We start from the raw sequence: 255,343 nt of genomic DNA on the forward strand, positions 1-255,343 counted from the left end.
ATCGATATATTTTATAATTCATTGTATAAAAGAAATGCATTTTCTAGGCAAAGTACTTTCATTATAATTGTCAGATAAATAAATGTTATATTCAGAAAGTTATTAAGTTGATTCTAAATACTGAAATATGACAAAGTAAGATTGTTAAAAACAAGAATTTCAAGATTTAAATCTTCATACGAGTATCATTTTTTTTTCTTTTTTTCCCCCCTCCAATGTTGTTCATAAAAGGTCACAATCTATAATAAATCATTTTATTTCTCTCTCTTTCTCTTTTTTTAAATCGTTAAGAAGTTTTCGAAGATGAAAGATTCGAGGACAAAAGGATAGTATTTAGAAAAAGTAATCCATAAAGTGCTTTAAACAGAAGATTCAAATACAATTCGGATTATTCTAACATTTTCTCAAATTATTATTTAAAAAAGGGAAACTAGGTTACTTTGTTCAACTAATCATTATAAATTAATACATTTTCAGATGCATAAAATACTGCCTTTCAAAATGTCTCAAAAAATCATTTGAATACAGCATGATAAATGAAATTGAGTTCCATTATATAAGGATACAAATTTCAAACCTTTGACCATTTTTATTAATATGACATTCTAATATATTTAGAAAAATTAAAATAATTTATTAGTTATAATCATTGCAAAAATTGCTTTTCAGTTTTTGAAGCACTATTTTGGAAGTGGTGCTAAATAATAATGTTTAAAACTTCAAAACTAATGCACAATGCTTCAAAGAAAAACTATACAAATGTTTATAAATTAATGATAAATAAAATAAGAAATCAAATAAATTTGTTCCTGCATTTTTCTAAGAAAAATACTTTAATTATTTTAGATATGCCAATGTTATTTAATTGTTCCACATATAATAGAATCATACTATTTGAGTTGTCTTCTGATACTGTATGTCTGCAATAATTTATATTCTTTTCAAGGCATTTATTATAGGGAGATTCAACGCTTTTTTTTTTTAATTATTTCAATCTTAGAAAATGTTGATGATAGCTCTTTTGAGGTTTTATAATTCCAATTACCTTACAAATTTTCTTTATCAGTTTTTACAAACAATAAAAATTGATCTAACTCATCATCAAATACTATACTTAATTTTAATGAACAGATTTTAGTTTATCAAGGAAAGTGTTCATTTCTTCTTATTAAAATCAAAAATATTTCAAATATTTTTAAATCATGCTTATAATTTTTGTTTCTTTAAAAAAAGTTCTGCAATTGAACTGTTAATTAAAAATAAATTAATTAATTTTCAATGAGAGAAAGAAGAAATTTCAGTTGAAAATTTTTTTCATGCATGAATTTGACGAATATGATATCTGAAAGTGTTGTTATTGAATTGGTTTGTTCTTCTGCATTTAAAATTAAATTAATTTCAAAACTACTTCATAAATTTTTATAATGATTTTAATAAGAATTAATTCTTTGCAAAATGGTATTCCAAATAACTGCCATGAAAATTGTTCCATTAAACATGTTAAATAAACTTGGAATTTCAGCAGCCTCACCCCCACCCCCGACGCCTTTATTTCAAATAAAGCTTTTATTATTTTTTAAAGCAAGGAAGGATTACATCAGTTTTCGCTGACTATCTTGGGTCAAATAGTTTCTTAATGGTAAGCGAATTTTCGCGATTCATCAAATTTTTATTTAATACTTGTTAGCAATGAATGAATGCAGAAAAAGATAAAAAATGTTTATACAAACATAAAACTGCTTTATTATAGCTCTCTGCAGCTAAGTTGCCAGCTAAATTTTTAAAAAAACAAGCAGTGTAAGGAATAAAAAGCGCATTTAAAAATAAAAACTGCTAAGTTGTCTAACCCGTACATCAACTCCCAAATATTGTTCTGCGATATTTGATCCACTGCCTTAACTTGGTTCCCTATAAAATTTGATACCTAGGTCTATTTTTTTTTTAATTCAATATTTTATCTACCAAATGATGCCTTATGTTTTTAAATAGGAATTAAATGAAATATACTTCATGGATTTAGAACTTCATTTTAATTGAAATTATCAAATCAGTTCCATTATATCTATAGAAATCATTCGGTAATCTGGTATCAAACTCATTACCAAAAGTGATAAAAACAAACATTGTGATTAAAATATTTTCTCTTTATTCTAAATAACAAAGAAATTTCGTTTAAAAAAATGGAAGATTTTACTTTGAATTTACAGGCAGCGAAATTATTTTGTAATTTATTTAATAAAAAAGTTAATATGATGTTAATTTGTACATATGAATATATTTAGAATTTTCAAGAAATTCGTACGGTTCTGATTCTTTTCTGGATCTCAATGAGCATTATGCAAATATAGTAAAGTAATTTCACGAAATATTTTTTCTGTCGAATATTATTCAAACCTACAATGATGTATTAAATAAAATTTACTTTATTGCTACCAATTAGTGGATGAAAATTTTGTTTACAATTATGAAAATACATCACAATTATAAATTTAGATCTAGGGCATTTAAAATATGTTCTTTGTCTATTGCAGTGCAAGAATGAAAGTACATTTTCTGCATTGCACTCTTGCTCACAGAACAAAAATTTCTGGTAAATTTTTCTGTAAAAAAAAAAGTATACATCGATGAAAAAAGTTAAATGAAAGATAGGAGAAATATCAACTAAATCACGTTCAGAAAATAATTAAATGATAAAAAAATGATATTAATTAAATTATCTTCAAAGCCAAAAAAATTGAAGAGGAATTGCCATCAAATGCAACAAATTTGTATTAAAATCATTTACAACAAACATCTATTTCCATCTATTGAGAACGAGTTTTCTTTTGCACCAGAATCAGCTTAGCTCACTCTGGGAAGGTAGTCTTGATAGTTAAAATCGGATATGTAAATAGACCTCAGACAAACAAACAAACAAACAAAAAACCTATCTTTTTTTATTATATACTTTCAAGAACTCTCAGTATTAAATAAATAAATAAAAACAACAACATTATACAGCACAATATTTATTTTACTTTTTGAAAATATCACTTTATTATAAAAGTGAATACATATAATATGCACATTATTATCATGAAATGGATTATATTACAGTTAGCACATGGATGCAAAGATCAGATGATAAAGGTAAAAAAAAAAATTAAGGCAAAATTGAATTCAGAGATTTTATACAGTATTTTTTTAAAAAATCAAATAAAATATACATTCCTTAGACAACTCTTAAATGATTCAGAAACAATTCAGTATTCCCATATTTAAGTTTCTGGCAATAATAGCCAGAAACATTTACAGTTTTACCAGACAGAGTTTAATATATGATACACAATAAACAACGACACATTCTTTCAGAATAATTTTCTTTTTGAAGATGTTTTCCCCCTCCTATCCCAAATAGTAAGTTTTATTCACATTTCAAGAAAAATTTAATTAAGTTCTTACATTCATATGAAATTACATAAAAACATCATTATAAAAAATTATCAAATTATGAATGCTAAAAAACAAGCCTTGAAAATTATACAAAATTTAAAAGTCATTAATTATCATGACAAGTAAAGACATTTCGTACAAAGTAGTTCTGCTTTTCATCTTTTAAATCAAATTATTAGGCGTATCAAGCCTAATAATTTGAGGTCTATATATAGAGCCAGCTAGGAATTTTTACACTTTCACATCAAGCAACTCTTTGCTGTGCTGAAGTTGTATTTACAACTTCAGCACAGCAAAGAGTTTCACAATATTACAATAAAACTCTAAATGAAACTGGATTTGTTTCAGAGTAGAGTTCTTACTTCAGCAATGAAAACTGCAAAATAAGCATTCTTACATATCTCATATTAGTAAAATACACAATCATATAATTAAAACCATATATATATTTTTAAATTTATAATTTAATACACAGAAGGAGGAGAAACTGCAATGATGCTTAAACTATAAAATGACATTATGATAAAAACAGGCTCATTTTATTTTAATTCCTAAGAATTTTAACACTAAATTATTAAAAATTTTAAGTAAAATAAATAATTCCAATATTATATTGTGTAGCAGATCAAATGCAAATGTAATTAAACTATCAATAAAGCTTGCTTTTAAGAAATATGAGTATGGTTGCAAAAGAAAAATGAGAAGATGATCAATTATTCAGCATTAAAATAAATACAAAATACTGAATATGGTGATTTAAGAAAACAAAATGATGAAAACAATAATATCAAAATTAACAGTAAATTAAATTATTTCAATCTTTCTTCTCATATGAACTTTTGGATGGCATATTATTTCCGAGAATGTCTCTGGCTTTCTCTGTATATTCATTAATGGCTGCAGTGTAAGATGCATGTGATTTTTCTGTTAACGTTAGTCCTGGAATAACAGAAGAATCGCGAACTATATTAAAAAATGGCAATGTACCGTTTTCGCTTTGGCTACATTCTGAATTAAAAGACATTCTTTCTGAAGTGTTTTTGTATGAAGAACTGTTTAACTGGTGGTAAGGTGACACTGTATCACCAATGTTTTGTTCAGGTGACATTAAATGATTTAAATGGACATATTTAAGACAATCATTTTCCTGTTCTACTGTTTCATAATCCTTAAAAGATATTCTTTCTGGAGTGTTTTTGTATGGAGAAATATTTAACTGATTGTAAGGCGATATTATAACATCACAGTATTGTTCTGATGACATTAGGTGACTAGAAGGATTTTCCTGTTGTGTTGTCTTACGATTCTTGTAACGTTCAATGAATTTATCAAGGCTATGTGCAAACTGATCATTTTTGGACAGGATATCTGTTGTATTATTATTTTGAAAAGTCCTTTCATATGCCTAAAGATAAGAAAAGAGATTTAATAAATTCTGGACATTATATATGATCTAAATACAAACAAAGATATAATACAACAAATAAAATGATTTTAATTCAAAATTAGGTTATTCGTTAAATATATTTCTAGCAGCTTAATATACTTCTAATTTTTCACTCAGATTCAGATATTAGGATTAAATCAATGTTTTACAAACAAACTAAAACCCAATTTATTGAAAATTTAAAATTTAGATCATACGTCTTTTTTTTTTTCTTTCCTTAATTTAAGTAGCAAAAGGTAAAGAACATATAACATATTGAACCTGAAAGACATGTGATTGATACAAAGAAGATTCAAGTTTTTATCTTAACCAGTGATTTAATCAAACTAATTTTTAATTTTTCACATTTGAAATATACAAAGAGAAAATTTTGTGATACATTTGACTGCAATACTCTGATAAATCTTCACATTTCAGACTTCCCAAAGCCTGAAAAAGCCACATAGCAATTATATTTGTCATCAGAATCTCTGTGAATACAATTAATCAGACACGCATTAGCCTAAACTGTATGAAGTCTTTGTAAGAAAGTTTTGGTTGAAATTTGTCTAAAGGAGGCCCGTCTATCAGTCCTTTTGAACTATCAACAAATTCAGTCAAATTCATCTACATATTGACAATCTGTTACTCTGTATATTTATATATATATATATATATATATATATATATATATATATATATCAATATGATTTCTACAAAAACACAATATAAGTATAAGAGATAATCTGGGCCATAATATGGCAATATAAGAGATAGTAAAGATAGCATTTTTGCTAGTTTAAGGCTGAAGCAATTTTTTTGAATATTCAATAATGCAATATATATATATATATATATATATATATATATATATATATATATATATATATATATATATATATATATATATATATATATATATATATATATGCAAAAAGATCAATATTTTGAATTACTGAAGGAAATTAAGAAGATAAATAGGGTTGCCATTCAAATCTGGGGGGAAAAAAACTTTTTTTTTCCCTGGTACGTATAGTCAAGAAACAAGGAAATACGAAAATAGCACTCATACTAGTCATAATGCAATATGATTTTAAAGAGTGGAAAAAGCAAGGAAAGGAAGAAACAATTTAAAATTATATGAAATAACAGCATATTAAAAGTAGGTTTATATTTACATACAAAAAAAAAAGAATTTATTTTTATTTATTATCTGGAATTTAGCAAAACAAAATTTATATTTTAAGTGGGATGGAGGGATATATTAAATCTCATGTTATTTAACTGCAAGTCACCCAAAATTAAGAACATGGGTGAAATAAGACACCAAACATTTTTGTTATCATGATACAAATCATTTAATGATTACTTATAAAAATTTACAAGTTTTTTGTTTGTTTGTTTGCTTTTGTTTTGCTTTTTAACACTTATTGATTTTTGCCATTTATGTATTCGGGCATCAATTTCTGCAGTTTTTCAGACATCAGTTTTATGGAGCTAATCTTTAATAAATGAGGTGTGACATTTTTGTACGGCTTAATGTACAATTTTCACCTACTCCGTTATTTAAGATATATCATTGAATGCATTAAAGGGCGAATGTGACGCAACGAGTTTTAATATTCATAAAAATTCAGTTTTAAATTATTATTCTTGAACAAAAAAAGTTCAAAATCGGTCTATTTTCGGACATTACATTTGATGTTTTCAGATTTCACATGTCATCTTTTCCTGTACACATCCCTTTTAGATCCCACATCAATGATGCCCCTTTTGAATGGGCAAAGCAGTCTTATATATTTTCCAATTTTAGCATGACTACTGTTACCTGTTTTCCCATATTACTTAGGCTTATTATCTTCTCACAAATCGAGCAGTGCGCAATTCCGCAACGAATGTTGCGGAACTTCTCGAACTCATTCAGCAAAAGCAGGGTTGATTTTTTTTATCCGTCCAATTCGTATTAAATATGGATTTTAAACCGCTCATTTTTTTTTAAATCTCTAATCTACTTTGAATAAGCTCGAAGTTTCTCAAGTAATAAACAAATCATTTAATAAACTCAAGCATGATAGGCTAAACACCATCGCGCTGCTTTTGTAGAAAATTTATTCTATTCTTTCACGCATGAAGAAGTCACGCGCATGCTCATGAGCTTCAATTCGGGAATTGCATGGAAAAAGAACAACTGTCCAGAAAATCGAAACTGGAATGATCTAAACAGAAAATAAGGGAAGAGTTTCCGTATTGCACAACTGCAAATAGTATTGTTTCGTTTTTGGAAGCTATGGCTATGATCTCTTATTCTTTTAACCTTTAGAGATCGGCATTTTTTTAAATGGGAAAAAAATAACAAAGAAACAAGAAATTCCTTGCTTTTTCCTCAATTTTAACAAAAAAAATTTAATTTCCATGCATTTTAAACTTTTTTTTTTTTTTTTTGCCAATTTTTAAATTCTCTATGCTTTTTATGAGTGGCAACCCTGGTAAATGTTACAAATAATTATTCTGCATTTTTAGGAGTATTTTTAATTATTCTTAGTAACAATAATTATCCTAATCAGTTTTGCAAAAGGTGTGTGTGTGCGTGTCTGATTTTCATCTGCATTTTATTTCCTATCAAACATATTGTTGCAATATCTAAAATTACAGGAAAACTATTACAAACTGATATATTCAAATAAGAAATTTCACCTTCTTTTCTTTGAAACTGACAGAACATTGTTTGATAGAAATAAAATCTTTTGGTAGTAGTTTTCACAATAGGTCTTTTCTTTAAAAAAATTATTATTAAATGCATGAAATGCTTGTCTAACATTAGAACAGGAAGAAAATTAAAAGTAATACACTACTTAAATTAAATAGATACAAAATTAAAACTACAATACAAAATTATCACAAAAATTATTACAATACAAAAATTAAAAACACAATTAAATAACTCTACAAATATTTTTTTATTTTAAACACCAGATATACAATCATATTATTTCATTACACACACATATATATATATATAGGAAATAGCACACTGTTTTCAAATCTGAAGCTCAAAATTTTATTTTGATAAGCAGAAGTAATGCAGAAGCTTTATTAATGCAATATGCAAATATGAGGGGGAAACCAATGTTTTATTGTAAATACACCCTCTTAGTATATTTTGGTAAACATTTCTTTAATGTTCAATGGATTTTTGAGGTTTATCACAAACACTTTTTTTTTACACGTTTTTCATCAAGGTCCTCTATTGGCATTTCATAGTTTGTTTTTGAGCATCATTCCCATTGGCAAAAAAAAGCAGATTCATTCTGTGTTCAAGATTTAGATGCTGAAGAAATTCTTGAGACATAGGATCTCATATTTCTCTATTATTTAGCAACTTTGCTAAATATTTTCTTTTCAGCTTCCTTTGGCATCACTCCCCCCCCCCCTAGATATTTCAGAATTTTTCCTTTGTAGTTCCATGAACTTAGTTGTAGTTTCTGCTGTACTACAACTAAATACAGCTGTTCAGTTCCACGAATTCAACCAAATGCAGTTGTTTCAGTTCCTGCTGAATTCATGTTTATACAAAGATTTCTGTCCACTTTATCTCATGCTTCCCTGTAATGGTACCTTTCAACAGCAACAGTAACTTTGAGAGATAATTTTCGATCAAGATAGATTTTCTAAGAGAGAATAAGAAAGAACACTAATTGTAAAATGAATTATTTATGACAACATTCAAGCAAATGATGACATAAGTAATTTTGAAGTATCAAAATAACTTTTTATTACTGCAAGGAATAAGCAAATCAAATATGAAGAGCATAAAGAGAGAGGGGGGGGGGGGGGGGGAATGAAAGAAAGGAATATCATTTTTTTATATTAAATAACTTATAAAAATGTTTTTAATAATATAAACAGTATAATTACAGTGATTCTTAGTAGGGAGAAAGCCAAGACATTAATATAATTAGAAATGTAAGTCAGGAAGATGTTGCAAGTTTAGTTTAGGGAAATTTCTTCTATATGAATTCATTTTCTGATAGCTCAAAATTACATCAGAATCTGCTATGGGAAAAGTTAATAGCAGTCTCCAAATGTTGCTACCTTCCAGGGTTCAATACCAGGTTTGTATAAACCACAACAGTTGCTCCATACTTTTATTTACATAAAAACAGAATTTTTTTTTTTATTTTTCCAGTAGTAGCATGTTAGATATCAATGCTCATTTTCTCCTTCTCAAACCTTTTATCCTACAGTAGGATCTATCATTATATAAGATGCCAAAGCTGTGCATGCACTAGCTGCTAGATGTTTACATGACATATATTCTATATGATTGAAGATCCTTTCTTCATGTGCTAAATGCTTTCATTTACTGTGATGTCTTCATGTGTATATTGCTGTATAAATAAATGCTTTTGATGTTTTTTAATATCTGCTGCATAAATCTCCAACATAGCATTTAGCAGTTCAATTAACATAATTAGATTCTCATCCATCAACCAAAATTTTTAAAAAGTTCCAGACAATGTTGCAACTTATTTTTTTCAAATTCTCACACTGGAAAAAATGCTTGGCAACTTTCTTTTAGTAATTATTTTCTATAAACAAAATGTAATTTAGATTTTGTGTGTGATATTAGACAAGGGAAAAAATAATAATTTAAAATTATAGAGCTTTGAAAAGCTACCTACTCTTTTGGAATTAGTATTGCAATCTATTTCTTAGAGAAAGTAACTTTAAGATATTCTTTTATCTGAAATGTCCATTTCATGTTAGCAAAATTTCCAATTTTTTAATTAAAACCAATATTTCTATACATGCTTAATTAATTCATGCTGTGTTAAGATTTAATTCAAATGAGAAAAATTTACCTTATCAGGCACATTAGGAGGATATGTTTCATCAAATATAAAGTTTTGTGGCATTTGTTCAGATGGGTCATGTGCATTAGCCCTTGAAATCACTCTAAGGCCTTTCTTTTGATCAAGAATTGCTCTAAGATTAGAGCAATTCTTTCTTTCATCAGTAAAAAGCTGAGAGTAACTAAAAACATATTTAAAAAAAAACATGTTAAATGATAAATATTAAAACCTTATAATGGTTAGAAATTTCATTTTACAACTTGGATTATCTTTTGAATCAACACAAGAATCATTTTGAGTATTTGATAACATATGACCTCATCTGTAACTTCTACACTAAGAATATCTGATATGTAACAGTAGATTTCACATGCATCAGAAAATGCATCTTCTCTAGGATCTCAAACTGGCAATTTAGAAGACATTGCATTATCATCTAGTCTTGAATAGATGTATGAGCATATAAAATGTAAATATTGCAAAGCTTCTCAAATTTTAAATAAATCACAAAAATTCAAACTCTAAAATTTATGAATGATTTAGCTTTAAAAAAAGCTGATAAATGTGTTAAGAATTTTTTTAATAGATCTTGCACTCAGAAAACGTATTAGTATACATTAAAAGTATGAATTGTCAAAAATATTTTCCATAGTGAAAAAAAAAAAAAAAATGTCAACAATTACAACACTTTTAAGAACAATTCAAGTGCAATGGCTTGTTTATAAAATCTGATTAAAAAGCATCATACATTACTAAGGCACTTCTCAATTTTTATTTCTAAAAATCCTGCACAGATGAATCTTATTTCTCATTTTGACCATTTAAAACTCCAAACAGTGAAATAATACTAGATTTTATATTATATATATATATATATATATATTCAGGGTGAAGCAGAAAAACTCAAGACAAAAAATTTTTTTAATATAACTTGATTAAAAATAAATAACCAAAATATAACAAACAATAATAAGAGTAGACTTTTACTGGTAAATAAATTTAATTGATTTCAAAGTGGCCACCTTTTGCAGTGACGAAGAGGCGCAAATGCTTTTTGAAATTTTCAGTAATGGGCTGCAAGTCTTCCTTTAATCTATCCCATTCCCTGAGAAACCATTGTTTTAGAGAGTCCAAACTTTTACGTCATTTAGTGCAATCATGGGGTTGAGATTCAGAGAGTATTGTGCCCATTTTCCAGATGACATCACATCCAGAAAATGTTCCTTCCACCATTCTTCTGTCTTTTTTAGTCTTGTGAGTTGATGCAGAGTCTTATTGAAGCTCCCACTTTGCATTGCCGAAATGCGTTTTTGTCCACGGAAATATAAAAGCTTCTAGAATGTCCTACTGGTACACTTTTTGAATTATTTTAGCTCCCTCATCCACAAAAACCAGAGATGTTTTGCAGCTTTCGCAAATTCCGCCCCAGACCATGACCGACTTTAATTTTTGCGATGTTTAATAATTGCTGAAGTGCTTAGTGCGTCTACAAACCAGATCCAATAGTTCTAGGAGCTGCGAACTTTTAGACTGTAAAGAGCTTTTCATTAGTGAAAAGGAATCTCTCTCAATGCTCACATGCAGCCAGTTTCAAAAGTTTACGGTGTCTTTGGAGCTCCCGAGTTTGTGTTTTTTTCAGTGAGAAGCTGAACTTTCTGGACCTTGTAAGACTTCAGTCCAAGTTCTGATTTTCCCATTTGTTGCACTGATCAGTACCTTATTTCCAATTCACTAGCAATCTTTCTTGCGGAAACTTTCGAATTTCATTGAACTTTTTGATAATCTTACGGCAACTGAAAGAATTCACCATACATTTAAGTTTACTTCCTGGACTTAGACCATCATTGCCAAGCTCTTTGAAATGATAGAATGCATCAGGCACTGTTTGCCGAGGCGCATTAAGCAAACGAATGACTTAATACTGTTCGTTTTCCAACTTCAAAATAGTATATCTTTTGCTCGACATTGTAAAAAGGTCAAAAATCAGTATATAAACTAAAAAATACATTATAAAATATGTTATAATTGAAGTGGTAAACAAAAAGAAATTAACAAAAATTTAAATTACTGCCGCACCTTGTATATATATACATATATATTAGAAGTTAATTTTGCATTGCAAAATCAACGCTAATGGAAAAGATGAGCACTCCACAATGCAGTGAATTAAACTCACCAATATAGTTGCTGTCACTCTTTAACAATAAAAAGGAGAAGCATGATTGCTTTCACTGGTAAATTAATATCTGCAGATCAATCCTAATAATTCTCAGTAAGATAAGGGCATTGCTCGATATTGTAGAATATTTCTAATGTTTTATGAAATTTGTTATACATTGTTATTTCGCCTGATTTTAATGAACATTTGGCATATATAATGCAAGCGACAAGGACAAAAAATAACCGTTTAAAGCAAGAACAATCAAAAGTAGAAATTGCAAAGAATTTAGATGTACATTTGGTTAAAAAAATTAATAACTACCTGTAATTATTAGCTTGTTCTGATTTTGAGTTAGGTATTCTTTGGTGTGTTGATGCTTGTCTGCAGAATGTGGTAGGTTCAATTTTCCTCCATTTGTCTTCATCATACTTTCTCTGTCTTTCTTCAAAAACGGAGACTTTCTGCCACTCAGATTTAAAATTTTGCTCCTTCATTCTATCAAAATATTAATCTCTGGTTACAATCATTTAAAAATTAGCAAACAAGATACACAATGACGTTAAAATCTAAAGTCACTTTTTATACAATAAAATGCTATCATTATAAGGACATTTGTCTATTCAACTAGAGACATGATTTAATTTTCTCATACACTATTTCTTTTACAATTAATAGTATTAGATTTTTTTTCAAGCACTGCCTTCCTTTTCAATGCTGGAACTTGGATTTTTCCATGAATTTTTCAAAATTCAATCTTGTAAATTTTAATTCTAACCTGATCTCTAATGAATAGTGTCTTAAAAAGAGAAAGAGAAGGAAAAAAATAATTGATATAGTTTTCAAAAATAATTCCAAATTCAACACTTCATATATATAATGTAAACATATTTTAGTAGTTGCGTGATCAAATAGAGGAAAACTTTGAAATTTTAAAACTTCAATTTATTCAATCATGGGAGGTATAATTTACACACAAAGAATAAACTATTATAAATATGTATATACTACATTGCGACACAAGAGCAGAAGAGACCAAAACTTTTTCCTTCAGAGATTTTACTATGAGATTTTGATAGGGATTTCTTTGACACATGCAGTCTTAGGAAAAGGAAACTAAAAGTACTTTTAAAAGAATGTTGTAAGCATTAAGGATTTTTATTCTTTTACTCGGAGCATGAGAAAATACCGAGACCATCAGTTTTCTAGAGCCTGTGTGGAATTAATTAAATGCAAAAAATGTAAATTGGCTCAGGAAATAAGAGAACATTTTAGAATAAAGTTAATATGGGCTAAATTAAGATAAAAATGTGGAAACTAATTAGAATTTAAATTAGATTAAGAGATATCATTACATATATATATATTGTGATTCTAATAATCAGTTTATAAGTGAATGAATCATATAATAGGCACATTCAAACTAATTTGTTATGCACATCACTTATTTCCCAATATTTCTACTAATATGCACACAAAAGAAAGCTATAAGAAATGAGGTGGCTAATAAATCTTTGAAATTAATCAATCATTAACTCTAATGTATCATATCTTTCTTTAACAATGCATACATATTATCAAATTTGAATCAATTCATTTCTGCAAGTATATTTTAAATTGGAATGGAAATTGCAATTAAGTTTCATAGCTATTTATTCATAGCATCTTTCATCTTTCAAAATTAGGATGTTTGATTATATACTGACAATATTTTCGATGAATGTAATAATAAATGTTTAAATAACTATATAAATGCATTATATAGTTATTTAGTTTATTACAGTATTATAAATATTATACAAGGCATATGAATAAAACAAATTACCTGGCAGATTTTGGAGGAGAATACCTGGAGAAACTTGGAGAGTATCTAGATGATCTTGGGGGATGAAAGTAACTTGGAGAAGAACACCTAGAGGACATTGGGGCAGGAGAGTGCCTGAAGAAATTGGGAGAAGGAGATTGTCTGAGGGACGAATTGGGGGAAGGAGAGTGACTGAAGGGACCAGGGGGAGGAGAAGATTGTCTGATGGTGGAATCGGGGGAAGGAGAGTGTCTGATGGAGGAATTGGGGGAAGGAGAGTGTCTGATGGAGGAATCGGGGGAAGGAGATTGTCTGATGGAGGAATCGGGGGAAGGAGAGTGCCTAAAGTATCTTGGAGGAGGAGAAGATCTAGAGAACTTTTGGGAGCGAGAATGTCTGGTGATCTTTGGGGGAGGAGAATATCTTGAAACCTTTGAGGGAGGAGAATATCTTGAAACCTTTGGGGGTGGAGAATGCCTGGAGATTTTAGGGGGAGGAGAATGCCTGGTGATTTTGAGGGAAGGAGAGTGTTTGGAGATTTTGGAGGGAGGAGAGCGTTTGGAGATTTTAGGGTGAGAGGAACTGGATTTTGGAGAACACTTAACCAATTTTGAATGAAAGCTTATTTCTTCATTGTTGCCATTCTTTATGCATGGAAAAGTAGACCCTAAATAAAAGAAAAATATGCATCTAGTTAAAAAAAAATACAAACAATTTAAAAAACATACATATCTTCAAATTAATTATCTTCTTATAATTGTAAATAAAGTTTCTTCACAAAAGAAAAATAAACTTCATACATAACTTATTATCATAGGAAACTTTTGAGCAGTGTACATGATAATAACAAATGCTAGAAAGAAAAAGATGATGCAGTTCAGAAAGAAAAACACAGAACATATAGATAGTCCCAGAAACATAGCAAAACTTGCCTGAATGCTACAATATCAGTAATTATTTTATAAAATGAAATTAAAAACTTCTGAACATTTCCACCCAACTCAATAGAATGGAAATATTCAAAAGTTTACCAAAAAAATAAACATTACATGCTGCTAACATAAATATATAGGAAAAACAACAAACTGGCAGACATTCTTAGACTCTCAAAACTAGAACTTACATAGGGACACATAAAACAGTTGGCACACAACATACTTTTGAATTTTTTTTATTCTTGGATCATCATTTCCAAGTCATCTAACAAAAAGTGACCAACATTTCAACAATTTAATTTTTCTGATAATTCCATGTTTTATAAAATAATTCTATAATCTTTTTTTTCTTTTGTGGGGGATGAATTTAAATTCTTCAGAATGATCTAACTTCATTTTCCAGTATGCTCTTAAAAGTATCTGAAAGTTTTAAATTAAAATCCATACAACATACAATAAAATTTTAGGCTCTGAAAACAAAATAAGTTATGAAGTCATTTTCACATATTAGGGTACAGAAAATCCTTTTTGCATTTCCCCACTTTTTGCAATATATTAATTAATATATACAGCAGTAGATGAAGTGTACCAACTAGAAGAGCCTTTAGTTTGCCAATCACATTACAAAACTTTTTGTTACAGAATTACTCAAGAAAGATGTAGCACAAAATCATATGCATATTAGCAGAGTGTTTAAGAATGCAATAATTAGTTTCGGTTTAGTGAGGTCTTCCATATTTATATTGTTACCAACAACTAAATCAAAATTTGAATAATTCCACAAATTAAAAATAGCTGCAGAAAGAAAATTTTAAAAAATAATTGCAGACACCTATAAATTAAAAGGAAAATGTTGCAGCAAAACTTTTAAAAAAATTATTCAATGACAGCAAAATTATTAATTTCTAACTTGTCAGCTGTAGTAAAAAAAAAAAAAAAAAAACCACTTGAATATTGGCAGAATGTTTATCTCATTTGCAGCATACAGGAGAAAAATGGAGAAATTGGTTTTATTTTTTCTTCTTGTTATTCTTGTTGTAACATAAAAAGAAAATTATTTTGGAAGCATAAATTTTTTAAAAAGTCAGTATGATTGAATTTTATAAAATTTTCAAGCAATTGGTTCTGTATGCAATAAACATGCATAAAAAATTCTTTTCCTTTTTCAATATTTTTTAAAGAAAATTACAGAAGAAATTTGTATTTATAATACATCAAATAACAAAATTAAATTAATTCAATATATATATATATATTTTTAATACAGAAATATTTAATTTAATTCAGGGATAATTTTAAAGGAATGCTTTTTTTTTTTTTTTTTTTTAACATGGGCTTTGAAGATCCAATTCATGTTTCTCAATATTCAAGGGGGAAAAAATGCAGAAAGAAAATATTAGCAATAGCATCTAATATTTTAGAATTCAACAAAAATATCTCCAAGATGTGATAAAATAAATTCTGAGCTATCATACTGAGATAATATTTTATACCTAGTTTAAATAGATGTGAATATAAATAATTCAAAATTCATACTTCCATTTTCTTAACACATAATATCACCAACTTGACATTCAAATGGAAAAAAATAAAATTATCAAGATTTTCTTTTTCTCTCTTATGAATAATAGTTGAAAAGGTGGAAATCATGACAGAAATGAAAGTTGGACCTTAGTGACATTGCATTAACATAAAAATTGCTTCATTAACTATGTCAATCAATTAGAAATTCTAAAAAAATAAGCAAAAGAAAATTTAATGGGAATATATATAATAAAATACAGTGATATTTTTTTTCTCCACTGCAGTTTCTATAGTTAATATAACTAGTTTTATTGCTTGTAATTGTTAAGCTACGAGTACAAATGCTAAATGGATACTAAATTTAAAAATAATACATTAACTTACAATACAATTAATTAAACAAAAAATCGTGGTGAAAGAGTAATTTTTTTTTTTTTTAATATACTCATAAAAAATATAACGCAGAATATTAAAGAAAGACAAGTAATCAACTGGTAAAGTGATCAGCCAATCTGAGGCAAAATAAATAAATTTGATATATGACAAATGTATTTCAGAATTGAGAGAACTTTTCCAAAACAGCATTGACAATTATCGACATTGAAAATTTTGGTCTCACAGAAATTTATATATAAATTATCGCCCCACCTAGCATATGTGTAGAAATAAAGCAGGCCACAATCTCCAACTGTATATAAATGACATTTTTATTGTAATCAACACTTTTTAATTTTTCTGGCGAAAAAAGTTTAGAGAATTGTTGAATCCAATAACAATTAACAGATGAAAAAAAATTCCAGTAATAGAATAAATTTTCTTGGATTTCCCCCCCCCCCCTAATCTGCCAGAATTCCTTGATCTTTCCTAGTTGGCTGGTCACCCTACAACAGTAGATCAACTAGATCAACAAACATGGGCACAGAAAAATCCTTTTATAAACAATGTGAAAGATCATGGTCCTGAAAAGAAAAAATATTTATCTGTCTCCCTATTTCCTCACTGCAAGATTTAATGAACATATTATAAGATTTCTGTAAATATCTTACCAGACTTTTCCTTTACTTTTCTGACAGACATTTTGCCTCTCCCATGTTCCTGTTCATATTTTGATATAAGATCTTGTACAATTGGCAATAATAATGATTTTGGCAGAATTGAAGACTCCTTTAAAAAATCCTGTTCTATATTATGCATTTTCTGTAAATAAGAAAATAAATATAATATTCATTTCTCATGAAATTCAAACTAAAAGTTTTGCTAATAATTTTCAGAAGAAAAAAAACCCATCAACATTGGGGGTGGGGTCTCCAAACTTTTTGTACAACAGAAGAAAACACTATTATGAACACACATGCACATTAAAAAAAAATAACATATTGCTTTTCTTATGACAGAAAAAGCAATCCAAATCTAGTGAAAAACTATAAATAATATTTACATGGCATGTAAAAGCTGAATAAATTTGTGGAAAAAATTACAACTAAGAAGTTAATAATAAGTTATTTACCAAAAATGCCATCTGATGTTTCAATCCTATTATATGATCTATTAGCCACTCTGATGCTGGAAAATTTATAGAACACAAGAAACAGTGATAAGTAGGGGGCTGATTACTGTACACATTTTCAACAAGATGTTCCAAACCTATAAAACATAATAAAATAAAATAATAATTAAAAAAAATGATGATTAATATCAAAACCATACATTATAAACTTGATAGTTGCAATCCAAACCCAAATACTAAATAATATTTTATATTTGTTAAATACATAATTAGACTTCTTTTTACATTAAATTTAAATCGATAGCCTGCTTGTTTTCTTGACTTAAGGAAGCTTAAGATTTGTAATTTTTACACACATTTAACAAACTTCAAAACTAAAATTCCTTAGTTCAATTACAATAAAAATATATTTTTTGAATACCTACTTCATTAAAATAAAAATATAATTTCTTTGCAATTATAAACAAAGGGTATAAAAAAATGAAACATAAATTTTTTTTGCTTGAAACAAATAATTGAACAGGCAACTTAAGATTTCTGTTTTGTAGTTACTTAAATGATTTATTAAAATATTTTTAGATGTAACTACATTTTTTATGATAAATAAAAACAATCAAAATAATGTTTTGATATGTTACACATCATTTGATTATAATATGAAATCATTTCTACAGTTCCTTTGCAAATGCCTCTAAACAATTATTAATTAACACTTTAAATGCTACTTTTCACATAGAGAATCCCGCCAATTTAAAAAACTACCATTTCTCTCCATTTTCAACATACAATAAAATAGTCCCTCTTCAAATCTGCCACTTTAATAAGAAATTTGTTGGTTAGAATAATTTCCTTCTTCTGTAATACGAGAAAATACTTTTGACTGGAAAAATTAAGATTCTCATGAAAGAAAAAATAACAACCTTTTATGTAACCATGTAGGATGTTTGATTTACTTAAGTATAATCATTTGAAAGAAATATATGACAAAAATTCAATTACAACTAAACTAACAAAAGCATCTTAGTATTTATATTCTTATTTATGGGGGGAAAAAAAACCTTAGTATTTTGACAACATATTCAAAATGCACATCAAAATTCAGTGGGCAATTATCCTAATTATGAAATTAATCTGACATGGGCAAGTTTTAAATCAATTATAATGTTTTTCAAGTTTTTATAAAAAGAATTTTTGCCCCACTGTTAGCACAAATAAAAGCTAACATATATGAATAAATAATTAATCTGATTGAAATGTGCCCTGCTTACAAAAAATATAAATCATAACTTACCAGCAATTGGCCTAGTCTCTTTATCCAGCAATTTTTGAATGGCAGGTTCTTCATTACTATATTCGTATTTTTGTTCAACTATAAATAACAAAAATAAAATTTGATTCTTTCAATACAATCAGTTTTGGTGATATAATTTTCAAAATCAGAATTGCATGTTAAAAATGTCATTGCATTTGTTTTTGTTTTTATGTTATTAAAAGATTATTATTATATTTATTCAAAAACATTTATCACGCTTTCCAAACAGCTAACAATTTCATTACAAATATTTCATTTTTAAATTCAACTTTTAAGACTTTACAGCAAGCGAGAATACATAATTTTTGCTGATTTAGTTTTTTTTTTTATTTTATTAATAACAAATTTTTATTTTAATAATAAATTTTTTTAAAAATAATACTAGTCTTATAAAATTTGTTTTCCTATCATTGTCCAGCACTAGAATTCTTTGGCACAAAGAATATTTCTATATTCCCATAAAAGTCTACGTTCTTCAAAGAAAAAGAAGAAAAAAATGTTATTATCTCATTACTTGCTAAAGAAATCTTATTTATTCTAAAAGTTTTTATAAAAATCTAACAAATTTTAAGTGAATATATAGCTAAAAAAACTGTGATAGAATTAATAATTTCAGAAACAAATGAAGTTCCTATTGTACAAATGCTGCCCATTTGTCTCTTGTTGTAAATATACTGCCTATTACTTTCTACTTACACATTTCTACTTATTTTTGAATTCTGAAAAAAATATTAACCAATTTTAAGTGAATGCATTGCTCAAAAAGTTGCAATAAAATTTGCCAGTTCAGATAAAATGAAGCTCTTTTTGAATTAAATATAACTGTTGAATGCATGTTTTAACTTTCAATTTAATTTCATATGACAGAAACAAAAGAACAATTCTAACATATAAAATAAGAAGCAAAATCGCATTAGTTATTCCATGAATTAATATATTGGGCTCAACATATATGCTTACCTAGAAAAATTTGATGAAACTACCTTTTCACCAACCTTTAGACAACCGAGAGTAATCTTATTTTCAACTTTGTGGTTTATTTTAAATATAAATCAGATATCAATTTATATATCATATGGCAAAGTAACATTCAATATGCATTAGGAAAGAAAAATATTTTAATCATCTAGAAAGCCAACTTTCATTAGACTCCAATATTTTATTCATATAAATAACACTATATATACAGATGCAGAAAGTATAAAGTCTTGAAATTTTTGTTTAATAAAACAATAAGAAGATCTTATCTTCATTTGTAAACAGAGGGTTCATCTTTTGTTATTAATATTATAAAAATATTAGACCTGGAAAAAATGCAAGATATCTGCAAATAGTTTTAATCAATTTTAATTTATGAGCAATTAATTTATGAGTTATTGCCCATCTGCATTTGAGATTAACCCTACAATTCTGTTTGCATTTACTATGCATATTTTTTAACAAATTTTTAAAAAAACTTAAATTTGGAAAAATTTGTTTTCATTTTGAGTGGAATTTTTGTAATTGCATTTAAAAATATGTTAAACAGAAGGAAGTATCTAGCAAAAAATTTTTTATTAACATCGGGTCACTTTTTGAAAAATTACCCTTTGTTACAAAATAAATAAATAAAATAAAAGAGAGAGAGTTGATGAAAAAATAACTTTGAAAAATGATTTCTTCCATCTGTCCAAATTCATGAAACAAAAGAAAAAAGAAAAGAAAATGTTGATCTATGATTTCATATGGTATAAAATTGTAAGGAAAAAGTGATAAAAATGAAATTTAGAGAAGAAAAAAAAAATTACAGCAGTAATTAGTTAGAATCTTAAATAGTAATGTTCCCAAGCACAGTGGTTATTATAAAAATGTGTTCAGACATAATAATTGAAAAAAATGTTTGTTTCAAATTTAATTTTCACCTCTTTTTTCTGAAAACTGTCTATTAGAATGTGATTTGAAGTTGTAAAACATTATTTTAAGAGTAGGATTTTTTTTTTTTTTTTTTTTTTTTTTTTTAAAGTTGCAAACTTCACTTTTCTTCAAGGATTCTTTTAGGATTCTAACAAAAAAAATCTAGTTCTTTTTTGGAACTCTGCATAATAATTCAAGAAGGAGAATAAAATTCAAGAAGTTTTCAAAGACTACAGGAACCCTGAATTGGTGTTAGAAGTGTAGGAAAAGTACAACAAGCTCAATAATGAAATATGACATTTTATTTCATAGTAAAATATGAAATATAGATAGTAAAACACAGCAAAAATATATAAAAAATGCAAAACTTGCAAAAATATATTTAAAAAATGCAAAACTTGCAAAAATATATTTAAAAAAATGCAAAACTTGCAAAAATAAACAGCATATATGCAAGTCAAAAAAATGTTATCAAACAATCACAACAGCATAAACAGGATTCACTAGAGATCAATAATTCAAACAGAGAATTATTCAGTTGACTATTCCTCTCTCATGTACACCTCCACTTTTGTAGATCCCATGACAAGGCATCACAGGTTCTAGAAGAAACTACGAATCTCAAGAGATATTGCGAAAGATTCCCACATATTTATAAATACCACAACTTTTAAGTTAGAATTTAATTTTTATTTTGACTTTTATTTATGAAATAACAATAAATAATATAGGCATTATACGAATTATTAATAGTAATAGTATAGGAGTGGTCTCTCCAAAACTTTCTTATAAAAGTGTTATCTCTCTCCTCTGTATAAAATTGTGGACCTTGGGACAATGTCATAAATACTCACATTTTTATTTTCACACAAGATTTGTATGCTTTGCGGTATAGTCAAGAAACCGAGTATATATATATATATATATATGTGTGTGTGTGTGTGTGTGTGTGTGTGTGTGTGTGTGTGTGTGTGTGTGTGTGTGTGTGTGTGTGTGTAATGATGTCTCCTAATATAATTTAAGTCTTAATTAATTTCCTCATTTTTATCTTAATCCCATATTAACATCATTCTAAAAATTTCTCTTAATCCAATTCCACTTTTTCTATTTAATTAATCCTAAACGAGCTCTGTAAAACTGCTTTAATCAGCAAGTTCCCACGCTCCAGGTGAAAGAATAAAAATCCTTAATGCTTTGCAACATTCTTTTAAAGATACCTGAATTCCCTTACTAAAATTGACACGTGTCAAAGAAATCCCTATCAGAATCTCATAGTATAAAATCCCTGGAGAAAAATACTTCACTTTGTTTTGCTCTTCTCTTATGTGTCGAGGAATGACATATCTCGTCGCTTCTTGCTTGTACATAAATTATACCTCCCGGGATGGAATAAATTGAGTTTAAATATTCAAAAGTTTCCTCTTCTATTAGACCATGAAACTGCTTAAAAATATGTTATACTAGCTATTACCAACGACTTTGTTAGCGTGGAAATTTTGGTGTGTATGTATGAGAACTGACGGTCTGATAAAAATGTAAAATGTTATCAAACCGTATCATTATAGTCCTGTTGAAAGCAGAGTCTGATATAATATGATCAAGAAACTTGTAACAGATTGAGAAAGATCTACGGGAAAATTTCAACATTTAGTTTTATTATATACAACATTAAGTATATTAATATATACAACATTAAGCCCTGGTTTGGCCCTGGGATTTGTTGATCGTCATTGTAAAAGCCAATTGTAAGGGAAATTACAACCTCTTGAAACAAAATGGCAAGATGTTTGGAATAAAAGATATGCGAAGAATTAAAACGCTGTCTCCTTTAGCTGCTCCTGTAATAATGGTGGTTTTTATAATAGTACAGCCAAGCTCTCTGATACGAAGCCTGGTGCCGTTGCACAGTGCACCAAGATTTCGCATCAGCAGAGTTAGAACGCCAAATTTAAGTTCCAGCTTATGCGAAGATGCACCTGTTAACTCTGAGGAGTTGAGAAATTCAACGGTGTAGGCAGTACTATAGTCATTAGCCATCACATGTGTATAGTTTTGAATTTCCGACGGTAATGTCTACATTTTTTTCTTTATTTTATTGACTCACTCGTCCTTTGGCGACAGTACTACCCTCTCACACAACCATTATTCATTATTTATATTAACCTCCAAATTGGAAAAAACTTGCATGATAAGTTCATCTTCTATAGCCACTGGATAGGAAAATTCTTCTGAAAATAAAATTATCCAATCTGCATCCGTTTCTAGACGACCCTCTCCAATATGCAGAATCTTATTTGTAAAGACACCTGATTCATGGTCGTTGTACAGTTGCACGCGCATGTTGCTCGTAATATTGAGCTTTTCAGTTCTAGACCACAGAGGCGACGCTTTGAGACGTGCGTTTATTTCATCCGCCGGTATGGCCCTCTCAATAACTGTCAGTGTCTGTCTAAAATCGCCTGCGCGCAAAATGACAACACCGCCCATCACCACCTGATTGCCGCGGAATAGAATCCCATAATAGATGATAATTTTAAAAATTTTAAGCATTTAAATTTTATTATTTTTAAAGAAATCTATATGTTTGATGCAAAGTCCTTACAATAATGTTTGTAAGGACTCCTCCAGTTTATTCGCCTGTAATTAAAATACTTCTCTTCCTATACAATAAATTTAAAATTAGAAAGAGAAGTGTCTTCAAGGATGACCACTGCATGTTAGTTACGCTGGTTAATCTTGAAAAATGGAATATTCATATTAATATACAGATCATATAAAAAGCAAATTAACAAATTCTGAAAGCATTCCTTAAATACTAAACTCCCTTTAAATTAAAAGTAAATAACAAGGAAGGATTAAAACAAACAATGAAATTCCAAATAAGAAGTATCCTTTAATCTAAAAAATATTTAAAAAATTAGACTCACCTGAATATCCTTTTCTTTTATTCTAAAAACAGAAAAAAAAAAAAAGTGTTAAGCTAAAATTATTTAAAAACAAAATTTTATCAATATTATCTAGAAAATAGACCTAAAAAAGTGAAAGATGAAAAGTTAAAAATGCCCAGACCATTGTACAGATAAAATAATTTATGAAATAGTAATTTTAAAATTTTAGCATGTATTTTCGTTTAAAAAAATGTTCTAAATAAAAAAAATTCTGATAATGTTCAAATCTTGAATAAATTGGCAAATCAACAAAAATTTAGCAATGATAAACACAATTTCCTGATTCAGCATATGTCAGAAAAAAAAATAGAAGTTTGGTCTACTTAACAATTTACAGTGCCATAAAAATGTAAGCAGGCAGGGGTTTTACAACAAAACAGAATTTTGTCCAAAGAAAAAACATACACTAATTTTCTTATTAACTAGTCTAATTAAAATCTGTGCGTGGATCTATGCGTAAATGAATGAGTGTGTGTGTGCAGGTATGCAAGCAAACGAGTGTGTGTTTATGTGTATGAATAACAAAATGAGAAATATATATTTTACAAGACAAAACTCATGCCTGCAATAACTCCTACGCTCCTGCAAGTTCATATTCACAACAAAAACTGATACAAGAAAAGTATGGATTTCAAATACTTCTTAAAAAGCTAAAAACTGTCTAATCTGAAAATGTCATTTTGATTCTATGTTTTTTACATCAAAGCAATTATTTTGGCAATGAACAGAAAATAAGTTTAAGGAATTTTTGTAAAAATTCGAATTGCATTTTACTCTAACCAACATATTCAAAATAATACGGAAAACCAAAGGAACAATCACTCAGTTCCATTCACTGCTCGAATTTCAACAATATTTGTTTCATATATTTATATCTATATCATCAATGACCATCTGCTTTCATTTCCTCACCATTTTGGAGAGAAATTTTAAAAAAATCCATGTACAGTCTCTATTACTGTACACTCTTTACAAGAAAAACCTGCAATAGACTTTCTTCTTATCAAATCTCATGAAGCACAAATACATCTTCAATGGTCACCACTAAACAAGGAATGTCTTGCATTAGTTTAAGTTTCATTGGCAAGCATTCAAACATTTTCAAAAAGAATTTCGTAACAGGCTTCTTTAAAAAAAGTATCAATTAAAATTAAAGATGCTTTGATTTTTTTTTTTTTTTTTTTTTTTTTTTTTTTTTACCTTCTGTGCAACATTAACTGCACAACCAAGATCCACCACTTTCACATTTTTCAAATTATCTGCACTAACTATATCGACATCAATAATAATCATCATAATAAATATTTCTGAGCAAAATATCTTTCCTCACAAAACAAATTCCAATAAATTATCATTTATTTCATATAAAAAGAATAAAACGACTTCTGTTTGAAATTCTATAATGATTCAATGATAAGTATCATAGTTTCAAGGATAGTCAACTTTAAATTAAGAGTACATCTTTGATATATGAAGCCACTATCTGATAGCTTTTATAAGGTGGCACAATTTTGGCATTTTCAACAGCAACTTTTTTTAACAGCTCAGTTGAAGACTTATACATTATTAACCCATCTTAAATTCTTTTATCAAAGTCAAATATTCTTCAATAGGATATATGTGGAATTTTGGAAAAGGGAAGCTAATCTGTGTGCTATTTTGTTATCTCACCACAATATCAAATAATGTTTATTAGTTAGTTCTAAAGCATCTTTAACTACATACTATAAGAAAGAAAAAAATCAGCCAATCTACACAATTCTTATGTCAAACAGTTATGATAACAGTAGCACTTCTATTGCAACTCTTCTTAAGGTAAAATTATAAATAACTATCCCCAATCTGCTCGAAGATGTGCTTCAAGATGTGTATAAACTGAATGACAGACGAGACAGCATAGATGGGAATTATGGTTGAGTTCTAAAGGCCATCAGCAGTCACAATACAATTCCTCTCACAAAAGACAGATTCCATCATTAGAAGGGAAAAACTAACTTCACACCATCCTAGCAACTACCATGGTGGTAAAAGCCAAACACCATGCTGGAAGCTTCTCATCCCCATTTTTGAGGTGCCCCCACAAGAAAATTGAGTAAGAGAAATAATTCTTAAATTTTTATCCCAAAATGCATAACAATAAAATGCAATTCTGTTACTAAATGCATTGAATATTTTGGATAAATTTACTAAGACAGATAGAAATGAAGATGACAAATATGTTTCAAGTTTTCCTTTTTTGAATGGACATTTGTAATGAAATATTTAATTTTGATATATGATAAAAATGTGTATCCTTAAGAGCTTTTTCTCCCTCCAGTAACAGACATATGAAGAAAAAAAATTCTACAATACATCTCCTTTATTTCCACTATTATCTTTATCCATCAAATAAGAAAACTTTTTAAAAGTAATTTAGTACTTGAATTTTTTAAGCAGCAATAAAAAATTTGGATGGCATAGTGAAAGAAAGAGAAAGCCAGTTTAAATGTCATCTTCGGTTATAAATGACATATTGTTATAAATTGAGTTATTGAAACAACTCTTAGTATTACCTCAAAATAAGATGCTATAATAAAACTTTAAAAATAAAAACTTTATTTTTATTCTTTGATTTATTGCAACAATTCATAAATATCTCAAAATATTAAATTTTAAGAATTTTTTTATTCTAAAAAAATTAATGCAACAAATTGATTTGGAAAACTTTTATATCAATTAACAAAAATCGAAATATGCACCAAATACAGTAAACCTTTTTCGTTAACTTCAGGTCAAAATTCTAATACGTAATGCTTTTGCACATATTTTAACAAACAAACAAACAAACAAAAAACTGTTAACAAAAAAATTATATTTGGGCTAATGTTGATGTATCAAGACTACTAATACTGAATTAAAAGAAAAATGTGAATCTAAAACTTGTCAATAGATTTTTGCTAAAAGAAAGAGGGGGGGGGGAGAAAGAAAGAAAGAAGAAATTATATTGTTAAAATGTTGTTAATTACTGAATTTGTGAATGAAAGAGAACAGATAAAATTTAAACAGTTCTGAAAATTATCAAACTTATCTTATTAAAAATTATCAAACTAACACTGCAAGGAATACAATATAGTAAGTTAAAAATAAATTTTAAATCGTCTTACCTTATTAAAATTTTAAGTTTATACATTGAGTTAAATAAAAAATTAATTGATGGGAGATATTTTTTTTTTTTTTTTTCAAATTTAAAATTGCATACAAGAATAATACACACTGGTACATTTCAAATTATTTGAGAGTGAATTCAATGCTCTTCCAAGAAAAAGTATTTTAAATATTCAAATTAATTTTTTTCAAAATAGAACTTCAAGTGGACAAATTTTGACACCATTTGTTTCTGGAATTTATTCAAAGTGTTTAGACAGTCAAGATTATTCGAGATATTAGTACTTTACATGCAAAAGAAGCAATGCCTTGAAATATCACCTGCTGTTGCCTTTTACAGTTAAAAAATGGTAATCTAACAAACTCTTTTATCAAATTCTAGGGAAAAATTTTTTAAAAGGAAAAGTTAAAATAAGATTGAAAAACATTATAAATTAGTACTCCATCATATGTTCATAAATTCAATAACACTTTACCTTTAAATGACGTTTTCCTTTAATATGGCTTTCAAACGTTGTAGAACAATTCATATGAATATCACACAGCTATAAAATAAAAGAAAATAATTTACATTGGAAAAGTTTGGAACTAATTCAACTATAAACATAATTTAAACTGTTATCATCAATATTGTAATCAATGGGGCTGAAATTTAAGAGCATACATACTTAAAAGTGTCCAAGGAAAAGTTTATCAATTTTTCAAAGGCTAATTTTATTACAGCTGAAATGTACGACTTTTTTTTTTTTTTTTTTTCAATTTTTTACATTAACCGGACAGCTCTAAAAAATAATAATTAAATTAATTAGAAGAACAGCTTTTGATAATCCTTAACAACATTATACCAAAATAATAATATATCTACCATTTATCTCAGTGGAAAATTGATAATCTTTTCACTCAAAAACTATTTTTCAGTTGAGTTTATTCAAAGCATAAAAATAAGCAAGTTTTTGAAATCTAACTTAAACAGTTTATCAAAAAACAACAAAAAAATATGGATATGGTATAAAGATATGGTATAATGCAATAGTACATGATTAGTATAGTTGCATTAATATGACCAGACCGTTTTATCTACAGCTACCAAAATATGATACATGTATACCTTGGAGGTCGGGAATGTGCACCTGGGGTTCCTTTTTTTGAATTTTTAATTAGAATTTTAACTATTAATTAAAAACTAACTTTCCCGCCAAAAAATCTTTTCATTTTCCCCACCGCCAAATGAGTAAGGCTTCAATTGTTTTTTTTTCCAACAGTTAATGAGGCTAGGCTTAACATTTTTCGGCCGATTATTTCAAATGATTCTGGTTTTTTTTTTTTTTTTTTTTTTTTTTTCTCCTTAATGTTTGATGCATTTAAAATGAAACATTGTTAATTAATCGATCTTTCAGATTCATTCTGAAGTAATTTTGAATTAAAATAAAACAGAATAACGGAAATAAAAAATTTCTAATCTGCATAGCGTTACCCCAACTGATGTAGAAAAATTCACGCATTTGCGTTACCATAACTGGTGTTGAAAATTCACGCATGCGCATTGTGTTCTGATTGTTGACAACGGTTACGGACGTTTTGAAGGCTTAACCTGTTTTCGACCGATTATTTTAAACGATTCTGTTTATTTTCTTAAGAGTTTCATGCATTTAAAACTAAACATTGTTAATTAATTGATCTGTTCATGGTGAATCTGAGAAAATTTTGTAGAAAAATTCTTGAGATATTACATAAATTATTCTTTAGTGCCCATAAGGTTTAGTTTAAATACTCAGCGACTCGGTTTTCAGCACTCATATTTAAAAAAAAAAAAAAAAAAAAAAAAAAAAAATCTTCGTTTCAGTAAAAAAAATTTCCTTATATTAATTGCAATTTAATTATTTCCACTTTAATTTAAAGCATAAATTCTATGGGAACTAAAAGAAAATTAGAGAGATACATATTACGTTATGGTTGAAGGCCTTTATAATATTATGAATGAATTATATGACTATCAAAATGTGTAGATTTAAAATATTTTGATGAAGAAGCTATTAAAATAGGAGTTACATAAAATATTTAATTATTAAAATTTTAACGAGCATTAAGATTGGTGAACCGGCTGGTCGCCAAAGGCGGCTAGTAAGCTATAAAGAAATCAACCTAGGATGGGGGATTACAATTAGATAATAAAGATCTTTCAAGAATTAAGAGATAAATAAAAGAAAAGATTTCAGTCTCGGAACAAGAGTGAATTGAAAGAGTCAACACCGTCCTATAAATTGAAATGATCAATCTGAATACATATTTTTGCTTAGTAATATTTAACTCATAGAAATTCTCAACCTGGGACAATTAAAAGTTATTTAATCAGATATAAAACAGTAAAGATAAAAAAAATAAAAACCTACTTGATACAAGTGTAGTATCAGTCTACCAGTTATAGATAATTAATTCATATATCATTGACTCAAACGAAAACTATTGAATTTTTAATAGAATCAAATACAGTATTCAATAACTTACATTTGTAACAATGAAATAATTTAACCATAAAGTAAATTATTAATAGAAATAAATAATCTACACTCCACATGTACAACTTCCATAAATAGCTTAACACATTTCAATACATCAATGAATAAATAAACAAGTATGACACATAAATGAAATCTATTGGAGCGTTATAACACAGTACAATAATAGGCTAATAAATGAATGGAAAAAAAAAACTTTTTTAGGACTTTAGCTCCTAATTATTAGTCAACTTTGAACATAAATGCATTGCAGACCAATGTATTTTCTAAGTGCAGAATATTTTCCATTGTAGAATAATGCTTCGTTTATATATATATATATATATATATATATATATATATATGATAATTTTCGGAATCCTGTCGGCTTTTGTAACATTATTTTATGTGAAGCATGATGCAGTTTGAAGACAGTGAAGATACTTTTAATTTTGTGACGTTGTTTTATTTCATTTTGAAGAAGCAAGCATATGTACAAGCGATGAGCACACAGAACGATACAGAAAAGGAATGAGGGAAGAGCTCTTGGACATTTTATCCCCGGTCTTATATAACCTATGATTTTGATAGGGAAAATATTTCTTTACAGTGCTAATGTATTATGAGATTTCGATAGGGATTTTCATTACACGGGTGGACAAGGTAGGGGAAACACAGGGAGATTTTAAAAAAGAATTTGCTTGATCAGCGGTATGTTATCTCTTCACGCGCAGTGTGGGAAAGTTAGATTTAGCTGATTCAACAATTTAACAAAGCTTCTCTTGAATTAATTAAGTAGAGACAGTGGAATTGGATCACGAAATAAGAGAATATTTTAGAATGAAATTACTATGGGCTAAATTAAGACAAAATGTTGGAAATTAATTAAGTTGAAATTAAAGTTTAAAATATCATTACATATATATATTTAATCCCTTTTTAACAAATTTTAATCTTCCACAATAAACAACTTTTAATCGCAATATTTTAATATAATAAAGCAAATGCTAAAAATAATTATAACTTCGTTTAGTAGTTGAATCAAGCTTCATTACTGACTGAGAATGGCAATGATATCTCTAATAATAATTGATACAAGAATTGAAAATTCTGAAAATTTAAGTAATAAATATAACCAATTTATATTAAAAACACTGGAGAGTTATATAACCGGAAAATAAGACACGTATTTGACAGAAAAAAATTAAAAAATTCCACAAGATAGTAAGGGAGGGGGTGGAACTTTTAAACATCTATATAAATTATACCAAAGAATTGCAATCAATCAGTTGCCTATTCCATATTAGTTCAAAAAAGTATAATTTATCGATGTCAAATAATGCTTTATAGACTTTTTTTTTTTAACTGACGGTACTGAGAGACCTCTGTAGTTCGAACTATCATCCGCAAAGCCACCAAATTTTGTACGGGGACTATTGACGACATGGGAAAAAGGAATCCGGGAAAAAAATTTTAGTTAGAAAGATGCCGAAGAGGAGAATGTGGCACTTTTAATCTAAATTTTAAGTTTCACTGCACGATAAAACTTTAAAAAGCTACAGTAAACAGATAAAAGAGTAACAAAGAATGAATTTTTCCACAAATGTGCTTTATTCGAAAAAATAACTTCTGTAACTGGTTACAAATTTGAAAAAAAGAAAAGAAAAGAGGAGATTCTATTCGATCTTCATTTTATTCTTTGTTCTTTTGTTTCTATTCAGTAGAATCGCTTTCCCGGGAAAGACATCGGCTATTTTCTATATGACCTCCATTTCCTTGGACTAAGCATTGCATTCTGTTCACTGTACTCTCTACAGGTGAAAGCAACATTTCAGGAGACATGTTCATAACAGTCCGTGTTATGTCTTCTTTTAAAACTGATAAGTTCGAGACTCCACCAATATAAACCTTCTATTTTAAATAACTACACAAAAAAGTCACATGGGGTTAGATCTGGGGAACGAGGTGGCCATGCAATACGAAAACTGCGACTAATGACTCTTTCTTCAGTAAAGTGATGGCGCAAAGTTGCTGTACGGATGTACCTATATGTGGTGGTGCTCCACCCTGCATAAAGACAATTTTATCTAAGCATTGTCTTTGCTGAATTATGGGATAACAAAACTATTCAGCATATCGTGATATCTTTGAGCGTTTACGGAACAGATCTGAGGTCCTGCTTGGTCTCAAAAAAATATGGTCCGATGACAAAATTTGCTGTAAAACCACACCAAACAGTTACTTTTTGAGAATGGAGTTAGATTTCTTTAAATGCATGGGGTTCTTCAAATGTCCAAATTCTAGAATTCTGAGTGTTAACAGTTCAATTCAAATAAAAATGTGCCTCATCACGCCAGTGAATTGTCCAAGGACAAACTTCGTCGATTTTCACCCAGGCGAGAAATGTCAAAGCAAAGGTTAATCGAAGATCATAATCTGTAGGTTTTAATTCATGCAAATTTTATATGGATAAAATTGAAGCATTTTTCTTAAAACTCTCCATACTGTTGAAGCATTAACATCCAGTTGTCGGGCAACTCCTCGTGTGCTATTATTATGTAATCATATCCTCCGATACCGATTTCTACCAGGCCGAGTTGCAAGAGAACCTGTTTTTTTTTTTTTTTTTTTTTTTTTTTTTAATTTTTAAATCATTGCTTTCACTGCATTAATTGATAGAGGTCCTTTACGTAAATTGTTTCGACTTCCAAATTCGCGAAGAGCGGCCGCTGCATTGGATTTATTAAGATAAAAGAGCTTCACAAGTAATGCACGTTGTGCTGAAGTGAGACGTATTTTACAGTCAACTGATACTTGAAATGATTTTTTATAACTCAAAATACTGGCGCTGGTGTCGACAACGCAATCGGGATTTTGCATTTTGAAATTTTTTCCTTATGCAAAATTTTAGCTGTCTTGAAGTGTAAAGCAACTTTAAGTCTTAAAAACATCTTTTGATTTTTTTTTTTTTTTTTTTTTTTGGATTTCTTTTTCCCATGTCGTGAATAGTCCCCGTACAAAATATGGTAGTTTTGCGGCTGATAGCTCAATCTACAGTGGTCTCTGAGTACCGTCAGTAAAAATAATTTTTTTTTTAAATCTGTATATATTATAAAAAATTATGTTAACATTTTTGCAATTATAGAAATTCACACATAAAATGTAATTAATTCTTTTCTCTAATTTTTAAAATCCTCAATTCAGATTTTAAAATTAAAATGACAAAACTTGACAGCATTATCTGATATTGACAAATTAAATTGCATGAATTTAATACATATGAAGCGATAGGATAGAACCTGAGTCCTTGTGGTTCGCAGTCCAGTAACTAAACCATTTTACCAAAACGATCGTTCGGGTAGAAGAGTTGTTAAATGGCTTATATGCTATTCACCACAGTACTCTCTGTTGATGCCAATAAGTCAGCAGAACGCTCCGCCTACTAAATTTGTAGCGCCACCAAGTGGTAAAATCATATAACCGGGAGAGTGTGTGTGTAAACCCAAGAGAGAGGGTGTGTCAGGAGTGTTGAGAATAAACAAAGAGAGATACAGTCCACGAGTTTGTGTTTCATTTATATGTGATTGAATTTTCTAAAAACTGAGCTATCGAAGGCCAAAACATGGTCCAGTTAGCCGGAGACGTCTATGCATCTATTGTATAGTGATTCATTATTTGAAATGTGTGATTTATTAGTGGAGATATCGTCGATGATGACGAAATTGGTGCGAAAATACCAAGAATGAGAATTCTATTGTGGATAACTGGTCTCGAGTGACAGCAGTCCCAGCAAAGAGGTATGGGCAGTATTATCCTTTGAGTTATTAACTAATTAATTTCCCGAGATGAAGTTAATTTTGTTTTTGTTAAGTTATAATTAATTTCCCGAGATGAAGTTAATTTTGTTTTTGATGAATTATAATTAATTTCCCGATTTGAAGTTAACTTTGTTTTTAATGAGTCATAATTAATTTCCTGAGATGAAGTTAATTTTGTTTTTAATGAGTCATAATTAATTTCCCGAGATAAAGTTAATTTTGTTTTTGATGAGTTATAATTAATTTTCCGAGACGAAGTTAATTTTGTTTTAATGAGTTTAGAATAAAATTGTGATAATATTATTCTCGTGAATTGTTTTGAAATATATATTTAAAATGGCGGGTTTAGCAAAATTAAAGAAAGATGAATTAAAACTCGTTGCCGAGGAGATAGGTTTGGTTGTTGCGGAAGGCATGAAAAAGAGTGAAATAATACGTTTAATTGAGGAGAGTGATGTGTACAAAAATGACAACGAAGTTGTTAAAGATGCTGTAGATCAAATAATAGGGAATAAAAACCAAAAATCCGATCAGGATAGTGAAATTGAACTAGAGCGTCTTAGATTAGAGAGAGCTAAAATAGAATTACAATTAGCGCAATTAAGGGCTAATGAAAATAATACTCAGACTTCCGTTAATGTAGAGCGTAAAACCGAACCAGAAGAGTCTCTGGATAGCTTATTAAAGTCTGTGAGAATATTGTGTATTAAACCACCGAGCAAAGCTCAGGATTGGGGTTTCTTTTTTACTTCGTTAGAGAGAGCACTTAATACTAAAAAGGTTCCTGAAAAATTTAAAGCTGAGATTTTATTAAATTTATTAGGAGAAAGAGCTTCGAATATCCTAACTTATATTGCTGAGAAAGACTTAAATAATTATGAAGAAATTAAATCAATTGTACTAAGAGAATTCGAGCCAACAGCGCAAGCAGTTTTAGAGAATTTTAGATATGCTACTAGAGATAATGAAACTCATGTGCAATTCGCGTCACGCTTAATGACGAGTTTTGAATATTATTTAAAATTAAGGGGTGTTAAAGATTTTGAGACCTTAAAACAATTGATAGTTTCGGATAAATTATTCCAAACGCTGGATAAAGAAACAGCAACTCATATTAATATTAGGCAAAATCAAAAGTGGTTTACACCTCTCGAGTTAGGAAAAGAGTGTGATCTTTATTTTGCTTCCAAAAGCAAAACCATTAATGAGATGAGAAGAGGGCAAAATTATAGCAATAAATTTAAACCAGCATCAAAAGTATCTTTCAATGAGATGAAAAATAAAAATTGCGATTTATGTCTAAAAAGCGAGAATCATCCTTTGTATGCTTGTCCTCAATTTAAAAGACTTTCGGTTCTTGAACGCGTAGAGGTAGTAAAAAATAAAAATGTCTGCTTCAAATGTTTATCGCCTAATTGCAGCGTTAAAAAGTGTTCGTTTAGAAATTGTTTCTGTGGCAAAGTTCACAACAAGTTAATACACTTTTCGAAAGAAGCAAAACATGTTTCGTCTACGAATGTAAAAACCGCCGAAGTCATAAATAAGTCGCAATCGGAGGGGAGAAATTCGGAACAGGGTCCGGTTCCCCCAGTGAGTGGGGTCGGACTTTCGTCGCAACAAATCTAACCGTAAACAAGAATGTTGTTTTGTCGACTGTAAGATGTTTGATAAAAGACAGATGTTCGCAATGGCAGGAAGTAAGGTGCCTTTTGGATAACGGCTCACAGTGCTGCCTCATGAGTCAGAATTGTATGCAGAGGCTAGAACTCCAAAGTGAAAAAATAAACCAATCTATTTCTTGTATTAATAATGCCTCGCTTGTAGTTAATCGCAGAGTTACAGCAATTGTGGCTAATAAAAATAAAAGTTTCGAAAGAAATATTTCAATGTTAGTGGTATCAAAAATAACGGATTTAATACCGAATAAGATGATAGATATGCGTGTAAAGATGCCAGAATCAATTGACCTTGCGGACCCTAATTTTAATATTCCTGGCAAAATAGATATTTTAATTGGCGCTGAATACTTTTATGAAATAATAAAGCCGGGAAAATTAAATGCTAAAAATGAGAATTTGACGTTACAGGACTCTGTATTTGGGTATATTGTAGGAGGTAGCGTTTCGAGTTCAGTTAAATTAAATTCTAACTATTGCGGTTTAATATGTGGAGCAGAAGAATTAAATTCAAACTTGAGAAAATTTTGGGAGATTGAGGAAATGGGTAATGAATTACCTAAAAGTAAAGAGAATGCTATTTGTGAGGAGCATTATGCGCGAACACATAGAAGAGATGAGACAGGAAAATATACTGTGGCGATGCCATTTAAAGAGCATTGGTCATGTCTAGGGAATTCAAGAGATATTGCTCTGAAACGACTCGAATCGCTGTGGACTCGCCTGTCTAGAGACCAAAAATATCTGAAACTGTATTCTGATTTTCTAAAGGAGTATGAGGAGTTAGGCCACATGAGCGAGATACAAGATGAAAGTGTTGAACCTGAAGTGACATATTATATGCCTCATCATGGCATCTATAGGCCTCAAAAAACGACGACTAAACTACGTACTGTGTTTAATGCGTCCACCTTGACTAGTAGTGGAAAATCGCTCAACTCAATTCAGTATAACGGCGGAGTGATTCAAGACGATCTATTTACATTGCTAATTAGATTCAGAAAACATATATTTGCATTTACTGCAGATATTCGTCAGATGTATCGTATGATCAATATAGATGAGAGTCAAAGAAATCTACAAAGAATTTTATGGAAAGAGGGAGCTAATGAGTCCGTTAAAACGTATCAGCTAAATACGGTTACCTACGGAACGGTTAGTGCTCCATATCTAGCCATGAGAACACTTAAGCAAATTTCCATTGACGAGGGAAAAAACTTTCCAAGTGCTGCATCAGTCTTGTGCCATGATTTTTATATGGACGATGTTTTAAGTGGAGCGAGTACATTGGAAGAGACAAAAACTTTGCAACATGAACTTGTTGGCATTCTAAAAACTGCCCAGATGTCATTACACAAGTGGTGTGGAAATACGTCCGAGCTTATTCCTGCTACTGAGAAAGAGTATGAGCTCTCATCTACAGATGAAATTAAGACTTTAGGGATTGCCTGGAAGGCTAAAACTAACTGCTTTACCTTTAAAGTAGATTTACAGCATAATGCCCATCCTACCAAAAGGTCGGTCTTATCCATTATCGCCCGACTTTTTGATCCACTTGGGTTACTTGGGCCAGTGATCACGAAGGCTAAAATATTCATGCAACAATTGTGGTTGCTCAAGATCGATTGGGGTGAAATGCTTCCCGAGAAAGAAGCTAGTGAATGGCAAGAGTTTGTAACATCTTTAAGAAACTTAAATGACATTAACATAGAAAGATGTATTGTCATTCCAAACGCGGAAGTGAATGAGCTTCATGGATTCTGTGACGCGTCTGAAAAGGCATATGACGCTGCAATCTACGCCAGAACAGTCGATTCAGCGGGTGAAGTGAAAGTGAAGCTAATCGCGAGTAAATCTCGTGTGTCACCAATCAAGCAAGTAACTATACCTCGTTTAGAATTATGCAGTGCCGTTCTGTTCACCAAATTGATGCAGAAGGTAAAAAATGCATTAAAAATGGATATTACGTCAGTATCGTATTATTCGGACTCTACAATCGTGCTTTCGTGGATGAGAAAAGAGTCACGAGACTTAAAAACATTTGTTGCGAACAGAGTGGCTACTATTCAAGAATCCACAGAAATGAATCAGTGGCATCACGTTCCTTCCGAACAAAATCCCGCCGACGTCATTTCAAGAGGACTTGATCCAACGAGAATGCAACAAAGTGACTTATGGTGGTTTGGTCCAACTTTTCTCCAAGAACTGGTTGTGAACTTTCCTGGTGATTGCGACGACATCCACGATTCATTGGACAGTTCTGTGCAGAACAGGGACGTTTCTTCTGAGAAACTTTATTTAGCAGAACTCAAAAATCCGACTAATTTCTGTTTAATTTCAGCTGTGGACTCATCATTTTTAGATAATATACTTAGTGTGTCAAATAAGTTTTATAAAATAATTAAAATTTTAGCCTTTATTTTCAGATTTATTAATAATTTGAGAAACTCGAGCAAAATGTCAGGTCCTTTAACCACCAAGGAACTGCAGTTGGCCAAGTTAACTTTAGTCAAACTTGTTCAGGTATCTGCCTTTAATTGTGAAATAAAAGCCCTCGAAAAAGGTGAAAATGTTAATAAGAGTGAGGTAAGTTGCTTGAACCCATTTCTAGACCCAAACGGTGTCTTACGTGTTGGAGGAAGACTAAGTAATTCTGATTTGTCCTATGATAAAAAGTTTCCTATATTACTTCCAAAGAATCACAAATTCACTTTGTTAATTATGCAATATTTTCATCTTAAATATTTGCATGTTGGTGAACAAACATTGTTGTATTTGGTAAGACAGGAATATTGGCCATTATCTGGCAGAAATACAGCCAGAAAAATTATTCATGATTGTGTTATTTGTGCTAAAACTAAACCTAGAACGGTAACCCAAATTATGGGAAATCTCCCAACCAATAGAGTTAAACCTAGTTATCCTTTTACTTATGTTGGGATAGACTTTTGTGGACCTTTCTATATTAAATACAAGGGTCAGAGGAAAGGCAATTATCAAAAATGTTATGTGGCTGTTTTCATTTGCTTTGCTACTAAGGCAATCCACTTGGAAATAGTCACTGACTTAACTGCAGAGGCAATTATTGCCACTTTAAAGCGCTTTTTTAGCAGAAGAGGTGTTAGTTCCTCTATCTGTTCTGATAATGCAACTAATTTCAAAGGGGCCAATTCAGATTTGAAACGTTTGCAAAATATGATTGGTAGACCCCCAGAGCCATTAGCTAATTACTTAACAACTGAACAAGTGACATGGAAATTTATTCCACCAAGGTCACCTAACTTCGGTGGCTTATGGGAGGCGGGTGTTAAATCTTTCAAACACCATTTAAAGAGAGTTGTTGGTAATGCGCGTTTAACAATGGAACAGTTTTTGACTATTGTTATTCAAATTGAAGGTATTCTAAACAGTCGCCCACTGACACCTTTGTCTTCAGATCCAAACAATTTTGAAATTTTGACCCCAGGCCATTTTTTAATCGGCCGTCCCATAAATAGTATTCCTGATTCAGATTATTCAGAGAGAAAAGATAATCTTTTATCTCAATGGCAAAAATTGAGCAAAATGGTCCAAACAATTTGGAAAAAATGGAAATTAGATTACTTAAATAATTTGCAAGCCAGACACAAATGGCAGTTTGAGAAACAAAACGTTTCAAAGGATTCTATGGTTCTTTTAAAAGATGATAATCTTCCCCCTTGCCAGTGGACAATGGGAAGAATACAAGATTTAATTTATGGATCAGACGGCAAAGTCAGAGTAGTACTTATAAAAACTCCACAAGGAGTCACGAAAAGAGCAATTTCAAAAATTTGTTTGTTACCATGTGAATAAAATCAATGTATATCTAGTCTAATTATTATATTTAGTATTTAAAATGATATAATGTATATTTAAGTTATTCATTGTACATATTGAAATATCGCATATATTTTCTTTTCAGAAATGTTTTGTATATAATATTCAAATTTTTTTTTAAAGTGTAATTTTTTTTGTATCTTGTGCAAGATAAGTGTTGAAATTTTGCATTGTCTAATTAAGTAATGTGTTAAATTTTTATTTCTGTAATGTTGAGATTTTGAAATGATATTTCAAGGGGGGCGGAATGTTGACGCCAATAAGTCAGCAGAACGCTCCGCCTACTAAATTTGTAGCGCCACCAAGTGGTAAAATCATATAACCGGGAGAGTGTGTGTGTAAACCCAAGAGAGAGGGTGTGTCAGGAGTGTTGAGAATAAACAAAGAGAGATACAGTCCACGAGTTTGTGTTTCATTTATATGTGATTGAATTTTCTAAAAACTGAGCTATCGAAGGCCAAAACACTCTCCCTCCAGTGAGTTGCGTGTTCAAATCACGTCCGGGTCACCAATGAAGCGATAGGAGATGCGCGAGGATAGAACCTGGGTTCTTATGGTTAGCAGTCCAGTAACTAAACCATTTTATCAAAATGATCGTTCTGGTAGAAGAGTTGTTAACTGGCTTATATGCTATTCACCACACATACAACTTTTATTTTGTCTTTATTTTTATAACAAATTATATTTGAATTAACATTCACAAGAAATGATTAGAAAAACCCAAATACTACAGCTGACTTTTAATTTAAAAAAAAAAATTCTTATAGGTAATTTCAGATTCTAAATCTCACAAAAGTTTGTTTTTCTCTATTATTTTTCTTTAGATACTGTAGAGCTTAGAAAAAAAGAGAAAAATTATTTTGCTTCACTAGCTTTTTGCAACAGTTCTTTTCATGTTAGAAATTTCTTTTTCTACACAGCTACGTTTTTTTTTTTTTTTAATTCCAAAGAACATTATTTTTTATTTTATTTAGAACACAACAAAATAAAAATATTTCAGACGGAAAATATAATTCTTCAAAAGTGTATTTGTAAAAAAAAAAGCATTTGTATGCATTTGTAAAACAAAAAAATAATAATAAATAAATAAATAAAATAACACACCAGAATTTATTTCGAATGGAATTGCTAAAATAAATACAGTACACTCCCCAATATTCGGCCTAACGCCGCATTCCAACGGCACGTGCGTCTGCAGACATGGCAACCACCCCCTTGCAACTCTCTTGCTGCTTTCCAGGGTTCTTTCATGTCTCTCCAGTTTACCGACAAATTGTCGGTGAGTGGATGTAGCGGATGGGTAGTCGGGATAACAAAAAGGCCGGATAGGCCGGAGTTCTATGAACTCATTTCTTTACGCACCAATACCAGAAGACAAAGTTTTTTTCATACCAAACTCGCTGTTATAATGTGTGTTTTCTCACTTCTTATTGTGTACTAAGGCCTTCATTTATCTCAAGTCGCGTAGCGACTGCGGCTCAATGAATCTTAGAATCAGTTGCCGGTATCGTGTCGAATTAAAATAGAAGACTCTGTACTAGAATATATACTGCACCCCACATTTCAAGAATTTACTAGAGAAAAAGTACGTTAAAAGATATAAATTGTTCACATTTTAACATAAATTCTATAATGCCTCACTTAAAAGCAGGAAACATAAACCAAACATTAACACTTTGCAGTCCGCATGTAAAAATTTCTTCGCTTGGAGCCGGCAGCACTAATAAGATTACTTCACTTGTCGCCAGCAATTTTTGAAATTATCAGGAGATTATAAATTGTCCAGTTTTACTAATCTCATCGTTACACACGACACTACTGTGGTGTCGCCGGCCGTTGAGCGATATGTTGAGATTTGCAGAAACAAACTGTTTCTCTTTCTCCTAATAAAGCTTTTAAAAGTAAAAATATTCAGACATCTAAATTGAGAGCAACTTCGTTCTATCCATTTATTTTGACTCTGATTTTAACATGATGCCACTTTCAAAAAGTGAAAGTACTACAAGAAAGTAAGACAATGTTTCGTTCCTGGTTTTACCAGTTCAGTCTCTTTTAACAATCCTCCCACCTTTTGATTAATGACACATAAATTAATCAAAACACTAATGAAACAATTATGAAACTAAATAAAGTTAAATACAGTAGACTCCCGATTATCCGCGGGCGGATTATCCGCGGAGCGGATTATCCGCGCCTGCCGTACTAAGTGTTTGTTTATGCTTCCAAGCAAAGAGAAAATGCTTCCAAAGCAAGAAGCAAACACAAATGACTGATTTCTTCAAAAAGGTGTAGTTTTACAGTTATGCTTTTGTAATTACATAATACATTACAGTATTAAAACAGTACATATGCATTAATTTTTCTGTGTATCCTTGACGCCTCTCGTAAGTACAAAGCACTTTTCTGTTTTCATTAACAAAATGCATTTTAGGTTAGTTTTGAGTGATATACTAAAATATTAAGCGTTAGTAAAACATTTCCTGCTGTTTATTTTACGTTTTAATGTACATAAAACGATTTTTCAAAGTTGGAATGACTGTTTTCTCTTTTGCTATACCCGTTTTTAGCTTTTTTCGGATTATCCGCGATTTTTGTTATCCGTGGCGGCCGCGCCACCCAATTCCGCGGATAATCGGGAGTGTACTGTAGTTAAAAATTCAATTCTTAGTATAAAAACTTTAAAGTTACTTAATTAGAGTTCAAGTAATAAATCTGGATGGGAGTTTAATTTGTCTTCCAGATCTAGTCACGATAGTTCTAAACTTCTGGGACAACTCTGGAACAGAATTGTTCATCGGTGATTCTGAAATTATATTTTCCTTTTCAAGTGTTTCAGTTTCATTTTTCTCATCTGACTTCATAGATGAAGGTATTTCGAGGGGGAATATTTTCTTTATTGGTCGAACTAATTCTCCGGAAGCGGTTTTGACTCGAACACGAACATTGCCGTCTTTTCCTGGATATATCTCAGTCACTTTGGCTAGAGGCCATAGCACTTTGCGCTTGTTGTCACACTCGACGAGAACTATATCCCCAATTTTTATATGTCTAGAAATTAACATTGTTGATGGACGTTGAACCAATAAGCTGAGATATTCCAACCTAAATCTTCTTCTCAGAAGTTCTCGCACATTTTGAAGATGTCTAAGTCTCTTGTTGAAATCAATTCGATTTAGGTGATCCAAATCAGGTACCCAAACTCTGGAATTTCACCTAAAAACAAGGACGGTGTCAAAGGAATGAGATCGTCCGAGTCCTCTGTCACATACGTAAGAGGTCTGGAATTCACAATTGATTCGCAGTCGCACAATACACTCATTAGCTCTTCGTAGTTTAAAGACGCTTGGCCCAAGATACGACGTAAAAGTTTCTTAATCATTTGCACAAGTCGTTCCCAAAAACCGCCCCACCATGGTGTTGCTGGTGGACTAAACTTCCAGTCTATCTTAAGTATGGCAGCTTCCCTTCCAACAATATTCCAATCAATTAACTCAAAGAGATTGTTGGATCTGACAAAATTACTACCATTGTCGCTGTAAATTATCGATGGCCGCCCTCTACGCGCAATAAATCTTCTAAATCCAAGTAAAAATCCCCGAGTAGAGAGGGTCAAAATCAGTTCAAAATGAACTGCTCTGAAAAAAGCACAGGTGAAAAGTATGATCCAGGCTTTACTCTTGTTCTTCAAAACTAGTGGGCCGGCTAAATCTACTCCCACGATTTCGAAAATCTTAGCATCTCTAATTCTATTTTCAGGCAGAGTAGCTGGCACTGTCTGCAGTCCTTTAGTTTCATGCCTTCTGCATCTAACACATCGAGATAAAGCTCCTAGGATAGTTGATCTGCTTTTGATAATCCAAAAGTTTTCTCGAAGTTTGGAGATTAATATATGTATCCCGGCATGAGACAAAGATAGATGTTTATGAAGTATCAACTTCCCCACAACTGCATGCTTCTTCGGAAGCAACATGGGGAAAATAAAATTGTGATGGTCCTTTCTTTCAGTTAATCTGGTCTTAACACGTAAAATGTCTTCCTCATCTTTGAACACACTAAATGACTTCAGCTTCTTTATGACTTCTGAAGAAAATGAATCATGTTGAATAATCTTTACGATAGATTTTTCTGCCATTTTTAGCTCATTGACCTTTAACTCGCCGTCTTCTTTTTCTACTTTTGTCTTCTGGCAATTTCCTATAAATCTGTGTATCCAACCCATCATTCTTAGTATTTTCGTGTATTTTGAAAAGTAGTTGAAGACTCGTGAAGAAAAATCATCAACATGGTTTAATGACGTCATTACTTCTCTACGTTTTTCTTTGTTAGCCTCCACTTTGTCATCGATTGTCGCAGAATGAGGCCATTCTTCTTCCGACAATGCCAGCCAATGAGGCCCCTCCCACCATCTGGATTCAATAAGTTTCTTCATTGAGCATCCTCTTGATGGCATGTCGGCAGGATTTTCTATACCAGGTATATGGTGCCAATTTCTAAAGTCTGTCAGGTTCCTAATTTCTGAAATTCTATTATTCACAAACGTTCCCCAAGCTTCTACATTCTTTATCCAGAAGAGTGCTGTTGAAGAGTCGGTCCAGTAATACTCTTTTGAAATTACGATCTTGGGGATCTTCTAAATGAATGAAGCCAATCTTGCTCCAATAAGACAAGCAAGCAATTCAAGTCTTGCTATAGTTATTTTCTTCAACGGAGCTACTCTGGCTTTAGCTTGCAATAATGTCACTTTGACTTCATCTGATTTTTGGCTTCTTAAAAATACTACACTCGCATAAGATCCCTGTGAAGCATCGGAAAACGTATGGAGGCTAAAAGACTGCCCATCTGTCTGAGTAACTTGCCTAGGAATCTTTACTGATGCTAACAAGGGCAATTCCTTAGCCCATTTCAAGAATTTTCTTTTGATTTCCTCAGGCAGCTCTGCATCCCAGCTTAATTTAGTTTTCCAACTATTTTGCAAGTATATCTTTGGTCGAAGCGTGAAAGGACAGCTAAAACCGATTGGGTCGAAGATTCTCTGTGCAATTGATAACACGTTTCGTCTTGTCACTATGATGTCATCTAACGATATTAGGTATGTCACAAAACAGTGAATCTTCAAACTTATCCCACATTAGACCAAGAACTTTTAGTGGTTCACTTATTGTCGATTTCACATTGCCCTTCTCTGTCTGCTCCCACCCTCTCAAGTCGAAGTTACCACTTGTCATCAATCGAGTTGACTTTGTAATAAAATTTTCTGCTTCTTCATTCGAATTGACTGAGGTGACACAGTTATCAACATAAAATGAAGATTTCAATATTGAAGCTGTTTCTTTTAGAGAAATATCACACTGATCCAAATGCGAATTAATCACTGCACCTAATAAAAATGGGTTGCATTTTAATCCAAAAACTACTCTGCAGTGTCGAAATTCTCTTATTTCCTTTTGTTCAGAGTTTTTCCACCACAGGAATCTCAGAAAATCACGATCATTTTTTTGAATAGATATCTGAAGAAAAGCTTTTTTGATATTTGAAATAACTCCTATTTTTCCTCGTCTGAAATCAAGAAGCAAGCTTGGTATTAATTCAATTAAGTTTTCACCTTTTGCGAGACAATCGTTAAGGGAAAGAAACTCCTTCTGCTTACACGAAGCGTCAAAAACTGGTCTTATGGATGTTGTAGAGTTCTCTTTGAATATCGGTCTGTGTGGAAGGTAATGGCTGTGCACACTTTTCTCCTCTTCTGGTACTTCTTCGATTATTCCGGATTTAACCCATTCTTCGAACACTGCATTGTAAGCTTCTGTTTTATCTTTCAACATGAGTTTCTTTGTCGTGGAAATTAGTCTTTTTTTCGCTACTTCTCTGTTACTGGGTAATTTGTCTTTCTCATTGATCCAAGGTAAAGAGATTTCATATCTATCCTCTGATCTTTTTAGGGTCTTGTGAAAATGATCCCATACTGCTTCTTGTAATTCGACATCACTTCTATTTTCTTTGGAATCTGTAATTCCCAATGCCTCTAGTTTCCACAAGTTTTCTGTGTCGCTACTGTGAACCAACATGGACGTTATCAGGGAGGACATAGACACATTACTTTCTGAAGTGTAATAATTTATTCTACCCATAACTGTCCATCCGAGCAAAGATTCAACAGCAACCAATCCGTTTTCTAATATGTGAACTTTTCCCGTTAACAATGCACCTGCTACGTCTGCTCCAATAAGGATTTCTATTTTCAAATCTTTTCTTCCAACATCAGAGACAGTGATACCTTTTTGTTTCATTTCTTCTATCCATGGTCCAGGCTGCAAACTGGTCACTGGTCCACAAATCTTTAATTGTTCCAAAAGGTTTAATCGTCTAGAATAATTGCCATATAGGCTACTAAGAGACACTTCATAACTTTTGTGGGTTTCTCTCTTTGTTGTGGCTCAAAAAAGAGCATGAATCAAAGTTTCTGTTCCATTTGAATGGCACCCAATTTCTTCAGCCGTTCCTTTTAATATATATGAACGCTGTGATCCAGTGTCAATAAGTGCCCTTACCGTTTTCTGCATTTTATTAGATTCGATATTCACTAATAAAGTTTGAAGATACACTTCATCTGGATAATTAAAACTGGTACTTGCTAAAGATATCTTTTGTGCATCCTCCTCCTTAATTTTATCATCATCTTTCTTTTTACATGTTTGTAAGTCTGGACACATTACAGCCCAATGTCTTCTTAAGCATATCAAGCATCGAACAGTTGAACCTACATTGCTTGGCCCTATGTCCAATTTTTAGGCAGATGAAACATCCATTCCTCTTCTTAATTTCATCATTCCTTTGAGTTAAAGTCATTTTTTGAGCCACAAAACAATTTTGGCTTTCATGTTGTTTCTCACAAAGAATGCAAGAGTTCTTTTCCCCAAGGTTAAATGTTTTCTTATGGCCCGAGAATAATTCATTCGCAGTAGGCACAGAATCTTCTTTTTGGAACCTTTTATCCCTTCTAACTTCGTTTCGTGCACCAAAATCAAAGTTAAACCCAGCTTTTGCCAGAGAAATTCTCTGCTCTCCCTCAACTTCATTTCTCAAAAATAACAATAATTGTTTTAATTTTTCGGAATAAGTATTTTCTTCTGTGATTATTGATGCATGATTTCTCAGCCAAACTCTTAATAACTCCTCAGGAATACACGATTCAACGAGTGGAAATAACATGGCAGAGTATTTGTCGCTTGTCATTCCAATTGATTCTAACGAACGCAAATAGGATTCTAATTTGCCGTACAGCTCGGACACACTGCACCTTTTTCTTTGCTCAGTTACATTTTTAATAATTAGACTTAACAATTCTCGTATATAAAATTCCACTAAAAGTTCTTCCCGTCCGAATCTATTTTTCAAGCTTTCTATGACTTTGTGATAATTTTCCGCGGTTGCCGGGAAGCTATTAACAATGTCACGTGGTCTAGTACCAGGTATAGTAGCTTGGATTAAATAGTGGAATTTGTCTTCATTTTGAATTTCTTTATCATCATGAATTCGTTGGAATTGCCCCCAAAATGGCAACCAATCTTTAATGTCCCCACAGAATTGTTTTAATACTATTTCAGGCAGCTTGAGTTTTCGTTTGTTTAAGTTTGGAGACACACTGGACGCAATTTGGCGTGAAAAGAACATTTCAACTTTAACTTTAATCAAATCTAATTTTTCTTTGTATTCTTCGACGCTTTCCCATTCACTGTTAAACTGCTCTTTAGAAGAATATTCTGAATCTAAAATTTGAATATCATAATAGCGAAGTTCGTCCGATAAACATTCTAAAGTTGTCAATTTTGATCTTATAAATTCTTCGTCCGGGTTTTCTTTATCTATTTCAAGTTTAATTCCGTTACATATTCTCGTAAAAGATGCTCTAATAGGCTTTCGTCTCTGAATTAGTGCTTCCATTTCCATAAACTTAAAACAAAACACGAAAGCAAAAGTAATAGATCGTCTGACCTTGAACGCTCAAAGCATCCGTTACTAAAAGAAAAATAAACTTTCTGACCTGTATCTTTCTTGCTTATTTTCATAAATCACGTACCGAGGTCACCAAATGTTGAGATTTGCAGAAACAAACTGTTTCTCTTTCTCCTAATAAAGCTTTTAAAAGTAAAAATAATCAGACATCTGAATTGAGATCAACTTCGTTCTATCCATTTATTTTGACTCTGATTTTTACATGTTGCCACTTTCAAAAAGTGAAAGTACTACAAGAAATTAAGACAATGTTTCGTTCCTGGTTTTACCAGTTCAGTCTCTTTCAACACGATACTTTACGTAAGATACCAATGTAGTGTCGCCGGATGGCATAGTGTTAACATAAATTGTAAGCCTAGTTCTTAAGAAAATTGACTCAAACTGATTTTATTTTTCGCTGATAAATGATCACACAGATATTAATAAATAGCCCTAAGATATGAGTCAAAACTTTCAGCTTTTAGTTTTTGAAAAACTCCTTAATATATGACTGCTTTTCAGCCCGCTTTTAATGCAATGCATTGCCTTTCTGATTTAATTACGATAAAAGAAAACTAGGCCGGATAGTCGTGAACCGGATACTCGGAAGTGTACTAAACATTCCTTTTATATATATATATATATATATATATATATATATATATATATATATATATATATATATATATACTTACAGTTTAAGCAAAGATACATTGTTTGCTAGCTCTTCATTTTATTCCTTTTTTAACAAAATGCATGTTCTCTCAGAACGTTCGACTGTCTATTTCATTTAATTTTTGGAAACCTATATTTCCTATGACATACTCTATTATGTGTAGTAGTATTAGGAGGGTTACTGAATACATTCGAGGAATAGTCCATAGTATTGATTTTCTTTGTAAGATAATTTACAACTGGAGGGGGTGGGGCTATTTTATGTGATATTTTTTACTGAACTTAGTGCCCACTAATTGTCTATCGAGTCTGCTTTCTTTGGTTCAACTGCATAAGTGCAAACACATGTACTGACAATGAATTTTTGCTTCTTCCACTTAAAAAAAAAAAAAAAAAAACTGGAGGACAAAAAAAATTTATTGACAGAATACAACTGTCTAGTTTTATTCTAAAGCTTTAAAAAAAGATAACATCCATTAAAATGTTATAACAGATTTATGAGTTAATAATAGGAGTATTTCTATTACTATCTTAATTAATGCATACTTTCCAGGCATTTGAAGATCAAATTTTATGCTTGACACATACACACACACAAAAAACAAAAAAATAAAATAAAAATAAATAAACAAAAATATAAAAAAACTATGTCAAAAAGGGAAATGGCAAAAACTAGCAAGAAAAAATAGAATTTGAAAAATAATGGTTTCATAAAACTTTTTGTTATTATTTTTTAAGTTATATATATATATATATACGCACACACATTAAAATTTGTCAAGATTGGTCAGGCAAATAATAATCTGTATGTTTTCAAAATATTTATATTTTTTAAAAAATGAAAGGACATTGAAAAAGTACCCTACAAGGCAATTCTCTTGATCATAGAAACCTACAACTTCAAACTAAAATTTCATCATATTCAATATTAGGTTACATACTAAAGTTATTATGCTTGGAAATGAAATAGAATTCAATATTATACAGTAAAATCTCTTTTGTAGGTCTATCACCCCCAAAAACCCATATTGAAAACAAAGATCAAATGTATTAATGTGTAATGTTTTAAAGAGGCTTCTTTGCAATAAGAATACAAGCAGTTAATTGTTTCACATCTGTTTTGCGGGCAGCATATCCTATGTTCAATGCATTTATCTGTTTATTCTCTGAACATCTTATTTATTCTTGTTTTCCACTGATTGAAACTAATCTGTATATTCTTCCTTAACAACCTCATAAATAATTAAACATACACTTGCCAAACACTTCTACTCAGTCTTAGAAATATTGGGAGTTTAAGAAGAAAATCCTAAATAACATGTCGAGATGAATAGGAATGCTAGTGAGAGTTGTCATGGACTATTGATAACTAAAATAAATTCTTTGCCAACATTAAAAATAAAACTAGTTTGAATATTTTTCAAGTTGCAAGAAGTTTGGGAGAGTTTACATTTCATACTAATTTTTTATATATTACTTTTAATACACTGTGTTTTAATTCATGAACATTCCACCACAACTCCCACTAGCATTCCTAAGTATTGTTCATGTCTCATGTACTCTCCACCTCATGCGGTCTGATTACCAATTTGAATTTCTTTAGGCCTGTTATGAAGGATTAACATCTTAATATTCCAATATCTCTAAAACTGAAAAGCAAAGGTACTTAAGAAAATTATCTAAAAGCAATCAGCCGTTTCGGGAAATTCACTTTTGTATTTTAATATACAGCATTATCTAAAAGCAATCAGCCTTTTTGGGATAATCACTTTGGTATTTTAATATACAGCAATGCTCTTTGTTTAAAAATGAGGGAATGAAGGAAAAAAGGGCCATTAAGTAATATCTTAACAATTTTTTGCCTTTCATTAGTTTCTTTTCTTGATATATTCAAGGAAAAAAAAGATTTATGATTATGTTTTTGATTATCATATTCAACATCATGGGTAGAAAAAAAAAAAGGGGGGGGGGGGGTCTTTGCAATTTTCCAGAAAATCAAGCACTTTTAACGACACATTTTTCAAAATTATGCACTTTTAAAGTTCTTAAAAATGGTTTCCAAATTTACAGCTATTTAAGTATTTTTCATGATCCTATGCACACTGAATGAGCATCATTTAAATATAATAGAGTAGAAATCAAAATGAATGTTTGTATTAATGATGTTATAACTACAAAAAACACATTAAAAGAAAAAGGAGGGCAATGAGTGCTGCATTTTTTTTAATGAAACACCAGGGCTCTTGACACATAATGGCAGAAGAAAAACAAATACCTAATGAGTAAAATCTAAAAGTGTTATTATGGAGAAGGGTTAGCGGAAACTGAAATCTACAAAAGTTATGACATATTACTGGAGTGATTCTACAATAGTGCTTGCATGGATATTAAGGGAAGAAAATTGGTCTGTCTTCATTAGGAATAGCGTTCAAGAGATAAAGAAGTTGAGTGATCCTATATCATGGAGAAATACCTGGTGTCAAGAATCTGGTGGACTCTCCTTCCAGAGGCTGCAAGGCAAAATATCTAGTTTCCTTAAGATGGTGGGAGGGGACACAATGGGTGAAAAGTGCTTTTGAATTTCTAAACATTACAATTTCCTCAAACCATGACTGGAATGAAGAAGAGATTGAAAAGGAAAAGTCTAAGACAACTTATATATTAGTAAATAATGAAGCTAGTGGTGTTGTAAATTGGTACTATAGATATTTTTCTAACTATGATAGAATTATTTGTCTTGTTGCATGGATCCTCCATTGCAAGTGCAACTGCAAAAATATAACTGAGAAAAAGCATGGTGAATTAACAGCCATAGAATTTCAGGAAACAGAAAGAAAGGTTTTATTTATGGTTCAAAATTAATTTTCTCTCCCAGAAAAAGAAAGGAGATTGAAAACCAAGCATTTACAGACGATATTGATGTCATTTGTATAAAAACTAAAACTATTTATTGCAAAGACAGTGCAGATTTTCATAGACCTATTATTCTTCCACCAAAACATTAAGTAGTAAAATGGTTAATCTATAATGCTCGCGTTAAGAACTGGCATGCAGGAGTCCAGATACTATTAAATGTTATTGGAGAAAAGTACTGGATTCTAAATGAAAGAAAAGGGTAAAACTTGTGATAACCAACTGCACTACATGTAAAAGATATAGTTTAAAAAAAACTTAGAAGTTATAAATCCATCTCTTCAAGAAAATAGAGTAAAAGATGCTGTGGTGTTCCAAATAATTGGTGTTGAAATGGATGAGCCTTTATTTCTTAAAGAAAATAAGAAAAGCTGGGTTTTAATTTTCACTTATGCAGTGTACAGAGCAGTTCATTTTGAGCTTGTTACTGCTGCATTGACAGATGTTTTTTAATGGCATTTAGAAAATTTGTTGCTCACAGAGGAAAATGTACTACTGTATACTAAAATAATGGTAAAATAATTTTGTTGGAGAAGCCAATTATTTAAAACAATTAGATTGGATTCATATCCAAAAATATGGAGCTATCAACTCTATAGAATGGAAGTTTAATCTCGCAACTGCTGCTGTGTGGAAAAGATTAATTAGAATTTTAAAAGATTTTTTTAAAAAGTGTTAAGACAGGCATGTCTTAATTATGAGGAAATAACAATGATTTTGGCAGATTGCGAGCAGATAAGGAACTCAAGATGTCTAACTCACATTTGTTACGAGGAAGCTATAAACCAATTTCTTTATTAATGTTCATACAAGATATTCATGAATGCAGTCTTTCCTGATTTAGATGCTGATGAGCAAAAATTCTTTTTGCAACAGACTCAAGTACAGACAAGCAGTACTTAAAGATTTAAGAAATCGTTTCAGATCTGAGTATTAATGTATGCTCATTTAATGAAGAAATCAAGAAAATGTACAGTTACTGTTGATGAAATTGTTAGGGTGGAAGAAGATAACAAAAGAAGAATTGTTTGGCCTTTAGGTCTCATCGCTGAAATCATACCAGATAAAGAAAAATAAGTATGAGATATGGTTTGTTAAGAGTGCAAACTTCACAGTCCAATTCAAAAAGAGAGCATTCTCTGAGTGGATAAGTTAATTAATTATCGGAGTGGACAAATTAACATTGTCTGATAACTTGTCCACTCCGATGATTTGAAAATTCAAATGACATCTCCAAAACTTGGAATTTTACTTCTGGCAACAAGCAAATTTAGTTGATCCAGAAGAAGAATTAAAGTGCACGAAAAAACTAAACTTGTAATTTACATAAATTGATTGAACATTCTCACATTCATTTTCCTTTTTATATTTAAATTTACTGAAAATTTGTATAATGTTGTGATTAATTGAATCTCTTAATTGTGTTTAATTATTAGTTTTATGCTTTGTTTATAATTAAAAGGTGGGAGGGTGTTGAAAATGCATTACTATTTTTATTTATTTATTTATTTTTAGAATGGCAACATTATTTAAGAAATGTTTTTAATTGTCTTGTATTGCTGATGGCAACGTTTAATTCTATTCTTAAATAAAATAAATTGTTCAATGCATATTCCGTTAGGAAATTGCTTTTCTTTTTAATTTAGAAAGTGAAAGGAAATGGTGATTTTGCTTAGGCAGCTTTAATAATGTGAGTTGAGCTTTAATTAGGATGCATTTTCCTATATAATGAAAAACATTTTTGATACCAATGTCAGTAACTTGATGTTCTGGGGAAAAAAGCAAACAAAAACTTTCAGAGAAATATTTATTTATACATATATGCAATCAATTAGATATGGGGGTTAATTTTTCTTTTCCATTGTAGCTTCAAATATTTATTTAACCAATTTTACAGTACCTAAACTGTTCTGGTTACTGCTAAACCTAGTCTCAATTGCAACTCGATTAAAACAATGAATTAACGAAATTTAATATCATCAAATTATCACTGAAATGCCATAAATAATGCAAAAAAATGAGGTAAAGGAATACATTTGTTTTATGTATATAGAATATAAAAGTAAGGCAAATAATAAACTTGTTAATAGACACAAAAAAACTAGCACAATTTGAATCAGAATTGATTATGAATTAGATGCATGCAAATTTCCTTCAAAATTGAAGGAACTTCTTCAATATAGTACTAACAACACTACAAACCAGACATTTGGATCCCTCAGAAATTTAAATATAAATCTTCTGCAGCAATACTGCAGAGGCAGAAATACAGATAGCTCTGTTTTTTGACTATCAGTAAACGTTTCATTTTCATTATCTGCCAATGACATTTCATTCTACTCATTAAAAAAATACCAGAGAATTATCATATTTGATAAGGATTATTCGATTTATAAAATAAATTTCCAGTTTTATAATAAATTTCCCTGCTTTTTCTCCCAGAATTCTCCGATAATATCTGGTTTTCCTGACAAATTTTAAAGAATTTTTTTTAAACTGCATAGAAAAAAAATTACTTACCGAACAATAAAAATCCCCATGTTTAATTACTGGGACATCATAATTTGAATGCTCTGCACTTTCTGAATTCACTATAAACAAAAGAATTTTCAACAATGAATTAATAAAAGAATACTATAAATGGGAAAGTCAGGAAGTAAAGGGTCTTTTGCAATTTCTCTATCCAAGGTTTAACACTTAGCATCCAGCGCTGAATTAGTGTAGTTGTCAACACTTCTATGCAACGTGTCACTCTTATTCAAGTGTTAGTTTTTGGAGTGTAGCAGACTGTTAAATATGACAGCTCCATAGTTGATTTGCACAAGGAGAAAATGAGGGCAGTGATTCGTTATTTGTTTGCGGAAGGTGTTAAGCCTGCGGAAATTATTCGTCGAGTACAACATTCATCATCACCAGGAGTTAAGAAATTTAAACATCAATCATCAGCTGGTAAAATTATGCTGACACTGTTCTGGCGCATGGAAAGTGTAGTAGTCGTTCATTTCATCGCAAAAGGCAAAACTGTAAACAGTGGGAACTATTGTGATGTTGTGTTTGGAACTAAACTGAAACCTTGCAATCAGATCGAAACATCGTGGAAAACTGCGAAAAGGTGACATCTTGCAGCAAGTTAATGCTCAGGCACAATACGGCCCAAGGGACAGTCGAAACAATAAAGAAGTTGGGATTCGAAGAGCTGGGACAACCGCCATTCAGTCCTAACGATTTTAACATGTTTGGATCATTGAAGAAACGTTAAGATTTACAACCGTTAAAGAAGTCACTGATGCAGTGCTAAATTAGTTACAGACACAACTGAAAAACATTTTTTCTGAGAGAATCAAAAAACTTGTGAAACGTTGGAAAAAGTGCACTGAAGTCCAAGGTGTTTATGCAGAAAGGTAATGTACGTTTAAGTTTTCTATCATTAGAATAAATACACCTTTTCTCACAAGTCCTTTTACTTTTTGACTCTCCCTCGTATTTATGAGATATAAACATTTCTTACTATAAATAAAAAAATTTCTTAGAACTAAATACAACATTTTTCACTGCAAAAGATATAAAATTACTTTCTACAATAGCTCAGAAACAAAGTCGAAGATTTTTTTTTTTTTTTCAATATTGTGGTTTATATTCATTGAGACATATCATACTATATTGATTTTTAATAGTATTCTTTCTTCCTCCTCAGACACATACTTGCATAAAATGGCATCCAGAGCAAATACTAAAACAGTGCCCCATCCCAATCCACAATCCATTAATAAAATATATTGTGCTGGGGTAGAAATTGAAGTAAACTCTAGATTATCAGATATAAAATATTTTTTTACCTAACAGCTGGTCAATACATCTTCATTAATTAAATATCTTAATTAAACTATTGATAAAAAGTAATCTATATCATAGTTTCAAAGGTAATTATTATATTTCAAATGTGTAAAAGCATTTGAAGTTATATTTGAAAATGTAATGACTGACAAATCGACAAAAAAAAAAAAAATTATATAGTATTATTTCAAAGAAGGCTCCTAGAAAACATCAGCGCCAAGAGCTACGATAGCAAGCCTGGTTCTGGCCTGACCAGATCAATGGAATGCATACTGGTCTCATATTATTCTAATTTATCCAAATTTTTATACAAATAAATGTTTGAATTTCTTATTCTTATGTTTACATTTTCTGAGCATTTCTTAGAAAAATTTCATTAAAAACTTTCAAAAGAAATTTAAAACTTTTTTAAAGTATTTTTATGATGCATTATTATGACGACTTTTAGATAAAAAAACTTGTTTATAATGCGGTTATTATACATCTGTTATTAACACTAAAAGCAGAAATGCATTTCTTTTACCTGTCTGTATGTTGGCACATTAGAGATCAAACTTAGAATTAGTATTATCAAATGTGACACAATTATACTTTCAAGGATGGTAATGTGCACCTCAAGGCAATTTTTTATTAGTTTTAATTAATAAAAAATTATGCAAAATTTTGGATCTATTAGATAATTTCTGAAATATTATCTCAAACAAAGATAGTTATCAACTACACACTTTTAAAATTAAACAAGTTTTATATCAACTTAAAATTTATACACTCAAATTCCCAATTATATAATTAATAGTGTAATTCTACTGAGATTTTGACAAGTTTTTAAAATTATTTTTAACTATGATTAATGACAGTAGTTTTATTTGTTGAAATTTAAGTCTGATTTATTTCCTTACTTCATATTACCTTTAAATAATTTTTTTCCCAGATAAAAAGATTATTGTATCTCATAATTTTTTTAATCAAGAATTTTACTTTATCCTTAAGTAATGAAATGATAATAAACGATTTTATAGCTTACAAATATTAGATTCTCTCTCTGTAAAATCTTACACATAAGTTGTTTGTTTTTTTTAAATTTTAGTATTAGAATTTTATGCTATAGTCTATGGACATAACTTATTTAAGCTATTTTCTAATGCTATAGATATTTTTACATACATTTCATAAACAAATGGAAATTCTCTTTACTTTGAGATTTCATTTATTCGATATTCATTATTCATTCTTATCATTTATTCGATATAAATAGATACTTGTGCAAATTTAATAATGTAATTTATTGTTTATAATTAATTTATTTTTTATTTACAAGAAAGCTGTCAAAATATGTCTGCATTTGATGAAAATCAGGCAGTGTATTATTATATTACATATTTGCAACCACAGCTGGCTTGGGAGATTGCAAACAATGCAAATAGAATATTTTTGAATACCCTGTGAAATTTACTGATTTTGCAAAAGGAAAATGCTTTTCTTTATTTAAATTCATATATATATCATTCTGTGATTTTTCTATATTATATGTCCATTTCTCCAAGGCAAAATTGTACACTATTATAATCATTACAAATGCAGATAGCTGAATTTAATTTCACATTAATTTAGCTGAAACAAAAAAAAATATTTAAGAAAATATTTGATATTTGTTAAAAATACGAGACCAACCTCATATGGTTCTTTTACAAACAGGTTGAAGATTTTCTCAGTTTTTGCAAAGGAAAATACAATTTTGCAGGATTTAATAAAATAAAAATGTATCATCAAGTGTTGCCTTCCAGAAACTTAATACTATTACAATATTTATTTAAAAATAATTTGCCTGAATTGTATCAATTTTTTTCTGTTCTGAATATTATATTAACCTTAATAATTACCATCACACCTGCAGAAAAATCTGTCTCAAACAGAATATAAAATTCTAATATTAATGATTCATCTCCTCACTAACTTCATCTATCAGATTTGAATTAATCAAAATAAAGCAAATCATGATATTGTATATTTTGTAACAATTCCTTTATAAGGAAATGTTAATATGGCAAAACAAATTATATTTATTAAGAAGTTATTTTACTTAATCTACTAACAATAATTTGTGTGATTAAATGTTAACTTTACAAAAATAATTATTTATCATAATTTTTTTTTTTAATCTTTACTAAACTGATATGTGCAATGTAATAATTATTTTGATTTATGAAAGTTCTTTCAAGGCCCAATTTTTGTTTGAGCCATATTGATTCAAATATCTCAAAATATAAAAAAAAAACTTCCAAATATTTACATCACTTGAATGAATTGATGATATAAGGCATTTCTTGATTCATTAGATGATTTTAATTTGGTAATCTTTGGTTTGTTTGTGGATAGAAACAGACATATAAACATAGTATAAAGATTGAAAAGAATTAAAAACAATATACAAGAAAAAGATTCTTTCATAAAAATATATATTATTTTTAAAAAATGTTAAGTTTAATTTTGATTTATATAGTCTAAGAGCATGCGCTTTGTTACATTGAAATTTTTTACTATAAGACCTAAAAAAAAATAATTTCTGAAGATATAAAATGGTGAAATTTGAGTTAAAAAAATTTTCAAACATACAGAACCAATGATTAAGGATTCAGAAACTATAAAATTAAAAATTAAATTCCTTTTTCTAAACAATGAGAGAATATCTTACTTTCCAGTTCACTCTTTGATTCTTTTGATCTGAAAATAAAAAAACAATATATTATTTAACTGTGCATAATATAGTTAGACTTATTTAAGATAATATTTTATTTTTATTTCATAATGAAATCCAAAAAATAAAATGGAAATCTTTGCAGTTTTTACCAACAAGTAAGAAACTTAAGAGTTAACTTTAAAAAGTTTGAGCATTCCATTAATTAATAATAAAAAAAAATATTATATTAAATAGATTTCTTATTTAATCTTAAAATATCTGAACCACAGCAATGCAACAAAATACATTAGAACAGTCTATTCTGTTGCCAGCAATTGCAATGATACAGAGGAGAGGAAGTTGGTGAATGCTACCTTTTACCTGCTTGTGAAATTAACTTTTAACTAATTGACTTTTCAGTATGTAATGAAGAGACTTATGTTAATTTAAGATTTTTTGTATAATTTATGTTTAGTTTCCAGGAATTATACATTTTAGTTAAAAACAAGTAACTGCTGTCAATTTGACGGTAGCTTAATTATTTAAATGCTTGTGGCCTGCATTTGACAGATAAACGCTTTCTTCCTTAATAATGTAAACTGTATGCAAAAAAGTTCTTTAACATTTTCAGGGTTTAACATTTTTAATTATATATTGACAACAATTCAAAACACGAAAATACTTTCCTTCAGAAATTTTTCCCCCCTTCAGAACAATTTTAATTTAAATAAAACATACATATATATATCACAATTCTCAGAGGTTTACAAATAGAGGGGAGTCATAAAAATAATAATGTATCAAATATAAAAAATAACTTCGTCGGTTCTAGAATCAAATCTCTTAATATTTTTGGCATGATTCTCTATTGTATATTAGAACATAATGAAAGTTAAGGAAACAAAATAATTTAACAAGTTAAAAATTTCAATTCAAAATATAATGACGATTGACTTTTGAATCTGTAAGAAGTTAAGCTCAGTTTTCATATATTTACACACTTAATATCTTTTCAAATAAAAGTTTAACAATAAGTTGTTGTTTTTTTCAATCAGAAAAGTTTAATAAATGAAGAGATGACTTTTCATTTCAGTACCTTTATTTGAACAATGAGAATCGTGCTTACTAAGAAAAATTGTCAAACATGTTAAAGAAGGTTCTCCAACATCATTTTTCTTATATATTTACAAGACTATTAAAAATGGGGCGAGTTAAAAATAATTATCCTGAAGGACATAAACAGAGAAGATTTAATTCTAATATAATTTTAATCCAATTTAGCTATTTCACTTTTACCGAATATATGTGAAAATACTGCCGATATATCACTAATTCATTAAAGAACGAATATGATGCAACAAGTTTTAATGCCCATAAAAATTCAGCTTTAAATTATTGTTCTTGAATTAAAAAGTTCGAAATCAGTTTATTTTCGGATATTAAATATGATGTTTTCGGATTTGACATGTCATTCTTTCTAGATACCAATTAATTCTAGTCCAACAACAATGATGACTCTTTTGAATGGGCACGTATTTCGCCTTTTAGCATGACTAATTTTAAGTGTCTGTTTTCCCATATTATTTAGGCTTATTAACTTCTTACAAAGCGAGTAGTACAAAACTAAGAATTGCAATACCGGTATTTTGAGCCATTTGTACAATTCTGTAATACGGCATTCACAAGTTTAAATACCGTTTTTTCGGTATTTACTAGAAATTTATTAAATTATCTGCACTATATTTTATAAATTTCTACCAACATTGATTAATACTATAAGAAGAACTGTTATAAACTACAGTAACGGTGTTCGCAATTCTTTGAAACACGAGCTAATACAATTTAAAGGAAATGGCGAAAAATTTAGTCTTATATTTGATGAATGGACAAGTGTAAGAAATAGACGCTATTTAAATATAAATATTCATTCAGAATTTTTTTTTTTTTTTTTTTTTTTTTTTTTGGAATATAGGACTTACACATGTCTCGGGAAGTATGCCAGCCGAAAAATGTGTGGAAGTGCTTAAATCTAAATTAGCGAAACATGGATTAACCCGGAAAGAAGATATTGTACCCATAACGACTGATGGAGCAACAGTTATGAAGAAAGTTGGAAAGTTGATTGGTGCAAATCATCAATTATGCTATTCTCACGGAATTCAGTTAGGAGTAATAGATGTATTATACCAAAAAAATAAAGAACAGAAGAATCCAAATACTGCGGATATAGAAACCGGATTCCGCCTTTGAAGAGAGTGAGAGTGATATTGACAATGAAGATAATGACAATGTAATTGTTGAAGAAGATATTGCCTGACTGGAATCTGACTTACGATATTATTACTACTTGATTCATAGAGCTGATATAAAGCTGATAGCAGTATCTCAGCTCTATGACTTGATTCAACATCTGGTGTTTAGTTTTCATCCCCTATAGCGGCGTCTGTCTGACGCAAAGTTCTACTATGGCATAGAACAAATGAATCACTATTCTCATCCTCTGCAGATTCGTCAGGAATTTCTAAACTAGATATTTCATTTTTTGATTTATCTTGCATGCCGTTGGAGAAGTTTCAAGCAGTGGATTAATATCCCAAGTTTCTGCTTTCGTTTTCCCCAAAAAAGTACTACCTTTCAAAGATTCACTAAATTTAACTGATCTCTCTTCTATTATTTTTCGGCTTTTAATGTCATAAATTCGATAACCCTTTCTTTCTCTAGCATATCCTAGCATTATACCACGTTTTCCTGGAACTTCAAATTTATTTCCCATTACTTTCGGAACGTGAAAATAAGCCACACAGCCGAATTTTTTAAGATAATTTAATTTCGGTTTTCTACCTGCCCAAATTTCAAGGGGTATTTTTTCTTTTCCTTTACGTGGGGTTACATTAGACACTTGGGTGCCACAAATTTTGTGTGAGGGAGTCGGAACAATTAAAACAAAAACTAAGTAATAATCCTACAAATTTAACAATTACTAATGTTAGCTATGTTCCTGAACTAAGATATAATTTATTGTCAGCAACTTGTTTGATGGATAAGGGTTAATTAGTAATCCTTAAAATCGTAAAATTAAATAAATAACAAAAAATCGAAAAATAATTGTAAAATTAAATCGAAGAATAATTGTATGTTGATTTTTGATAAAGATAATAATTTAGTTACTAAAGCATTTAAAAATAACAATAGATTAGAATAATATTTGGAACCATTGTATAATTCAGAGTGTTATTTTTCTAAGCAATCCGCTAGTAATTATGAGATTTGGCATTAGAGATTATGTCATTTAAATCCTAAGTATATGCTTAAAATGAAAGATTATATTGATATTAATGATATAAATGATTTTAGATGTGAAACTTGTGATATAAGTAAGATAACCAGAAAAACTCATCCTAATATTGCCGTAAATCAAAGTTCTGAAATTCTTGAGTTGATTCATGCTCATCTGTGTGGTCCTATTCAACCTGAATCATTTGGTGGCGCAAAATATTTCATGATATTGGTGGATGATTTTTCTGGCATGTATTTTACTTATTTCTTAAAAAATAAAAATGAAGTGTTTAATATATTTTCGCAGTTTAAAGCAAAATATGAAAATTTAACCGATAAAAGAATTAAAAAACTGACAATGGCTTAGAATTTGTAAATGAACAACTTGATACTTATCTTGCTAATTCATGAATATTTCATGAAAAAAACTATTCCATACAATAGTGAAAGTAGCGGTAAAGCTGAAAGAGCGAACCGCATTCTTTTAGAAAGGGCTAGATCTTTATTATATGAAAGTGAACTTCCATTAAAATTTTGGGCCGAAGTCATTAATTGCAGCACCCAAGAGTCTAATGTAACCCCACGTAAAGGAAAAGAAAAAATACCCCTTGAAATTTGGACAGGTAGAAAACCGAAATTAAATTATCTTAAAAAATTCGGCTGTGTGGCCTATTTTCACGTTCCGAAAGTAATGAGAAATAAATTTGAAGTTCCAGGAAAACGTGGTATAATGCTAGGATATGCTAGAGAAAGAAAGGGTTATCGAATTTATGACATGAAAAGCCGAAAAAATAATAGAAGAGAGATCAGTTAAATTCAATGAATCTTTGAAAGGTAGTACTTTTTTGGGGAAAACGAAAGCAGAAACTTGGGATATTAATTCACTGTTTGAAACTTCACCAGCGGCATGCGAGATAAATCAAAAAACAAAAAGTGAAATATCTAATTTTGAAATTCCTTACGAATCCGCAGAGGATGATAATAGTGATTTATCAATTCTAAGCCATAGTAGAACTTCGCTTCAGACAGACGCCGCTATAGGGGATGAAAACGAAACACCAGATGTTGAATCAAGTAGTAATAATATCGTAAATCAGATTCCAGTGAGACGTTCGGAAAGACTCAAATCTAAACAAATGTCAGCTAATGTAGTTCATAACATTCCGAATACATAGAGGCAAAAAATAGTGCTGATTGGAAGAACTGGGAAAGAGCAATGGAAAATGAATTGGATTGGTTAAATAAACACGAAGTTTTGGAAATAGTAAATAAGCCTGCAAAAACAAAATTAATAAAAAGTAAATGGGTATATTCTTTAAAACAAGATAGCTCTGGTGAAACAAAATATAAAGCGAGACTTGTAGCAGCAGGTTTTAATCAAATAAAAAATAAAGATTATTCCTAGTCTTATTCACCTGTTGTGAACATCGAATCTTTCAGAATCTTAATGGCACTTGCATCTAAATTAAATTTATTTTTTAAGTTCTTTGATGTTAAAACTCCATATTTATATAGTGATATTGAAGAAACTGTTTATATGTTACCTCCACCTGGTTATGAAAAATTAACTGGAGATGAAAAAGTTTGTAAGTTGCAAAAGAGTATCTATGGCTTACCACAATCTGGTAGAAACTGGTATATGACTATAAAAGGTGAATTAGAAAAATTAGGATTAATGCAACTGGCCTCTGATAATTGTGTATTCATTAAAACTGTTGGTAAAAATATTTTTATTTTATGTATGTATGTAGATGATTTAGCAATTTTTTCTAATAATGATGAAATGTATCAAGAGATTGTAAATAGCATCAAAAGCATATTTGAATTACAAGAGAACAAAACTGGTAAGTTTTTAGGCATGGAAATTGTTAAACATGAAAATGGTATTAGTCTGTGTCAATTTGAATATACTAAATCATTATTGGTTAAACATAATCTAGAAAAATGTAAAAGTGTTAAAACTCCAATTGTAAAAGGAGAAGATAGAGTTTCCCTTCCACAAATGAACTGGTTGACATCACGATGTAGCAAGAATTAATTAATGAACTTTTATATTTAGCTAATAGAACTCGGCCTGATTTATCATTAGTAACAACATATTTGTCACAATTTAATAATAAACCAGAAAAAAAGACATTATAATTTGGCTAAAAGAGTCCTAAGATATTTAATGGGTTCAAAAGATAAAAAATTGTTTTATGATAGTAAGTTTGGTTTTCTTAATGCAAGTTCTGATGCTAGTTGGGGGAATGCAGAAAATGGCAAATCTTTTTCTGGTGGTGTAATTAAATTAGGTAATTCATTAATTTCATGGAAATGTCATAAATAAAAAGTGTCAGTCTGTCAACATGAGAAGCTGAGTTATTTGCTATTTCTGAAATATGTAAAGACATTATTTGGACTGTAAACTTATTAACTGAGTTAAACTGTAAACAATTTATAAATAATGCTGTAACCTTAAACTCAGATAGTCAAGCAGCAATTCAGTGGATTAAGTACATCAGGTCTTCAAATAAATAAATACATATGAATTTACGTTTTCATTTTGTGAAAGATTTGTTGGAAGATAATGTAATTAAATTAGAATATGTTCAAACAGAATGTTTAATTGCAGATTTTCTTACAAAAGCTGTAATTGAAGAAAAACTAAAATATTATGTGAAAAATATTTCGTTAATTTCTTAATTTTTGTATGTACATATAATTTTTTGTATTGTTGTATGCGTTTAATTTTTATGTGTATTATAAATGCTCGAAAAATGTTACTTGCAGGAGGGGTGTGTTGGGATGAAGCGAGTGGATTATTTTTCTCGCGTAGTAATATCTGTGTGACTACGCTTCTGGCGCTTCGTTCCGGCACCATTCCCCCTGCGAACTGCTGAATATGATGATGTGTGCGTAGTTGTCAATATGTGTGTTCTTTTCTTTTCGTTTTCTGTGTCTAATAAGTGTGCTGTCTTCAAGAACCATGCTGAGATTTTGAAAAATAACAACAGTAATATTAAAATTATGTTTATAAAAAAGATTTTAATATGTGTAATTCTCTTATGGTCTTCACCTTTATGTTTCTTACAAAGAGGATATCAGTTTCCCTAAATAATTTTTAAATCTCTCAGTGACTCACAAACAATACAGAATGAGCCAAATGATTTTTTTTAAAAAAATCAAGTGCATACTAGTTTTTTTAAAAAAAATATCAGAAAATAATTTTATTAAATATTTTTTAAATAAAATTAAAAGAAATTTGAATGGTTATATTTTATTGCATAAACTAACTTCTACATCCTCACTCTTATGATCAATCAGAAACAAATATTTAGATTTTTAAAATTATGATTTAAAGTCAAGTCATCCATAGTTGTTATAATTCAATGCAAAAAGACAGAATCCATATATTCCATGTGTAGAAGGAAATTCCATGTACTTTGATTTCAATCAATGCAGCAACAAATGTCTGTCGTGGCTGGTTCGTGAGTGCTTTGAAAAAATTAGGCAAACAGAAAACTTAACAAATTTATTGCAGATTCGTTCGAGTTACTCTGCTCAGTAACTCCTTCTCCTCCAAGAGCAAACACTCGAATGACATCACTCTTTTAATTACACTCGCGCTAGTTGTCTAGCGCCATCTATGAACGTTTATTTCCTAACGCTTCAAAATCCAATCACTACAATGTCCAAAGCAGAAGGTGTAATTAGATAATGAAGAAAACATAATATCTTGTACTCCAGATATTTTCATTTAATGAGTTAGTTTAATTAGATGAATATTCAGTTTTGAAATTCTCCAACTGATGGCTGTTTTGAGATAGACCTTACAATTTTAAATTGTATGCAAATGATGTGGACAGCAATTGAGCCAGAACTCCTCACCAAATTTTCATGCCACACCAATGAAATCATTTTAGAAAATCTAATTAAAAAGACACATCCTTGATGTGTATTCCTTCATTTTTTCCAAGAGGAATGAAACATTTCTTTCACAGAAGCACAAATAAAATAAAAATAAATAAATAAAAACAATATTGATGATATTATTTATTAATACTTTATGCATAGTGATTCAAATCTGAAAAATTGCATCTACCTATGTTATTCTTTTCTCTTTATATATTTATATTTTTATTTGTAACTTGGGTAACAGTAAATAATATAATTTAAATGAAAATTCTGAATAATATCCATCTTTTTTTAAGATATATAATAAGATTATAATACCATGGAAAGGTAATTGTTTAAATCCATTGATGAGAAAAAAAAACCTTGTGCTTCTTAATAATAACATAACAGTAAAAATATTTCGCAATATTTACCTATTCTAAATTTCAGAATTTTATATGCTGGATAAACAAAATTATGAATATTATTAGCACCATTTTTTTTTGGGGGGGGGACTCTACAAAAAGATTTAATTAAACTGTTACTTGCAGACTATACTATAAAACTGTCTTATATAGTTTTCCTTTCTAATGGCTATAAAAACTCCATCAAAATACAGAATATAAAATTAAAACAATGATTAATAATGTTTTCTCTACTTTCATTTACCTGAGCCTAAATTTTGGAAAAGAAACACATATAAATATTATTATAACAAAGAAAGGAAGCCTAAAGATCGCAGAGGTATAAATGGAACGGGAATAATATAAACACAATTTTGCATTTTCTTTTTTATAGTATTTTAAAAAATTTTAATAAAATAATTTTAAAATTTAATTCTTTTGTCAACATTGATGTCAGTTTTATACCAAAATTTAAATTGAAAAAGAAAAGAAAATATTAATTGTAAAAAAAATAATAGATTTTAAAACAATACCAAAAAAATGATTCAATACAACTTAAGGAATATAACACAACTTAACTAATCAATACTAAGCATTTAAAATATAGCAAAATTGATATTATTAAAAAATAAAATATATTTGAACTAAGAAATTATTACTAAAGGAGTAATTTATTTTTATATTAATTATTTTTTAATTACATAAATAATTTATTTACTGGTTATAACAGAAACTGCAAAGAACATAAAACTTCGCATATTACCAAAATTTTATTATTTAATTTTATTAATATTCTTTTTTTTTAATAATACCATTATTAAATGGAACTTATACAAAAGCATAAGCACAAACCAAGGGCTAAAAATTAGAAACATAGATATGAAATGGTTCTTGTTCTAAAGCAGATGCACAAGAACCACTTCACATCTAACATTAGCAGAGCGAAACAAATGGGGTAACCAACATCAATGAGCCATCACTCGTTTTGCTTACTACTTTCGGCCATCACAGAATCGGAAGTACCTTCGATTTTTTTATTTTTTATTTATTTATTTAGCTTGTTGGGTTCATTGCTTTACCAGACAAAATAAATTAGATTTTGTTTCTTTGTCAAGTATTGTTTTCTTTTTTTTCAACGAATCACAATTTACACATTTTATTACCATCATATTTTAGAGAAATACGGTAATTGTGAATATAATTTCAAATAAATAAGAGAAGAAATAAATTGTGAAAATATTTTCAAAGTGAAATAAAATGAGATAATCTAATTAAAAAAAGAAACTTCTTATAATTTATAAAATAGCATTCTTCTTTAGTGTATCTTTATAACATTATTATACAGCCTCTCTCAAATATAATATGCTCTCTTCTAAATGAAATGTGTGTGTATATGTATGTATATTATATATATATATATATATATATATATATATATATATATATATATATATATATATATATATATTGCAACATATTTATAAGACTAATATTGATATATATAAAATATTAATCATTGGTAATTCTGTATGCAGTTTTAAACCAAAATTTAGAAGTTTTCCTTTTATTTTGGATCTAAACTTGTAGAAATGTTATTCATATTTTTAAATATAATTTTTGTTAATTTAAGAGTTTTTGAAATTATATTTCCAAATATAAAAAAAAGTAAATGAAGAAAAAAAAATCATTTTGTTTTTTTCAATTACAAAATGCAAAAACTAAGAAATGAAATTAAAAAAAGAGAGAGAGAGAGAGATTGAGTACCTTTATGTTAAAGTGACAAGCCACTACTTGCATTTCGCATTTAAATTTTTGTCTTAAAGTATAAAACTCTGTTGTGGGGGAAAAAAAAAAGAATGCTAAAATATGCTTAAAAATGAATTATTTGTTAAAAATTAAAACTAAAAGCAAAATTGATAAAATTAAAAAAGTAAGTAAATATTGATAAATAATGCAATTTCATGCAACTAATGTTATTGTAAAAAATATCAATTTGTATATTGTGTCAATATTTACGTTGTGTCTTATTAGATATTAAGCATTTTTAGCATGAATCTTTATGCATCATACAGGAGGTTTTCTTTTTTATATAAAATTAAGCGGCAAATCTATCAGTCATAGTGATTTTAAAATTAGAACTATATCTTTAATATTAAAAGGTTTCATACAAGATAAATACAAACATTTTTTAAGAAAAATTTTGAGTAAGATTCAAACTTCTATACTCTGTTTCACCCTAACTTGGCAGTATTGTAAAAGGCAGAAAATGTGACGCTCCGCGTTGGGAAAGAGTTCCCCATCAATTCCGACTTTAAAATAGTTAAAATGCTCAGAAATATATCAAATAATATCATAAATTACAGAAATCCTTTTTTTATCAGTATGTATTTAAAATTATTTTCAAGTTAGAAGTGTTTATCTGTTAAGTATTTTGTAAATAAAGCGAACGAATAAAACGAAACGATTGACATAATGAATTCCACTTTGGCTAGAACCGGTCTTCAAGGTCAAATATTTGGGGCGCTTTTCTTTTACGTCTCCACCAACTAAGCTTCATTTAGTTCCCAACCATCATCATCTTTCGTACTTTTTTATTCTCGCTTTTTTACCAGCTGATATTTTTGATACTATTAATCACATTAGTAGTTATTAGTTTTGATTGTTTAATATTTATTCGATTCGTCATTTCTATTCACTTCTAAAATGTCTGAAAAAGAAAAAGTGTTATCACCGAATACGTTTGCTCACCGATTTCCCTCAAGACGGGTGAAATCAACAAAAAGTGCAACATAAAAATAGAAATAAAGGCATCCAGTCCTTTAAGTACCCCTGGAAAGAAGCAGCCAGGCTCAGTAGGTAAACATTCAGGTCATTTTATGAAAAAGTAAATATGATGATGTAAAAATGATGATTTTACATTAAAATATGATGATTTTACATTATCCTGCATCTGACGAAAAATCCATGCATTGATTCATAGAAATGAGATCCCAACATTAGATAAAGTTTTAAAAGATGTGAATGATGATACAGATATCTTTTCTAAAAACATTAACCGAACTACGCTTTACAGAATATTCAAAGATTTAGGGTTTTCTTTTGAGAAACGATGAAACGAAATGAAATAACTTTAATGATTTATTAAAATAATGTATTAATAATATTGAACAAAATAATGAAAATAAGGAAAAAAATTAATTCTCTGATTTAAAATGATAATATAATAAAGTTAATAAATATTTCTATTTGGCGAAAAATTTGCAAGATAAAGTTCCGCCAGCGATCTCCATTTCTAGTAACTTTATAGTTTAAAGTAACCCAGTTCCCCTCACAGCGACTGTGATTCGGCATACCTAGAATATACACTACTGCCAAGTTAGGGTGAAACAGAGTATAGTTCAAAACATCACAGATATTCCATTATATTTTATCTGTCTATTCCAATTTTTAAAACTTTGTTTCTAATTATATTATAATAGTAAGATGCACATATACAAAAAAATATACTAAAAATATTCAAATTATATACAAATGTAAATTTAACAACTAACAATAAATGAAACAAACCCTTTTCTCAAACCATAAATGATGATAACTGGATGTTCTATCAGTGCAGAAAACTGGATAGGTATTTCAATTATAGCTCAGTAAGTTTCCCCGTCCCATAACTTTTGTGAAAGAAGGGATTATTCCCTTCTGTTTTAGTGAAAGAAAAACTAACCCAGATTTTGAGACACTAGAATTTCCAAATTAAGCAGGCTCATAGAGTTAATTTAACTTAGATTAGTGAATAAAGTTTTACTCCAGTAGAACATAGCCATGATCAAATTATAAATTAATTTTTTGAAAAATTGATATAAACAAAAATTAAATTGTGAAAATAACCAATAAATGCATCAAGAGATAAGAAAATAGACCATCACACTAACACCAGCATTGAAAAATTTAAGAATCCTTTTTCAATCAAAAACACAGGACTGATAGCAATACTTTATTGATTCATGAGTATTTGAAAAATATTAATCAAAATCAATACATCACAAAATATATATAAATTCTTGAATAAAAACGAAATACTTTCCCCTAACTAGACAATTCTTACATTTGAAAGTATATTAATTAGAATATTATATATGAAGCATATTTTTAATTCTTTAATACTTTAAGACAACATCAATCACTTCAGTCAAAACATATTAACTAAAATATTGATATAAAAATGCATTAAAAAATAGAAAGTGCAATGAAAATAAAGTGCAGTCTAGCATTTAAGGGAAAAACATGAAATCAATACAGTACAATCTGAATAACTAAACATTAAACCAGGGTGGTAAAATATGAGTTCACAAATATGACATGCTGTTCAAACATAAAAAATAAAAACTGAAAGGCATAGATTAATTATAAACATAAATTACATATTCATTTATATAAAACATATACAAATATTTAAAAAAAACCCTCAGCTTAAAACCGAAGATAATGGTAGGATTCAAGATTAATTTACGAGATCTCGTCAAGCATCATCAAAACACTATGAGGGACCGTACATTAGTCTCAAAAGTTTAATCACGATAACTAATGAATCTAGACTGTTACGAAAATATTAAAAGAATAACTAAAACTTAAAATAGAAATTTTAAAAACAGGATTTAATAAAATAATAAGTCATTTAAATCAGTTTTGAAACGATCATTCAAATGGGGCCGGCTCAAACAAACCGGCTTTGATTCAATCACTCAATTTAATGTCAATCATTAAAATAACGAAAATATTTACTTGTGATAATGGCGATGGCAGCTACGCTTTTATTCCATACTCATAAGAAATTATTCATGCCAATTTAGACTTAGTTATCAATTTCTAATTTACATCCATCTAATTTCCGTAAACAATAATGAACTGAACTGCAACAACTGCAGATTGATTGATTGAAATGGGATGAGAATGGGATTTTCGACAACAAAGGCCGTTATTCCCTAATGTCTATTTTGACATTAGGGAATACTGCAGGTTTTCAATCAATAACATTACATAACATTTTAGGGGGTGAGTTGAGCTAAATAATCTAAAACATAACTAAATAATCAGTCAAGGTGCAGCTAATAGATTATTCTTGATTAATAAAAGTAAATATAATGTGAAGTGAATACATGCAATATTTATTCGTTTAGAGAAACGTTATTCGTAGAAATTAACTACTCTAATCAATGCGGAAGGAGCAACATCTCCTGTTAGCACCTATAGATGGCGCTAATACGAGCTGTCCTTACAGTCATGAAAAGCAGAGTTCACACGAGGTCAACTATTGCGCACAATGGAAGGCTCACAGTTCCGATGAGACAGGCTTTGTCATTGTCCCATTGGGATTATGTGATGTTCCTTAGATAGGTGTGAAATTCCATTGCGCTCAATAGTTGGTCTCGTGTGAACGCTGCTTAAGATGGCGGAATTTTAGTGAGTTTTTGGGAAGGTGGTACGATTTTCTCGGAGATAAACTGGACACTAAATTAATATCTTATAACTTTTTATACATCAGATATTTCTCAGAATCAATGATCGCTTAAAAATATGCATTCCATTCTTGGTGAATAAACGAATCCTCGTGTTGGTAAAAACGTTTTTTCGCAAGTAATAATACAGGAAGCGCACCTTTCCCAATTTCCACAACTAGCGGACAAAAACGGTACTTCAGGTCCCGAGCAAAACCTGCCTCTAGTTATGCTATTTCCTCTTAAGGTTTTTTCCCCTTTTATCTGCTACCGTTTCCAAGAGTGTTCTGCGGATAACGATTCATATTTCTGTGTGTTCAACGAATTGACAGACGTGGTTCAATATTCGATTCAAAACTTTAATTGTTGATTTTCTTAAATTTTATTCACTTTAAAGGCCGGAATAGTAATATTTTTTTTAATTCATTAAAGAAACCAATTTAATATCGCAGTTCTCATTATGGCTGCTGCTTCGGATTCTTATTCCGTAAGTTTACATTTTACTTTTTTCAATTGCCCGAAAATTATATTCACTTAGTCTTTTAGGCAAATTGTTATGGCTCTTACAACCATATTGAAATTATTTAAGCTTTTCATGTGTTCTTTTGTTCAAAATTGTATTTTTAATTTAATTTGTAGAAGTTATTACTTGTTACTATTTCTTACTTTTGTTGATTTTTTCCCTAGTGTTTTTTTTTTTTTTTGGTGTATTACAATACGTTTTAAATTATGTGTCGTATTTCCTAATTTGTCTCTCTTCGTTAAGTATACTGACATAATTGTCATGACTGTAAATGACTGCATTAAAAAATTTATTAAATTACTTTTTTGAGGTAAGAATAATCAATATATTGTTGCTGTTATTTTAACCTAGAAAAAAAGTATCATTTTTGTTCCTTTGATAATACTATTTAAGTTAAGTTGAATGGTTAAGTTATTTTCTCATGTGGTATATATATATATATATTAGCACGCACATTTTTGAACAGTTTCGTATTTGAAGAGAGAGAGAAAACACTTTGAATTTTTAACTTCCCTTTTATTCCATCCCAGGAGGCATAATTTTTGTCCAAGAAGTAAGGGCAACTGATGCCCATTCGCCAGTGATATAAGAGCAGAAGAGTGTAAAAAGAGAGAGAAAATATTTTTCGAGTTATTTATACCATGAGATTTTGATTGGGATTTCTTTACACATGTCGATTTAGGTAAAGGAATTATAGGAATCTTTTAAAAAGAATTTGCTTAGGTTGAAAAATTTTTATCCCTTCACCGGAGTGTGTGAAAGGGCAGATTTAAGCATTCTTAGAGCTTATGTTGAATTAATTAAACAAAAAGAGTGGATTGGGATGAAGAAATAAGAAAACATTTGAGAATGAATTTAATATGGGCTGAATTAAGATAAAACTTTGAGAATTAATTATGATTAAATTAAATTTTAAAATATCATTATATGTATGTATATTTATATATATAATGTCTTATTTTTAAATATGACATTTTTTATTCTACACTGAAGAGCCAGGAAACTGGTACAGTCAGTCATATGCAAATAAAGGAGGTATGCAACCAATTGGTGCAATGCAATGTGATCGATAGAACGTACATAAGACAACAGGTGTCTGAGGAGGCTATTACATCGATTCTTGCTGTAACAATGGCTGCTTATCAAGATTTCAGTGATTTTTTAATAGGTACTAATCACCAGCACATGAGAGATGTGGCATAGCATTTCTGAAATAGCAATGAAGTTTGGATTTTTGCACACAACCATTTCAAAGGTGTACTGCGAATATCAAATTTCCAATAAAACTTCAAATCACTGACAGCGGTGTGGCCAAAAAAAGACCTTGACAGAATGGGATCATTGACAGCTGAAAAGAATGTTGCATAAGATAGATGTTCAGCACTTCGTCAGATTGCTGTGGATTTGAATGCATGGCCATCAACAAGGTCAGTTAATGCACTGTACAACATACCCTAATTGATATGGGCTCTCGCAGCTGCAGACCAACTCGTGTACTATTGTTGACTCAGTAGCACAAAGCTGTGCTCCTTGACTGTGCTCACTAACACTGTTATTGGACAGTTAATGACTGGAAAAAATGTTTTATGGCCTGCCGAGTATGGCCTCGCATTTCCAATTTTATTGAGTAGATGGCCATGCACAATTGAGGAGAAAACCCTATGAATCCATGGGTCCTTCATGCCTACAGGGATCTGTTTTGAAGCTCATAGAAGCTCTGTGATGGTATGGGGTGCGTGCAGTTCGCATGAAATGGGACCCTTGATACATATAGACGTAACCATCCGTGGCAGTGGTTCGTTAACATACATCCATGTCCTGTGTGCATTCCGACGGACATGGACAATTCCAACAGGATAATGCACCACCCCACAGATCTGCTGTAGCTACTAAGTGGCCCGAGAAGCACTTTTCTGAGTATCATTCCCTTTCTTGGCCACCTAATTCTCCAGACATAAACATTTGAGAGCATATCTTGAATGCTCTGCAACTAGTTGCCCTTTCGAGATCTCCACCACCTCACACTCTCATGGTATTGTGGACTGTCCTGCTGAAATCATGGTATGAACTATTTCTACAATATCTTCACAAATTAGTTGAATTCATGCTATGTTGTGTTCGTAAGGCCTCTACACAATATTAGATTAGTGTACCAGTTTTTCTGGCTCTTTAGTGTAAATCTTAAATCCTGTAAAAATTTCTTACATGAAAAAAAAAACTTTACTTCTACTAATTATGTTATCAGAAAGAAAAAAAAATTTAGCATAATTTATACTACTGATATCTTGAAAAAACATGCAAATATGGTGGGTGATCTTTATGTTAAACTTAAAGTGTTTGATAATTCATGAAAAAGTAAAGAAATATTTCTTCCCAATAATAAATTTTTATTTATTATTAAATATATGTATTACATGAAATGGTAGAAGTTATTTTGAGTTTAATTTTTGGTTTTTGTTATTATGTGAATTTAAGTTGAGATTCAAAATCACAATTATAAAAATAATCTACGGATTATTCCAGATTTAAAAAATTTAATTTCCTATTATTTTAGGCAGTTTGTATTCCCAATGTTACTTTGTGTACATTCATTTCTTTTTATATAAATTATATCCAATATAAACATAGGTAGTTATAGATTCTATAGATAAATTATTTTCCCAGAGATATATTTCTTTCATAATAGAAAAGCAGTTTTCATATGAATGCAATAATATTTTTTTATATGTTAAAAATGCCAAAACTCTTTATTTCTGTATTTTATTTCTAGGCTCAGTTTAACGGTGGTCCATTGGATACCATACAATTGCTAGTGAATACTAAAAATGGGGACAAAAATTTGGTACCTGCAATAGTAATGAATTTTATGATGCAGTAATTTATTAATTGCATGAATTTATTTAATAATATAATCAGTAGTTTAAACTAATCCCTCTCTCTCTCTCTTGCTCTCTGAGTATATATATTTGGATTTTGGTATTTTTCTAACAGAGTTTTACTTTACTGGGTTACCTAATCCTTTGGGTTACCTGGTCCTGGGTTAACTGTGTTTCCTGGTCCTTTTTTTGCATGTTTTATTTTTTATAAAGATTTTTTTAAAAAAGATTTGTATTTTAGATTAACATGTGTTTGGTGTAACTTGAACTGTACTGGTCCTTATGCCATAAAAAGACTAACAGAGTTTTGTAATTTTAGATGCTAATTATAATATTTCAAGAAAACTTTTCAGTGCTTGTTGAATTTTACTATACATGTTTATATACAGTACCATGAAAACCAGTACTGCAGATTAAACCCCTAAAAAAATCTACTAGATACTAAAAAAAAAATTTAAAAAAAAAATCCTAGCAATAAAATAAATGTTAAATTCATATTATAGCTGTTAATCATCTATAATGTATATAAATTACATACATATGCATACAAAATATGTTTAATTTAAATTTAAAAATAAATACTATATTCAAATATGAATTTTCTTTTGTAACCAGTCTACCAGCTTAAAGTTTAAAAGCAGAATAATTAATTGTATAATAAATGAATATTTAAAAGCATCCTAAAAAGAAAGGAAAGATGCGAAATAGAGATGATATATACTCAAATACAAATGCATTTTTATTGATATTTTAGAAGAATTTTGATGGCTATTTCTTTTAAAAGTTGCTTCTCCAATAAACTTTATTGTTAATAAAAAATATATATTTAAAATAAAATTTACAGAACTTAGGCTTTATGGAGTTAAGGAATTACGTGCACTTCAAACCACCATTAGAATTAAATGACACTGGGCAAGATTTCTCTGCTGCAGAAGAGGAAGAATGGTTAGAAATGGCATGGTTTTTAGAAGAAGATCTACACTGGGTTCTCAAGTTGCCTTATCATAGGTAAGGTATTCTCAAAAAACATAATTAAATTTTAATTTGTAGTTGAATGTGTATTACATTTTTATAATTTCCAAGTGAGTGGCATGAGAATTGTATGCATATTCCTCATTAAATATATAAAAATATAAAGTTTAGTGTATATCTACAGTTTTTTCTCAATCATAATGAAAATTTATATATTTACTCTCAAAATAAGAAAAAGTTCATTGTCTAAAGTATTGGTTAATTAAAAATAATATGCTGAATTTGTCAATTTTTGGCGATGCTAATTTCATTTCCATATATCTTTTTCTCTAATTTAAAGTAAATTTATGTGCAGTTTGTAATAATATTGTTGTAATAAAAAATTCAAACCAATTCCTTTGTTTTATCAAATTATCCAGTCTCAAGCTTTCGCTAATGTTTAAATTATAATCAAAAACTGCTCTTTTTTTGGCATTGTTATTGCATGAATTATTTTTGTATAGTTCAAACAATTATCAAATTCATGGTTGATTTTATCTTATACTTTATTCTTTTCAGTGGATTTATCTTGTATATCATTTGTTTTTTTACATTTTATTAATTCTGTCACACTTTTTATAATGAACATTCCTCGTTATTTTTGCTTTTCATATACTGAACTTTTACTTCTGTTTAATTTTGCATTATTATTGAAATCATCGGATCAATGTAGTGCACATGATTGATGACAAATAACATCATTTTATACCATGAGAAACTTTACATACAGCTTGCTTAAATACAGGCAAGGGATACATCGAGAATAACATTAACAAGACAAATAGAATGCTAATTGCTTAATAGAAGAAACTTAGCGCAAAGAACTTGCTACAATGAACTCTTGTGAGAGTACCTCCACTTATATGTAAATCTATACTTCATGTCAAAGTATAAATTTTCTTGGAAGAATCTCCAAATCTCAGTCCTTAATAAGTAATTGCCCATTTAATTTCCAAAACCTTTATTTTTGTCACAAAATAGTTGTTGAGATTGCGGTCAATGACTTGGCAGCAGTAAAGAGAGTCTGTAAACCTCTTTTCGTTTCTGACATTAAATGCTCATGGAAACGATATTACAGAATCATAGCAGCATTATTCGATAACTCTGACATTTTCTCCTGTTAACTATAATTATTAGGTACTGTGATGTAATTTTTATTCTTTCATAAAGTATTTAATTGTTGTTGTTTTTTTGTGTGTTATTTTTAAAATCAGTACATTCTAGATTTTTTTTTGTTTTGTTTGTTTAGAAGTTACTATTATTACAGTTTAATTTCAGAAATAGGAAATGATGGGATTAAATTTTTTAGCTTGCCTGTGTTTAACCATTGGAATTCACTCCTATTATATAATTTGGTGTATATAATTTTTCAATGTTCAATTTCCAGTAAATAATTTTTTTTATGATAACTAAATTATGAAATACAATTAGTACATGCAGTTATAAATTTTTTATGAGTTTAAACTTGAATTTTATAGTAAATATTATTTTATTTACTTAAAATTGATAGCTTTACAGCAGTGAATGAACTGCAATAAGCAGGCACATATGCTAAAGGAAATGAAAAGCATAAGGCTCTTAAAACAGTATGTTGCGAATGTATATCTCAAAGTCTGAATTTTCATTTCCCTTTTTATCTTTGCATTAAAGTGTGATCAGAAGAATATTCATTAATATGAAACATAACCAATATTCTTAGATGGGCATTAGAGCCAAAAAAAGTTGCACCCAGATGTGAAAAAGTAAAAGTTGTTGTTGTTATGTGTTGTAGTGTTATTTCCTCTTTTTGTTGTTTCTTGTATATATGAAAATTAAAGTGAACTTTCAAACTGACTTATAATAAAATCTTTCAGTCATGAGACCTAGGAACATCAATTGGCAAACAGTTATCTCTTGGATATATTAACCATAAATATATTTTGCAACGTTTTTTACTTTTTTCACTTATTATCAATATATTTTATTTTGAAATAAGTCTCAGAAATTGGCAATTCTTTTTCATGAATTTCTGTATTTACTTATATCGTATTTTTCAGTCTTTCCAAATAATAACAAAAAGGAAATACTATATAAATGCATTCTATATTGATAATTTCTTGACCATGAAAACCAGTATTCTAGTTGAACAGGTTTGGCATCAGATGGCCCTTGTGTGTGCATGTGTAACATCCACATTCCATTATATTGTTAAAGACAAATAAAATTCTACTAAATTCCAATGGCATGTTTGCTTTTTAGTTGTTGTATAGTGTAACACAATCAGCAGGCCCCAATAATAAACGAGTTATTAACATGAAAACACAAATACACAGCTGAGATGCACACGAGCAATCCTTAGCAGCTCACTTAGAACAAACAGCAACCCACAAGTAGTTATTGGTAGTTAACAACAACCACTGCATGCAAAGTGGCCAGATAGAACTCAGCAGGAAGAAGGAATCTACGTAACTATCCTATACTGTCTCTTCAAATGCCTGAAATTCTACACTGTTTCTTCACTTTAGTTATATCCAACTGCCGTCTCACTACTACATACACGACTGGCTTTCCCCCACACGACTCGGTGCTGCTTCTATAATAAACTCCAGGTATACAGCTCAATTCATCAATCGCTTGAGCACCACTTAACATTTACGCTTGACTGGACTGATCCAACAAATTCACTGTTGATTCGCCTTGTGACTCTAAACCTCTCAATGGCTGACTTCAGTTTGAATTACTAGCCTTTTATAGTTTCCAGAGCAGGGCAGAGAAAGTTCTCGAACAGCCAAACACATCTCAGCTCCTATTGGCTCTATCGCTGAAATTCTTGAAGATTCTAATATTACCCATTTTGTCGCCGAATGGTCGCCAAGCCCTTGGATTACTGATCCAGTATCCAATAGAATTCATCGTAAAATGATGGAATTAAACGTGCTGAGAAGCAAGAATCATAGAATCGTAACATTCCCCTTTTCAAGGACTGACACCCCAGAAGTACCACTACAATCCAACAGCTGATGTAGACTACTGATCGATGTCAAAACAACCATTGATCTTAGGGCGACTTCTGCGCTATCACCGACGACAACATTCACTTTGTTGGCGACAGCTGAAGATCTTTCGAACCCTCTCGCTGCTTTGGACTTGGACCTCTCCCTCGTTTCGGATTGTACTTCCAAACTTGATTCCGCTTCTTAAAATGCATGGTGTCCCACAAAGTCAAACACCATATTGTAACAGCTCTCTCCTGAATGAATTCTAGCCATACTGGTTGATTGGCCAAGTTGAACTCCCTCCATCGAATCAGCCACTTATCAGGATGCTTCAACGGTACCTTCCAGTGTCCACTTAAAAGCCAGGGTTTCTTCGCCGTCGTCTCCAAAGCTTTTAAGGGAATATTTCCGCCTATTCCCGGCTTATTCTCGACACTCGAGAATTGTTCGCACCTCTCAGGGTAGGATTCTTTAAGGAGCGCATCTGCCTTTGCGGGAAATGTTCCTCTGCGACGACGTAATTTGTCTGGATACACAGCAGATTTCTCATCTTTTATCCGCATCTCACTTCTCTGCAAATCCACAGCAAATCCTAATTCTTTGAGGAAATCCAGGCCGTGACTACCGAGATCAGTGATTCTAAATGCAAAGACTTAATTCTCAAAGAGCTGCCAAGAGGCTTTCAAAGAGATTGTCCCTTCAACTTCTGGGACAAATCCACTCTGCAATTAGCTCATGTGTCTATCGACATAACTCCGGGGTGGAACAAACAAACCCATCCAAACAATTTTCTCCATCCCCAAGTACCTGAATTTTCGATCCTGCTTCAAGGGCTTCATTCGAAGAAGACAGTTCCCTTTCCGCAAAATGGTCGCAAGCCGATTTTCTTGAAATCATTTAGCACCTTCTCTGTTCGGGCCTCTCCTAACTATACTTCGGTTCATTCTCCAGAATGCTAAGTTCTTTTTCGATGACACTAGTCTCCATTCAATTTTTGGACTTTTTCTTACTCCACATGGCTCTGATCATTTCCTTCAATTTCTCTTGGACGTCTTTTTCCGTTTGTTGGACATCTTTCACTCTTCCGATACATCTGACATCATGATCTTAAAATTCGGCGCATCGTCTTTTAATATGGTTTTTAAATTCATCATATTTTCTTTCGATGAATGCATTGAACTCTCGCATTTCCTCTCTCCAAGCTCGAATATCTTCCTGGATTTTTTCTTGCACAGCTTGATTCCCTTCCTGCATTTGTTTTTAATTCAATAAATAAAACTTTCAGATCGACGTTTTTCGCCATTTTTGCTTGGAATCTCGTCATCACTATACATCGTTAACCACTACCCCACTTCTGACAACAAATGTTATGAACAAGTAAAATTCTGCTAAAATCCGACGGTGGATTCGCTTTGTAGTAGATGTATGGTGTAACACAATCAGCAGGCCTCATTAATAAACATGAGCATTTATTAACACGAATACACAGCTGAGATATACATAAGCAATACACAGCATAACATTTAGAATAAACAGCAGCCCACAAGTAGTAATCGGTAGCTAGCAACAACTGCAGCACACAAAGCAGCCTCAGCAGGAGGAGGGAATCTACGTAGCTGTCCTATACTGTCGTTTCAATGGCTCCAATTCACCACTGTCTCCTCACTTTAGCTGCATCCTACTGCCGACTTGCTACTACACGACTGGCTATTCCACACACGACTCGATGCTGCTTCTATATAGCTCAATTCATCAATCGCTTGAACTCCACTCAACGCTTGCGCTTCGCTGGACTGATCCAACAAATTCGCCGTTGATTCGCTATGCGAATCTAAACTTCTGGACGACTGGCTTCGCCTTGGACTGCCAACCTTTTATAGTTTCCGAAACAGGGCAAAAAAGATTTTTGATCAATCAAGCATATCTCACCTCCCATTGGCTCTATCGCCATAATTCTTGAACATTCTAGTATCATCCGTTTTGTCGCCAAGCCCGATTGTCACTGATTCGCCATCCAATAGAGAAGATCGTAAGACAGTCTTTCTTAGGCAGGAATTAACCTTGCTGGAAAGAAACATTACAGATTCGTAACAATATTCTATACTAATTATCAAAATGAATGTTTAACTTATTCATTTCAAAAAATATGATATAATAAGGCGATATATTTGAATGCATTTTTTTTATGAATTACTATTATCTTTTTATTCTCCTGAAGTAATTCCAATTTTAATTATAAAATTATGTTGAATAATCAATTTGAATGATACTTTTGATTTTCATTAAAGTTTGACTGCAAGAACTATATTTCTCTTACTTAAAACTCTTGTTCCATCTGCTATTAAAAAATTACTTTTCACGTCTTAGTAACTAATTGATAATCTATGATAATTAATAACACTGTATTTCAACTAAAGAATGTAAGTAAAAGAAGAATGAGAAAATGGTGTTTATTTTAAGTATTTTTAAAAATACATTTTATAATTTTAGGAATTTGAAAATCACAAAGTTTGTTTTAATTAATAAATTTCCTTCTCAATTCATAATATTTTATAGGTTTTGGTCACAAGTGATTTATGATGAAAGTTTACATAAGTGTTTAGAATCTTATCTGTCCCAGGCTCCACGGTAAGTAACATAACTTATAACATTTCCTTTTAAGTTTTGATATTAGATTTAGATTAGTATCCCACCTGCTCACCCTTGGTACTTTGGTAAAAGTCCTGAATGATTTTACCATCTGGATATCTCTAGAAAACAGCTCTCTCTCTCTCTCTCTCTCTCTCTCTCTCTCTCTCTCTCTCTCTCATTTTTTGAGTGGACACACCAAATCCCTCACCTTTCAACATAGCTGGAAGATGTTTGCTGACAAGGTACAAGGGGCAGATCAAGCCTCTCTCAGTCATATTCTTAAATGTTTAAATTTTACTATTTTTGAGATTTTAAGGTATTTGCATTTATTTTTGAACTTTTTAGAGATCTTTGGTTTCAAGGAGGTTGTATAGTATACCCCTAGTGTCAGAAACAAGAGCAATGAATCATGATCTTAGATCTTAGAAATAATATTGGAGACTTCAGTTTTGATGTAAATTTAATAATGCTGTAGGGAAAATGTTATGAAAATTTATTAAGGTCATTTCTTTTTATATGCTGAATCTTTTATTTTCATGGGTTTTATTTTTCATATATTCTTTGATCCACTTTATATTATCAAGCTGATGAAATTGTAAGTAGCTCATTTCTTTAACAGAAATCTGTTAATATCGAATGATTCCATTAACATGTTTTAATTCTTGAACAAGCTTATGAAATATAAACTTTTGGCATTATGAAACTATAGATATTTCAAATTTGGTCTTAAATAAATAAAACTTTTGCTAATTTTATTTGTTCATTTTTAAAAGTAAATAGATAGTTATTCTTATACAATATTTATATTTTATTTATGGTTGTTGATAAAATTCTGTTCTGTAATTAAATGCAGTTTTATATGGAGGATAGAAAACAAAAACTAGTTTATTTGATCTAGATCAAAATTCACTTTTATTTGCTGATAATTTACCCCTTTGAACTTAAGCATTTACAGGCTGTTTTAAAGAATTTATAGTTGCAGGTTATTCTACTCAATGAATATTAAAAAAGCATTGATTAACCAATAAGGAAACTACTGCAAATAGAAAAAAATATTGAAATATTTTATATATGCATATTTTAATCTTTCATTTAATTTAGGATCATTTTTTATTTAATTTTTTTATTTATTTTAGGTACTATGACTTGGATAGTTTACACTTAAAGGAAGAAATACTACAGGCTCTTAAGAAAATCCATAAATTAGTATTCTTAATTTATTTGAGGATGTCCACATATAAAGAATCAAAGGTATTTAAGAACTGGTGTTAATTATGAAAAAGATTTATAAGCCGATTGAGTGTTTATCATCAGTGTTTGTTGTGAGTTGTAACGTTTTAACATTGATTCTGAAATGTAGTATAAAGAAATATGGGTGCAATTAATTCAATCCATTATAACTTAACAAACTTTTTTTTTTTTTCCTTAACAATAGATATTTTAAATTATATAAGATGCTTAGCAAACAGTTTTATTTTACATATAATATTGTAATATATATTCTTCCAGTAAGAATTGTTCCCTTGTGTGCTTTGAATAATAGCTCATTTTGCCTGTGTGTAAGCATATTCTTTTCCCTCCAAGCAGGCTGTTTTTAAAAATCAATAAAACCAAATTAATTACCTATCTTCTTTTCTATTCTCGACTTATTTCATAAAAGCATGGGTCAAAAAGTAGTTTATTTTCTAATTTTTTAAAAACTTTTTTGCAATAAAATATTTTGACATTTTAGAATCAGTAAACTCTCATCTCAGTTTATAAGCTCATAAAATTGTCCAGATACATTTTTGATTCTGATGCATATATAATTAACTTTAACTGATTAAATAATATTTAATCATAATAAAAAGTGCTAAACTCAAATTCATATTTTCAAGACAAATTTGTTAAATTTACTTATGATCAGAAATAATAAATGAATTTAATAATTATTAAATTACTTTTTATATTTATTTTTCAGATGCATCATATAAGACCTGAAACTTTTGGACAAGCTATTTATGAAAATTATATATTTGATGTGCCAAAAATTATGGACTTGTGTGTTTTATATGGACTGCAGAATTTGCAAATTGTGTCAAAGATGATTCAGAATATATTTGCAACTCAACCAGCTTACTTTGAAGATTTAGATAATACTTCAAAAATTGCTCTTGAGGTACATAGCTGTTACTTGAAAATTTCAACAATGTTTTAATCATAAACCTCTTTTATATTAAATTATTATTTAGTTTCATCATATGAATAACAATATGTTTAAATTTAACCCTTTTGTACAAAATAAATTTGATAATGTGATTTACCTTTTGTCACCTAAAGGGGAGGGATGTATTTTTATGCATTTAAGGAAGTTTCGTCTTATCAGTTTTTGAAGCTTTTGCAAATGAGTTTTTTCTTCTAAAAAATAATAAGATTCCTTTTGAAATTTTATCTTTAAAATAATTTTTGCTTGTTCTGACCTTTCTTTTAAATGTCTTGGTATAGTAATTTATTTGATGGATACTAAAAATGAAATTGTTTAGAAGGCATTTATTATCTTTTTATGTATAAAACTGCTAAATTGTATGCAGTTTTATTATATATATATTATTTTTTTGGCAAGCAATTTCATTGCTGCTTAAAGAACTCATATATTATATTTCTTTAAACTGGTGCATTAGTCGAATCTATATTTCCTTGGCTTCTACAGCCCATGAATTTAATTTTACTATATTCTTTTAACTCAAAAAAGGCACTTTATTTATTATTATTGGATTTTTGAAAAATAGATAAAATATATTTCCCTTATTTTTTTAGAAAAGAAACAAAAATTAATTTGTAATTTAGTGGTTTGTCTTAAGAATTCTACCAATTAAAAAAAAATGTGTTGATATGAGAACTCTGCTATCACTTATCTTTTCTCTCTTTGCATTTAAAGGAAGATCGGAGGGGGGGGGGAGAACAAGATGGGTTATTGTTATTCTACCAAGGAATATTTAATTAATTTAGTAGAGGAAAATAATATCCCATTTATTGTGTTGTCATAATGCTCAGATACATAATTGAACTATTGGTCTTTGAAGTGTATAGCAAGTTGCGATTTGTATTATTTTTTTCAAGGAAATTTTAAACTTATTCAAAGAAATATTCCAGATAGTAGGATTGCTAAGCAGTTCTCTTATGTGTCAACTAAATGCTTTTACTTCATATTCATAAGATATTGACCCTAATTTATTTTTTTTATCTGTTGTATTATTTATTCAAAAGATTTCACTATTGAGAAGGAAACACTACCTAAAAATTTCGGAAAATAGGAAACTTTCTAAGAAATTTTATAAACCCAGCTTTCTGGAGAATACTGTCATGCTACCAAATGAATGGTCAAAAAGTAAAATGTCTTGATATTGCATATTGGAAAGGATAAACTACACCCAAATCTAAATCATGTATAAATCTGGTGCACAGTACAGCAATGATTCAACCCTACCTATCAAACTGAAACTTTTCTCATCATTCGCCAAAAGTATGCAACTATTTTTAACATTCTATTGCCCACGTTTTTACATATAAAAAATTGTTCACTGGCTGTTTAAAAACTTTCAGTGTTATAAAAAATAATGCTCTTGAATGCCTAATAACTATAAATGGCATTTCTAAATTTGAATTTTCAAAGTTTCACATGTTGAACCAGCTAAGTTAGTTCTGGGGTATTTGAAGGGGGGGGGGGTACTTATGGTTTAGATTATACTTATGGATTATAAGATTTAAGTAAAAACATCTTAGAGATTTGGAACATATATTTCAGTATAATCTTTTATTTTTAAAGCTTTGAAAGTCCCCTCTCAATCATGTACTTACCAGAAGTAAAAGTTGTTTGGATCTGAGAGGAATGGCTTATCAAGCCAATTTCTGTTATAATACAATGAAAGACATTCTTTGCATTCTTTCGAATTTCAAATGACTGATAGAAAAATAATGTGATTCTATTTTGATAGAATATGGTTGTATCTATCTTTTGTATCCCACCATTTTGCCAAGTATGGGTTAAAATTGAAATGACAGATTTTTGTTTGATTAACAATTTTTTAATGAATTTTGTTCCAACCAAAGCATAAATGTGTTTGAAATGAGTAATGAGTAGTATGTGTGTGTGAAATCAACATCTAGTTGTAGCCTTACGGTGATAAGATAAGGGTATTTTTATTGTGATCTCAAATTCAACTTTATCTCTTCAAACTCCTCATAGTCAGCTAAAAGTCCCATTTGTTGGCCATGCATGGTAACCTATCAAATGGGTAGTCAACTATTGGTTCCTGGCATATTGATTCAACTGGTAGCTAAATACCTGTTTAGTTAGTTTCCTAGAGCTCGGGGATCATTTTTTTGGATTTGATTTTAAAGTTTGTCATTGTCCTTAGGAATGACATAGGCATATAAAATTTCTCTAGCATTAAGTAAGAATTAAAAGTGAAAGTGCAAAAATCCAATTGGGTTAATCTAGTCAGTTATATGACTAATATGCTAAGGATAAAATGAAATTGATCAACTTCTGAGATTTATAATTAAGGGTGATCAACTTCCTTGGAGGTAAAACTGAGTGTACAGCATATGCTTAGCTCCAAGATGAGAAGTGTCCAGAAGCAGTGATTAGTGCGGGACTTGATTTTCTTTTGTCTTATATGGCTCTTTTAACTCTCACAGATGTTTCTATTGATACAAACTTTTCATCATGCATATTATTAATACATTTCATAGTATTCAACTATTTGTGGTTAATTAAATAGGTTAATTTATAACAAAAGTTATAAAGAAATTGCATTCTGGAGATTTGCTAATTGAAACAGAAAATCTTTCCCAAGATGCAATTCTTAGCACATAAATTAAATTAGGCAACTTAGCACTAAGAATATTATCTCTCTCAACCTCTACACTTTTTTATGGTACTGTTTGGGATCCAGTACTGAGATCTGTTTCTAAATCTGAAATTCTTGATGAGCTTTTTCTGTTGAGGCATTCAGGATACATAGAACATACAGCATTCAGGATAAATTGTAAATGTGATGACTACATATCACCTACCAAACAAAAGTGACTTTTATTACTTCAAAACACTACGATTCATTATAATTAATTACATATATAACAATGTTTGCAAATACAGTTCAAATCCTCTAAGGTGCTTTAAGTCTCAGCGATTCAAGCACTCTCATGCAAGCTGTTGTGGCTTACCAACATGTATCAAGGCCACTCATGATACAAATTCTTGCCAGTCTTACAAATTTAAGTATATTAATTGCTGTGAACCTCAACCAGCTTATTTTTGAAATTGTTTAAACTGGAACACTGAAGAGATTTTTTTATCAGTAATCTTCAAAATATTTTCTTCTCAGAATCAAGGAACATTATTACTAGACCATAAACCAAAAAATGGAATTTCAAATTCCTAAAATCTGGTAATCCATTGGAATATAAAGTAGCTTTTAGTGCCTTCTAAAATTCTTCATCTTAGAGTACGTCCAAAAAAAAATCTAAAAATTTTAGTAAGAATATTCTGTTTGCAAAACAAATAAGTGTGCTAAACTTCCTAAATTGTAGAAATTAACTTATCCAGTTCCAAGTTCCCCTCCATCTAATTCAAGTACAACTCACAAATATAAAAATTGCAAAATTCTAAAAGTTCAAAAAAAGGTAAATTAGGACCTCAAAAAAAAAGAAAAAAAGACATAAAACATTTTATTACCACTCACAAAGAAATAAGTATCTAGATCATCTTTTAACTAAAAATAGCTGTCTAAAAAGATCAAAAATAAAAAAATAAAAAAAGCAATGACATTGGCAATTTATCTGAATTTGATGAAAAGTTGATATAAATATAAAAAGTTTTTTTTTTTCCTTCATAAATTTGAGTACAGTATTGATATGATAAATGATAAACATACAGTTTGCATTGCAAAAAGACTCAAAACCAGTGGATACATCTTAAGTCAAAAGGCACACTGATATGAACCTTAAAGTATACAAGGATCATATATCTGACAGAGTCTTGAGAAATGTTGCTAAACTTTTTTTTATATGGTATTCTATCTTCCAGTATTCCTGTGCATACTAACTTACAAGATTTTAATAATTTCATCTGTGACTGTATATAGTCTGTATCTACTCCTTCTGTTATCATTCTTCAAATTAGAAATTGATTGAGGAATAATCAACTCCTTTTTATTTTTTCATCAACTTCAGTGGTGATAGCCTTTGGGGAAATGAGTCTGTTAATGCTTGAGGTAGGCAGATTGAAGAATTTATCAATGATTAGTCAACAACACGGCATTTTGGTTTAATGGAATGAACTTTCTTTTTCACAGAAAATTGTGTGTGTGTGTATTTCTGTAGAAGTCTTTTACTTCCAGTTAAAAACCTGTCTCCGTTGATTGTTGAGGATTGGCTCTAATTGCTTGGAGTCATATTTGACAAAATTCTGACTTTTGTTCCTTATATCCTATTTATGGGACAAATTTTGTTCAGTACTTCTTGAGTAGCTTATTGTGCCAATCTGTCATGTCTTTATTGTGTCATATCAGTCTGTAATATGTTTAATCCAAATTGTATTGTATGTAATTCCCCACAACCTTTCAGCCAAAGTGAGTAGCATCATCAAAATCACTTCTGTTAGAAAATCATTTTAAAGTACTTTAAGAATGCTTAATTACAGACAAAAGTCCTTAAAAAGTTCTTAATTATCTCAAGAAATGCAAAGAAATCATCCTCTCCCCAAGGTGTTGAATACAATAAATCAAAAGCATGGTCATAAAACTTTATTTACTGGACGTATCATGAAATCCGACAAAAAAAAGAAGTATTCAGAGAAAGAAATCCAAATTTAGATATATGTAGAAGTGTTAAGACATTGACATTTTGAAAAAAAGTGCGTGATGAATACTATATAATAAAATTTGGTTATTTAAATTATTTCAATTCATTTAACTATCAGAAAAAAAATATTTATTTTCTTTATTAATTGTGTATTATTTGCTGAATCTTGAAAAAATTCACTGTTGCTTTTAATTAAAAAATTTTTCTTTTAGTGTGATCTACTTTGAATTAGATAATAGATCCTTTTTATTTAAGCCTTTTGAAATAAAATTATTTCTCAGTTCAAGGTTGATTTGATCTGTTAGTAAACAATGTAAATCAGCAATTTCTTATTATTGCATTCCAAATGAAAGAACTCTCTTTTTATGGTTTGCCATTTACTTGATTTGTTTCCTGTTAAACATGACATTTCCAGAATTGTCATGGTTAAGAACAACATAAATTATCTTCTAAACATATTAAGCTAATTATTTGTCATGTAAATGTTATTTTTATCAATTAATTTTATTAATTATTTTAAAATAAGTACTAACATTATAATTTATTCTAGAATTTTAAATTTTAAGGAATTACAAGCTGTGTATTATTTCTTGATCAATTTCCCAAACGATAAATTTTTCTATTTTGAAAGTTCCGTCCAAAGTTTTCTTTATGTGTTTTGTGAGTTTCATCAGTAAAGAGGAAAATTATTTTTCATTATTATTAAAATTATGGAGAAAACTGATTTTTAAAAAAAAATATGGTAATTATCTAGTTCGCTCTGTAGAAACTACAATGAACTCTGAATAGTTGTTAAAATATCAGATTACTAAATTGGTAGTAAATTTGATTATGTTTTATTATTTAATTTATTTCAGGCATATTAGTGGACATTAAATTTTTCCAATTTCTTTCTTTAGGCTTTTAATACCATTGAAGAAACATTGTCAAAAAACCTTCAAGAAATGCATGGCACATCATCAGAGTATTGTGTAAATGGTGTTACTATAAAAATGGAATTTTCATTGTCATCATTTCAGGATGTTAATAATTACATAACAGATATAAGTGCTACCCTTCATGCCTTTTTGGAAGTTTTTCCCTCTGCTTGCCAAACATTCAATCAAAATGGAGCTCCTCTAAGGTATGATTGAGCCATATTAATCATTACATTTTTATATTTACTCCTTTGTAATTTGCAATATATATATGTACTGTTTTTAACTACTAAATTATACTTAGATGTCATGCATTTCCTTCACATATGCATCAAATTATTATTAAGTTAGCAAGAACTAAGTTTCAATTTATTACTAATTAAGTAAAATTATAAGCTTACATACCAAAACTGTATCAGTAAAAAAAAAAAGAAGTTACAGAACATAGATTGAGTTACGTGTGTTAAAAAATCATTAATAGTTTATTATTTCTCTTAAAAAATCATTTTACATTGTTATAATAAATAAAAGATTGTTTCATCCCTATTTGGGTTGAAATTGTTTATTCCAAGCAGCTACTAACAATATCCTAATATAAAACATTGTGTCTGTATCTGTTATTAAAGATAGATATGACTGACAATTAGTAAAGATAAGTATAACTATAGGCATAGTTAAAAAGATTCAGCAATAAAAGCATTGTTTATTTATTTTTTAATTTTTAAGCTCTAAATTGACATGTTATATTGTACCACATCATTATATAAGTGATATAGAAATAATATGATTATTTTAAATGCACCTTAGTTCTGAAAATCGAATCAGAAAATAATAAATTTCTAAGCAGAATTACTGTACTTAACTCCAGTGAAGCCAATAATATGATAATCTTCCTTTCTCATTTTTGTAAAAAAAATTTTATATGTGTCATTTGGTATGAAAAAAATTTTTTAAGTATGATATACAGAAAATTTTAGTGAGTTTATTTTGATAAACATGTCCATGTATTAATATTTTCCTATTGTCAATTTTAGGCTAACTACATTTTATGAATTAGCTTTTCCTGCAATTGAAAGGGAAATTGCTAGAAGAAGTAAACTAAAAGAAAATAAAGGGTAAGAGTTTAATTTTATGAGTAATTAATTAATTTTAATTAATAAGTAGTTATTATTTATGTTAGTAATATTAAGTAAACATTGCAATCACTTGTTTCCTTTGTCAGTAATGCAAGAATTTTGTATGTAGGCTTTCTAATCAACATAGTTTTAAGACCGTAAAATTTTAAAATCTGTGCTATTTGTTTGCAGTTTTTATTTTTGCATTTTAAAATATTATATAAAAGCTGGCCCATATATATCTGCAATGAATTATTTTTTTGTGATACATATTGTTAAAATTTATATATATTGTATTGTATAATTTATATGTATTGTTCATAAAAAACTGCATATAATTGAATAGCAAAAAAAAAAAAAAAAAAAAAAAAAAAACCTTATTAGAAATAATTAAGTAAAAAAAAAGCATGGAAAAAATTGCTTTAGTTAAGGATAATAAAATGATAGACCATAAAATATTTAATTTCCTGCTCAGAACTTTTCTGTTTAATAGTCTTGTCTTAAACATGCTTGCTGTGAAATCTGTTGCTTAAATAAAAGAATTTCTATTTCTCAAATCAAACAAAGGCATATTTTTATACACACACACACAAATGTTCAATATTCCTTTTTTATAGTAAAGCATGAATTTTTTTTTACATTGTAGCTAAAAGAAAAAATTACTTTGATTTTGGTTTAAAAAATTAGGCTAAATGATTAAATGGATTATTTGTGAACCAACAGAATTAGCAAAGCTTTGCAGTTTGCTCTCTTTATTAAAAAAAATAACTGTATATTTAAGTATGTTCATTTTTTATTATTGTTTATTTTTAAGTACTGAAACTAATTTATTTTATTTCTGCTTTAGTATATTGCAAGAAATAAAAAGGAAAGTTAGTCTATCAAAAACATTATTAATGAAAGTATTTAGGAATATTTTAAACACCTGCTGTATACAAAACATTTTTTCTGAAAGGTGAGTAAAAATTTAAATTTTTGTATTTGCTTTTATTTTAAATTGTTTATATTCAGAATTAGCTATATATTGCAGAGTTTAATCATGTCCGATATTAATTCTTTTATATATATATATATATATATATTGTAAGGAAATTAAACAAGATATCTTCTCCATTTGAACTCGGTTGTGTTTAAATAAAGTTACAAATTTGTATTAAAGTTATATGTATTTTTTTAAAGTATGAAGCTATAAAATGTCAGTTATCATGTTTAATATGATATAGTTAAATAATAAAAATTAAAGGCATTATTTATATTTTTATAGAAAAAGAAATTCTTGTCTGTATGTGCAATCTTCAATAATTGACATTTAATTCTATTTCAGTTCAAAAGGGAATCAAAAATCTGGATATTCATCTTCCGAACGATTTTTAGAAATCTTTACCGAAATAACTTCTAATAAAATGTAAGAATACTAAGTGATGTCTTAAGGTTTGGATTTTACAATTAATTTTTGGTCATTTTTTTAAATATTAAATGGATTATAAATGCAAAATAATATGAAGGGAGAAACCATTATCTCCATGATGTATTTATAAGCCATCTGCAGAAATATTCATAATTCAAATTGAGCATAATTGCAATTATGCCTAGTTTCAGTACTGCAGAGAGATATAAAAATTAATTTTAATAGTATTCACTTGTTATATTATCTGTTTAATAACAAAGCACAATTTAATTTTTTTAAAGCTTTATTTTTACATTATTTTTTTTGTAACAAAAAAAAAAAGTAAATGTACATTTTTTTGAAATGATTCTTTTAATTTAAAAAAAAAGTGTTTTTAAGACTTATAGTTTCTAAAGTATTTCTGCAAAAGCAAAACACAGACAATTAAACTTTTTAAAAAATTTTGTTATATTTGTTGATTCATGTTTTATAATAGCTTTTTTTTTTTTTTTTTTTTTTTTTTAGCTTCTTGAATGATTATAACTTCTTATATCCCTTTGAAGCAGACATCGAGCTTTTTCATGAAGTTGGTTTAAATCTGTATCCTTTATTTAGTTTGAAAACTTTTTTTTATCACTGATATTATAATTTTCAGAAAGGCATACTATATATACAATATTTCCTATTATTTAATCACATTTTTTTGTTTTAATATTTATTTGCATTGCAAATGACAAAGAGAAGTTTCTGTTCCTCTTGATATTTTATTTAACTTTTAATAAGTTTTAATGCAAGTACTTATTGTTATATTTCGGAATTATTTATCATTGTGTAAAATTTCTTCACGTGATTTAACATGCATGGTCTAAAATATTCCATACTTCTGAAATTTTGTTAAAACATTATTTTTGCTACTGAATATAAATGTTGTGAGAGAAATAACATTTAGTCTAGTTTTAAGATAAATTTGTTGTATATATTTTCATTTATTCAGAATTCATTTATGTATTTATTGTAGTCAAATTATTTTATTCATTCTAAATACTACACATAAGAATGGGTTTATAACATGTGATGGATGTTACTTTATATTTTTGTGAAAAATCAACACTACACATAATTTAAAGTAGTTCTTTAGTTAAAATTAAGCTTACACACCACAAGGTGCCCTATTGTATTCATGGCAATATACATGTTAATGCTCTTCTTTTTATTTTATTTATTTGTTCTTTATATAGAAATGAATCAAAACATACTTCTGCCAGCAATCAGAAATAGAAAATTTTAAGATGATTATTCTTATAAAAATTATATTTTTCCTTTCGAGATTTAAAAAAAAAAAAAATCTATTATGTAATGAAATACTAATACTCATCTATAATTCTGCATTTGTTTATTGAATTTAACTTGCCATTTTTAAGAATGCTAGAAAAATATTTTTGAGCATATATATATATTGAAGAAAAATTACTGCTTTGGAAAATTTTTTAAAGAACTTTCTTAAAAATGAGATTTTTATAATTACATCTCAACCACTTACTGTACCTATATATCAGATATATTCATTTAAGTTAGAACTGGATTTTGTTGTTGATCTCTATCAATCTATTAAAAAATATTATTTCTTCCTTTTCTTATCCTTAATTTATATTTAGAGACCAACAAAGATTAAGTTATATTTTTTGTAGTATTCATGATTCTGAGGAGAATATGCCCCAAACTTTTGTGTCTTCTGCCATAAATGGTGCTCTTCCTAAGACAAAGACAGTAAATAGTTCTCAGAAAGATACTCTGAGTTTATATGTAAGTAAACAGATTGATATTATGATATTTCTTTTTTAATATTTTTACTTGCTTGTCTTTTTATTTATTTTTTTTTACCCGATTTCATTTGTATTTTGTTGATTTTGACAATAAATAATGAAACATATGTGAAACTTTTTCTTATTCAGTCTAATCCCCTTCTCCCTGATAATCTCTTGTTGAAATTTAATACTTTGTTGGTAGTTGCTTTAAGTTGCATGATGCATTGTAAACTGAGCGAAGTAGAAGAAAAAATATGAGACGCTGTATATGTCAATGATGCTTTTATTTTAACTTAAATTTTAAACTAACAGTTTTTTTTATTATTATTTTTAATGTTAATTTATGCTATGTCAGAAGTTTGATTTAAAAAAAGGCCTGTATACTGATAACTTATACATTTCTGATGGCATTGTATTAGTTGGGAAAAAGGAAATAGATAATAGAAATAATATGTAGCATTGTTTTCACTAAGGTGCTTGAAGGCCATTCTTTCCATTTTGATTAAGCCTGCCTGCTCTATATTTAAATATGTTATCAAAATATAGTAGTACTTTTTTTCAGAATTAATTTGTATGTTGTCTAGTCTAGTTAGTTGAAATTATATTTATGGATATAATCAGTTTTCAGTTTTACCTTCTTAGATTGTTTGGATTAACAATTGCAGTAAGTTTTCCAATTTTCTTCTATATTATTTTGTTGAAGGATATTCATTTAATTTTGGGGCATAAAAAAGCTAAATTGATAAAGAATTGTTTGCTAATTTTATTTAAACTTTTTCTTTATAACTTGGATTTTATAGAAATAATATGCTTGAACTTAAACAAGTACGGTCCTTCAAAAATTGATTTGAAAAAAAATTCTATCCTCTGATATTTTATTAATCACTATCAATTTCATATTATTTGGAAAAAGAGATGTTGATTACAGAATTATCACTATTGATTTCATATTATTTGAAAAAAGAGATTTGATTACAGAATTTATAGTATTATGTACAAATAAATCAGTTGTAGTTATTTTCCTATGAAATGCTATCTCTCTCTCTTACTTTAAAGAAGGTCATAAATGTCTTATTCTGTTTCTGTTTTGTTTTTATTTGTTAACATTAATATAGATACTTATATTTTATTTTATCTCTTTCATTATAGGCTGCTGCAGATATTTTAAGAGGAGACAAATGCACTAAAAAAAATGTATGCAATGGAATATCAAATTCTGAAGCAAATGGCCTAACCGATATTGAAATTAATTCTCTGATTGAATCAGTGAGAGAAATTTTACATAACTTTGATAAAGATCTTATTAAGGTTGGTAATTTTTTTCCTCTCTCTCCAATTATTTTTTAAATTGCAATTTCTGGCAATTTAAAGAATTCCATTATTCAAAAATTTAGTATTTTTAATATTCTGGATTTGGGATAGCATCAAGTAATTTTTGACAGAAAGTCACTATAGAAAAAATATACTACCATTCTGAAAAGTTTAGAGATTCCAAAGTTTGATGGTGAAATTTGCAATATTTATACTACATTAATATTTAGCTGTCTTTTTCTGAGTTATGCATGTTTGTATCCGATATAATAAAAGAAGAACATCTTGTAAATGAAATGATTAAGTACGGGATTGTACAAATTGATAAAGTATGGGAAAAGTGCACTGTATGACAGCCAGAAAGCTGAATGCTCCTAATATCTATATTATTAATGCATATCTAACTAAATATTGGTAAATCTATACTACTATTATAAATGTGAAAGTTTGGATGGGTAGATGTTTGTTCACCAAAATGGCTGAACGGAATTGGATGAAATTTAGCACAGAGATATACTGTAGTCTGGAATAGGACATAGGCTACTATTTATTCTGGTTTATTGAGTGGTTATTTTTTTATTAATTAAAAACTCTCCCGCCAAAAGTCTTCATTTCTCCACCGCCAAATGAGTAGGGCTTCAGTTGTTTTACATTCCCACGCTAAAGAGGTTAGGCTTAACATGTTTTCGATCGATTATTTCAAATGATTTTGTTCATTTTCTTAGTGTTTGATGCATTTAAAATTAAAAATTGTTAATTAATTGATCTTTCGGATTCATTCTGAAGTACTTCTAAATTAAAATAAAACAGAATAAAGGAAATTGAAAATTTCTAATCTGCATTGCGTTACCCTAACTGGCGTAGAAAATTCACGCATTTGCGTTGCTCCAACTGGCGTTGAAAATTCATGCATGCGCAGTGTGTTCTGATTGTTGACAACTATATTTTCATTTTAGTTAAAAGTTTAAAAATTATGTGTATTATACTGTTGTAGCTACAGTAAACTCCCGATTATCCGCGCCTGCCGCACAATTTTTTTTTTTTTTTACTGGTTTTTTTCAAAAAGGTGCATTTTTACAGTTATGCTTTTGTAATTACATAATACATTACAGTATTAAAACAGTACATATATATTAACTTTTCCGTGTATCCTTGACTCCTCTCATAAATACAAAGTACTTTTCTGTTTTTATTAACAAAATGCATTTTAGGTTAGTTTTGAGTGATATACTAAAATATTAAGCGTTGTTTAAACATTTCCTGCTGTTTATTATACGTTTTATTGTACATAAAACGATTTTTCAAAGTTAGAATGACTGTTTTCTTTTTTGCTATAGCCGTTTTTAGCTTTTTTCGGATTATCTGCGGCGGCCGCGCCACCCAATTCCGCGGATAATCGGGAGTGTACTGTATCTCAAACTCGATCGATAAATAAAATAGACTTAACTTGATTTTAAAGAAATACAGACTTGATTTTCTATTTTGTTTTATTATATACTTTTAATAAATTTATTTATAGTGTTAAGAACATCGTTTTTTAGGTTAGTTTTAATTTTTTTTTTATTTATTATTTGATACTGTTTCGAAATGCCCAGAAAACGCAAATATCTTTCGAAGAGGAGTAATAAAGTTCGGACTATGAAAGTAGCTAGAAGAGCTACTTGCGAACTGTCAAACCCCCACCAGCTGTGGGATACATGCAAGGACGCTTTATAAGAAGATATCATGCATAGGCTGGAAGACACTTACAATGACCTAATCATTAACGGAGCTTTGGTATTGATTGAGGATAAAATGATTTCCATATCTGGAATATAAGTCTAGCTGATTTCGGCCTACCCACACCGCAGCGAATAGGGGAATTATCAGGCGAAGTTTTGAAGGAGCTAAACTACGACACCGCAATCTTAGAAGTGCAGTTTAATGAAATGACACTATGGTTACTTCCCAAGTAGCGTCAAGTCTACGAAACGATTCTGCACCGAGTAATAGTGGGGAGGATGAATTATTCTTTCTTGACGCACTAGGGAGGTAAGGGTAAGACGTTTGTGCTGAATCTCTGCTTGCCCAACTCCGCGAGGACTGCAATATAGCTCTGGCTGTAGCTTCTTCGTGCATTGCTGCAACTTTGCTTAACGGTGGCAGGATTGAACATTCCGTTTTCAAATTGCCGTTTAATCTTACAAGCGAAGATACCCCAACATGCAACATCACTAAAAACAGCGGCCGGAGAGTTCTTTTGCAGCAGTGCAAGTTAATAGTATGGGATGAGGGCACAAGCATGCATTAGAGACGTTAAATCACAACCTGCAGGATATCCGCGGCTACCAAGCGGTGATGGGCGGCGTTGTCGTTTGGCGCGCAAGCGATTTTAGAAAAACACTGACAGTTATTGAGAAGGCCATACTGGTGCATGAAATAAACACATGTCTCAAGGCATCGCCACTGTGATCTAGGACTGAAAAGCTCCATCTTACGAGTAACTTGCGCGTCCAACTGTGCAACGACCATGAATCAGGTGTCTTTGCAACTAAGATTCTGCATAATGGAGAGGGTCGTCTGGAGAGGATGCAGAATGGATAATTCTATTTTCAGAGGAATTTTACTATCCAGTGGCTACAGAAGATGAATTTATCATGCAAGTTTTTTTTCCAATTTGGAGGTTAAGGTAATTAATGAAGAATGTTTGTGTGAAAGGGTAGTACTGTCGCCAAAGAACAAGTGAGTCAATAAAATAAAGAAAAAAAAAATGTAGACATTATCGTCGGAAATTCAAAACTATACACATGTGATGGCTAATGACTATAGTACTGCCTACACTGTTGAGTTTCTCAACTCCTCAGAGTTAACAGGTGCATCTTCGCATAAGCTGGAGCTTAAATTTGGCGTTCCAGCTCTGCTTATGCAAAATCTTGGTGCACTGTGCAACGGCACTAGGCTTCATATCACAGAACTTGGCAGTAATATTATAAAAGCTACTATTATAACAGGAGCTGCTAAAGAAGACAGCATTTTGATTCCCCGCATATCTGTTATTCCAAACATCTTGCCATTTTGTTTCAAGAGGTTGTAATTTCCCTTAAAATTGGCTTTTACAATGTCGATCAACAAATCCCAGGGCTTTATGTTGTATATATTAGGGTATTAGAATAAAAATAAATGAGTTACAAGTTTCTTGATTATATCGTATCAAGTATACTCTGCTTTCAACAGCACTATAATGATTGATAACATTTTGCATTTTGATCAAATTGTCATTTCTCATACATAGACATCAAAATTTCCACGTGAACGAAGTTGCGGGTAATTGCTAATTTTTTATATATTTTACAAAACTAGGGTTGATTGAATTAAAAGTGTCATTGTTTTTTAATTACAGTATTAATGAAAACAACTTAATTATAAATTTATTTATATACCTTGGGGTTTTTGCTTATGCATGGTTCTTAAAATTGCATGTTATCCTCTATTGGACAAATCTTTGCATATTACTTATGAAAAATCAACTAATTGTTTGCATTGAAATGACTTTTATTTTAAATTTGTTTGACTGAAATCTTTAAAAATCTGTTGTGATTAACAACACAAATGAACGGAAGTTTGTATATGTCAATTTATAATCATTGATTGAAAATAATCAATTAAATGGTTTCATATAAGATACTGGTCTATTCTCATCTGTAATTGTTTTTACAGAAATGTTTGGAATACTTCAATTATGATCCTGACAAAGTGATTGATGCATATGTTACTGACACTTTGCCAGATCATCTAAAAAGTGAAGAAGAAACTTTTGAAAAGTAAGTTTTGTATAATTTATTAGGTTATAATAGTATTCAATAATCTATTTTAATATTTTTGTAATATTTGTGTGTAAAAAAAATTATGAAAAGTTATAATTTCTCTGCAATTTCTTTGACCTCACATTAAATTCCTTCACAACTAGGTTGTTGTGTAGCTCAGTTTGGTGATAGTAAAAATTCTAAGATCAACTTTTTATCAGAGGGGTGCTATGTAAAACTACTGAACAGAATGATTTTAATTTTTCAATTTAGCATGTTTATTGTAAATGTTATAAAGCTTAAACCTTGCTTTTAATGTAGAATATTTAAAATCATAAAAGGTAGTTTTTAAGCAAAAACAATTTTATGAAAAATTTTCAGTTAAAAGATTTATGATTAAAAAATAATATTGAAAACATAGCATAGTTTTATTATTTCATTTTTGGCAAGATTGGACTATTCAATACCATGACTAAAATGAAACCTTTAGATTACAGCTAAATAAAATCCAGTATTTTTTCTGGAAATAGAGATACCCCATTTGCCGACAAACTTTTTGGTTCCTTTAGACTGTCTGTAGAGTTAACTTGTTTGTGTCCTTCCTCTTTGTTAGTGAAACTAACCAACATGTCAGGACGTAATAGAACAAGAAAATATTGAATAATTACAAATCTGATAGATTATTATCATGAGGGGAATTATGGCTTATTAATGTAGCATCTCATTAACTACGGGGTACTTCCTTATTTTTGAGGCCTGAGGTTTAATCATTAAGCAACTACGATTTGGCACAATGATGGTGGTAAAATCTCTCCAACATATATGCAATCCTACAAAATACATTCTATATTTTTTTGCTAAAACTCTCGAATTAAAGTGAATGTTATTATTTATTAGTTGTTAAAATCATACTAATACTAAGGTAACCTGGGGGCTCTATAATAAGTGCCAACTAATGATTAATTAATATTGTAAAATATAAAAAACATTATATGTTATTTAAAAAAATTGCAATTTTCAATCTTAAGTTTCAAGCTGTATGCTGCTCTCTCGTCTTGAAAAGGTTTTTATTAAATAATTAGTTTTGATGATGAATATCATATATTTTTTAATGTATTTGCAGGGAAATTAATGGTGCTGAAGCAAATTCATTCCATTCTATTCTGCATGAAAGAAAGTGTGTTTATGATAATGATGAATTTGATGTTATGCGAAGAACTGATATAAATCTAGAAAATGTGCATATAGGGAAAAAGTAAGAAAAGTTCCATTTATAAAATATTTGAAATGTGATTGTGAAATTTTGCTAATAATGCTCATTCCACATAAAAAGTCTTTCTACTTTTAACAAGAACTTTAGCTCTATTGATTGATTGTAATTTCTTTCAGATCTATAGTGCCTTTCCAGTATACAAATAATTGTGTAATAACTCTTCTAATATTTGAGCAAAATTTGATTTTGAACTTACTCGAAACCCAAATACATTCTGGATTTATTTAATTATTTTAACCTAATTAGTCTGCAGTGTATTAGCATTCTACTGCCTTGCACACAATACTAATAGTTTAATTTGTCACCATAGTATTAAATATAAACTATGTAATTTAGCATATTCTGTATATATAATCCTGCAATTCATATTTCTAACTTTCAGAGCTAGTTAGATTTAATTACTTTGTTATATGTTTTAGAAATAAAACTCCATCTAAATATGAAGCTTTGACTAAGGATAAAGAATTTGAATTTATAAAGCGATATACCCTTGCTTGTGGTTCTGAAGAAACAGAATATTTGGATGAGCCAAATTTATATGAAGATGAGTATGATGATACTTATGATTCAGCTATGGTTGGCTTGAAAGAACCAATTCCAGAAGGTGTACCTGATATTGACTTATCTGAAGACAAAAAGGGTGAAGAAGTATGTATTTTAGCATTAAGAATTTTTTAAATATTTTATTTTAACACTAGGGTTTATATTTAAAATTATAATAATATTATTAATTTTTAAAAGTTTAAGGTGCATGCTCTTCCAATTATTATTGGTTTTTAAAAGTATATCATATGACAAATCATGTGCCATATTGTATTCATGTTTAGTTTTTTTAAAGTTATTTAATTTTTGAGCTTATCCATTACATTCATTTTATAATAAGTCTAATATATTTCCTTTGTTAGAACATTTCCTTTAAAGTTTCTAAGTCTTCTGATTTCCAGTCTGTGGATTATGTTATAATATTTCACTTCTTGGTGCAGCATTTTCTTAAATTATCTGTGAATAGCATTCTCTTTATTTTGAACAGATTGTTGACTTTTTAGATTGCCAAATAATTTATTGAATGCATTTAAAAAAATATTCCACTTTGTTATTTGATGTAATTGATAATGAAAATTCCATTGAATTGGTTTAGTGCTAGTTAAAAAGTATGTACATGTTGTAAAATAAAAGCAAAAGTGGAACTCCTACTACAGAATTATTGATTGGCAAAAACACATGATTGAATGTTTTGATGGAGGAGTTTGAATTCTATCATAGCCATTAAAAGCATTTCATAAATTACATAGATTCATCAAATTAAATTAAAATTAAGGTAGTAATTGTTACGAAAATGAAATTGCTATTTCAAAAGGTAATTTTTGTAGTCTTAAGATAATGGAAAGACTATTATTTGAAGATATAGAGATTAATTTTTGTAGACAAGTCTTAGCTGTTTCCCATTTGGTGTTATTTAGTCTGTTTCTGCACTCAATTAAACCTTCTGTTTGCAGCCTATTTAATCTTGTATGGCAAACTATCTCCAGAGCATTTCGAATAATAATTTGAAGATCCATTAATTATGCAAAGTTTTGAATCTATGCAGCTGAAAAGAAGTTCAGTGAAGCAGCATAGAATTTTATAATGGTTTATTTACATTTGAGTGTTGCCATTCGACAATAAATAATAAGAGCAATTTCTCTGCCATGTATTTTAATGTTTCTTATTTAAAGAGAATAAAGCTTTTGTTTGTTTTATTTTTAATCCATCTCATAAATTACTCAGATACTTTCCAAATTACAGATTATTATTACTGATAAAACTATGAATTAAACTACTGATATTACACATGCAGATAAAACCCTCATTCTTTAACTTTCAATAACAAAAATAATCATACAATTATCTATGTGATTAAGTAAAGAAAAATGGAAAAATGCCAAAATTCAACCTACTTTTTAATTAATTAAAATTATAATTAAAAACTCCCCAAAATGCATATTCTTACCTTCAATATATATATGTACTATTTTTGGCGGTTGTGGGTTAAATGGTCTAGCCTGTAGAACTCCTAGATACACACACATGCACATTCATCTTTATTACTGGCCAGTCATTTTTGGCAATCTTCTAGTTTGCCAGGAATATTGGTTATTTTTAATTTCAATTTAAATATAACTTCATATCAATGATATTGTGGAAATGCCAGACTTTAAAAATGAGTTACTTTAATTGTTTTACATATGCTTTGCTCAGTATATACATGAAACTTTCTAATGGAAACCAGTCCCATAATATCATGGCATTATTAAATACTTAAAAATCTTATTCATCTGACTACTAAATTTTGCAATATTGTAATTTCATTTTTTATTTATCTTGTAAACTGTTTACTAGATGTTTATTAGAATCCTTATTCTTTAACTTCTAATAATGGATGAAAATTATGCAATTAAGTATATGATAAAACAATAAAAATGAAAAAGGCCAAAATTCAGCTTACTTTTTAATGAGTTAAAATTCTAATTTCAATTCAGCTAGTTTTCAATAAATAAGAGCAACAGATAATTTAAAAACAATTTATTTATATTATTTTGTAAATAGTTCCTTATTTGCTTTAGAACAGAAAATGATCTCTCTCTGCTTACATTACAAATTAGCCTTTTATTTTTAATTGGCTTTTAAACAGTTTTAACCACTGTTTAACTTTCAACGATGGAACAAAATCACACAGTCTAATAATTGATGTAACTATGAAAACAGTTTTAACTTAAAGTCTACAATTGTTTCTAAAAAATTGCTAAAATTTAAGAAAAAATAATTATGGCTATTAAATTTATATAATTAAAAAGACAATTTTTTGAAATTTTCAAATGGTGGAAAATTTATTTTTTTGTTATAATATTTTTGGAAATTAGAGCAGGAAAACTTCAAAATTCAGCTATTTTTAATTCAAATTAAAAAAAAAAAATCACACCAAGGGGCACATTTCTACCCATGAAAGTATTCTTGTGCCAAGTTTTGTAGCTGTAAATCTAATGTTCTGTCCGTTATGAAACACACAAATACATAATCATCTTTATTCATAGTATAAATTAAATTTAATTACAATGTGTCTGTAGAAAGTATTAAAATAATTTTCCTTTTTCTAATTAATGTTAAAAGATGGAAACTATGATCTAAAAATTATTTAATGATATTTTCAAATGTTTCATTTGTTCTGATTATTTCAATTTTTTTTCAGTTTTGGAAATTTGTCCTTAAATATACAGAATTGTCGGATCGTCTTTAAATGTACAGAATACAATTCTTTTCACGTGTTTTTTGCTTTAACCAGTTAGGTGTTTTTGATATGTATATAAGTCATTCCAAATCTTCATTTTGGCACAATCGATGTGTAATTTTATGTTTATACGAATTACTTTTAAACTATAATTTAAAATTTATATGAAATATGTTTATAGTAATTTCATATTTTTGTTTAGGACTCATCTGGACTTTCACGAGATACTTCGAGGGATTTTTGTGAAAATCCCGAAGTTTTACGAGAAAGAGCTCAGCAAAGATGGCAATCTAAAATGGCTGCAAGAGGTGCAAGAAGAGGTAAGCATTTTTTCAAATAGCTGTCTTTTCATGAATTAAAAAAAAAAAAAATCATGGAGAAAAATTTAGAAAATAAAATACTTGCATTTTTGTTGTTCCTACTATTTAATTTGTGAAGAAACCAAGTAAATAAATAATCATTTCCAGAATTTAAAAAAATAAATGGCATTTTAATTCTTTACTGTGCAGTATGCATAAAGAAAGCAAATTCTAAAATTTTCTTTTAAAAAATTTTCCACTCTTAAAACTCAAAAATTACTGAAAAAGTAACATCTCCTTTCTTTTTAGAAAATGGTAGTATATAGCTTCCTTAATGAAATTAATTTTGTATTTAAAATATACCATTTTTTAAAATTTAATCAGGGAATTTTCAAAGTATTTAAAGATTACAGTTCTTGCAAAACCAATTGATCATGTTTCTCCAATGTTCTTGAGGTATTCATATTTTTATATGATTCATATTCTTTCCCCGAGATATCAAAATGAACATTTAGAAGGCATTTTTATATAGGGACGTCGCTTGTTCAGTATCGTATTTCATTTCTGCACATAACAAATGTAATTTCATGAACAGAATATGTTCAATATGTAAAACTTTCAGCATCCCTTTGTATGTGAAACAAGTAGACATTAGAATCCATCCATCTCTTTACATTTTGTAATCATTGTATTGCTGGCTTTTTCCTGTAAATGGATCTCAGTCAAATTTTGTTAGAAATTTACAAAATTCTTGCAAACATTACTTGCCAAATTTCATTTGTGTAATTCAAATTATTTCTGATTTTCCTGTGTGCAGATAGAGCATAGCAGCAGACCAACATAATTACAATAATATGTTTTTTTATTATTATTATTCAGGGAGGTTTGAAACATGGCAATTCTTAAACAAGGTTGCCACAACACTAAGAGAACTGAAAAAATACAGGGAATTTAAAATTCATATCAAAACCAGGGAAAGTGCAGGGAAATTTGAAAACTTTCATAAAAGCTGAGAAAAGACCAAAAATGAAACAACTGTGTAATCACAGAAACTCGCTCTTTTTTTTTTCTTTATAGATGAGTCTAATTTTGATTTCAAAGGCAGTTGTTCTTTTTCCTTGAGGCTCCCAGATTACAGCTAATGAGGATACACGACTGCTAAAACTGCATGAGAGAATAGAATAAATTTCCTTGGATGGAAGCAATATTGAATCTGCAGAAACATCGTGATAGTGTTTAGTCACTCTCACGTGAATGTATTGAATTGCTTCTTTATTATTTTTGAAATTGTGAACTTATGCATACTAGATTAGAGATTTTTTTAAAAACAATGAGCTGCTTAAAATTCGTATTTAATACAGATTGAAACGATAAAAATATAAATCTTAACTTTGCTGAATGGATCAGAGAAGTTTTGCAAAATCTGTTTGCTGCATATAGCTCACTTTGTAAGAAGATAAAAAGTTTAATTAATATGTGAAACCAGGCACATATTAGTTATGCCAAAAGAGGAAACTTACAAAATTGCATGCCAGATTAAAAAAAAAGTCATAATTGATACAGGGCTTTATATTGAAAAGGAACATAGAAGAAGATGATATGCTGTCTGAAAATGTTATATTTAATTAATATATCTATTAACACAATTTCTCATTACATATGTTTCGTAAATTAATTACAGAACATTTGCACAAACGTTTATACAATTGATATATTTAATTTTCTGTTTTAGGTTTTATTATGTAGAATATTTGTCATATTATTTAAATAGTAATATATAAAGTTATTATGTACTTTCACTTTTCTGCAACTATTTATTTCTCCTTTTAGCCTTATACTTTGACTCTGAACTTTTTATTATTATTATTATAGGTGGTGGAGAATCATCTGATCCAAATCGGAATAGGCAAAACAAAGATCGTCATAAAGCTAATGTTGCAAATCATAATCGGCGGAAACAGGCTGATTTTAAGAAATCAAGAGGGATGATTCATCCAAACTAAAAGTGTGTTGAATTGTAAGTTAAATTCTAGAAAGACGATATGTATTTATATATGTTACATTTTCTTATTAACTTATATGTTATTATGATTTATTGAACTTGTGAATTTTATATATTTAAATTTTTGCATTGAAATAAGTTTTTGTAATTAAAATTTTTCAATAGCATTGCTTATCAAATAGTAATTCATGAACTTGATAAGCACTCCCTATTCATTGCTGTTGCTTCACTCTAATTGCTACTAATATTAGTGAAATGGAACATCTGCTTAAAATAAGATTATTTGATGTTTCAAAATTACATTTTTGACATATATACAGCTATGTATAATATAGTTAGATCATTATTTCAAAATATCCTTTCAAATATTATTATTCTATAATTTCTGGCATTTAGAAATACCTGAAAAATTTCTCAATTTTTATAGCATTATTAATACTAATCTATTAATAATTATTTACAATAATAATTTTATTATTGATTTTGCTGTGTGCTATCAATAAAATTGTTAGTAAAGCATGAACTCTTATTTCTGTGTAATTTATCTTATTAGGCTGCATGAAGTGAATGTCAAAATAATATAGTATCATGGTGTAGTTTTTAAATATTTAGCTTGTTTTAGCTTTTTCTTTTGTTATTATATTTCACTATCCATCCCATATGTCTGTTAAAAGTTAAACTAGTGGCATTGTAATTATAAGTGTTTTGACCAGATTAAACTCTTTCATATATCTAGGTGCCTACCTGAAGTTTAATCCATAATAAAATCATTTTGTTAGAATTTACTTTAAATGAATATTTATTTCATTGAATATTTCCCATTTTTTAATTGAAATTGTTAAAGTCATTGTAACCCCAGTTTACTGAGATTTGTCTGTTTTGCTATTGTTTTTTTAAGTAATACTTAAAGTGTTTTTTATTCCTTTACATTTCATTTAGATAAGTTATCAACTGAAGATATATTTTCAATTTTATACACATAGGCGATGCTTTAATGGCTGCTAAAATTCAGTATGGCATGATTCCTTACTCTAAGATGATGAAAATGACTTAAAAATCATATATCTTCAACTTCTAGTTCACTGTCTAGCCTCTAGTTTAGTCTAGACTCATAATAAGAAATTTGAAACCTTAAAAATAGTGATACATTGATGAAGCATATTGTTTACAAGGACAGCTGTTCAAAATAACTAACTACTTAGCATATCAATATATAATTGTGAGACCTTGGACATCAACTGAACAGAGTTTACAAATATGCAAACAGCATGAGTGTAAGCGACTAACACCAATTTTGATAATGTTCAATACTGCTTATAGGCAGAGTACCTATTGTGAATATTTGTCAAGACAAAATTTTGGGAAATTTTCTGCAAAAATTTGCCAATCATAGTCTCTAGAACCCAAGAGCACCCGCAATGCAAAAGTTTATACCAGGGTTTATACCAAATTGCCATGCCGTCGAAAGAACAGGGAAAACCAGAAAAACACTGGGAATTTAAAAATTATATAAAAAAAACTGGGAAAATGAAGGGAAATTTGAAAATTTTTGTGAAAACAGGGAAAATACAGGGAATTTTAACTTTTCTTAATTATATTTTTCCCATCCAAAAAATGCCCATCTCTATAAACATTGCAAAAAGAAAAGATAGTAGTCGTAAGCTTCCAAAAAGGAAACAATATTATTTGCGATAATGTGATGCGGAAACTTGCCCAGTTTCTACTCTCTCCCCTTTCTTTCTTTATAGATCAGCCGATTTTCGATTGACGGGATAGGTTTTTTTTTCTCCATAAGCTTCCCGAATTGCAGCTAATGAGCATGCATGAGACTTCTGTAACTGCATGAAAGAATAGAATACATTTCTTTGATAGGAATGTTCAATCACGGAAGCAGCGCAGTGGTGTTTAGTCTACCTTCTTTGAGTTTATTGAATGAATTAGTTTATTGATTGAGTTTAATATTTGAGCTGTCATTTTATTCAAAGTAAATTTATTTTTTTTAAACAATGAACTGCTCAATATCGTTAATTAATATAAATTGGTTGGATAAAAAAAATCAATCCTGATTTTACTGAATGGGTTCAAGGAGTTCCGCAAAATCCATTTGTTGCATATTACTCGCTTTGTAAGAATAAGCCAAAGTAATATAGGAAAACATGCATTTCTAAGTCTTAACAAAAGAGGAACACATACATGACTGCCTGCCAGTTCAAAAAAAGTAATCATTGATGTTGAAGAACTTAGTATCTGAAAGGAATACAGGAAAAGATGACATGTCAAATCCGAAAACCCAAATTCAATTCCCTAAAATAAACCAGTTTTTAACTGTTTAGTTAAATTACAATCATTTAAAGCTGAATTTTTATGGGGATGATATGCGCTGCGTCACATTCGATGTTAGGCTTAATGTCTAAAAGGAATACAGGAGAAGATTATAGTGCGAAAATGTCAAATTTGAAGTTCGAAAATAAGCTGATTTCGAACTTTTTAGTTCAAGAACAATAATTTAAGACTGGACTTTTATGAGCATTAAAACTTATTGCATCACATTTGTCCTCTAATTTATTCAATGATATATCGGAAATATTTTCACAAATGTTCACTAAAAGTGAAATAGCTAAAAAATGTTCATTAGACTGTACAAAAATGTCATACCTTATTTGCTAAATTTTAGCTCCATGAAGTTGACCATTGAAAAATCTGCAAAAATTGATGCCCCAACACATGAATTTGCAATAATAAATAAATAAATAAAGTAATCTTGCTTTTTTTTGTTAAGTATTTATTAAATAATTTGTATCATGATAACAAAAATGTTTTGTGTTTTATATCACCTTAAGTCCTTAACTTTGTGTGACTGACAGTTAAAGAACATGAGAAGTAATTTATCCCCCCTTAATATATTTTTGTCTTGCAAAATTCTAGATAATAAATCTTAAAAAAAAATTTTTTTATATAAATGTAAACTTTTTTTTAATATGCCATTATTTTGAATAATGTTAAATTGTTGCTTCTTTCCTTTGCTTTTCCCACTCCTTAAAATCATATTGCATTGTAAGTACCATGTGAATTCTATTTGGGCATTTCCTTGTATTTTGAATGTTCATACAGGGAAATCATAAGGAATTTTTTTTTTTTTTTGTGGCAACCCCAATTCTGGAGAAAAAAAAACTATATCCCCCACTGCTTAATATATAAATTTTGTTTTGCTAAATTCTGGATTAAAATAAATTTTTCCTCTATGTAAATATAAACCTTCTTTTAACATGCTATTATTTTGAATAATATTAAATTGTTGTTTTCTTTCCTTGATTTTTCCTTTTCCTTAAAGCCATATTCAATTATAACTAGCACATGAGTACTATTTGCACATTTTTTCCTATCTTGAATATACGTACAAGGAGAAGAAAAAAAAAAGGAAGAATATATGTACAGGGATGAAAAAAAAAAAAAAAAAAAAGGAAAATATGTACAGGGTGAAAAAAAAAAGGGAAACACACAAGGACTTTTTTGCCTCCAGATTTGAGTGGCAACTCTGTTATACATATGCCTTGTGTGAGTTACATTATCTTACTTCTGGAATTTTGCTAACTACAAGAACAGCTTGTAACCAAGGAAGTTATATATTGAACCACAAAGCAGGATCATTAGCAATGAAAGTTAGAGTCTTTACTGCCAAAATATGCTCCATAACTAGCCACATGTGTTAAAGCACACTTCATTAAAAAAAAAAGTCATTCAGTCGAATCTATTCTAAAAGTCCAAAGTTACCAATTTTAATGGTGATGTTGTAATATTATGAAATATATTTATTAATACCCAACATACTCAAAAATCATAATTGAAATTAGATTAGATTCTTACTAGAATTGGTCTTTCATATAAATTCTGAAATAACTTCAGAAATGCCATAAAACTATCCAATTGTCTGTTAGTAAACTGTTATTGCAGCTAATAAGGTACCGAGAGCTAGAATAATATACTTACTCTAATCAGTAAAAATCTTAGATGAATTTGACAAAGCGGCAGGAGTACAAATGATGGAGGTTGAAAATACCCCATAATTACCTACGATCGAAGATAGAAAAATGAATCAAATTAGACATAAAATATTTTTATTGTTAAAATTACTTTATTTTTGTTAGTCTTCTGAGATTTCTTTTATTTTGAATGTCATTTTTTTATGAGAATGTATTGCTAGTTTCTTACTAGAGAAATATTCATTTCTGTTTTTAAAATTATTTACATCTAATTAGAGTTAATTATAAATGTGTGTGCAGTATCTTTACAAATAGTCTTTACACCAAATACTAAATAATCAAAATTTGCCAGACATTTGAAGACAGTGAAATTTCTTTCTATCTTTTGGAAGATGAACAAATATCTGTGCGTAATTCATAAAATATATTGTTTTAAAAATTGAATATTTTTATTGATATTATATAATAATTGTTTATAAATTTCTAAAACATTACCATTGAATGATTGGTTTATTTATAGTAAACTTTAATTAAAATGTGCTTTTTATCAAACCTATGTCTAAGTTCTGTTGAATTTGAATTTCTTTACTTTTGTAGGTAGGTATGAAGATGTCAGAGATTTCTTCCCAGACGTGATCTTCTTACTTATTTCTATACTGCTGTGATTATTGGATTATAAACCGTTGTAACTTATTTTCAGTTTTTAAAATATCAGTGAAACAGAGCTTTTCCTTGTGAAGCATTTATATTTTTATAAATGTATCAATTGTAAATTATTGTATTTAAAAGTTTATAACAAGCTAAATAAAACACTATTGAACTAACGATGATAATTGTTTTAATCTAAAAATTTGTATTAAAAAATTAATAATGTTTTTATTTTAGAAAAGTGAATTTTTTATTCTCTTGCTTTTTGTATATGAGTATCCCCCCCCCCCTATCCAAGATAAAGGCTCTAGATATACTACACATGTTCATTACAAAAATATAAATGTACATCAAAGTTTACAATGCATTCACAAATCTTTTGTATGTGTCAAGATGCCTTTATTTAGTCAAAATAGGAGTGAGAGTAAAGATGGAGAGAAGAAATGTTTACATTTAATAATAGGAATTTGACCATTTTGTACATTCAAATTGTACTCCAATTTAGAAGACAAAAATTACAGATAACTCATAATATTGTCTGGTAAAGACTGTAATTCACAATAAAATACTTTTGAGCAATTTTTATTTATTATTAGAAACCTACACATTAAATTATGATGAATAAATGAAAAATCCCTATTCTTAAAATTTGGTAATTCTTTTTTTTACAAAATATCAATTTTTTTTTATGCTAAAAAACTTATTATTTGTTACTAAATTTTTTATAACATTTTGACATTAACAACAGTAAATAATAGTGAAGACATTTAATGATATTATATAAAATATTCTTCTTGCCATCGCTAAAAGTGTTTTTGCATTTTGAATTAGTCATATAAGCAATTAATATATAAGTTTGAGTAAAATTAAAATAATTGGTCTAAAATGACACAATACTCGCATACACGTGGATAAAAACTGATTGAAAAAGTATCTAATGGGGCGGAAATCAAAGTCAAAGAATGACAATGATTTCCGAAAACATGCTGATACTTCCGTTCCGACTCTCACTTCTTAACGAGATAGAATGTTCAGAAAGGTGTGATTTCGAAATTCTGAAACGAAAAATATAGAATCTTATGTGTCAGAAGTTTCATGATTTTTCATTTTTTTTAGATTGAGTTTTAAAAAAATAATATAAATCGGCTGATAATCTTCATATATTTTACCATATAAGTCGTATAAGGTAAAGAATAGTCAGAGTGGGAATTTGAGAATACCATGACTGCTTGTATTTGCATGAATGTAATAGAGGGAGAATATCCCCATTATTTTTTTGATACTTCTAGCAGGATGGTGTTCTTATTATTTATGCTATGTGAAATCTACACTCATGTCCATAAATTAAGGATAATGAAAGTGCAGGAAAAGAGAGTCAGAAGGAAATCAAATGTGACTTATTTGTAAAGCCTATTTATTAAACAAAAGGTAAAGAGCAAAAAAGGTGCTATATGTTTGATATCATTAATAAAAATTGCGATTTTTTGCTCCCTGAAGCAAATTACGATTAAAAAAACCTATTTACAAAGACCAATATTACATGGTTGATATGAGGGTTAATACATAGTATGCTTTCAAGCCAGACGGTATAATATAGTCCGTGCAACGGCTAGGCATGCTGAGTATCAAATTATCGATCTGATCTTGGGGAATATTACACCACTCATCAAGCAATGCTCTCCGAAGTTCCGGTAGACATGTAGGAGGGGGGTTGACGGGCTGCAACTCGTCGGCCAAGCATGTCCCACACATGCTGTACTGGATTCAAGTCCGGTGAGAATGCTGGCCAGTCCATACGTGTGATATCCTCCGATCGAAGGCATTGATTTACGATGTTTTCACGGTGAGGACGAGCGTTGTCATCCATAAACACGAATTCTGCGCCCATGGCGTCCCGAAACAAACGCACATGTTGTTCCAGAGAGATTTAGACGTTCGATAGATTTGGCTTGTCATGGTTCCAATTTGAACATGCAAGTCAGTTCTGGAACCCAGAATAATTCCTCCCCAAATGAGCAATCCTACACCACCGTAACGGTGTCGTTCAATGATGTTCTTTTGCTGGTAACGGGTACCTGGCGCTCTCCATATGAAAGTCTGGCGAGAATCAGACTGCAAGCTAAACCTGGACTCGTTGGAAAACATCACACAAGCCCACTGTTGCGGTGCCCATAATGCATACTCTCTACTCCAGGCTACCCACAGGCGACAGTGAGTTGCAGTAAATGAAACACATCTGACAGACATACGAGCATATAGACCAATCTGTCCTAAGCGTCTGTACACGGTCTGTCTTGAAACTGTCGTGCCAACGTCTGAAGAGAGCTGATGAGACAGGTCTGATGCTGTGCTCCGTCTGTTTCTTTTGGCAGTAACTGCCAAATATCGGTCCTCATTCGGCGTCGTAACTCGGGGGCAACCTTTGCTGTATGTCTACTCATATTACCATCATCTTGGAATCGTTGCCAAGCCTGGAGATGACACTCTGGACGATTCCAAGTTCCTCGGATAGTTCCAGCTGGGTACGCCCACATTCCAGATGGCCGATAATTCTACCAAGTAAAAGTTCATCCAAATGCGTCCTTTGTGTCATAACTATGCGGTTATTGCACTGAAAGGTTTATAAAGCGCAATTTTACTTCTTTGTCTGTATTCCTTATACATCACCCTCTTACATTCTCGTTATTGTGGCGTACTATCGGTGTCATCTGGTGGCTTCCTTCAATTTGCATATGATTTTTGAAAATGTGTGTAGTCATTTTACGGGTGATATATGCGTTTTAGAGTTCGATTTCCGCATGACTGAATTATCCTTAATTTAAGGACATGAGTGTATTTTAATTGAATTCTTGTGGTGCTGAGCTTAGTAAAAATGTAGCATTGAACTCTCTTCACACTCACCAGATTCTTGTTTCAATAAATTTCTTTTCTTATAAATTGTGAAATATAATGTTTATAGTTTCAAACTAGTTGAGAGTATCCACTGAAAAAGAAATGTATAATTACCAATTAATGCACTTAGTACATAGTTTATAATAAAACAAATTTTTTTGTCTGATTTTTAGTAATAGATTACATTGTTGTCCTGAAGTGTATGTATTGGCTCTCTATAGGCCAGACCGTTTGATTTACGTCTATTAAATCGGCTCATATATATTTTCGAGGGTAGAAATGCGAACTCAATGCGATGTTTTTAAATTTTAATTAAAAATTAAACTGAATTTTAGCAACAATAAACAGGACACACACACATATATATAAGACAATTAATATAGCTATAATATCTGAAAATTTGAAGGAATCATGGACATGGAGTTTTATTCAAACAATTAAAAATATATTGCTAATTTGTAGCAATAAATTCGAATGTTACCTTGTAAATTCAAACCGTTTTCGTTGTTCTATCAAACATTTAATCGCATGATTTTCTTCCATTGTTATTAACTAAAGAAAAAGGATTCTATTTAATATATGTATAGCTTATGAAACAAATAAAAAAAAAGTGAAAATACAATATCATAAAATTTAGGGAATAAATCAATCATACATTTAGGCTTTCAATAGCTCTATGATGTCATAGCGTTGGTCTCTTTAAGAAATGTTCATATACAAAATGAACAGAGCAGAGGCAATTAAAAAAAAAAAAAGACTTTAATGTCCTACATTGTGACGGTATCAATGGCTTAAAGTTATATTTAAACGTTTTAAATGAAATAAAATATAAACAATACAGAGGCGAACTAGCTGGCTTAGAAAAGTGATGTCAGGGCCTAATAATCAAATAAGCAACTGCCTGTAAGTTGCAGTTCTCTTGTTATCAACATTAGTAGCCTGAAAATTTCGGTATATTATTTGTGAGATTATCTGAATATTTTAATTCTATTCTTTCATTTAATTTACTAGAGTCGTGTACTGTGGTTCAAATCAAAATCAAATATAGTTTAGATGTGAAAGCTTTTTAACATTCGTGAATAACTCACTTTTACAAAATTTATAATATGTTGTTTAAAATTTAAAAATATATATATTTCTTTATAATTTAAAAACATACTAGACTTACTAGTTTATAATTTAATATTTAAATCGTATTCAAAAGGTTTTTTAGTATTTTTTAAAATTGAAACATGAATTTTTTTCTATGCGAAATATTTCTATCTCTATTAAAAGAAAATGTCTAGCAACATTGTTAAGATGTTTCCATTACATTTTCCTTTATTCAAAATATTGCACAAAATCTTGGAGATATCTACAATATCTTGTGCTACTAGGAATTAAAATTCTCGAAATGGGACCTCTAACGAAGTGGCAATTAAATGCCTTGTCATTAGAATTTTCTACATGCAATGTATAGAGAATTAAAATCAATATAAAAATGTATAGAAATGAGAAAAGGGGTACTTGTGGCTTCCATTGCTTAAGGGACCCTAGAGGACTTAATCCCATCCTGCGACTAGTTGTTACATTTAACAAAAAAAATCTATTTTAAGAATGGCAAAATTCGATTCCGGAAATGCTCAAATTTACGTTTTCTTGGAAATGTGATATATCTGTAAATTATGATTTTCATAAAAATGTATCGAAAATGTTTTTTAAATGTAATTTTGATAAGCTTGCTTAGGAAGCTGACACATAAATATTTAAACCATTTTTAAGAAAAGATTAAATAAATAAAAGAAAAAAAGAAAAGATGAGGGTTTTTCTTTTCTTTGTGTGTGTGAAAGTTACAGAAAAAATATAAAACATATGCGTCTCCTTCATCTCGTCAAGGACGGAGTAAGTTTGTTGGGGAAGGGGGCATAGCGCTCATACTCTTGAAATCTCGAAAATTGTAATGATCAGCCAACATTATGTTTTAAAATATAATTTCAAAGATTTTTACTTATTCTAATTTTAATTTCATTCATAATAATCACATTTTGAATTACAATATGGCTTATTTTTTCTACTTAATATATGTAATTCGATGATTAAGATTTGTTGATCTGCTGCTATATCATAATAGTTCAAATATATTTTATGTATAAATATTTGGCTTTTTTGTCTGTTTCTATTCCCCTTGGAATAAAGTCTTGGAGATGAATGAAATATGGACTTCAATTAAAAAGGGGGGGGGGCGCTGTTTGGTATTTAACCTAGGGCACCGTCTTACGCAGAGGAGCTTTGTAGATATTTGCATATTAAAGTTATTTTTTTAACTGAATGTGTTTAAAAATATTCTACTACAGACAAAAAGAAGATTTATTTCTGTGTGCATTCTATGTAAGTGTGTAATAAAGAAAATAGATTTAGATTGAAAAAAAAATTATAAAGATATTTTATATTTACTGCTAGGGATGACGAATATTTTCAGAGCGGTTATTACGTAACCAATATCAAAAAGTCACAAATACAAGTGATCAATACTTTTCAAAGAGGGGTGTGATTCAAATCCTTGATACGATCTTACTGATGATATTTCGATTACAGGTTTTGGATCACGATAGAAAGTAACAATCGATACGATATCACTGAAATTTGCCGGAGCGGTGACTTTACTGGAAAGTAAGAATCGATACGATCTGTCCAATGGAAGCTCTCGAAAGAAATCTGTGATTGGATTGAAAAGTGAACGGATCGGTTATTGGAATTATCGTATCGTATCATTGAATTGCATATCACTGAAATTTATCGGAGCGGTGATTTCACCGGAAAGTGCGAGGCTTCACTGGAAAGTGCGAAGTCACCACTCCACTTTACGGGAGTGACCGATATTCGTATTTGATGATGCGCTATTCCATACAGATCATTTTTAATTACTCGTGACATGATTGACTTTGATTACATGTACTCTGTTTACTGCTGGCGCCATCTATTGGTAGAATATAGGACTAAAGTAAACATTTTAAAGAAATGACATATATTTTTAACTCATCTTTTCCAGAAAATGGTTCGCTCTAATAAATAAATTAAATAAATAGTTTTGAGAAAAAAAATTTAAGAAGTAAGCTGAAACAGATAAATAATTCAATCATACGTTAATTAAATTAGTAAATTAAGTATTAATTACAATTAATAAATTTTATATTTAATATTAAGTAATAATTTTTAATTAATAATATGATTGAAATAACAGATATTTGGAACGCATATTTAAAAATAACAATAGCAATATTATTTGTTATTCAAAAAATCGTGGATTATGCATCTCTATTTACTGCGTTCTTATTCAACACCTCCTAGATATAGACGTTTTAGGAGGCGTATTTAAGTTTATTTTAAAACTTTTAAATTCATTTAATGAAAATGCACAGTATGGCTGTAATAACAGACATATAAAAATAAAATAATAAAAATATTTGTTATTAAAAAATTCACCGATTATGAATAATGAAAGCAGTTTCGAAACAAAGACGAATAAGCTTGAAGTGAAATGAACATGTTTTCATCTCTTGTGTCAATAAACAGACGGATGAGTATAGGATAATGCACTCTGTCCATTTAAATTTGGCTTTGGTCAAACGAGTTGAATGGTATTTGATTTTGCTTTCAACGGATGTTCTTTTTCGGTTCACTGATTTGATATTTCAGTCTGACATTTTCTGTGTTTAATAGGAGTGGCATGTGTTTTCGAATTTGCTTGAATATAAGCTTGGGTTAAATTTTAGGGCGAAATGTGCCTGAGTAGGAGACATTCATGACACTGACAATATAAAAGAATTATGAAACAGTGATTATTTATTACAAAAAAGGTAAATTTTTTTTGTTTGTTAATAAATTTATTATTTTGTCCAAGTAAAATTAAAAGTTTATATTAATTCTAAATGTGAATTTCCATTTTTATTTATTTACTTATATGCTGTCTGTATGTTTGCATAAAAATGTCTGTATGTTCCTTTTAAAATTAAAAGATCTTTGGCAATTCACTATGGTACAATAATGGTTTTTTTTATTTGCATATTATTTAAAAATTATTTATTTTGGGGATTAAATTTTTTCAGGTTGACTTCTTTTAATATATTTTCACTCTATGAAAAGTTTGATGCAGTTAATGAAACTGTCAGTAAAGCCTGACTTATAAACGTTATTAATTATTAAATAACAACTTTTACTATATAGATATAACTTTGCTTTTTATCATTCTAATCAACTTTAGCTTAAAATTGTTATCATTTATGGTTATAAAAATTATTGTGCTCTATTAATTTGTTGTTTTACAGTGTTAACTGTGATGAAACCATGGAGAATATGGAAAAGGAAAACAAGAATATATTTTCTTCTTCTTATGTTCCCTTTCTTTTTGGCTCTCTTTGTTCTTCTTTGTTCACAGTCCAACCTGGTTGAGAAAAGCTCTGATGATAGAATAATTCGAAAATCAAAAAGACAAATTGAGTATGTGGATAAAAGAGGAATTCATGTTATAGTTGGACATTATATTGGAAATGAATTACCTTGGAATCCTACTCCTAACTTAACTGATGGTAAGGAATTTAATGCAAATAATATAATTTTTTTTTAAAAAAATTATTATAATTCATATTTATATAATAAAAATACCATAGGATAGAGGACCAAAAAAAATCAGTTCTTGATTATGTAAAGTTTGATCTTTTATTTGTTATAATAATTGTGTTTGTTTTCCAGCATAATTTTAATATTGGATAATCTAAGTATAATGTGATTCATTTTCTATTATATGATACAAAATAAGTGATTCATTTTTATTTCATTTTTACATTTCTTAGTAACTTTGTATTATTTTAATACTTTCACTCTCAAAAATGTTAAAAAAAAAAAAAAGTTCGTAGTTAAATATTTATGTCATGTATGGTAAAATGAAGTAATTTTCAATCTATAGCAGAAATATAGTGAAAAAATTATATATTGAATATTCAGTTCATGCTAAGGATCTGAAGTTAAAATAAAAAATAAAAGTAAATAAACACCACCAAAATTAACAAATTTGGTTTATAATGGCATTTCAGCACTTCATGTATTGCATTATGAATTAGTGTTAAATCTTAAAATTTTAGAATTTTATGGAAAAACTGAGGTTTTTGCCATTTTGCAGAGATACTATGGGGTATTGTAATTTTTTTAAAAAAAGGCCTTATTTTTAGATAATTTGTTAATATAAATCATTTTACACATTTGATTTTGATAAGAGTGCTTCATTTTATAGTTCATTGCCATTTTTACTGTTTTTATAAAATGATATGGAACTTGCCACTAGGAATTAATTGATATTCAAATTCAACCCATGTGTAACAAGTGTGAATCTTATCAAATTAAAAAGTGTTAAATTTTGTTGATTTAACACTTGTCAAGAGTTTTTTTTTTCTTAAATTCCAATTTTTTAAAAATTGAAATTTGCCATTATTGATCTTGAAATTTTAGTAGTTTTAATATAGTCTTCCCTATTTAATTTCAGCTCACTTTTTTTGTAACTAGTTTAAACATCTTTGTTGCTGTAAGCAAACAAACATTTTAGCTTAATTTTTCAGTAGTTGGGTAGAGTATAAAAAAAAAAAAATTAATTAATTAAGATTGAATTTTGGGCTTTATTTTGCAAAGTTGATTTAATATAGTCCTTTTGGTAAGCTTTCTAAGATTGTAGAAGCAGATAGCTTCTACTATCTTAGAATCTATCTGTTTAATATAGTGCATAATATCAAATATTCTTGACGGAATGCCAAAAATTCTTCCTAATTTCTAATATTTGATTCTTGCCTTTCAATTTCTTCCAAATTTCTATTTTTGATATATGTTGTCTCTTATTTACTATAGCCAGCAACATGTTCTATGGATGGCAGAAGAACATGATGTATGAATTTAGCTCTTTGCCTGAACATAAAATTTATTGTACAATTAAAAAAAAATATTTTTCCATGTATTAGCTTGCAAATAAGCAACTTTTGAACCTTATTAGAGTTCAAAATTTGATAGGACTTAAAAGTTGATTTTTTTCATTCCATTTTAATGTGCATATGTGAAAGAATTTGCTTTAAATATTGTTTTTCCTTCTTGTGTTTTTCTTAGTTTGCTAATGTTTGTTTTAAATGTAGAAAATAAAAAAAATATTTTACATGCATAAATAGCGTTTACAACTAGATAACTAGATATATAATATTTTAATTATGTTACTCTTTTATTAATAATTAATGCATAATTAATTAAGGAGAATTATATTCAACAGCTGAAAAATGATGAGTTATAAGTAGTGAAAATTTCCAAGAAAGTATCATATATTGAGGGGGAAAATCAAGTTTTGATCAAACCAAAATGATAGACCAATTTTTTTTATTTAATAAATTTTAGTAATGACCCTTAAATTGAAAAAACCATATTTTTAAAATTTAATTAATTGCTAAACTGAAGATTATTTTTAATGAAGATTCTTAGGAAAACATGAGTGTAAGTTATCCATTTTGTAGCTAAACATAATTAACTGAAATTGACGTAGCTGTTTTGAGGTTTATGAAGGATTACATTTAGAAAGAAACTGTTTTTTGAAAAAATTTACTATTGGGTTATCAATAAAATTATTATACATTTTTCTGTTTGTTTTTTAAATAATTTATTTATGTAATGAAAAAACTCAATCAGTGGTACATTGACTATGTTCATCAAACTTCTCCATCTCACCCTTAGCTTCACAACAACCCCTTCATAGAAGACTTTTATTGGTAAAAAAAGGGGGCCTGAGTATGTCACTGATTCACTACTATATTGCCGCATTGAAGAAAGACAGTCGGATCTCCATGGCCGAATGGTCATGGCACTGGTCTCGTGATCAAGAGACCTGGGTTCGAATCCCGCTAGAGACAATGCGATTAATAGTATATGTAAATACTTAATTCTTTGATTTTATGTTTTCCTTCATTTCATGTTCCAGAAGATACTGGACATTTCTTTAGTTTACCAGACAAGTGTTCTGGACTTTTCTTACTGTCTCCAGAAGAGTATTCTGGAACTTTCTCTGCTTGTATAAAAGCAGAAGATTTGTCAGTTACTGTATTCTCAGTTCTGAGTTCAGTTAATAAATTGGTTTAGCTCTACCCCTTGTGTGTGTAATTGAGTTCTATATCATAGTATCTACGTGACAATATAAATAATTTTGGAAGATGTAAAACAAGTGAGAAATCTGATTGTGCTAGTGCCTAAAATCTACAGTGAAAGACTCACTCAAACTCGAATGAGAGGTGTGAAAAAAAAATAGCCTAAGTCAATAATTTGTATTTTAATATCTCAGATAATTTTACAAATCAAAGCATGAAATTTTCTCTTCTTATAGATGAATGTAAGAATTTCGCCTATTGATACTTTTTTGCTATGAGGGCTGTGTAAAAATATTACTTTAATAATTTCGAATTTTTATTCTCTACAGAAGCTAAAGTATTTTCATACATTTTGGTACCCTGTGCATGAAAGTATGTCTATTTGTAGCAGTCTAGAAAATAAATTTTTGTTTCATTTTTTTTAGGGACACCCTGTATCTATACATATATTCAGTTTGTTGGAATTAGATACTTACATATTAATTTCAATACTAATACATATTAACTTCTTTATTATAAGCAGTGGTGAAATTTTTTAATAGTCCATTCACTTCTAAACTGTACTACTACTAATACACAACATGATAGGCTCAGTTGCTTCTTTTATAATACAAGATGACACAAAAAAAAAAAAAGGAATTTTTGAAATGCATAGTGGCAGCTATGAGCAGGTATCAGCACTGCAGGATAGTGGCCTTGAGCAAGTAAACACTTTGCCATTTTAGTAAACCATGGGTCATTGGAACGAGCAATTGTGTATGTTTGCTATTAAAATGTTTTATAAAAAAAGTGATAGTTTGGGAGCTGTGCAGAGGGATAGTTTGGAATTTGCAAGTTTTTTACAACTTAGGACGCCATTTTGCTGTCCCAACAAAACACATAATAAAAAGTTGGATTAATATGAAGAGGCTGGATCTGCCCTAAAGAAGAAACCAACAGGACGACCAAGAAGTGCCCATACTCCACAGAGCATTGAAGTTGTACGTAATACTCTCCATACTGTCATATAGAGCCCACAGTGCTCAATTCTTAAGCAAGCAGCTATTCTTCATTTAGATTTGAACAGAGAATTTAGTATGAAATGCACAGTATCCCATCTGAGGAATCTCAACAGCAGATTTCAAGAATTCATTTGTACAGGAGGATGGCATCTAAAAGACGTAATTTTTTTTAATGATAAATTCCATTAATGTTTCTTAAATGGCAAATTTTAAGGTTTCAATTACGATGAATAACATGTTTTACTTCGTTCACTCAATTTTATTGGATTGTTACGCAATTTCCATTTTTTTGTGTCAGCTTGTATAAGTTACAAATTAGTCTATCAAAATTTCAGATTTAAAGATACTTTTCTGAGGCATTTATTAAAATCAAGCTGAGCATAAAATTTTTTGTTAGAAATTTTCTGACAATAATCCCACCAATCAGCTGGTCATCAGAAATGGTTTATTAAGTAATGAAAATTGAGGGAGAATAGAGATATTGATATTAAAATATGCTAACATCTTGTAATTACAGCAAAGATATTTATAATATGAGAAAAAAAAAACCCAGCCTTTTTCTGTTAATAAATTATTTATAAAACATGATTGTATTGGATTAAATGGATACAGTATTTATCTGTATATAATAGAAGATATTTGGCCTTTTTTTATAGAAATAATAAATCATAATGGTTATTCACCCATACCTAATGCTGGTGCAAATGGAGATGCTTATTTTATCTTACCAGAGGAAAGAGAGAAAAGCAAAGCACTTTTTTATATAAATAAGTTTAATTTACTTGCCAGTGATCGAATTCCATTGAACAGAAGTTTGCCTGATGAACGTAGAATGGCGTAAGTCTTTTTTTGTTTTATTTTCTTAGACTGTCAGAAGTACAAAAAATTTTTCCTCATGAAAACAATGCAAGTTAAGTGCATAAATCCAGGAGGAAAAATGATTAGAATATGTATTGCTTTCTGTTATCCTTTTTAATACTAAAAAATTCTTTTTTTTTTTCTTTTTTTTTTGTGGTAAATTATTAAGACTTTACTGGCTAAAAGAAAGTACTAAAAGAGGTGGCATATGGAACAATCACTTTCGGGAAAGTTAAATATGTGTACATTTATATGATTTATTTCTTTGTTATGATGTGAAATTTGGGATGGAAATCCTAGTTTAAATATGATTTTTTTTATTCTTAAGTTATTTATGTGTAATAAAATTTTTGGTCCAGAATTTTTTTTAATTCTATAATAGCATCTTATATTTTATTACTTGTTGCTAAGCAATATAATTTAAGATTCAATTGACAATATATGTAGTTAAGAGAGTAGGACTTAAACTGAGTTTTTCAAGGTTACATTCAGGTACCGAAATTTTTTTAAAATATCTGTAATTATATTATTACAATATACTTTTCTTAAAATTTTAAGCATTTTGATTTGTTTTGATGAGTCTCTAAGTGGAAATTCATATTTGTATTTCTTTCTTCCTTTTTTTTTTTGTCTTTTATTTTTTACTGCAGATGCAGAGAAAAAAAGTACGACTTGCAAAAGTTACCCACAACAAGCATTATTATTGTGTACCATAATGAAGCCTGGTCAACTTTGTTAAGAACCGTCCATAGCATTATCAATCGATCTCCTTTGATATTAATAAAAGAAGTTATTTTAGTGGATGATGCAAGCACAAGGAGTAAGTTGAATTGATTTGCCTTATTAATTAATTGCTATTCACAATAAAAGTTTCCGGTACATAAAAAGTCGAATATCTACATTTCTGGTGAATAATATGTAATTGAATAGTTGTTTGAACCTTAAATAATTTCATGCCCCTCAATGTATTCAAAAGTTATTTGGTACACATGTTTCTTAGCACCTAGATGGATCCATAAAATCTGAAAAATGGATCCTAAAAGGAAGGAGTGGAGGTTAGAGTGATTTTACATTTTTCTGCTGTAACTTCAGGACATATTTAAAAATAATTTGTATGCCTTCTTAAAATCTAAAAATTTAGCTTTTCATTGACATAAATTTCATTTCTGTATGACCAGGTCTGCAATTTTAATCAATTTTTCAAAATTAATTTAAAATCAATTTATAACAACATATTTTTTTTCTTGTTGAAATATTAATCTTTTTTATTGTTGAATTCCATCTATCACTTGTGTGCTTTTGTCACTGTGAAAGGTTATATTATAAAGTTTGTTTTATCATTGTTTATCTGAAATCATTGATATTTATTCATTATTATTCAAATTAGAGTTGAAGTCACATTAAGAGATTGAATATGTGGATTCAATAACTGCACAATATTAAAATTATATGCATCTTGCTTTTTTCTTACATAAGTATAAAATATATAAATGCAAGTAAAGAGTGAATATGCTAGTGATATAAGCAAGCTAGTGATATAATAATGCTTCTGAAAATCTTGGAATTGTACAAAGAGCTCTTTAAAATGAAATATATTTGTAATAGAAATTGTTTATATATAGAATCTTAATTATTTGTGTTTAAAATTTAATTATAGCCAATGTATCATTTACTTTTAAATGGTTGAAAAATGTATAAATGAGTACAACATTGTCGTGTAGTTTTCCGTGTTATCTCTCTCTACTTTAACAGCTTGAATTATCATCAGCTGTAGTCATAATGCAAGAAATATATGAATAGATAACATAAGTTTTATTCTAATAAATTTTTAGATTTTAGACACTTTTTTATTATAATTTTGAATGTTTTATTAATTCGACACTCTTTTTTTTTTAATTTACAAATTTATTATTTTCTTTTCTAACATAAGCAAAATTTCATAAACATGTGAAATCATTTTTCTCTCTCCTTTTTTAGGAGAGAAGGGTAACATGCTTTAATCTGCATAAATCTGTTTAAATAAATATATTAACTTGGAATTAATGGAGGAATGCCAATAATTAATTAGTATATTTCTTCTCTGTTAAAAGTTTTAATTCACAAACAAATGTTATAAATTTTCTTGTACATGAAGGACACTCAATCACATTCTTTTTTTCTTATTTAATCTTCTAATATCATTTGACTATTTAAGAATTTTTTTAATAAAAACTTTAATTTTTGGATTATTTATTACAATTACAAGTTTATAGTTAAAAATTGCTTTGTCAAAGAGACTAATTTTATCATTGAAATGCATTGTTCTCTGCATATTTTTTTCATATCTTATTTCAGAAATTTTTTAATTATTCTTTATAATTATAGGTTTTTATTATATGTAAATTCTTGGACCTATTTTCAAAATAATTTGCATGCTAATTCTATGATTTTAAAAATACAATTATGTCAGATTTTTTTTGATAAAACACAATTTTATTTTTAATCCTTTTAGGATTTTTAAAAAAGCCTTTAGATGAATATGTATCCCATCTTCCTGTTTCTGTTCAGATCATTCGATCATCTGTAAGAGTTGGACTCATTCGAGCTCGTTTACTTGGAGCTAATATTGCAAAAGGGGAAGTTCTTACCTTTCTTGATGCACATTGCGAATGTTCAGTAGGATGGTTGGAACCTCTCCTGAGTCGCATTGCAGAACAAAGGTATTATTTACATTTCAAGAAATTATTAAATGATCCTTACATAATTTAGAAATAATTTTAAGTTCAATTAATTTTTAAGTTCTGAATTTTTGCCATATCTTAAAGCATTGTAAGGCAAGGATTCTTCTGCTTGCAATGTCAAGTTTATCCTATTTCATTTGCAAAAATATTCTATCTGTAGTGAATAAAGAGTTTTTGGTATTCCAAGTATATACAGAGTTAGGGAAAAAATAAAACTAATAGACAAATATAGAAAAATTTTGCATTGGTAAGTGATAAACTAAAGCTAGAATACATTTCAGTTACAGAATTATAAAGAAAGTTTCCATTTTAAGTTGCATTTTTGAATTATTAATATTGTGTTCTTAGAATTTGACAAATATGAGCACTATAAATATTTTTATGACTTCAGAGATCATTCATGTTACCCTACTTGGGGTCATACTTTCAGAAATCCTACTCTAATGATACTCATTTAAGAATTGATTTTTAAAATTTTGTTAATTGAATTTGAATTAAACTTGTGAACATTATTTGCTCTGTTATCATCTGAATGGAATCTTTAACTTGTGTTTGACTTTAATTTTCTAAAACTTACTTAAAATGAAAAAAGAATCAAGGCATCATGTAGTCTTAAATGATTACATTTCAATAATAAATTTTTGTGTATGTTTCTCAAAATTATCAAAAATAAAAGTTTACAAAAATAAATTTTAAGACCGTTATGCTTTATATTCAGAAATATATCTGCTGTACTATAAAAGTTGTTTTTCTAATTTAAGTTTATTTTAAATTTTTATGATTGGTTTCTTAGCAAGATAATAAAAAGCAACTTTGTACAAAAAAAAGAAAGTGATTGCATAACTTCTTTAAGAATAAAAAGAAGCTGCATATTTTGTAATACTTATTGAATGAAAATTAAGGATCAATTATTCTTTGTTTCATTTTTCATAATAATCGGTAACCTTTAGGGGGAGAATTGAAATCAGACAAAAATTTCTTTAGTGACAAGATGTAGATTTTAGAAGAGAATTAAAAGAAAAAAAAAAATCCCATATATTTGTTAAATATCTTAGTATTGTATTCCAAAAGAACGACTATCAAGCTCTTGAAAATCTTTTATTTTTTTTAACTTGGAAAGTGTAAGGTATTCAATATTTGGCATGCACTGGTATACTGTATGAATAAAAGATTGTGGAACTTTTGGAAATTTCAAAATGTTATTAAATGTTAAAATGTATATATTTTTCAAATTTTAAGATCTGAATTTATTGTAAAATTCTTTCCATGCTTAAAATTTAAGGATCATTTTATATTTTGCTTTTCAAAATTAATCCTTGTTACTTTTTATTTATTCTAGGAGAATGAAAAATATTATTTAATTTTTTACATTTTTCATTTCAGAACACGCATTGTATGCCCAGTAATAGATATCATACATGATGAAACATTTCAGTATGTACGAAGTTTTGAATTGCATTGGGGAGCATTTAATTGGGAGTTGCATTTTCGTTGGTATCCTGTTGGGGAAAGAGAATTACTGAATAGAAGAAATGACTCAACAGTTCCATTTCGGTACAAAGAAGTATTCACCCCCCACTCCTTTTTTTCTATTTATGTATTATTCCACTTGATAATATTTCTTTTTTATATTTAGGACACCTGTGATGGCAGGTGGCTTATTTTCAATTGATAAATCTTACTTTGAGGAGATTGGTCGCTATGATGAAAAAATGGACATTTGGGGTGGTGAAAATATTGAAATGTCTTTTCGTGTAAGTTAATACTTATTACTGAGTAGTGTAAACATTTGCTTACATTATAATAATGTAATATAAATATCATTGAACTCTGACATAAATAAAGTTGTCAAATTTTGTAAATTAGTATGGTATTCATCTGGATGTATACATTTTGATATTGGAACTCTAATGTGTAATTTTTAATTTATGATTTTAAGATTATTCAACTTTCTGGAAGTTTTAATTTGCTAATCATTACAATATTAAAATGCTCACCTATTATAGTTCAGTACAGTATGCAGTACATATGCTATTAATTATGTGAATTGTGTGTCCATCAAATAGTGTCCGAATGCTGCTCATTATTCCAAAACTAATTATCACGCAATAAAGCTATAGATGCTTGTCATTTCAGAAATACATCCGCTATAAGTGTATGAAATATTTTTTCATATTTAAAGTTAAACTTCATATATAGATTTACAAGTCAATTTTTTTAATTAGCAATACCCAATATCAGATGCAATCCAAATTTTGAAGATTAACATAGCTTGAATGTATATAACATTTTGAAACTTTGAATACTGGATTTAGTTATGAACAATTGAAATTTGCCATTTCAAATTCTGAAAGAGAATCTTCATTTTTTTTTCTCTATATATTTGAAGATTTAATGAATCTTTGACAATAAATATATTTTGCATTAAAATAATAAACATGATAAAAAGTATACATTTTAAAAGATGCAATTATATTTTATAATTTTGATTAATCTTTAATTTTTTAGTAAAAATTTTGTACAGAAACAATTGAAAGTTTTATGAATTCAAAAAAAGTCAAACCTAAAATGGCAATATTTTGTATTTTATCCATTTTTATCTTGTAATTTTTAAAGTATATAGCAATAATCAAATTTTCCGAACATCTCAATTTTCACTTATTTTTGTGATGCATCTCAACTTTTCGAAAGGATTTGCTAGAAGGAGAGAAAATTCTTAAAACAAAAGAGAAAGCAGAACTTGATTTTCAATATTGCTTTAGTTTAAGATATTTTAGAATTTTTACATAATGACGGAACATAAATGTAAAAACTAGAGAAAATTCAGTACATGTAACATATTCTACTCTTCTTACATTTTTTAAATGTAAACCATTGAAAAGACAAATGGGAACTGATTATAGTTTTAGAATTTTTTTGAGATATTTAATTAATAAAAAAAGATTAAAGCAAAATTCTCAACAAGAGATAAACTCATATAGTATTAAGTAAATTAATGAATAAAATTTAGCAGCAGTTTCTTGTGTAACATATTGCATTGTTGCCAGGCTTTGATAAATTACATTTAAAAAATGAGATAAATAAATGCTTAACAAAGTTTTGGTAAATTATTATTTAATATTCTTCCTGGTATAAAAGAGATTAAGTATAAAAAAAAATTAAAGTATCATTTGATAGAGACATGAACATGCAAATCAACAATTAATCAATTTAATACATCTATTACAGTTTTTCTTTAAAACATTTTATCACATAGAATCTCTGTAGAATCGGCTAAGTTTGCACAAATCAATTAATAAGAAATTGATTTAACATTACTATGATAAAGAAAAAGTGATGATAAAGAAAATCATCACTTTTTGAATGCTGCTTGTTGTTACCTTATAACTATGAGTCATTAAAAAAGGGGGGGGGAAGGAAATAGAGGAATAAGTTTACAAAGATTAAACACAAATCTATTTTTTAAATGCCACCAAAATGCAAAAAATAAAAAAGAAAAAGTGACAAACTTTAATTTTAGTTATGAATTCATATAAAACTATTTTGATATACAGACACTTTAGTGTCATCGGTTTTTTTTTTTATTATTATTTCTATCTTCTAGCATTTTTACTTTTATTTTTTAAATCGATATTTTTTCCCAAGATATGAACGAAATTGTTGAAATAATATGAAAAAAATATTACACTTCATATTAAAATTCAATTCTAGACTGCTGCACTTTTTCTTCACATTTTAAAAGTGTACAAAACTTTTTGGTAATTACTCTGTCTATACATAATCATTTAAATAAGGAAAAATTGGAATTGTTCCTAGTAAAAATGTGTAGATTATGCAAATATGAATTCATAAATGATCCCTTATACAAATACAATTAAAATATTTTTTAAGGATGACATATTTCAAAGTTGAATATTTCGTAATTTATGCTCAATAAGAATTGTTAGAATACTTTCCTGATGGACTTCCCATCATTTTGTTACATTAAAAAAAAAATTCTAACCAATGTAATTTGATTAATTCTGCTAGATGAAACGATATTTTTTCCGTTTCTTGATTTTCTGCAAAATTATTTTCTGGATATTAAGTAAATATTTTGATTTTATGGTTTGTTTTATTAGGTTTGGCAGTGTGGTGGAAGCATAGAGATTGCACCTTGCTCACATGTTGGACATGTTTTTCGAAAATCTTCACCATATACATTTCCTAGACCTGGTGGAGTTGGTGCCGTTTTATATCAGAATCTTGCTAGAGCAGCTGCGGTTTGGATGGATGAGTGGAAAACATTTTATTTTAAAATGAATCCTGGTAAAAAATATTTCGTATTTCTTTTCTGTTTCTTCCACTTGCCCTACAAAAACAATTCCCTCTTTCTTGCCTTTTTAAAATTCAGCCTGAAAATTTCATTCAAACAAAATTACTTCTGACTACTCACTAATTCAATACTATAATTTAAATTTTTGTTTGTTTCAAAATATGTTCAGAAAACTTCTTATTTTATGTATATTTAGATATTTTTAATATTGAATAAAGGTTATGAGTAATAGCAGCATTTCCAAATCTACCACTTCTTAGAGCTGCAAGCACATTGATTAAAAAAAAAAAAATGTTATTAGTTTAGTTATCAAATAAATAAATTTTAAAAAATAAAATTCTAGAAATAATAATTTATTAGGATAATTCTAACACTTTGTTTCTATCTGCTTTATTATGTTAATTTAATTATTGCAATAAATACCAAGAGTAAACATGAACTAAATTCCATTGAGGAATTGAAAAAAAGACACTATTTATTATTAGAAAACAAATTATTACATAATGCCTCGGCTAGGTTAAACTGTTATTAGAAGAATCTTTTTTTCATTTAATGCCTAGACTATTTTTCAATGTAGTTGCCACCATTATTGAAGCATGTTTTTGTCTTAGGGGGATGAGCTTTAGTATGCCTTTGTCATAGCAAGATGTCACCTAAAATTTACAAATTTGTCTGTGAATTTCGATCATTTTTATTTCCTAGCATTAAGAAAGTGGAGGTAGAATGCAATTCGCATATATCAGGATATTTAATTTTTTTAATGCTCAATATGTAACTAACACAATACTCAGAGATTTAAAAATGACTTCTGCAGTTTGCCAGTGAGTCAGCGCATGTGCATGTGTGAAATCTTGAAAGTAACACTCCCATGGCAAAAATTGAAATAGTATGTGGTTTCTGGATACCCTTCATATTAACAGCAAGTATCTGTTTAGATATAATTATGCACAGACATGAATGCTACACAGTTATGAGTCTTGATAAACAAATAAATGCATACATTTTCATATTGTACTAATATGAAAAATTAAATTAAGTCATTGACAAGCTTATTAAAAGTAGAGTCTGAGGTTGCAAAATGTCTAAATATGCTAATGGTTGTGAGTTAAAGAAACAAAAAATTAATTTAAAAATTTGCATAAAAGGGCATAAAATGCATTAATGTCAACTAGCAATTTACTAGCATTATTGAATTTGTTATATTTTATGAAATGTAAGTATTTATAAAAGTTTCACATATGTAATGTAAATGAGATATTCTGAAATTAAAGAATCTAAATTTTACAGTTTGAAAATTTCTACTACCTTAACTGCATTTGGTGCCACTATCTTCGTACTCTCAGGAGATTTTAATTTGTATGTAGAATATTTTTTTCCTTAGTGGCATATCTAATTTTCTATGAAAGAGTTTTATGTAGTTCAAATAAAAAAATATATATAGTTTACATTTTAATTTGTGCATGATTATAAAAATATATATAGTTTGTTTACATTTTAATTTGTGCATGATTATAAAAATATATATAGTTTGTTTACATTTTAATTTGTGCATGATTATAAAAATATATATAGTTTGTTTACATTTATTTTGAGCATGATTGTTTTCATTTAATATAGAAGCAGCTAAAACAAACCATAATGTAGATGTAGATTCCAGATTGAAATTGCGAGAAAGGCTTAACTGCAAGAGTTTCAAATGGTATTTGGAGAATGTTTGGCCAGAACATTTTCTTCCAATGGATGGTAGATTTTTTGGGAAGGTATCCATTCTTGTGAAATCAATCTTTTTTTTTTTTTTTTTTTTTTTAAATCTGAATTCTTCTTTCTGTTGTTTCTCATGAAGCTTTCTTTTCATTTAATCTTTTCTCTTTTCTTGTTTCTGATATTCCAATTTTATGATAATCCATTCTTTAAAAAAATGTTGAACTACTTTTTCTAGTTCTTTTTTTCCAAGGATGTTATTTTTCTGTTGGAAGATCATTTAAAATTCTTTTATTAGGTTTCTTAAATTTATATGAATACTATGCTATGAAAAATAATGCAGTGCTGGAGTCTATTTTTTATTGTATCCAAATGTTTTAAAACATCTATATGCATTATCAGTTACTTTTTGACATCCATGTGCATTTTTCTATTGATGCACTGTAAAAATGTATTTTTAAATTCTTGAATACTCATCATAATTCCATCATTTTTTCTGAAGGTTTAAGTGTATGTAGATTGGTAGAGGTGAAGTAAAATTTAATTGATAACACATATAGTCTTACTTCATTGCATTGTGAAAAATGCTATTATTACAATTTATAAATTTAGTTTAACTTTTTGTTGGACATCCAGGCACTGTCAGATTTTGAATATAAATATTAGGATTATTCTTTAGATGAATGCCATTTCATAAGTGTATTGTTGTTTTGTTATAAATTATCCTTTAAAAAATGATATTTGGTATGGAAATGTAATTTTTGTTAGAAATATTCTATTTTAAATATTTCAATATCTTTTAAAATCTTAAAGGCAAAAAGAAAATTATCCTGTTATTTTAAAAAAAAATCTGTTGTATTTTGAGTATTCTTTCTTAGGAATAAGTAACAATATACAGATATTCATATGCCTTTTAAAATTATAATTTCAATGAATTTTTAATTCTTTTGTTTAAGATAACTTTTAACTGAACTGAATGATTATATACTTATTGAACAATATTACAGTATGTTGTATGATATTGTTCCAGATAAGAAATTTAAAGAATGGAAAATGTTTCCAAAGAGGAGGCTCATCTCAACATTCAGTTGGAAAAATGAAACTAGCAGCATGTGTTTTTGAAATATATCCTAAGCAGGTATGCCAGATAAATTTTTAAAACTTTATTTAATTTTTTGTACATTATTTTAAATGCAATTAATTCGATGTTTTGATGGTTAAATATTTATTTTTAGAATGTGTGCTGAGTTTTAATTTTTCTTATATTATTTAAAAATTATAATTTGCTGAAAAAAAGAAAGCAGTTTCCATGTTTCAGTAGAACATTGAACTGTATCTATTGAACCAATCTATGTTTCGATTTTTTTACATTGTTTTGTAATTTATATGCATAAGCTATATATTTATGAACATGATATATTTCATAGCTTTAAAAAAAAAAAAAAAAAATTTGGATAGGAAAATATCTGTTTTGTATGTAAAAAGTAAAATCTACTTCAAGTGTCTTTTATTTTGCCTTTCTTAATCCAACCATTTGATTTGTTTAAAATGTTGAACCACATATATTATCCATTGAATTCCAGTAAAAAATTCCTTTCTAAATTTATGAAGTCTGGTTTTACTATCTTTTACTACTTTTGCCCCCCCCCCCCCATTTTTTTGTGTCCCATGCACATTTACCCTCTATTTTTTTTTACCATAATTATGGTAATGGAATGAACATCACCAGAATTCATAATGTAAAATTTAAATATTGGATTTTTAAAAAATGAAACTTCTTCAATATAATCAAATTGCTTTAAAACTAAAACTTTTTCCATTTTCTAAAATACCCTCATCAGTATTGTTATAAATATTTGTCTTCTTGCAGAGTTCCAAAATTTTAATGTAATCAACTTTGATTTTCTTTTTTCATTTAGTCATTTACTTGAATTACTCATTTGGGATTTACTTAGATTAGACTTTATCACAAATATGTGTACATGGTTAAAGTAGCTTTCTTTTCTGTTTAAAAGGGTATTTCATTTACTTGGATTAAATTTTATCACAAATCTGTCTACATGGTTGAAGTAGCTTTCTTTTCTCTTCGAAAGGGTATTTTGTCATTTCCTTCTGTGCTCTCTAACTACAATCAGGCTTTCCTTTTCTCTGTACAGTTAGTTCCCTCTGCTAAAAGAATGCCATGAAATTTAACATTTAGTCCTGCCATCTTCTGTATTATATAAGATTAGCAATATTTTAAATTATCGATATTTCATGTTATCTAATTAGTTACATTTTTAGTTTCTTCTCAGAATCAGAATCGTAGAACGAATTGATGTTAGAATATCTGTTAGAAATGCATTAATATTCTTTTGCATATGTGAATGATTAATAGCGACGAATCCATCCAATAGCAACTGACCATTCTTTCTATGACTCCAAATCTCTATGAAGTCTAAGCATGATCAGATCTGTTATGATTTGAGAAAGACCTTCTTCATTTTGCAGTCTGTCACTATACTAATATCATTATAAGAGATAACAACAGAAAAATATAACAAATCTTTAAAACAAATGATAACAGAATAATGTCATTATAACAAATAGCAGAAGCATTTTCTCATACATGTGGTTTTTCTTCCCCTTTATATATTTTAAAAGTGATAAAAATTTATGAATTGCTTATTATACTTTCATTTTATGTATGATAATAATCCAGGTTCTTTAATTTTATTTTCAGCTATTTATATTAACAAAGAAAGGACAAATTATGAGTGATGAATCTGTTTGCTTGGATTCTCCTGAAGGAGCAGAAGACACATATGTTGTGATGTTAGCATGCAATGAAATGTTGCGCCAAAAGTGGACTTATGATCCAACGGTAAAATTTTATTAATTTAAATATGATGTTAATTATTGTTGCTTTGATTATGCTAAAATGTTAAAAATCATTTCATTTCTTTAATGGTTTTATAAATTAAACGTGTAATAAGTTGTGTAGAATGGGGGAAAAAAAAAGTTTCTGACTCTGTATAACTTTAATCACTAAATAAATTGACAAGACTTGTACATTGATTGGAAATAAACATTACAGAAAAGAAAAAACTCAATTTAATTTAGAATTGAAAATAATATATTCATAGCTACATCAGATTTGTCAAGACAATATATACAGAAATAAAAAAATCAATAACATTGCACATGACACAAAAAAGAAATAGCTTGCTACAGCCAGCTTAAATATGTCGCCACAAATCAAATATAGTTGTGGTCCAACACAGACCCATTTCTGCTAATCATGCATGTTGGAGGCTGAAAGTAGAAAGCAGTTAAGCTGTCCTGAACAAAACGCAGGCATGGTACAAAATGTAGGTCTTCCCTATCAGATATGGAAATTTTCTTGGTAAAAAAAAAAAAAAAAATGGATATCATGTACTTTGAATTTTGGTAACTCAAGTATGCAACATACAGATCAAAGGTTTTCACATTATTCACTGTTTCATGCATAATCTTTGCCAATAGTTGTTGCACTCCTAAAATATTAGCAGTTACAATTTTATTGCCTTTTAGAAAAATTAAGCCTATGATATTCACTCACTTTATATTCAGAATTTTATTGATTGATTAAAATTGTTATCAGTGTATTAAATACACAAGCATACTGGTTAAAAAAATAAAAGAAGGTATTATAGGGTAAAAGAACTGCTAATATTAAATGGCACAATTCTGACTTCATCTCTAGAGCTGGCCTGACTAAGATATTGTTAAAATAGAATATATTCTTATAAAAAAGCCAACTTGTAAAATCTGTTACTCTGTGATATGAGAGTTTTTAGTAACTTAAACATTGCATTTTTTAAAATTTTGTTGATTTTCTTAGAATTTAGAAGTTGAAATTTATTTTATCTTCAGAAGTAAGCAGATAAATTAATTTTTAATTGTTTATTCCTGAAAACCTTTCTGGTGATTGTACTGATAAAGTTTTTGTTCTTTAATATTTTGTAACTAAATAAAATAAATCATAGAACAAATTTTGTAAAAATATGTTTAGGTAAAAAAGAAAAGTATTTTAGTATATTTTATAATTTAAAAACCAATTGTTCTGTAAAAAAACAACTTAATGTACTCAAGAAATATATCCAAAACCAAGATCAAGGAAAGATATGTTTTTAATTTTTAATGATGAATATATATTTGCATGATCATCACTGAATATCTTGTTGCTGTTTTCTTTCCAGAGTTTAAGCCATTTTTCTTTACAGTATCTTAAAATATAATAGTGATAAATTTTAGCTATCTCGCTTTTTGCTTTTTTTTACTTTATTATAATTGTTAATTTTAATTTTAAAAAACAAATAATTAATTTATTTTGTTTTATTTTACAGAAACAGATTCTTGTTCATTCAAAATCAAATTTGTGCCTTGATATACCTTCCAAAACTCGACCTGAAGCATTGACTTTACAAATCTGTGATGGCAGTTCTAATCAGAAATGGCTTTTTGAAAATGTAGATTGGAAAAGTTAATATTCAGAGAATTAATTTGAAAAAAAAAGAATTTATTTCTTTTAAACTACTTTTTTATTTGCCATTTAATCTTTTATTTTGCATATTTATTATTCCATAACCATGCTGTTGCTTTGCTAATTATATATTTCTTTTTACAGTTTGCAATTTTTATTTAAAACACAATGTATGTGTTTTGTGACATTCGTACATTTTCAAAGTATTTTTTAGTTCCTGGCATTTAATATTTGCTGTAGTTTTATGTTTTGTCTTTGTCCAATTAATATTCAGCTATATTACTTGAATCTTGTAAATGCTTTTTTTAATTGCAGTTTATATGCGAATGAGTTGCTGCATATAAATGAAATTTTAAATCCATGAACTTAAATGAACTTTTGTATCAGTGAATTCAGAAGCTGTGAAATCTATTGTTTACCTAGTTTTTGAAATCTATATGAAATTTATTTTATTGATACAGGTAGATACTGTTCTACTATTTTACTTTTTAAAAATCTTCAGTGGTTAAAATAAGGTTTCTGAACAATTTTATTAGTGCTATATATATTTATAATTATTTATCAATTCTGCTTATAGTCTACTTACAGCTGCTTATATTTAAACAGATTGATATAATTTATTTTTTTAAGTATCTAAGAATTTAATAAAATTTTAATCTCAAATTTTACATGTTACTATAGTTGAAGTTCATCAGTGTCTTAATTTTGAAGTTGTGAAGTTAAAATGGAATTGCCATACTCATATTTTTAAAATACATCATTGCTCATTTTTTAAACTGAAATATTTTAAATCACAAGGTACACAATAAAGTAAAGAAGTTGAAATAATCTTCAATACTTTTTGTAACTATTTTAATGAATGTTATTATTTTTTTTTTAAAGATTTGTTGCTTGACAATTATTTCAATTGTTATGAAGCATTATACATGTGAATATTTGTTATGAAAATTCATTAATGCGATCAATTCTGTATTTAAGTTAAAGATATTTTAAAAGTATTTTTACACTATTCTATGTATTTGATTTAAACTTTTTAAACCTATCAGTTAAGTTGTCACTGATTATAGCAAAAGGCATGCATTTTTTTCAGATTTCAATAATCATTAATAAAATCTATTTGATTAGAATTAGTTATTTTTCTCATATCTTTCTAAATTAAATCACAAGGTAGCTTTAAAAATTTGTGGTTTTTGTATTCCTTAGTTCAATAAAAATGAAATAATGTATTTAAATTCTTACTTAGTTTTGTAAGATATTGAAGTTCCTTATTGTTCTTCCTTCTTTATCTTGTGTATTGTTTTCTTTTTAATTTTTAAAATCTGTGATAAATAATGTTTTATGCTAGTAAATAATAAATGGAGTTTAAAAGTTTTTATAAGCAAAGTTTTATCTTAGATAAATAATCAAATTATCCTGCTCCTGTACACATAAAGTTGCAATGCATTATTTGTTAGTTATATGTGTTTGTTGCATATTTTTTACTGTTCATTAGATCTGAGGCATTATTCAAGTTAGATATGGTGCTGGTTTTATATTTACAAAGTTTTTCTTTGTTAGTTTTATTCTTGTTTTCTTATTTATACTATGACATTCCATATAAATACTTCTAATATTTTATATAATTCTTTGATATTACTAATTTATGACATAACAATTGTTTTATGAATGGTGATGTTTCTGTTATTTTTAAACTTTTTAACATGTTATTTTTTAAAATAAAAATTTAAAAAATTGAAGAATTTTTTTTATTGGTTTATGTTTATTATATGATTTCTGATATTACAAAATAAATTAATTCAAAGGTTGATTTGACAAATAAATAACATTTAAATATATGTAGAGTGCAAAAAATTTGTTTAATAAAATTTAAATTAAATTTTCAATGTAATTATATAATAACAAGAGAATTGCTGAGAGAATGATTAAATTAATTTCAGTAGAGTCACAGTGGTCTGGTGGTGACCTGGATTCCAGGGTCATAAGGTTCGATAATTGATTCCAACAAAGATCTAATGTGTGTCAAAGTTACATCTTCAATAGAAATATCCTCTAGCTGTTGTGGGGTAAAAGTTTTGGTATAATAGAAATGTTTTGGCTGTAAGGCTGTCTTTCTTATATGACTGTGATTCAGAATGATTAAATTCATAAAGAAACTGCCCTCATGCTATTTCATAATGGGACCTTAATACAAATTCACCTATTTCAGCTCAAATAATTGATGAACCATGCCAGCTACTATGTCAGAGCAAATATAATTAGTTATATAGTAAGCATAATATGATTTTTTTCATCTGTGGTTGCCATCAGTGGTAGTGTAAATGATGGTAGGGGCATGATAATATTTTTCCGTCTTTTGTGATATTTCATTTTAAAAAGTGGCATCGCTGCCCTAATGTTTCTCTTCATGGTGCCTTTAAGACTGACATCTGAGGAGTTATAACCCCCCCCCTCCCCCCCCCCCACCACCACCTTCTCCTCAGTTGTTATACTACTGGTCAGCTGATGACTTGTAAGTGGTGTCTAAGTTATATAAAATAGCTATGTGCTACTTATAAGCGACCCATAGAGGTCAAATTATAAGCGTCAGATGGCATATTGGGGAAACTATGGAACTCTATATATATTTTATACTCTATATATATTTGGAAGGAGAACTACCAGCAGAAGTTGTAAAACATCGTTGCTTTGGCAAGAAAAGGCAAGTTATTTGTGCTAAGACGTTCTTAATGTAGCTACGGAAATTATTTGGTGAATATACGGTGAAAAAAGTGCTAGGTAATGGGAAAACAATGTCACAAACATTCCTGAAAACAAAGGAGCACAGGTAACAAAAACAATGCCAGGATGTAAACGAAGAACAATATGAGCAAATAGCTAAATAGAAAATAGTGGCAGCACAATAGCACTCAGCGTCATCAATTCACTATAGAGTTAAGATAGATGTTTCCCACCAGGAACTGTGATAATTGATCTAGCATCCATTAAAATTACTGCAAAATTCTTTTCCCATCGATGGAACTAATGTGGCAGGCAAATAATGATATAGATTCGTAAAAAAGAAATCATATTCTATATATATTCAAATTTTTATTCATTTGATTCAATTTCTATTATTCAATATAATAAATCAAACATTTTTAAATTTATATTAAATCTGGTAAATTCCAAAGCTATGGATTCAAGTTCCACCCTGATATTTGTAGAAGAATAAAAAAGTATTTATCTTCTAATCGCAGGAATAACACTTAAAGAGGATTTGTCCTGCTTTGGTGGAATACAATATTGCTTTATCTGTACATAAATGTTAGCAAACATTTTCTTAGTCAATGAGCAGGGCTATACTAAGTCCAGTAGGGTCCCATAGATAAATCAATCTTCAGGTCTTCCCTTCCAAAACTCTCAAAAGGTGATAAATATTTTTTAATTTCATATTCAATTAATAATTTATGAATAAAAATAAATATTATAAATAATAAAATTTCTGTTATTGTTTTATTTAATCCTTTGAGGAACAGAACATAAAACTACTGAATTTTAGGATGGAAATTTATGAAATGAAATCAAATGCACAATAAGCAAAAGGACAACTTATTAATTGTTTTCATATGTTTGCATATAAATACATTTGTAACTGGGTAGCTTCATTTGAAGCTACTGTGGCACATCTTAGTGACATACACGGTTGAGAAATAAAGGCTAGGTGGACTCAAACGAACTTGAGAAATAATTTAATTTATTATTTTAATTTTTTAAATTTATTACTTAAAATTTTTTAATTTGATTTATTGTTAAAAATATTTTAAATTTTTAAATTTTTTAAATTTATTATTTAAAATTTTTAAATTTGATTTATTATTAAAAATATTTTAAAATTTTTAATTAATTAAATTAATTTAAAATTATTGACTTCCTTTATTATTTTTCAATAAAAAATTCTATATACTCCTCTGTGTCTTATTGGGAGTTTTTAAAATAATCTGATTCAATTAGCATTTTAATTTTAACTAAAAACATATCAAACGATAAACGGTTTTTGTATATTATTATAATATTTTTTAAAGAAGTAGCCTATGAGCACAATATACCCAACAACATAATTTCGATATTTTTATGACATTGGTTGGCATTCAGAGCATCGATTATCTTGGAGATATCTTACAATATCTCGTGGTCATAAGAAATTTTAACAAACATAAATATATTACAAGTGAAAGCATTTTGATTCCAACCAACGTGGGCATATAAGCTACTGGTTTAATAAATATGACAAACAGGAAGCGAAAATACACATAAATCTCGACAATTAAATATCACAACATAAAGTCAAAAGGAGGTGCTGGGATTAATATCACTCCCTTTCCTCCGTGGAGAATTTCTTGTAAAAATGCAAATCCTAAGTATCCAAACTATATCAGCAATTTTTCTTCTCTTTTTACTTTCTCGTATACGCAGTATAGAGAAAATACTGTAATCGTCAAAAAATTTGAACTCTTGAGATTTTGATGAGTCTACATGTTTTAGACCTCTGAATTCGAAAAACATATTTTTGGATAATGTCAGTCTGTCTATGACAAAGATAACTCAAAAACTCTTTGAGTTCGATGGATGAAATTTGATATAGTTCTTCATTACAAATTCGTAGATGTCTATCAAATTTTGAGCAAACAAAGTACAGAGGAAGTGCATCTGGTTTAAGGTTCGAATATAAGTTAACGTGATAATTACAAAATAAAATGAGCTGGATAAATAAAATTTCGTACACAGATTTAATGTCTTTAGCGCCAGATTTGAGCCAAATCCGACAAAGGGCCAAATCCATCAGGCCACACATCCTTCGAGCGACAAAGAGGTATAAGCTCGATTAAAATCCACTCTTGAAATACGAAAGGTATTTGGTCTAAAAGAACAATGCCTTGAAGAGGAGTGATTTCTGGGCATGTGCAAAATATTGACATAATAAAATTGTATTAATGTTACAGGTATTTTGATATAACATTTTATTTTAGGTTACGTAACCAGTGGAATCATTTACAGTATCTTTAGAATTAGACTGGAGAAATGAATCAAAAAGAAAGAAAAAAATATAAAATTATTCATTGGCTCGGAGATTCGAAATGAAGACCTGCAAAAAGTTCTGATACGCCTTGCTGCTCAATACATCAGCCCACACCTTCTTTGAAAAGCATGGATGTGTAAGATTGGAAGTTGGATTAAAAGTTCATGCATTGAAATATGAAACGTTTCAGATCTAAAAGCACAATGATATGAATTGGAGAGACTTTTGCGCATTGCAAAATATTGACCACTAAAAATTGTATTTAATGTATTGATATTTTGGGATAAAATTTTATTTTCGGAAATATAACCAGTGGAATAACTACTTATAACTATGAAATTATTTTGGAGAATAATATTCAAAAGAAATGTGTATAACAATTCAACAGCTCAGGATTCGAATTGATGACCTTCATGATGTTCTGAAACGTTCAATATATCAGGGCTCGCATCCTTCGAGCGACAGAGAAGTGCAAGCTTCCAAATTCGATTAATCATTCATAGTTTTAAGTACGATGAGATTCTGGTCTAAAAGCACAATGCTCTGAATAGGAGTGATTGCGGGGCATGCGCAAGATATTAACATCAAAAATTGTATATATTTTATTGATATTTTAGGATAAAATTTTCATTTATTATGTATAACATGTGGAATAACTCGCAGTAGGTTTGAAATCATGTTGGAGAATAATATACAAAAGAAACAAAAAAAAAAAAAAAGGAGAAATATATATATATATATATATAACGATTCATCTGCTCCGAGAGTCGAACTGAAGCCCTGCAAAATGTTCGGAAATATCTTGTCTCTTGATCCATCAGGCCACGTATCCTTAACGCGTGATGGAGATGCAAGCTTCCAATTCACGATTAATTATTCATAGTTATATATACTTTGGATTTCTGGTTTATAAGCACAATGCTATGAATAGGAGTGATTTGGTATTAGCTCCTTGTTCGCGATTAACTATTCGTAGTTTTAAATAAAGTTTTTTCTGGTCTAAAAGTACAATGTTATGAATAGGAGTGATTTCTGAGGGTGTGCAAGGTATTGGCATTTAAAAACTGTAAAAATTTTATTGACATTTTAAGATAAAATTTTATTTTAGACTGCATAATCAGAGGATTAACTCTTGATAAGTTTGGAATTGTTTTCGAAAACAATACTCAAAATAAATAATATATATATATATATATATATATATATATATATATATATATATATATATATATATATATATATATATATATATATATATATATATATATAACGATTCCACACCCTTGAAATTCGAGCTGAAGGAATGCACTGCTCTGATCCACCATGCCACGGATCCCTCGAACAGCGCAGCAGTCTAAGATTCTTAATACCATTAACCCAAGTTTCAAATTCGATGGAAATCTGGTTGAAAGTGCACAATTCTAAGCATACGGATGATCTCTGCGCATGTGCGAGACATCGACACTCATAATTTCAAATGAATTTATAGATATTTTGATGTCAAATTTTAGAATGTATCAAAATTGGTCGAATTCGTAGTAAATATAGAATATATATTTCGAAAAATAATAATAAAAAGTAAAAATAAAGGATAAAGAATTTTTCCAGACTCGAACTTAAGACGACCAAAAAGGTGCCGCAAGCAACATGTAATTCTATCCACCAGTTCATATATATTTTTATTGAACTGGTGGATATATATTTATTATATATATTTTTATTGAACTGGAAAATAATAATACTTCATAATATAATGGAATTTCTGCAGAAATATATTTCAGTTTAGTACATTCATTAAAATTTTTTTTAAGAAGTTAAAAAAATTACCATGCAATTTAAGTTGGTAAAAGGTATAAAGTAGTTATGCGTTAAAGTAGTTATGAGTATATATAATTACTGAGAGAATATTTTTTGTATTGCTTATACAAGTCATCAGTTTTCAAAAGGTGTCTGGCTAATTTTTTCCAGCAAGTCTTAGCTGCGATTTTTTTTTTTTTTTTTATCAAACTTACTTCTGTATAGTCACAATTTCCGTAATGATCTTCTATCGGAATACCACAAGATTTTTTTAGCAAGGCACGAGTAATGTTGGTAAGGACAGAAAATTTGAAACATAACAGGTTGAAGAAAAAGTTATGGAAATTTGAAAGACTATAGGGTAGAAGTGAAAGAAAAGTATCAAGAGCGTGCTGTTAAATTTATAATACCTTTCTAGGATACAGAACTTACATATTTAACAAGATTATATTAAAATAAATATCACAGTAAGGTGCATTCAGGACATGAGGTTATATTTATCTTCTTTTAAAGCTAATTTTATAAAACCATCCATTAAACCGATTAGCTTTTGATCAAGAAAATTATCTTTCATCTGAATTGTTGGATACTTGGAGAATAATTGTTAGATTTCATCATAAGTTAATTCAAAATTATTTCATGCTGTTTGTCTTATTGGCTAATATTTTCATAAAAATCTGGAAAAAAATGAAAAGAGAAAAATAAATCCGACACATATATTTTCAGTATTTTTTCCCATATATTGCAATAGTTTTATTTAACTATTAAATCAAACCCTTAACATTGATAATAAAAATCATTTTGTGCAATATGATAGTTTAATAGAACGCGACAGTGGATGGTCTCAAAACTGGTACTGGAAAAGTATAGGTGTAAAAGATTAGAACTCGAACGCTGCATTTTAGAAAAAACGTAGTAACATTCACAAATTTAACATTCGTATAATTCTCTAAAATTCAGCGATTCATGAAGGTCTAAAGATGAAACTTTTTGAGTGATATAACTCTTTGTTTGTGTATAAGTCGGAAATTGGAAGAAGAAATTTTAAATGCGCATGTCTTAATTTTCCGTAAAGAAACTTTTCAACCCTGTACTTTTTACTCATTTTTTCCTTTGAGACGAGGTTGAATGGTTTGAATTTTACCGGAACAATGATAAATATTCTTAAAAATCTTCTATATAAACATTTTTAAAAATTTGGAAAAATCACGGATAGGTTAGAATTATTAAATTGAATTCAATTAAAAGATCATTGCAATACTAATACTAAATTGATATTAAAATCATATTTTTTGTGGTAATTTAGAAACCTTTCGAATAAAATGCCAAATGTTTGCTTATTTGTAGATAGACACTGCAATCCAAAAATTTATAGCACTGATAATGACGACATTTATGAAAAAGAGAGATTCATTTTTAACATGATAATGCTCGAAGGCTGACAAATTGTATAATTGCACCATGCGATGGTTTGACCAAATTTTAATTATATTAATAAATGAAAATTATTCAGGATATCAAACTATCTGCTTGTTTTGGAACATACCCTCAAACAGACACACACAAAAAAAATCCATTTTTACAGTAGTTTGAAATATTTTTAAAAAATGGTCAAAACGGACGTATATAACTTGGGATCTAAAATCGCCTCATATCTGGTTCAAAGGAAGATGGCCAGGAAGCATTTTTAGATCTAGAAAACCTTATATGTAAGTGGCCTTAAAAAAATGAAGACACTTATATATAAGGTTTCAATAATCAAAAGCTAATTTTAATTGAGACTTTGTTAATTTAACCCTTCTAGGACCATGGAAAGTATGTTTCCCACCAAAATCGTCAATTTTGCATGAAGTTATGTAGGTTGGCACAAGACTGATAAATTTTTCTATATCAAATAAACTTAGATGCTTCTTTTCCTTATCTCGCACAAAATTATATGTCTTCATTTAATTCTTAATTATTAATTGACAATATTAATTAATTAATCGAATTAAATTTTTGTAATGAATTAAATGAATCACTTTTCTTAAACCAGTCTCAATCCTATATTATATTTTATTATACCATGGAAAGAAAAGAGGACCTTTTACAGAATTAAAGCCTCATCGAAGCACATGGGGAAAGTAATTTTAAATTACATTAATTTAATTTGAAGTAATGCAAGGGTTATTTTGGTATGTACCTCTAGTATGACCAATTGCGATAAGAGATTTTAAGCAATTGTATTAGCACAATTAGAAACAGAATATTTCAACTTATCTGCATCTTAATTACCTAGATTATAATATGGTGACATTGCGTTTAAATATTAACATCAATTTCTGGTTTATTTGTCTCTTACTACTTCGAAAAGTTCAAGGATATTGATTTTGATTTACAAAAAATAAATCATTTTTTTCGCAACCTTTCTATAAACAGGCTGGTCTATGGACGCTAAAAGAAAATCTGAAAAATGGTTCAGTCCCCTTTACAACTCTAGAGGAATCAAACTCACCGAATTTAAAAGTGCTCACAATATCTTTATTATTAATGAAGGTTACTGTCCTACATTTGTGAATCACAATGATCTACTCACATGGATGTAACTGTTATTGGAAAGGATTTACTGAAAGATGTATCTTGTTGGCATTTGCATATATATGCTTCTCTGCCTGACCATCAATTAAATGAATTTGAAATAACTCTGAATTTCGATTCTCCAACAAAAGAAGACGACATTATGTAAAAAAAATCATTACATAAGAAAAAAATGTAATAATTTTATTAGTAAGCTTTAAAATATTAACTTATCTAAGAGTAATAATTTATTTTTAAAAAGAACTATATTTATAAGATTCAACATTCAATAATATTTAAATAATATGTAAAAAAAGAACATATGTAATTTTTCAAAACACTGCCATAGTCATTTGTCAAAATGTATCCTTTGGATAAAAAAGGGGAGGTGGGGAAGGATATGGGAAAGGAAAGAATAAAGCAGCACCAAACGAATTAAAAAGCGACTTTAATTAATTATTCAAAAACAATAATTCCATTGAAAATACTAATTAAAATTTTAATATAAGAAATAAAATTATATAACTACGAAAATTTGGAGAAAATAATTCAAAATAATATCTTTAAAAAAATCAAAAGTTTTTAATAATTGATAGGCTAGCGTAACATTTACTAAACAATGGTTTCATCAACGTTATCGGCAGACATCCCGACATGTGCAGAACGGTTGAAAATTGAACAGAAACGGTTTGTTTGGTACCTGACACGTGACCGTGAATTGACCCCATTGTACTCTTTTCTTCTTAAAAAATGCAGCTGGAGACTCTTTTATAATATAAAGAAGTATCTGCTATCAAGTATCGGTGATCTCATTCACTCTAGCCAAGATCCAGAAACTCTGCATGATCTCGCAGATGAGCTCATTTCTATTATTCAAAAAAGTTTTGTAAAATGTCCATCCCGATTAAAAAGTCAAAAGTGCACAATGTTTCTTGGTGGACAATAGAAATCGGTTCCATAAGAAAGCATGTAAAAATGTCTCTTTGAGAGAAATTTACAAGAATAAATACTACGAATTAAGTAATAAATATAATTTAAAACTTTTGGGTGCAAAAATAGGCTCAAGGATGAAATGAACAAAAATAATGTGTCGAAAAAAATTTATGTTTTTGGAATCAAACAGGAGATTCAGAAAATATTTGAACTCAGTGGAATAGTTCTTCCATGCGAAACCGTAACTAATTCTTTTGAAGAGACAATAAATGCAGTTCTCTCTCATACTTTTCCTGAGGATAATGAGAATGATGATGATTGTCATAAGAATACAGCACGACGCTCTTTTCAATAATAACGTAACGAATGATCCACCTTTTGCCATCCACGAAATTGATTCTATTATAAGTAAATTGAAATTAAAAAAGTCTTCTGGTCCGAATTCTATACTTAACGAAGTTGTTAAGAAATTATCTGAAATGCTTCCCGAACTTTTTCTAAAAGATTTTAATTCATGTTTTCATCTCATGACCCCCCCCCTCCCCCATCTTTGGAAGATGGCTAGAGTTGTTCTGATTGTTAAAAAAAAGATGTCTTTATAACGATAATAAAAGATATTTTGGGCAATTATATAAAAGAACACTTTAACAAATAGTTTAGGAAAAAGAACTTGTAAATAATTAAGAAAAATTATATGATTTATTTGAATCTTAAATAGTGCAGTATTTATATCAATTCAATAATATTTTTGAAATTTATCAAAGAAAATTACTAAAATTGCCTTTTATTTTTGAATAATTAAAATTATTTTTAAAATTAAAGTAAGCCACCTTGAAAAGCATATTCCATCTCTCCAAAATATTTTAGTGCCATATATTGTAACAGAGACGGCATCATCGTACTAACAAACTTTTAGAGCTTCAACCTTTACGTACGCCGTGATAGCCTGGTTGGTAGGGCTTTGGAGTCAGTACCTTAGGTTCCGAGTCCGAACCCCGCCGGTCGAAGCCTCCTCGTGTGTGTGTGTGTGTGTGTGTGTGATGACTGGCTCATGTATAAATCTGTCTTGATCACAAAGTCCTCCATGAGAGTAATACCACTGGAGGTATATACCTGTATCAGGTGTGATCGTTCTCTGTTTCAGGTCTGTATTGCGATCTGTGAATGAAATGCATGAATGAAGTCCTCCCCGTAAAAAGGGTTGTGCCGTTTGTTTAGCTGAATTGAACGGCAAAATAATAATTTTCTCTCAACTTAAAATTAAAAAAAAAAAATAGTGGAAGAAAAGCTAATTTTTTCAACGAGGATCAAATATTCGTGAACAAGCAGTCGGTCTGAGACTCGGATCACAAGGCAACATACAAGCCATCCAAAGATGGAATTTAAAGCTATTTGTCTAGTCTTTTGTGTATATTCTATAATAGTGCGAATCCCGGCATGAAATCCCTGTGTGTAACAGAACGAATATGTCTGAGCATGCCCAGAATCTCTGACAGAATCTACACTTTTATTACATTAATTTCTTTATTTTGGAAGGATTAATAAAAAAAGATAGAAATTCTTTTAAATTTTTCGAAAAATATCACAAATTGAACAGAAAAATAATAATTTTCTCTAAACTTAAAATTAAAAAAATTTAAATAAAAAATTTGCGAAAAAAAAAAAACTAATTCGTTCAGCGAGTATCGAACAGGATGCAATTTAAAGCCATATGACTAGTCTTTTTCTACATCCTATAATAGTGCAAATCCCGGCATGAAAGCACTGTGTATAAAAGAACAAATATGTCTGCACATGTCCAGAATCTGTGACAGAATTTAGACTTTTATTTTATTAATTTATTTATTTAGGAAGGACTTTTAAATAAAAGATAGAAATTTCTATTAAAATTTTAAAAAATATCACAAATTCAAAAGAAAAATAATAATTTTTTCCAAACTTAAAATGAAAAAAAAAAAAAAAAAAAATAACGAAGGAAAAACAAACTCGTTCAGCGAGGATCGACCTGGTGTCAACTGCCAGCCTGACACTTGGGCCACAAGGAAATATACGAGCAATCCAAGCATGCAATTTAATGCCATTGTGTTGGCAATGTTATTTAATCATGCAGAATTATCTGTGTTAACAGCTAATCGTGTCTGACGTCATCGCAACTCGTGCTTGTTGCTTATTTGTCATGACGTCAGAGAGATTAGTTATAAAATGTATTTTTCTTTCCAAGAATTTTTAAGCAGAATGGTAAGTAGCAGAAAAGCCTCTTCCTGTGTTCATAACTGTTTTTGCTTTATGACCCATGTGATGGTCATAAGTTTTTCTGATGTGCTTGTGCTTAATAAACATTAATTACACAGTAGTAGAAATAAATTATTGCTTCCCAAGTGCAAACGTTCTCTGCATAAAACGTACATTACCGTCAAGTTTCCGGTAACACTAATTACATACCAGTAGATAGATAATTATATCTTCACTTCCACCAACATGAGTTTACTATTATTTATACATCATGAAGTGGCAATACAGATAATACACATTCTATTTTTTCTACAAAAGTGAGACCACATATGTTTCTAAGAATTTATAGTGATTTTTTTAGAGGATTTTTAAACGCCTGGAAATACTACTTTTCCTCTAAAAATGATTACTTTTTGATTTATTCTAAATGAATAAAAGGTTTTTAATTTGAACGAAATCATTGGAAAAAATATCGATGAAATGTTATTATGCATTTATATCGAAATAACAACCCTGAGAGCAGCTATTCAATTCAGCCCATTGTGAGCATCCATACAGCTATCTATACTATTGTTATGCTTTAATATTAATCCATTCTTTGGATTTGTTGATTGCTAAAACTTTTCATGAAATAATACTATTCTTATTTTATTGATTTATTATGATTTTATTTTTCAATGCCATCCATTGAATTGGATTTCCAAATTATCTATTACTCTATTTTAGCTCTACCTTTTATTTTTCAACCTTATTTTTGTTTTCATTAAGTGCAATTGAATAAAAATTCAGCAAAAATGATTGGAGGAAATCTGGTCGAATAAAAAAAATTACATATTCAATTGTTATGTATACGAATACTATATAATTTATAATAATCAACGCTGATATTTCTGTTCATTAAATTTAAGAACAGATATTTTTTTTTCCATGAAACCACTATAATGAATATCCTTAATTGATCCAATTGAATTATCCTTTTTTTTTAGCAAAATTTCATATTTTCATATTTCTGGTAAAGCAATGAGAATTATCTTCTTCTTTTTAACTTAAATTTAATTTGTTGTATGTATCGAATGAAATATTATTTATGAAATGAATGAAAAAAATTTCGCATTATTCAAAATGCATTCGAATTGCTAATTTTGCTTTCAGGCTTATTTTTGGCGATTAAACCAATCAATGTTTACGGGTATTTTATAGTATTGCAGACATTATCATAAGAATGAAAGGCTAAACACGGTAAGATCATTATTAGTGCATTACTTTATTGGTTACCTTAACAGTTGCTTAATAACAGTTAATTCTATTGAAATGCTTAAATATAATCTTTTGAGGACCGTAAAATGAAAATGTTAAATTTCTTTTGAGATAAAATAAAAGTTTCAAACCAAATGTTATTTATTTTTAAAATGCCGATTTAATACTTTTGCAAAGGTATAATAACATAAAAGGTAAAAAGGTAAAATCCATAAAAGCTTTGAACTAAAATTTTTATGAGTGTAATAACAATGTTAAAATAAAGAATAGATATGGAAACTATTAACATCTTGCAGCATTTTTGATTTTGATTTAGAGTGACTGCTAGATTAACATGTTAATGGAGAAAATTATGAACATGTCGATTTGATTGAGAATGACAAAATGCCAGAAGTGTAATCAAATTGTCATCAAAATCTAGAATGTTATTATTGTTAAAAAAAAGAGGTTGTTTATGTTAATGATTATATTGTTTATCTAATAGAACGAACTTATTTGGTTTTTAACGCTATTAAAATCGAATTTTGGATTTATAACTTAAAAGAATTGAGAATGTTTAATCAAGCGAGCCCATCGTATCAAACTCACTGCTATCGTAAAAATGTCTCGATACTATTGAAAAATTCATCTATTTATGCTGTTTTCCAGATTGGTAACTCTAAGTTTTGGCTAACCAAATGTTTATGGTTTTTTGTTCTGATTATTTGTGTTATTGGCAGCATATACAAGATACAAAAATTTTGTTTCTTGTATCTACAATATCCTATCGTTCTTAACTTGGATGTAGAACGGAAGCAGAATTTGACATTTCCAGCTATAAGTATTTGCAATTTAAACAGAATACAAGCAAAACTTAGAAATCCTATTGGAACGCCACTTACTGTTTCTGAACGCAAAGCCTTGTATGATTGCAAAGCGATACAAAATGTTACAAAAGAGTTCCCGAGAAAATTTTTAATGTCAGTAAGATATTTACAAACATACTATAACATGGATCAAAAAACGCGTTTTAAACTTGGACAACCGCTTTCTAACTTCTTGAAAGATTGCTCATTTAATGGCAAGGAGTGCTCGAAAATGAATCTAAATTATTACTCGAATTTTCATTACGGTAATTGCTTGACTTTCAATAAAAGATCTACAGAAACTGACGTTTTACAAACTTCAATTTCGGGAGCTGGAAGTGGTTTAATTTTACTTCTAAACCTTGAAACTGATTTATATTTAGATACAACTCACACCCTGGGTGCCCGAGTCATTATTCATGATCCAGACCATGAACCTGATTCAGAGGAAAATGAATTTATTGTGAGCCCTGGCTATGAGACTGTGATATCCCTGCAGCAAGTTATCCATTACAGATTACCTTCTCCTTACAAAGACCATTGTAAGAATTATGGTTTTCAGGACAAATCATTTAGGTACAGCAAGAACGATTGCATTCGAACTTGTATTCAAAACCAGTACTTTGAGAGATGTGAGTGCATTGATAAATCATTGACGGATATCAAAGATTTGGAGGCTTGTGATGTGATGAATAAGACTCAAATTTGTTGTTTAGATGCCGTTCAAAATAACATGTCATCTCATGGATCAATATGCAGCTGCCCTTTGCCATGTAGATTGGTTACTTATAAGGCAAAGTTGTCAAGATCTCTTTTACCTCCCACTAATATTTTGAAGAGAGGACAAAAATTTAAAAGAGACGCCAGAAGACATTTAAACATGAATAATGTTAGGGTAAACATTTTTTACTCAAATATGGAAAGATTTGTATACAGACAGCGCGCAGAGTGGAGCTTAGCGGAACTTCTAAGTTATGTCGGAAATGAAATTGGATTATGGCTGGGTTTATCTGTGGTAGCAATGTTTGAATTTTTGGAAAAGCTGTCATTGTTTCTTGAGTACATTTATGTTTCATTTTTTTCCTGTAAAAGTCAGATTTTTATTAGTTATCATTAATAAAGAGAAATTTACAAAGAAAAAATGTAATGCTATTCTGATACAATTGACTCGCCTTTTAATATCGCAATTTCCTCGCTTTCTTCGGAAAGGTTTATAAAGTTGTTTCTTGTGATATCAGAAAATACTTTATAAAAAAGTGAATACTTCATATTTGCTTATTTGATTCTTATGATGATAAAAGCTTATTTGATGCATATGAAGAGCAACTCAAGAGATAATGAGCTAATTTTACTCAAGAATCAACAAACCACTAGATTTTGAAAGCTCCCACTTTCTAAATGGAATTAATATGAATTTAAATACAATTTTTGCAAAAATATAAACATCAAGGTAAAATTTTTCATTTAATAATTGCTAAATGCAACGAGCGACGAAACAAAAATTAAGGAGATTCAATTGATTCAAAGAAACTGACACTAACACATCATAATTGTATTGTATTTACATTATGCTTGTAATTTAACACCATTAAAAGGAAACAAAGGATTTTAACTATCATTAATAAGAACATTTCCTTGTGAAAATACTTTCCATACAATTAAATAGGAACCACAGGAAATACTATTAAAGACGGAAAAAATAATTAAGTGAATGAATTTAAAAGAAATTTATTGATGAGCGGATGTATTTTGTAATAGAAGATGAAGATGAAAATGAGAGATAAAGAAATGCTAACAAAAAACAATAGCAAAAAAAAAAAAAAATAGCTGATAGAATTTTGCATATACATAATTCAATTAAATGGAGAAAAGAATCAGTAATGCAATGTCAAAAAAATCTTTGGAGAACAGAGAAATATTATAATATGTAACAAAGCCTTTGGAAATTAAATGATTAACATAAACCTTTTTCGTATATAGTCTCCCGAAGTTAGTTGCTAAAAGTAGCCAGTACAAAAAAAATGATTGCAATAATTATTAAATATTGCTTTATTTATTAATTATTGTATACATGAAACTGTTATATAGGTTTGAACTAAAAAACAAATGAATTTTCAATTTTAAACCATACTTAACAAAAATCTTTCGATAAAAAGTGCTTAAATAAATCTCCTAATACCCCTTTCTTTTGCAAAAATAACCGAACTCCTTGAGTAGGCGACTAACGCAGAACAAAGTGACGACACGATTATCTGTTATATGCATTTTTCGAATACCACTTTTCATCTATCCTAAAACATTTTCAGCGTTAATCAACAATTTGAGATCCTCGACACGGAAAGTAATCTATCCAATAAATTCATCCAAGTAATTAGTAGAATTTCCATGTTACGATGGTCATTATAAGCAGATTTCTGCAGACTATGCGAGAAAATAATCTTTAACACCATCCATCTTGTGAAACAACTGGCCTTTAAGATCTCTTTCTTCGTAGAAACATTTAAAGTTTTTGAATTGGTACGATTGGCGCAGAACAAACTGATTATACTGTATACATTTTTCGCAATACTCGATCACATTTTATAAATTATAAAACATTTTATTCGGTAGTCGTCACACAGATAATCAACACAAATAATAACACACAATTTAGCGAAATGTCTGCTGTCTCATATTGATAAGTGAATGTACGAAAATGAAAATTTAACGCCTGCTTTTCTATACCCGATTAGCATTGAAAACTGTGATTAATATTTTGAAAGTTGCATCATTTTTTAAAAGTTTATGATTATTTTAAAATTAACCTGTTTAACTACATACTGAACATACCTGTAATTACATATATACTTGTTACATATAGTATGTAACAGGTATATACACCTGTTATACTTGTATAGTATGCATGTAGTTACATAACCTGTAACTACATACAAATTAAATAATTAATTTATCCGATCTATTGCTTGAGGATTAAAATGTTGATCTGGCACTACTTAAAATTTTAAATTCATGAACAAACAGAAAAGGGCACGATGCTTAATCTCTTGAAAATGACGTTGTCCTCGTTGGATATTCACATTATGGAATACTGATGCAGTTATTTTTGTCATCAGTAGGAATAATATCCTGATATATCTCCTGATATATTTATATTGTAAATCGTTTTTGCTGAATTAGTTTTAAGAAGTTGCAAGTTAGACCTTTTTTTTAGACTATAGGATGATGCTAGTGACAAATAAAAAAAATATTGCTTGATTTTTAATTGAATAAATAATGTACATTTAATATTAGGAAATAATAATGCTATTAGAAAGCAGGCAATTTTGATAATTTTGCTATAAGAATGCAACATTCTTCTTGTCGCGTCATCTTTGAAATGCTGTTTTTTCCTCATGTGCAAAGTAACCAAAATCTAGAGTTGTTCATTCTTTTTGAACAGTATTATAAGCATTCATTTTAGTAAGGCAGCATATGAAATAATTATGAGAACTTTTAGTTTTCACGAAAAAATTTAAAATATTAATACTTTGATGAATCTGTATTATTTATAAATTTGTATTCTTATCGATTGAAAATTCTTCGAATTTTGAAAACTAAGTATTAAAGTTGATCTTGAGTATTATTGATGATCCTAGATTATTATTTTACATGAGGGGAAAAAGAAGAAACTATTTTGATTTTAAAATCTAATGATTGTTAATAAAATATCTTGGAAATCCTTTCCAGGAACATCTATGCCTTTGAAATAAGATTTTATCCTGCATTCAATATCCTAAAAAATGAATAACTTCACATTAAATAAATTTAAAAGTAAAATAAATTTCAAGAATGTTTTTACAAATATTATAACTTTCTTACTACAGACATTTTTAAATACAATAGTTCTTAATCATTTAGCAGCTTTTAAAACTGTATTGTAGTTATAACGCTATATGTTATCAATTCATTACGTATTTTTACTATTATTCAAAAGGTTCTACTCTTAAGGTAAACATATTTCACTAAAATAGTTGATTTATGAACATAGTTCTAAATTGGCGTTTGTAGTTTGGCTATTAAAGTTATATTTAACGGATTTAAACTCTTACCTGCCGCGGGCGTATATATATGTCTCCCTAAGTCAATGTGTTAACTACCCCTGGCGTATATATACGTCTCGCAACTAACTATATACGTATATATACGTGGCACTGGGGACCGAATCTCGCAAGTTATCCTCGGCAAGTAAAGGGTTAATGGAAATATATTATGTAGATAAGTTGTGATTGAATATGCAAATTAGACATGTATGTTTTATTCATAAGAAACTAGTTAGTGTTCCGAAAGGGAATAATTTCAAAGAAAAAAATGTTTCATTGGAAAATGGCAGCTAAAATTTGTGACACTTGCCATATAGCGTCATAGCGAGCTAGCTCTTACAATAACTTAAGTAAATGAATGAAATAATCGTTATGGAAAAAATTATTTTATTATGAAAATCAGAAAAATTCTGACACATCTCACTCAATATAAAATCCACAAAGGTTTTCAAAAACTTCTGGAATCCTCCTTAATGCGAAATACATATATTCGAATTTGCGCGAAATCTTCATGTTTTTCAATATTAAAATATCTAGAACGATTGGAAAATAAGATAGTAGGAGAGCTAGGAAGCAAAGCACGCTCGAGATTACAAAAGAATATTTTCATCTGAAATAATATGTATCAAAATTTGTTTTTGTGATTTAGTCGCAGGTAAATAATTAAGCAAGCAGTGACTGGGAAATTAACAATATATTTTTGGAAACGCTGGAATATTTATAACTGAGTAACCAGGTCAATATATCGAAAATATTTTTCTCGTATTTCATAGAGCTCTAAGCGACAATTTATTCATCATGATATTTTAGCAAAAAACGTGCCTTTGGTTTAAAACAGGTAAATAAACAATACTAACGCTAGGAAAGGTATAAATTGTAGTGAAGATGTCAATTATAATCTGTTTTTGTAATTTTGAGTTTGAGAGCAAGAATGGGTCTAAGTAAAATTTTCATTACCTGCCTAATTTTTGGAATTATTCAACTTATTTCAGGTAATTATTTTGCTTAATTTATTTTGTGTTATAGAAACAAACTTTTTATTATAATCATATTCTGAGTCATGTAAAATGTAAACTTTGTTTATCAATATGAATATTTCCTTCATGCTTGATATTATGAAACCAAAGATAGTATTTCAATCAAATTGTGTAATAAATATAATGGCTAAATTACATAACGTTAGTAATAATAGTTATTCTCTTTATATATATCATTAATTAAATTAATTTGTAATAAATTTGTATTTTTAGATGGAGCTGTCAGCGCTGGTGCAAGTAATAATTATATCAATTTTATTTCATATTTCAATTTGTATTGATTGCATTAAATCATAGTGATTTTAAAAACTTATCTTAATATACGCTGGTATGAAAATGAAGAGAATTTTTCTTTTGAAACTTTATTTCCAGAAGCACTTGAAAGATTTTAAGGGTATTTAGTTATTTCATAGGATTATAGTTACAAACAGAAATACTATGTTAACACATATGTTCAGCATGCAAGAAAATTTAAGACAGACGCAATAAGATCAAACAAGAAAAAAAAATGAATTAATAAAATTTATGATTTTTTCTCATAGTCGCAAAACTTTTATAAAGTGAAGCGTGCTAAGACAATTAATAAAATCCCTAATTACAACTCCTACTTTTCCAGAAATTCTGTTGTCAGATCTTGGATCGCTCTGAGGAGAAAAAGCGAGATCCAATTGCCTTTCCTGACATGCTATGTAGGATAAAGGCCAATGCATAACACTGATTATCTTCACTTTCCAGAAATTCGTTGACTAGATTAGTCCTGTATAAAGGAACATTGTTGACCATAAAAGTGAAATCAGGTGAAAATGCTTGCTGAAAAACTGAGCAGAATACTTCAAAATCCATCTCTTATTTGATGATTATCACACGATTTTCCTTCCTTCTTTTCAGACGATAATTCTTTTAGCATTCCACAAAGAACATTGACGAAGGACCATTGATCTTTAAAGGACCATTTTATTAATTCATGTGACCAGAGTCAGATACCGATTTCCTATGTACATTAATATGGAAGGGACATAGAACTCGTTATTTGTCCATTAATAAGCATAAAATAAGGATTTTGTCAAACATAATTTAAGACGAGCGCACAATTATTCATATCTTTGATTGAATTCCTTGTCAGATGTAGAAATAAATTCTTGCAACTCTCTATTTGTCGTTTGAGGGTCTTAAAGTATCTAATCTAAGCAAGTCCTTTATTTTTATAATCATCTGTGTAAATTCCATTTTTATAGAAGATAAATCTCGTCCATGTAGGGTTCACATGGTCAACGAAATTCTGGAAAGTGATTATATCTAGGGTATGGATTGGCTATATTTATAACTTTATCTATGTTCTCTTCATTGTGTATATGAAGTTGTGACGTTATTAAAACCGTAAACGTGCAGCTCGCTTATCTTCTAAATTTCGTGATAATGTAATTTCATTTTTTTAATTCGTTTTGTAAACTACACAGATGTTAAAAAGAATTCTTCTTTAGCTTACAAAAATGCAAGAAAATTACGCGATTAAATATGGGATGAAACAATGAAATCGGTTTGAATTTTATGAAGTTTCAGCAATGTAATCTATTAAGGAAAATGAGGTAAAAAATTATTTTAAAAAAATGTCAAATTTAGAAAAAAATTTGCACGATTATTAAATTGGCACCATTAAAAAGCAATTTTCTTAAAATTTTGAAATGGTGTAAAATTTATTTTTGTGCAATGTTATTTTTGGAAATTATAGCTGAAAAGGGCAAAATTCAGCTTAGGTTTTAATTGTTGGACATTTGGAAAATATCCATACATAAATTTATTTCAGATCCTAATTTTTATGGTGTCATTGTGTTTTTCCAATTCTGTGCATGATCTCATGTAATCTTCACTATCAAATTATTGTGTAATCATGAAATTCGATAATTTTTACAATGACCATTAGGTCTCAATCATAGTTTTTGCCTATGCTTCGCGGTCATTCGTTTAACCGGGTGGGTAGGGTGGTTCAAATATAGAAGACATCAAAAGATGTGTTTTAGCATTCTTTTCCAGTACTGACAGATTTTTTGAGGACTCAATGTATTTAAATCAATATATAGCTTCTACTTATGTTGAAACACTATAATCAAATTGAATTCTTTTTAATGTATTTTTATTAATATGAATAATAAATATACTATAGTTCTTTTTTTATTCTTATATGATTCACTGCCACTTCATTAATTTTCCTTTATACATTTTTGAGTAAATCATCTGATATTTATTTGGTATTTCCAGCCGGAAATGACGGTGGGGATACAGGTAACTATACCAATGATTATTTAAAATTCAGTCCATATTTAAAATTTTTTTTAACGATTTTAAAGTTTTAATTTAATATGTTTGCTAAAGTATAATATTTACTTATTTGTTTCTAATTACATCGAAATGTTTTACCATAGTTTACAAGGCTTACCTTTAAATGCACAAGTACGCCTTTGCTGTTTTTAGAGTAAAGAATAAAGTTTTATTATTCTCTCAAAAATGAAGTAAATGTTTTGAAAGTTTTATTTCATCATGTGTGCCATCATTTGTTACATCATCTGTAGTGGAAAAATTCTACGATAAAAGTATTATAATTAAACAGAATCAACACATTTCAGAAAAATATTTTTAGATTTTCTTCACTGATCCTACATCATGTGGTTAAATATTTAATATTCTTCAAGCAGTTTATAGTAAAGATATCAACATTTAAAAAAAAAGCAAAAAGAGATCGCATTTATATAACTTAATGGTATGAATTTTCAAAAGATCTAATCTTATACTTAAACATTGCATATAAATTAGTAAAAATACTATAGAATTAATAATTTTCTGAATACAAGTCTATAGCTTTTTATATAATTATAAGCAGTTTGATAAATATGAAAATTTATTTCATTTAATAATATTTACAGCTTCAGAACATTTATCTGTAAACAAACTTGCTTATGGAATCTGCTTGAAAACTGAAATAAGTCAACCGAGTTGCAGGTGAATAGAAAAAGGTTCCAATAACCCTAAAAAAACTCATAACTTGTTCAACAAAATATTCTGTGAGCTGTATTAGAGTTCGGATTATTTATTTTAAAAAAATGTTTTGTTAGTTTCTTTTATCTTTAAAGTTTTCGTAATTTCGTAAATTTCAACATGTCTTCCCTAAAAGAAATTTCGAAAATATTTTATTACTACTAAAATTGAAGTGACATTCGTTATGACATACGTAAGTAGACTGGGAAATAAAGGTAATTATACATTTTCCGATGTCATTTGAAAATTTTTAAGATTATAGTCGATGAAAAAATTAAAAATTTATATAATTGTATACACATTTCTATAAAATTACTGATATCCACTATATATTAACAGTAAAACGTGCAGATAACTTTATTAATTTTCGTTACAACTCTACTAATATTTGTAGTTATGAATCAATATATTTTGAAGTTTGGATTCAATCTACCGGATAGAATGTATTGCATTAAAAATAGATTAAAGTCGCCTTCATGTTTTTTACCGTAATTTAGAATGCACGAAATTCAGCATGTTTTCAAACGCAATCTACATTTAAGACACTTAAGATCATGATTCGTTTTATTTTCCAACTAGCCGCCTTTGGCGACCAGCCGGTTCGCCAATCTTAATGTTCGTTAAAATTTTAATAATTAAATATTTTATGCAATTTCTACTTTAATAGCTTCTTCGTCAAAATATTTTAAAACTTCAAATTTTGATTATCATATAATTCATTCATAATATTATAAAGGCCTTCAGTCATAACGTAATAGGTATCTCTCTCATTTTCTGTTAGCACCCGTAGAATTTATGCTTTAAATTAAAGTGGAAAGAATTTATCTTCAATTAATATAATAATATTTTTTACTGAAACAAAGCATTTTTTTATAATCTGATTACTGAAAATAGAGTCACTCAGCGTTAATTAACAATGTTTAAATTTAAATGCATCAAACACTAAGAAAATAAAACGAATCGTTTAAAATAAACGGTTGAAAACAGGTTTTAAAAAAACTACTTAAAAAACGATGTACTTAAAACTATAAGCATATACAAAAAATATATATAACTAACATAAATATTATTTACTTACAAAAGCATGCAACTAACCCAAAAATAATTTAAATCATCCATTGATAACGTTGTTATGGCAACAATCAGAACAGAATGCGCATGCGTGAATTTTCTTCGCCGGTTACGTAACGCAAATACGTGATTTTTTCTACGCCAGTTGGGGTAACGCTATACGGATTAGAAATTGTTAATTTCCTTTATTCTGTTTTATTTTAATTCAAAAGTACTTCAGAATGAATCTGAAAGATTGATTCATTAACAATGTTTAATTTTAAATGCATCAAACATTAAGAAAATAAACAGAACCGATTGAAATAATCCGCCGAAAAATTTTAACCCTAGCCTCATTACTGTTGGGAGAAAAAAAAAAACTGAAGCCTTTCTCGTTTGGCGCTGGGGATAATGGAAGATTTTTTTGGCGGAAAAGTTGGCGGTGTGGAAAATGGAAGATTTTTTTGGCGGGAAAGTTAGTTTTTAATTAATAATTAAAATTCTAATTAAAAATTCGAAAAAAGAAACCCCAGGTGCACATTCCCAACCTCCAAGGTATACATGTACCAAATTTGGTAGCTGTATGTCAAACGGTCTGGCCTGTAGAGCGCCAACACACACACACACACACACACACACACACACACACACACACACACACACACACACACACACACACACACACACACACACACACACACACACACACACACACACATTGAGCTTTATTATAAGTATAGATTAAAAACAAAACGAAAGCAACTAATGAAAATAGTGCACCAAAAAGTGCACCACCTATTTTTAAGAACATTTTTTCAATCAAAATAGTATTCCTAACACAAATTAAAAGACATATTGAAATGAACACCTGTATAATCTTCAACATATCTTCTCTGAAAGAGATATCGAGATGGTTAATTCATTATTAATAAAATTAGAGTTATGTACTTTATTTTTTTGCAGGTGGCGCAGCTGATAAAGGTAAGCAAGAATTTTAGTTTGTCCAGTTATCACACCTGGTATAATTATAAATTCATCACATTTTTATTTCATTTGTATAATTCTGTGTACATTTACCTTTATTCACTTTATATTTACAGATAGTGGGGCAGGCAAAGATGTAGGTAAGTATATTAATTTTCATTTGTAATTCTACTTGCATTTACTTTTATTAATCTGAATATTTTTAAAATTTTAATTTAATGGCTGAAGTATAGTACAATAAAAATAATTTTAAATTGCAGCAATATATTTTTGGATAGATTATATTACTCGAAATTCAATTTCTTTTCATATGTAATTTGTATTGGAGAAATTTAAATGCTTTAATGATCTTGATTATCAAATTTCTAAAATTCTTACTAGAATGATATAGAAATTTAAATGCATAAATAACTTTATTTTCCAGATTTGTAAAAAAAAAAAAAACATCAAAGTAGCAAAAATAGTTTACCAAAAGGGTGAAAAAAAAGTTACTAAATAAAAAGTTTTGAATTTATAAAGTAAAGAATATATTTTGTAATGTAAAAATATAAAGACATGTGGAAATGAGTACTTGTATAATTTTCTTATATTTTCTCTGAAAAAATTTCTTGAATGTTAATTAAATACTAACTAGGTAAGTTATATATATTTTTTTGTCTTTACAGGGGGTGCAGGTGATAAAGGTAAGCAAATATTTTCTGGATTTTTTTACCAATATGTAGGATTATAAAAAAAAAGAATATTTATAAATTAATCGAATTTTTATTGGTTTTATTAATTTTTGTGTGCATTTATCTTTATTCATTTTATATTTATAGCAGCTGGAGCAGGCAAAGATACAGGTAGGTGTATTAATTTTCATTTATAATTCCACTTATATTTGTTTTTATTAATCGTAATGATTTTAAAGTTTTAATTTAAATTGCTGGCTAGAATATAGTACATAATTTTTTTTTAAATTACACTAACCATTTTGTGATAAATGATGTTAGATTATTTTAAATAGAGTTTACATTTTAAAAATTTAATATTCTTGCTTATCAAATTTACAAAAAAATATTCCAGCAAGAATAATTAATCATGTATGAAATGAAGATAAAACAAATAAAGAGACTTCGATATCTCAAAGAATTTAAAATTTCAGTTCATTAAAATACTGTTCACGATATAAAATAAAGTAATTTATTAAGATAAAAGAATTCTTAAAATAGGATCATATTATTTTAATTAATTTTCAATTAACAGAAGGACCCATAGTCAAAGAACATCAAAGTGTTACACAATGTATATTAAATACTAACGCCAGTAAACTGTCTTAGCTTCTGAAATATTTCTTTAAAACCTGATCTTGTTAATATATTTCAAACTAGACGGTCAATGAAGTTCATTCTCTCTTTGAAAATATTCTTTGAAGCTTTGAAAATATTCTATTCATATTATAACTAAAAATTTTCAAATATATACTTATCAGCTACACCACCTATGAAGAAATAACGTTCAGTAAACATTTTCGTGTGTCCTTTACTAATTTGTATAATTAAAGCTACTAAACTAAAAATACTTCACGATACTTTCATTAGTTTCATTTTGTATATTTTTGAGTAAATGTATTGACATGCACTCTATATTTACAGCCAGTAAAGCCGGTAAAGATACAACCGGTAATTATACTAATTCTCACTGATAATTCTGCTGAGATTTATTCGATGTTTTTAAATGTTTATTTAATACATACACTGGTTTGAATATATTACATTAATATATTGTATTGAAATAAACATCTGTGTAATGCGTAACATATCTTATCTGAAAAAGATACCGAAATTGTTAATTCATTATTAATAGAGTCGTATGCATTATTTCTTCGCAGGTGGTGCAGATGATAAAGGTAAGTAAGTATTGTCTGTTTCCCTTAAAAATTTGCATAATTTTAACCACTGGAAGGATTATAAATTCATCGAATTTTCATTTCTTTTTTTATAATTTTGCGTGCATTTACCTTTATTCACTTTATCTGCCCCACTTTCTGTAAATATAAAGATGTAGGTAAGTGTATTATTTTTACATTGATAATTCTACTTACATTTATTGTCAATCGCAAAGTTTTTTAAAATTTTTATTTTAATTTACAATCTAAAATAAAGTACATTAAATCTAATATTTTTTTTTAAATTACAGTAATTTAATTTTTTAATTATACTAATATATTTTGTAATATTTGGTGTTATTCGAAGATTAATCTATTTTCATATACAATTTACATTGAAGAAAATTTAATGCTTTAATAACCTTGATTATCAAACTTATATTTAAGAAATTCTTTTCAGAATAATGCATCATGTATGAAATGGCGATCAAAAAGAAATGAGAATGACTTCTCTATCTCAAAAGAGATTGAAATTTCAGTGACGGAAAATAAATATGCTCATAATATAATTGTACAAATATATTTTAAAAAAGGAATTCTTAAAATAGGATAATATTTCAATTTTTTTTCGTTGAATACTACAATGGTCCACAGCCGAATATTGTCAAATTTTGACGCAGTGTATATATTACATACTAACACCAGCGAGCAATATTGCCTTCTAAACTATTTATCTTTCAAAACCTTATTTTTACTCATGCGTTTCAAACTAAAAAATAAAAAAATATGTTTTCTACAAGATACTTTGAGAATATTTTATTTATATCATTAATAATAAAATTTCGGATGTAACTTTTTTCTTTACAGGTGGTGTAGCTGATAAAGGTCAATAAACTTTTTTTTAACATTTTTTATTAGTTTTTAAAATTATGATTACTGTAAGAAATAAAATTTACCGAACTTTCATTAGTTTCCTTTATATATTTTTTGAGTAAATTTGCTGATAATCACTGTATATTTACAGATAGTAAAGCCGGTAAAGATGCTGGTAACTATGCTAATTTTTATTATTAATTCCACTTGTATTTATTATTAAGTGCGAGGTTTTAAAGTGTTTATCTACTACGCTATTAATATATTACAGAAAACATTGACAACACATTAATACATTTTACCATAATTAAGAGTCTGCAAAATTTAATTTATTTTGAAATGCATTTTATATTTCACAAATTTAAGCAAATGACTAATTTTTTAAAAATCCAGTTTGGAAAAAATAACATTAAAAAAACTAGCAATAATAGTATATCATCATTTTTGAAGTGAGGAACTTAATATTAAGAGAAACGTTTTAATAAATTGTATCATATGATTGTAATATGTCGATTGAAATCGAACTAAGATTATAAAAGTCAGTTAATGTTGAATTTATGCGGAAAGTATATTAAATAATGTAGGAGCAGTAGTAAAATTTGAATTATTTATTTTCAAAAATTATCTTATTAATTTCTTTCATCCTTAAGGACAATTGAAATTTATTATGTGTTTATTTTAAGAAACTTCGTAAATATTTAAGGAATAATGATATTTTAGACTTAAACTTTATCTATTTGCAAAGGGTAAGGCTAATAATGATAGGTACACATTTTTGGGTGTCACATTTTAATTCAGGAATAAACTTAAGACAACATTTTTAAAGCTAAATTTAAGAAAACAAATAAAAAACTTTAGCAAGGATAATCCACTACGTTTGAAATGAAGGTCAAGAAATAAAAGGGAACATTTTTCTATTTAAATAGCATTAATTATTTTAGTCAACAAAAATAATGATCTTAACACAAAGTCTGAAATTATATTTAAAAAAAAAAGAAAATTCTTGCTAACAGTAGTGGACAATTACAATAATTTTCATTTCAATCAAATTCTGTAACAAAGTCAAATAATATTGAACTCTCTTGCATGATACAATAATACTCTGTTGGCATGATCTATATTAGTATTTCGTCAATTAATCTTTCAAAAAGTGCTTTTGGTAATATGGTTCTACTTTAACATGTACGGAAATTCATCATCTCTTCCCTGAATTAGACTTCGAAAATGTTTTAATGTATACATTATTATAATAATGATGTTTATAATAATGTTTTAAATATATACTTTATTTCTTTATAGGTGGTGTAGCTGATAAAGGTAAGCAAGCATTTTCTGGTGTATCTTACTAATTTGTATGATTATAAACTCTGAAATATAAATTCATTGATTTTTCGTCTATTTTGTATATTTTAATGTTTATTTAATTTTATTCACTTTACATTTATAGCTAAAGGGGCAGGAAACGATGCAGGTAATTGTTCGAATTTCATTTAATGATTTTGCTTATATTTTATAAGTTATCATTATGATTTCAAAATTTTCATTTAATTTAACTTACTGACTAGAATGTATATTATAAAAACCATTTTAAATTACACTCGTATATTTATTTATAGATAGAATTGAACGAAACGTAACTTATTTTAGAATGCATTTTATGTCTAAGAGCATGAAAGTATGATTAACCTTGCTTATCAGATTTATAAAACAATAAAAAAAATTTTTATTGCTAAGCAATTATAATTCACCTTGTTTAAAATGAAGACAATAAATAAAGAGATAATATTCAACTCTTTAGAAATATGAAAGTTTATGACAAAGAACACTCTATATCTCTTCTAATTATTAAAATGAAAGTGTTTGTGTTTTCTCTGTGCCTGTATTGGTGCTCTAAAGGCTAGACAATTTGACATACTTCTATCTTATTTGTCATAGGTATTCCTAGAAAGTTAAAAATATGCTCGTCAGAGCAATTATTTAAAAAATTTTAACACATTAAAAATAATCTAAATTGCAAGGTTTTTCTAAGATATTTTCCAAAATATCATTACCCGAAAAGCGAGAAGACAGATAGATATGCAAGTAAACATACTAATTTCCGCTATTAATTCTATTTACATTCATTATTATTAAGTACTATGTTTTTAAATTTTCATGTGGTTTTGAAAAATTGAAAGAATCGCTAATGTATTTTACCATAGTTAATATTGTGAGAAAGTTAATTTATTCAGAAATGTAGTTTCAGATTTCTAAAGTAAAAAATAGTGAGTAATCTTGCTTATCCAATTTTCAAAAAAAAAAAAAAAAAAAAAAAAAACCTCGCAGGAATAGTTTATTATCTGCGAAGTGAAAATCTCAAAATAATGAGAAATATTTTCGTATAATAAATTTCTTTCGGATGAGTTGGATACTTTTATCAATAAAGATAATGATCTTTGTATAAAATGTAGAAATATATTAAAATTGCCGCACACGATTGTACTATTTTCATAGAAAGCGAAATGATATCCCTAGTTATCTAATATTAAATATTCAAGAAAGATGTCTTATATACTAAAACCAAGCAGCTGTTTTAGAATCTGGGCTATTTATCTTTCAAAAATTGCTTTTGATAATTTCTTTCACCCGAACGAATACACATGAATTTCACCATGACATCCCTAAAAGAATCTTCGGAAATATGTTATTAATTATATATATTACTATAGATATATAATTACTTCAGGTATAAAATTTATTTATTTTTAGATGGTTTGACTAATAAAGGTAAGTCAATATTTCTGGTATCAACTAATAATTTTAAAATTATAACTGTGAGAATATCTATAAATTAACTGGAATGTTCTTTATACTTACAGGCAGAAAGGGAGGTAGAGATTCAGGTAGCTATGCTAATTTTTATTTGTTCATTTTTTTGTTATTTTATTAATATTCGTTCATGAATAAATGTCATTCCTTTATCCATTTTTGCATGAATTTATTAATATTCATTTTATATTTGCAGCCAGAAGGGCAGGCAAAAATGGAGGTAAGTATACTAAATTTCGTTTATTATTCTTCTTATGCTTATTTTTATTAATAACTGAGCTTTCAAACTTTGAATTAAATCTTCTGGGAAAAATATAATACAAAAAATTATAATCAATATATCAATCTATTTTACTATCGATAAAAATGTGCGAAACTTAATATATTATCAAATGTACTTTACATTTACAAAATTTTAGCTCTAATTAACTAACTCAGTAGCAAGATATAATACACCATGTCAGGAAATCAAAACAAGCATTTTTTTTATCTTTTAAAGAGTTGACTATTTTTGTCAACAAAAATGATACTCTTAATATAAAGTCTTAAATTATATTAAGAAGAAGAATATTTTTATTAACAGTAGCACACAATCGCCATCCGTTTTAGTTAAATCAAATTTTATAACAAAGTAAAATAATATTAGATTTTGATATATGGTAAATTAATATTGTATTGACAGTGAGTTGCATTAGTATTAGTTTTGTTAATCTTTTAAAAAATATTTTTGCTAGTGCGATTTTCTTTAAAATAATTGGAAATTCCTCATCTCTTTCCTGAATGAGATTCCAAAAAGGTTTTAGCTCGTTCATTATTAATGATTTTTTTTATACTTCATTTCTTTGCAGGTGGTTTAGCTAACCAAGGTCAGTAAACATTTCCTGGTGTCCTTTAACTTTTTGTACAATTATAACATCTGAAGTAAATATACTTTCATTGAATTTTTATTTCCTTTTTTATATTTAATTTTATCCATCTTATATTTATATCTAAAGATGCAGATAATTATATTAATTTGATTTCATTGTTTTTCTTATATTTGATAAGTTATTGCTATGATTTCAAAATATTGATTTCCTGCTTAAAATGCATAAAAATAATTTGAATTACACTAATGCTTTTCACAATAAATGGATTACGAGAAACTTACTTTATTTTAAATTGCATTTTGCACATAAAAACATAAAAGTATTATATTTCATTCGGAAATTTTTAAAATAATAAAAGAAACATTATAGCTTAGAAATTATAATGCATCAGGTGTGAAATAAAGACCATAAAATAGATATAAATTTAGATATTTTTAAAAGAGCTGAATATTACTATTATGAAGAATAATGCAATTAATCTCTACTAATTATAAAAATGAATGAATCTCTACTTTCTCTGTATGGATGTGTGTGTGCTCTACAAGCCAAACAGTTTGACATACTGATATTAAATTTTTCAGACATATACATTGAAAGGTGAAAATGTGCGCATCAATGTAATTAAAAAGATTATTTAGAGATTAAATTAATTAAAAAATAAATTTAAAATTAATAAAAATAAACTAAAATTTTTAAGGTTTTTCTGCAATAATTTCTTGAAATATTATTGTACGAAAGCGAAATTTAAACCGTCTGAAAATTTATAAAATCTGCCTTTTTTTGATGGAATCAATTTTATAGCCAATAATATTTTGATAATTTTTTTGCCTAATTTCCACTAAAAGATTACATTGTTGCCCTGAAATTCAAACTTCTTTCATTATTTATTCAAATATTTAATCTACTTAATTTTCTACTGCTGTTTCAAGCTAAGGAAATCTGATTTAGTTTAATTTTGGTAATGCCTACAAGAACGAATAAATAACGCAATTTCCACGAAATCAATGAAATGCGCAATTTTCAATCTGAAATTCTTCTATTTATATTCACTTTTATTCTCTTTCTTTGCTGGAAATAGTGGTGAAAGATATACAGGTGGTTATAAAAATTTTCGTTTCTTATTCTACTCATATTTGTTGCAAGTAACTACTATGGTTTGAAGATGTAAATTTAATTTACTGGCTGGAATATATAACATTAAATAAAATTTTAAATTAGACTAATGTATGTGTTTTATAAAAAACAGGAATAGGCAATTTCCAGTTTCTTGCAGAATCTAAGAAAGTCGCGCTAGCCTGTTGAAAAGGTCCCATTTTAGGGATTTTTACCTATGGAAATTTAAATATATGAAGTTGTATAATAAGATTTTTGAAAATTATTCCTTAAATTATGCATAAAATGTTTAAGATAAAATTGTTTTACAAAATCACATTCTGAATAATCAAATTCAAACCATATTATTTAAGAAAACATAATATTCATATTTGCAATGCATTTTTTAAAAAATTGTATTTATTTACTTATGTATACACTTATTTTTTCATCATCATAGAATATAAGAATATACAAATTCAGAGAAATCAAGGAAATGCATTATTTTCGCTTTAAAATTCTTCTGTTTATATTTACTTTTATTCTCTTCTATTTTACTATGAATATTGCTGGAAAAAAGGCAGATAATGGTGCAAATTTTCGTTTTTTAATCTGCATATATTTGTTGTAAATAATCATTATGCTTTCAAAGTGTACATTTAATTTACTCGATGGAATGTTTAACATTAAATATAATTTTCAATTAGGCAAATGTATTTGTTTCATAGAAAATAGGAATAGGCAATTTCCATAGAATCTAAGTAAGTCACGTTACCATGTTGGAAAGGTCAATTTTATGGATTGGAATGGATTTTATGGATTTCCAATAAAGATAGAAAAAATGCTAAAATAAGTTTTAAAAATTATTCTTATAACTTCATATAAAGTGTTCATATTGAAAGGTATTTTTACAAAGTGAAATTCAAATTGTTTAAATTCTATCCATATTATATAGCAAAAATCATAATGAATTTTAAAACTTTATATTTCAATCTTTAATAATATATAATTTTTAATATTTTCAATTTACTTTATACTCTTATTTTTTTATCATTATAGAAAATAAGAATATGCTAATTTCATGAAATCAATGCATTTTTTTCACTCTAAATTCCTTCTGTTTTACTATTCTGTTTTACAGGCAATGGAAGATATACAGATAGTTATACGAATTTTTTTTATTCTACTACTATTATGTTTTCAAGATGTAAATTTATTTACTGGCTGGAAGATATCACATTAAATAAATTTGTAAATTAGGCTGAAGTATTTGTTTAATAGCGAAATGTGTTATTTTCACTTTAAAATCCTTTTGTTATTATTTTCTTTTTAGACCATGTTGTGAATGGATTTTAAAAAATTGTGTTTTAGAATTAGTTTTATGAATTTATAAATGAAATAAATAGTTTTTTTTTTATATTAAGATATTCTTTTTCAGTTTTAAATATATTATTTGGTGTTTATATGTGAATTATATATAAACGTTGGGAAAATGATAGAATTCATTTTTTTTCTAGAAAATGTTTGATTTACAATTTCATTCATTTTTTTATGTTCTATTTACAGGCCTAAATATGCGGAATAACCAGGGTAAATATTTTTGAAAATCCTTATAGATTAAATTTCTGAATATTGATCAATTATATTTATTATTATTATTATTTATGATCAATTTATTTAAGTTGCAGTTTTATAAATACAAAACTGATTAAAGTATGGCATAGGTCAAATCTCGTTAATATACCATATTAATGAAATGCTTCATTCATTTTGTCAAAATATTTTTTGTGTAATTTTTTTTATGTATATATTACGGTTAAAATAATGAATTAGGTTATTGCGAACAATGGCTGGTTGTAATTAATAACAACCGAATAATGGCATTGACCGTGTAAACACATTATAAGTTTTATATTGATTCTTACTGATTACGTTTCTAGCTTAAAATGTTTAGGTGCATTTTTAATATCAGCACATCGTTTTTTAAATATCTTTTATTATTTGTTTCTTCTAACTAAACAATAAGAGAAAATTAAAAATAGCTTTTGCATTTTTCTCTAAATGCAGCATCAAGTTGCGCCTTAGCTCCCCCCCCCTTGAATGGGGTACCGTGGTCAAGGTATTAAAAGGTAGTATTGTTAAAAATAAATTTTTCACCGTCAATATACAATATTAGATAAGTAAGATTGTGGAATAATGGCACAGCTGAAAACGAAAATTAATTTAAAAAAAACTTTGAACCCAATTAATTGCCCTCCCCCAGTCAAATTCAAAGTAAATTATATATAAACGATTTAAAATTGTTAAAAAAAATCGGCTGATAGACTTAATAAAGAAAGCTAAAAAAGTATAACTGGATTTTAATTTTAAAAAAGCAACGATAAAATCTCAATATAAAAATAAAATGTTACAAAAATGAAGAAGAAGCTTAAAAAGGCAAATAAATATTATAATTAAAAACGAAATCTGAAGGCAATCTTAGCTTTAAAGAAAAATTAACGATGAAGACAAAACCTTGAAGATACTTAAACTTTCATATTGGAAATGTCCGCGATGTCTGGTCATTCAATTGTATTTCGAAATTCTTACCGATTTTTTAATTTCACAAACGGAACTTAATTTAATTAATTTCGAAATTCTTAACGAAGGCACGCGGAAACACCTAAATGACCGGACCGCCGTGATAGCAACTCTGGTGGGAATCGTTGAATCCTAAAGGCCATCACCGGCCACAGTTCAACCCTTCCTTTGGGAAGTATGTCCGGTCATCGAAGGGAGGAGCCAGGCCGCCACCTTTTTGTGTAAACTGTGGAGAGAAACAACCACCATGCAGGAAGCTCCTCATCCTCAATTAAGTGCCCCCCCACGTGGTTTGATTTATTTATGATATACACTTTTCTTTTCATCATCGTAGAAAATAAGAATATGCAATTTCCTTGAAATGAATAAAATTTCTCATTTCCCCCCTAAAATCCTTCCGTTTATATTTACTTTTATTTTCTTTATATTTACAGCCAATGGTGCTGGAAGAAATGCAGGTAATTATACAAATTTTTGTTTATTATTCAATTTGTTGAAAATAATCGCTGTTATTTCGAAATTTTAATTAACTGTTAACTATTAACATTTATTTTCTTCTTTTTTAAAGGCAATGGTGCTGGAAAACATGGAGGTAATGGTTAATTTTCGTTTTTTATTCTGCTTATATGCATTGTAAATAGTTGATATGCTTTCTAAATGTAAATTTAATTTTCCGATTGGCATGTAAAATGTTAAATAAAATTTTTAATTAGACAAATGCACGTGTTTCATAAAAAGTAGGAATAGGCAATTCCAGTTTCTTGCAAAATCTAAGAAAATCACGTTAGGCTGTTGGAAAAGTATCTTTTAGGGATTTGAATTATGACGATTTGAATAAGAAGAAATTATACAATGCGAGTTTGAAAACTCATTCTTATAACTGCATATAAAATATTCAAATTAAAAGTTATTTTTATAAAATCGTATTTAAAATATTTAAATTTAAACCATATTATATAACAAGAATCATAATGTTTTATATAACTTCATATTATTCAAATCTACAATGATATTTTTCTATAAAGTTATTTTTTATTTACTTAATATATACTTATTTTTTCATCATTGTAAAAATTAAGAATATGCGATTTCCATGAAATCAGCGAAATGTGTTATTTTCCCTCTATAACCCCTTTGTTATTATTTTCTTTCTAGACCATGTTGAGAATGAATATTAGAAAATTATATTTTAGAATTGCTTTTATGAATTTATACATGAATGAAATAGTTCTTTTTTGGTTTTAGCGTATTCTTCTTTTAGTTTAAAATATATTATTTGATTTTAACTTGATGTTTTAAGTTAATTATATATAAACGTCGAAAAAATGATAGGATTCATTTTTTTTCTGAGAAATGTTTGTTTCCAATTTTATTTATTTTACGTTTTCTTCTATTTGCAGGTCAAAATATGCGGAATGATGGGAGTAAATATATTTTTTACATTCTTTTAGGTTAAATTTCTGAATATTGAACAATTACATTTAACACGTTAATGGAAGTTTCAAATTTATAAGTCCAAAATAAATTAAACTACCATAGGTCAACTTTCGCCACTTTAACATATTAATAAATTGCTTCATTCACTTTGTTAAAATATTTTCTTTGAATTTTTTTTCTGTACCTAAACGCTACGGTTAAAGGAATGAATGAAGTTATTATCTACTTGTTATAATTAATAACGGTCGAATAATTGATCTTGTAAACACCCACAGGTTTTTTAGTGTTTCTCGATGAAATTAACCTCTTTTCTTCTCCGAAATGAAATGCAAAAGGATAATCTATTTCTTTTACTAGTATGCATATATATTAATCGATTATAATTTTTTAAATCTACTTTTATTAATTTATATATATTTTTAATTTTAGGTCCACGAAAAGGTAGATGATATTTCTTTTCTTTGCTTTTTTTCGATATAACATATAAATTCATACTCACTAAATTTTGAATTTAGTGAGTATGAGTGCTATTTTTTTCATTTTTAATAATTTACATAAAACAAAACAATGCATAATAACTCTATTAAATAGATGTATTGTAAAAACAGTCATTTCAACTGATTTTTATTACAAAGTATCTATTCTAAAACTTTCTAAATGTTAAAGCTTATGAAATGGTCAAATACAAATTTCTATTACTTTTGAGAGGATATCTCCTCACATATATTTATAATTTAATTAAGTTTAGAACTTGCACCATTAGGCTAATAGCAGACCTCTAAACAATAATTTTTCTGTTATAATCTTTCCTGTAGAAAGTCGAATTTCGAAATCCAGAAGTGCCGGACTGCGAAGCAATGGCATCGTCTGATAATCCGGTGTTTGCTTGATGTGAAACGTGAAAGTGATAAAGGGCATTCTCAACCTCAATACCCCCACCCCACCCCCTGTTTTTCCTAACTAATCTTGTATTAATATAAATAAATAATTTTGAACTCTGAATTAAAAATGCTTTGCGAATGTTAGGACGCTTTGTGTTTTGCCAGATTATAGATGGATTATTCCGTTTGGATACAAGATCAGGAGAGGTTTGGGTTCGAAATTTTGAGCCCCAATCAGATGACAAGGAAAACATTTGAGTTGCCGCTCTTCTCTAAATCCTGCCAGCGGGGAAGATGCTTGACTCACTATATGGGGCGCTAATACAAATGAAGAAAACCCATTTTTGAAATTATGTCTATCTGTGAACACGATACTTCAAAAACACTTTGAGCTAGATGGATAAAATTTGGTATATGGTCTTTACATCAAATTCGTCGATTTCTATCAAATTTCGAACGAAATCCATTCAGAGAAAGCTTATCTTCTTGGATTCTAGAATATAAATTAACACGAATAACTAAAAAATGCCTATCAAATTTGGGAATAAATCCTTCAAGAAATGGACCGTCCGTCGATTTGTACGTATACAAGCATATAAGCGCGATAACTAAAAACCGCAATGACTTAAATATGCGTGATATGCATATGACTTAAATATGCTAAAATATCCGCAATGAGCTTAAATATTAGTATGTGATCTTGTGACTACAATTGTATTTCTGTCTTCACATTTAAACTACAATCCGTTGGGTAAAGGCCATACAAAACGTACATTCGCTATTCTAATGCTTGTGTAATAAACGCATCCCAATGATTAATGACCAAAAGGCTCTTTTGTAAATATTTCTAGCCATTGACATAAGATTAATAATATACAAATATATTTATTAGATAGTACAAAGAGAAAATTTTGGGGTGAATACTTTCACTCACTTTTACTGATTATCAGACTATAGGTATACGTTCCTTGTGCCCTTGTAAGTAAAAAGAAAAAAATAACAAAACTCAATAGATTTAAATAAATTTAACATTTCTTAAGCTTTATTGCAAAATAAATAACATTTTAAATACATTATGAAATTAATACAATTTGCTCAAAAACGTTCATTTGCCAAAAATAGCAGAAAACTGCAAAGCATCAGTTAGGGCATGATTCTTCAGGATACGAAATTGCATTATAGGATAAAAAAATTATAGAAATTTATTTTGAAAATATAAATATTTTAAACCACGCGTTAATAAATATCTGTTTCTTTTCATAGATACTCATATAATTTTTAAAGCTTTAAATGTCTTTTTGAATACGTATTTTAAAATAATTTAGACATAATAATAATTATTAGGCGATATAAGATTAATAATGGAAAAAATATCTTACTAAATAATGGAAAAAAATACTTACTTGAAAAAAAAAATATCTTACTAAAGAACCAGAAAAACTGATATACTTACCTAATATCCTGTAGAGCACGCATGAGTGCCGCAAAATGACATAGCATAGATTCTAACGTCTGAAGGTAGACGGAAGACAACTAGACAATTCACTTTATGAATTCCATAGGGTAGTTCACAAATCCACAAATCAACGTGTTGTACAGAAGAGATATCTGCTACAATGCAATGTAGCAGATATCTCTTCTGAACAACACATTGTACATCACAGATATGTTCCATAATGTTCATGTCTGGGGATTTAGGGATCAACAGAAGTGCTTAAAGTCAAGAAATTGTTCCTGGACTCTCTTTGTGGCAATTCCTTGCTTATGGATTGTCACATTGTTCTGCTGGAATCGTCGAAATCTGTTGGAATACACAAGGGACATCTAAGGGTGTAGGGGAAGGGACAGGATGCTTACGTAACTTCACATGTCAGATTCATCTTTTGACATATCAAGGATTTCATATCACGTTAACTGCATACTCTCCATAGAGTATGGTTCCCTGATATTCGTTTGACGAGGAAACGTGTTTTGAGTTGTCAAGAGTACAATAGCGGTGCATTGGTATGTCACTGTATACCTATACATTAGATGGATATGGCAGCCCAAGCAAGAGAGATAAAGCTTTGTGCCCTGCAGTCAGAATGATGCGCGAGTGGACCTTCGGTTCCAAAAACCCATATCATTGATGGCCCATTTAATAATTTGCACATTGACAATTGTTGATGCCCAGCATTGAAATTCTTGGCAGTTTCAGAAAGTATTGCATGTCTATCTTGTTAAAGGATCCTCTCCAGTTGTTGATTGTCCAGTTCTTTTAAAATCTTTTTTCTGATGTCCCCTTTTTTCTGATGAAAAATGGAAACTAATCTCAAATGGAGCGTGAAACATATTTTTGTTATTAATAATCGATAATATATTCTATTGATGAATAATATTGTTAGTCATAATAAACATGCGTGTATATCTTCATTTAAAATATATCCACATATTTCTGTTAACAAAGAGGGAGTCATTCTTATAAGCAGTAGTCTAATGTATAATAGGAGGAAAGTTGCTTTATTTTGACCATCTAAATATTTTTTTTCTATAAAACAACGATAATGAAAAGAATTGGATTAAAAAAATTAGTAAACTTGTTTTCTACTTTATTTCCTATATATGATCAGCGGCTTTTCAAGAAATTCACTTTCATGCAGTAAAAATAAACATACTAAAATTTTAAAGAAACTGGAGTCTCAGATTGAACTAATTAGAGATTAATTAGAGATTTAAAATTAAAAGTTCAATAATTCAGTGCACGAATTAGTATGCGAAAGGTTTAATAAGCATTTCATGTTAGAATCGCTAATGATGGTTAAGAGAAATTGTTCTTTTAAGGTTATAGAGCCGAAGGATGAAAGGAACAGCACTCGAAAAAACTATGCATTGATATTAAACTACAAGATTATAGCACAAAATATCTTTTAACTTTTTCAGTATTTATTTTAGTGTGATAAATGGTAAGTTTAAGCATAAAAGGCAGGATAGTTGAATTTCTGAAACTTTGAAAAAGAAATCACAATTATATCTCCATTTATATGCATAAAACGCTTATGAACGGCACAGAAATGGATCCTATTATTTATTATCAACAGTCACATGTAAACAAATCGGCATATGGACGTCCCCAACGGCTTCATTAAATGTTTCACCCTCTACATTTAATTCAAAGCTAATAAGGGTAACTACAAAATATTATTAGAAATGCTAGAATCAGGGCTCGCCTTGTCGCTGAAAGATCTATTCAGTCAGTGGAAAGAAGATATGAAAGAAACCGAGAAAGTAGAAATAAGTGTAAAATAAAATGGTTTATTGAGAGCGACGGTAGGTCTAACTGTCGCCAGATAGGTGACTTGTTTATGGAAATGGATTTCACTTTTTCTAAACTATTATCTCTCAAAAACGACTTTTGTATTATCTTAAAATCTCCAAAATTGCCTTTTTAATGATATCAATTTCATTTCCATTTGAGAATTTTTACTTTTTGTAATTTTTAATAATATAAATTGATACATAATCTCTAATAATGTCTTTAATACTATGATGATATTAAAACTCGTCCATCAAAACACTCAATTCTGCGCTTTTGGCAATATTAAAATTACGATAAAAATTTTCTTGCCGTTGATATTAACTAGGAAATAAGATTTTCACTTTCGACTTTTATTTTTTAGCAAATACACTTTTTAATTTATGCACGGACTCATTCATAATAAATTGATTCAATTAAATTCATGTTTTCAGTGTTATCCAGTAACAAGATGAATTAAAAAACGTATTCAATATCAATAGTTTAACAACGTAAAAAGTCGATAATATTCGCGAACAAGTTGGTCGCTAAAGGGGGTTAGCTTTTGTTATATTTAAAGAGAAAACATTTTTTGAAAATAAATTTTATATAGATGGAGCTTATAAGGGCAGTCAATTTTTATAACTTTAAAATGAAGAATACAAAAATATAGTAAAAAAACGATAAATAAAATAGCTTTGCAAAGCTCTTTATTAAACGAATAAAATATTTCAATCTCATTCATATCAAATTTTTATAAATAGGTTTGTTCTGATTTCCGTAAGTTCTATATGTTTTGCATTCTTTCGTTTTCTTTTTATTAATTTCTTTTATTCATTTGCTCTTTTTAGGAGACTCTGTTGTAGTATAAATGGAAAATGTTTTTGTATTTTTCAAATAGCATTTTTAAAGAATGAATTTTCAGAAAATATTTAAATGGAATGTTTACAAGTTGAAACTACTTTGAAAGTTTAGAATGAAAGACACAAAAGAAGAACTTGAGAGTACAAATAAAGTAAATAAGAGTACAATACAGAGATTCAGAGTGGCTTTTATTAATACATAATTATAAAGGTCATTATTCATATTGAATGTTTTATCACTAGATTATTTGTGATTGTTATTTTTGAATTCTAACATTGGTAACATCCTAGATAGGCCCACCTCTTGGCGACTTATTTAAAATCTCGCCAAGTTAACTACTAATTGAATATTTGTTATTATTATTTTTCAATTAAAAAACTTTACTTGAAGGCCAGAAATGATAATAAATAAAATAAAATAAATATAATAAATAAATGAAATAAATAAATAAAAGAATATAATAAATAAATAAAATAAATAAATAAATAGTAATAAAATAAAATAATAAATAAATAATAATAGAAATAAAATAAATAAATGAAATGAAATAAATATAATAAAAAATAAAATATAAATAACTAAAAAAAATCGTCATTCCGTTGCCACATTGGTGACGTTATCGCCACTCGTTTGGCGAGAATTCAAAAAGACGCCAAGAGGTGGGCTGTGCTATTATCCACCCCTAACATTTCATTTCCCTTAATTTTTTTTTTTTTTGCACTTGCTTTCTTTAAATCCCGATTTAAAAGTTGTGACATTTTTGATATTTATAAAATGACAATTTTTGGAATAATTTTTCAAAAAAAAATATCGATGGAATATTTGACGCTAGGAAATACTTACAACTTCAAAAGAAAGCAAACAGAGTAGAAAATTCAAACAGCCGAATGATATAGTTTCAGAGGCATCTTTACCATACAAAATTTTTAACTTAGCATCCTATTAAATATTCGTCATTAGCTTTATTCCTAGATTTTTTATTCATTTGCTTTTCTTCGTATTTTGGATCAAGTGATCAACAATTTTTAAAATTTAGCAAAAGATATTTTTAGTAAATAATTTTATAATATAATTTATTTAAGCTTAAAATTTTTTTTTTTCGAAATGAAAAAGAAAAGAAGAAATTGTATCAAATTCAGAAAGTTGAGTCAAATTTTGAACATAGCTTATTTTGAATGTTTTTACCCTATCATAATTTTTATTACTTGTTACTTTATTACTTTCATGTTATTTATTGTAATTTTTTCTTAATTTTTTAATGATTTTATTAGACCCTGCTGGAATGGGTAAGATAGTTTTCAATGCTTTAAACATAACGTTTTATTTAAAAATAATTTTATGAATGTGAAATTTAAAGCTTACAAACATTTTTAAGTCGACAATGAAGAATATAATTGAATAATATAAATAATTCTTGCCGTTCTTTGACTAATGTTAGATGGAATGCAAAAAATTCGTTAAATCCTAAGTAGATCGAATTAGAATTTTTTTTCCGATATCAGAGTAACTGCCCATCTGAAGATCTAAAAATCTCTGTCCAAATTTTTTAAAATAAGATTTAAAGAAGTTTCAAAACCAAAAATGGCAGCCACCAATATATCTTCTCTCCAAAACAATGATCATATTTAGAGTAGCTGAAACGAGAGTTTATTTCTATGTTCTGATGGCAAAATATTTTAAGTCACTTCTTCAATTTCTTATGTAGCACTAACGTTTTGGTTGTTTTCGTAACATCTTGCATTTTAGGTTGCCACGAGAAATTAATTGTTATTTTAGGTGATTAAGAGGAAGGCCAGTATTATATATGATATTTCGCAGCCTTCAAAACTTAAACAAATAAGACTCCAAAATATGAAAACAAATTTTTTTTGTTGTCAAAAATGACATAACAATTTGTCATTTGTGCACATATTTATGAAAGAAAGAAATATTTTTGCTTCAACTTGAGACATTATTCGATTCAAACTAGTTTTTTGAATAATATTCCTTTTATAATTTTCCAGTTGCAATTATTGCGTTATGTCAGTTTTCAATTTCTTTAAATTCTTCACAATAATCAAAAGCCAATTTTTTAAAATTAGAATTACAGAAACAATGGAGCACAGAAACAATTATGCCATGGCAATTCTCCGAAATTTTTCTTTAATATTAGGATTTTACTTATGCTATATCTTCCTCTTTATTTAAAAACATGTATTTTTGCGATGGATGTTGACTTCTCCCTTTTCTTGTTGCCAAAAGCAGTGTGAAACTGGATCATCAGCAAACTCTGTACCTGGTTGAGAAGAAATCTGAGAAATGCTTCTTATGATGTCATGTTACTGAAAATTTATGTAATTGTGTTATAAATGGGTTTTAATTTTTGTAACACTGGTTTAATAAACTGCAATTTCAAAGGCAATGGCTCCTCTTCTAATTCAAGTCGTCTGTTTCCTTTCCCCTAATCAGCAATCACAAAAGGCTGTTATGTAAGAACATTCTTTACCAGTTCATTAGAATTGAAATTTTTATTTTGTTTTAACACCAAAAATGCATAAAATATTTATCTATAATGTTTTTATAAATAAATTATTAAAAAATAGCCCGTTTACGCAACCAGCTGGTTCGCTGGAAGTATTTTCAATTCCTACTATTAGTTCACACTCTCCTTATATATATATATATATATATATATATATATATATATATAAGGATATATATATATATATATCTTGTTCAAATTTTCTATCGTTAATAAAATACTTTTTATTCATCCACTCAAGTTCAAATACATTTTTTTAAACTTGTAGTGGATGACACTTGATGTTATTATAGTTTTTCCAAATATTTATTAATTATTAAATTTAATTAATTTTTCATACTTTAAATAGAGTTTTAGCAGTTTATGATGAAGATTGAAATCAATAGGCAGAAGCTCAATTGATAAAATGCAAGGATTTCAGTATTTTTCACGTGAAGGTGAAGAATGCGAGCAATTCTTGCGAAAGTAGGAATTGACTTTAATTTTTTTTTTGTATTACTTCTTTAGATTTAGTTTCCTATAACTCGTTCAGATATAAATTCATATTCATGGTACTGTCAAATTTGCCAGGCATTAAAGTTATTTTAATTGTATTACATACATTCTGCTCATTGTTAATATGAATCTTTCTAATGGAAATTAGTGCCATAACATCATAGCGCTGTTAAAAATGTAAATTTTCGGTCATCTACTTTCTAACTTCCTTAGAATTGTAATTTCACTTTTTTATTCATTTATAAATTATGCAGAAACCTTATTCTTTAATTTTCAGCAAAAAAAAAATCATGCGGTTAAATATATGATAAAACAGTGAAAATGGCTTGAGTTTCAGGGCAACAATGCAATTTTTTTTGTTGGAAAATAGGCCAAAAACAATCGCCAAAATAATACACGTAAAATTTTTCTGACTTTCAGATTAGTATTACAAAAAGGCATTTTTAAAATTTTTTTAAAAGGTGTAAAATTCATTTCTGCGCGATAATATTTTTGGAAGTTATCGTAGAAAAAATTCAAGATTAATTTTTTAAAATTAATTTAAGCTCTAATTCAAATTTCAAAAAAAAAAAAAAAAATATCGTTCCTAAGTGCACATTTATCTTTTTCAAAGTATATATGGGCCAAATTTGGTAGCTATGAGTCTGTTGACTTAGCCAACACATACACATACGCACACGTGCGCAACACAATTATTTCTGCTACTATTATTAATCATAAAATTAGAGAAGAAGATACTTAGAATCTTGAGTAAATCTTCTGTTATTATGCTTTGACTAATATTTTCTGAAAATTCTCAGCACAAATGCATGAAGACAAATATCTTAAATAAACGGCTCAAAATTAATGCAGAAAATGCACAACAGACAAAATACAAGAATGTGATCAGCATAGGATGAACTACAAAAAAAATTTCTTCTGTAATACCATGCTGATCTAACCACCAAGTCTCATAACTCAAAAGCGTCAGAAAGGTCTAAGATTCTTATTACGACTTGGCAATATGTTTTAAGTACGGTTTAAATCTGGTTTTAAGAAGCTCTCGGGTTACGAGGCTTGGTGGCTGGATCGGTAGAGAGGGGCGCTTAGTTTTGCAGGTCTTCAGTTCGAAAATCGAAGCCGACAACCATTTTTATATAATTTTTTTAAAATTTATTTTCGCCAGTTTCCTGCATCATTCCTAGGGATAAAATGAATAATTCCAAACCATATACGTCAAAAATAGAATTTAATTTAAAAATATTTCTATATTTATTCGAAAGTTTACAAGTCTAGTTCACGCACATGCGCAGAATTCATTCGTATTCTTATCATTGTGGTTTTAGACCAGATTGACAACGTATTTAAAATTTTACTGGACAGTCGTAATGAGAATATTAGACCCTTTAAGAAGCTCTCGGGTTACGAGGCTTGGTGGCTGGATCGGTAGAGTGTGGCACTTAGTTTTGCAGGTCTTCAGTTCGAGGCTCGAAGCCGACAACCATTTTTATATAATTTTATAAAATATATTTTCGCCAGGTTTCTCCATCATTGCTAGGGATAAAAAGAACAATTCCAAATCATATACGTCAAAAATAGAATTTAATTTCAAAATATTTCTATATTTATTCGAAATTTTACGATTCTAGTTCACGCACATGCGCAGAATTCATTATTATTCTTATCATTGTGCTTTTAGACCATACTGACACCGTATTTAAAATTTTACTGGACAGTCGTAATGAGAATATTAGACCCTTCAGAAGCTCTCGGGTTACGAGGCTTGGTGGCTGGATCAGTAGAGTGTGGCGCTTAGTTTAGCAGGTCTTCAGTTCGAGGCTCGAAGCCGACAAATATTTTTATATAATTTTTTTATATTTATTTTCGCCAGTTCTCTCCATCATTCCTATGGATAAATTGAATAATTCCAAATCATATATGTCAAAAGTAGAATTTAATTTCAAAATATTGCTATATTTATTCGAAATTTTACTAGTCTAGTTCACGCACATGCGCAGAATTCGTTCGTATTCTGATCATTGTGCTTTTAGACCATATTGACACCGTATTTAAAATTTTACTGGACAGTCGTAATGAGAATATTAGACCCTTTAGAATTTCTCTGGTTATGAGGCTTGGTGGCTGGATCGGCAGAGTGTTCCGCTTAGTTTTGCATGTCTTCAAATCGAGGCTCAAAGATAACAAACATTTTTATATAATTTTCTTTTTTTTTTAAATTTATTTTTGCCAGTTTTCTACATTATTCCTAGGGATAAAATGAATAATTTCAAATCATATACGTCAAAAATAGAATTTAATTTCCAAATATTTATATATTTATTCGAAATATTACCAGTAAAGTTCACGCACATGCGTAGAATTCATTCGTATTCTTAGCATTGTGCTTTTAGGCCAGATTGACCCAGTATTTAAATCTTTACTGGACAGACGTAATGAGAATATTAGACCCTTCAGAAGCTCTCGGGTCACGAGGCTTGGTGGCTGGATCGGTAGAGTGTTGCGCTTAGTTTTGCAGGTCTTCAGTTCGAGGCTCGAAGCCGAAAAATATTTTTATATAATTTTTTTAAATTTATTTTCGCCAGTTTTCTGCATCATTTCTAGGGATAAAATGAATAATTCCAAATCATATACGTCAAAAATAGAATTTAATTTCAAAAAATTTCTATATTTATTCGAAATTTTACGAGTCTAGTTCACGCACATGCGCAGAATTCATTGGAAGTCTTATCATTGTGGTTTTAGACCAGATTGACACCGTATTTAAAATTTTACCGGAGAGTCGTAATAAGAATAGTAGACACTTCATAAGCTCTCGTGTCACGAGGCTTGGTGGCTGAGTCGCCAGAGTGTGGCGCTTAGTTTTGCAGGTCTTCAGTTCGAGGCTCGAAGCCGAAAAATATTTTTATATAATTTTTTTAAATTTATTTTCGTAAGTTTTCTACATCATTAATAGGGATAAAATGAATAATTCCAAATCATATACGTCAAAAATAGAATTTAATTTCAAAATATTTCTATATTTATTCGAAATTTTACGAGTCTAGTTCACGCACATGCGCAGAATTCATTCGTATTCTTATCATTGTGGTTTTAGACCAGATTGACACCGTATTTAAAATTTTACCGGAGAGTCGTAATAAGAATAGTAGACACTTCATAAGCTCTCGAGTCACGAGGCTTGGTGGCTGAGTCGGCAGAGTGTGGCGCACAGTTTTGCAGGTCTTCAGTTCGAGGCTCGAAGCCGAAAAATATTTTTATATAATTTTTTTAAATTTATTTTCGCCAGTTTTCTGCATCATTCCTAGGGATAAAATGAATAATTCCAAATCATATACGTCAAAAATAGAATTTAATTTCAAAATATTTCTATATTTATTCGAAATTTTACGAGTCTAGTTCACGCACATGCGCAGAATTCATTCGTATTCTTAGCATTGTGCTTTTAGACCAGATTGACACCGTATTTAAAATTGTACTGGAAGGTCGCAATGAGAATAGTAGACACTTCATAAGCTCTTGTGATACGGGGCTTGGTGGCTGGGTCGGCAGAGTGTTCCGTTTAGTTTTGCAGGTCTTCAGTTCGAGGCTCGAAGCCGAAAAATATTTTTATATAATTTTTTTAAATTTATTTTCGCCAGTTTTCTGCATCATTCCTAGGGATAAAATGAATAATTCCAAATCATATACGTCAAAATTAGAATTGAATTTCAAAATATTTCTATATTTATTCGAAATTTTACGAGTCTAGTTCACGCACATGCGCAGAATTCATTCGTATTCTTAGCATTGTGCTTTTAGACCAGATTGAAAACGTATTTAAAATTTTACTGGACAGTCGTAATGAGAATATTAGACCCTTCAGAAGCTCTCGGGTCATGAGGCTTGGTGGCTGGGTCGGCAGAGTGTTGAGTTTAGTTTTTCAGGTCTTCAGTTCGATGCTCGAAGCCGAAAAATATTTTTATATAATTTTTTTAAATTTATTTTCGCCAGTTTTCTGCATCATTCCTAGGGATAAAATGAATAATTCCAAATCATATACGTCAAAAATAGAATTTAATTTGAAAATATTTCTATATTTATTCGAAATTTTACGAGTTTAGGTCACGCACATGCGCAGAATTCATTTGTATTCTTATCATTGTGCTTTTAGACCATATTGACATCGTATTTAAAATTTTACTGGACAGTCGTAATGAGAATATTAGACCCTTTAGAATTTCTCTGGTTACGAGGCTTGGTGGCTGGATCGGCAGAGTGTTCCGCTTAGTTTTGCATGTCTTCAAATCGAGGCTCGAAGCTAACAAACATTTTTATATAATTTTCTTTTTTTTTAAATTTATTTTTGCCAGTGTTCTACATTATTCCTAGGGATAAAATGAATAATTTCAAATCATATACGTCAAAAATAGAATTTAATTTCCAAATATTTATATATTTATTCGAAATATTACCAGTAAAGTTCACGCACATGCGTAGAATTCATTCGTATTCTTAGCATTGTGCTTTTAGGCCAGATTGACCCAGTATTTAAATCTTTACTGGACAGACGTAATGAGAATATTAGACCCTTCAGAAGCTCTCGGGTCACGAGGCTTGGTGGCTGGATCGGTAGAGTGTTGCGCTTAGTTTTGCAGGTCTTCAGTTCGAGGCTCGAAGCCGAAAAATATTTTTATATAATTTTTTTAAATTTATTTTCGCCAGTTTTCTGCATCATTTCTAGGGATAAAATGAATAATTCCAAATCATATACGTCAAAAATAGAATTTAATTTCAAAATATTTCTATATTTATTCGAAATTTTACGAGTCTAGTTCACGCACATGCGCAGAATTCATTCGTATTCTTAGCATTGTGCTTTTAGACCAGATTGACACCGTATTTAAAATTGTACTGGAAGGTCGCAATGAGAATAGTAGACACTTCATAAGCTCTTGTGATACGGGGCTTGGTGGCTGGGTCGGCAGAGTGTTCCGTTTAGTTTTGCAGGTCTTCAGTTCGAGGCTCGAAGCCGAAAAATATTTTTATATAATTTTTTTAAATTTATTTTCGCCAGTTTTCTGCATCATTCCTAGGGATAAAATGAATAATTCCAAATCATATACGTCAAAATTAGAATTGAATTTCAAAATATTTCTATATTTATTCGAAATTTTACGAGTCTAGTTCACGCACATGCGCAGAATTCATTCGTATTCTTAGCATTGTGCTTTTAGACCAGATTGAAAACGTATTTAAAATTTTACTGGACAGTCGTAATGAGAATATTAGACCCTTCAGAAGCTCTCGGGTCATGAGGCTTGGTGGCTGGGTCGGCAGAGTGTTGAGTTTAGTTTTGCAGGTCTTCAGTTCGATGCTCGAAGCCGAAAAATATTTTTATATAATTTTTTTACATTTATTTTCGCCAGTTTTCTGCATCATTCCTAGGGATAAAATGAATAATTCCAAATCATATACGTCAAAAATAGAATTTAATTTGAAAATATTTCTATATTTATTCGAAATTTTACGAGTTTAGGTCACGCACATGCGCAGAATTCATTTGTATTCTTATCATTGTGCTTTTAGACCATATTGACATCGTATTTAAAATTTTACTGGACAGTCGTAATGAGAATATTAGACCCTTTAGAATTTCTCTGGTTACGAGGCTTGGTGGCTGGATCGGCAGAGTGTTCCGCTTAGTTTTGCATGTCTTCAAATCGAGGCTCGAAGCTAACAAACATTTTTATATAATTTTCTTTTTTTTTAAATTTATTTTTGCCAGTGTTCTACATTATTCCTAGGGATAAAATGAATAATTTCAAATCATATACGTGAAAAATAGAATTTAATTTCCGAATATTTATATATTTATTCGAAATATTACCAGTAAAGTTCACGCACATGCGCAGAATTCATTCGTATTCTTATCATTGTGGTTTTAGACCAGATTGACACCGTATTTAAAATTTTACCGGAGAGTCGTAATAAGAATAGTAGACACTTCATAAGCTCTCGAGTCACGAGGCTTGGTGGCTGAGTCGGCAGAGTGTGGCGCTTAGTTTTGCAGGTCTTCAGTTCGAGGCTCGAAGCCGAAAAATATTTTTATATAATTTTTTTAAATTTATTTTCGCCAGTTTTCTGCATCATTTCTAGGGATAAAATGAATAATTCCAAATCATATACGTCAAAAATAGAATTTAATTTCAAAAAATTTCTATATTTATTCGAAATTTTACGAGTCTAGTTCACGCACATGCGCAGAATTCATTGGAATTCTTATCATTGTGGTTTTAGACCAGATTGACACCGTATTTAAAATTTTACCGGAGAGTCGTAATAAGAATAGTAGACACTTCATAAGCTCTCGTGTCACGAGGCTTGGTGGCTGAGTCGCCAGAGTGTGGCGCTTAGTTTTGCAGGTCTTCAGTTCGAGGCTCGAAGCCGAAAAATATTTTTATATAATTTTTTTAAATTTATTTTCGTAAGTTTTCTACATCATTAATAGGGATAAAATGAATAATTCCAAATCATATACGTCAAAAATAGAATTTAATTTCAAAATATTTCTATATTTATTCGAAATTTTACGAGTCTAGTTCACGCACATGCGCAGAATTCATTCGTATTCTTATCATTGTGGTTTTAGACCAGATTGACACCGTATTTAAAATTTTACCGGAGAGTCGTAATAAGAATAGTAGACACTTCATAAGCTCTCGAGTCACGAGGCTTGGTGGCTGAGTCGGCAGAGTGTGGCGCACAGTTTTGCAGGTCTTCAGTTCGAGGCTCGAAGCCGAAAAATATTTTTATATAATTTTTTTAAATTTATTTTCGCCAGTTTTCTGCATCATTCCTAGGGATAAAATGAATAATTCCAAATCATATACGTCAAAAATAGAATTTAATTTCAAAATATTTCTATATTTATTCGAAATTTTACGAGTCTAGTTCACGCACATGCGCAGAATTCATTCGTATTCTTAGCATTGTGCTTTTAGACCAGATTGACACCGTATTTAAAATTGTACTGGAAGGTCGCAATGAGAATAGTAGACACTTCATAAGCTCTTGTGATACGGGGCTTGGTGGCTGGGTCGGCAGAGTGTTCCGTTTAGTTTTGCAGGTCTTCAGTTCGAGGCTCGAAGCCGAAAAATATTTTTATATAATTTTTTTAAATTTATTTTCGCCAGTTTTCTGCATCATTCCTAGGGATAAAATGAATAATTCCAAATCATATACGTCAAAATTAGAATTGAATTTCAAAATATTTCTATATTTATTCGAAATTTTACGAGTCTAGTTCACGCACATGCGCAGAATTCATTCGTATTCTTAGCATTGTGCTTTTAGACCAGATTGAAAACGTATTTAAAATTTTACTGGACAGTCGTAATGAGAATATTAGACCCTTCAGAAGCTCTCGGGTCATGAGGCTTGGTGGCTGGGTCGGCAGAGTGTTGAGTTTAGTTTTTCAGGTCTTCAGTTCGATGCTCGAAGCCGAAAAATATTTTTATATAATTTTTTTAAATTTATTTTCGCCAGTTTTCTGCATCATTCCTAGGGATAAAATGAATAATTCCAAATCATATACGTCAAAAATAGAATTTAATTTGAAAATATTTCTATATTTATTCGAAATTTTACGAGTTTAGGTCACGCACATGCGCAGAATTCATTTGTATTCTTATCATTGTGCTTTTAGACCATATTGACATCGTATTTAAAATTTTACTGGACAGTCGTAATGAGAATATTAGACCCTTTAGAATTTCTCTGGTTACGAGGCTTGGTGGCTGGATCGGCAGAGTGTTCCGCTTAGTTTTGCATGTCTTCAAATCGAGGCTCGAAGCTAACAAACATTTTTATATAATTTTCTTTTTTTTTAAATTTATTTTTGCCAGTGTTCTACATTATTCCTAGGGATAAAATGAATAATTTCAAATCATATACGTCAAAAATAGAATTTAATTTCCAAATATTTATATATTTATTCGAAATATTACCAGTAAAGTTCACGCACATGCGTAGAATTCATTCGTATTCTTAGCATTGTGCTTTTAGGCCAGATTGACCCAGTATTTAAATCTTTACTGGACAGACGTAATGAGAATATTAGACCCTTCAGAAGCTCTCGGGTCACGAGGCTTGGTGGCTGGATCGGTAGAGTGTTGCGCTTAGTTTTGCAGGTCTTCAGTTCGAGGCTCGAAGCCGAAAAATATTTTTATATAATTTTTTTAAATTTATTTTCGCCAGTTTTCTGCATCATTTCTAGGGATAAAATGAATAATTCCAAATCATATACGTCAAAAATAGAATTTAATTTCAAAATATTTCTATATTTATTCGAAATTTTACGAGTCTAGTTCACGCACATGCGCAGAATTCTTTCGTATTCTTAGCATTGTGCTTTTAGACCAGATTGACACCGTATTTAAAATTGTACTGGAAGGTCGCAATGAGAATAGTAGACACTTCATAAGCTCTTGTGATACGGGGCTTGGTGGCTGGGTCGGCAGAGTGTTCCGTTTAGTTTTGCAGGTCTTCAGTTCGAGGCTCGAAGCCGAAAAATATTTTTATATAATTTTTTTAAATTTATTTTCGCCAGTTTTCTGCATCATTCCTAGGGATAAAATGAATAATTCCAAATCATATACGTCAAAATTAGAATTGAATTTCAAAATATTTCTATATTTATTCGAAATTTTACGAGTCTAGTTCACGCACATGCGCAGAATTCATTCGTATTCTTAGCATTGTGCTTTTAGACCAGATTGAAAACGTATTTAAAATTTTACTGGACAGTCGTAATGAGAATATTAGACCCTTCAGAAGCTCTCGGGTCATGAGGCTTGGTGGCTGGGTCGGCAGAGTGTTGAGTTTAGTTTTGCAGGTCTTCAGTTCGATGCTCGAAGCCGAAAAATATTTTTATATAATTTTTTTACATTTATTTTCGCCAGTTTTCTGCATCATTCCTAGGGATAAAATGAATAATTCCAAATCATATACGTCAAAAATAGAATTTAATTTGAAAATATTTCTATATTTATTCGAAATTTTACGAGTTTAGGTCACGCACATGCGCAGAATTCATTTGTATTCTTATCATTGTGCTTTTAGACCATATTGACATCGTATTTAAAATTTTACTGGACAGTCGTAATGAGAATATTAGACCCTTTAGAATTTCTCTGGTTACGAGGCTTGGTGGCTGGATCGGCAGAGTGTTCCGCTTAGTTTTGCATGTCTTCAAATCGAGGCTCGAAGCTAACAAACATTTTTATATAATTTTCTTTTTTTTTAAATTTATTTTTGCCAGTGTTCTACATTATTCCTAGGGATAAAATGAATAATTTCAAATCATATACGTGAAAAATAGAATTTAATTTCCGAATATTTATATATTTATTCGAAATATTACCAGTAAAGTTCACGCACATGCGCAGAATTCATTCGTATTCTTATCATTGTGGTTTTAGACCAGATTGACACCGTATTTAAAATTTTACCGGAGAGTCGTAATAAGAATAGTAGACACTTCATAAGCTCTCGAGTCACGAGGCTTGGTGGCTGAGTCGGCAGAGTGTGGCGCTTAGTTTTGCAGGTCTTCAGTTCGAGGCTCGAAGCCGAAAAATATTTTAATATAATTTTTTTTAATTTATTTTCGCCAGTTTTCTGCATCATTCCTAGGGATAAAATGAATAATTCCAAATCATATACGTCAAAAATAGAATTTAATTTCAAAATATTTCTATATTTATTCGAAATTTTACGAGTCTAGTTCACGCACATGCGCAGAATTCATTCGTATTCTTAGCATTGTGCTTTTAGACCAGATTGAAAACGTATTTGAAATTTTACTGGACAGTCGTAATGAGAATATTAGACCCTTCAGAAGCTCTCGGGTCATGAGGCTTGGTGGCTGGGTCGGCAGAGTGTTGAGTTTAGTTTTGCAGGTCTTCAGTTCGAGGCTCGAAGCCGAAAAATATTTTTATATAATTTTTTTAAATTTATTTTCGCCAGTTTTCTGCATCATTCCTAGGGATAAAATGAATAATTCCAAATCATATACGTCAAAATAAGAATTGAATTTCAAAATATTTCTATATTTATTCGAAATTTTACGAGTCTAGTTCACGCACATGCGCAGAATTCATTCGTATTCTTAGCATTGTGCTTTTAGACCAGATTGAAAACGTATTTAAAATTTTACTGGACAGTCGTAATGAGAATATTAGACCCTTCAGAAGCTCTCGGGTCATGAGGCTTGGTGGCTGGGTCGGCAGAGTGTTGAGTTTAGTTTTGCAGGTCTTCAGTTCGATGCTCGAAGCCGAAAAATATTTTTATATAATTTTTTTAAATTTATTTTCGCCAGTTTTCTGCATCATTCCTAGGGATAAAATGAATAATTCCAAATCATATACGTCAAAAATAGAATTTAATTTGAAAATATTTCTATATTTATTCGAAATTTTACGAGTTTAGGTCACGCACATGCGCAGAATTCATTTGTATTCTTATCATTGTGCTTTTAGACCATATTGACACCGTATTTAAAATTTTACTGGACAGTCGTAATGAGAATATTAGACCCTTTAGAATTTCTCTGGTTACGAGGCTTGGTGGCTGGATCGGCAGAGTGTTCCGCTTAGTTTTGCATGTCTTCAAATCGAGGCTCGAAGCTAACAAACATTTTTATATAATTTTCTTTTTTATTTTTTTTTATTTTTGCCAGTGTTCTACATTATTCCTAGGGATAAAATGAATAATTTCAAATCATATACGTCAAAAATAGAATTTAATTTCCAAATATTTATATATTTATTCGAAATATTACCAGTAAAGTTCACGCACATGCGCAGAATTCATTCGTATTCTTATCATTGTGCTTTTAGACCATATTGACACCGTATTTAAAATTTTACTGGACAGTCGTAATGAGAATATTAGACCCTTCAGAAGCTCTCGGGTCATGAGGCTTGGTGGCTGGGTCGGCAGAGTGTTGAGTTTAGTTTTGCAGGTCTTCAGTTCGAGGCTCGAAGCCGAAAATTATTTTTATATAATTTTTTTAAATTTATTTTCGCCAGTTTTCTGCATCATTCGTAGGGATAAAATGAATAATTCCAAATCATATACGTCAAAAATAGAATTTAATTTAAAAATATTTCTATATTTATTCGAAATTTTACGAGTCTAGTTTACGCACATGCGCTGAATTCATTCGTATTCTTATGATTGTGGTTTTAGACCAGATTGACACCGTATTTAAAATTTTATCGGAGAGTCGTAATAAGAATAGTAGACACTTCATAAGCTCTCGTGTCACGAGGCTTGGTGGCTGAGTCGTCAGAGTGTGGCGCTTAGTTTTGCAGGTCTTCAGTTCGAGGCTCGAAGCCGAAAAATATTTTTATATAATTTTTTTAAATTTATTTTCGCCAGTTTTCTGCATCATTCCTAAGGATAAAATGAATAATTCCAAATCATATACGTCAAAAATAGAATTTAATTTGAAAATATTTCTATATTTATTCGAAATTTTACGAGTTTAGTTCACGCACATGCGCAGAATTCATTTGTATTCTTATCATTGTGCTTTTAGACCATATTGACACCGTATTTAAAATTTTACTGGACAGTCGTAATGAGAATATTAGACCCTTTAGAATTTCTCTGGTTACGAGGCTTGGTGGCTGGATCGGCAGAGTGTTCCGCTTAGTTTTGCATGTCTTCAAATCGAGGCTAACAAACATTTTTATATAATTTTCTTTTTTTTTTTTAATTTATTTTTGCCAGTTTTCTACATTATTCCTAGGGATAAAATGAATAATTTCAAATCATATACGTCAAAAATAGAATTTAATTTCAAAATATTTCTATATTTATTCGAAATATTACGAGTAAAGTTCACGCACATGCGTAGAATTAATTCGTATTCTTAGCATTGTGCTTTTAGGCCAGATTGACTCCGTATTTAAAATTTTATCGGAGAGTCGTAATAAGAATAGTAGACACTTCATAAGCTCTCGTGTCACGAGGCTTGGTGGCTGAGTCGGCAGAGTGTGGCGCTTAGTTTTGCAGGTCTTCAGTTCGAGGCTCGAAGCCGAAAAATATTTTTATATAATTTTTTAAAAATTTATTTTCGCCAGTTTACTTCATCATTCCTAGAGATAAAATGAACAATTCCAAATCATATACGTCAAAAATAGAATTTAATTTCAAAATATTTCTATATTTATTCGAAATTTTACGAGTCTAGTTCACGCACATGCGCAGAATTCATTCGTATTCTTATCATTGTCGTTTTAGACCAGATTGACACCGTATTTAAAATTTTACCGGAGAGTCGTAATAAGAATAGTAGACACTTCATAAGCTCTTGTTCTACGGGGCTTGGTGGCTGGGTTGGCAGAGTGTTCCGCTTAGTTTTGCATGTCTTCAAATTTAGGCTCGAAGCTAACAAACATTTTTATATAATTTTCTTTTTTTTTAAATTTATTTTTGCCAGTTTTCTACATTATTCCTAGGGATAAAATGAATAATTTCAAATCATGTACGTCAAAAATAGAATTTAATTTCAAAATATTTCTATATTTATTCGAAATATTACGAGTAAAGTTCACGCACATGCGTAGAGCTCATTCGTATTCTTAGCATTGTGCTTTTAGGCCAGATTGACACAGTATTTAAATTTTTACTGGACAGACGTAATGAGAATATTAGACCCTTCTGAAGCTCTCGGGTCACGAGGCTTGGTGGCTGGATCGGTAGAGTGTTGCGCTTAGTTTTGCAGATCTTCAGTTCGAGAATCGAAGCCGACAACCATTTTTATATAATTTTTTAAAAATTTATTTTCGCCAGTTTTCTGCATCATTCCTAGGGATAAAATGAATAATTACAAATCATATACGTCAAAAATAGAATTTAATTTCAAAATATTTCTATATTTATTCGAAATTTTACGAGTCTAGTTCACGCACATGCGCAGAATTCATTCGTATTCTTAGCATTGTGGTTTTAGACCAGATTGACACCGTATTTAAAATTGTACTGGAAGGTCGCAATGAGAATAGTAGACACTTCATAAGCTCTTGTGATACGGGGCTTGGTGGCTGGGTCGGCAGAGTGTGGCGCTTAGTTTTTGAAGGTCTTCAGTTCGAGGCTCGAAGCCGACAACCATTTTTATATAATTTTTTAAAAATTTATTTTCGCCAGTTTACTTCATTATTCCTAGGGATAAAATGAACAATTCCAAATCATATACGTCAAAAATAGAATTTAATTTCAAAATATTTCTATATTTATTCGAAATTTTACGAGTCTAGTTTACGCACATGCGCAGAATTCATTCGTATTCATATCATTGTGGTTTTAGACCAGATTGACACCTTATTTAAAATTTTATCGGAGAGTCGTAATAATTATAGTAGACACTTCATAAGCTCTCGCCTCACGAGGCTTGGTGGCTGAGTCGGCAGAGTGTGGTGCTTAGTTTTGCAGGTCTTCAGTTTGAGGCTCGAAGCCGAAAAATATTTTTATATAATTTTTTTAAATTTATTTTCGCCAGTTTTCTGCATCATTCCTAGGGATAAAATTAATAATTCCAAATCATATACGTCAAAAATATAATTTAATTTTAAAATATTTCTATATTTATTCGAAATTTTACGAGTCTAGTTCACGCACATGCGCAGAATTCATTCGTATTCTTAGCATTGTGCTTTTAGACCAGATTGAAAACGTATTTAAAATTTTACTGGACAGTCGTAATGCGAATATTAGATCCTTCAGAAGCTCTCGGGTCACGAGGCTTGGTGGCTGGGTTGGCAGAGTGTTCAGTTTAGTTTTGCAGGTCTTCAGTTCGAGGCTCGAAGCCGAAAAATATTTTTATATAATTTTTTTTAATTTATTTTCGCCAGTTTTCTGCATCATTCCTAGGGATAAAATGAATAATTCCAAATCATATACGTCAAAAATAGAATTTAATTTGAAAATATTCCTATATTTATTCGAAACTTTACGAGTTTAGTTCACGCACATGCGCAGAATTCATTTGTATTCTTATCATTGTGCTTTTAGACCATATTGACACCGTATTTAAAATTTTACTGGACAGTCGTAATGAGAATATTAGACCCTTCAGAATTTCTCTGGTTACGAGGCTTGGTGGCTGGATCGGCAGAGTGTTCCGCTTAGTTTTGCATGTCTTCAAATCGAGGCTCGAAGCTAACAAACATTTTTATATAATTTTCTTTTTTTTTAAATTTATTTTTGCCAGTTTTCTACATTATTCCTAGGGATAAAATGAATAATTTCAAATCATATACGTCAAAAATAGAATTTAATTTCAAAATATTTCTATATTTATTCGAAATATTACGAGTAAAGTTCACGCACATGCGTAGAATTCATTCGTATTCTTAGCATTGTGCTTTTAGGCCAGATTGAACCAGTATTTAAATTTTTACTGGACAGTCGTAATGCGAATATTAGACCCTTCAGAAGCTCTCGGGTCACGAGGCCTGGTGGCTGGGTCGGCAGAGTGTTCAGTTTAGTTTTGCAGGTCTTCAGTTCGAGGCTCGAAGCCGAAAAATATTTTTATATAATTTTTTTAAATTTATTTTCGCCAGTTTTCTGCATCATTCCTAAGGATAAAATGAATAATTCCAAATCATATACGTCAAAAATAGAATTTAATTTGAAAATATTTCTATATTTATTCGAAATATTACGAGTAAAGTTCACGCACATGCGTAGAATTAATTCGTATTCTTAGCATTGTGCTTTTAGGCCAGATTGACACCGTATTTAAATCTTTACTGGACAGACGTAATGAGAATATTAGACCCTTCAGAAGCTCTCGGGTCACGAGGCTTGGTGGCTGAGCCGGCAGAGTGTGGCGCTTAGTTTTGCAGGTCTTCAGTTCGAGGCTCGAAGCCGAAAAATATTTTTATATAATTTTTTTAAATTTATTTTCGTAAGTTTTCTGCATCATTCCTAGGGATAAAATGAATAATTCCAAATCATATACGTCAAAAATAGAATTTAATTTCAAAATATTTCTATATTTATTCGAAATTTTACGAGTCTAGTTCACGCACATGCGCAGAATTCATTCGTATTCTTATCATTGTGGTTTTAGACCATATTGACACCGTATTTAAAATTTTACTGGAGAGTCGTAATGAGAATAGTAGACACTTCATAAGCTTTCGTGATACGAGGCATGGTGGCTGGATTGGCAGAGTGTTCCGCTTAGTTTTGCAGGTCTTCAGTTCGAGGCTCGAAGCCGACAAATATTTTTATATAATTTTTTAATATTTATTTTCGACAGTTTTCTAAATGATTCCTATGGATAAAGTGAATAATTCCAAATCATATATATCCAAAATAGAATTTAATTTCAAAATATTTCTATATTTATTCGAAATTTTACGAGTCTAGTTCACGCACATGCGCAGAATTCATTCGTATTCTTAGCATTGTGCTTTTAGACCAGATTGAAAACGTATTTAAAATTTTACTGGACAGTCATAATGCGAATATTAGACCCTTCAGAAGCTCTCGCGTCACGAGGCTTGGTGGCTGGGTCGGCAGAGTGTTCTGTTTAGTTTTGCAGGTCTTCAGTTCGAGGCTCGAAGCCGAAAAATATTTTTATATAATTTTTTTTAATTTATTTTCGCCAGTTTTCTGCATCATTCCTAGGGATAAAATGAATAATTGCAAATCATATACGTCAAAAATAGAATTTAATTTGAAAATATTTCTATATTTATTCGAAATTTTACGAGTTTAGTTCACGCACATGCGCAGAATTCATTTGTATTCTTATCATTGTGCTTTTAGACCATATTGACACCGTATTTAAAATTTTACTGGACAGTCGTAATGAGATTATTAGACCCTTTAGAATTTCTCTGGTTACGAGGCTTGGTGGCTGGATCGGCAGAGTGTTCCGCTTAGTTTTGCATGTCTTCAAATCGAGGCTCGAAGCTAACAAACATTTTTATATAATTTTCTTTTTTTTTTTAAATTTTTTTTTGCCAGTTTTCTACATTATTCCTAGGGATAAAATGAATAATTCCAAATCATATACGTCAAAAATAGAATTTAATTTCAAAATATTTCTATATTTATTCGAAATATTACGAGTGAAGTTCACGCACATGCGTAGAATTCATTCGTATTCTTAGCATTGTGCTTTTAGGCCAGATTGACACAGTATTTAAATTTTTACTGGACAGACGTAATGAGAATATTAGACACTTCATAAGCTCTTGTGATACGGGGCTTGGTGGCTGGGTCGGCAGAGTGTGGCGCTTAGTTTTTGAAGGTCTTCAGTTCGAGGCTCGAAGCCGACAACCATTTTTATATAATGTTTTAAAAATTTATTTTCGCCAGTTTTCTGCATCATTCCTAGGGATAAAATGAATAATTACAAATCATATACGTCAAAAATAGAATTTAATTTCAAAATATTTCCATATTTATTCGAAATTTTACGAGTCTAGTTCACGAACATGCGCAGAATTCATTCGTATTCTTAGCATTGTGGTTTTAGACCAGATTGACACCGTATTTAAAATTGTACTGGAAGGTCGCAATGAGAATAGTAGACACTTCATAAGCTCTCGTGTCACGAGACTCTGTGGCTGAGTCGGCAGAGTGTGGCGCTTAGTTTTGCAGGTCTTCAGTTAGAGGCTCGAAGCCGAAAAATATTTTTATATAATTTTTTTAAATTTATTTTCGCCAGTTTTCTGCATCATTCCTAAGGATAAAATGAATAATTCCAAATCATATACGTCAAAAATAGAATTTAATTTGAAAATATTTCTATATTTATTCGAAATTTTACGAGTTTAGTTCACGCACATGCGCAGAATTCATTTGTATTCTTATCATTGTGCTTTTAGACCATATTGACACCGTATTTAAAATTTTACTGGACAGTCGTAAAGAGAATATTAGACCCTTTAGAATTTCTCTGGTTACGAGGCTTGGTGGCTGGATCGGCAGAGTGTTCCGCTTAGTTTTGCATGTCTTCAAATCGAGGCTAACAAACATTTTTATATAATTTTCTTTTTTTTTTTAAATTTATTTTTGCCAGTTTTCTACATTATTCCTAGGGATAAAATGAATAATTTCAAATCATATACGTCAAAAATAGAATTTAATTTCTAAATATTTCTATATTTATTCGAAATATTACGAGTAAAGTTCACGCACATGCGTAGAATTAATTCGTATTCTTAGCATTGTGCTTTTAGGCCAGATTGACACAGTATTTAAATTTTTACTGGACAGACGTAATGAGAATATTAGACCCTTCAGAAGCTCTCGGGTCACGAGGCTTGGTGGATGGATCGGTAGAGTGTTGCGCTTAGTTTTGCAGATCTTCAGTTCGAGAATCGAAGCCGACAACCATTTTTATATAATTTTTTAAAAATTTATTTTCGCCAGTTTTCTGCATCATTCCTAGAGATAAAATGAACAATTCCAAATCATATACGTCAAAAATAGAATTTAATTTCAAAATATTTCTATATTTATTCGAAATTTTACGAGTCTAGTTTACGCACATGCGCAGAATTCATTCGTATTCTTATCATTGTCGTTTTAGACCAGATTGACACCGTATTTAAAATTTTACCGGAGAGTCGTAATAAGAATAGTAGACACTTCATAAGCTCTTGTTATACGGGGCTTGGTGGCTGGGTCGGCAGAGTGTTCCGCTTAGTTTTGCATGTCTTCAAATCGAGGCTCGAAGCTTACAAACATTTTTATATAATTTTCTTTTTTTTTTAAATTTATTTTTGCCAGTTTTCTACATTATTCCTAGGGATAAAATGAATAATTTCAAATCATATACGTCAAAAATAGAATTTAATTTCAAAATATTTCTATATTTATTCGAAATATTACGAGTAAAGTTCACGCACATGCGTAGAGCTCATTCGTATTCTTAGCATTGTGCTTTTAGGCCAGATTGACACCGTATTTAAAATTTTATCGGAGAGTCGTAATAAGAATAGTAGACACTTCATACGCTCTCGTGTCACAAGGCTTGGTGGCTGAGTCGGCAGAGTGTGGCGCTTAGTTTTGCAGGTCTTCAGTTCGAGGCTCGAAGCCGAAAAATATTTTTATATAATTTTTTTAAATTTATTTTCGCCAGTTTTCTGCATCATTCCTAGGGATAAAATGAATAATTCCAAATCATATACGTCAAAAATAGAATTTAATTTCAAAATATTTCTATATTTATTCGAAATTTTACGAGTCTAGTTCACGCACATGCGCAGAATTCATTCGTATTCTTATCATTGTCGTTTTAGACCAGATTGACACCGTATTTAAAATTTTACCGGAGAGTCGTAATAAGAATAGTAGACACTTCATAAGCTCTTGTTATACGGGGCTTGGTGGCTGGGTCGGCAGAGTGTTCCGCTTAGTTTTGCATGTCTTCAAATTTAGGCTCGAAGCTAACAAACATTTTTATATAATTTTCTTTTTTTTTTAAATTTATTTTTGCCAGTTTTCTACATTATTCCTAGGGATAAAATGAATAATTTCAAATCATGTACGTCAAAAATAGAATTTAATTTCAAAATATTTCTATATTTATTCGAAATATTACGAGTAAAGTTCACGCACATGCGTAGAGCTCATTCGTATTCTTAGCATTGTGCTTTTAGGCCAGATTGACACAGTATTTAAATTTTTACTGGACAGACGTAATGAGAATATTAGACCCTTCTGAAGCTCTCGGGTCACGAGGCTTGGTGGCTGGATCGGTAGAGTGTTGCGCTTAGTTTTGCAGATCTTCAGTTCGAGAATCGAAGCCGACAACCATTTTTATATAATTTTTTAAAAATTTATTTTCGCCAGTTTTCTGCATCATTCCTAGGGATAAAATGAATAATTACAAATCATATACGTCAAAAATAGAATTTAATTTCAAAATATTTCTATATTTATTCGAAATTTTACGAGTCTAGTTCACGCACATGCGCAGAATTCATTCGTATTCTTAGCATTGTGGTTTTAGACCAGATTGACACCGTATTTAAAATTGTACTGGAAGGTCGCAATGAGAATAGTAGACACTTCATAAGCTCTTGTGATACGGGGCTTGGTGGCTGGATCGGCAGAGTGTGGCGCTTAGTTTTTGAAGGTCTTCAGTTCGAGGCTCGAAGCCGACAACCATTTTTATATAATTTTTTAAAAATTTATTTTCGCCAGTTTACTTCATCATTCCTAGGGATAAAATGAACAATTCCAAATCATATACGTCAAAAATAGAATTTAATTTCAAAATACTTCTATATTTATTCGAAATTTTACGAGTCTAGTTTACGCACATGCGCAGAATTCATTCGTATTTTTATCATTGTGGTTTTAGACCAGATTGACACCGTATTTAAAATTTTATCGGAGAGTCGTAATAAGAATAGTAGACACTTCATAAGCTCTCGTGTCACGAGGCTTGGTGGCTGAGTCGGCAGAGTGTGGTGCTTAGTTTTGCAGGTCTTCAGTTTGAGGCTCGAAGCCGAAAAATATTTTTATATAATTTTTTTAAATTTATTTTCGCCAGTTTTCTGCATCATTCCTAGGGATAAAATGAATAATTCCAAATCATATACGTCAAAAATAGAATTTAATTTTAAAATATTTCTATATTTATTCGAAATTTTACGAGTCTAGTTCACGCACATGCGCAGAATTCATTCGTATTCTTAGCATTGTGCTTTTAGACCAGATTGAAAACGTATTTAAAATTTTACTGGACAGTCGTAATGCGAATATTAGACCCTTCAGAAGCTCTCGGGACACGAGGCTTGGTGGCTGGGTTGGCAGAGTGTTCAGTTTAGTTTTGCAGGTCTTCAGTTCGAGGCTTGAAGCCGAAAAATATTTTTATATAATTTTTTTTAATTTATTTTCGCCAGTTTTCTGCATCATTCCTAGGGATAAAATGAATAATTCCAAATCATATACGTCAAAAATAGAATTTAATTTGAAAATATTTCTATATTTATTCGAAACTTTACGAGTTTAGTTCACGCACATGCGCAGAATTCATTTGTATTCTTATCATTGTGCTTTTAGACCATATTGACACCGTATTTAAAATTTTACTGGACAGTCGTAATGAGAATATTAGACGCTTTAGAATTTCTCTGGTTACGAGGCTTGGTGGCTGGATCGGCAGAGTGTTCCGCTTAGTTTTGCATGTCTTCAAATCGAGGCTCGAAGCTAACAAACATTTTTATATAATTTTCTTTTTTTTTAAATTTATTTTTGCCAGTTTTCTACATTATTCCTAGGGATAAAATGAATAATTTCAAATCATATACGTCAAAAATAGAATTTAATTTCAAAATATTTCTATATTTATTCGAAATATTACGAGTAAAATTCACGCACATGCGTAGAATTCATTCGTATTCTTAGCATTGTGCTTTTAGGCCAGATTGACACAGTATTTAAATTTTTACTGGACAGACGTAATGAGAATATTAGACCCTTCAGAAGCTCTCGGGTCACGAGGCTTGGTGGATGGATCGGTAGAGTGTTGCGCTTAGTTTTGCAGATCTTCAGTTCAAGAATCGAAGCCGACAACCATTTTTATATAATTTTTTAAAAATTTATTTTAGCCAGTTTTCTGCATCATTCCTAGGGATAAAATGAATAATTACAAATCATATACGTCAAGAATAGAATTTAATTTCAAAATATTTCTATATTTATTCGAAATTTTACGAGTCTAGTTCACGCACATGCGCAGAATTCATTCGTATTCTTAGCATTGTGGTTTTAGACCAGATTGACACCGTATTTAAAATTGTACTGGAAGGTCGCAATGAGAATAGTAGACACTTCATAAGCTCTTGTGATACGGGGCTTGGTGGCTGGGTCGGCAGAGTGTGGCGCTTAGTTTTTGAAGATCTTCAGTTCGAGGCTCGAAGCCGACAACCATTTTTATATAATTTTTTAAAAATTTATTTTCGCCAGTTTTCTCCATCATTCCTAGGGATAAAATGAACAATTCCAAATCATATACGTCAAAAATAGAATTTAATTTCAAAATATGTCTATATTTATTCGAAATTTTACGAGTCTAGTTTACGCACATGCGCAGAATTCATTCGTATTCTTATCATTGTGGTTTTAGACCAGATTGACACCGTATTTAAAATTTTATCGGAGAGTCGTAATAAGAATAGTAGACACTTCATAAGCTCTCGTGTCACGAGGCTTGGTGGCTGAGTCGGCAGAGTGTGGCGCTTAGTTTTGCAGGTCTTCAGTTCGAGGCTCGAAGCCGAAAAATATTTTTATATAATTTTTTTAAATTTATTTTCGACAGTTTTCTAAATGATTCCTATGGATAAAGTGAATAATTCCAAATCATATATATCCAAAATAGAATTTAATTTCAAAATACTTCTATATTTATTCGAAATTTTACGAGTCTAGTTCACGCACATGCGCAGAATTCATTCGTATTCTTAGCATTGTGCTTTTAGACCAGATTGAAAACGTATTTAAAATTTTACTGGACAGTCGTAATGCGAATATTAGACCCTTCAGAAGCTCTCGGGTCACGAGGCTTGGTGGCTGGGTCGGCAGAGTGTTCTGTTTAGTTTTGCAGGTCTTCAGTTCGAGGTTCGAAGCCGACAACCATTTTTATATAATTTTTTAAAAATTTATTTTCGCCAGTTTTCTGCATCATTCCTAGGGATAAAATGAATAATTACAAATCATATACGTCAAAAATAGAATTTAATTTCAAAATATTTCCATATTTATTCGAAATTTTACGAGTCTAGTTCACGAACATGCGCAGAATTCATTCGTATTCTTAGGATTGTGGTTTTAGACCAGATTGACACCGTATTTAAAATTGTACTGGAAGGTCGCAATGAGAATAGTAGACACTTCATAAGCTCTCGTGTCACGAGACTCTGTGGCTGAGTCGGCAGAGTGTGGCGCTTAGTTTTGCAGGTCTTCAGTTAGAGGCTCGAAGCCGAAAAATATTTTTATATAATTTTTTTAAATTTATTTTCGCCAGTTTTCTGCATCATTCCTAAGGATAAAATGAATAATTCCAAATCATATACGTCAAAAATAGAATTTAATTTGAAAATATTTCTATATTTATTCGAAATTTTACGAGTTTAGTTCACGCACATGCGCAGAATTCATTTGTATTCTTATCATTGTGCTTTTAGACCATATTGACACCGTATTTAAAATTTTACTGGACAGTCGTAATGAGAATATTAGACCCTTTAGAATTTCTCTGGTTACGAGGCTTGGTGGCTGGATCGGCAGAGTGTTCCGCTTAGTTTTGCATGTCTTCAAATCGAGGCTAACAAACATTTTTATATAATTTTCTTTTTTTTTTAAATTTATTTTTGCCAGTTTTCTACATTATTCCTAGGGATAAAATGAATAATTTCAAATCATATACGTCAAAAATAGAATTTAATTTCGAAATATTTCTATATTTATTCGAAATATTACGAGTAAAGTTCACGCACATGCGTAGAATTAATTCGTATTCTTAGCATTGTGCTTTTAGGCCAGATTGACTCCGTATTTAAAATTTTATCGGAGAGTCGTAATAAGAATAGTAGACACTTCATAAGCTCTCGTGTCACGAGGCTTGGTGGCTGAGTCGGCAGAGTGTGGCGCTTAGTTTTGCAGGTCTTCAGTTCGAGGCTCGAAGCCGAAAAATATTTTTATATAATTTTTTTAAATTTATTTTCGCCAGTTTTCTGCATCATTCCTAGGGATAAAATGAATAATTCCAAATCATATACGTCAAAAATAGAATTTAATTTCAAAATATTTCTATATTTATTCGAAATTTTACGAGTCTAGTTCACGCACATGCGCAGAATTCATTCGTATTCTTATCATTGTCGTTTTAGACCAGATTGACACCGTATTTAAAATTTTACCGGAGAGTCGTAATAAGAATAGTAGACACTTCATAAGCTCTTGTTATACGGGGCTTGGTGGCTGGGTCGGCAGAGTGTTCCGCTTAGTTTTGCATGTCTTCAAATTTAGGCTCGAAGCTAACAAACATTTTTATATAATTTTCTTTTTTTTTTAAATTTATTTTTGCCAGTTTTCTACATTATTCCTAGGGATAAAATGAATAATTTCAAATCATGTACGTCAAAAATAGAATTTAATTTCAAAATATTTCTATATTTATTCGAAATATTACGAGTAAAGTTCACGCACATGCGTAGAGCTCATTCGTATTCTTAGCATTGTGCTTTTAGGCCAGATTGACACAGTATTTAAATTTTTACTGGACAGACGTAATGAGAATATTAGACCCTTCTGAAGCTCTCGGGTCACGAGGCTTGGTGGCTGGATCGGTAGAGTGTTGCGCTTAGTTTTGCAGATCTTCAGTTCGAGAATCGAAGCCGACAACCATTTTTATATAATTTTTTAAAAATTTATTTTCGCCAGTTTTCTGCATCATTCCTAGGGATAAAATGAATAATTACAAATCATATACGTCAAAAATAGAATTTAATTTCAAAATATTTCTATATTTATTCGAAATTTTACGAGTCTAGTTCACGCACATGCGCAGAATTCATTCGTATTCTTAGCATTGTGGTTTTAGACCAGATTGACACCGTATTTAAAATTGTACTGGAAGGTCGCAATGAAAATAGTAGACACTTCATAAGCTCTTGTGATACGGGGCTTGGTGGCTGGGTCGGCAGAGTGTGGCGCTTAGTTTTTGAAGGTCTTCAGTTCGAGGCTCGAAGCCGACAACCATTTTTATATAATTTTTTAAAAATTTATTTTCGCCAGTTTTCTGCATCATTCCTAGGGATAAAATGAATAATTCCAAATCATATACGTCAAAAATAGAATTTAATTTTAAAATATTTCTATATTTATTCGAAATTTTACGAGTCTAGTTCACGCACATGCGCAGAATTCATTCGTATTCTTAGCATTGTGCTTTTAGACCAGGTTGAAAACGTATTTAAAATTTTACTGGACAGTCGTAATGCGAATATTAGACCCTTCAGAAGCTCTCGGGTCACGAGGCTTGGTGGCTGGGTTGGCAGAGTGTTCAGTTTAGTTTTGCAGGTCTTCAGTTCGAGGCTCGAAGCCGAAAAATATTTTTTATATAATTTTTTTAAATTTATTTTCGCCAGTTTTCTGCATCATTCCTAGGGATAAAATGAATAATTCCAAATCATATACGTCAAAAATAGAATTTAATTTGAAAATATTTCTATATTTATTCGAAACTTTACGAGTTTAGTTCACGCACATGCGCAGAATTTATTTGTATTCTTATCATTGTGCTTTTAGACCATATTGACACCGTATTTAAAATTTTACTGGACAGTCGTAATGAGAATATTAGACCCTTTAGAATTTCTCTGGTTACGAGGCTTGGTGGCTGGATCGGCAGAGTGTTCCGCTTAGTTTTGCATGTCATCAAATCGAGGCTAACAAACATTTTTATATAATTTTCTTTTTTTTAAAAATTTTTTTTTGCCAGTTTTCTACATTATTCCTAGGGATAAAATGAATAATTCCAAATCATATACGTCAAAAATAGAATTTAATTTCAAAATATTTCTATATTTATTCGAAATATTACGAGTGAAGTTCACGCACATGCGTAGAATTCATTCGTATTCTTAGCATTGTGCTTTTAGGCCAGATTGACACAGTATTTAAATTTTTACTGGACAGACGTAATGAGAATATTAGACACTTCATAAGCTCTTGTGATACGGGGCTTGGTGGCTGGGTCGGCAGAGTGTGGCGCTTAGTTTTTGAAGGTCTTCAGTTCGAGGCTCGAAGCCGACAACCATTTTTATATAATTTTTTAAAAATTTATTTTCGCCAGTTTTCTGCATCATTCCTAGGGATAAAATGAATAATTACAAATCATATACGTCAAAAATAGAATTTAATTTCAAAATATTTCCATATTTATTCGAAATTTTACGAGTTTAGTTCACGAACATGCGCAGAATTCATTCGTATTCTTAGCATTGTGGTTTTAGACCAGATTGACACCGTATTTAAAATTGTACTGGAAGGTCGCAATGAGAATAGTAGACACTTCATAAGCTCTCGTGTCACGAGACTCTGTGGCTGAGTCGGCAGAGTGTGGCGCTTAGTTTTGCAGGTCTTCAGTTAGAGGCTCGAAGCCGAAAAATATTTTTATATAATTTTTTTAAATTTATTTTCGCCAGTTTTCTGCATCATTCCTAGGGATAAAATGAATAATTCCAAATCATATACGTCAAAAATAGAATTTAATTTCAAAATATTTCTATATTTATTCGAAATTTTACGAGTCTAGTTCACGCACATGCGCAGAATTCATTCGTATTCTTATCATTGTCGTTTTAGACCAGATTGACACCGTATTTAAAATTTTACCGGAGAGTCGTAATAAGAATAGTAGACACTTCATAAGCTCTTGTGATACGGGGCTTGGTGGCTGGGTCGGCAGAGTGTTCCGTTTAGTTTTGCAGGTCTTCAGTTCGAAGCCGAAAATATTTTTATATAATTTTTTTAAATTTATTTTCGCCAGTTTTCTGCATCATTACTAGGGATAAAATGAATAATTCCAAATCATATACGTCAAAAACAGAATTTAATTTCAAAATATTTCTATATTTATTCGAAATTTTACGAGTCTAGTTCACGAACATGCGCAGAATTCATTCGTATTCTTAGCATCGTGGTTTTAGACCAGATTGACACCGTATTTAAAATTTTACTGGAGAGTCGTAATGAGAATAGTAGACACTTCATAAGCTCTCGTGTTACGGGGCTTGGTGGCTGGTTCGGCAGAGTGTTCCGTTTAGTATTGCAGGTCTTCAGTTCGAGGCTCGAAGCCGAAAAATATTTTTATATAATTTTTTTAAATTTATTTTCGCCAGTTCTCTGCATCATTACTAGGGATAAAATGAATAATTCCAAATCATATACGTCAAAAACAGAATTTAATTTCAAAATATTTCTATATTTATTCGAAATTTTACGAGTCTAGTTCACGCACATGCGCAGATTTCATTCGTATTCTTAGCATTGTGGTTTTAGACCAGATTGACACCGTATTTAAAATTTTATCGGAGAGTCGTAATAAGAATAGTAGGCACTTCATAAGCTCTCGTGTCACGAGACTTGGTGGCTGAGTCGGCAGAGTGTGGCGCTTAGTTTTGCAGGTCTTCAGTTCGAGGCTCGAAGCCGAAAAATATTTTTATATAATTTTTTTAAATTTATTTTCGCCAGTTTTCTGCATCATTCCTAGGGATAAAATGAATAATTCCAAATCATATACGTCAAAAATAGAATTTAATTTCAAAATATTTCTATATTTATTCGAAATTTTACGAGTCTAGTTCACGCACATGCGCAGAATTCATTCGTATTCTTATCATTGTCGTTTTAGACCAGATTGACACCGTATTTAAAATTTTACCGGAGAGTCGTAATGAGAATAGTAGACACTTCATAAGCTCTTGTGATACGGGGCTTGGTGGCTGGGTCGGCAGAATTCCGTTTAGTTTTGCAGGTCTTCAGTTCGAAGCCGAAAATATTTTTATATAATTTTTTTAAATTTATTTTCGCCAGTTTTCTGCATCATTACTAGGGATAAAATGAATAATTCCAAATCATATACGTCAAAAACAGAATTTAATTTCAAAATATTTCTATATTTATTCGAAATTTTACGAGTCTAGTTCACGAACATGCGCAGAATTCATTCGGATTCTTAGCATCGTGGTTTTAGACCAGATTGACACCGTATTTAAAATTTTACTGGAAGGTCGCAATGAGAATAGTAGACACTTCATAAGCACTTGTGATACGGGGCTTGGTGGCTGGGTCGGCAGAGTGTTCCGTTTAGTTTTGCAGGTCTTCAGTTCGAGGCTCGAAACCGAAAAATATTTTTATATAATTTTTTTAAATTTATTTTCGCCAGTTTTCTGCATCAGTCCTAGGGATAAAATGAATAATTTCAAATCATATACGTCAAAAATAGAATTTAATTTCAAAATATTTCTATATTTATTCAACCTTTAACGGGTCTAGTTCACGCACAGGCGCAGAATTCATTCATATTCTTAGCATTGTGCTTTTAGACCAGATTGACACCGTATTTAAAATTTTACTGGAGAGTCGTAATGAGAATAGTAGACACTTCATAAGCTCTCGTGTTACGGGGCTTGGTGGCTGGTTCGGCAGAGTGTTCCGTTTAGTATTGCAGGTCTTCAGTTCGAGGCTCGAAGCCGAAAAATATTTTTATATAATTTTTTTAAATTTATTTTCGCCAGTTCTCTGCATCATTACTAGGGATAAAATGAATAATTCCAAATCATATACGTCAAAAACAGAATTTAATTTCAAAATATTTCTATATTTATTCGAAATTTTACGAGTCTAGTTCACGCACATGCGCAGATTTCATTCGTATTCTTAGCATTGTGGTTTTAGACCAGATTGACACCGTATTTAAAATTGTACTGGAAGGTAGCAATGATAATAGTAGACACTTCATAAGCTCTTGTGATACGGTGCTAGGTGGCTGGGTCGGCAGATTGTTCCGTTTAGTTTTGCAGGTCTTCAGTTCGAAGCCGAAAATATTTTTATATAATTTTTTTAAATTTATTTTCGCCAGTTTTCTGCATCATTCCTAGGGATAAAATGAATAATTCCAAATCATATACGTCAAAAATAGAATTTAATTTCAAAATATTTCTATATTTATTCGAAATTTTACGAGTCTAGTTCAAGCACATGCGCAGAATTCATTCGTATTCTTATCATTGTCGTTTTAGACCAGATTGACACCGTATTTAAAATTTTACCGGAGAGTCGTAATAAGAATAGTAGACACTTCATAAGCTCTTGTGATACGGGGCTTGGTGGCTGGGTCGGCAGAGTGTTCCGTTTAGTTTTGCAGGTCTTCAGTTCGAAGCCGAAAATATTTTTATATAATTTTTTTAAATTTATTTTCGCCAGTTTTCTGCATCATTACTAGGGATAAAATGAATAATTCCAAATCATATACGTCAAAAACAGAATTTAATTTCAAAATATTTCTATATTTATTCGAAATTTTACGAGTCTAGTTCACGAACATGCGCAGAATTCATTCGTATTCTTAGCATCGTGGTTTTAGACCAGATTGACACCGTATTTAAAATTTTACTGGAGAGTCGTAATGAGAATAGTAGACACTTCATAAGCTCTCGTGTTACGGGGCTTGGTGGCTGGTTCGGCAGAGTGTTCCGTTTAGTATTGCAGGTCTTCAGTTCGAGGCTCGAAGCCGAAAAATATTTTTATATAATTTTTTTAAATTTATTTTCGCCAGTTCTCTGCATCATTACTAGGGATAAAATGAATAATTCCAAATCATATACGTCAAAAACAGAATTTAATTTCAAAATATTTCTATATTTATTCGAAATTTTACGAGTCTAGTTCACGCACATGCGCAGATTTCATTCGTATTCTTAGCATTGTGGTTTTAGACCAGATTGACACCGTATTTAAAATTTTATCGGAGAGTCGTAATAAGAATAGTAGACACTTCATAAGCTCTCGTGTCACGAGACTTGGTGGCTGAGTCGGCAGAGTGTGGCGCTTAGTTTTGCAGGTCTTCAGTTCGAGGCTCGAAGCCGAAAAATATTTTTATATAATTTTTTTAAATTTATTTTCGCCAGTTTTCTGCATCATTCCTAGGGATAAAATGAATAATTCCAAATCATATACGTCAAAAATAGAATTTAATTTCAAAATATTTCTATATTTATTCGAAATTTTACGAGTCTAGTTCACGCACATGCGCAGAATTCATTCGTATTCTTATCATTGTCGTTTTAGACCAGATTGACACCGTATTTAAAATTTTACCGGAGAGTCGTAATAAGAATAGTAGACACTTCATAAGCTCTTGTGATACGGGGCTTGGTGGCTGGGTCGGCAGAGTGTTCCGTTTAGTTTTGCAGGTCTTCAGTTCGAAGTCGAAAATATTTTTATATAATTTTTTTAAATTTATTTTCGCCAGTTTTCTGCATCATTACTAGGGATAAAATGAATAATTCCAAATCATATACGTCAAAAACAGAATTTAATTTCAAAATATTTCTATATTTATTCGAAATTTTACGAGTCTAGTTCACGAACATGCGCAGAATTCATTCGGATTCTTAGCATCGTGGTTTTAGACCAGATGGACACCGTATTTAAAATTTTACTGGAAGGTCGCAATGAGAATAGTAGACACTTCATAAGCACTTGTGATACGGGGCTTGGTGGCTGGGTCGGCAGAGTGTTCCGTTTAGTTTTGCAGGTCTTCAGTTCGAGGCTCGAAACCGAAAAATATTTTAATATAATTTTTTTAAATTTATTTTCGCCAGTTTTCTGCATCAGTCCTAGGGATAAAATGAATAATTTCAAATCATATACGTCAAAAATAGAATTTAATTTCAAAATATTTCTATATTTATTCAACCTTTAACGGGTCTAGTTCACGCACAGGCGCAGAATTCATTCATATTCTTAGCATTGTGCTTTTAGACCAGATTGACACCGTATTTAAAATTTTACTGGAGAGTCGTAATGAGAATAGTAGACACTTCATAAGCTCTCGTGTTACGGGGCTTGGTGGCTGGTTCGGCAGAGTGTTCCGTTTAGTATTGCAGGTCTTCAGTTCGAGGCTCGAAGCCGAAAAATATTTTTATATAATTTTTTTAAATTTATTTTCGCCAGTTCTCTGCATCATTACTAGGGATAAAATGAATAATTCCAAATCATATACGTCAAAAACAGAATTTAATTTCAAAATATTTCTATATTTATTCGAAATTTTACGAGTCTAGTTCACGCACATGCGCAGAATTCATTCGTATTCTTATCATTGTGGTTTTAGACCAGATTGACACCGTATTTAAAATTTTATCGGAGAGTCGTAATAAGAATAGTAGACACTTCATAAGCTCTCGTGTCACGAGACTTGGTGGCTGAGTCGGCAGAGTGTGGCGCTTAGTTTTGCAGGTCTTCAGTTAGAGGCTCGAAGCCGAAAAATATTTTTATATAATCTTTTTAAATTTATTTTCGCCAGTTTTCTCCCTCATTCCTAGGGATAAAATGAATAATTTCAATTCATATAAGTCAAAAATAGAATTTAATTTCAAAATATTTCTATATTTATTCGAAATTTTACGAGTCTAGTTCACGCACATGCGCAGAATTGATTCGTATTCTTAGCATTGTGCTTTTAGACCAGATTGACAATGTATTTAAAATTTTACTTGAGAGTCGTAATGAGAATAGTAGACACTTCATAAGCTCTCGTGATACGAGGCTTGGTGGCTGGGTCGGCAGAGTGTTACGTTTAGTTTTGCAGGTCTTCAGTTCGAGCCTCGAAGCCGAAAAATATTTTAATATAATTTTTTTTTAATTTATTTTCCCCAGTTTTCTCCCTCATTCCTAGGGAAAAAATGAATAATTCCAAATCATATACGTCAAAAATAGAATTTAATTTCAAAATATTTCTATATTTATTCGAAATTTTACGAGTCTAGTTCACGCACATGCGCAGAATTCATTCGTATTCTTATCATTGTCGTTTTAGGCCAGATTGACACCGTATTTAAAATTTTACCGGAGAGTCGTAATAAGAATAGTAGACACTTCATAAACTCTTGTGATACGGGGCTTGGTGGCTGGGTCGGCAGAGTGTTCCGTTTAGTTTTGCAGGTCTTCAGTTCGAGGCTCGAAGCCGACAACCATTTTTATATAATTTTTTAAAAATTTATTTTCGCCAGTTTTCTGCATCATTCCTAGGGATAAAATGAATAATTACAAATCATATACGTCAAAAAAAGAATTTAATTTCAAAATATTTCCATATTTATTCGAAATTTTACGAGTTTAGTTCACGAACATGCGCAGAATTCATTCGTATTCTTAGCATTGTGGTTTTAGACCAGATTGACACCGTATTTAAAATTGTACTGGAAGGTCGCAATGAGAATAGTAGACACTTCATAAGCTCTCGTGTCACGAGACTCTGTGGCTGAGTCGGCAGAGTGTGGCGCTTAGTTTTGCAGGTCTTCAGTTAGAGGCTCGAAGCCGAAAAATATTTTTATATAATTTTTTTAAATTTATTTTCGCCAGTTTTCTGCATCATTCCTAGGGATAAAATGAATAATTCCAAATCATATACGTCAAAAATAGAATTTAATTTCAAAATATTTCTATATTTATTCGAAATTTTACGAGTCTAGTTCACGCACATGCGCAGAATTCATTCGTATTCTTATCATTGTCGTTTTAGACCAGATTGACACCGTATTTAAAATTTTACCGGAGAGTCGTAATAAGAATAGTAGACACTTCATAAGCTCTTGTGATACGGGGCTTGGTGGCTGGGTCGGCAGAGTGTTCCGTTTAGTTTTGCAGGTCTTCAGTTCGAAGCCGAAAATATTTTTATATAATTTTTTTAAATTTATTTTCGCCAGTTTTCTGCATCATTACTAGGGATAAAATGAATAATTCCAAATCATATACGTCAAAAACAGAATTTAATTTCAAAATATTTCTATATTTATTCGAAATTTTACGAGTCTAGTTCACGAACATGCGCAGAATTCATTCGTATTCTTAGCATCGTGGTTTTAGACCAGATTGACACCGTATTTAAAATTTTACTGGAGAGTCGTAATGAGAATAGTAGACACTTCATAAGCTCTCGTGTTACGGGGCTTGGTGGCTGGTTCGGCAGAGTGTTCCGTTTAGTATTGCAGGTCTTCAGTTCGAGGCTCGAAGCCGAAAAATATTTTTATATAATTTTTTTAAATTTATTTTCGCCAGTTCTCTGCATCATTACTAGGGATAAAATGAATAATTCCAAATCATATACGTCAAAAACAGAATTTAATTTCAAAATATTTCTATATTTATTCGAAATTTTACGAGTCTAGTTCACGCACATGCGCAGATTTCATTCGTATTCTTAGCATTGTGGTTTTAGACCAGATTGACACCGTATTTAAAATTTTATCGGAGAGTCGTAATAAGAATAGTAGACACTTCATAAGCTCTCGTGTCACGAGACTTGGTGGCTGAGTCGGCAGAGTGTGGCGCTTAGTTTTGCAGGTCTTCAGTTAGAGGCTCGAAGCCGAAAAATATTTTTATATAATTTTTTTTAATTTATTTTCGCCAGTTTTCTGCATCATTCCTAGGGATAAAATGAATAATTCCAAATCATATACGTCAAAAATAGAATTTAATTTCAAAATATTTCTATATTTATTCGAAATTTTACGAGTCTAGTTCACGCACATGCGCAGAATTCATTCGTATTCTTATCATTGTCGTTTTAGACCAGATTGACACCGTATTTAAAATTTTACCGGAGAGTCGTAATAAGAATAGTAGACACTTCATAAGCTCTTGTGATACGGGGCTTGGTGGCTGGGTCGGCAGAGTGTTCCGTTTAGTTTTGCAGGTCTTCAGTTCGAGGCTCGAAACCGAAAAATATTTTTATATAATTTTTTTAAATTTATTTTCGCCAGTTTTCTGCATCAGTCCTAGGGATAAAATGAATAATTTCAAATGATATACGTCAAAAATAGAATTTAATTTCAAAATATTTCTATATTTATTCGAACTTTTACGGGTCTAGTTCACGCACAGGCGCAGAATTCATTCATATTCTTAGCATTGTGCTTTTAGACCAGATTGACACCGTATTTAAAATTTTACTGGAGAGTCGTAATGAGAATAGTAGACACTTCATAAGCTCTCGTGTTACGGGGCTTGGTGGCTGGTTCGGCAGAGTGTTCCGTTTAGTATTGCAGGTCTTCAGTTCGAGGCTCGAAGCCGAAAAATATTTTTATATAATTTTTTTAAATTTATTTTCGCCAGTTCTCTGCATCATTACTAGGGATAAAATGAATAATTCCAAATCATATACGTCAAAAACAGAATTTAATTTCAAAATATTTCTATATTTATTCGAAATTTTACGAGTCTAGTTCACGCACATGCGCAGATTTCATTCGTATTCTTAGCATTGTGGTTTTAGACCAGATTGACACCGTATTTAAAATTGTACTGGAAGGTAGCAATGATAATAGTAGACACTTCATAAGCTCTTGTGATACGGTGCTAGGTGGCTGGGTCGGCAGAGTGTTCCGTTTAGTTTTGCAGGTCTTCAGTTCGAAGCCGAAAATATTTTTATATAATTTTTTTAAATTTATTTTCGCCAGTTTTCTGCATCATTACTAGGGATAAAATGAATAATTCCAAATCATATACGTCAAAAACAGAATTTAATTTCAAAATATTTCTATATTTATTCGAAATTTTACGAGTCTAGTTCACGAACATGCGCAGAATTCATTCGTATTCTTATCATTGTGGTTTTAGACCAGATTGACACCGTATTTAAAATTTTATCGGAGAGTCGTAATAAGAATAGTAGACACTTCATAAGCTCTCGTGTCACGAGACTTGGTGGCTGAGTCGGCAGAGTGTGGCGCTTAGTTTTGCAGGTCTTCAGTTAGAGGCTCGAAGCCGAAAAATATTTTTATATAATCTTTTTAAATTTATTTTCGCCAGTTTTCTCCCTCATTCCTAGGGATAAAATGAATAATTTCAATTCATATAAGTCAAAAATAGAATTTAATTTCAAAATATTTCTATATTTATTCGAAATTTTACGAGTCTAGTTCACGCACATGCGCAGAATTCATTCGTATTCTTATCATTGTGGTTTTAGACCAGATTGACACCGTATTTAAAATTTTACCGGAGATTCGTAATAAGAATAGTAGACACTTCATAAGCTCTCGTGTCACGAGGCTTGGTGGCTGAGTCGGCAGAGTGTGGCGCTTAGTTTTGCAGGTCTTCAGTTCGAGGCTCGAAGCCGAAAAATATTTTTATATAATTTTTTTAAATTTATTTTCGTAAGTTTTCTGCATCATTCCTAGGGATAAAATGAATAATTCCAAATCATATACGTCAAAAAAAGAATTTAATTTCAAAATATTTCTATATTTATTCGAAATTTTACGAGTCTAGTTCACGCACATGCGCAGAATTGATTCGTATTCTTAGCATTGTGCTTTTAGACCAGATTGACAATGTATTTAAAATTTTACTTGAGAGTCGTAATGAGAATAGTAGACACTTCATAAGCTCTCGTGATACGAGGCTTGGTGGCTGGGTCGGCAGAGTGTTACGTTTAGTTTTGCAGGTCTTCAGTTCGAGCCTCGAAGCCGAAAAATATTTTAATATAATTTTTTTTTAATTTATTTTCCCCAGTTTTCTCCCTCATTCCTAGGGAAAAAATGAATAATTCCAAATCATATACGTCAAAAATAGAATTTAATTTCAAAATATTTCTATATTTATTCGAAATTTTACGAGTCTAGTTCACGCACATGCGCAGAATTCATTCGTATTCTTATCATTGTCGTTTTAGGCCAGATTGACACCGTATTTAAAATTTTACCGGAGAGTCGTAATAAGAATAGTAGACACTTCATAAACTCTTGTGATACGGGGCTTGGTGGCTGGGTCGGCAGAGTGTTCCGTTTAGTTTTGCAGGTCTTCAGTTCGAGGCTCGAAGCCGAAAAATATTTTTATATAATTTTTTTAAATTTATTTTCGCCAGTTTTCTGCATCATTCCTAGGGATAAAATGTATAATTACAAATCATATACGTCAAAAATAGAATTTAATTTCAAAATATTTCTATATTTATTCGAAATTTTACGAGTCTAGTTCACGCACATGCGCAGAATTCATTCGTATTCTTATCATTGTGGTTTTAGACCAGATTGACAATGTATTTAAAATTTTACCGGAGAGTCGTAATAAGAATAGTAGACACTTCATAAGCTCTCGTGATACGAGGCTTGGTGGCTGGGTCGGCAGAGTGTTACGTTTAGTTTTGCAGGTCTTCAGTTCGAGCCTCGAAGCCGAAAAATATTTTAATATAATTTTTTTTTAAATTTATTTTCCCCAGTTTTCTCCCTCATTCCTAGGGAAAAAATGAATAATTCCAAATCATATACGTCAAAAATAGAATTTAATTTCAAAATATTTCTATATTTATTCGAAATTTTACGAGTCTAGTTCACGCACATGCGCAGAATTCATTCGTATTCTTATCATTGTCGTTTTAGACCAGATTGACACCGTATTTATAATTTTAACATAGAGTCGTAATAAGAATAGTAGACACTTCATAAGGTCTTGTGATACGGGGCTTGGTGGCTGGGTCGGCAGAGTGTTCCGTTTAGTTTTGCAGGTCTTCAGTTCGAGGCTCGAAGCCGAAAAATAATTTTATATAATTTTTTTAAATTTATTTTCGCCAGTTTTCTGCATCATTCCTAGGGATAAAATGAATAATTACAAATCATATACGTCAAAAATAGAATTTAATTTCAAAATATTTCTATATTTATTCGAAATTTTACGAGTCTAGTTCACGCACATGCGCAGAATTCATTCGTATTCTTAGCATTGTGGTTTTCGACCAGATTGACACCGTATTTAAAATTGTACTGGAAGGTCGCAATGAGAATAGTAGACACTTCATAAGCTCTTGTGATACGTGGCTAGGTGGCTGGGTCGGCAGAGTGTTCCGTTTAGTTTTGCAGGTCTTCAGTTCGAAGCCGAAAATATTTTTATATAATTTTTTTAAATTTATTTTCGCCAGTTTTCTCCCTCATTCCTAGGGATAAAATGAAAAATTCCAAATCATATACGTCAAAAGTAGAATTTAATTTCAAAATATTTCTATATTTATTCGAAATTTTACGAGTCTAGTTCACGCACATGCGCAGAATTCATTCGTATTCTTAGCATTGTGGTTTTAGACCAGATTGACACCGTATTTAAAATTTTACTGGAAGGTCGCTATGAGAATAGTAGAAACTTCATAAGCACTTGTGATACGGGGCTTGGTGGCTGGGTCGGCAGAGTGTGGCGCTTAGTTTTTGAAGGTCTTCAGTTCGAGGCTCGAAGCCGACAACCATTTTTATATAATTTTTTAAAAATTTATTTTCGCCAGTTTTCTCCATCATTCCTAGGGATAAAATGAACAATTCCAAATCATATACGTCAAAAATAGAATTTAATTTCAAAATATTTCTATATTTATTCGAAATTTTACGAGTCTAGTTCACGCACGTGCGCAGAATTCATTCGTATTCTTATCATTGTCGTTTTAGACCAGATTGACACCGTATTTAAAATTTTATCGGAGAGTCGTAATAAGAATAGTAGACACTTCATAAGCTCTTGTGATACGGGGCTTGGTGGCTGGGTCGGCAGAGTGTTCCGTTTAGTTTTGCAGGTCTTCAGTTCGAGGCTCGAAGCCGAAAAATATTTTTATATAATTTTTTTAAATTTATTTTCGCCAGTTTTCTGCATCATTCCTAGGGATAAAATGAATAATTACAAATCATATACGTCAAAAATAGAATTTAATTTCAAAATATTTCTATATTTATTCGAACTTTTACGGGTCTAGTTCACGTACAGGCGCAGAATTCATTCGTATTCTTAGCATTGTGCTTTTAGACCAGATTGACACCGTATTTAAAATTTTACTGGAGAGTCGTAATGAGAATAGTAGACACTTCATAAGCTCTCGTGATACGATTCTTGGTGGCTGGGTCGGCAGAGTGCTCTGTTTAGATTTGCAGGTCTTCAGTTCGAGCCTCGAAGCCGAAAAAAATTTTTATATAATTTTTTAAAATTTATTTTCGCAAGTTTTCTCCCTCATTCCTAGGGATAAAATGAAAAATTCCAAATCATATACGTCAAAAGTAGAATTTAATTTCAAAATATTTCTATATTTATTCGAAATGTTACGAGTCTAGTTCACGCACATGCGCAGAATTCATTCGTATTCTTATCATTGTGGTTTTAGATCAGATTGACACCGTATTTAAAATTTTACCGGAGAGTCGTAATAAGAATAGTAGACACTTCATAAGCTCTCGTGTCACGAGGCTTGGTGGCTGAGTCGGCAGAGTGTGGCGCTTAGTTTTGCAGGTCTTCAGTTAGAGGCTCGAAGCCGAAAAATATTTTTATATAATCTTTTTAAATTTATTTTCGCCAGTTTTCTCCCTCATTCCTAGGGATAAAATGAATAATTTCAATTCATATAAGTCAAAAATAGAATTTAATTTCAAAATATTTCTATATTTATTCGAAATTTTACGAGTCTAGTTCACGCACATGCGCAGAATTCATTCGTATTCTTATCATTGTCGTTTTAGACCAGATTGACACCGTATTTAAAATTTTATCGGAGAGTCGCAATAAGAATAGTAGACACTTCATAAGCTCTTGTGATACGGGGCTTGGTGGCTGGGTCGGCAGAGTGTTCCGTTTAGTTTTGCAGGTCTTCAGTTCGAGGCTCGAAGCCGAAAAATATTTTTATATAATTTTTTTAAATTTATTTTCGCCAGTTTTCTGCATCATTCCTAGGGATAAAATGAATAATTACAAATCATATACGTCAAAAATAGAATTTAATTTCAAAATATTTCTATATTTATTCGAACTTTTACGGGTCTAGTTCACGCACAGGCGCAGAATTCATTCATATTCTTAGCATTGTGCTTTTAGACCAGATTGACACCGTATTTAAAATTTTACTGGAGAGTCGTAATGAGAATAGTAGACACTTCATAAGCTCTGGTGATACGATTCTTGGTGGCTGGGTCGGCAGAGTGTTCTGTTTAGTTTTGCAGGTCTTCAGTTCGAGCCTCGAAGCCGAAAAATATTTTTATATAATTTTTTAAAATTTATTTTCGCCAGTTTTCTCCCTCATTCCTAGGGATAAAATGAAAAATTCCAAATCATATACGTCAAAAGTAGAATTTAATTTCAAAATATTTCTATATTTATTCGAAATTTTACGAGTCTAGTTCACGCACATGCGCAGAATTCATTCGTATTCTTATCATTGTGGTTTTAGATCAGATTGACACCGTATTTAAAATTTTACCGGAGAGTCATAATAAGAATAGTAGACACTTCATAAGCTCTCGTGTCACGAGGCTTGGTGGCTGAATCGGCAGAGTGTGGCGCTTAGTTTTGCAGGTCTTCAGTTAGAGGCTCGAAGCCGAAAAATATTTTTATATAATTTTTTAAATTTATTTTCGTAAGTTTTCTGCATCATTCCTAGGGATAAAATGAATAATTCCAAATCATATACGTCAAAAATAGAATTTAATTTCAAAATATTTCTATATTTATTCGAAATTTTACGAGTCTAGTTAACGCACATGCGCAGAATTCATTCGTATTCTTAGCATTGTGGTTTTAGACCAGATTGACACCGTATTTAAAATTGTACTGGAAGGTCGCAATGAGAATAGTAGACACTTTATAAGCTCTTGTGATACGGGGCTAGGTGGCTGGGTCGGAAGAGTGTGGCGCTTAGTTTTTGAAGGTCTTCAGTTCGAGGCTCGAAGCCGACAACCATTTTTATATAATTTTTTAAAAATTTATTTTCGACAGTTTTCTCTATCATTCCTAGGGATAAAATGAACAATTCCAAATCATATACGTCAAAAATAGAATTTAATTTCAAAATATTTCTATATTTATTCGAAATTTTACGAGTCTAGTTCACGCACATGCGCAGAATTCATTCGTATTCTTATCATTGTGGTTTTAGACCAGATTGACACCGTATTTAAAATTTTATCGGAGAGTCGTAATAAGAATAGTAGACACTTCATAAGCTCTCGTGTCACGAGACTTGGTGGCTGAGTCGGCAGAGTGTGGCGCTTAGTTTTGCAGGTCTTCAGTTAGAGGCTCGAAACCGAAAAATTTTTTTATATAATCTTTTTAAATTTATTTTCGCCAGTTTTCTCCCTCATTCCTAGGGATAAAATGAATAATTTCAATTCATATAAGTCAAAAATAGAATTTAATTTCAAAATATTTCTATATTTATTCGAACTTTTACGAGTCTAGTTCACGCACATGCGCAGAATTCATTCGTATTCTTAGCATTGTGCTTTTAGACCAGATTGACAATGTATTTAAAATTTTACTTGAGAGTCGTAATGAGAATAGTAGACACTTCATAAGCTCTCGTGATACGAGGCTTGGTGGCTGGGTCGGCAGAGTGTTACGTTTAGTTTTGCAGGTCTTCACATCGAGCCTCGAAGCCGAAAAATATTTTAATATAATTTTTTTTTAAATTTATTTTCCCCAGTTTTCTCCCTCATTCCTAGGGAAAAAATGAATAATTTCAAATCATATACGTCAAAAATAGAATTAATTTCAAAATATTTCTATATTTATTCGAAATTTTACGAGTCTAGTTCACTCATATGCGCAGAATTCATTCGTATTCTTAGCATTGTGCTTTTAGACCAGATTGACACCGTATTTAAAATTTTACTGGAGAGTCGGAATGAGAATAGTAGACACTTCATAAGCTCTCGTGATACGATTCTTGGTGGCTGGGTCGGCAGAGTGTTCTGTTTAGTTTTGCAGGTCTTCAGTTCGAGCCTCGAAGCCGAAAAATATTTTTATATAATTTTTTTAAATTTATTTTCGCCAGTTTTCTCCCTCATTCCTAGGGATAAAATGAAAAATTCCAAATCATATACGACAAAAGTAGAATTTAATTTCAAAATATTTCTATATTTATTCGAAATTTTACGAGTCTAGTTCACGCACATGCGCAGAATTCATTCGTATTCTGATCATTGTGGTTTTAGAAAAGATTGACACCGTATTTAAAATTTTACCGGAGAGTCGTAATAAGAATAGTAGAACTTCATAAGCTCTTGTGATACGGGGCTTGGTGGCTGGGTCGGCAGAGTCTTCCGTTTAGTTTTGCAGGTCTTCAGTTCGAGGCTCGAAGCCGAAAAATATTTTTATATAATTTTTTTTTAAATTTATTTTCGCTAGTTTTCTGCATCATTCCTAGGAATAAAATGAATAATTCCAAATCATATACGTCAAAAATAGAATTTAATTTCAAAATATTTCTATATTTATTCGAAATTTTACGAGTCTAGTTCACGCACATGCGCAGAATTCATTCGTATTCTTAGCATTGTGCTTTTAGACCAGATTGAAAACGTATTTAAAATTTTACTGGACAGTCGTAATGAGAATATTAGACCCTTCAGAAGCTCTCGGGTCACGAGGCTTGGTGGCTGGGTCGGCAGAGTGTTCCGTTTAGTTTTGAAGGTCTTCAATTCGAGCCTCGAAGCCAAAATATATTTTTATATAATTTTTTTAAATTTATTTTCCCCAGTTTTCTCCCTCATTCCTAGGGATAAAATGAATAATTCCAAATCATATACGTCAAAAATAGAATTTAATTTCAAAATATATCTATATTTATTCGAACTTTTACGAGTCTAGTTCACGCACATGCGCAGAATTCATTCGTATTCTTAGCATTGTGCTTTTAGACCAGATTGACAATGTATTTAAAATTTTACTTGAGAGTCGTAATGAGAATAGTAGACACTTCATAAGCTCTCGTGATACGAGGCTTGGTGGCTGGGTCGGCAGAGTGTTACGTTTAGTTTCGCAGGTCTTCCGTTCGAGCCTCGAAGCCGAAAAATATTTTTATATAATTTTTTTAAATTTATTTTCCCCAGTTTTCTCCCTCATTCCTAGGGATAAAATGAATAATTTCAAATCATATACGTCAAAAATAGAATTAATTTCAAAATATTTCTATATTTATTCGAAATTTTACGAGTCTAGTTCACGCACATGCGCAGAATTCATTCGTATTCTGATCATTGTGGTTTTAGAAAAGATTGACACCGTATTTAAAATTTTACCGGAGAGTCGTAATAAGAATAGTAGACACTTCATAAGCTCTCGTGTCACGAGGCTTGGTGGCTGAGTCGGCAGAGTGTGGCGCTTAGTTTTGCAGGTCTTCAGTTAGAGGCTCGAAGCCGAAAAATATTTTTATATAATTTTTTAAAATTTATTTTCGCCAGTTTTCTCCCTCATTCCTAGGGATAAAATGAAAAATTCCAAATCATATACGTCAAAAGTAGAATTTAATTTCAAAATATTTCTAAATTTATTCGAAATTTTACGAGTCTAGTTCACGCACATGCGCAGAATTCATTCGTATTCTTAGCATTGTGGTTTTAGACCAGATTGACACCGTATTTAAAATTGTACTGGAAGGTCGCAATGAGAATAGTAGACACTTCATAAGCTCTTGTGATACGGGTCTTGGTGGCTGGGTCTGCAGAGTGTGGCGCTTAGTTTTTGAAGGTCTTCAGTTCGAGGCTCGAAGCCGACAACCATTTTTATATAATTTTTTAAAAATTTATTTTTGCCAGTTTTCTCCATCATTCCTAGGGATAAAATGAACAATTCCAAATCATATACGTCAAAAATAGAATTTAATTTCAAAATATTTCTATATTTATTCGAAATTTTACGAGTCTAGTTCACGCACGTGCGCAGAATTCATTCGTATTCTTATCATTGTCGTTTTAGACCAGATTGACACCGTATTTAAAATTTTATCGGAGAGTCGTAATAAGAATAGTAGACACTTCATAAGCTCTTGTGATACGGGGCTAGGTGGCTGGGTCGGAAGAGTGTGGCGCTTAGTTTTTGAAGGTCTTCAGTTCGAGGCTCGAAGCCGACAACCATTTTTATATAATTTTTTAAAAATTTATTTTCGACAGTTTTCTCTATCATTCCTAGGGATAAAATGAACAATTCCAAATCATATACGTCAAAAATAGAATTTAATTTCAAAATATTTCTATATTTATTCGAAATTTTACGAGTCTAGTTCACGCACATGCGCAGAATTCATTCGTATTCTTATCATTGTGGTTTTAGACCAGATTGACACCGTATTTAAAATTTTATCGGAGAGTCGTAATAAGAATAGTAGACACTTCATAAGCTCTCGTGTCACGAGACTTGGTGGCTGAGTCGGCAGAGTGTGGCGCTTAGTTTTGCAGGTCTTCAGTTAGAGGCTCGAAACCGAAAAATTTTTTTATATAATCTTTTTAAATTTATTTTCGCCAGTTTTCTCCCTCATTCCTAGGGATAAAATGAATAATTTCAATTCATATAAGTCAAAAATAGAATTTAATTTCAAAATATTTCTATATTTATTCGAACTTTTACGAGTCTAGTTCACGCACATGCGCAGAATTCATTCGTATTCTTAGCATTGTGCTTTTAGACCAGATTGACAATGTATTTAAAATTTTACTTGAGAGTCGTAATGAGAATAGTAGACACTTCATAAGCTCTCGTGATACGAGGCTTGGTGGCTGGGTCGGCAGAGTGTTACGTTTAGTTTTGCAGGTCTTCACATCGAGCCTCGAAGCCGAAAAATATTTTAATATAATTTTTTTTTAAATTTATTTTCCCCAGTTTTCTCCCTCATTCCTAGGGAAAAAATGAATAATTTCAAATCATATACGTCAAAAATAGAATTAATTTCAAAATATTTCTATATTTATTCGAAATTTTACGAGTCTAGTTCACTCATATGCGCAGAATTCATTCGTATTCTTAGCATTGTGCTTTTAGACCAGATTGACACCGTATTTAAAATTTTACTGGAGAGTCGGAATGAGAATAGTAGACACTTCATAAGCTCTCGTGATACGATTCTTGGTGGCTGGGTCGGCAGAGTGTTCTGTTTAGTTTTGCAGGTCTTCAGTTCGAGCCTCGAAGCCGAAAAATATTTTTATATAATTTTTTTAAATTTATTTTCGCCAGTTTTCTCCCTCATTCCTAGGGATAAAATGAAAAATTCCAAATCATATACGACAAAAGTAGAATTTAATTTCAAAATATTTCTATATTTATTCGAAATTTTACGAGTCTAGTTCACGCACATGCGCAGAATTCATTCGTATTCTGATCATTGTGGTTTTAGAAAAGATTGACACCGTATTTAAAATTTTACCGGAGAGTCGTAATAAGAATAGTAGAACTTCATAAGCTCTTGTGATACGGGGCTTGGTGGCTGGGTCGGCAGAGTCTTCCGTTTAGTTTTGCAGGTCTTCAGTTCGAGGCTCGAAGCCGAAAAATATTTTTATATAATTTTTTTTTAAATTTATTTTCGCTAGTTTTCTGCATCATTCCTAGGAATAAAATGAATAATTCCAAATCATATACGTCAAAAATAGAATTTAATTTCAAAATATTTCTATATTTATTCGAAATTTTACGAGTCTAGTTCACGCACATGCGCAGAATTCATTCGTATTCTTAGCATTGTGCTTTTAGACCAGATTGAAAACGTATTTAAAATTTTACTGGACAGTCGTAATGAGAATATTAGACCCTTCAGAAGCTCTCGGGTCACGAGGCTTGGTGGCTGGGTCGGCAGAGTGTTCCGTTTAGTTTTGAAGGTCTTCAATTCGAGCCTCGAAGCCAAAATATATTTTTATATAATTTTTTTAAATTTATTTTCCCCAGTTTTCTCCCTCATTCCTAGGGATAAAATGAATAATTCCAAATCATATACGTCAAAAATAGAATTTAATTTCAAAATATATCTATATTTATTCGAACTTTTACGAGTCTAGTTCACGCACATGCGCAGAATTCATTCGTATTCTTAGCATTGTGCTTTTAGACCAGATTGACAATGTATTTAAAATTTTACTTGAGAGTCGTAATGAGAATAGTAGACACTTCATAAGCTCTCGTGATACGAGGCTTGGTGGCTGGGTCGGCAGAGTGTTACGTTTAGTTTCGCAGGTCTTCCGTTCGAGCCTCGAAGCCGAAAAATATTTTTATATAATTTTTTTAAATTTATTTTCCCCAGTTTTCTCCCTCATTCCTAGGGATAAAATGAATAATTTCAAATCATATACGTCAAAAATAGAATTAATTTCAAAATATTTCTATATTTATTCGAAATTTTACGAGTCTAGTTCACGCACATGCGCAGAATTCATTCGTATTCTGATCATTGTGGTTTTAGAAAAGATTGACACCGTATTTAAAATTTTACCGGAGAGTCGTAATAAGAATAGTTGACACTTCATAAGCTCTCGTGTCACGAGGCTTGGTGGCTGAGTCGGCAGAGTGTGGCGCTTAGTTTTGCAGGTCTTCAGTTAGAGGCTCGAAGCCGAAAAATATTTTTATATAATTTTTTAAAATTTATTTTCGCCAGTTTTCTCCCTCATTCCTAGGGATAAAATGAAAAATTCCAAATCATATACGTCAAAAGTAGAATTTAATTTCAAAATATTTCTAAATTTATTCGAAATTTTACGAGTCTAGTTCACGCACATGCGCAGAATTCATTCGTATTCTTAGCATTGTGGTTTTAGACCAGATTGACACCGTATTTAAAATTGTACTGGAAGGTCGCAATGAGAATAGTAGACACTTCATAAGCTCTTGTGATACGGGTCTTGGTGGCTGGGTCGGCAGAGTGTGGCGCTTAGTTTTTGAAGGTCTTCAGTTCGAGGCTCGAAGCCGACAACCATTTTTATATAATTTTTTAAAAATTTATTTTTGCCAGTTTTCTCCATCATTCCTAGGGATAAAATGAACAATTCCAAATCATATACGTCAAAAATAGAATTTAATTTCAAAATATTTCTATATTTATTCGAAATTTTACGAGTCTAGTTCACGCACGTGCGCAGAATTCATTCGTATTCTTATCATTGTCGTTTTAGACCAGATTGACACCGTATTTAAAATTTTATCGGAGAGTCGTAATAAGAATAGTAGACACTTCATAAGCTCTTGTGATACGGGGCTTGGTGGCTGGGTCGGCAGAGTGTTCCGTTTAGTTTTGCAGGTCTTCAGTTCGAGGCTCGAAGCCGAAAAATATTTTTATATAATTTTTTTAAATTTATTTTCGCCAGTTTTCTGCATCATTCCTAGGGATAAAATGAAAAATTCCAAATCATATACGTCAAAAGTAGAATTTAATTTCAAAATATTTCTATATTTATTCGAAATTTTACGAGTCTAGTTCACGCACATGCGCAGATTTCATTCGTATTCTTATCATTGTGGTTTTAGATCAGATTGATACCGTATTTAAAATTTTACCGGAGAGTCGTAATAAGAATTGTAGACACTTCATAAGCTCTCGTGTCACGAGGCTTGGTGGCTGAGTCGGCAGAGTGTGGCGCTTAGTTTTGCAGGTCTTCAGTTAGAGGCTCGAAGCCGAAAAATATTTTTATATAATTTTTTAAAAATTTATTTTCGCAAGTTTTCTCCATCATTCCTAGGGATAAAATGAACAATTCCAAATCATATACGTCAAAAATAGAATTTAATTTCAAAATATTTCTATATTTATTCGAAATTTTACGAGTCTAGTTCACGCACATGCGCAGAATTCATTCGTATTCTTATCATTGTGGTTTTAGACCAGATTGACACCGTATTTAAAATTTTATCGGAGAGTCGTAATAAGAATAGTAGACACTTCATAAGCTCTCGTGTCACGAGACTTGGTGGCTGAGTCGGCAGAGTGTTACGCTTAGTTTTGCAGGTCTTCAGTTAGAGGCTCGAAGCCGAAAAATATTTTTATATAATCTTTTTAAATTTATTTTCGCCAGTTTTCTCCCTCATTCCTAGGGATAAAATGAATAATTTCAATTCATATAAGTCAAAAATAGAATTTAATTTCAAAATATTTCTATATTTATTCGAAGTTTTACGAGTCTAGTTCACGCACATGCGCAGAATTCATTCGTATTCTTAGCATTGTGCTTTTAGACCAGATTGACAATGTATTTAAAATTTTACTTGAGAGTCGTAATGAGAATAGTAGACACTTCATAAGCTCTCGTGATACGAGACTTGGTGGCTGGGTCGGCAGAGTGTTACGTTTAGTTTCGCAGGTCTTCAGTTCGAGCCTCGAAGCCGAAAAATATTTTAATATAATTTTTTTTTAAATTTATTTTCCCCAGTTTTCTCCCTCATTCCTAGGGAAAAAATGAATAATTTCAAATCATATACGTCAAAAATAGAATTAATTTCAAAATATTTCTATATTTATTCGAAATTTTACGAGTCTAGTTCACTCATATGCGCAGAATTCATTCGTATTCTTAGCATTGTGCTTTTAGACCAGATTGACACCGTATTTAAAATTTTACTGGAGAGTCGGAATGAGAATAGTAGACACTTCATAAGCTCTCGTGATACGATTCTTGGTGGCTGGGTCGGCAGAGTGTTCTGTTTAGTTTTGCAGGTCTTCAGTTCGAGCCTCGAAGCCGAAAAATATTTTTATATAATTTTTTTAAATTTATTTTCGCCAGTTTTCTCCCTCATTCCTAGGGATAAAATGAAAAATTCCAAATCATATACGACAAAAGTAGAATTTAATTTCAAAATATTTCTATATTTATTCGAAATTTTACGAGTCTAGTTCACGCACATGCGCAGAATTCATTCGTATTCTGATCATTGTGGTTTTAGAAAAGATTGCTACCGTATTTAAAATTTTACCGGAGAGTCGTAATAAGAATAGTAGACACTTCATAAGCTCTCGTGTCACGAGGCTTGGTGGCTGAGTCGGCAGAGTGTGGCGCTTAGTTTTGCAGGTCTTCAGTTAGAGGCTCGAAGCCGAAAAATATTTTTATATAATTTTTTTAAATTTATTTTCGTAAGTTTTCTGCATCATTCCTAGGGATAAAATGAATAATTCCAAATCATATACGTGAAAAATAGAATTTAATTTCAAAATATTTCTATATTTATTCGAAATTTTACGAGTCTAGTTCACGCACATGCGCAGAATTCATTCGTATTCTTAGCATTGTGGTTTTAGACCAGATTGACACCGTATTTAAAATTGTACTGGAAGGTCGCAATGAGAATAGTAGAACTTCATAAGCTCTTGTGATACGGGGCTTGGTGGCTGGGTCGGCAGAGTCTTCCGTTTAGTTTTGCAGGTCTTCAGTTCGAGGCTCGAAGCCGAAAAATATTTTTATATAATTTTTTTTTAAATTTATTTTCGCTAGTTTTCTGCATCATTCCTAGGAATAAAATGAATAATTCCAAATCATATACGTCAAAAATAGAATTTAATTTCAAAATATTTCTATATTTATTCGAAATTTTACGAGTCTAGTTCACGCACATGCGCAGAATTCATTCGTATTCTTAGCATTGTGCTTTTAGACCAGATTGAAAACGTATTTAAAATTTTACTGGACAGTCGTAATGAGAATATTAGACCCTTCAGAAGCTCTCGGGTCACGAGGCTTGGTGGCTGGGTCGGCAGAGTGTTCCGTTTAGTTTTGAAGGTCTTCAATTCGAGCCTCGAAGCCAAAAAATATTTTTATATAATCTTTTTAAATTTATTTTCGCCAGTTTTCTCCCTCATTCCTAGGGATAAAATGAATAATTTCAATTCATATAAGTCAAAAATAGAATTTAATTTCAAAATATTTCTATATTTATTCGAACTTTTACGAGTCTAGTTCACGCACATGCGCAGAATTCATTCGTATTCTTAGCATTGTGCTTTTAGACCAGATTGACAATGTATTTAAAATTTTACTTGAGAGTCGTAATGAGAATAGTAGACACTTCATAAGCTCTCGTGATGCGAGGATTGGTGGCTGGGTCGGCAGAGTGTTACGTTTAGTTTCGCAGGTCTTCAGTTCGAGCCTCGAAGCCGAAAAATATTTTTATATAATTTTTTTTTAAATTTATTTTCCCCAGTTTTCTCCCTTATTCCTAGGATTAAAATGAATAATTTCAAATCACATACGTCAAAAATAGAATTAATTTCAAAATATTTCTATATTTATTCGAAATTTTACGAGTCTAGTTCACGCACATGCGCAGAAGTCATTCGTATTCTTATGATTGTCCTTTTAGACCAGACTGACACCGTATTTAAAATTTTATCGGAGAGTCGTAATAAGAATAGTAGACACTTCATAAGCTCTCGTGTCACGAGGCTTGGTGGCTGAGTCGGCAGAGTGTGGCGCTTAGTTATGCAGGTCTTCAGTTCGGGGCTCGTAGCCGAAAAATATTTTTATATAATTTTTTTAAATTTATTTTCGCCAGTTTTCTGCATCATTCCTAGGGATAAAATGAATAATTCCAAATCATATACGTCAAAAGTAGAATTTAATTTCAAATTATTTCTATATTTATTCGAAATTTTACGAGTCTAGTTCACGCAGATGCGCAGAATTCATTCGTATTCTTATCATTGTGGTTTTAGACCAGATTGACACCGTATTTAAAATTTTATCGGAGAGTCGTAATAAGAATAGTAGACACTTCATAAGCTCTCGTGTCACGAGGCTTGGTGGCTGAGTCGGCAGAGTGTGGCGCTTAATTTTGCAGATCTTCAGTTCGAGGCTCGAAGGCGAAAAATATTTTTATATAATTTTTTTAAATTTATTTTCGCCAGTTTTCTGCATCATTCCTGGGGATAAAATGAATAATTCCAAATCATTTACGTCAAAAATAGAATTTAATTTCAAAATATTTCTATATTTATTCGAAATTTTACGAGTCTAGTTCACGCACATGCGCAGAATTCATTCGTATTCTTAGCATTGGGCTTTTAGACCAGATTGACAATGTATTTAAAATTTTACTTGAGAGTCGTAATGAGAATTGTAGACACTTCATAAGCTCTTGTGATACGAGGCTTGGTGGCTGGGTCGGCAGAGTGTTACGTTTAGTTTTGCAGGTCTTCAGTTCGAGCCTCGGAGCCGAAAAATATTTTTATATAATTTTTTTTAAATTTATTTTTCAAAGTTTTCTCCCTCATTCCTAGGGATAAAATGAATAGTTTCAAATCATATACGTCAAAAATAGAATTAATTTCAAAATATTTCTATATTTATTCGAAATTTTACGAGTCTAGTTCAGTCACATGCGCAGAATTCATTCGTATTCTTAGCATTGTGCTTTTAGACCAGATTGACACCGTATTTAAATTTTTACTGGAGAGTCGTAATGAGAATAGTAGACACTTCATAAGCTCTCGTGATACGATTCTTGGTGGCTGGGTCGGCAGAGTGTTCTGTTTAGTTTTGCAGGTCTTCAGTTGGAGCCTCAAAGCCGAAAAATATTTTTATATAATTTTTTTAAATTTATGTTCGCCAGTTTTCTCCCTCATTCCTAAGGATAAAATGAAAAATTCCAAATCATATACGTCAAAAGTAGAATTTAATTTCAAATTATTTCTATATTTATTCGAAATTTTACGAGTCTAGTTCACGCAGATGCGCAGAATTCATTCGTATTCTTATCATTGTGGTTTTAGACCAGATTGACACCGTATTTAAAATTTTATCGGAGAGTCGTAATAAGAATAGTAGACACTTCATAAGCTCTCGTGTCACGAGGCTTGGTGGCTGAGTCGGCAGAGTGTGGCGCTTAGTTATGCAGGTCTTCAGTTCTAGGCTCGAAGGCAAAAAATATTTTTATATAATTTTTTTAAATTTATTTTCGCCAGTTTTCTGCATCATTCCTAGGGATAAAATGAATAATTCCAAATCATTTACGTCAAAAATAGAATTTAATTTCAAAATATTTCTATATTTATTCGAAATTTTACGAGTCTAGTTCACGCACATGCGCAGAATTCATTCGTATTCTTAGCATTGGGCTTTTAGACCAGATTGACAATGTATTTAAAATTTTACTTGAGAGTCGTAATGAGAATTGTAGACACTTCATAAGCTCTTGTGATACGAGGCTTGGTGGCTGGGTCGGCAGAGTGTTACGTTTAGTTTTGCAGGTCTTCAGTTCGAGCCTCGGAGCCGAAAAATATTTTTATATAATTTTTTTTAAATTTATTTTCCAAAGTTTTCTCCCTCATTCCTAGGGATAAAATGAATAGTTTCAAATCATATACGTCAAAAATAGAATTAATTTCAAAATATTTCTATATTTATTCGAAATTTTACGAGTCTAGTTCACTCACATGCGCAGAATTCATTCGTATTCTTAGCATTGTGCTTTTAGACCAGATTGACACCGTATTTAAAATTTTACTGGAGAGTCGTAATGAGAATAGTAGACACTTCATAAGCTCTCGTGATACGATTCTTGGTGGCTGGGTCGGCAGAGTGTTCTGTTTAGTTTTGCAGGTCTTCAGTTGGAGCCTCGAAGCCGAAAAATATTTTTATATAATTTTTTTAAATTTATGTTCGCCAGTTTTCTCACTCATTCCTAAGGATAAAATGAAAAATTCCAAATCATATACGTCAAAAGTAGAATTTAATTTCAAATTATTTCTATATTTATTCGAAATTTTACGAGTCTAGTTCACGCAGATGCGCAGAGTTCATTCGTATTCTTATCATTGTGGTTTTAGACCAGATTGACACCGTATTTAAAATTTTATCGGAGAGTCGTAATAAGAATAGTAGACACTTCATAAGCTCTCGTGTCACGAGGCTTGGTGGCTGAGTCGGCAGAGTGTGGCGCTTAATTTTGCAGATCTTCAGTTCGAGGCTCGAAGGCGAAAAATATTTTTATATAATTTTTTTAAATTTATTTTCGCCAGTTTTCTGCATCATTCCTAGGGATAAAATCAATAATTCCAAATCATTTACGTCAAAAATAGAATTTAATTTCAAAATATTTCTATATTTATTCGAAATTTTACGAGTCTAGTTCACGCACATGCGCAGAATTCATTCGTATTCTTAGCATTGGGCATTTAGACCAGATTGACAATGTATTTAAAATTTTACTTGAGAGTCGTAATGAGAATTGTAGACACTTCATAAGCTCTTGTGATACGAGGCTTGGTGGCTGGGTCGGCAGAGTGTTACGTTTAGTTTTGCAGGTCTTCAGTTCGAGCCTCGGAGCCGAAAAATATTTTTATATAATTTTTTTTAAATTTATTTTTCAAAGTTTTCTCCCTCATTCCTAGGGATAAAATGAATAGTTTCAAATCATATACGTCAAAAATAGAATTAATTTCAAAATATTTCTATATTTATTCGAAATTTTACGAGTCTAGTTCACTCACATGCGCAGAATTCATTCGTATTCTTAGCATTGTGCTTTTAGACCAGATTGACACCGTATTTAAAATTTTACTGGAGAGTCGTAATGAGAATAGTAGACACTTCATAAGCTCTCGTGATACGATTCTTGGTGGCTGGGTCGGCAGTGTGTTCTGTTTAGTTTTGCAGGTCTTCAGTTGGAGCCTCAAAGCCGAAAAATATTTTTATATAATTTTTTTAAATTTATGTTCGCCAGTTTTCTCCCTCATTCCTAAGGATAAAATGAAAAATTCCAAATCATATACGTCAAAAGTAGAATTTAATTTCAAATTATTTCTATATTTATTCGAAATTTTACGAGTCTAGTTCACGCAGATGCGCAGAATTCATTCGTATTCTTATCATTGTGGTTTTAGACCAGATTGACACCGTATTTAAAATTTTATCGGAGAGTCGTAATAAGAATAGTAGACACTTCATAAGCTCTCGTGTCACGAGGCTTGGTGGCTGAGTCGGCAGAGTGTGGCGCTTAGTTATGCAGGTCTTCAGTTCTAGGCTCGAAGGAGAAAAATATTTTTATATAATTTTTTTAAATTTATTTTCGCCAGTTTTCTGCATCATTCCTAGGAATAAAATGAATAATTCCAAATCATTTACGTCAAAAATAGAATTTAATTTCAAAATATTTCTATATTTATTCGAAATTTTACGAGTCTAGTTCACGCACATGCGCAGAATTCATTCGTATTCTTAGCATTGGGCTTTTAGACCAGATTGACAATGTATTTAAAATTTTACTTGAGAGTCGTAATGAGAATTGTAGACACTTCATAAGCTCTTGTGATACGAGGCTTGGTGGCTGGGTCGGCAGAGTGTTACGTTTAGTTTTGCAGGTCTTCAGTTCGAGCCTCGGAGCCGAAAAATATTTTTATATAATTTTTTTTAAATTTATTTTTCAAAGTTTTCTCCCTCATTCCTAGGGATAAAATGAATAGTTTCAAATCATATACGTCAAAAATAGAATTAATTTCAAAATATTTCTATATTTATTCGAAATTTTACGAGTCTAGTTCACTCACATGCGCAGAATTCATTCGTATTCTTAGCATTGTGCTTTTAGACCAGATTGACACCGTATTTAAAATTTTACTGGAGAGTCGTAATGAGAATAGTAGACACTTCATAAGCTCTCGTGATACGATTCTTGGTGGCTGGGTCGGCAGAGTGTTCTGTTTAGTTTTGCAGGTCTTCAGTTGGAGCCTCGAAGCCGAAAAATATTTTTATATAATTTTTTTAAATTTATGTTCGCCAGTTTTCTCACTCATTCCTAAGGATAAAATGAAAAATTCCAAATCATATACGTCAAAAGTAGAATTTAATTTCAAATTATTTCTATATTTATTCGAAATTTTACGAGTCTAGTTCACGCAGATGCGCAGAGTTCATTCGTATTCTTATCATTGTGGTTTTAGACCAGATTGACACCGTATTTAAAATTTTATCGGAGAGTCGTAATAAGAATAGTAGACACTTCATAAGCTCTCGTGTCACGAGGCTTGGTGGCTGAGTCGGCAGAGTGTGGCGCTTAATTTTGCAGGTCTTCAGTTCGGGGCTCGTAGCCGAAAAATATTTTTATATAATTTTTTTAAATTTATTTTCGCCAGTTTTCTGCATCATTCCTAGGGATAAAATGAATAATTCCAAATCATATACGTCAAAAATAGAATTTAATTTCAAAATATTTCTATATTTATTCGAAATTTTACGAGTCTAGTTCACGCACATGCGCAGAATTCATTCGTATTCTTAGCATTGGGCTTTTAGACCAGATTGACAATGTATTTAAAATTTTACTTGAGAGTCGTAATGAGAAATGTAGACACTTCATAAGCTCTTGTGATACGAGGCTTGGTGGCTGGGTCGGCAGAGTGTTACGTTTAGTTTTGCAGGTCTTCAGTTCGAGAATCGAAGCCGAAAAATATTTTTATATAATTTTTTTTAAATTTATTTTTCAAAGTTTTCTCCCTCATTCCTAGGGATAAAATGAATAGTTTCAAATCATATACGTCAAAAATAGAATAAATTTCAAAATATTTCTATATTTATTCGAAATTTTACGAGTCTAGTTCACTCACATGCGCAGAATTCATTCGTATTCTTAGCATTGTGCTTTTAGACCAGATTGACACCGTATTTAAAATTTTACTGGAGAGTCGTAATGAGAATAGTAGACACTTCATAAGCTCTCGTGATACGATTCTTGGTGGCTGGGTCGGCAGAGTGTTCTGTTTAGTTTTGCAGGTCTTCAGTTGGAGCCTCGAAGCCGAAAAATATTTTTATATAATTTTTTTAAATTTATTTTCGCCAGTTTTCTCCCTCATTCCTAAGGATAAAATGAAAAATTCCAAATCATATACGTCAAAAGTAGAATTTAATTTCAAATTATTTCTATATTTATTCGAAATTTTACGAGTCTAGTTCACGCAGATGCGCAGAATTCATTCGTATTCTTATCATTGTGGTTTTAGACCAGATTGACACCGTATTTAAAATTTTACCGGAGAGTCGTAAAAAGAATAGTAGACACTTCATAAGCTCTCGTGATACGGGGCTAGGTGGCTGGGTCGGCAGAGTGTTCCGTTTAGTTTTGCAGGTCTTCAGTTGGAGCCTCGAAGCCCTAAAAATATTTTTATATAATTTTTTTAAATTTATTTTCGCCAGTTTTCTGCATCATTCCTAGGGATAAAATGAATAATTCCAAATCATTTACGTCAAAAATAGAATTTAATTTCAAAATATTTCTATATTTATTCGAAATTTTACGAGTCTAGTTCAAGCACATGCGCAGAATTCATTCGTATTCTTAGCATTGTGGTTTTAGACCAGATTGACACCGTATTTAAAATTGTACTGGAAGGTCGCAATGAGAATAGTAGACACTTCATAAGCTCTTGTGATACGGGGCTTGGTGGCTGGGTCGGCAGAGTGTTCCGTTTAGTTTTGCAGGTCTTCAGTTCGAGGCTCGAAGCCGACAACCATTTTTATATAATTTTTTAAAAATTTATTTTCGCCAGTTTTCTCCATCATTCCTAGGGATAAAATTAACAATTCCAAATCATATACGTCAAAAATAGAATTTAATTTCAAAATATTTCTATATTTATTCGAAATTTTACGAGTCTAGTTCACGCACATGCGCAGAATTCATTCGTATTATTATCATTGTCGTTTTAGACCAGATTGACACCGTATTTAAAATTTTACCGGAGAGTCGTAAAAAGAATAGTAGACACTTCATAAGCTCTCGTGATACGGGGCTAGGTGGCTGGGTCGGCAGAGTGTTCCGTTTAGTTTTGCAGGTCTTCAGTTGGAGCCTCGAAGCCCTAAAAATATTTTTATATAATTTTTTTAAATTTATTTTCGCCGGTTTTCTCCCTTATTCCTAGGGATAAAATGAAAAATTCCAAATCGTATACGTCAAAAGTAGAATTTAATTTCAAAATATTTCTATATTTATTCGAAATTTTACGAGTCTAGTTCACGCACATGCGCAGAATTCATTCGTATTATTATCATTGTCGTTTTAGACCAGATTGACACCGTATTTAAAATTTTACCGGAGAGTCGTAAAAAGAATAGTAGACACTTCATAAGCTCTCGTGATACGGGGCTAGGTGGCTGGGTCGGCAGAGTGTTCCGTTTAGTTTTGCAGGTCTTCAGTTGGAGCCTCGAAGCCCTAAAAATATTTTTATATAATTTTTTTAAATTTATTTTCGCCGGTTTTCTCCCTTATTCCTAGGGATAAAATGAAAAATTCCAAATCGTATACGTCAAAAGTAGAATTTAATTTCAAAATATTTCTATATGTATTCGAAATTTTACGAGTCTAGTTCACGCACATGCACAGAATTCATTCGTATTCTTAGCATTGTTCTTTTAGACCAGATTGACACCGTATTTAATATTTTACTGGACAGTCGAAATGAGAATATTAGACCCTTCAGAAGCACTCGTGTTACGAAGCTTGGTGGATGGGTCGGCAAAGTTTGGCGCTTAGTTTTGCATGTCTTCAGTTGGAGGCTTGAAGCCGACAACCATTTTTCATATAATTTTTTTAAAATTTATTTTCCCCAGTTTTCTCCCTCATTCCTAGGGAAAAAATGAATAATTTCAAATCATATACGTCAAAAATAGAATTAATTTCAAAATATTTCTATATTTATTCGAAATTTTACGAGTCTAGTTCACTCACATGCGCAGTATTCATTCGTATTCTTAGCATTGTGCTTTTAGACCAGATTGACACCGTATTTAAAATTTTACTGGAGAGTCGTAATGAGAATAGTAGACACTTCATAAGCTCTCGTGATACGATTCTTGGTGCCTGGGTCGGCAGAGTGTTCTGTTTAGTTTTGCAGGTCTTCAGTTGGAGCCTCGAAGCCGAAAAATATTTTTATATAATTTTTTTAAATTTATTTTCGCCAGTTTTCTCCCTCATTCCTAAGGATAAAATGAAAAATTCCAAATCATATACGTCAAAAGTAGAATTTAATTTCAAATTATTTCTATATTTATTCGAAATTTTACGAGTCTAGTTCACGCAGATGCGCAGAATTCATTCGTATTCTTATCATTGTGGTTTTAGACCAGATTGACACCGTATTTAAAATTTTATCGGAGAGTCGTAATGAGAATAGTAGACACTTCATAAGCTCTCGTGTCACGAGGCTTGGTGGCTGAGTCGGCAGAGTGTGGCGCTTAGTTTTGCAGGTCTTCAGTTCGAGGCTCGAAGCCGAAAAATATTTTTATATAATTTTTTTAAATTTATTTTCGCCAGTTTTCTGCATCATTCCTAGGGATAAAATGAATAATTCCAAATCATTTACGTCAAAAATAGAATTTAATTTCAAAATATTTCTATATTTATTCGAAATTTTACGAGTCTAGTTCAAGCACATGCGCAGAATTCATTCGTATTCTTAGCATTGTGGTTTTAGACCAGATTGACACCGTATTTAAAATTGTACTGGAAGGTCGCAATGAGAATAGTAGACACTACATAAGCTCTTGTGATACGGGGCTTGGTGGCTGGGTCGGCAGAGTGTTCCGTTTAGTTTTGCAGGTCTTCAGTTCGAGGCTCGAAGCCGACAACCATTTTTATATAATTTTTTAAAAATTTATTTTCGCCAGTTTTCTCCATCATTCCTAGGGATAAAATGAACAATTCCAAATCATATACGTCAAAAATAGAATTTAATTTCAAAATATTTCTATATTTATTCGAAATTTTACGAGTCTAGTTCACGCACATGCGCAGAAGTCATTCGTATTCTTATCATTGTCCTTTTAGACCAGACTGACACCGTATTTAAAATTTTACCGGAGAGTCGTAAAAAGAATAGTAGACACTTCATAAGCTCTCGTGATACGGGGCTAGGTGGCTGGGTCGGCAGAGTGTTCCGTTTAGTTTTGCAGGTCTTCAGTTCGAGCCTCGAAGGCGAAAAATATTTTTATGTAATTTTTTTATATTTATTTTAGACTGTTTTCTCCCTCATTCCTAAGGATAAAATGAATAATTTCAAATCATATACGTCGAAAACCGAATTTAATTTCAAAATATTTCTATATTTTTTCGAAATTTTACGAGTCTAGTTCACGCACATGCACAGAATTCATTTGTATTCCTAGCATTGTGCTTTTAGACCATATTGACACCGTATTTAAAATTTTACTTGACAATCGTAATGAGAATATTAGACCCTTCAGAATCTGTCTGGTTACGAGGCTTGGTGGTTGTCTCGGCAGAGTGTTCCGCTTAGTTTTGCAGGTCTTCAGATCGAGGCTCGAAGCCGACAAATATTTTTATATAATTTTTTTAAAATTTATTTTCGTCAGTTTTCTGCCTTATTCCTAAGGATAAAATGAATAAGTTCAATTCATATATGTCGAAAATAGAATTTAATTTCAAAATATTTCTATATTTATTCGAAATTTTACGAGTCTAGTTCACACTCATGCACAGAATTCATTTGTATTCTTAGCATTGTGCTTTTAGACCATATTGACACTGTATTTAAAATTTTACTTGACAGTCGTAATGAGAATATTAGACCCTTCAGAATCTGTCTGGCTACGAGAGTTGGTGGCTGTCTCGGCAGAGTGTTCTGCTTAGTTTTGCAGGTCTTCAGATCGAGGCTCGAAGCCAACAAATGTTTTTATATAATTTTTTTATATTTATTTTCGCCAGTTTTCCCCATCATTCCTAAGAATAAAATGAATAATTTCAAATCATATACGTCAAAAATAGAATTTAATTTCAAAATATTTCTATATTTATTCAAAATTTTACGAGTCTAGTTGACGCACATGCGCAGAAGTCATTCGTATTCTTAGCATTGTGTTTTTAGACCAGATTGACACCGTATTTAAAATTTTACTGGAGAGTCGTAATGAGAATAGTAGACACTTCATAAGCTTTCTTGATACGAGGCTTGGTGTCTGGGTCGGCAGAATGTGGCGTTTTGTTTAGAAGGGCTTCAGTTCGAGGCTCGAAGCCGACAACCATTTTTTATATAATTTTTTTTTAAATTTATTTTCGCCAGTTTTTTCCATCATTCCTAGGGATAAAATGAATAATTTCAAATCATATACGTCAAAAATAGAATTTAATTTCAAAATATTTCGATATTTATTCGAAATTTTACGAATCTAGTTCACGCACATGCGCAGAATTCATTCGTATTATTATCATTGTGCTTTTAGACCATATTGACACCGTATTTAAAATTTTACTGGAGAGTCGTGATCAGAATAGTAGACACTTCAGAATCTGTCTGGCTACGAGGCTTGGTGGCTGTCTCGGCAGAGTGTTCTGCTTAGTTTTGCAGGTCTTCAGATCGAGGCTCGAAGCCAACAAATGTTTTTATATAATTTTTTTATATTTATTTTTGCCAGTTTTCCCCATCATTCCTAAGAATAAAATGAATAATTTCAAATCATATACGTCAAAAATAGAATTTAATTTCAAAATATTTCTATATTTATTCGAACTTTTACGAGTCTAGTTCACGCACATGCGCAGAAGTCATTCGTATTCTTAGCATTGTGTTTTTAGACCAGATTGACACCGTATTTAAAATTTTACTGGAGAGTCGTAATGAGAATAGTAGACACTTCATAAGCTTTCGTGATACGAGGCTTGGTGGCTGGGTCGGCAGAATGTGGCGTTTTGTTTAGAAGGACTTCAGTTCGAGGCTCGAAGCCGACAACCATTTTTTATATAATTTTTTTTTAAATTTATTTTCGCCAGTTTTCTCCATCATTCCTAGGGATAAAATGAATAATTCCAAATCATATACGTCAAACGTAGAATTTTATTTCAAAATATTTCTATATTTATTCGAAATTTTACCAGTCTAGTTCACGCACATGCGCAGAATTCATTCGTATTCTTAGCATTGTGCTTTTAGACCAGATTGACACAGTATTTAATATTTTACTGGACAGTCGTAATGAGAATATTAGACCCTTCAGAAGCTCTCGTGTTAGAAAGCTTGGTGGCTGGGTCGGCAGAGTGTCCCGCTTTGCTTTGCAGGTCTTCAGTTCGAAGCCGACAAATATTTTTATATAATTTTTTTATATTTATTTTCGCCAGTTTTCTCCATGATTCCAATGGATAAAATGAATAATTCCAAATCATATATGTCAAAAATAGAATTTAATTTCAAAATATTTCGGCATTTATTCGAAATTTTACGAGTCTAGTTCACGCACATATGCAGAATACATTCGTATTCTTATCATGGTGCTTTTAGACCATATTGACACCGAATTTAAAATTTTACTGGAATTCGTAATCAGAATAGTAGACACTTCATAAGTTCTCGTGATACGAGGCTTGCTGGCTGAGTTGGCAAAGTGTGGCGCTTAGTTTTACAGGTCTCCAGTTCGAGGCTCGAAGACGACAACTATTTTTATATAATTTTTTTTTAAATTTATTATCCTCAGTTTTCTCCAGCATTCCTAGGGATAAAATGAATAATTCCAAATCATATACGTCGAAAATAGAATTTAATTTCAAAATATTTCTATATTTATTCGAAATTTTACGAGTGTAGTTCACGCACATGCACAGAATTCATTCGTATTCTTAGCATTGTGCTTTTAGACCAGATTGACACCGTATTTAATATTTTACTGGACAGTCGTAATCAGAATATTAGACCCTTCAGAAGAACTCGTGTTACGAAGCTTGGTGCCTGGGTCGGCAAAGTGTGGCGCTTAGTTTTCCAGGTCTTCAGTTCGAGGCTTGAAGCCGACAACCATTTTTTATATAATTTTTTTAAAATTTATTTTCGCCAGTTTTCTTCCTCATTCCTAAGGATAAAATGAATAATTTCAAATCATATACGTCCAAAATAGAATTTAATTTCAAAATCTTTCTATATTTATTCGAAATTTTACGAATCTAGTTTACGCACATGCGCAGAATTCATTCGTATTCTTATCATTGTGCTTTTAGACCATATTGACACCGTATTTAAAATTTTACTTGACAGTCGTCATGAGAATATTAGACCCTTCAGAATCTCACTGGCTGCGAGGCTTGGTGGCTGGATCGGCAGAGTGTTCCGCTTAGTTTTGCAGGTCTTCAGATCGAGGCTCGAAGCCGACAAATATTTTTATATAATTTTTTTATATTTATTTTCGCCAGTTCTCTCCATCATTCCTAAGAATAAAATGAATAATTTCAAATCATATACGTCAAAAATAGAATTTAATTTCAAAATATTTCTATATTTATTCGAACTTTTACGAGTCTTGTTCAGGCACATGCGCAGAATACATTTGTATTCTTAGCATTGTGCTTTTAGACCAGATTGAGACCGTATTTAAAATTTTACTGGAGAGTCGTAATGAGCATAGTAGACACTTCATAAGCTTTCGTGATACGATTCTTGGTGTCTGAGTCGGCAGAGTGTGGCGCTTAGTTTTGCAGGTCTTCAGTTCGAGGTTCGAAGCCGACAACCGTTTTTATATAATTTTTTTAAAATTTATTTTCCGCAGTTTTCTCCATCATTCCTAGGGATAAAATGAATAATTCCAAATCATATACGTCGAAAATAGAATTTAATTTCAAAATATTTCTATATTTATTCGAAATTTTACGAGTCTAGTTCACGCACATGCGCAGAATTCATTCGTATTCTGACCATTGTGCTTTTAGACCATATTGACACCGTATTTAAAATTTTACTGGAAAGTCGTAATGAGAATATTAGACCCTTCAGAAGCACTCGTGTTACGAAGCTTGGTGGCTTGGTCGGCAAAGTGTGGCGTTTAGTTTTGCAGGTCTTCAGTTCGAGGCTTGAAGCTGACAAACTTTTTTTATATAATTTTTTTTAAATTTATTTTCGCCAGTTTTCTCCCTCATTCCTAAGGATAAAATGAATAATTTCAAATCATATACGTCAAAAATAGAATTTAATTTCAAAATATTTCTATATTTATTCGAAATTTTACGAATCTAGTTCACGCACATGCGCAGAATTCATTCGTATTATTATCATTGTGCTTTTAGACCATATTGACACCGTATTTAAAATTTTACTGGAGAATCGTGATCAGAATAGTAGACACTTCATAAGTTCTCGAGATACGAATCTTGGTGGCTGATTCGGCAGAGTGTGGCGCTTAGTTTTCCAGGTCTTCAGTTCGAGGCTTGAAGCCAACAACCATTTTTTATTTAATTTTTTTTAAATTTATTTTCGCCAGTTTCCTCCCTGATTCCTAAGGATAAAATGAATAATTCCAAATCATATACGTCAAAAATAGAATTTAATTTCAAAATATTTCTATATTTATTCGAAATTATACGAGTCTAGTTCACGCACATGCGCAGAAGTCATTAGTATTCTTAGCATTGTGCTTTTAGACCAGATTGACACCGTATTTAAAATTTTACTGGAGAGTCGTAATGAGAATAGTAGACACTTCATAAGTTCTCGTGACACGAGGCTTGGTGGCTGAGTCGGCAGAGTGTTGCGCTTAGTTTTCCAGGTCTTCAGTTCGAGGCATGAAGCCAACAACCATTTTTTATTTAATTTTTTTTAAATTTATTTTCGCCAGTTTCCTCCCTGATTCCTAAGGATAAAATGAATAATTCCAAATCATATACGTCAAAAACAGAATTTAATTTCAAAATATTTCTATATTTATTCGAAATTATACGAGTCTAGTTCACGCACATGCGCAGAATTTATTCGTATTCTTATCATTGTGCTTTTAGACCAAATTGACACCGTATTTAAAATTTTACCTGCGAGTCGTAATGAGAGTAGTAGACACTTCATAAGCTATCATGATACGAGGCTTGATGGCTGGGTCGGCAGAGTGTGGCACTTAGTTTTGCAGGTCTTCAGATCGAGGCTCGAAGCCGGCAAAATTTTTTATATAATTTTCTTTTTTTTAAATTCATTTTCGCCAGTTTTCTCCATCATTCCTAATGTTAAAATGAATAATTCCAAATCATATACGTCAAAAATAGAATTTAATTTCAAAATATTTCTATATTTATTCGAAATTTTACGAGTCTAGTTCAGGCACATGCGCAGAATTCATTCGTATTCTGATCAATGTGCTTTTAGACCATATTGACACCGTATATAAAATTTTACTGGAGAGTCGTAATGAAAATAGTAGACACTTCAGAAGCTCTCGGGTTGCGAGGGTTGGTGGCTGGATCGGTAGAGTATGGCACTTAGTTTCGCAGGTCTTCAGATCGAGGCTCGAAGCCAACAAACATGTTTATAAAATTTTCTTTTTTTTAATATTTAATTTCGCCAGTTTTTTCCATCAGTCCTAGGGATAGAATGAATAATTACAAATCATATACGTCAAAAATAGAATTTAATTTCAAAATATTTCTATATTTATTCGAAATTTTACGAGTAAAAATCACGCTCATGCGCAGAATTCATTCGTATTCTTATCATTGTGCTTTTAGACCAGATTGACACCGTATTTAAAATTTTACTGTAGAGTTGTAATGAGAATAGTAGACACTTCATAATCTTTCGTGATACGAGGCTTGGTGTCTGGGTCGGCAGAGTGTGGCGCTTAGTTTTGAAGGTCGTCAGTTCGAGGCTCGAAGCCGACAACCATTTTTTATATAATTTTTTTTAAATTTATTTTCGCCAGTTTTCTCCATTATTCCTAGGAATAAAATGAATAATTCCAAATCATATACGTCAAAAATAGAATTTAATTTCAAAATATTTCTATATTTATTCGAAATTTTACGATTCAAGTTCACGCACATGCGTAGAATTCATTCGTATTCTTAGCATTGTGCTTTTAGACCAGATTGCCCCCTCAGGGCCTCACCTACTATAGGTGAGTACGGGTGTCCCAATCCCGAGGTACCCAGGGATCTTTTACTCCCTTTAGGTTTACTCTCCTCTGCGCCTTCTGCTGTCGCCTTTTTTTTTCTTCCCCTCGACGTCAAGCGAGGGAGCTCTCCATGAGAAGCTGTTGCCGCTCTGTTTGCTTCTTGCTTCTCATGGACAGCCAAAACCCCACGTGTTTGCAGTGCGTGGCGACCCATTAGAAAGACGAGTGGTGCACTGTGGTCCCCTGTGCATCAATGGGCTGGTAGGTAGTCACCTGAGTGGCTAGTCTACTAGGGATCAAGAGAAGGGGTTACTCCTTGGGCTTGGCGTTAAGGGTGGTCACTGTCCCCGGGGGTAACTCCGAGAGTATAGGTTCCGGCTAGCACTAAGGTGTATGCTGAGGCTGGAAACTACCAGAGCCGGTAATTGCCTTCCCTTGTTGGGCTCCGTGGTGGGCGATGCCGTCGGGCCTGAATTTCTCTTAATATCGCATGGGCTCTTCCAAAAAGTCTCCCTTCAGTGGGCATAAGAAACATGTATTTTTTACTTCTCCTCATTAGTTTGATACTTTTTTCGTTATTAAACGAGTCTCTGACAAGCAGGATACTTTTAATTCTGTTTCACCTTTTTTAGTACAAAAAGCCATTGCAGCAGTTGTCGGCGAGGTTTCATCAATACGTAAAATGCGTTCAGGTGATTTGCTGGTAGAAGTCTGCTCCAAAAAGCAAGCCCAGCAAATCATAAAATTAAAAGCTTTAGCAAATATTCCAGTCACAGTTAATTCTCACACATCACTTAATTACTCAAAGGGTGTAATCACTTGTGGAGAACTTTTTAACGTTTCTCTGGAGGAAATAACTATGGAACTAAAGCCTCAAGGAGTGACACATGTACGTCAGATTAATATTCGGCGGGATGGACAACTCCTTCCCACTAAACATTATATCCTTACTTTTCACAGTCCCAAATTGCCCGAATTTTTATATGCAGGTTACATAAAACTACCGGTACGACAATACATACCAAACCCTCTGCGTTGCTTCCAATGTCAACGTTTTGGCCACTCTAAGGCTAACTGCCGCGGGACCCTCACTTGCGCCCGCTGTGCAGAAAAGGGCCATGATAGCCAGCAGTGTTGCGCACCAGAAAAGTGCGTAAACTGTGGGGGCATTCATACTTCATATTCTCGAAATTGTGAACTCTGGTAGTTAGAAAAGCAAATAACATCAATTAAAATTAAAGAAAACCTATCCTACCCTGAAGCTAGGAAAAAAGTTCTAGCTCAAACTCCTACACCTGACTTAACATATGCATCCGTTGTGAAAAAAGCCTTTTGTGCAAACTGTTCTTGCAGCAATTGTGCTAAATATACTACCCAAAACAAAACTACAGATAAATCTTCTGACTCTGATACCGATACTATTGTAAAAACTACTATTCCCGAAAATATCAAACAAGTTAGATCTAAATCAAATACAAAATCCAAAAATTCTTTAAAGCTAAAGCTTGCGAAACGTGGCCTTACCTCGACACAGTTGCATTCAAAAATGAAATTATCAAAAACACAAAATTCCGTCGCAATGGGACTGGCGACGAAGGGTATCGTCCAAAAGGATTTAACTTCCATTTTTGGTGATACACTCAAATGTCCCGAAACCATTGCCCTCCATCCTTCTGAAGGGCATGATGAAGAATTAGACATGAGTTGCGATACTCCGTCAACTCAAACGACTAGTCTTAAACTTTCTCCTATTACAAAAATCTCTTAATGGGTACCTTCTTCTCTTGGAATTGTCGCGGTATTCGATCCAAACTTTCTGACATCAAGTCCATCATCAACCACTTTCATCCCGTTTGTCTTGGTGTTCAAGAAACCTTTTTAACACCAAATATTCCTATAAAATTGAGCGGTTATAATTGTATTCGTAAAGATACAGACACAACATCCCATCCTTCTGGGGCTGTCTGTGTCTTCACGTCAAATATGTATCCGAGTACGCATCTGAGCTTGCATACTTCTCTTCAGGCTGTGGCCGTACAGGTTCACATAGGAACGTTGGTTACAGTCTGCTGTATTTACATACCGCCTACTGATGTAATCTGTCAGCAAGATTTGGACAACCTAGTGGACCAGCTTCCTTCACCTTTTATTATACTTGGTGATTTCAACGGACATAGTACTTTGTGGGGTTCGAATAGTACAAACTCTCGTGGAAGACAGATTGAGCAGTTTATTGCCAATAACTGTCTCTGTTTACTTAACAATGAAGAGAAAACCTATTTCCACGAACCCACACGTAGCTTCCATACTCTTGACTTGGCCATATGTTCTCCTGAACTTCTGCCGCTGCTAACGTTCGCAGTGAGCAAACATTTATACAATAGTGATCATTTTCCTATCATCCTCTCCCATGCTGCTAGCGGCGGTGCGACTTATTGTCCGCCACGTTTTCTATTTCAGCGGGCAGACTGGATTGCTTTTTCACAGTTAGCAAATATCACCGAGACTATGGTCCGAACTGCAGATATTTCGGAAGCTGTACAACTTGTCGTTGAAACCATAATAAATGCTGCAAACAGCAGTATCCCAAAAACTTCCCCACGTCTTCAAAAATTTCGTAGACCATGGTGGAACGAAGCCTGTCGCGACAGTCATAAGAAACAAAAACGACTATGGAATAAATTTCGAAGGTACCCAACAACAGAGAATCTTGTAGCCTTTAAAAAACCCAAAGCGCTTGCTCGTCGCATTCGACGACGTAGTCAGAGGGAATCATGGATATCATTTGTTTCTTCCATAACATCCAACACTTCTAGTAAAAGCTTGTGGAGAAAGGTAAAGGCTGCTAATGGGATTTATAATGAATAATCCATCCCTGTATTAAAAACAGGAAGTGAGATGCATTCTGCCCCATTAGACGTAGCCAATACTCTAGGCCAAGCATTTGCACAAGTGTCCGCAATCGATTCTTATAGTCCTGAGTTTCTGGCAATTAAGAATCCCGCGGAACGGTTGCCTCTGCACTTTAATGACCCAAGCACTCATTCATACAACTGTAAATTCAGGATGTTTGAATTGGAAACTGCTTTGTCTCAATCCCACAATACAAGTCCCGAGCCAGATGGAATCACATATAATATGCTTCGACATTTGAATAAAACTTCACTTTCCAATCTGTTGTTGCTGTTCAACAGAATCTGGACAGAGCAGAAATACCCAATGCATTGGTGCGAAGCTATTGTGATTCCTATCTTAAAACCTGGCAAAGAATCATCAAACCCTCTGAACTACAGGCCAATTGCTCTGACGAGTTGCCTTTGTAAGACCTTTGAACGCATGGTCAATGCTCGTCTAATCTATGAACTGGAAAAACAAGGATGTATCCCCTCACTGCAGAGCGGTTTCCGTAGAGGTCGCTCTACATTTGACAATCTCATTTTACTGGAAACACAGATCCGCAACGCTTTTGTAAAGAGGAACCACCTTGTCTTCATATTCTTCGATATAGAAAAAGCATATGACCGTGCTTGGCGCTTTGGCATACTTTCAACAATTTTTAACTTTGGTTTTAGAGGAAACCTACCCATGTTTTTAACTAATTTTTTATCTTATCGAACATTTCGAGTTCGTGTTGGGAATTTTTACTCAAAATATTTTATACAAGCTGAGGGTGTCCCTCAGGGAAGTGTCCTCAGTGTCACACTTTTTATCGTCCATCTTAGTCAGGTTTTAACAATTTTACCTTCATCTGTACATGCCAGCCTTTACGTTGACGATCTGCAGATATCATGCCAAGGAAGTGATATTAATCTGATTGAACAGCAGTTGCAAACCGCCGTAAATAAACTGGTTGCTTGGTGCGATAACAATGGGCACACTATCTCTCCGGAGAAGAGCTGTTGTGTCCCTTTCTGTCGGAAAAGAAAGCTTCACCTCGATCCAAATATACATATTCGGAATATTCCAATTCCTGTGGTGAACGAAATACGGTTTTTGGGAGTGATTCTCGATCGGAAGCTCACCTTCCTTCCACACATCTTTTATTTGCGGAAGAAGTGTAAGAAGTCTTTGAATATTTTGAAGGTGCTTTCCAGAACATCCTGGGGTGCCGATCGAACCTCCTTACTCCGTATTTATCAAGCTGTAATTCTTTCCCGGATCGAATATGGGTGTATGGTGTATGGTGCCGCCTGCCCATCAGTTCTGCGGCGACTGGATACTATTCATCACTCTGCATTGCGCATCTGTTCTGGAGCATTTCGTACTTCTCCGGTTGAAAGCCTTTATGTAATTTGCCATCAGCTACCCCTTTGTTTGAGGCGAAAAAAATTGTCTGCCCTATTTTATTTTCGAACCAAATCTATTTTGAACCATCCCTTGAACCAAATGTCATTACCAGTTAGTCTTAGTCAACTTTATAGCGCGCGTCCCTCTCACATCCTCTCATTTTGTGAGAGAACTAAATTACTTCTGAATGACTCGGACCTTAACGCTGTTCATGTTAAAGTTGTGGATACATTTAGTTTTTCACCTTGGGATATACCGCAATTTTCGTTTTTGAACCCTTTCACTGGATTCGATAAATCATTAACTGCTCCAGTTGTTTTCCAACAGCTCTTTTTGTATCATCGCTCTCGGTATTCTTCCTTTGTTCCAATTTTCACGGATGGCTCAAAATCGGATGGTTATGCTGGTTGCGGCATCATACTTCCATCTGATACACTCAGCCACCGTTTGCATAATTGTTGCTCAGTTTTTACTGCTGAGTTGGTTGCAATTTTCTGCGCACTTGAGAAAATTTCATCCTTTACTCAGCGTAAATTTATTATTTACACTGATAGCATGAGCGCACTGGAGACACTGTCGCATTACCACAATCGGATGCATCCGATTGCCATTAAAATTTTGTTCACTTTGCGACTGCTTCAGACAGATGGATTTCAAGTCATTTTCTGTTGGGTTCCGAGTCATGTGGGCATCTTGGGAAATGAGAAGGCAGACTTGGCTGCAAAATCTGCATTGGCTTCTTTGAGCATAGACCCCCCCCCTTTTTTATGATATTAAAAGGTCCATTGCCCATCACTTCTCTTCTACCTGGCAAAAGTCATGGGATCGGTAGACCGAAAATAAATTACATCTTATTAAATCGGATATTGTTCCTTGGCCTGTTCATTCTGTACGTGAGATGGATGTTAAATTGACAAGTCTCCGTATAGGACATACGCGCTTTAGCCACAAACATCTCGTATTTGGGGAAAATGCGCCTATGTGCAATAGCTGCAAAGTTAATTTTACTATTCGGCATGTCTTGATTGAATGTCCCGTCTTTAATTCATACCGTGCTCGTTTTTTTACCTTGTCTTCAACATTGCAGGACTTAGTGGGTGAAAGATACCAAACAAATATTTTTAAATTCTTAAGAGCTATTGGCTTTTTAACTTGTATTTAGACTTTTTAATCATTCTTTTTTGCGTAGAACATTACTTTTTATGTATTTGTACGTTTCATCATTGTATCAAAATCTCATGAATCGGTTTAAATTTGAGATGTTATAACAATTTTCACATTTTTTTTGTTGGAATTTTTCTTTATTTGTCTCTGTTAATTAAATAAATATGCGTTTTTAATACATTTTATACTTTTACCATTTGATTGGCGCAGCATAGCCAAATATGGCTCTTGCGCCAGTAAAACACACAAAACAAAACCAAACCTTTAGACCAGATTGACACCGTATTTAAAATTTTACTGGACAGTCGTAATGAGAATATTAGACCCTTCATAAGCTCTCGGGTTACGAGGCTTGGTGGCTGGATCGGTAGAATAAGGCACTTAGTTTTGCAGGTCTTGAGATCGAGGCTGGAAGCCAACAAACATTTTTATATAATTTTCTTTTTTTAAAAATTTATTTTCGCCAGTTTTCTCCATCATTCCTAGGGACAAAATGAAAAATTCCAAATCATATATGTCAAAAATAGAATTTAATTTCAAAATATTTCTATATTTATTCGAAATTTTACGAGTCTAGTTCACGCACATGCGCAGAATTCATTCGTATTCTTAGCATTGTGCTTTTAGACTAGATTGACACGGTATTTAAAATTTTACTGGAGAGTCGTAATGAGAATAGTAGACACTTCATAAGATCTCGTGATACGAGGCTTGGTGGCTGGGTCGGTAGAGTGTGGCGCTTAGTTTTGAAGGTCTTCAGTTCGAGGCTCGAAGCCGACAACCATTTTTTATATAATTTTTTTTAAATTTATTTTCGCCAGTTTTCTCCATCATTCCTAGGGATAAAATGAATAATTTCAAATCATATACGTCAAAAATAGAATATAATTTCAAAATATTTCTATATTTATTCGAAATTTGACGAGTCAAGTTTACGCACATGCGCAGAATTCATTCGTATTCTTATCATTGTGCTTTAGACCATGATGACACCTTTTTTAAAATTTTACTGGACAGTCGTAATAAGAATATTAGACCCTTCAGAAGCTCTCGTATTAGGAGGCTTGGTGGCTAGATTGGTAGAGTTTGGTAATTAATTTTGCAGGTCTTCAGTTCGATTCTCGAAGCCGAGAAACATTTTTATATAATTTCTTTTAAATTTATTTTCGCCAGTTTTCTCCAACATTCCTAGGGATAAAATGAATAATTTCAAATCATATACGTCAAAAATAGAATTTAATTTCAAAATATTTCTATATTTATTCGAAATTTTACGAGTCTAGTTCACGCACATGCGCAGAATTCATTCGTATTCTTAGCATTGTGCTTTTAGACCAGATTGACACAATATTTAAAATTTTGCTTGAGAGTCGTAATGAGAATAGTAGACACTTCATAAGCACTCGTGTTAATAGGGTTGGTGGCTGGGTCGGCAGAGTGTGGCGCTTAGTTTTGCAGGTCTTCAGTTCGAAGCCCACAACCATTTTTTATATAATTGTTTTTAAAATTTATTTTCGCCAGTTTTTTCCATCATCCTAGGGATAAAATGAATAATTCCAAATCGTATACGTCAAAAATAGAATTTAATTTAAAAATATTTCTATATTTGTTCGAAATTTTACGAGTCAAGTTTACGAACACGCGCAGAATTCATTCGTATTCTTAGCATTGTGCTTTTAGACCAGATTGACACCATATTTAAAAGTTTACTGGACAGTCGTAATGAGAATATTAGACGCTTCAGAAGCCCTTCGGTTGCGAGTTTTGATGATTGGATCTGTAGAGTGTGGCACTTAGTTTTGCAGATCTTCAGTTCAAGACACGAAGCTGACAAACATTTTTATATAATTTTTTTAAAATTTATTTTCGCCAGTTTTCTCCATCATTCCTAGAGATAAAATCGTTCGGTGTTACGCTCTCTGGTTGCGAGGCTTGGTGCCTGGATCGTCAGAGTGTGCGTTTAGTTTTGCAGGTCTTCAGTTCGAGGCTCGAAGTCGACCAACATTTTTATATAATTTTCTTTTTTTTTTAAATTTATTTTCGCCAGTTTTCTTGATTATTCCTAGAGATATAATGAATAATTCCATATCATACACGTCAAAAATAGAATTTAATTTCAAAATATTTCTATATTTATTCGAAATTTTAAGAGTCTAGTTCACGCACATGCGCAGAATTCATTCGTATTCTTTTCATTGTACTTATAAACCAGATGGACACCGCATTTAAAATCTTACTGGACAGTCGTAATGAGAATATTAGACAAGTCAGAACCCCTCGGATTACGTGGTATGGTGGCTGGATCGACAGAGTCGGGCGGTTAGTTTTGCAGGTCTTCAGTTCGAGGCTCGAAGCCGACAAACGTTTTTATATAATTTTCTTTTATTTTTTTAAATTCATTTTCACCTGTTTTCTCAAAATTTTATTTCAGCAGTTCTTAAAATTTATTCTCGAGTCGTAATGAGAATCCTAGACCCTTCAGGTTGACCCTTCTCTCGTTGTGCGAAACTTGGTGGCTAGACCGGCAGGGTGTCTTGCTGTGCTTTCATGGTCTTTTGTTCGAATCTGGACAGCGACAAATAATTTCATAATTTTACTATTTTTTGAATTATCCATATTTCTCCATTATTCATAGAGCTATGATGAATTATTCAAAATGATATATTTAGAAAATATATATTAATTTCAAAATATTTCTATATTTAATAGGAATTTTATGCGTCAATTCGCGCACATGCGCAGCATCTGTTCCTATTCTGAGCATTTTGCTTTTAAAACCAGATTTACACCGTACTTAAAAACTTATTGAAGAGTCGTAATGACAATCTTAGATCTTTCAGACGCTCGACGGGTAAGACGCTTGGTGGTTAGATCTGCACGGTGTATCTTTGTATTTTGCTTGTCTTCTGTTCGATTCTGGTGAGCGACAATAAATTTTATAATTTTTCTTTTTCTTTAATAAATTATTTTTATATTTCTCCATTATAAAAATTTCTGAAAATTTTTGAAAAAAATAGGGGAAAATTTAGAGAAAAATAGGAGAAATGCTGAAGAAAATAAGGAGAAATATTCACTAAAATTTTCACTTTTTCTGTTTAACTTTTCCTCTATGTTTCAGAACATTTCTCCCTATTTTCCCCAGCGCTTTCTCTAAAATTTAACCTTTTTTTTAGGATTTTCAGAATTTTTTCCAGTTTTACACTAAAATTTTCATTATTTCTCTCCAAAATTTTCTCTACGTTTCTGAACATTTTTCCCAATATTCCACAGTATTTCTCCTATTTTTCTTTAAAATTTCCCCTATTTTTTCCAAAAATTTTCAGAAATTTTTCCTTTTTTACACTAAAATTTTCACTATTTCTTTCTAAAATTTCCTCTATATTTCTGAACATTTTTAACCAGCATTTCTCCAATTTTTATCTAAAATTTCCTCTATTTTTTCCTAAAATTTTCAGAATTTTTTTCAGTTTTACACTAAAATTTTCACTATTTCTCTCTAAAATTCCGACTATGTTTCTGAACATTTCTCCTATTTTTATCTAAAATTGCCCATATATTTTCCTAAAATTTTCAGAATTTTTTGCTGTTTTATACTAAAGCTTTCAATATTTCTCTCTAAATTTTCTTCTATGTTTCTGAACATTTCACCCCATTTTCCGTAGCATTTCTCCTATTTTTCTCTAAAATTTCCATTATTTTTTCCTAAAATTTTCAATATTTCTCTACAAAATTTACTCTTTGTTTCTGAAAATTTCTCCCCATTTTCCCCAGCATTTCCCCAATTTTTCTCTAAAATTTCCCCTATTTTTTCCTAAAATTTTCAGAATTTTATACAGTTTTACAATAAAATTTTCAATATTTCTTTCCACAATTTCCTCTATGTTTCTGAACATTTCTCCCCATTTTTCGAAGCATTTCTCCAATCTGTCTCTAAAATTTCAACTCTTTTTTCCTAAAATTTTCAGAATTTTTCCAGTTTTACAATAAAATTTTCCTTTTTTTCTGTCTTACTTTTCCTCTGTATTTCTGAACATTTCTCCCTATTTTACCCAGCAATTCTCCTATTTTTCTCTAAAATTTCCCGTATATTCCCTAAAATTTTCAGAATTTTTCGACTTTTACAGAAAAATTTTCACTATTTCTGTCTAAAATGTCGTCTATGTTTTACAACATTTCTGCCCATTTTTCCCAGTATTTCTCCTATTTTTCTCAAAAATTTCCCCTATTTCTTCCTAAAATTTTGAGAATATTTTCCAGTTTCACACTAAAATGTTCACTATTTGTTTCTAAAATTTACTAAGTTTCTGAACATTTCCCCCATTTTTCCATGCATATCCCCAATTTTTCTCTGAAATTTCTTTCTATAAAATTTCTATTTTCTCTAAAGATTTCCCTAATTTTTCCTCAAAGTTTCAGAATTTTTAGAGAAAAAAATGCAGAAATGGTGGGGAAAATAGGGTTAAATGTTCAGAAATATAGATAAAAAGTTAGACGGAAATAGTGAAAATTTTAGTGTAAAACTGCAAAAAATTCTGAAAATTTTAGGAAAAAATATGGGATATTTTAGATAAAAATAGGAGAAATGCTGGAGAAAATAGGGAGAAATGTTCAGAAACATAGTCGAAATTTTAGAGAGAAATAGTGAAAATTTTAGTGCAAAACTGGAAAAAATTCTGAAAATTTTAGGACAACATAGGGGAAATTTTAGAGACAGATTGGAGAAATGCTGGGGGAAATAGGGAGAAATGTTCAGAAAGATAGAGGGAAAGATACACAGAAATAGTGAAAATTTTAGTGTAAAACTAGAAAAATTTCTGTAAGTTTAAGAAAAAATAGGAGAAATTTTAGACACATTGGAGAAACGCTGAGGAAGATGGGGAGAAATGTTTAGAAACATAGAAGAAATTGTAGAGAGAAATATTGAAAATTTTAGTGTAAAACTGGAAAAAATTCTGAAAATTTTAGGAAAAAATAGGAGAAATTTTAGGGACAGATTGGAGAAATGCTGAGGAAGAAATAGAGAAATGTTTAGAAACATAGAAGAAATTGTAGAGAGATATTGAAAATTTATGTGTAAAACTGGAAAAAATCTTAAAATTTTAGGAAAAAAATGGGGGAAATTTTAGAGAAAAACCTGAGTAATGCTGAGGAAAATGGGGAGATATTTTCAGAAACATAGAATAAATTCTATATAGAAATATTGGAAATTTTAGTGTAAAAGTGGAAAAATTTCTGAAAATTTTATTAAAAAATAGGGGAAATTTTAGAAAAAAATAGGAGAAATGCTGGGGAAAAGAGGGAGAAATGTTCAGAAACATAGAGAAAATTTTAAACAGAAATAGTGAAAATTATATTCTAAAACTACGAAAAATTTTGAAAATTTCGGAAAAAAATTGGTTTAAATTTTAGAGAAAAATAGGAGAAAGAAAGGGGAAAATAGGGAGAAATGTTCAGAAACATAGAGGAAAAGATACACAGAAATAGTGAAAATTTTAGTACAAAACTAGAAAAAAATTCTTAAAATTTTAGGAAAAAATAGGGAAGTTTTAGAGACAGATTGAAGAAATGCTAGGGAAGATGGGGATAAATGTTCAGTAACTTAGAAGAAATTGTAGAAAGAAATACTCAAAATTTATGTATAAAACTGGTAAAAGTTCTGAAAATTTTAGGAATAAAAAGGGAAATTTTAGAGACAGATTGGAGAAATGCTGGGGAAAATGGGGAAAAATGTTCAGAAACATATTAGAAATTGTAGAGAGAAATACTCAAAATTTAAGTATAAAACTGGAAAAAATTCTGAAACTTTTAATAAAAAATAGTTGAAATTTTAGAGACGAATTGGAGAAATGCTGGGGAAGATGTGGAGAAATGTTCAGAAACATAAAAGAAATTCTATAAAGAAAGACTCAAAATTTAAGTATAAAACTGGAAATAATTCTGAAATTTTTAGGAAAAAAACGGGTAAATTTTAGAGACAGATTGTAGAAATGCTTGGGAAGATAGGGAGAAATGTTCGGAAACATAGAAGAAATTGTAGAAATAAATGCTCAAAATTTATGTATAAAACTGGAAAAAATTCTGTAAATTTTAGGAAAAAAAAGGGGAAATTTTAGAGGCAGATTGGAGAACTGCTGGGGAAAATGGGGAGAAATGTTCAGAAACATAGAAGAAATTGTAGAAAGTAATACTCAAAATTTAAGTATAAAACTGGAAAAAATTTTGAAAATTTTATTAAAAAATAGGGGAAATTTTAGAGACAGATTGGAGAAATGCTGGGGAAGATGTGGAAAAATGTTCAGAAACATAGAAGAAATTGTAGAAAGAAATACTCAAAAGTTAAGTATTAAAGTGGAAATAATTCTGAAATTTTTAGGAAAAAAAATGGGAAATTTTAGAGACTGATTGTAAAAATGCTGGGAAAGATGGGGAGAAATGTTCAGAAACAGAGAAGAAATTGTAGAGAGAAATATTGAAAATTTTAGTGTAAAACTGGAAAAAAGTCTGAAAATTTTAGGAAAAAATAGGAGAAATTTTAGGGACAGATTGGAGAAATGCTGAGGAAGAAATAGAGAAATGTTTAGAAACATAGAAGAAATTGTAGAGAGATATTGAAAATTTATGTGTAAAACTGGAAAAAATTCTTAAAATTTTAGGAAAAAAATGGGGGAAATTTTAGAGAAAAACCTGAGTAATGCTGAGGAAAATGGGGAGATATTTTCAGAAACATAGTATAAATTCTATATAGAAATATTGGAAATTTTAGTGTAAAAGTGGAAAAATTTCTGAAAATTTTATTAAAAAATAGGGGAAATTTTAGAAAAAAATAGGAGAAATGCTGGGGAAAAGAGGGAGAAATGTTCAGAAACATAGAGAAAATTTTAAACAGAAATAGTGAAAATTATATTCTAAAACTACGAAAAATTTTGAAAATTTCGGAAAAAAATTGGTTTAAATTTTAGAGAAAAATAGGAGAAAGAAAGGGGAAAATAGGGAGAAATGTTCAGAAACATAAAGGAAAAGATACACAGAAATAGTGAAAATTTTAGTACAAAACTAGAAAAAAATTCTTAAAATTTTAGGAAAAAATAGGGAAGTTTTAGAGACAGATTGAAGAAATGCTAGGGAAGATGGGGATAAATGTTCAGTAACTTAGAAGAAATTGTAGAAAGAAATACTCAAAATTTATGTATAAAACTGGTAAAAGTTCTGAAAATTTTAGGAATAAAAAGGGAAATTTTAGAGACAGATTGGAGAAATGCTGGGGAAGATGGGGAAAAATGTTCAGAAACATATTAGAAATTGTAGAGAGAAATACTCAAAATTTAAGTATAAAACTGGAAAAAATTCTGAAACTTTTAATAAAAAATAGTTGAAATTTTAGAGACGAATTGGAGAAATGCTGGGGAAGATGTGGAGAAATGTTCAGAAACATAAAAGAAATTCTATAAAGAAAGACTCAAAATTTAAGTATAAAACTGGAAATAATTCTGAAATTTTTAGGAAAAAAACGGGTAAATTTTAGAGACAGATTGTAGAAATGCTTGGGAAGATAGGGAGAAATGTTCGGAAACATAGAAGAAATTGTAGAAATAAATGCTCAAAATTTATGTATAAAACTGGAAAAAATTCTGTAAATTTTAAGAAAAAAAAGGGGAAATTTTAGAGGCAGATTGGAGAACTGCTGGGGAAAATGGGGAGAAATGTTCAGAAACATAGAAGAAATTGTAGAAAGTAATACTCAAAATTTAAGTATAAAACTGGAAAAATTTTTGAAAATTTTATTAAAAAATAGGGGAAATTTTAGAGACAGATTGGAGAAATGCCGGGGAAGATGTGGAAAAATGTTCAGAAACATAGAAGAAATTGTAGAAAGAAATACTCAAAAGTTAAGTATTAAAGTGGAAATAATTCTGAAATTTTTAGGAAAAAAAATGGGAAATTTTAGAGACTGATTGTAGAAATGCTGGGAAAGATGGGGAGAAATGTTCAGAAACAGAGAAGAAATTGTAGAGAGAAATACTCAAAATTTAAGTATAAAACTTGAAAAAATTCTGAAACGTTTAGTTAAAAATAGGTGAAATTTTATAGATTGGAGAAATGCTGGAGAAGATAGGGAGAATTGTTCAGAAACATAGAAGAAATTGTAGAAAAAAATACTCAAAATTTAAGTATAAAACTGGAAAAAATTCTGTAAATTTTCGGAAAAAAAGTGGAAATTTTAGAGACAGATTGGAGTAATGCTGGGAAAGATGGGGAGAAATGTTCAGAAACATATTAGAAATTGTAGAAAGAAATTCTCAAAATTTAAGTATTAAAGTGGAAATAATTCTGAAATTTTTAGGAAAAAAAATGGGAAATTTTAGAGACAGATTGGAGAAATGGTGGGGAAGATGGGCAGAAATGTTCAGAAACATAGAAGAAATTGTAGTAAGAAATCTCAAAAGTATAAAAGTGGAAAAAATTCTGAAAATTTTAGGAAAAAAAGGGGGAAATTTTAAAGACAGATTGGAGATATGCTAGGGAAGATGAGGGGGGAAATGTTCAGAAACATAGATGAAATTGTAGAGAGAAATACTCAAAATTGAAGTATAAAACTGGAAAAAATTCTGTAAATTTTCAGGAAAAAAGGGGTAAATTTTAGAGACAGATTGGAGCAATGCTGGGAAAGATGGGGAGAAATGTTCAGAAACATAGAAGAAATTGTAGAAATAAATACTGAAAATGTGAGTATAAAATTGGAAAAAATTCTGTAAATTTTAAGAAAAAAAAGGTGACATTTTAGAGACAGATTGGAGAAATGCTGGGGAAGATGGGGAGAAATGTTCAGAAACATAGAATAAATTGTAGAGAGAAATATTCAAAATTTAAGTATAAAACTGGAAGAAATTCTGAAAATTTTAGGAAACAATTTAAAGAAATATTTATACCCTGAAAATCGAAATTTTAATCAATGAGTACATTTTTCAAAGTTTTTCAAATTATTCTTTTAATTTCAATGATCAGTGTTTGTTTAGATTTCATATGTTTCGAGAAAACTAAGTATACGAAGTTTCTTGTATACGAAGTATAAGAAAGTATTGTAATTTTGAAAAAAAAATCAGAACTCGAGATTATGACTAATTACCACATTTTAGACATCGATGAATACATAAAACAAATCTTTTCAAAATGACTGTCTGTGTGAGCATCTATCTATGACACAGATAACTCAAAAACGTTTTAAGCTAGAAGGATGAAATTTGGTACATGGCCTATACACCAAATTTGTAGGTATCTTACAGATTTTGGGGGAAACCTATCTAGAGGAAGTATTTCTGCCCGGCTGTTCGAATATAAGAGAAGAATATCGAAAAACGAAGAAAGCTAGATGGATAAAATTCAGTAACCAAATTAGTGCAGACTACTATAAAGTTT

General features: G+C 30.2%; 4 protein-coding genes across 9 annotated transcripts; 3 read left to right on the forward strand and 1 right to left on the reverse strand.

Annotated features, from left to right (window-relative positions):
• Window positions 1-3,080: 3,080 nt before the first annotated feature.
• On the reverse strand, window positions 3,081-69,335 carry LOC129969123 (serine/arginine repetitive matrix protein 1-like). 3 transcript variants are annotated; one of them, XM_056083540.1, is made up of 12 exons: window positions 69,210-69,335; window positions 56,890-56,918; window positions 52,884-52,954; window positions 27,413-27,481; window positions 23,772-23,793; window positions 18,931-19,008; window positions 17,640-17,776; window positions 17,179-17,329; window positions 13,719-14,340; window positions 12,194-12,367; window positions 9,721-9,892; window positions 3,081-4,837 (listed from the first exon to the last, which is right to left on the reverse strand). In XM_056083540.1, coding segments are annotated over exons 2-12 (2,088 nt in total). In that variant the 5' UTR covers window positions 56,891-56,918; window positions 69,210-69,335; the 3' UTR covers window positions 3,081-4,246. The 3 variants fall into 3 exon arrangements, with proteins under 3 accessions (XP_055939515.1, XP_055939514.1, XP_055939516.1); XM_056083539.1 differs by having other exon boundaries at window positions 13,695-14,340; XM_056083541.1 differs by lacking the exon at window positions 3,081-4,837 and adding an exon at window positions 5,813-8,526 and having other exon boundaries at window positions 13,695-14,340.
• Window positions 69,336-69,754: 419 nt separating this feature from the next.
• On the forward strand, window positions 69,755-108,744 carry LOC129969208 (activating signal cointegrator 1 complex subunit 2-like). Of its 4 annotated transcripts, none has more exons than XM_056083654.1 (19): window positions 69,755-70,409; window positions 73,216-73,299; window positions 74,166-74,329; window positions 79,864-79,935; window positions 81,075-81,189; window positions 81,899-82,096; window positions 87,684-87,907; window positions 88,736-88,816; window positions 89,664-89,771; window positions 90,141-90,221; window positions 90,729-90,803; window positions 91,859-92,006; window positions 93,158-93,316; window positions 97,016-97,119; window positions 98,225-98,356; window positions 98,794-99,022; window positions 101,842-101,959; window positions 103,811-103,943; window positions 108,518-108,744. In XM_056083654.1, the coding sequence occupies exons 1-18, from the start codon at window positions 70,383-70,385 to the stop codon at window positions 103,939-103,941; spliced, it is 2,250 nt and encodes a 749-aa protein (XP_055939629.1). In that variant the 5' UTR covers window positions 69,755-70,382; the 3' UTR covers window positions 103,942-103,943; window positions 108,518-108,744. The 4 variants fall into 4 exon arrangements, with proteins under 4 accessions (XP_055939629.1, XP_055939628.1, XP_055939630.1 ...); XM_056083653.1 differs by having other exon boundaries at window positions 69,756-70,409; window positions 103,811-103,955; XM_056083655.1 differs by having other exon boundaries at window positions 69,756-70,409; window positions 73,216-73,287; window positions 103,811-103,955.
• A 6,244-nt stretch (window positions 108,745-114,988) lies between these two features.
• Window positions 114,989-134,329, forward strand: LOC129969278 (polypeptide N-acetylgalactosaminyltransferase 13-like). The gene is made up of 12 exons (XM_056083772.1): window positions 114,989-115,296; window positions 115,765-116,025; window positions 120,260-120,440; window positions 121,112-121,281; window positions 122,953-123,160; window positions 124,565-124,735; window positions 124,818-124,935; window positions 127,303-127,489; window positions 129,114-129,256; window positions 130,228-130,335; window positions 131,920-132,060; window positions 133,565-134,329. Exons 2-12 carry the CDS (start codon window positions 115,776-115,778, stop codon window positions 133,703-133,705), a joined length of 1,818 nt encoding a protein of 605 aa, XP_055939747.1. The 5' UTR covers window positions 114,989-115,296; window positions 115,765-115,775; the 3' UTR covers window positions 133,706-134,329.
• Window positions 134,330-243,376: 109,047 nt separating this feature from the next.
• LOC129968387 (uncharacterized) lies at window positions 243,377-245,379 on the forward strand. Its single transcript, XM_056082244.1, has 3 exons — window positions 243,377-243,946; window positions 244,562-244,765; window positions 245,320-245,379. Exons 1-3 carry the CDS (start codon window positions 243,377-243,379, stop codon window positions 245,377-245,379), a joined length of 834 nt encoding a protein of 277 aa, XP_055938219.1.
• The last annotated feature ends 9,964 nt before the right edge of the window (window positions 245,380-255,343 follow it).

Source organism: Argiope bruennichi, chromosome 5, assembly GCF_947563725.1.
Source record: "Argiope bruennichi chromosome 5, qqArgBrue1.1, whole genome shotgun sequence".
In the NCBI taxonomy this organism is placed as follows: Eukaryota; Metazoa; Arthropoda; class Arachnida; order Araneae; family Araneidae; genus Argiope; species Argiope bruennichi.

Bases quoted from the DNA above. Each gene is read 5' to 3' on its own strand.
- LOC129968387 (XM_056082244.1), top strand. From the start codon at position 243,377: ATGCATTCTGCCCCATTAGACGTAGCCAATACTCTAGGCCAAGCATTT. The intron at 243,947-244,561 runs GTAAAGAGGAAC...AATATTTTGAAG, and splicing joins CACAGATCCGCAACGCTTTT to GTGCTTTCCAGAACATCCTG. The intron at 244,766-245,319 runs GTAATTTGCCAT...TTACACTGATAG, and splicing joins CTCCGGTTGAAAGCCTTTAT to CATGAGCGCACTGGAGACAC.
- LOC129969278 (XM_056083772.1), top strand. From the start codon at position 115,776: ATGAAACCATGGAGAATATGGAAAAGGAAAACAAGAATATATTTTCTT. The intron at 116,026-120,259 runs GTAAGGAATTTA...CTTTTTTTATAG, and splicing joins TACTCCTAACTTAACTGATG to AAATAATAAATCATAATGGT. The intron at 123,161-124,564 runs GTATTATTTACA...TTTTCATTTCAG, and splicing joins AGTCGCATTGCAGAACAAAG to AACACGCATTGTATGCCCAG.
- LOC129969123 (XM_056083539.1), bottom strand. The intron at 23,794-27,412 runs GTAAAGTGTTAT...TTCTGTTTTTAG, and splicing joins AAGGAAAACGTCATTTAAAG to AATAAAAGAAAAGGATATTC. The intron at 19,009-23,771 runs GTGAGTCTAATT...TGTTATTTATAG, and splicing joins TAAAAGAAAAGGATATTCAG to TTGAACAAAAATACGAATAT.
- LOC129969208 (XM_056083654.1), top strand. From the start codon at position 70,383: ATGGCTGCTGCTTCGGATTCTTATTCC. The intron at 87,908-88,735 runs GTATGATTGAGC...TGTCAATTTTAG, and splicing joins CAAAATGGAGCTCCTCTAAG to GCTAACTACATTTTATGAAT. The intron at 90,804-91,858 runs GTATCCTTTATT...ATTTATATTTAG, and splicing joins CATGAAGTTGGTTTAAATCT to AGACCAACAAAGATTAAGTT.